The sequence below is a fragment of the Camarhynchus parvulus genome, chromosome 19, assembly GCF_901933205.1.
Source record: "Camarhynchus parvulus chromosome 19, STF_HiC, whole genome shotgun sequence".
Classification (NCBI taxonomy): Eukaryota; Metazoa; Chordata; class Aves; order Passeriformes; family Thraupidae; genus Camarhynchus; species Camarhynchus parvulus.
Window position 1 is genome coordinate 3,405,139 of NC_044589.1, and position 276,026 is coordinate 3,681,164.

The following is a 276,026-nucleotide window of genomic DNA, read 5'->3' on the forward strand; positions in this document are numbered from 1 at the left end:
CCCTCTCCAATGGGACACCCTAGTGGGTTGTTAAACCCTCCAAAAGTCCCCTGGAGACCCTCCCTGTGTGTGGGGGTGCCCCTGGGCACACAGCCTCAGGCACCAGGACGTGGAGCCCATTCCTGCTCCTGGATTTCCTCAGGAGGCTCCATCCCCCAGAGGCAGCATCTGTGCACCACCAGGAGGGGCACAGAGGGCAAAAAAAAAGGCAGAGAAGAATCAAATGTGAGTCACTTCAGGGTCTCCAGGATTTTGGCTGGCTCAGTGCAGTTCTCCCCCTTGTCCCGGTTCCTGCCAGGGCTTTATTTCCTCATCCCAAAAATACAGAATGAACAGAGAAGCTCTGGAGGATTCAGGCACTTGAACGCATCACAAATGTGCTGCTTCATAAATCCTGGTGTGGCTGAGGGCTTGGAAGCTGCAGGAAGGGATTGATGGATAGGTTTTTCCATTCTTATTAAGCCTAAAAAACACTTTCCCAGGAGCCATAAGGCCTTGAAACCTCTTTCTTCCTGTCTTTGGGACACCAAAGGGAAAGGGAAAAAATAAGAATATTCCTTCTCCTGCCATTTCCTCAAGTGGACACAGAGCAAATCCCCTCACCTCGGGAAGGTTTTGTCTTCCCACTTGTGCAGGTGGGGCTTGGTCAGGGAATTCCCGCTGTACCTGGGGCTCTGAGGGAGGGTGGCTGTGCCAGGCTCTCCATGGACACAGAACCCACCTTCCTGTGCCCCTTGGTGACAGTGCCCGGAATCCCAGGGCTGTGATGGATAAAGCTCCATCCTGAGCTCATCAGCCTCCCATAAAATAACTTCATATTTTTGTGCCTCCAGGTGAGGATAGAACATCTCCAATCCATCATTTCCAGCAGAGCAGGGAGAATGTGGCTGCAGTCCCAAACTGTTGCTCTGGGAATGGTGTTCATGACTCAGCCACGGCTCCTGGTGTGGAACTGGACAAGAATTAACCCCTCCCTTGTCCCTCTGACACCTGCAAGGGCAGCTCTGAAGGGTCCATTCTGCTCCCAAATTTTTGCTGCTCTTCTGTTCTAAAATTGGAAACTGCCATGGCCAGAGATGGTTGGAAAAGTCACACAGTCACAGTCACACAGGCTTTTCTTGCACAGATCACAGAATCACAGAGTCACTGTGGTTAAAGATCTCCTCTGAGATCACCGAGTCCAACCACCCCAGCACTGCCAGGGCCAGCCCTGCCCCATGTCCCCAAGTGCCACATGTACAGGGCTGTTAAACCCCTCCAGGGATGGGCACTCCACCCTGCCCTGGGCAGCTGTGCCAGGGCTGAATGGCCCTTTCCATGAAGGAATTGTCCCAAAGTCCATCCTGAGCCTCCCCTGAGGTTCCCTGTGCTCCTGTCCCTGTTCCCTGGAGCACAGCCCGACCCCCCCGGCTGTCCCCTCCTGGCAGGAGCTGTGCAGAGCCACGAGGGCCCCCTGAGCCTCCTTTGCTCCAGGCTGAGCCCCTTCCCAGCTCCCTCAGGAATTCTCCAGCCCCTTCCCAGCTCCTGGGTGTTTCCACCCTGATAATCCAAAGCTCATTTGTGCTGAATCAGCACCTTCACTCAGTGGCTGTCACAGCCTGGGATCTCTGAACAGCCAGCCCTTAATCCCTTGCGATTTCACCCATAAAAAAGCCTCAGTGAGGAGCCTCAGCCACTTGTCATGGGCTGATGGCACCTGGTGGCCATGAGGCCATGCTGAGTTGTTTGGGCTGTGACAGGTTTGGGAGTGACAGACATGGGGAGCTCAAAGGAAAATGTCCAAACTCCAACTGATCCAGTCCAGCTCTTATTAGAAATGCAAGGAAAGTAACCAGGCATATGCAGGTAGCAGCAGGATGATTTATTTTATTACCCCTCCAATTATTATTAGAGCTCAGAAGCTCCTGAGGCGCAGCAGGACCATTGGAATAAAGCATGGAAGCAAAGTGCAGAGAAGGAATAGAATAGAAGTGAGGTATGCAAACACCCCATGCACCAGGAAAGCCTGTGATCCAGGATTAACAGTGCTCTGGAAATGGGAGCCTTCCCTGGGAAAGCCAAGGAGCAGCTGTTGGAGCTGGAGTTTAAAGCAGGCAGCACAGAACAGTTCTGGATTTTGGAGGGAATGCCAAGACTGGGGGATCACAGGGAGGAGATCACCTTGGTCACCCTGGGGCTCTGCTGGAGATGGAGCCTGGATGGACAGAGCCACCTGTGGGCTCAGCCCCAGGGCACACAGCAGTGACCCCAAGCTGTCCCTGCAGCCCCCTCCCAATCCAGGGCTCCATGGGGGTCCCTGGAAGGGAACAGGCTGGGGGTCCTTGGGTCAGGAGCAGAGGTGGGAACACCTCCCTGCCTTACTGCATCCCCTGCACCCGGTGCTCCCCAGCCTTGCTGGGCTCCTGCTCGCTCCAGGGGCCATGGGGATCCTCCCACACTCCCAGATTTGCCTGGATATCCATCTGGGAACCTCTCCCATTGAGTCCCCTGGAGCAGCAGCTCAGCCCAGCTCAGTAAACTCATCCAACCCACCAAACTCATCCAACCCACCAAACCCACCAAACCCACCAAACTCATCCAACCCACCAAACTCATCCAACCCACCAAACTCATCCAGCCCACCAAACTCATCCAACCCATCAAACCCATCCAACCCATCAAACCCACCAAACCCATCAAACCCACCAAACTCATCCAACCCACCAAACTCATCCAACCCATCCAACCCACCAAACCCACCAAACTCATCAAACCCACCAAACTCATCCAACCCACCAAACCCACCAAACTCATCAAACCCACCAAACTCATCCAACCCACCAAACTCATCCAACCCACCAAACTCATCCAACCCATCCAACCCACCAAACTCATCCAACCCACCAAACCCACCAAACTCATCCAACCCACCAAACTCCTCCAACCCACCAAACTCATCCAACCCATCAAACCCACCAAACCCATCAAAACCATCAAACCCACCAAACCCATCAAACCCCACCAAACCCATCAAACCCATGAAACCCACCAAAACCCACCAAACACATCAAACCCATCAAAGTCACCAAACCCACCAAACCCACCAAACTCATCCAACTCAACCAACCCATCCAATCCATCAAACTCATCAAACCCACCAAACCCATCCAACCCATCCCTGTGGCCTGAGCAGCTGCAGGGCTGGCAGTGATGGTTTAAGGAGCTGGAACAGAGGCTGGATGGAGTTCAGAGGAATAAAGTGGATATTTAATTGAAGTGCCTTCAAAGGCCACACCCTGGCAGTACCAGAGCCACAGTCATGACTCTGCCTGGATGGATCCAAGATGGAAGCCAAAGAGAGCTTGGTCATGAGATCTTACATTTTATAAATTTTTGCCCATTTGCATATAGGAGCCAACTGCCCAATTAATAGCTTCAAATTATGAAGTTTCATCCTTCTTGCTTGATTGCCCACCCTCCTCTTTTCACATTGTTTATGCTTTGGGGCTGAAGTTTGAAGAGATTGTCCCTGAGTCTCCAGCTGGAATGGGATTTTGTCTTCGCCACCCTGTGAAAAGATCCTAGTGACACTTAATGTAAAGCTAAAAGCTGCGCACCAAAACAGAACAGAAAAACTTAAACCCAAGGTATCAGTGCCAGCCCAGGCAGGGGTGACACCCACACAGAGCAAAGGCCACCACAGGTCACCTTGTGTAGCTTTTCACCCCTCCTGGAGCCCGGGGCCTCAGCAGGGCCCTGACTGCTCAATGCCAGGGATCAGGAAAGGAGAAGAGATGGAAAACCAAAGGGCTGAGACATTGTTCCTGCAGCAGAAACCTGGGATGGTTGCAGACCCAAGCTTGTAGAGCAAGGAACTGGAAAAGGAGAGGAAAGGAAGGACTGGCCAAGCAGGATTCTCCTGGTTATCCTGAACAGCCCCAAGCCTCTCTTGGCTCCTTGGTTATCCTCTCCTGATTATCCCACTTGTTTTCCCTGGGTTTCCAGTGGGGCCTGAACCTGCTGAGCTCACAGCAAAGCCCTCCTCCTCACAGATGAGCTCAAGCAGACATGAAGCACCTCTTTCAAAGCAGGGAAGACATTTGGTTTTGCACAAACCCTAACCCTTGTGCTCTGCACAGGAGAATGTGGTTGAGAGGGCACAAAGCTGACATCAAGAACTCCCTAAATCCAAGTTCTGAAATGCATCTACTATGGAGCCCCAGCTGCCCAGGGTGAGGTGTTCACTGGCTGGGGGTTCCTCCCTTCTCTGCATGTGCCAGCAAGACTATTTCTATTTTTTAATCAAGTCTCCATCAGCGTTTTTGCTTTTTTCCTGAGTTTTGTTGGATTTCAGGACCCTGCCAGTGTGAGGTTATCAGTAAAGCTTTCCTCAGCTCATTGATGTGGTGCTGAGGGCCAGGTCAGGATGGGGTTATCATTGCAGCCCTTCCCTGCTGGCCGATCCAACGGGAGGCAGAGAACTCCAGAGTGGGTTCCTGGCCCCGGGACCTTGGGCAGGGTTTGCTTTTGGCTCAGTCCCTGCTGCTGCTGTGAGCACACCAAACCCAGGCTGGGGTGGATTAAGTAAGGGCTCAGCTCCATTCATTTCCCAGGGAATCAGGTCACCTCTGGAACAGCTGGATTTCCCAGGAAAAGAGGAGGCTGTGCTGGGAAGGGCTGGGAGCATTTGCCTCTCAGTTCAGAGAGGATGGGAGCAGGCACAGCTGGGCCAGGGAGGTCTCATCCCTTGGCCAGGCACCAAAAGCAGCCTCAGCATCTGAGCCCACAGGCAGCAGCCTCTGAAGGGACACCAGACATGTGTCCATGTGCAGAACGTGCACCAGGAGCCTGGGACACCTTCCTGGCCTTAATGGGGCTCTCACAGGACTGAGGCAGAGGACTAAGTCAGGAAACGGTTCAGTCAAAGACCCAGGAGAAAGAGAACTTCCCAAAGGTGCTGGCATTCCAAACTGCAGGGGGAAGGGTGAAGGGCAGGGACTGAGCCCAAACCCTTCTTCCAGCAAGCACTGCCGTGCTCTCAGCACTGCTGCAGCTGTGCCTTCCCTGTGCCTTTAACTGGAGTTTGGTCCCGCAGTTACCACAAACCCCTGTCAGGGTGATGAGTGTGAGCACTAAAGGCTTTGCATTTTTAATGGAGGAGCAGAGCTCTCACGGAAGGGAAGCTCTGGCCGAGCAGCCCTCCTGCCTCCGGAGCTGGCTGTGGAGGGGAGCTCAGTTTGGCCTCGTTTATTGGTGCAGAATGTGCTGTGCCCACTGCTCTGCACGGGGCTGCGGCTCCAGCCCCACCCAGCACAGCCCCGAACTCAGAGTCCCGAGCAAAGCCTGCCCAGCCCAACACTCCCCAGGCACAGGCAAAGCCGCGCTGTGCCACAGCCCTCCCTTCCGAGGAGCTGATGAATAATGAATGCAGCCACTTAACTCCACTTGACCCGCAGCGTTAATATTGACAGCCGAGGAAGGCAGGGCAGGGCTGGGATCCTGTCCTGGTGCCACCAACCCGGACACAAAACTGGAGTAGAGATGGTGAACACCCCCAGGCAGCCCCCTGGTCCTGCAGGATCCATGGGTCCGACCTGTGCCCATACAGGGGCTGCTCTGCACCACCCCTGGGAGAGGGGGCTCCAGCTTTGGGAGAGCCCAGCAGGGTGGGCAGGTGTCACAGACATTTCTTTTATGAAAAATCTTCGCTTAAGATTTTCCTGCTGGAGCTGAGGAGTTCAGCAACAAGATGTAAACAATAGATTGTCTGCTGCCGTGGAATGCAACAAGTAAGTCTGTGATTGGTCTCCTGTAGATGTTTTAGTTCAGTGACCAGTCACAGCAGAGCTGGCTTTAGCAGTCTGTCAAGGCCAGCTCGAGTGTTTTCATTCTTTACTTTTCTTAGCTTAGCTTAGCAGTTTCTGGAAACTCTCCTTTCTTTTTCTTTTAGTATAGTATAGTATATGTATATATCATAACATAATAAATCAAGCCTTCTGATAATGGAGTCAAAGATCTCGTCTCTTCCTTCACCCAAACACCCTTGTGACCACCGTCAGAGGCAGGAGAGGGGAGAGGCAGCCCCAGCTCCTGCAGCTGCTTTCTCACTCACACCATGGCATCCCAGGCCTTCCTCCCAAAGCCTGGCTTTGGTGTTCAGGGTTTAACAGCAGCAGAACAAATCCATGGCCAGCAAATTCCAGGGGGCACTGAGGGCACAGGAGTGAATCCAGCCAAGGGGTTAAAGTCTCACAGCATTGCTTTGTTTGGGTCCATTCCTTGGCTGAAGCACACTGGGACAGGACCAGGCCACACAAGGTCCAGCAGGCAGAGCTGGGGCTCAGGGAGCTGGGACCATCCTCCAGGAGCTCCTGAACCCTCTGGAGCAGAGCTGTATCCTCATGGGAAGTGTGTGAGACCCAGCTAACCTGGAGCCACAGCAACACCAGGGTTTGTGGGGATGTTTCTGGGCTCCTGCCTGTGGAAAAGGAGCTGATGAACGTCCTGGAGCTGCCTCTCCTTGCTCTGCACAGCAGATTTACAGCACAGCCCTGCAAGGACAGCTCCCTGTCCTCGGGAAGGACAGGCACTGCCTCTCCTCCTCCTGGCCCAGCAGCTCCTTCCCATGGCTCTGAGATCCTTTATCAAAGTCCCAGCCCCGGCTCCTCCCTCACCTGCCCCAGGCTCAGCTTTTGTCCCCTCTGTGCAGAGCCAGCGCAGCTCCAGAGCCACCCCAGCAGCCCCGGGGGCTCTGCAGGGACCGGCCCAGGGTCACCCCAGCCTCTGTCCCTGTGGGAACTCAGCACATCACTTCAGATGTGCGGAGTCTCCCGAGACCACATCGAGAGCCGAGACCCCATCGGGGGGTTCAGAGATCTTGGCATGATGCACGGAACACTTGGTGGCTGGACTTTAGATCCTGCAAATGAATTGCCAGCTTTGTATGAGAGTTGGAAGGTCACACGAGTTTAATGGGTGTATTCACAGGGTGCACACAGGGTGAAAGTATAAGTTTTAAAAATTTTGGTATAGGGGGTAATGGGGACAAGATGGAGGGAACAGGGCGTGTCTCGTCGTTCTTCTTTCTTCTTCTTGTTCTCCATCTTCTGCTGTGATGTTGGCACTTGGGGATTGGTTTAGAGTAGAAGTGCACTGTCTAACATAGGCGATAGGTATTGGAAAATAAAGGTAAATATGATATACGTAGTTTGTAGTATAAAAGACGATGCTGCCTCGGGAGCGGTCGGAGAGTGTTGTGGCTGCCTTGCTGAACAGACCTCTGCTCGGCAGGGAGAAAATTTTATCTATAAGAGATAATAAACAATCTGAGTCCAGTCTCTTTCTTCAGAGCCTGTGTCCATTCTAGGACCACCCAACTCATCTCGGGACAGAGACCAGACAGTCGGACCCGAGATGTCCCCTCCTCTCCCTCGTTCCCAGCCCTGAGGCACCAAATCCCTGCTCTGCCTCCCAACCCCTCTGCTGTGGCCATCCCCATCCTCCTGGGCTCAGGTCCCTGAGCAGGGGGGGCTCTGGGAGCCCTTCCCTGGCCCTGCTCCTGCACACAAATGTGTTCTCATGCTCCCAGACATTCCCATTATTAACCATGATGAGATTAAACATTTTCCCTTTAACAATTTCCAAGTGCCCGAGGGCTCTCAGCTCCCTTTGTTCTCCCTCTCCCTTCCCTCTCCTGTAGCCCAGAGGAGCCCATCTGGGGGAGATGCACCCCTGCTGGCCTGGCTGGAGGCACTGGGCTCTGCCGGGCTCCTGGAGCCGTTTCTCCCTCTGGAACATGGAAAACAGCTCCAAGTGACGCCAGTGTTCATGTCACCAGTCCCTCCCACCCTCCACAGTGCTCCTTGAGGCTCACTGGAATTTTTGCCAAAAGGTTTTTGGTTTGGTTTCATGGGTTTATTTTTTCCCCCCCTTGCTCCTGCTAAATGCTGTCCCTGCTCTTGTGGCTCTTCCAGTCGTCTCCCTCATCCATTTCCCCATTTCCACCACCCTTCCTTCCCCCTCCCTGCTGTGCCCAGGCTTTTCTCTCATGCATCATTCATCCCAGCTTCGTGCCTTCTTTCAGGGCAGCCTTCTGGGAGCTGCACATCTCCTTGAGTTCCTGCTCTCCTCCTGCCTTGGCCCGGTTTGCACTCACACACACTTTCCCCGGAGTTTTCTGGGAATGTTGCATCCAAGGCAGAGCAGGAAGGAGGAGAGCAGCCTCCACACACCTGGCAGCAAACCTTGGGAGACTTCCATGGGATTTTGATGTGCAGAGCCTGGCCTTGGGCTGGGTTGGGCTGGCAGCTCTGGCACTGCCACATGGCCAGGAGGAGGGGCCAGGGGGACACTGTGGTGTCCAGCGTGGTAAAACTCCAGCTGGAATTGTCCAGGAGCTGCCAGGAATGTCCCCCAGGCTTTGGGAGTGCTCAGGGATGCTGCACTGGCTCCCCTGCCCTGCTGGTCCTGGGAACAGAGCCCATCCTTGCACCTGCCAGCTGGAATTTTAACTGGGATCAGACACCCCCAGGCCACTGAGGTGTCCCTGCAGCTGCCACCACAGCAGTGTCCAGCCCTGAAAGGGACAATATTTCCAGCCTGGATATTTCCATTGCAATTCTCAGTTGTTTGTGGCTGCCCCTGGATCCCTGGGAGCCCAGGCCAGGCTGGGTGGGGCTCTGACCAAGCTGGGATGGTGGAAAGGGTCCCTGCCCATGGCAGGGGCTGGAAGAGAGGAGCTTTAGGGTCCGTGCCAACCCCAAAAGCTCTGTGGTCACCAGTGACAGCTCAACACAGCAGAAAACTCCCCCAAGTCCCCCAGAACTGCATTTTTGTGATGCAAATGGCAGTCCTGGGGAGCACAAAAGACAAACACAAACAGGAGGAAAAGCTTGGGAAGGGCTTTCCAGCCCCTTGGTGGAGCCTCCCAAATTTCTGTTGGTGACAGAGGCCTGTGCATGTCCCAGCTCTGTTCCTGACCCTCTGTAAGAGGTAAAAGCTGCTGAGGAATTCCCAGCTGTGCCCAGGGCTGCCAGGAGAGCTCCAGCTGGGATTTGGGCTCTGCCTGGGAGGAAGGAGGAGGCAAAGCCATCCCCAGCTCCTTCCATCAGGAGATGACCTGGGTGTAATTCCCTGGAGAGTGGGAAATGCACACAAATTTCAGAGGCAGAGCATGGCAAATTACTGCTGAGGAGACAGAATGGATTCATCCCAGCAGCAGCTCCTCTGCTGGCTGGGGACTCAGAGAGCTTTTTCCAAGCACCTCTGTAGCTCTCGTGCATTGGGAGAGTGGATAAATAGAAATAACTATAACAAATATAAATATAAATATAAATATAAATATAAATATAAATTAAATATAAATATAAAATGTAAATAAACATAATTTATGACTATAAATATAAATATAAACTATAAATATGAATATATATAAAATATAAACATAAAATTGAATATAACTATAAAATTAAATATAAATATAAAATTAAATATAGACATAAAATTAAATATAAATATAAATATTGAAATTAAAATGAAATAGAAATAGAAATAGAAAATAGAAATAGAAATAGAAATAGAAATAGAAATAGAAATAGAAATAGAAATAGAAATAGAAATAGAAATAGAAATAGAAATAGAAATAGAAATAGCAGGTACACACAGCAGCCACATGGTTTTCTGCCTTCCTTTTGGGCTGTTGGATGTTTGGCTGCTGTGCCCCAGGGGCTGTGGAAGGGCTGCAGCAGGGAAAGCCATCGGTGGGGTGGGATCTGGCCATGGGCAGCTCCATCCAAAGTGCCCCTGGAGAGCTCCTGGCAGTGCTGGAACATCTCAGGTGGGTGAGGCCCAGGGGAGGCGCCTTCCAGGCAGCTCAGCCACATCCAGTGGCAAATCCCAGGGACCAGGGATGTTCAGGCTCATCCCAGGGTGGTGCTGTGACTCCCACCCCAGGCTGGGGTCCAGGAGGGGGGGCCCATCCAGCTGTGCCCAGAGCACATCCCAGGAGAAAAGCAGGACACCAGGAGTGCTCCAAGGTGGGCTGATCCCACCTGGAGCTCCAGGCCTGCAGGGCAGGGATCAGCTCCAATCCCTTACTCAGCGTTTGCAAAGCCCCACTCACTGTGGAGGGGATTTCAGATTAAGCTCTTTAAGCAACAAAGCAAGATCTCTCTTTTAAAGCTCTGCTTAATCCCATAATCCTGAGGGAAGGCCTCTCCTCCCCCCAGGGAAAAGGAGAAGCAGTTTTTGCTGAGGGAGACATAATGACTTCATCCCCACAAAATTGGGTGATATTTGCTGATTGGGCACAGAGGGCCTTGGGGAAAGCTGGATTTTGGATAACAGCTTAAAGGAAAAACCAGATACCCCCAAAACCACCCTAAAACCACAGGAAGAGACAATGGTGGTGGGGAAGAGGGTCCTGCTGTGTGACCGCGTTCACAGGGGGCCGAGGATGAGGGAAGAGACGAGGATCTGACTCCATGGTTCAGAAGGCTGATTTATTATTTTATGATATATATTATATTAAAACTATACTAAAAGAATAGAAGAAAGGATTTTCATCAGAAGGCTGGCTAAGAATAGAAAAAGAAAGAGTGAATAACAAAAGTTTGTGTCTACAGACAGAGTCCGAGCCAGCTGAGTGTGATTGGCCATTAATTACAAACAACCAACATGAGACCAATCACAGATGCACCTGTTGCATCCCACAGCAGCAGATAACCATTGGTTTACATTTTGTTCCTGAGGCCTCTCAGCCTCTCAGGAGGAGAAATCCTAAGGACAGGATTTTCCATAAAAGATGTCTGGGACAGGGCTGTGGTGGCCCCGAGGCGCAGAGGGCAGAGCGGGTTTGCCTCAGCTGCAGGACGGACTGGGGACTCTCTTATGGGACAGGGAGCAAAATCCCCCAGTGCCTGCCTGGGAACCACTTGGGGCGACCCAGGGCAAAGCTCAGCTCTTACATGGAACAACCCCTGGCTATTATGGGATGGCAGGCACCTCTGGAGGCCTCCAGCCCAATCCTCGCTCAGTGGGGTCACTCCGGGGCTTGTCCAGGTCACAAAACCCTGCAGGGACTGAGCCCCCCCGGAGCCAGAGCTTCCCCTGCGCCCTCCCACCGCCCCAGGCAGGGAGGAGCTGCCGCTGCCCCTGCAGGGTTTGGGATCTCCAGGCTCAGGGAAAACAGAACACAAGGAGCACAAAGGCAGCACAGCCCGGGCCCGGCTTTGAAGGCTTTAGATGGGAGATAGGAAACATCAAAACCTCACATTGTGCTATCAAAGGAGGAGTGAGGTCTGCAAACAGCCTAGAATAATCCTGAATCCTATTGATAAAAGATAATATCGAATCTCTAAACAATGTGAGCACTCATTTTCTGTCTCACACTGATTCTGCTACGAATATTTCTGAGTTTATTCAGCACTACTCATAGTTGAAGTGATTTCTACACTAATACCCAAAGGAAGCAGCCAGTGTGAGCTGGAAACCTGTCAGAGATGTGGAGCAGGTGACTCCTGCCAACATTCCTCCAGAACTGCTCCTCCCTGGGGTCAAGTTTGGGGTCTCAGTCTGCAAAAGAGAGAAAAGCGCTGCTGGGAGCTGCTTGTGGAGATGGAAACAGCTCCGATTGCAGGAGCTCTGCTCTGGGGTGTTTAATGAGCACCTTGGGCCATCCCACACCTGAGAAAGGAGCTGCAGGTGTTTGCTTGGAGGAATCAGAGTCACAGAATCTCCGGGGGTGGAAGGACCCAGGGGGCTCCAGCCCCTGGCCCTGCCCAGAGCCCACCCTGGCACCCCCGGCAGGGCTGGCCAAAGGCTCCCGGGGCTGTGACAGCCTCGGGGCTGGGACCTTCCTGTGGGAATCAATCACACAGACTCCATCGCCTTCACGGTGGAAAAAGCCCCTTCTTTAGCCACATAACTCCTTTTTATACAGTTGTACAGACCTCGTGTGGGACTCCAGTTGGTCAGGAGCTTTCTTGCCAATTACTTCATTGGTCATTAACAAGTTGTTATTCTGTATTAATTGGTTGCTCAATCCCCGGGGTGTATGTGCAGGGAAAGTTGTTTGTGAGAGATAGGTTTCATTTTTCTAATGGTGTAGAAACAATTTATACAGGTGCGAGTTGTCTTTCACCCAGGATCAGATTGTTATGTTAACCAACTGCTCACACCAGGATTGCTTTCACATGGGAACTTGCAAAGGGTTGGCCTAGCAAGGCCAGCCACTGATTTTAGGAGAGCAGGTCTGATTTTATGAGGCCTTTCTTTATAATTTTTCTACCTTACTGCAACACCTTTCCCTGGGGAAGACAAGCCTGTCCAAAATTCTGAGAGGAAGAGCAGATTTGTCTTTCCAAACAAGTTGTGGGTCTGCTGGTAGATAAAACCAGCACTGGGGGATAAAAGAAACAATGGGAAGGATTCCACTGATTGATGAATGGGAAAAGAGATTTGCTTTTACAAATAAACTTTAGGTTTGCTGATAAATGAAATTAGACATTGAAAGATGAAAGAAACAATGGGGAAGAAAACCCCTAAATTCTGTAAGAATTAAAAATTAAAAGGAGGGTTCTACATTAGAGAGGAATCTTTGGTATCAGGTGTTCTGGGAAGTCTGAACCTCTCAAGTACCTCAGAAATGGGGAAAGAGAGAAGGGAAATGGGGATGGGAAATTGGGATAAAAAGGAGACTGGGTGCTCCAAAAATCTGAGAGACCCCAGGGGAATGCCCCATGGCCTCTGCCTTTATTCAGATAAAGTGAAAGGACTCCTCTTTCTCCTCTTTGGACATAAACCCCTGGTGTTTGTGGATAATTTTCCTGACAGTTCATCACCCAGTGCTGCCAGCAGCCCGTGCTGCCTCACAGGAGCGTGTGGGGGTCACTCAGAAAGACAAAAGGCGGATTGGGGTTTTACCTGCCCAGCCTGAGCCTGGGAAAGAAGCAAATAAAACAAAAGTCCACGTGAAACCTCCAGGCTCAAACAAATCCCTGTGCACTGCTCTGGCTCAGCCACGGGAAGGATGGAGCTGGGATGGAGGTGTGTGAGGAGCTGCCCCAGCCCCGAGGGGCTGAGGAGGGTGGGAGCCCCCAGACCCCTGAACCCCACCTGGGTGTGCCCTGCAGGGGAAGGGGAGGGGGATCTGGAGCTGTTTGAGCCCGACCCCCCCGGCTGTCCCCTCCTGGCAGGAGCTGTGCAGAGCCACAAGGGCCCCCTGAGCCTCCTTTGCTCCAGGCTGAGCCCCTTCCCGGCTCCCTCAGCTGCTCCTGGGGCTCCGTTCCCTGCCCTGGACACGTCCAGCCCCTCGGGGACGTTCCTGAGCTGAGGATCCCCATGGCCAGGGTGCAGCGAGGCTGCCCCGAGCCCGTTCCATGCAGAGCTCCCCAGCCAGGCCCCATTTCCACAGCTCGGCCTGTCAGAGGGGCTCCGTGCCAGCCGGGCCGGCATGGCCAGGTGCCCACGAGGATGATGTGACAGGAGGCTCCAGCTTTCCCAGAAAGGCAGCCCGGGCTGCTCCGGGGTGTAGCAGCCGATTATCGCTGCCTTTGGTGCTCTCCCTGCTTCCCAACCAACACGGGCTCGGCACTGAGGTGATTTCACAGCTGAGCCCAGCCCAGCCCAGGGCACAGAGAGGGAGTTTAGCAGTGCTTGATCTCCCACATGGTGCCCCCGAGGTGAGGATTATGTTGTTATCAGCATCCCTAAAAATCCCGGTGATGGGAACAGCAGAGACACGGAGAGGATAGACAGGATTTCTCCTGTCAGGATGTCACCACCTTTTTCTAAGTAATTGCTGCTTTCTGAATTTTTTCAAGATTTTCTTTGGTTTGTTGGGTTTTTTTGTTTGTTTGGTTTGGTTTGGGCTTTTTGGGGGTTTTTTGTTTGGTTGGTTTTTGGGTTTTTTTGTTTGTTTGTTTTGTTTGTTTGCTTGGTTGGTTTGGTTTGGGTTTTTGTGGTTTTTTTTTTTTTTTTTTTTTTTCCCTGGAGTAATTCTTTTCAATCTTTCTCATTGACTTCAGTCTGTCCTGAGGCAATGGCAATCTTTTGGTTTAAAAATTTGTATTTGGAAGATGCCCCCAGTCACTGCTCCCCGGGGTCTGAGTCCCCATGCCCAGGTGAGGCATCCGCCCTCCCCAGCAGCTCCAGAGCCTTGAGCCTGTCCTGAACTGGGATGGGAAGAAGGTGGAAATGCATCCTTGAGGCAGAACTCAGCTCCAAGGAATCCCAGAATGGTTTGGGTGGGAAGGGACCTCAAATCCATCCAGAGCCACCCCTGCCATGGCAGGGACACCTCCCACTGTCCCAGGTGCTCCCAGCCCTGTCCAGCCTGGCCTTGGGCACTGCCAGGGATCCAGGGGCAGCCCCAGCTGCTCTGGGCACCCTGTGCCAGGGCCTGCCCACCCTCCCAGGGAACAATTCCCAATTCCCAATATCCCATCCAGCCCTGCCCTCTGGCAGTGGGAGCCATTCCCTGTGTCCTGTCCCTCCATGCCTTGTCCCCAGTCCCTCCCCAGCTCTCCTGGAGCCCCTTCAGGCCCTGCAAGGGCTCTGAGCTCTCCCTGGAGCCTTTTCCAGGTGAGCACCCCCAGCTCTCCAGCCTGGCTCCAGCCAGGGAGCAGCTCCAGGGCCCCTCTGGACTTGGGCACCAGGGCTGGGGCACTGGGTGGTGAGAGCCAGAAATCCCCTGCACTCCACGGGCTGGAATCCCCCCCACCCTCCTCGGCCTCCTTGGTGCTGCTCCTGGGTCTCAGGGCTGCAGCTCTGGCCTGGAGGAGCTGGGCTGGGGCCTGGCTGGGTCCCCTCCCCAAATGTCCCTGCTGGACCCGGGGCCAGCAGCTCCGGCCCCCTCCAGTCCCTGCTCCGGCTGCTGGGCTGGGCCAGGGGGAAGACCCAGGACAGGGCACCTGCTGAGCTCCCAGCCTGGCACAGCTCAGCTCCAGCAGGGCCAGGGCTTCCGCAGCAAGAGTTCCCTGGGATTTAGTGCCTCCCCTTCCCCACAGTGAAGGAGCAGAAATGTCCTGGCTGGGTTGGGTCCCTCCCTCTGGCAGCTCCTCAGCTTGCAGGTGACAAAATGAGGACGATGCCCTTCCTTCAATTAATTCCCATGTCTTCTTCCTTCCCCCTCAGGGCACAGCAGCAGCTCCAACATCATAAATGATTTAGGAGCGGAGCCAGATGAAGCCAAAGCTGATGGATGACAATGCTCTGCTTGGGGGAATGTTTTCCTGCTGGAGGTTTTTTGGAAACAAATATATTTATCCTCATGCAAAATTGAAGCGCAGCCCCCATGGCAGGTGAGTCAGCCCTGAGTCAGGATCCAGCAGGAGCACAGCTGGAGAAGCCCAGGGAGCAGCCAGGAGGGCTCCAGGCTGTGCCAGGGATGGGGGAACTGGACCAGGACTCCTCAGGGCTCCTCCAGTCCTCCCTGGCTTTAAGAGGTTAAAATGATTTTTGTCCATTTTGCCCCTCAGGATGAATCTTCCTGAGTCTCCAGGCTGGGTTTGGAAGCACCAGGTGCCCCTTGGCAGGAAGGGGCAGCCAGGACATGCTCTGTGCCCTGGCTTTGGGGAAACCCCCCAAACCAGGGCAGGGGGCAGCTCTTTGGGGGTCCTGGGCAGCACCAGGGGCAGGAGGGAGGATGGGGAACCCCAGCAGCACCATGATCCAGATCAAAGCCTATGGAAAAGGGGATGGAATTACAGGTATTGAGTCAAATACACTTAGGGCAGCACGAGAGCATGGGCTGGTCCTGAACTGTGACACCAGAGAGGTTCTCCCAGCTGGGACCTCTCACTGCCCTTGGCAGAACAGAAACCCCCCCTGAACTTTTCCCTGAAAGCCTCCCTGAGCAATCCCAGCCCTGCAGCCCCTTTCAGCTGCACCAGGAGCAGTTCCAGGGGAGGCAGGAGGTGCTGCTGTGGGAGGGCAGCAGATCCCTGCTCCCAGCAGGGCAGAGCCTCCCTGGCACAGCCAGAGCAGGGTCCCAGAGATCCAGCTGTGCCAGCCAGTCCCCGGTTCTGGGTGTCCCCAAACAGCCAGAGGGGTCTGATCTGGGGCCTTGTGTTCTCTTGTGCCTCTGGAAGTGCTGGCTGTGAGCACCCAGCTCACCTGGGCGGATTTGGGCACTGGAAAATCCACCCTGAGCACGAGGCAACCCCAGTGGAACTGCGGGAACAAATCCTGCCCTGGCTGCTCTGGGAGCAGCTCCAGATGTGGCCCAGGTGGGTGTCCTGGTCCCACCCTACAGGGCTGAGCTGTCCCACAGGGCAGGGGAAAGCCCCGTTTCAGGACGTGGCAGGTGCCAATTGCCATGGGAATGCTGTGGCACTGACCCCGTGTCACCCACACTGTCCCCTGCAGGGCCCTCCCTGCCCAGTGCCAGGGGGGAGCAGCGGGGAGAGGATGGAGGGAATGCAGGGACATGGAGAGGATGGAGGGAATGCAGGGACTTGGAGAGGATGGAGGGAATGCAGGGACAGGGAGAGGATGGAGGGAATGCAGGGACGGAGGATGGAATGCAGGGACTTGGGATGAGAATGCAGGGACGGAGAGGATGGAGGGAATGCAGGGACATGGAGAGGATGGAGGGAATGCAGGGACTTGGAGAGGATGGAGGGAGTGCAGGGACTTGGAGAGGATGGAGGGAATGCAGGGACAGGGAGAGGATGGAGGGAATGCAGGGACTTGGAGAGGATGGAGGGAATGCAGGGACATGGAGAGGATGGAGGGAATGCAGGGACTTGGAGAGGATGGAGGGAGTGCAGGGACTTGGAGAGGATGGAGGGAGTGCAGGGACTTGGAGAGGATGGAGGGAATGCAGGGACAGGGAGAGGATGGAGGGAATGCAGGGACTTGGAGAGGATGGAGGGAATGCAGGGACATGGAGAGGATGGAGGGAATGCAGGGACAGGGAGAGGATGGAGGGAATGCAGGGACAGGGAGAGGATGGAGGGAATGCAGGGACAGCCAGAGGATAAGGAGGATGGAGGGAGTGTGAGGACACAGGGGAGATCACGAGATGGATGGAGGGAGCACAGGGAAGATCAAGGATGGAGGGAGCACGGGGAGCACCAGGGAGAGGAATGGAGGGAGCACAGGGAGGATCAGGAGAGGCCTCTCAGCTGAGCCTCGTGGGGGTGGCACCCTGTGTGACAGGGACTGCAGGGACTGGGTGTCCTGGGGGCTGCAGAAGGAATGGCACCAGTGCCAAGGACAAGGCAAACACAATTTTCTTTGGAGCCCCCTGGATTCCCAAGGGAAGGCACCATCAGGGAGCTGTGGAGCACCTCACAGCAGGAGCTGGTTCCCTGGCAGCCCCAGGATCCTCCAGCTCTGGGGCTCCTCTCTCTCCCAGAGCAGCTCCTGCTGCTGCCGGTGCTCCCAGGGCCAGCAGGGACCTGGGATGGACTGGGAGGGTTCTGCCAGGGAGGTGGGGGGTGGGATGGAGGGAATTCAGGAAAGAGGAAGAGGTGCTGAAGGGCCAGGATCCATTGAGGGGACCGTGGTGGGTCCAGGTGGACACCAAACACACCAAGCCCCAAAATTCCAGCTGATGGTCCAGGGTTAACTGGAGGCTTGTGTCCAGGGCAGGGAATGGAGCTGGGAAGGGTCTGGAGCTCCAGGAGGGGCTGAGGGAGCTGGGAAGGGGCTCAGCCTGGAGCAAAGGAGGCTCAGGGGGCCCTTGTGGCTCTGCACAGCTCCTGCCAGGAGGGGACAGCCGGGGGGTCGGGCGTGCCGGAAGGCGTGCGCCAGGGAACAGGGACAGGGGCAGCCTCAGGGGGACATCAGCAGGAATTTCCCCATGGAAAGGGGGCTCAGCACTGGCACAGCTGCCCAGGGCCCTCCCTCCCCCTCCCTGGGGTGGAGTCCCCATCCCTGGCAGTGCCCAAGGCCAGGCTGGACAGGGCTGGGAGCAGCCTGGGACAGTGGGAGGTGTCCCTGCCATGGCAGGGGTGGAACAGGATGGGCTTTAAGGTTCCTCCAACCCAAACCATCCCAGGATTCTGTGATTTTTTTAAACATACTCAGGAAAGGCACCCACCATCCATCACCTGTGGACCCACCCAATATTCCCCCTTCCACCCCCACACGTGTTAGGAAAGAGCTCTTACACAACATTTGTGCTTCTCATCTCCTTCCAATCAACCTCCCACCCTCCCTGCCAGACCCTGCTCAGCAGCCACACCGGAGGCACTCTAGGAAAAACTCCTTTATTTTCCTTCTGCTTTAGAAACTCTTTGTACAGTTTAAGAAAAGAGGCTGCTTGTAAAAACAATGGAATCCCCAGGTCAGGGATGCTCCATCTACAGCACTGGGCACACCCAGCTGGAGCCCACAGGGCTCTGAAGGACTGGAGCTGGTGTTTAGGGCTGCTGGGAGTGGGATAACACTGCTCCTAAACCTCATTCCCAAAGCCATGAGGTTCAAAGACACTTGGAGAAGTGTCAGAAGCTGCAGCTGTTATCCATAGGGGTGCTGTTACACCATTCCCAAGGTTTGGCTTCTTGGGAATGGGGTTTTTACAGGAAATGGCACCAGTGTGTAAAACACCTGAACCTGAACAAAGTCCCTAAAAAGATGCTCCCAGCAGGGATCAGCTTTTGCATCCAGGTCTGGCTGTGGCCCTGATCCAACATTGTGAGGCTGAAATCCCCTGGCATTTTTCCTTAGGGATGTGGAATGTTTTGGTGCCAGGCTCTCCTTACAGAGCAGCCCAAGGAAGCCTCTGGCCCCGCATCCCACTCCAAACGTTCCCCACTGAGGAGATCCCACTGCTGCTGAACCAGTTCTGATTGATCTTGAGAGAAGAACATTATCAATATTTTCACTCAGGAAGCCCTAAAACCAGGAGGGAAGGGTTAAATCCAGGCTGGACCCCATTCCCAAACATCAGGATAATCCAGGTGGGTGGATCCAAGATGGTGTCAGCCCGAAATGGAGTCCTGGGGAGGCCAGGGTGAGGGAGCCCAGCCCTCAGCACCCCGAGGTGTCCCGTGCCTTGTTCTTCCTCTGGAATCTCACGTCCAGGGGGTCGAATCCCCGCTCCTTGGCCCCAAAGAGGGCCCAGGGAGGAGTCCTGGCCGTGTACTCGGCGGCTGTGAAGCTCCTGGTGCCGCCGCTGCGCTCGCGCTCCCTGACCAGCTCCTGGAAACGGCCGTAGTCAATCCAGGTCCTCCACTCGCCATCCACCTGGAACTGCAGCACAGGACAGTGAGAGAGCCAGGAGAGCCAGGGCACCAACCCCAGGCTGTGCTGGGATGAACTGGGATCCCCAGCTGGTGTTTTTCTAATCCTGCATCACAGGGAGGTGCAGTAAAGCCATCCAGAGGCTCCTGTAGGATACAGCTTCAGGAGGAAAACAGGAGGGACTCGGGTGCATAAACACCCAGAGCCAGCAGGGAACTGATTCTCCACCTCTGCTCTGCCCTTGTGAGACCTCCCTGCAGAGCTGCCTCCAGCTCTGGAATTCTCAGCCCTGAACAACCCAGAGCTGCTCCCAGCAGAGCCCTCTGCTCTGGAGCCAGGCTGGAGAGCTGGGGGTGCTCACCTGGAGAGGAGAAGCTCCAGGGAGAGCTCAGAGCTCCTTACAGGGTCTGAAGGGCTCCAGGAGAGCTGCAGAGGGACTGGGGACAAGGGATGGAGGGACAGGACACAGGGAATGGCTCCCACTGCCAGGGGCAGGATGGATGGGATATTGGGAATTAGGAATTGTTCCCTGGCAGGGTGGGCAGGCCCTGGCACAGGGTGCCCAGAGCAGCTGGGGCTGCCCCTGGATCCCTGGCAGTGCCCAAGGCCAGGCTGGACAGGGCTGGGAGCACCTGGGACAGTGGGAGGTGTCCCTGCCATGGCTTTGAGGTCCCTCCAGCCCACCCCAGGATGCTGTGATATCTCCTGTGAGGGCTGCACTGTTGGATGCTTTGCTGGATCCTTCAGATTACCAGATCCTGCCCCACTTTCCAGGAGGGAGGCTCCTAAAATGCCTCCCGAAGCCTTCCCAGCCTTCTGCCCTTGCCCTTGACGCTTCCATGGGACAGCCCTTGGTGTGGGGAGCTCTGCAGGACAGGTGTGGATGTGGGGCCATGCCCAGGAACCCCTCGAGGAGGGACCTTGCCAAGGTCACCCCAACCCCAGCGTGGGACTGCGGCTCCAGGGCAGCCCAGCCTGGGGCAACGGCCCAGGAGCAGCACCAGAGACACGTGCCAAGGGTTTGGGATGGGTTTGGGATGGGTTTGGGATGGGTTTGGGATGGGTTTGGGCAGGAGGGCTGTGGTTGGGAACGGGGGAATGAAGAGGTTTAATGACACAAATCCTCTTTCCATGTGAAGAATGGCTCACTTTGACAAGCTGGAGCTGCATTTGTCTCCCAGACCTGCTCTGCCCATTTAGCCCCAGCTTTGGCTGAAGCCTCAATTAGGATTTATCTCAGCTAAGAGCTTATTATGCATTTCATCCAAAAAAAGAGGGAAACCAGACCAGCTCCTTGGTTATTGTGGATTTTTTCCCCCCAAACTTGACGGCTGTGCATTTCAAATGGCACTTGACTTTGTGCCCAAGAGCTAAAAGCTTTTTTGGTTGGGAAAACTGCTGACACCCCTGAAATTCTGCACTCAGCCGTGGCTGCTGCTCCTCCACCCCTGCCCATGGAATGACAGCGTGTCCCTGCAGGGCTGGAGCCAGGAGGGGACACTGCACAATCGCAGCACTGGGAACCAGCCCTGGCATCAGACAAGGGGCCCAAGGCTCATTTCCCTTGTGCCAAGGTGGGGACATGTGTGAGGCCACCAGGAGAGCAATGAAGAGGAGACATTGTGTCACCTGTACAGGAAAAACCCTGATCCCAAGGAGGACTCGGGCTCTGCAGAGCTGAGCTCCTCCCAGGGCTGGGGAGGTGACAATGTCACACCTGACACCAAACTCTGCTCCCTCCAGGTTTGATCCATGAACACTCAGCAAATTCAAGGGCAAACCCCAAAGCAGAGGATCCAGCAAAGCCTTTGAGGCCCAAGGGGGATTGGCCTCAACTGCCAGAGGGTTGGATGGGACACTGGGAGGGAATTCTCCCTAGTGAGGGTGGGCAGGGGCTGGGATGGAATTCCCAGAGCAGCTGGGGCTGCCCCTGGATCCCTGGCAGTGCCCAAGGCCAGGCTGGACAGGGCTGGGAGCACCTGGGACAGTGGGAGGTGTCCCTGCCATGGCAGGGGTGGCACTGGATGGCTTTGAGGACCCTTCCCACCCAACCCCCTCCAGGATTCTGTGACCCCATTCCCACCAAGCTTGGATCCATTCCAAAGCAGATCAATCAATAATCACCATTTCTAGTGCAGTGACAGCACAGCCATGAACCACAGCACCAGAGGGGCAAGGGGAGAAATGGCTCCTGCTGAGGAGGAAATCCCAAAACCAGAGTGGGGAAGAACAGCCCCAGCTGCCCAACTGAGATTTACAGCTTGGATTTAACAATGTTGGGATTGTTCCATGGGGAACAAAAGATTTAGGGCTCAAAGCAGTTTCACAGCATCCATACAACAGGTGAGCCAAGCCTAAACATCCCTGGGATCCCAGCCTAACATGGGCAGGTGTTTTAGGGAACTGTTCACTGCCTGTGGAGCCCTCAGGGTGATAAATACATTGACACAAGATAAGTGGCTGAGAGCCCTCCCCTGGTTCTTCCCTAAGCTCCAATCACAGAGTGCCACAGCTCCTTCAGCTGGCCCTGGGCTGGCTGCAAAGGGAAACTCTCCCTGAGGGCTCTGCCAGCACTGGGGTGACTCAGGAGCCTTCCCTGGAGCTCCTGGAACCCCTGAGCTCTGCTCCTCAGGGTCACAACACCTTCTGCTCCCCACAGATGTGGCACGGATGCACAGCCAGGAAAGCCCTGATGGAATCCTGCAGATCCTCCAGGACAAGGAGCACTGCTCCAGGCAGCCATTAATGATGGGACACAAGAGGCACAGGAATGAGGGGAAACGAAACCCCAGGTTGGGCCAGGCTGGAAGGGGCCCAGGGGGTCCCTGGTGGCACCTCCCTGCTCAGGCAGGGCCATCCCAGAGCACAGGGCACAGCACTGTGTGCACAGGGCTCTGCAGTATCCCCGCTGAGGGACACTCCAGCCCCTCCCTGGGCAGCCTGCTCAGGGCTGGGCACTGCCCAGGGCAGAAGTTGTGCCTCCTGGGCAGGGGCAGTGCTGGGCTCAGGCCCTGCCCGTGGCTCTGGTGCCACTGCTGGGCCTGGAGCAGAGCCTGGGCCCTGCTCTGCCCCTCCCTGCACACAGGGACACCCAGGGCTGAGGGCCCCTCTCAGCTGGGGCTCCTCTCCAGCCTGAGCAGCCCCAGCTCCCTCAGCCTTTCCTGGGCACAGAGATGCTCCAGGCCCTCCTCATCCTCACAGCCTGAGCTGGCCCCGCTCCAGGAGCTCCTGTCCCTGCTGTGCTGAGGATCCAGAGCTGGACACAGCACCCAGAGCTGTCCCCAGGGCTGGGATCCCTCCCTGACCTGCTGGGTCAGGACAATGAATTAATTAATTACCAATTCATTAACCCCAGGACACCACTGGCCCCCAGGGCTCTCTGCTGAGCCAGGGACAGCTCGGGGTCCCCCAGGCCCCTTCCTGGCAGGGCTGGAACGGGACAGCCCCAGGACAGGGCTGGGCTGGCTGGGGACAGGGCCCGTCCCTCACAGAGCCCCGGGCCAAACTGGGAGAGATCCATGGATCCAAACTGGGAGAGATCCATGGACCCAAACTGGGAGAGATCCATGGATCCAAACTGAGATACATCCATGGATCCAAACTGGGAGAGATCCATGGATCCAGACTGGGAGAGATCCATGGATCCATACATCCAAACTGAGATACATCCATGGATCCAAACTGGGATATATCCATGGATCCATATATCCAAACTGGGATAGCTCCATATATCCAGACTGAGATATATCCATGTATCCAAACTGGGACAGATCCATTTATCCCTACATGCAAACTGGGATAGCTCCATAAATCCAGACAGGGATATATCCATCCATGCCAGCTGGGATATATCCATCTATCCAATCAGAAACTGGGATTAAATGGAGAGCCAGGTTCCCTGGAAGCATCTGCAGAGCCTGGCTGAGCTCTCCCTTTGCTCCTGGACTGCCAGGGTGGCCCTGACCAGGACAATTCCATCACTTCTCTTTGGCAGTGGATTCACAGCTGCTCTCACTGCAGCAGGAGCAGCTCCTGAAATCCATCAACATTCCTGAAGGAGAAGAGCCACGCTCCAGATTGCTTTTCTTATCAACATATTTGCAGAGGCAGTTTCGGGGGGTGGAACATGTGCACAGATTAAGGACAATCCAGGAGCACTACATTCCCCCAGACAGGAGCACTGCTGAGAAATAATCCCAGGTGTATCTGACAGGATATAAAATATGGGAGAGAGGCTGGGATGTGACACAGGGAATGCTGAGCAATGGAAGGCAGCTACAACCAATTAGTTTGTCCTACCAAGGGTAATGTTGAATTTCCCTCAGAGCCAACCACGCTGGCACGAGGAGGCTCCTCCTGAGCCACTCACCCCAGCCCTGCACCACAAACATCCAGAGGGGTTCCAGGGAAGGAGTGAACAGCACAGGAGAGAGTGCAGCAGAGCAGGAGGAAAGGAAAGGGAAAGGGAAGGGAAAGGGAAAGGGAAGGGAAAGGGAAAGGGAAAGGGAAAGGGAAAGGGAAGGGGAAAGGGAAGGGGAAGGAAAGGAAAGGAAAGGAAAGGAAAGGAAAGGAAAGGAAAGGAAAGGAAAGGAAAGGAAAGGAAAGGAAAGGAAAGGAAAGGAAAGGAAAGGAAAGGAAAGGAAAGGAAAGGAAAGGAAAGGAAAGGAAAGGAAAGGAAAGGAAAGGAAAGGAAAGGAAAGGAAAGGAAAGGAAAGGAAAGGAAAGGAAAGGAAAGGAAAGGAAAGGAAAGGAAAGGAAAGGGCAAGGGCAAGGCAAGGGGCAAGGCAAGGCAAGGCAAGGCTGTGGTGGCTCCTGCAGGGCTGGAAGCACAGGGTCCCTCCTGCATGGAGAATTCCCCTCCTTGGAGCTCCTGAGGAGCACAGGGGGAGTGGGGGAGAGCCCAGAGCTCTGGGGCTGTCTCAGCTCCTCTGTGGTGAGAATCCTACAAACAGTGGGGCTGGAAGACTCCTCCAGGATCACTGAGTCCAACCATCCCCAAAGCACTGCCAAGGCCACCACTAACCTGTTACAGTGTGAAGCAGTGTCCTGTCTTGGCTTTCCCACTTCCCCTGTCCCCTCTCCCTGCCTCCTGCTGAGAGCTGTCCATCAATCTCAGAAGGTCAGCAAAGCCATCGTCTGATAGGTGAAGTTCAAAAGATGCCTCTCAGCCCTGGGGACAATTGGGCCATCCAGGTGTCATTTGTCTCCTGAGCTCCCCCGCGCTACCTGGTTGGTAGCTCACCTACCCCTTCCCCTCCCCCTTGCCCTGAGCGTAAAAAGACACAGGACCATGCGGTCGGGATCCGGTCAGCGTTGTCGCTACATTCAGAGGCCTGCGTGCCCAGGAATAAACTCTGGACTATGACCCCCTAGCCGGATCCATCTCCTTTTTTCCTCTTCGCCTCGCCTAAAGCTTCTTCCTCAGAGGTCCAGCCTGAGTTCTGTTGCCTGGACTTGTTCCAAGAGCCTAGCTGCCGCATACAACTAACCAAAGGTATCTCTGGGGTGTAACACCACGGCTGCCGCCTTTGATCAGGCAGCGAGGGCCAGACAAGCCCAGGCACGTTCAACCCGGTAATATTGGGATTATATTCCAATACTAACCCATGTCCTCAAGTGCCACATGCACAGGGCTGTTAAACCCCTCCAGGCACAGAGACACTGACACTGCCCTGGGCAGCTGTGCCAGGGCTGGACAACCCTTTCAGTGGGAAATTTCCCCAAAATCCACCCTGATCCTCCCCTGGCCCAGCCTGAGGCCGTTCCCTCTTGTCCTGTTGAGGATTCAAGGCTACAAAGTCCTCAAATCCAACAAATGGATTTTCCCTGGGGGATGCACAGGATTTAATGGTTAAATCCAGCAATTTTCACAGAGTTTTGAAGGCCATACACCAAAAATAACAATCAGCAGCCAGCAGGGGAACCAGCCCCACAAAAAAACCCCAAACAAACAAAAACCCCAAGCCAGAAGAAACAAAACCTGCCCCTTCCAAACCAAACAAAAATAACCATAGAAAAAACCCCACAAAGCTCCCCCAAAGACAAACCCTCAAAATCATAATAATCAAAAAAAGAAACCAAACAAAAAAAAAAAACAAAAAAAAAACAAAAAAAACCCCAAAAAACCACAAAGAAAACAACCCAATTTCCCCCAAAAATCCAAACACCCTAAAACAGGAAAAAAAAATCCCAAACCCAAATGAAATACCAGAAAAGAACTCCAAATCCCACCCCAAAAAATAAACCTGAAAAAAACAAAACCAAGCAAAAAAAAACCAAATCAAACCAAAGCCAACCAAACCCCAAACCAACCCAAGCTCACCAAAACTAACAAAAAAAAAAACCCAAAGCTGAGTAAGACTCCTCCCAAAGTAAACCAAAAAAAAAGAACCCCCACAAGAAATCCCAAACCAAACCCAAATGCCACACAAAAAACAACCAACCAAAACCCAGCCAAACAAAACCCCAAAGCCACCAATGCAACCCTTGGTGCACACAGCCTGGGACCCACACCCCCCTCTGGGGGACTGTCAGAGGGACAGACAGACACCCTGAGCTGTGCTCAGGGCTCTGCCAGCTGCTGGAACTGCCATCCCACAGCAGCACGGGAGGGGCAGATCCACCCTGCCCTGTGCCTGCCTCACCTGAGCTCAGCTTCCCACCCCAAACAGCAACATCCTTCATTCCCAACCCCAAACAGCAACATCCCTCCTTCCCAACCCCAAACAGCAACATCCTTCATTCCCAACCCCAAACAGCAACATCCCTCCTTCCCAACCACAAACAGCAACATCCCTCCTTCCCAACCCCAAACAGCAACATCCTTCATTCCCAACCCCAAAACAGCAATATCCCTCCTTCCCAACCCCTAGAACAGCAACATCCTTCATTCCCAACCCCAAAAGGACAACATCCCTCCTTTCCAACCCCAAAACAGCAACATCCTTCATTCCCAACCCCAAACAGCAACATCCCTCCTTCCCGAGGCTCTCCAGCCTGGGACCATGGAGCACCCCAGGCTGGAAGGAGCTGGTTGGGCTGGAGCAGGAGCTGTGGGAGTTTGTCACCATCATATTTTCTGAAAAATCTTCTTTCCCAGGAGTCTTCTCCTGGGAAGCTGAGAAGCCTCAGAGAAAAAGGAAAACAATATTATGTCATTTGCTTCTCCTGTGTTTTGCTGCCTTGGAATGTGGTTGGAGACAAATCAAACAACAGGTGGTTGTTTGATTGGTTCCATGTGAATTGTTTTTACTTAATGACCAATCACCATCCAGCTGTGTTGGGACTCTGGTGAGAGTCACGAGTTTTTCATTAGTATCCTTTCTCTATTCTTTAGTATCATTTTAGTATAGTATTCTTTAATATAATATATATCATAAAATAATAAATTAGCCTTCTAAGAACCTGGAGTCAGATTCATCATTTCCTCCCTCTTCTGGGGAACCCAAAAATACCACAGGGGCTGGAGCAGGATCTGGGGGGCTGGAAGGAGCTGGGGGGCTGGAGCAGGAGCTGGGGGGGCTGGAAGGAGCTGGGGGGCTGGAGCAGGAGCTGTCAGAGCAGAGGTGACCCCATGCCCAGGTGGGACCCAGGACTGAGATCCCCCCCAGGTGTGGCTGCCAGCCCTGAGCCCTGTGCCCAGCAGTGGCCACTTCCCTGGGCACGGCATCAAAAAGGGAAAATGATCTGGGTGGCTCCATCCTGAGCCCATCCCTGGGATAAAGCAGCAGCTTTGCACCTTCCCACAGGCTGCCATCAAACACAGCACACTTCACCACCTGCCAGCACCAGCTCTCCAAGACAAACAAATAATTTCCAGAATTATGACCCCCTTTCTCACCTCATTAAGGCTCACAATTATTTAAGGCTCCCTTTGTTTGACAGGGGAAGTGACTGAACTGGAGTCACTCAGCAAAACAAGGAGAAATATTGTGTGAAATTACACTGAACAGGGTCACAGTGCTTGGCAAAAACCGGCAAACTCCTCCTTTTGAATGATAATCCCAACCTCAGGCTTTAGGAGGGAACTGAGCTGGTTTTGAAGTTGCAGGTGAGGTAAGAGATGGTAATAATGGCCTTAAGAGGAAGGAGGGCAGGGTTAGATGGGATATTGGGAATTAGGAATTGTTCCCTGTGAGGGTGGGCAGGCCCTGGCACAGGGTGCCCAGAGCAGCTGGGGCTGCCCCTGCATCCCTGGCAGTGCCCAAGGCCAGGCTGGACAGGGCTGGGAGCAGCCTGGGACAGTGGGAGGTGTCCCTGCCATGGCAGGGGTGGCACTGGATGGGGTTTAGATCCCTTCCCACCCAAAGCATTCCCTGACTGATCCCACAAGCAGTGGGATGCCAGGCACACAGAGCTGAGCCTCTCCACATCCCAGTCCATGGGGCTGAAGGAAAACCAGCACAGGGACACAGCCCTGGGAACAGCCAAGCCTTGAATCCCTCAGCAGCTCTGCAGACAGGATCTGGGAGCAGCCACCAGCACCACAATTCCCATCGGGTTTAGCTGGGAACCACGAGCAGCCCTGCAGTTCCACCCTCAGTGACTCCAGCCTGTGCTCAGGAGCCAGCAGAGGTGTCAGGGCACAGGGAACTCCTCCAGAGGCAGCACATGGAATGCCTGGAGATGGAATTCACTGTTCTGGATCCCCAAAGAGTGGGACGACCTGAACTGCCCTGAGCTGAGCCCAGCACAGCCACAGCCCATGGAATCCTGTGCTGATCCCCCTGACCCCAGGGAGCTGTTCCAAGGCAAAGTTCCTTATGGCAGATTTGGGGTTCTTAATCCCTGCCCAGCTGCCAAGGGAGCCAGGGCTCCACCAGGCAGCTCCCACTCCCAGGGATGGAAGCTGGGTAACTTCAGCACAACGGAGAGCTGCTTATCACCACTGACACAGCCAGGCCAGCAGAGCCACCTGCCTGCTGCCAGGGGCCAGGGAAAGGGAGAGAACCTTCGGGAATTCCACCATTCCCTGCTCACAGCTGCTCTAAGGAGAAAACCTTTGGGAATTCCACCATTCCCTGCTCACAGCTGCTCTAAGGAGGCTGCTTGGATGCTGACACACCTTGTCCACATCTGGGCTTCACGCCATCCCCTGCTCTGCAGCAGATCCCAGGATGTTCCATCTCTCTGTGAGCCTCTCCCCCCGGTTTGGTTTTCCCCTGGTGCTGTCCCAGGATCACAAGGACAGCTCCCACTCTCCCAAGGACAGAGGCAGGAAGGAACTGAACATGATGGACTCTGTGTCCCTGATGCAGCCCTTGTCAGGGGATGTGCAGCTGGGAGTGAAGTGCTTCCTCTTCCTCCCTAAATATAGCAGGGATGCTCAGTGTGGGATGCTCAGCATGGAACACTCCAGGGCCTGTCCCTGAGCTGTGCCCACACTGGGAGGGAAAGGCCAAGTCCCTCCTGGCTGGGGATTTTGTGGCTGAAGGGCAGGGATGGGCACCTCTGGCCAGGCTGCTCCCTGTCCCCAGCACCTGCCCTGGAGGTGCTGTGACATCCCCAGCATCACAGCCACACAGAATCCTGGGCTGGTTTGGCTTGGAAGGACCTTAAATCCCATCCAGTGCCACCCCTGCATGGCAGGGACACCTCCCACTGTCCCAGGCTGCTCCAGCCCTGTCCAGCCTGGCCTTGGGCACTGCCAGGGATCCAGGGGCAGCCCCAGCTGCTCTGGGCACCTGTGCCAGCCCCTGCCCACCCTCACAAGGGCGTTTGGGTATGGGAAATGAACTTATGAAGGGATGTCCCCAGCAGCCTGTCCCTCTGTGGATGCCAAGGTGCCCCTGCCATGCTGGAGAACACAAGGCCACCCCAGACCACATCCAACAGCACGGGAGGGCTGGAGGCCACAGCTGCACCTGCAGCCCCAGGGAGTGCCTGCATCCAGGGAGGGACACTCTGCTTGGGCAGCCCTGGCTGTGGGCTGCAGGGAGGTGGCTGCTGGTCCCTTCTCTCCGGAACAAGTGACAGGACAAGAAGAAACAGTCACAAATTGTGCCAGGGCAGGTTCAGGTTGGAGATCAGGGAAAATGTCCTCCCTGAAAGGGTGGTCAGGGCCTGGCACAGCTGCCCAGGGCAAGGGTGGAGTCCCCATGCCTGGAAGTGTCCCGGGGTGTGTGGATGTGGCACGTGGGGACACTGCTGTGTGCCAATTGGACTTAATAACTTTGGAGAGCTTTCCCAACCACTCCCAGGCCTATCAGATTAATAAAGCAGAAAGGGCTGATGGCAGCAGGGTGCTGAGGCCACCCTGCTCATGTCACCCTGTGGGCTGAGAGCTCCAGACAGAGCAGGCACTGGAACTGCAGGAGCCTTCCCTGAGCTGTGCATCCCCCAGCGAGCTGGGAATCAGCCCTGGGGTCCCAGGGGTGCTCAGACAGGAACCCTCCTGTCCTGCCCCAGAGCTCTGGGATCCCAGTGCCTCAGCCTGCCTGAGGGCAGCAGCAGCACACAGCACTGACTGAACTGGCCAGAAACTGCTGCTGTAAAGCCCCAGGGAGCTGGGAAACAACCACCTGCTCCAGGGGGGAAAGGGTTAATGAACAAAATGGGCTGGAAGTGCTTTGGGACAAGGACACACATGGAAAGCAAATCCAGCACCACAGGGCACAGGGATTTAGTCCAGAAATGACCAAGATACTGAATTTCCTTCAGAGAAATCCTCCCTGCGAGGCAGCTGCAGCACCTTCCCCATCTCAGGAGCTCTTCTGGTCCTCCTGAGGGGGCACTGACTGTCCCAGCCAGGAACAGCAGCAGCCTCAGGCCTCCCTCTGGAAAAGGTCCCTGGAATTAACTGTTCCATTAGAAAGTTGCTGCTGTGTTGATATCTCAGCCCATTAGTTCAAAGTGATGCCATAAATCCCATTTTTGTGAGCATGGTTTATGGGATTTACTCAAAAGCAAAGAGAATTACTCAAGAATTCAGCACTGTTGCTACAGAATCAAAGAGGATGGAGCCCAAACACCAGGCAGCTCCCAAAGGGAGATGGGATCAGGGCAAGGCTGGGAGGAGGATGCAGGAAGGGCAGGGAAGGGGAGCTCCCAACAGGACCCATCCATCCTGGCAGTGCCCAAGGCCAGGCTGGATGGGGCTGGGAGCAGCCTGGGACACTGGGAGGTGTCCCTGCCATGCAGAGGTGGGACTGGGTGGGCTTTAGGGTCCCTCCCCACTCAGACCAGTCTGGGATCTGAGGAGCTGACACCCAGTGCCCCAAAGCCATGGAAATCCCAGTAACAGGGATCCTCGGGGCATGGGGAGCAGGGCACAGGGGCTGTTCTCTGGGGTCACCTTTAGGGCTCTGGGGAGGATAGGTGAAATCCAACACCTTGCTCTGAGGATTCAGTTTTTAGGACTTTTGAGCTCCCCTGGGATCCAAAGCTGTCTGAGGTCCAAGTGGGACCCATCGTCCCCTGAGGGCTCCCAGAGGGCAGAACCCAGTGCTGGCCAGCAGGGAGAAGGGATGTGCGTGTGGGAAGGGACCTGGAGGCTGAACAGGAGAGTTTTAGGACCCTGAAGGCCCCCAGGAGCCCCAGTTCCCATCTGGGAGCCACCCTGTGACCTCCAGAGAGAGAAAACAACACCAGACACAAACCCTGCAATTTGCTTTCCTTAAAATCCCTTTTCTCCCTAAACCCCTGCCCTCAAGAGAGAGCCTTCACTCCTGAACTGTCACTCATCACAAGCAGATGCCAATCAATGATCCCATCCATGCCAGGCAGCAGCTGCAGGATGGATTATTCCTGACATTCCCAGACTCCTTCCTACAGGCTGGCATTCAATGGCAGCATTAAACTCACCAGGAGCATTGTTTGGACACCTCCAAACTCAGACCCAGGAAAACACAGTGAAATAAATCACATTTCTTCATGATTTTTATCACACTCTTCCTGCAACTCCTTAATTTTTTAAAGCCCCCTTTGATTTTTGCAATTAGTCACTCCAGTTTGATCAATCCCAGAGCACAGGTTTTCCTGCAAATAATAGGCACTGACAGATTATATTCTCCACTAGAGCCTGAAACTCAAAAATTAAACCCTAATGGAAATAAATTTATTTTTTATTAGCTATTTTAGCACCGAGGACAGATTGTTTCCCACAGACACCCTCTGCTAATGGCTTTGGAAGTAGAAGCAGCTGTTGAATTCCTCCTGGACAGGTACCAATTTATTCTCTTTGCTAATGGTGTTACTTAAATTCTGCCTCAAGAAGGTTTCTGCAATCTGTTTGTTTGCTTTCCTGGACCTCACAATGCAAAAGGAGATTTTGCTTTCTCGGGAACAGTTGCCAGTGGCAACAGCCAGGAGTGAGACTGTAAATAAAGCCAATTTAAGGTGAGATCAAACACAACCACTGCCAGGTGTCCTGGTTTTCTCTGCTCCTTCCCAGCTGCTCCCTTTGCAGATTCCAAAGTAGGTTTAGATTGGATATTCAGGAGAAATTCCTCCCTGTGAGGGTGGGCAGGCCCTGGCCCAGGGTGCCCAGAGCAGCTGGGGCTGCCCCTGGATCCCTGGCAGTGCCCAAGGCCAGGCTGGATGGGGTTTGGAGCACTCTGGGATCATGGAAGGTGTCTCTGCCCTGGATTGGGATGGGCTTTAAGGTCCTTCCAACCCAAAGCATTCCAGGAATCTACAATTCCATCAGGTGCCCAGCTGGCACATTATTATCTTCTTCTGCTGTCCTTCTATTCATCTTTTCTGAAGCTCAGAAAGCAAATATGTACTCATTATTTTTTACTTCCTGCATCCTTTAAATTTTTTTTTTGCATTTCACTTGTATTTAATTTCATTTCCTTTCCAGTACTTGAAGGGGAGATGGTGACAAACCTTTCCAGCAGCACCTATTGCAAGGGCTGATGGATTTAAACAGCAGCAGGGCTGATTTCCATTGGACATAAGAGAATATTGTTTACCATGAGGGGGGTGAGGCCGTGGCAGAGGCTGCCCAGAGAAGCTGTCATGGCAATGCAGACCCTGAGGGGCTGGAATGTGTCCAGGGAAGGGAACAGAGCTGGGGAGGGGCTGGAGCCCCAGGAGAGGCTGAGGGAGCTGGGAAGGGGCTCAGCCTGGAGCAAAGGAGGCTCAGGGGGCCCTTGTGGCTCTGCACAGCTCCTGCCAGGAGGGGACAGCCGGGGGGGTTGGGCTGTGCTCCAGGGAACAGGGACAGGAGCAGAGGGAACGGCCTCAGGCTGGGCCTGGGGAGGCTCAGGTTGGATTTTGGGGAAATTCCTTCCTGGAAATTGTTGTCCAGCCCTGACACAGCTGCCCAGGGCAGGGGTGCAGTCCCCACCCTGGAGGGGTTTAACAGCCCTGTGGAGGTGGCACCTGGGGACATGGGGCAGTGGTGGCCTGGGCAATGCTGGGGGAGTGGTTGGGCTTTTCCAACGCAAATGATTCTGTGGTTCTCTGATTCAAATGTGGTGATTCTGCCTCTGGAGAGTGGCTCAGAGCAACAGGAAAATAACAGAGCATCCCTTGGGTCTGAGTGGCATCCAGGGGTGTGAAGGGCTGGAATCCTGGGGCACACCATGGATTCTCCTGGCCAGTGACTAGAAGGGCTTGGGAAGCTTTGGAATGAATGGGCTGTGGCAGCAGCTCTCTGGCCACAGAGGGAAACACAACTTTCCCAGGCATTTTGCTGGGAAAAGTCTGTGAGGTGATCAGAGAAAAGAATGAGAAACAATTCTTATCTTCACTTGCTGCCCCTGTTGTTGTGAACATGTGGAATGTGTTATGGAGATTTACTAAAGGGTGGCTTCTTAATTAGCCAGTGGTGATGGGTTTTGTTTGAAGTCAAAGTCCAGCTGTATTGTAACTGCCTATAAAGCAATGGGTTTCTTAATAATAGTATAATAAATAGATTGATCAGCCTTCTGTGAATCATGGGGTCCATGCTAATTATTACCCAGCTGGGGGCCTGTGACAATGGGAGGAGTCCCCAGCCCTGGAGGGGTTTAACACAGGTGTGCACGTGGCACCTGGGGACATGGGGCACCGCTGGGCTGGACACAAAGACCCCAGAGGGCCTTTCCAGCCTAAACACCAGTGGATAACTCTGGAGAAGAAGGCTGTTAGCAGCAGAGCAGCAGCTGTGCCCCCAGGCAGGCTCACCTTGCAGTGGGCCAGCAGCAGGCAGTTGGAGTGCTCATGCTCGCAGGCGATGCCGTAGTCCGGGAGCAGCCGCGCCAGCTCCTGCACGAAGCTCAGCACCTCCCCGTGCCAGGGCACGTTGGCCATGGTCAGGCTGCTGGCAGAGCTCTCCCCACAGTAGGTCACACCCTGGGGACACAGGGAAACAGGACAGTCAGCTCAGCCCTCCCCAGCCCTGGCAGCGCCAGCCACAGCAAACCCTGCAGCGGCCGGCTCTGCACCCCGTGCCATGGCAGGGTCACAGACTGCAGATGGCATCAAAACGGGTCCCTCCTGCAGGGACACATCCCCAAAGCACCGTGCCAGGTGTCCCCCCAGCAGTGACACACCCCCAAAGCACCGTGCCAGGTGTGCCCCCAGCAGTGACACACAGGCTGGGCTGATCCTGGAGTGCTGCTTTAACAGGAAAAGGCAGGATGCTCCCGAGTGACCAAGGGACCTTGGAGAAGGTCACTGGGGCTGGAAAGGTGACAAGTCTGGAAGAGCTTCATGGGCAACCAATGCCATGTCAGTGGGACACTCCCAGAGATGCTGTCCATGTGCCACAGAGCTCTGGGCCTCTTCCTTCCCAGCCCAGGCTGTGAATTCTGCCCTGGCCCACCTGTACCCAAAGCCAGCAGGTCCCTGGGTGGGCTGTACCCATCCTGGGCACTGGGAGCATCCCTGGCACAGCAGACACTGACACAAAGTTCAGTCCCTCCACTGGAGCTTTGGGAAGCAGTTTCTGGGTCATGTTCTGCAGGCACCCCCAGAACTGCCCCTGAGAGGTGACATTGTTCCAGGACACCTGCCCTGCAGATCCCAGGGTGTCAGAGAAACGGGGCTCCTGCTCCAGCTCCCTGCTCAACCCCCCAGCCAGGCATGGATGGGGAGCCCAGAGCAGGACTCGTGTCCCTCTGTCCCCACACAGAGCCAGGACACCAGCACTGCTGCTCTGGGGGACTGCTCAGGGAGTGGAACACCTCCAGCTCTCCCCCACCCCATCCACCACCTTCAGCCTCTGAATCCAGAATTCCTGAGGCTGGAAAAGCCTTCCAGGATCCCCGAGTCCAGCCTGTGACCAGTCCCCACTGTGTCACCCAGCCCAGAGCACTGAGTGCCACGTCCAGGCCTTCCTCATCCAGCCTCACCATTCAGGGACCAGCTTCTCCTAACTTGGAGATGTGCTCACCTGAACCTCCTAAATTACTGATTTAGTCTCAGCCATGACCTCAAATTTGCTTTTCCTTTTTTCTCTCCCTTTTCATTTTTCTTCCCTTCTTTCTCTTTTTTCTTTCACTTTTCCTTCCTTCCTTCCTTCCTTCCTTCCTTCCTTCCTTCCTTCCTTCCTTCCTTCCTTCCTTCCTTCCTTCCTTCCTTCCTTCCTTCCTTCCTTCCTTCCTTCCTTCCTTCCTTCCTTCCTTCCTTCCTTCCTTCCTTCCTTCTCCTTCCTTCCCTTCCCTTCCCTTCCCTTCCCTTCCTTCCCTTCCCTTCCCTTCCCTTCCTTCCCTTCCTTCCCTTCCCTTCCCTTCCCTTCCCTTCCCTTCCCTTCCCTTCCCTTCCCTTCCCCAGTGCATGACACAAACCCCTGGGACAGCACAGAACACCAACTGTTCCTTGCCCTGTAATTTGCCCCCCTTGCAGCACAAGCAGCTCAGTGGGTGGTGAGCACTCAGTGTCACCCACCTGGGGTGCAGACCCTGCTCAGCTTTAGGGTGTCCTTTAATGTCTGCTTGAAAATATTTCACAGCCAGGATCATAATCGCCATCAATTCCTCCCAATCAAATAATTCACTGCCAATTTCCCAGCAATTCATCTGCCATCCCTGAGAGATCACACACCAGATCCCAGGGCTGGTCACAACCCTGCTGCCCAAAGGGCAAAGAGAACAAAGGGCTTTTCCTCCAGACACCACCCAGCCCCTCTGCCCCCCTCTCTGGGTTGTTCCAGCCCCTCTGCTCTTGGGCTGAGCTCTTTTATTCCAGGTACAAAATCCCATCAAGCACCAGCCTTTACAACACAGTTTTATGGATGTTGTGTCTGGCCTGCTGGTGGTTTTCCCCTGGGAAGAACACTTTGACCTCTCCAAATGGAATTTGCATCCAGGTTCATGTGTGGCATGGCCATGGCACCTGCTCCAGCTGCCACCACGCTCCCAATTCCTGACTCACCTGCATTTCCCTGCACAGGGAATGTGCAGACACAGCTTTGCCAACACTTTCTACCAGAGCACAGTGCACACACAGGGCTGCAGGAGCAACAGCCCAGTGCTAATTGGGAACTGTACAAGTTTTGGAAGCAATTGCTTTCTCACCCATAAATTTATGAGGGACTCCCCCCATTAATCTGCCCAGGCACCATAACTCAGAGCCAGCCTGGAGGAAGACCGACAGGCCACAAGCCAGGGAGTGCTCACCAGGGATGTACATTCAGGATTTTTCAGCCCAGTTCTGTAAGTCTGAACCCAGAGTTTAAACATGTTTGTTCTCTATTAGTCAGTGTTATATCAGAGCAGCCAGCCACGCAAATCAGGGGTTTGGATCCCCAAAGTTCAGCTGGAGACACACAGCAATATTCTCCCAACACTCATTATCCAGATTATGATTCGAGTAGCATGAAAAATGTATGAGTATAGAGGGGGAAAATTCTTCAGAAGCTCCACCGTGATTCATGCTCTCAGAAAACTACAAAGGTATCGTTTACAAGCTAAGAAAGCACAGAGGCAAAAGGAATAAGTGAGTGCTTGGCTGGCTGATTAATTCCCAGCACAAATCAATGGGAATCAGCTTCCAGCACACCGAAGGAAAGCAGCTTTCAACTTCCCCAAGTTCTTCAAACTGGAGTTAATTAACAGCTGATAGCACTTAAAACCCATGCGGAGCTGATGAGGGCGGTCACGTTCTGCTCTGCACTAATACATGAAGACAGTTATTAAGACATCAAGAATTAAAAAGGAAAGGATCCCATTGTTCACCCAGAGCTCTCTCCCCAACCTCCCTGCGGCAGGAACAGCAACGATTCTGCCTCTTAATTACCTGCTTAATGAGGGTGCTTTGAGCAGCCTAATCCATAGAGCTCTGGCCAAGTACCTTGAAATGCAGAAGCCTTTGAAAAGCATCCCTGGTTCTGCCAGGATGAATCCAGAGCAACTGTGCAGGGCACGCTATGGAGTTCACAGAATCATGGAATAGCTTGGGTTGGAAAGGACCTTAAATGCCATCTGATCCCACCCCTGCCATGGCAGGGACACCTCCCACTGTCCCAGGTGCTCCCAGCCCTGTCCAGCCTGGCCTTGGGCACTGCCAGGGATCCAGGGGCAGCCCCAGCTGCTCTGGGCACCCCGTGCCAGGGCCTGCCCACCCTCACAGGGAACAATTCCTAATTCCCAATATCCCATCCATCCCTGCCCTCTGGCAGTGGGAGCCATTCCCTGTGTCCTGTCCCTCCATCCCCTGTCCAAAGTCTCTCTCCATGTTTCCTGCAGGCTCCCTTCAGGCCCTGCAAGGTCACAGTGAGCTCACCCCAAAGCTTCTCCTGTCCAGGTGAGCATTCCCAGCCTTTCCTCCCAGCAGAGCTGCTCCATCCCTCTGCTCATCCTGGAGCCTCCTCTGGGCTCCTCCAGCAGCTCCAGCTCCTGCCTGTGCTGGCCCAGGGCTGATTTTCAGCTGCAATGGAGCTGAGTGAGCACAAGGATTGCCCAGAGCCCGTGCCAGGGTGGCTGCTGGAGCTGTGGGAAGCAAGGGAAGCACATTCCAGCCCCGAGGACCTGGCTGCTGCCCCGGGGTGCAGCCAGCCAGCAATGCCTTCAATCCCCAGGGCTCTGAAGGAAACAACTGCAGCTGACAGTGCTTTGTTTCTCCACTCACACTCCAGACTTCCCAATTTAATTACCGAACAAAACAATTCTCTTCACTCCGGGCCCACAAATTATAAATTTAATTGAGGCTCGTGCAAATGAACAGAGAACAAAGTGTAGGCCAAGCTGCTGAGTGACAGAGACACTGTTTAAAATCTGGGCCAGCCATGACCCCAGACAAATATAAAAAGCCTCAATGCCTTGTTGATTGCCATCTCTGCAATGAAAACACCCCTGAGCTGAGCAGCAGCACTCCCCAAATCACAGCCACAAGGCCTCACACACGTCTGCTCCTGCTGCAGTGGGTTCAGCCAGGATTCAACTCCTTGGCTGCTTTTAATCATCACTTTCAAGCTGATTTAATAAAGGCCATCAGTTCTTTGTGCCACCTCAGCCTGCAGGGAGGACTGGAGATGGTTGGTTGTGCAGCACAGCCCCAGAATCTCCCAGCAGCTCTTCAGACCCCCACACCCATGGCAGAGGGTGCTGCACTGCCTGGAAATGGGCAGGGATTCCCTGGAAGTGGAAGCAACTCCTCCTGGGAAAGCTGAACTCAAACACAGGACCCAGCCTTTCATCCCAGCTCTCCACATGAGCCCTGTGAGGACTGAGAGAGGAACAGCCACTGCTGAATCACCCCCTCTGCTCCAGGGTCACAACCATGGAATTATCCTGGGTGGAAAAGTCCTCCAGGACCACCAGGTCCAACCTGGGACCAATCAGCTGGAGAAGGGGAGGCTCAGGGGGCCCTTGTGGCTCTGGACAGCTCCTGACAGGAGGGGACAGCCGGGGGGGTCGGGCTGTGCTCCAGGGAACAGGGACAGGAGCAGAGGGAACGGCCTCAGGCTGGGCCAGGGGAGGCTTGGGGGGACATCAGCAGGAATTTCCCCATGGAAAGGGGGCTCAGGCACTGGAACTGCCCAGGGAGGTTTGGAGTGCCCATCCCTGGAGGGATTTAACACCTGGGGACAGCGGCAGTGCTGGGAGCAGTTGGATTCAGTCCTGCAGGTCCACCCCAACCCAAATCATTCTGTGATCTCTAACAGCAAGTGGCCAATGTTGGTCTTTTTTCAGGTGTGGAATCATACACTGTTTGGCTTTATTCACAGCAGGCACCAGAAGGGGAGATTCAGCTTCACCTCCTCATCTAAATTCCAGCTGGGATGGCAGCAGGACCCTGAATGGGTGTTGGACAGGTGGGGGCAATCGCTTCTTGCTGCATGCAATTAAAAACTCATTAAGGCACAGCTCATTTTCCTCATTATTTTAAGCAATTAAATAATCATTACTGTTTAACTTGACAAGAGTGAGCAGATTGGGACAGACACCTCCCCCTGGCCCTTCCCTGCACACATTTACTTGGTCACTTCAATTGTGCAGCCAAGCCTCAGGCAGCAGAGCAAGAGCTGCAGTCCCAGGCCAGCAGCCTGAGCTGGGCTGGACACCGAGATTATCCAACTACATGAACAAAATCAGCAGGAAAATCAGCAGGGAAAGAGCTTCCTCGTGGCTGAAAACCTTCACAAAGGCTTGGGAAGATTCTGTGCCATGTCCTGGATCCCTGCTGTGCCCCAGTCCTGCCCTCAGACATCGTGCCATGGACAGCCCTGGGACAAAGGGCCAGCCTGGCAGCTTGGGGCTCCTTCCTTAAATTCTGAGGGGCAGAGGGAAGCAGGAAGGCTCTGCTCAGGCTGGAGCTCACAGCACTGCTGTGAGTTGAGTGCCAAAGCTTCACCCTGCCCAGAGCAGCTCTGGCTGCCCCTGGATCCCTGGCAGTGCCCAAGGCCAGGCTGGACAGGGCTGGGAGCAGCCTGGGACAGTGGGAGGTGTCCCTGCCATGGCAGGGGTGGCACTGGATGGGATTTAATGTCCCTTTCAACCCAAACCATTCCATGATTCTAGAATTCAGCAAGGACAGACCGCTAAGATCAAGCCCAGTCACTGACCCAGCACTGCTGAGCTCACCCTGACCCATGTCCCCAAGTGCCATGTCCAGTCATCTTTCACATCCCTGCAGGGATGGGCACTCCACCCCTGCCCTGGGCAGCTGTGCCAGGGCCTGGCCTCCCTTTCAGTGAAGAAATTTCCCCAAAATCCCCCCTGATCCTCCCCTGGCCCAGCCTGAGGCCGTTCCCTCTGCTCCTGTCCCTGTTCCCTGGAGCACAGCCCGACCCCCCCGGCTGTCCCCTCCTGGCAGGAGCTGTGCAGAGCCACAAGGGCCCCCTGAGCCTCCTTTGCTCCAGGCTGAGCCCCTTCCCAGCTCCCTCAGCCTCTCCTGGGGCTCCAGACCCCTCCCAGCTCCATTCCCTTCCCTGGACACAAAAATGCTGCACATCAAACAAACCTCTGGCTTTCAGAGCCCAAAGAAGGCACCATGGGAAGAAAAGGAGTTCTGGCATGTTCCAGACCTTAAATACAACCATCAGCTCTGTACAAGTGTGACAGTGACACACTGGCATTAGAACAGATTAAGGCAATAAATCAATTTGATGCATTTTAATGACTGAGTCTCCCGTTACTATTGGCTTAAGTGGGAGAATGGGGTCCCACGGAGTTACAGCACTGTGAGGCACTCATGGAAATGAGAACAAGGATTAAGCCCTGCAAGAATCTAAATCTCTCTCCATCCACCCCATGAGGCTCTCTGGAGCAACACTGGATTAGCTGCCTTCATCTGAAATGGACGTCATTTATCCCAAATCTTCAGCCAGAAAATCCCCAGGCTCAGCCCCATTGTCGGGCAGAGCTTTGCAGAATCTCCCCATCTCTCTTTGTTGGTTGGCTTTGAGCACCCCCTGGTCCTTGGCTTTTTCCCCTGGCACCCTGAGGGGCTGCAGAAAGGAATGCTGAGGCTTATTCACATCCCAAATCTGCTTCGCTCCCAAAGGAACACAAAAAATGACTTTCAATCAAAAACACCAAGTCCCAAATGCTGTGTGATCAGCACAGTGTGAGGCTGGACCCCCAGTGCCACCATCCCACTGCTGGATCCTGAGAATGTCACCCAGCCCCTCCCTGTCCCAGCTCACAGGGGAGCTGTGTTCAGAGCTCACAGAACAGGGTTCAGAGATCCAGGAATATCCCTGTGATGAATATCCCTGTGAGGGATACCAGCAGCTCCCACAAACAGGGTTCAGGGATCCAGGAATATCCCTGTGATGAATATCCCTGTGCCAGCTCTCACAAACAGGGTTCAGAGATCAGATAAATCCCTGTCCCAGCTCCCCCAAATAGGGTTCAGGGATCCAGGAACATCCCTGTCCCAGCTGGAAGAGCACCAGGAGCACACCTGTGACCACCCCCCATGTATTTCCTTGGCAGAGCAAGGCAGGATTTTTCCAGGGCAGAGCTCTGGGAAAGCAGGACTGTGACACTGTGAGGCAGAGGGAAGAGCAGCCCATGCCCTGCAGGGACAGATGTTTGCCCTGGAGAGTTCCTGGGGGAATCCCTGCTGGAACATCAACTGGCACAGCCTCATCTCACTAATTGACATTAATGCCCCGGGCAGAGCAGCCTCAGCAGCACCAGCCCCACAGCCTCTGCTCCATCCCTGCCCCATCCCTGCCCTCTCCTCCCTGGCAGGATCCTGCACAGCCAGGGATTCACCCAGGAAGATGGAAAACCAAGGGGTTTTCCCCAAACCAAATTCCAAACCCAAGCTGGATGAAGCTCCCAACTTCAGCAGCATACCCAGAGAGAAAAACTCTCCATGCTGACAGAAGGTATCAAACTTTCACAGCAAAATCCAGGCTTTTTCTTCATAGCAGCAGTAAAAAAAGGTTGAAAAATTTTTAAAAAATGTTAAAAAAATGAAAGAAAGTTAAAAAATTATAAGCAAGAAGGAAATGAGAACAGAAAAAGGAGAGTCCAGGAGTAACAGAACTGCACAAACATAGAGCTGAGGGAGCTGTGCTGCTCTACAGGAGCTGCTGGGTTAAAATGCTCAGAGCTTTGGGAAGGTGCCTTTTTAATAAGTTTGTAACTTTTTTTACAGTGTCTCTTTAGTGAATTGATTAAGCCCAGGACAAAGCCCCTCCTGCCCTGCTGTATCTCACATCTGGCTGGCCTCAAATCCAAACACAAACACATCACTGAACCTTTCACCTTTCCCCTGGCAAAACTCGAGGCCAGGATGGGAAGAACCCTACCCCAAACTACCAGCTGAACCTGGAATATTTTGTGTCAACTGATAGTTGATATAAAGAAGGAATATCTATTCATCTTTGTTTTCACAGAAATACAAAAAAGGGCCAGAGAGTGATGATTCTGTTGGGCAGAAATCCAGGCTGGCTGGTACAAAGTTTGGTTTGTGGTACCTTTGGTTTCCAAAGGTACACACAGGATACTAGAAAACATCACCTAAATGTGAATTAATTATTATTCACTAATATTAAAAGCAAGACAGGAATTTCTTACGCATCACTTCAGAAGAATTTTACTTACTCAGAAAGTTTAGACTAAAGGCAGGGGGGAAATGGGGATAAAACAATGGAAAATACTGCTGGAAAAACTAAAACAACTCAGATCAGCTCACCTTGACCTCAATGAAGTCTGGTTTCCCAAGGGATATCAGGTCAGCATAAGCTTTGAGTTCATCCACGTTCCAAGCTTTCACCAGGGTCAGCCTGTAAACAGTGCGTTGTTGCTGGAAGAAAGGAAAAATCCCTTTAACATCCCTTTCCAACCCAGGGACAAAGGAAAAATCCCTTTAACATCCCATTCTGACCCAGGGGTAAAGGAAAAATCCCATTAACATCCCATGCTGACCTAGGAATGAAGGAAAAATCCCCCTGACATCCCATGCTGACCCAGGGAAGATGTTCCAGTCTTGCACACAGATTCAAACAGGAGACAGAAATCAAATCATCCTTTTATTCCAAGAACTCAAGAGATTGAAGCAAACCTGTTCTTTAGGAAATCTGCTCCAGAGCACCCAGGCTGAGCCAGCTGGTGCCACACAAATGCTCCCTCTGCAGAGCTCAGATCCCAGGCACTTTGTTTGTACAGGAGTTTAACTCACTGGCACAATAAGCAGGAAATGTCTCTCTCCTGGATTTGCTTCCCCAGGCACAAAACCCCCCCATGAGTTCCAGGTGCTTCAGTGCCTCCAGCTGGATCACCAGCACTGGGGACTCTCACAGAAACATGGAATGATTTATGTTGGAAAAGCCCTCAAAACATTGAGTCCAACCTTGGCCCAGCACTGCCAAGGCCATCCCTGAGCCATGTCCCCAAGTGCCATATGCACAGGGCTGTTAAACCCCTCCACCACCTCCTACACAGCCTGGTTCTGTGTTTCACAACCTTTCCATGAGAAATTTTCCCCAAAATCCCCCCTGCCCCTCCCCTGGCCCAGCCTGAGGCCGTTCCCTCCTCCTGTCCCTGTTCCCTGGGAGCAAAGCCTGACCCCCCCGGCTGTCCCCTCTGTCAGGAGTTGTGGAGAAGATTCCCACATCCAATTCCCTCCTGGGAAGATGGCAGAGAGCATTCCCAGAACTTTTCTGCTTGGAGTTATTCTGATTTGCCCTCCAAGGGCTGCTCTCCAAAGGAGTCACTGGGGACAAAAGGCCTCTCAACACAAGCACTTGACCATGGAACAAATCCACTCCTCACTCCTCACATCCGCTTGTTTCCATCCTTCCCCTCCCCTTCATCTTCTACTGATTGTTTTATTTCACTTATTTTTGGAATTTATTTTTATTTATAGAGCAATTTTCTGACAAATCTGCAGTTTGGATGAACTCCTTTGCTGTCCCTGCACAGTGAAAAATGGACTGGAAAATGTAAATGCTGATCCCAGTGTGGGCAGCAGGGCAGGGATTGGGATTGTGCCCCTGTGCCCAGGTGAGACCCCACCTGCAGAGCTGCCCCAGCCCTGGCCCAGCACAGGCAGGAGCTGGAGCTGCTGGAGGAGCCCAGAGGAGGCTCCAGGATGAGCAGAGGGATGGAGCAGCTCTGCTGGGAGGAAAGGCTGGGAATGCTCACCTGGAAAGGAGAAGCTTTGGGGTCACCTCAGTGTGGCCTTGCAGGACCTGAAGGAGCTCTGGGAGAGCTGGACAGAGACTTTGGACAGGGGATGGAGGGACAGGACCAGGAGGAAGAAATGAGGATGGGGAGGCCCTGGCACAGGGTGCCCAGAGAAGGAACATTTTAGTCCTTCAGAGCTCAACTGCCATGTCAGTGAATTCTGCCCTCCCTATAAAAATTAATGTATCACTCACATACCGCCCATTTCTGTGTGTTCCACGGGGGAGAAGTAACTTCTACACCAAATTGTTATGCAAACCTTCCAGGTTATTTACTAAGAAATAACTAGAGGAGAAACAAATGAACACCAGGAACACCTTCTTCCAAACATGTCAAGAACCAAACCATCTGACCTCTACCCGTGGCATTTAAGCAGATATTTAAAGAACAAGAAATTCTTGTGATTTGAATGGATTGGCAAAAGAAAGGTCAAGAGACAAGGAGGAAATCAACTGTTAATTACTGAAGAGAGGAGAACAGTAGAGGAGCTAATACAGAAAAATAAACATGGTGCTTGCACATAATAGGGGAAGAAGAAAGTGGAGGGAAAAGATCTGAGGAGGAAAATCTGCCGTGCCCACACCCCATCAGTCTGTGCAATGACTGGACACCAGTTAATGAGAACTGGCTCCCCAGAGGGCAGCTCCCAGCAGGGAACAAGTGCAGCAGCTTCAAGGCACCAGTAAATACCAGTTTGTATTTAACATAACTGGTCCTGTTTCACAGCAGCCCCAGCGAGAGCAGCACATCCCCCCAGGCAGGGAAGTGGGGCTTTCTCCCATTTAAATCTCCTTGTACTTTTATCTCTCCAATTCACATCCCAGCTCATTCAGAAGTTTAAGGTCAAGGACTTCATAAAACTAAATGTGCTATGAGTGAATTTAAAGGGCTTCTCCCCCCAGGGCAGCACTGCCAAGGAATAACTGCAGCCTCTGGGTGTGCACCACTGCAACACCTGAACTACCCCAACACCTGCAGAACTCACCATGGCTGGGCACGGAGAGCATGCAAGGAAACTGAAACTGCCAAAGGCAGACAGCAAACAGGTAGAAAAATCAGAAATTAATCTGGAGAAGCCTCTTTCCAGAGGGCAACATCTCTGCAGTGTTGTTGAGCAGAGAAACGCTGATAGAAGGCACAGATCAAAATGAGTAATATCCCAAAATGTTATCTGGGAGCAATCCTTGCAGACTGCCAGCAGTACAAACAGCCAGGCTGTTTTATTCATGGATTATTTGTATTTGTTGTACAATAGGGCCCCAGGAGATCCTCTCATAAGCACAGCAAAACAAGAAATAAAGAGCTTAAGCCGTGAGAATTTAACAATCTAAAGCATCAGGATATAAAAGCAGCCTGGGATGCTCCACACTCCATGCTTCCAGGAAAAGCAGCTGTTGCTCCACTCCAGTCATGAGGAGAACACAGAGGAAGAGGAGTCAGTGTGAGAACAGCCCTCAGATGGGTGGCAGTGAAGGCTGTGGCTCTGGTGTATCTCTGTGCACAGAGCAGCCTGGCTGGAGGGGCAGCTCTCAGGGTCCCAAAAATGCAAATCAGGAGCAGCCTCCTGTTCCTGAAACTCCTGAGGGCAAAGGGGGGCAGAACGAGCCAGGGGAACCCCAGCCTTTTGCCCCTGGGCAATTCCTGCTAAAATCCTTCCAGGCTAGCCCAGGAAGCACTGCAGCCCCTCAGTGTCAGGACAGGGCACCAGGGAGCCTGACCAGGCTGAGGGAGCATCCTGAGGATAAAGAATCCTTCCACTGGGTGCCTCTGAGATCCTGGACTCAGCACACACTGACTGACACATTTGGCCCCAAACCAGTACTCATGGAATAACAGACTGGTTTGGGATGGGGCCTTAAAGGGCACCAGTTCCAGCTGCTGTGGGCAGGGCACCTCCACTAGAGCTCGTGGGTGCAGCCAGTATCCAAACATCCTCAGAAAATGAGGGGATTTTGCCAGAGATGTGGCTTCACTCTGCACTGGATGCTCTTCTTGTCCCCCTTGTCCCTGGGAGCTGTCACAGCTGCCAGGGCCCCTGACTGGCTCGTGCCTCCCTGCCTGTCCCCTTGAGAGAGGCTGGCACTGCAGGGTTGTGGGGCAGCTTTGTGTGGGGACAGGAAAAGCAGGCTGGAAGCTGGGCCAGGGCAGGTCAGGCTGGATTTTGGGAAAGGCTCTTCCCCCAGAGGGTGCTGGCACTGCCCAGGGAATGGGCACGGCCCCGAGGCTGCCAGAGCTGCAGGGATGCCCAGGCTGGGATTGTTGGGGTGTCTGTGCAGGGCCAGGGCTGGACTGGATGACCCCTGTGGTCCCTTCCAGCTCAGGACATTCTATGATTCCATGAAAGAGACCAAACCTTCTGTCCCAGGTTGTCTCATACCCCAGTCCCACACCACCCTCTGCTCAGAGCTCACAGTCAGGACTGGGATCACCCTGACATGGACACAGCCCCTTCCCATGAGCTGAAGGCTCAGCTGAGCCCCCAGAGGAGTCCCCAGGCTGCTGCACCCCTGCCCTCCTCCAGCAGCTCCTCCTGGAACACAGCAGGCACTGGAAGCTCCCTGCTCCAGCCTGCAGAGCAGTGGGCCAGCTGCCATGGGCCAGCCCGGGCACAGGGGCAGCTCTGGAGAGCTGACAGGCAGACACTGTCCCTGGAAGCCATCCTCACATCCTCCCAGGCCTGGCACATGTACCAATGGATCCCTTTGCTGCTGGCCCAGCCTCAAAGGCACAGCCCAGGAGCCCTCACCAGAGGACTCAGTGTCACCCTGACAAGGTGCTCCCTTCCCACTCCAATAACCTCGAGGGATTGCGGCTGCTTCTTTTTTATTGCTTCTTTTTAATTCCCTCCTCCTCAACATTCACCTTTTCCTAGATCAAATGTAATTATTCTTCATGAAACAGCCCGGATAGTAATCCCAGGAGGAAGAGGGAACACATCACCTGCAAAGAGCAGGATGCTGCAGGGACACGGGCTTGGCTGGGGCAGGGGAGCAGCTCCCTTCGGCAGGAGGGGCAGGAGAAGCAGCTCCCTTCTCCATGAAGGGCAGGAGAAGCAGCTCCCTTCTCTGACCAGGACAGGGAACCTGTTCCTTCTCCAGGAGGAGCAGGGAAGCATCTCCAAGGCCCTCACCTTGGATCCTGTCGCTTGAACTCTTTTGTTCAGGCAGAGTATCAATGTCCCCCTGTTTGGAAATAAATAGAACTACACCCAGATTTTTGTTTCAGCTGCTGGCTTAGGCTCAGGTATCCTGAACACTCACATGCATTTCTCAGGTACTGATAGAATTATTTTATTGTCATTTCATCCACAGACTCCCCCACAGAAATGCCTGTTTTTGCAGCTAACGAATCTCAACCTTCTCAACAGAAACACAGCACAGCTGGATGAAAAAAGCACTCTCGGGGAGGAGGAGGAAATGATGGTGCAAGCTCTAAACAGAACCTGCCCTTTGTTTCACACAACTTCACAGCCCTTTCAGCACCGGATGAGGAGCAGGAACCACTTCAAAGGCAGTTCCTTCCATCAGGATTTTCTTCCTCTCTTCAAGGAAAGGCTCCGCTTGCAAAAGCTCCCTTCATGACCCATTCTCGGGGTTCTGAGCTGGCAGGAGCCGCTGCGGCCGCGGCAGGGGCGGGGGGTGCAGCCCAGCCCGCCCAGCCCCGCGGGCTGAGCCCGTCCCTGCCCGGGTTATGCAACAGCTCCCGACTCCCGAGCACGGAATGCAGAATCAAAGCCACTTTCACACTTGGAAATTACTTGTCACAGGGATGTGGATAGGGAAAAAAAAAGCGCCTGCAGCCAAAATCTCTTTCCCATAACCGATAAGGAACTGCTTTATGCAGAAACCTCAGCAGGGAGGAAAGATCCAAAACACAGCCCGAGGAAATCTCAGATCCCAACACCCCCAGATTCCACAGCTTTCCAAAGCCTTCCAGTTCATCCAGACAGAGCCCCTCTGAAAGGACTGGAGATCACTCCCAAATCCAGCTCTGCTGAGCTCCCAGGAGCTCTGCAGGTCACAGAATCATGGAATGATCTGGGCTGGGGGATGTTAAAGTGCATCCCATCCCATCTCTGCCATGGCAGGGACACCTTCCAGGGTTCCAGGGTGCTCCCAATGTCCAGCCTGGCCTTAGGCACTGCCAGGGATCCAGGGGCAGCCCCAGCTGCTCTGGGCACCCTGTGCCAGGGCCTGCCCACCCTCACAGGGAACAATTCCCAATTCCCAATATCCCATCCAGCCCTGCCCTCTGGCAGTGGGAGCCATTCCCTGGCTCCTGTCCCTCCATGCCTTGTCCCCAGTCCCTCCCCAGCTCTCCTGGAGCCCCTTCAGACCCTGCAAGGGCTCTGAGCTCTCCCTGGAGCCTTCTCCTCTCCAGGTGAGCACCCCCAGCTCTCCCGGCCTGGCTCCAGAGGTGTCCCAGACCCAGGAGCAGATCCTGGGCCTCCTCTGGACTCTTTGTAGGACCCATCACACTCCAGAAGGCAGTATGAGGACACCACCAGGAAGGCTCAGTGTCCTTGGAAGGACAGAAATGGATCCATTCCTCTGGGAACCAGGAGCCTCCCTGCCCACAGGGGCTCCTCTCTGCCCTGGGCCATCACCATCACCAGATGGATGTGACTGATGGGCAGTGACTGTCACCCCCCTGTGACAGTCACTGCAGGGCCAGGGAGGGCTCAGCTGAGCACACTGCAGAGCTCAGGAGGGATTTTTGCCCTCACAGCTGAACTCAGCACGGAGCACAGAAGTTTTCAGCTTCCTTTCTTTAAGCAGATGAGCATTACAGCAAAGCCTGAGCAGGCTCTGCTGCGTAGGAACCCACAAACCCACGGAGCATTGTTGCAGCAGCTGCCATCAATACCCAGGTGAGAGTGAGTGCAGCCTTTGTCTCCAGTGCTAAAAAGGTGCTCATTAGCATGGGCTAATTAACACATGAACTCTGCTCTGCAAGCCAGCAAAGCTCAGAGCGGGGCTTTCAGTGCTGAACCCAGGCTCCACCTGAGGCTCAGCTCCAGAGCCCTGCGCTTCACCCAGGACCCTTCTGTTGTCCCCACATCATCCCCAGGATGGGGACAAAGCCACCCTCAGCCTCTTGTTGGACCCTGCACAACATTTCACTTCATACCAAGGACCTTCTTGGCCTCTTGTCTGGGTGTGGGGAAAAGCAAAACCAAATTACTGATACTCAGGTACTTGGGGATGTGGATTTTTGACAATTCTGGAGTTTCTGAAGGTTCAAAAGCAGCAGATGGATCACTGGGCCCTGTGTTCTCCTGCCTGCAGTGACCCAGGAGTTACTGTGAACTCTGAGCTTAACTGGAATTGAGACATTTCTGATTTTCAGAGTCAGCCTGGAGTTTTCAGTCACACTGCACTTCCAGAAGGGAGGTTTTCTTTGAATTTGGGCATAAACCAAGTTTATTCCTGTGTAAAACCAGCAGAAAATCATTTGTTGTTACATGGGTATAACAAAAATATCAAATAGGGGTATTTAGAGTAGGGCTCCAAAATGACCCAAGATTTGTGTTTCCTGCTATGTCTAAGCACAAAAATATCTCTTCAGGGGCTCAGCTTTTCTCATCTGAGATTTAAAACCTTTCCTCAAAGCAGATGCAGTGTGTAGCACCTCTGCTGGGAGGTGGGAAGGGATGGTCTTTAAAGTCCTTCCAAGCCAACCCATTCCATGATTCCATCAGCTGAGTGCTAATGCCAAAGAAACTGGGATGTGTCTACAAAATAACCCCAAACTTACAAAAAACAAACATCAACCCCAAACCAAAACACAAACCTGGCACTACTTTTCCATGCAAAAGCCATTCCTGCTCCTTGTGAGGGAATCAGGCAAAAAACTAATTAGGGAATCAGGAAAAATACAATTATGAGGTGATGTCCACATGAAGAGGACTGGTCCTGCATTTTGTCTTGAACCTGGAGCCCGAGACAGTTCCTTTAAAGCAGTTTTTAATTCTTTCAGCTTTAATATAAATGTGTAAGAACCAAAATTGTCTCTCTGAAGTATAATTATTGTGAGGAGCCAAGCCTGATCTCTATATGAAATTCCTTGTTCTTCCAAGGCCTTGAAGATAAGATGAAAACTGTCCTGAATAATAATTAGGAAAACAGCAAATCTGGACTTTTGGTCTGCATCAGGTTTTTTATCACCCAACACAACTGCCCTGGTGTTCCCCCAGCTCTGAAATCCTGCCTGGAAAGGACAAGAAAGTCCTGCAGTGAGATGAACTCATCAGCATTAATTCCCAAGCTGGAATTTCACACCAGAAAAGCCCCTCAGCCTCTGCACAGCCCTGCTGATGTGTGGAGCTCAGGAATGAGGGATCAGAACTGGAAACCAAGGAGAAAAAGCACCAAATTTCACTCCCTCCACACTCACTCTTCCTGTACTTGCTTGTAATCTACTTTATTGCTTCACACTTCAGCAGAAATTAATCAGATTATTGAAAAATCTCTAGAAATAAAACAAAGTACAGCAACAGCTTTGTTTTGAGAGCTGAAAATGTTGTTCTTAAGTAAATCCAAACCATGACTGTTCTTCATCTATTTTCCATGGACTTGGTTTTAACACACTTGCCCTTGGAAATCAGCACCACCAACATTCCAGTCACTATTTCTTTCTTTTCTGTATTTCCAGTGCAGTTTCAAGGAATCATGTAAGATTTATACCCAGGGAAAAAGAAGCCCAATGCAAAGGGACTTAAAATAGAACAGCACAAAAACAGATCCTATCAAGTCAGCAGCAAAAGCCACTTCAAGCTTGCTGTTTAACAGGCTGAGCTGGTTCTTCTCCCAGGAAAGGGTGCATGTTTAAGTCCACAGAGGCAGGAAAAGCATCAGCAGGAGCCTGGGCTGCCACAGGGACAGCACTGCCAGGCTCCAGCCGGGGCAGGGAGTGGAACTAAAACCCCTTCCAGCAGCAGCAAAGCTCCAGCCCCAGTCCCTGTGACTTTCACAAGACCCCAAGCAGCAGCCTGGCAGGAATGCTCTGTGAAACTCCCAGGACAGGCAGGATCAGGACCTTGTCCATCCCTGGGCTGGAGCAGCAGCTGCAGCAGCAGCAGGGACCTGCCAGGCACATCCCAGGGGACAGGGCCCTGTCCTGGCCCAGCTGCTGCTCTGCCCCATGGCAGGAGCTCAGCCAGGCCTCACCTTGGCTCCAGCCCATCCCTCCCTGCTGGGGAAGATGAAACAGGAAAGCCTTATAAATATGATTGTCTGGCAAAAGATTTTGAGAATATACAAACTATAAGTGAGATTGAAATGAAAGCAAGCTTTGAGATACCTCAGTTACTGAACAACTGGAAAACAATGGTGTGGCCAGCTGAAGGTGATCGATCCCCTTTTGATGAAACAACACCCTCTGCCTGCAGACAGGCCCAAGGCTCAGAGCAGACCCTGTTGGCTTGGCAGAAGGGGCCCAAAGAGGAGTTTTTAGGGTTTAAAATGTAACACAGTGTGGCAATGTAGTGATTCTTATAGGCTGTATGTAAATGCTGTAGGATTTGTATCTTGTACTAGATTGGTTAGTGAGAATGGGAATATTCAACACAGAAGATTTATGGTATTGTAATGGGAACTTTGCTCTCTTCCCCTTTTACTCTCTCACCCTCTCATCCTCTCTGCCCCTCTCTCCTCTCAGGCCTGCTCTGAGCTGTGGCTGGCAGCTCCCAGCAGGGCCCTGCACCCAGGCCCTTTGCAATGAACCCCAAGTTCCTGACCTGGCTGCAGAGATCTCTGCTGTCTGTCCGTCTCGACCATCCTGCCCCCATTATTCTTACACCTCCCTTCCCTCTGGAGAACCTCCAGCTCCTTCCCTCTGACCACAGGGATGGCTCCTCCTCTACTGCCCAGGACAGGCCCTGCTGCAAGGGCACAGGATGGGGGGCACAGAATGGGGTCAGGGGGAAAATCCCTCCAAGGTCGAGTTCAGCCCTTCCCCAGCACTGCCAAGGCCAGCACTGCCCGTGTCCCCAAGTGCCACCTCCTCAGGGCTGCTCAACACATGCTCGTGTCTGGTCAGGTGGGGGAAAGAAGAGGCTTCAGAGGGGGAAGAGCTGGAAGCAAAATCTGGGACTTGGCCCAGCCTCCTCTCCTTTCACACTCCCCACAATGCCCCAGACACAGCTCCACAGGCACATCCTGATGCTCCATGACCTGTCTCAGGCTTGGCTCCTTGGCCAGGATGAGGGAGACCTTGGAGAGGCACCATGGCAAAGCTGTCACCTCATAGTGACAAACCTGTCACCTCAGGGCACAGTCAGACCCCAGCAGTGCAGGGAAGGCAGAAGAAAGACAATATTAAAGAATAAACTACAGGGGAGTGCCAAAGAGGGACTGGAGCATAGCCATGGCAGGGAATGGAGCTGGGGAAGGGTCTGGAGCCCCAGGAGAGGCTGAGGGAGCTGGGAAGGGGCTCAGCCTGGAGCAAAGGAGGCTCAGGGGGCCCTTGTGGCTCTGCACAGCTCCTGCCAGGAGGGGACAGCCGGGGGGGTCGGGCTGTGCTCCAGGGAACAGGGACAGGGGGAGAGGGAACGGCCTCAGGCTGGGCCAGGGGAGGATCAGGGGGGATTCGGGGGAAATCCCTTCACTGAATGGGAGGCCAGGCCCTGGCACAGCTGCCAGGGAGGTGGTGGAGTGCCCACCCCTGGAGGGACTCAAACCATGAGCAAATGTGGGCTCAGGGTCAGTGGTGGCCTGGGCAGTGCTGGAGGAATGGCTGGACTCAGCACCCTGGGGCTGTCCAGCCTCAGTGATTGTGTGGCAGGAGGAAGGTGGCCTCTGACAGCCACACATCAGTGCCTTAACACAGACTGGAGAACGTGGAGACAGAGCCTGAGAGTGCCATTTGCACAGGCAGAAAGGAGATGGGGGAGAAGAGCAGCTCAAAAGGAGCCGCTCAAGCCCAGCCCCACTCAGGCCAAGGCTGGGGCTGGGGCAGCAAGTGAACATTCCCTGAGCCACTCTGGGCCCAGGGCCGGAGCCCAGGCTGCCCCAGGGCACTGCCAGCTGCTCAGGAGCTTTCAGCCAGCCCAGTTATTTATACACCCAGCCAAAGACTTGGATGCTTCCTCACAGATCTCTGTAGTTGGAAATCTCAGCCAGGAAAACAACTTCCCACTGAGATTCCCCAGGGGCCTGAAGGAATATTCTTCAAAATCGCTGTGTTTTGCTCAGCAATAGGGCACACAGGAAAGGAGAATAAACTGTATTTTAAATAACCCTGTAATACTGAAGGGTTGAGGGATTAACTGCAGGATCAGCTTGGAGCAGGGAAAGTTTTGGGGTGATCCATTTGTGGCCTCCCATCACCTGAAGGATTCCACAGGAAAGATGGTGAGGGACCTGGGACAAGGGCCTGGAGTGCCAGGACAGGGGGAATGGCTTCCCACTGCCAGAGGGCAGGGTGAGAGGGGATATTGGGAAGGGATTGTTCCTGTCAGGGTGGCACACACAGGAGCTCAGCCACAGCCTGGGAAGGGGTGACTGTATTTATGGGAATAGTGACACTCGTTATCCTGGGAAATAACAAACCAGCAATGCAACTTCCAGTGATGAAAGCAGAGATTAAGCTGCCATAAAAACATAATTACCTCGTTAAAAAACACTCTTGCAGGCTGTGAAGCAAATGATTTATATTTTTCTTCTGGGTTTTGTCCAAATCATCTATAAATAGATCTGAAAGCCCCACCAGGATTGCTGAAAATCCTGCCCAGTTCACTTCACAAAGAGCAGTGTAAACAAGGAGTCTGACATAAATTTCTCTTATTGATTAAGCAATCCTTGCAAACCCAGTGCTCTTGAAAAGCCTTAATTCAAGAGCTGAGCTCTAAAAGAACAACAATTATTGGCTTTAAACATTTTAAGTGCCCATTCTGGTAAATAGGTGAGCTTGAGCTGGGGCAGAGGGAACTCCTGCAGGCGCTGGAGCAGAGCAGGGGAATGATAAAAATCCCAGCAAAGGATTGACTCAAGTCCTGGTGTCTGGGGATCCACAGTGCAAGGTGTGCTTGTGAAAGTCTGTCCGAATTTTCCCTCATCTGCCTCATGATCATCATTTGGGGACCACTGAAGATAAGACCCCCCTGTCTAGAATCTCTGATTTTGTAGGAGAAAGTCACACACCAAAGGTCCTGAGACCTGAGAGCACAGTGCTAAGCCATTGTTCACAGGTGTTGTTTGCTGTATGCTACTCTGAGCCCAAAGGGGGCACCGTGCCCTGTTTGCAACAACAGCCTTGGGAGCTGTCCCACCTCTCGGCCTGGCTGGACTTCTCCTGAGTTTCAGAGGGTCTTCTGTGGGAGACCCTCACCTGTTTTGCAACTACCGTGACAGACAAGTAGATATGTGAGGAGCCTCTCCATCAAGGACTGAGACATGGAACCCCCATGTGAAAAGGCCCCTCTGCTCCTTCCAAGGACTGGGATTGAAACCCCTAAACCAGAGGAGATGTGTGGGGGAGGCAAGCTGACCAAAGCGAGATGTTTGCCTGCAGGTTGTGACTGCTGCACCAAGAAGACAATGGCTCTCATTTACTGCTGAGAGCATGGACTGCCTGTTACAGCTATTCCTTATTGTATCTGTTTCACCCCCTCACAATTTCCAATAGAATTATCATAATAAAAACCTCTGAGTTAGCTAGAGATTTTGAGATCTCCCCAATGTAACAGGCGGATCCTTGACTGGACTGGACCAAAGGACTTCATCTCTACGTTTGGTAGCTCTATTCCTCCCCTCTCTCTCCCTCTTTCTCTCTCTTTTTACTCTCTCTTTCTCTATCTTTTTCTCTCCCTTAATCTCTCTATCACATTTTGCTGTGGTCACTCAATAAAGGTGCATTTGTTTTGATTATCACTGCAAATCCCCTGTGCTGTGTTGGTTTTTTGCACCCTGAGATCACCCCACAAACCATCACGGGACCCGTTCATAAGGACGGACTGTGACAGTGCTCCACCTGAGGAGCCTGCCCAGGGAATACCTGAAATTCCAACACCTCACATTAAACCACCCCTTTAGAGACCCAATGTCCATGAAATGCCTTCAGATCCTGCTGCTTCCACAGCAAGCTGGACTCAGAGAGCCCAGAGGGAGATCAGAGTCCCCAGGATTGTTAAGCAAATTCCAACCCTGAGCTAGAAGGACATAAAAGCAATGATGCAAACACACTCACACTTGTACAGCTCTGTAAACAGTTGTTTTCTATTACATGTATTTATTACGGATCATCAACTCTCCAGTTCCAGGGCTCATCACCCCCAAACACTCCAGACCTGCTGGGTTTAGCACTAAGCTGGGTTTAGCACTAAGCACTTACAGATGGTTTGCACTGCATCTCATTTGGTTCTTGCACCAAACAGATTTTGTCCCCCTCGTCCTGCCACTCTCTGCCTCTGTAGAAGTCCCTCTCCCTCCTTTTAAAAGCCCTCTTTAGGTTCTGGAAGGGGCTCTAAAGTCTCCCTGGAGCCTTACCTTCTCCAGGTGAACACCCCCAGCTCTCCCAGCCTGGATCCTGGACCATCTCCATGGCCTCCCCTGGACCCACAGTTCGCATCTTCCCTGGTGAATTCTATGAATTACCACATTATAACCAGAATTATATAAATTTCTGTGAATTCAATGAAAGATGCCCCAGCAGCTTTGCAGTTTCTGAATCCTTGTGCTGCATTTCTGCATTTCTGCCATTGCCAAATCCAACAGCAGATTCATCCAAGAAGGACACACAGGACTTGGATCCCAAGTGTGGCACCTCCAAGTCAACAGCCTTCAGAGGGGTCACTGGAGCAGCCATGGAAACCACGGAGGGGCCACATGGTCTGGGAGGTCACAGCCAGCACTAAGAGCCAGCAGCACCCACCACTGCAGGCACAGCCCTGCCCTGGGGCACTGAGGGCACAGCCCTGCTGCAGGATCCTGCCCTGAGGGTCCCAGTGAACAAACCAGGTCTGGTCCCCTCAGAGCCAAGCACGGGGGTCTCACCCTGGGCCAGGAGAACGTCCCCACAGCCACCCAAAGGACACGAGGCACTGAAACAGCCCTGGGCACCCTGTCCGTCTGTCTGTGTGTCCAAGTGTCCATGAGTCCATGTATCCACATCTCCGTGAGTCCGTGTCTCCAAGTGTCCATGTGTCCATGTGTCGGTATGTCCGTGTGTCCCCATGTCTGTGTGTTCCTGTGTGTCCATGTCTCTGTGTATCTGTGTGTCCACATGCCCCTGTGTCTGTGTGTCCATGTGTACAAGTGTCTGTGTGTCTGCATGGTCGTGTGCCCCTGTCTCTGCGTGTCCCAGTATGTCCATGTGTCGGTGTGTCCGTGTGTCTGTGTGCCCCTGTTCCCATGTCCCCGTGTGTCCATGTGTCGGTGTGTCCATGTGTGTCTGTGTGTCCCTGTGTCTGTGTCTCTGTGTGTCCGTGTGTCCCTGTTCCCATGTCCCTGTGTGTCCATGTGTCAGTGTGTCCGCATGTTAATGCGTCCCTGTGTCTGTGTGTCCCTGTCCCCATGTCCCCGTGTGTCAGTGCAGCCCTGTCCCCAGGCAGCCCTGCCCACAGCCCACCACACCCTTCAGGAACGGATTTCTCCCCTCCAAAGCAACGTCCCCCTGGTTCTGCCCTTCCCAAACCCAGGAGGGTGTTCCCACCACCAGCACATTCCCAGAAAATCCCTTTCCTTGCTTGCAGTGCTTCTGTCTCAGCTATGCACTCCCTGTTCCACATGAGCAAACACATCACTCCTGCAGATGTTTTGTCAACTTGTCTTTCCTGAAATGCCAAATGCAAGGATCCAAAGGAATGGATTCAATGAACCCAATAAATGCCTCTCACCTGTGAGAGCTGCTGGGGATCACTCAGTGAGGAGAGAAATCCAGAGTTAATGCATTTAGCAACTGGAGCATGGTGCACTGCCCTGCCCAGGCCCAACCTGAGCCATTCAGCCCTGTCAGCTCAGCTTCATGGGCTCAAATAAAACCTTGGCTGGATGCAAAGCACAGCCCCAAGTTTCCCTTGCTGCCACAAGCAGAATTTTAGGTTTGTTCTTTCCTTCTGGAGAGTTCCCATAAAAGCACACACAGGCTCAGCCTCCTCAGGGGGCCTGTCCATGAAAACTGCTCTAGTTCACAACCAGAGAACAAAAATGTGACCAAATGTCCCCAAGGCCACAGAGGCTGCTGGGGGGCTGGGAGCCCCCAAAACCAAGTACAGAGCAGGGAACAGCCCTGGGCTGGTGGTTGGGTAATAAATAACCTGGAAGGGGAACAGAGACTGGTTTGAACCAAGCTCCCTAAAAGCCAAGGCTGGCATCTCTCAGGCAGCTTCTAGAAGAGCTCCAGGCAAAGGAGAGATGCTCTTTAATAGAGGGTAAGAACTGCAAATGCTCCCAATATTTCAGCAGCAGAAAAGCTGGGCAAGCTGGAGAATGTCTGCTGCCTGAGGAGGGAAGGGATGGATGAGTGCAACTGGAAGGGGAGGAGGAGGAGGGCCCTGCTACTGCCACTTCCCAAGGCCTTGGGAGAGGTAGGGGTGCCCTGTCCCCACCCCGAGGTGGCACTGGGCATCCTCTGCCAGGCAGGAATGAGTGGAGGGGCTTCACCTGGGATGATGGATGGGGAGAACATGGATTCCACCCCCTGCCTGTGCCTCTCTGGGTGGCCACAGAATCCCCCCTTCCCCAGCCTCACTCTCTGCCTCCCCAGCACGCACAGGACAGCAGCTGCTGGAATAACACATCCCTTTGCCTGGAGCTGTGGTATGAACATTTCCCCCCTTCCTTGGCTGCAAGCAAACCAGGAGGGACTGGCACAGCCAGAGCAATGAGATTTCGCTCCCTCAGCAGCCAAGCATGTTGCTGAAGCCTGGTTTGGATTGCTGTGAGGACACTGAAAGGACAGGATGGATTTCAGAGGCAATAACTCCATATCAATATCATACCTGTGTCACACTCCTCAGGCTGCATTGCCCAAGGCTTTCACCACAAGTCTCATTAGCAATCCCATTAAAACAAGAACACAGCTGGTGGGAGCATTTACTGTGCAGAAGAGTCAAATTCTTCTAAATTTATAGTGGCAAAATTGATTACCAATTCTAACATCTGTTGCAGATTTTACATTTAAATTCTCCTTAAAAAGTCCCCCTGCTCAGAAACACCAGACATGGCTCCCCTCCCCCAGGAGCCACATAAATTATCTCTCTGCAAATCAAATCTGTCTTTTCATAAAAACAATTGTCCCTGTCATTTATTACATAATAATCAGCCCCAAAAGCTGCTGAGGACATATCTCAATGTATTTATGCTGTTTGTAATCACACAAAGACAAGGGTAACTTGGAATACAGGATAATGTTGGGAAAACCAAAGAGAGTCAAGTAAATAGCAGCAGATGCAAGGCTGGGAATGTTTAAATATCAAACTGGTCTCTTCTTCACCCAGGAACATAACAAGAGCTGCCTGTGAACAATGTGAAAATGCAGACCTGGAGACAGCAATGGGAGCTGGTTTTGTATCTCATGCCTTCCCCTGGATAAACCTTTCCTAGCACCTGCCAGCAAGGAACATCCAGCACCAAACCCAGGCACTGGCAGTGTGTGATATCCTAGCACAGGCAGAGGGAACCATTTCCCTTGTTGAACTTTTTAATAAAGGAAAAAACCCCGGGGTCTGCTCCACCTCTCCCAGCGAGCCCTGACCCTGGTTCTCCAGGAAATCCTGATCCCCTCAAGCAGAAAAAGAGTGAGGACAAGGTTAGGTCCCAGATCTGCAGCAGTGCTGTGTGTGATGTCCAAAGGCACAGCCTGAGCTCCTGGCAGCGCCAATCAGCTGCCTCCTCTGCTTTGTGACCCTCCTGGAAGGACAGGAAGGACAAGGTTCTGCTCCATCATCAGTTCCTGCAGTGCCACACCATCCCATTAACCTGCAGGGCTCATTCCTGCTCTGTGCATGGCTCCAGGCTGCTTGAGAGGACATTGGCACCTGGCCCCTGCAGGTCCCAGCAGCTCAGCCCTGCCTGGCTCTGGCAGCACAGCAAGTCCTGCCAGGCCAGCCCCTCCAGGAGGAGCTCAAGGGGTACAGACAGAGGAGGTGACACCACACCAGGGCTGGAAGATGTTCCTCAGAGCACGAGTGACAGCAGGGACCTTCAGCCAGAGCTCAGCAAGCCCATGGACACCCATGGACCAGAAGCCACTTATTCAAGAGCTGTTTTGCTCACCCCAGGTCAAGAGGAGCATTCCCAGCAGGTCAGGGAGTGATCCTGACCCCCTGCGCAGCCCTGGGGACAGCTCTGGGTGCTGTGTCCAGCTCTGAATCCTCAGCACAGCAGGGACAGGAGCTCCTGGAGCGGGGCCAGCTCAGGCTGTGAGGATGAGGAGGGCCTGGAGCATCTCTGTGCCCAGGAAAGGCTGAGGGAGCTGGGGCTGCTCAGGCTGGAGAGGAGCCCCAGCTGAGAGGGGCCCTCAGGCCTGGGTGTCCCTGTGTGCAGGGAGGGGCAGAGCAGGGCCCAGGCTCTGCTCCAGGCCCAGCAGTGGCACCAGAGCCACGGGCAGGGCCTGAGCCCAGCACTGCCCCTGCCCAGGAGGCACAACTTCTGCCCTGGGCAGTGCCCAGCCCTGAGCAGGCTGCCCAGGGAGGGGCTGGAGTGTCCCTCAGCGGGGATACTGCAGAGCCCTGTGCACACAGTGCTGTGCCCTGTGCTCTGGGATGGCCCTGCCTGAGCAGGGAGGTGCCACCAGGGACCCCCTGGGCCCCTTCCAGCCTGGGGTTCTGTGAAGGCAAAAAGGCCCCCCAGAGCTGCTGCCAAGGGATGTGAACCATGAACAGGACACATGCTGCTCTGTCCATCATCATCTTCTACCCAGGTGTTTTTCTGGTGTTTGGGTAGAAATCCACAAGAACTTTGTCACACTGGGTCACTGCATCCCCATTCCAGTTCTCAGCAGGAGATTCCCATTTGTCCCAGCCAATGCCCCTATTGCTTGGGAAAACACTTGGTGATTTATGGACATCAACCAGGACAAATTCCCGAAGTTCCTCAGCCTGCAGAACTTGGTCCAGTCACCCTGAGGGAAACAGAGCCCAAATCAAACACCAGAGAATCCCAAATCTGACTGGGGGGTGATGAGAGCTCACAGACCATGGGTTGTTTTCTGCTCAGCATATCTGGTTAAAGGTATTTTGGGAAAAAAGCATCAACTTGATACTAAAACCTCCAGGGATGGACAATCTCCCCCTTCCCTCCTGAGCTGGACCCTCATCATTGGTTTGCAACCCATTCCTCACTGGATATGGATCAGGAAGCAGCAATGGCTGGAAGAAACATCTTTCAGCAGAGATTTCTCATCCTGATGCTGAGACAAGGATCCACCCTCAGTGCCTGCTCCAAGCACTTGTCTATCAAGCCAAGTCATCTCTCAATCACTCTCACAAACTCAACGCTGTCAGAGGGTGAGGCTCCAAAACTCAAATGTGGTGTTTGGGAAGGGCACAGTCTAAATTGCACACACTCTTGTCTTTCCTTTCCCTCTCCATTTAATTTCAGGGGTAGAGGAATCAGGACAAGAAACAAAGGAGCCTTTGGGAGTCCACCTGCTGTTTAACATAAACTCCTCTCTCAAAAAGTGCTTCTCAGCACAGAAAATGTCACATGAAGATCATTTCAATGAGAGCAGCTCTAGCAAGGATCAAACCTGCTCCAAGCAGCAGTGGACAAAGGGGGGGCTCGTGTTGTTTGCTGCAGAGAGAAATAGCACAAAAGCTTTTTATCTTTTCTTCCTGGGCTTCCTTTGAAAATGGATGTAGCAACTAATCCCCAACATGTTGGATGAGGCTTGTCAGATCATCCTGGGAACAATTTGTTATTAAATTCACCCTCTTACTGAGGCTCAAGAACTTCGTGCAGGAGTTCAGTTAAAAGCATGAAATCCATTATCAGCATAACTGGGCCAAGGCCAGGCTGGATGGGGCCTGGAGCAGCGTGGGCTGGTGGAAGGGCTTAAAATGGGGTGAGTTTAAGGTCCCATCCAACCCAAACCATTCCAGGATTCTGAGTTCTATAACCACCTCACTGGGGCCCATCTTTGCCTAGGCCCTCCCGTATTTAACAAGGCCTGGGCTTTGGCTGGAGGAAAGAGAACAGCCAAGACAAACGTCCTCTCTCCTTTCTCACTTAAAACCATGTCCTTCCCTCTTCCTTTCCCTCCCATTTCTCACTCTGGATTTCCAAAGCACAGGATTATTTTGCCACTACCTAGCCCTGCAGCCCCAGGCAGGGAGCAGAACCAGCTCCTCCCAAACCCCACAAGGGTGATCACAGCAGGTACAACTCATGTTCCTATAAACTCCCTTGCCCACTTTTATTTTTCAGTGTGCCCATGACTGCTCAGCAGTGACTCAGATGAGCTGCAGTGCCAGCTCCTCTCCACCTGGGAAGGACTGAATCAGCCTCGAAGGGATGTCAGGCACTGGGAAAAACTGGGATTTGTATTTGTTTCCAGATAAACTAACATCACTTCCCCAGTACAGTGCAGCAGCATTCCACACCCAGCCTGGAGAAGGGCCTGCATGTCCCAGGAACTCACAGGTGCTTTGGCTGCCACCACCTCCCATAGTCACAGTCCCACAGAACAGCTCCTGCAGGGCAGCTGGGAGGGAACAGAGAGCTGCTGCTGCCCTGGAGCACCTGGAGGTTTTGGGTACCAGAATCCTGAGTTTGACCAGTGCAGGGCTTGTCCCCTGTGCTGGCACTGCTGGGGCACCTCCAACCCAGAGCCAGCCCTGGGCTCCTCACGACAGTGCAGACCCTGAGGGGCTGGAGCATCTCCAGGGAAGGGGCTGGAGCCCCAGGAGCAGCTGAGGGAGCTGGGAAGGGGCTCAGCCTGGAGCAAAGGGGCCCTTGTGGCTCTGCTCCCAGGGAACAGGGGACAACGAGAAATGGCCTCAAGCTGTGCCAGGGGAGATTTAGGCTGGATATTAGGGAAAATTTCCCCATGGAAAGGGTGGTCAGGCACTGCAGGGGCTGCCCAGGGAGGGTTGGAGTCCCCAGCCCTGGAGGTGTCCAAGGAAGGGCTGGGCATGGCACACAGTGCTCTGGGCACAGCTTGGACTAGATGGGCTGGGAGGGCTTTTCCAACCTCACTGATCCTGGGATTAAGTGAAAACCAACAAACAGCAGCTTCCCCAAGAGCTCCTGCTGTCCCCACATGTGATGCTGCCTCGTGCAGCTGAGCAGGGCTGGCAGAGCAGGGTTTCAACTGGAACAACCATTAATTGGCTCTTGTGTTATCAGTGTTTCAAGGACCCTTCAAAGTGCAGTTGCTTGGAGGAGAAAATGCACCTGCTAGTGGAGCTGCTTTCTCCTCTCCTCTTCACCTTGACCAGGGTATTTTTAGCTGTATGGACAGACTTGCCAATACTTTCACCTTCAATTGTTTACAAGGAAACTTCTCCCAGTAATGAACACTCAGGGTCAAGAGAGGCAGCAGGAAGGAAATGATGGGCAAAAGCAACTTCCCAAAAGGCTTTTGAAGTATTTTGTGCCTTCAGTACTTTAGCTCCACTTCTTTCCACAGATTTCCCTGCTCACAGAGAATTTGTTTGCACTTGATTTCAATGCCCTCAGTGTTTGGCCTGAGGTTTTGCACAGCAGAGCTGCACCTCCACACACAAAGCACCTGACCATGCTGCCCACGTGCCTTTGCAGCAGAAAGTGCCACTCAATTCCTCTGAGTCTCACACATCCACTAATCTAAGTTCCTTTGGCAGAGAATGGTCCAACACCACCACCTGAGAAGGCTGGAAAGCTCATTATTCCTACAAAACCTCATTATTCCAAAGCAGCAGTCTCTCCTGGCTGTTCATCCCAGCAGGTAACGTGTCAATGGCTGCCAGATCAGTAAACACAGCCCTGGCTCCCACCAGAGCCCAGGAGCAGGAACAAGAGAGGCAGACATGGCACTGTTCTCATCCCCTCATGTGCTGCTGGGCCCAGGAGTGCTTCCCTAATGACTCCAAAGCTCACCTGTCACACAGAGCCTGAGCTGACACCACCCCAGGGCCCAGGCTCTGCTTAGCTGAGTCCAACACAGGGCACAGCCCCCCTGCTGCTGTGCTCAGATCCCCTGGGCTGGGTCAACCTTCCAGAAAAAAGAGATTTCTCTGGGGCAGGAGGGTGACAGAGCTACCAAACTCCAGCACACGCATTTTAATGCCCCTCACGTGCTGCCATTTCAAGGGAGCCTCTGAGAACCAGAGCAAAGGAACACAGGGGGATTTACAACTCTTCCCTTAATTTCCAGCTTTCCTTCAGCAGCCTGTTTTTAGTGTAACCCCTTTGTCAGGAAATCTATTATTTGATAATCTCTTCATCCCTCACAGCAGCTTTTAGTCACAGCATTTACTGCCCCATTTGGCACACACATTCTGCTCTGGAAAACCACCCAAATCTGCTGCACTTCACACACCTGAACGCCCCAACCACAGAAACATACTCCCAACACACCCAGAACCCACTCCATGGTCCATCTTAGAGCCTCTCAAATCTTCTACTTCTGCAGAAAGTAGAAGCAGGTAAGGTGAGAAGGAAGAAAAAGAGGTGGTGAGTCAGCAGAGTGTAGAAGGAAGGAAAAAGCCATTTAAAAATCCATTCTTAAGTGGGTACCTTTTCAGCTAAGGCCTTTAGGCTGTCTAGAAACCTCTGCCAGAAGTCCTTGAAGAGGGGTCTGTCAATCCTCTTCAGGCTCTCCTTGGTGCTGGCATCCACACTGACGTAGAGCTGGGTCACAGGCTCCAGCCTCCTGCAAAGGGAAAAGGGAATTGCTGCTTTCACAAACCTGCAGCTTCAGTTTGTGCTCTCCTACAAGAACAGGAACTGGGCAGTGTTTCCAGGGAAGGTTCATCTCTGCCAGGTGATCACCATCAGCAGCAAGGTGTTATAACCCCAACAAACAGCCCCAAGGCTGAGAAGTCTCACACAGCCCTTGGCTGACAATGTCTTTGTCATTTCCTCCCTGCACCAGGACACATTTCACTCCAGTGGAGCTGTAACACATTGGGAAAGGCTTCCCAAAGGAAGGGGTTCAGCTGAGGCACAGAGAGGTTCTGCAACCCACAAAGCTGTGCCCTTTCTCCACGATCTAATTGACCCATGGGAAAACAATCCATTCAACAGAAATGGACATCAGGAAGAATTTCCCCATGGAAAATGGGGGGCTCAGGCACTGCCAGGGGCTGCCCAGGGAGGTTTGGAGCCCCCATCCCTGGAGGTGTCAGAGGAAGGGCTGCACGTGGCACTCAGGGCTCTGGGCAGGGATTGGGTACAGCTGGAACTCGATGATTCTGGAGGGATTTTCCAACCTCAGGGATCTGTGACTCTAAATTCAGCCCTAATTCAGCCACTTCCTACTGCTGGACATGCTGAACTCCCCTGACCTGCAGCAGGATCATCAGTGACATTTCTGAAGGGATAGCAAAGCTGTTTAGAAAATAAAGGCACACACAAACCACAACCATGTTCTCCTTCCACAGAAATCCTGGAGCAGAGCCTTTCTGGCCACAAGTGCTGGGAGCCAGCACTGGGAACTCCTGCAGGGACTAAACCTCCTTTGCTGTGGGAAGAGCTTGGGTGGAGGCTGATCCCTTCCATAAATGCCAAGGGAATAAGGGAGGAGCAGCAACACCACAGCCCATCAGCCAAAGGACCAAAGGGATTAAGAAGAGCCTAGAAAGGAGCTCCCTCAGAATCCCACATCACTGAGGTTGGAAAAGCCCTCCAATGTCACCAAGCCCAGCCTGTGCCCGATGCCCACCTTGTCACCAGCCCAAGGCACTGAGTGCCACCTCAGGGGTGGGGACACACTCACGATGGAGACAGAGCCTTTCCCCTGGCATTAGTGACAAAGGCAGGGAGTGTGACACACCCACCCCTCGTGGCACCTCCCACCCCGGGGCTGCAGCATCAACCACCCCATCCCAGTGTACACAGAGCTCCCAGCATCTGGGGGCAGCATTCTGGGAGTGTTTTGTGTGAAGTCTGCAATAAGCAGGCACCAGTCCCAGCTTCATTTGGTTTTCTAGAGAAGATGAGGAGAAATCAGAAGTGATTGTTCAGCTGCCAAACTGCCACCTAAAAATACACTGTCACCCAAAGGTGACAGGGACAAGAACTGGCCAGAGTGAGACTGACCAGAGCTCTTTGTGTCCAGAAAAATCCACTCAACCAACCATGGGAACACATTCTCTGTGTGTGTATTTAGACAGCAACACAAAATAATCCAGAACAAACTGAATGTTTCAGGTTAAAATTTCAGTTTTTGTAAACAAGTTTGTCTGGACTGGCAACCCAAAGCCACAGAGTCCAAAATGACCAAATGTTCTGGGCCTAAGTGAAGTGCTCAGTTTCCAGGAATACTGACCCAAACTCTTTCTTTACTCAGTGCTGTCTTTGCTTAATTAAAAGGGGCCCTAGTGAAGATGGAGCAGGTGCTTTACAAAAGAGGGGCTGAGAAAAATCATCTCTTGTCAAACCTAGGGACAGGCAGGAGCCAGACCCACAGTCAGCATGGGGGAATGAAGGAATTAGAAGAGATCCAAGGGAGGGATTTCAGCCCCAAACAGGAATGGCTCACAGGGCTCTGCATGGCTGGGATCTGAGCCCAGGTGAGCTGGGTTCTGCCAAGGGGGAACAAGGAGAGAGGGGCAGCCACATGTGCAGTGAGAACAAGGACACAGACTGCTGTTCCTGGGACAGCTCCAGTGCAGAACAACAGCAAATCCAGCTGTGTGGCACCAGGAAGGATTTGCTAGCTCAGACACCTGAGGTGAAATCCAGGAGACCAAATCCATGGCATTTACACAGGGATGTGGGCAGGAATCCTGAGCTGAAATCTTCAGCTGAGCTGTGCCATCAAATAAATCCACTTCAGGCCTCCAGCCCTGAGGTGGCTTCACCAGGCAGGCAGGACAGAGCCCACAAGGACCAGGAACAGCAACATCAAAAATGAGCATTTGCTGGTGAGCATTAATAATCATCTGCTCATTATTGGCATTATTATTGATCATAAAGGCAAACCCACACACGAGGGGTGTTCACAGCCATGGGTCAGAGACAGGACCAGGTACAGGAGCTCACCTGGTGTAAAACCTCCCTCAGTTTATTGTGAGCCTGTGGCAGGTGGAGCTGCAGCCCAAGGAGAGGAGGAGGAGGAGAGGAAGGCACAGGGGGCACCCACTGGAGCCCCTGTCCTGAATCCAGCCACACCCCAGGCCACACTGCTCTCTCCCAGAAGGGGTTGGGAGGGACCTTAAAACTCATCCTGCCATGGCAGGGACACCTCCCACTGTCCCAGGTGCTCCCAGCCCCATCCAGCCTGGCCTTGGGCACTGCCAGGGATCCAGGGGCAGCCCCAGCTGCTCTGGGCACCCTGTGCCAGGGCCTGCCCACCCTGCCAGGGAACAATTCCCAATTCCCAATATCCCATCCATCCCTGTCTTCTGGCTGTGGAAGCCATTCCCTGTGTCCTGTCCTTCCATACCTTGTCCCCAGTCTCTCTCAGCTCTCTTGCACCAGAGGTCACCCTGCCTATTGCAGGATGAACTTTTTGACTACAGCTCCTCTGCTGACAGCACAGAAGTGAGCTGGGTGCCAACTTCAGTTCCCATATTAAGCAAATCATCTGCTTTGATGAGCCAAAGATCAGTTGCAATTTTTAAGACAGCAAGACTAGCATTTTATCCCCTTCTTTTTTGTTTCTTTTTAAAAAGATTCAGCAGATCCGAAAAGTGCAGCTTCAAAATAGAGTGTGTGCTCTTTTTAAACTGCTATATTTAGGAAAGAGCAATTTCTATCTACCAGGCACATAATACATGACTTAAAGTAACTTGATTACACAATTATTCAATCATTTGGAATGCCTTTGTAGTGTATAATTACTCACTCCCAAACTGCCTGCAGTCCCCCCTCAGTGCCAGATTCAGACCACGAGGAGTGCAAGGGAAGCTGTCCCAGGAGCACAGAGGAGGAGCTGGCATGAGCTGGGTGACACAGCAAGGCCACCCTGGCCACAGCTCCACAGCTCCAGGGCTGGATTTGCTGCTGGTCCCAGCTGCTGGGGCTCTGAGCAGCCCCAGCCTCCCCAGAGCTGCATTTCCCCACGTGCTGCACTTCCTTTCTACACTTTGGTAACAGCAGCCTGGATGCTCCAAAGCATCAGAAAAAGGGATTCTATTCCTTTGGAAAGACTCTGAAAGAGTTCATTGAAGTGTTTGGAAGATTTCATTCAAGTCCCCCTGAGGGAGGTAAAGCAGATCCCACTTTGCTGATGGACATGTGCTTGTCACCCCTCCTGATCCTGCTGGGGATGCTGGGCAGAGCTGTGGGTTGAGCCTTTACAGCTGCTGCTCTGGGGTCAGAACAAAGATCAACCCCAAAGGGCAATCTCTGAGCTCAGTGCCCTGCTCTGGCTGGCAGGAGGACAGAAATTATTCCTGCCCCAGGCACAAACCACAGCTCACTCACCGCTCCCCTCCTGCCACCCCTTCACAGGTGCCACATTCCAGCCTCTCCACTTCCAGCAGCAACCACAGTTTGTTTAGGAGGTACAGAAAAAATCTAACTGAGAGGGAGGAAGGGCTGAGAAGGAGCATGAGGACATTGAGGTTACAATCAGGTGCTGAGGGGGATTTTCATTGCCAGTGCTTGTGCAGAGCTGACTCTGAGGGGCACAGAATGGGATGAGGACACAGGTCAGCACTCCAGTGTTTGAGAAGGAATTTCCTGCAGCTCTTACCTGATCTCCTCGGGGAACTGGGCGTTGGTGACCAGGAAGGTGGAGATGCCCTGCTGGTGCAGGAGCCTCACCAGGTGGTTGATGTGGGGGTACATGATGGGCTCCCCCACCAGGGACAGGGCACAGTGCTTGACTGCCAGAGCTTCCTCCAGCCGAGCTGCCTTCACTCCTGACACACCTGCAGAGGGGACAACACTCTGAAATGAACAGTGCATGGGGCCCTGAGCAACCTGCTCTGGGGGAAGGTGGAAGGAACAAGATGATTTTTAAGGTCCCTGCCAACCCAAACCCTTCTGTGGCTCTGTAACATATCCCCCTCCCAAACATCTGTATCCAAAACACACCCTGGCACAGGAGGGCTGAGAAGAGCAGCTGGAGCCCTCCCAAAGCACAGGGGACACCAGGCCAGAGCCAGAGCCAGGGAGCAGCTCTGCAGCAGCCAGAGAGCAGCAGCACCCAGAGCCTGGGCTGGGAGTGCCCTGGGCACTGCTGAAGCAATGTGCTGGTAACACCTGAGCCAAGATCAAACACTTGAGCCAAGCTCTCCACTGCTGAGGCCTCGGGATGCTGCTGAGTGCTGAGACACAAGCACACAGGGCAGCTCAATGCCACTGCAAGCAGGTGTGTTAAGAAAGCAGCCCAGGCCATGGCTGTGCTGCTGCTGGTCCCTGTGGGCCTCCAGGAAGGGCAGCTGAGCCCTTCACAGCAAGGGACTGAATCCAGGAAGGGCAGCTGAGCACAGCTCCCCAGGCACAGCAAGGGACTGAACCCTGACTGCAAACACAGAACGTGCAGCTCCACAGAGGATGTGATCAAAAGAAAACCCAGCACATGGCACGGTCCTGAACAGCCAGAGACCTTTCAGAAGGAAAACAGAAGGAGCTCAAATGTAGCATCCATGTGAAAACACCACCTGAGTCCCACTCCTGATGCCCATGGGAAGCAGGGGGAGCTGGATGTTCCTCCAGCCCACCCACACCTGACCAGGTGCTCAGGACCCCGGATGAAATCAGCTGTCTCCAAACAAGCTTTTGTTCCCAATCTGTCACTTCACATTTCCCTGACGTGCCTTGATGTACTCAAATCCTATCTGAGGCTTTAGATTGGGGGCTGGTCTGTTTTAAAGATAAAAAACAAAGCCTGGAGTGTGAATCCAGGTCCTCAGCTCCCTTCTCGTTGCCTTGACGCTGCAGTACAGAAAATTAGAGCTCTGCTGCAAAGCCCAGATAAAAGAGGTGTTTGTGGATATTGCTCCAGCCTCACGTAGCAAAGCTGGTTTGGAATCAGAGCAGGGCTCAGTGCATTTTCAAGCAGCCAGGCTCAGTCCCGAGGAAGTGACAGGACTAATGGTTATTCCATAGAAACCTGACAGCACTAAATGAGAGCTTTATTGGAGAAGAAAGCAGCGTCCCCAGCACACGCTGAGATTAAAGGACTAAGTTTCATATTCCTAAAACTACTGTAAGTCAGTTTTGGAATTAATTAATTTCTCTCTCTCAGCATTTTTCATCTGGACTCTCATAATTAGCCTGCCAGCTTTATAAGCAGAAGAACAAAATCCCAACACCCCTAAAGTTTGAGCAGAACTTTCCCAAAACAGTTTACACCAAACCTGGTACATCCACCCAGAGCAGAGAGTGGGTTTGTACACAACCATTTGAGCACACAAATCACCAGCCAGGCAGGGATAAACTGCCAGGATTGGTGTATTCCAGGAGGGCAGGGACTCTCCTGCATCCCTATGGCTCTGCTCCTGCCATCAGCCCCCAGCAGAGCACATCTCCCTGGAAAAGCTGATTCCAGCTGCTCCACTAACTTGGGAAAAGGCAGCACGCCCTGGCACAGCACCCTGGGGAGGCTGGGGGCTGGTGCCCCTGTAAGGACCTGAGCAGCCCCACAAGAGCCTGGGGGCCAGGGGGATGAGAGACCTGCTCTATCCATGCTGATCCATGGCTACTCTGAGGATTTCCTGGGACAGGTCATGCATTTCTCTCTGGCTTTTTCCCTTTATTATCAGACTCCCACTCTCCCATTCCTGAGTTATGTTTCCATGCTGTGTGTGCCCTTTGCAAGGGCACAGAGATTTACAAGTCACTCCCCAGAAAAATGTATTCATCAAATAAACTTTGCAGCCTCACTCCCTATCAGCGAGGTGTCTCTCCATCATTTAATCCAAGAGAGAATTATGGGGCTTTAATGGCTGTGCTCTCCAAACCCAGCACAAACTGTGGCAACACTAAAGCAGAAGTGATTTATCATCACCCACGGGCACCCAGAGTATGAGGGCTGTCCTGTAGGGTATCCTAAAGGATAAAAGGACACAAGAATTCTGGTCCTTCAAAGGAAATCTCATTTTTACTGCAATGGCTTATATGAATAAAGCACCAGATGAGCTCACCAGTTTCTCTGGCCCATGGAATGGGTGTGTGGATGGATCTGCCTGCAAAGCTGTGGGACTGGGACTGGAAAGAGCAGCACCAATCAATTCAAAAGGCTCAGGGAGGTACCTGAGCAGCACCCCCAGGCACTCCTGAGGAGTCCCTAGCTAAGACCCTAGCTAAGACTTTTGATTCCCCAGAAGGCCAAACAGCCCAAAGTCTATGCCAGGGGCCAGGGTCCAACACCTCAGCCCTGCTGGGACACCTCTGGAGTCCCTGTGGGTGCCCAGCCAGTGCTGCAGGATCAGACACATCAATGCTGGGAAATGGAGAAGGAATCCAACCATTCCTCCAGCACTGCAAGGTCACCATTAACCCCTGTCCCCAAGTGCCACATTTCACACAGTTCATAGACCCCTCCAGGGATGGGCACTCCACTTCCCTGGGCAGTTGTGCCAGGGCTGGACAACAAATTCCAGGAAGGAATTTCCCCAATATTTACCCTGAGCCTCCCCTGGCCCAGCCTGAGGCCGTTCCCTCTGCTCCTGTCCCTGTTCCCTGGAGCACAGCCCGACCCCCCCGGCTGTCCCCTCCTGGCAGGAGCTGTGCAGAGCCACAAGGGCCCCCTGAGCCTCCTTTGCTCCAGGCTGAGCCCCTTCCCAGCTCCCTCAGCCTCTCCTGGGGCTCCAGCCCCTTCCCTGGCACATGCCAGCCCCTTGCTGTCTTTCTTGGAGGTGCCGCAGCAGTGCCAGCACAGGGGACGGAGCCCGGCCACGACCCCTCCTCCCCTCCCCACAGCAGCCTGGGCCACCTCACTGCTCCAGCAGGTGGTTCCTGTGCTTTTGCTGGCGTTTTTCTCAAACATCACTCCCAGTAAAGGCCCCTGGTGTCTGTGCAGAGCTGCCAGGCCCGTTCCTCCAGCCTGGCACTGCACATGGGGACTCTGATCCTGCCCGAGCTGAACCTTTGCCTGTCCCCAGCTCAGTTCACTCCTTCTGCTCCTCCTCAATTTGGCTCTTGCTGCTTCCACCCTGACAACAGTTCCCCACACACCTGAGGGAAGAATGATGTAAAATTCACTACATGGAACAGGAGCTCCTGGGCTTCTCTTACTGATTTTTCTTCTCCTTAATAAACCTTTGACTCACAGCAGCTAGGACAAGAACGTTGCCATCTAGCACTAGAAAAATAAACCAGCTTTTCTTTTCCCACTTAACAGCACAGCTCTAGTCCAGAGCTTTTCTGTTTTCTCCTTTCACAGATCCAGGTCAAGGGTAACTGTGCTCAGATGCACAGGCACATTTCGAGTAATATTTATGAATTTGTTTAACAGAAAATAGGCTCCAAAAAGAGAGAACTGGGATGTCCTGACAGGCCCCCTGACACTTCAGCAGTATTTCAGATGCTGAAAAGTCCATCCATAATCATTCCCTCTCCTCAATCCATTTTGGGAAGACAGCAGGGTCAGGGAATGAGAAGGTTATTCCTCAGCGCAGGGTGATAATGGCTCTTCTCCAGACACCTGAAAGCCTCCAGGGCTGGAGGGGCCCCAGCTCTCCAGGCCCCACCCTGGCTGAACAAGCTCATTTTGATGTGTAACTTCACCCTCCCAAACAGAAACCAAGTCTGCTGTCCCTTCTTCTGGGGACAGGGACAACAGACAGGTGGGACTCCAGCATGGGCAGATCTGATCTCCTTCAGAACCTCCCAGTGCTCAGAGGCACAGAATAACTGAGGCTGGGAAAACCTCCAGGATCAGTCCAAACATTCCCCAGCACTGCCAAGGCCACCACTAAACTGTGTCCCCAAGTGCCATGTCCACATGAATTTTGAACATTTCCAGGGATGGGGACTCCACCCTGCCCTGCAGAGCCTTGACAGGGCCTGGCCTCCCTTTTCAGTGAAGAGATTTCCCCAAAATCCCCCCTGAGGCTCCCCAGGCCCAGCCTGAGGCCATTCCCTCTCCCCCTGTCCCTGTTCCCTGGAGCACAGCCCGACCCCCCCGGCTGTCCCCTCCTGGCAGGAGCTGTGCAGAGCCACAAGGGCCCCCTGAGCCTCCTTTGCTCCAGGCTGAGCCCCTTCCCAGCTCCCTCAGCCTCTCCTGGGGCTCCAGCCCTTTCCATGCATCCATGGGCTCCACTCTGGTGTTTCTCAGGTGCCCCTGGGGTAAAGCCCTGCCCTGAGTGTGCCTCTCACCCCCCAGATTTCCCTGCAGAGCTGCTGAGCGTGTTTCAGTACCACCATCCCTGCCCCAGGGGATGTCTGACACTGCCAAAGAAAGCCCAGGCTCAGGAGTGAGGCTTCATTGAGCTGCTGCTCCAAAGCAGCCATGTGAGGAGAATGAAGCCCATGGGGCCCAAACCTGAGCTATTTTTCCACCCATTATCCAACTGCAGAGATGGAGGCAGAGCAGCTCTGCTCTGCTGACAGAAGGGCTTTGTGCTTGTCACATCCTGGATCCACTGGAATCTCTTTGAGCACAGCCAACCTAAACAATCAGGTTCCCAAAATGACAGCCAAGGCCAGGGCCCATCCTGCAGGTTTTATGGCTGTTCCACTCCATTTGTGCAGCTCAAGGCAGCTGGGCAGAGCAGAACCCTGGAGCTGTCCTGCCAAGCTGGCCAGCCCTGCCAGCACACACAGCTGACCTTGGCACAGCAACCAGATCATCACATTTGGGAAACAAACCCCCAGCCCCCTCTACAGTTACAGACACAGAATATCAAACTCCCAGGGAATTTCTGTGGAAAGCAAGCTGCAGTGCTTCCCAGAGGTGCTGTGGAACTGCAGCTTCAGTCACAACCACAGGTACTGAATAAATCCTGAAAATCCCCTGCTTGCTGCTGTTTCATTATTCATGAGAAAACACAACCCAGAGTTGCAGGTAACACAAAGCTGGGTGTCAGGGCTGGCAGTGTATTTCCTGTCAGGTAAGAGGCTGATTGCTTTTGCTTCCTACCTGCCCTCACTCCTCCAGAGGAGCCAGGATCCCCCATCATGCAGGCTGGCTTTAACCACAGTGGAAGGCTCTGTGCACACCAAGGGAAAGGATCTGACAACTACCTGGATGCACCAGAGGCAACTCCACTCTACTCCCTCCAGGCAGCAGCACATACCCAGTGGCTGAGCCTCATTTCAGAAGACATTAACTGAGCCACAGCAGCTTCTTCTCCCCCATCCTCCAGACACCCTGAACCTCAGGCCTCCTTCCCAGAGGAGCAGAACGTTCTCACCTGTGGCAGTGTTCACAGGGTCTTAGGATGAGGGAAGAGACAAGGATCTGACTCCATGTTTCAGAAGGCTGATTTATTATTTTATGATATATATTATATTAAAACTATACTAAATGAATAGAAGAAAGGATTTCATCAGAAGGCTGGCTAAGAATAGAAAAGGAATGGGATGATAACAAAGGCTTGTGTCTCAGAGTGTCCAAGCCAGCTGACTGTGATTGGCCATTAACTAGAAACAACCACATGAGACCAATCACAGATGCACCTGTTGCACTCCACAGCAGCAGATAATCATTGTTTACATTTTGTTCCTGAGGCCTCTCAGCTTCTCAGGAGGAAAAATCCTAAAGAAAGGATTTTTCATAAAATGTGTCTGTGACACTCACCCGTGTGAAGATGTCACTGCTGGTTACCCCCTAAGAGCCCAGGGGTGGGACAGAGGAGTTACCTTTGAACTGCCTGATCATGTTCTGGTGCTTCTCGAGGGCCTCCTGCAGGATCTGCTCAGGCTGGTCCATCCTCCAGCGCCACTCGGTGCCCACGGGGTTCGTGTGGTGTCTGAGGGAAGAGGGGACAGTCACCCACTGCCACCTGGAACCCACCTGGGGAACTCACCTGCCACCTGGGGACTTTGGCATCAACAGCATTCAAAGCAGCAAAAGATGTTCAGCAACTCCTGCTGCTGCCCCAGCCTCTGGATGTCACCCCTGAACACCTCTCTTACATCCCTCTCCTTCCAGGCTCTGGTCTCCCAGAGGGAGGAATGGGCCTTGTGGATAATATCACACTTTATACAGATATTTTGAAGCACAGGTGAAAGGTTTCTATGCCAAAATAATGTCTGCAAAAACCTCTGTAAAGAAAGGGAAACTGGTTCTGCTCCTGTTCTCCCCACAGCTGCACCAAGCTCTGGAGAAGGGAGGTCCCAGGCCATTTTTAGTTCATTCCAAAGGCACCAAGCACCACCCTGAGTACAGGATTTGTTTCTACCCCGGTCTTTGTGTGGTGCTCTGGTACCAGGACAGATGAGGGCAGGCTCCTCCAAACCCCCTGAAGAGAGCAGGAAGCCTGCCCTGTCCCAGGGATGCATTCCTGGGGGATCTGGGCCATCTCCCAGATTTTAATCCCCCTGACCCAAGCAGATTGCAGAGGAAAAATCCCAGATCTACCATCTGAGGGACAGCTGGGTCACACTGGGGTGGGAAGCCAACCTTGCCTGGAAAGGATCACTGTCCCCATATTTTGTTTTCCTGGAAAACAGCAAAAGCCAACCCAGGTAAATGGATCCAAGCACCTGGAAGACCCATGGAGTTCCTCCTCATTTCTTTCTTTATTAGCATGAGAGGCTCATCCAGCCCTTAAATATCATCTTAAGGAAATCAATGAAATTCTGAGTTTTCACCTCCTTGTTCTCTCTCCATCATTTCCTGCTTCATCCCAAAATATGAAATATGCTCCAAAAGCCCCCTCAGTTTTTCCCCTGGCAGCCCACAGAGCTCATTAAGAGCAGCACATTGTGCCTTCACAATTTGCTGCTGGATTAACTCACCTCTGGACAGGAAAACAAGGCCCACCAAAATACACTCCTGACACTCTGTTTTGCACCCAGGTGACCTCTGCTTCCTGCACCCCCTCCACCATCCCTGGGTGCTGGATTATGCCTTGTTCTGACCCAGAGATGGGGCAACTGAGAGGTGTTTTAAAAACTTTTATTCCATTTTCAGTCTCATGTGAAGGGTGAGACAATACAGATGTTAGAATTCACACCATCACAATCAGAAGCCAATTATTTCCTAATCACAATACACTGTGTTTCTTGGCTATCAGCTTTTGCCACACCATGCTGTAAATGCCTTAAAGCCAATCATCTAAAATTACCCCTCGTGGGTCCCACTACAGTGCACCTTTCATAGTTCTATTTCTCTATTTCTCCAAAGTATCCAGTCTTATTTGCAAGGCCACCTTTTGAAACTTGTTTCTAGTTCCATTTCTCTCTCAGCAATGTCTGTCCTATTCCATGGCATTTCTAAGTCAGCACTTCTTACCTCAAAGTTTGCATACAAATGTACACTGTGTGAGCCTTCTGTCAAGCTTTGAGAATTCTCTACCAATCCATTTCCCACATTTCTCCCTCTCTCTCGAATGGAAAAAACTTCTTTGATGGCCTTGTTCATAACTTGTTGTGCACAGTAAAGTACATAAGGCACTGTTATTAACACTGTCACTACAACAATTAATGCACATAAACTGTCCAACCCTGGGGACACCTGGGAGGTTTCAGCTGCATTCAGCCTTTCAGCTCCAGGGCATCAGGACAGGACTCCCAGCCTTTAACTGAGGGAGAAGGGACAGGGCAGCACCTTCTCAGGATGAGGGGGCTGCTCCAGTCCTCACTGGAGACAAGCAAAAGGCTCCCAATGACCTCTGCACAAGGGGAAAGGGATTCAAACCAAGAGAGAGTAGGTTTGGGTTGGACACCAGGAAAAGAATTCCTCCCTGTGAGGGTGGGCAGGCCCTGGCACAGGTGCCCAGAGCAGCTGGGGCTGCCCCTGGATCCCTGGCAGTGCCCAAGGCCAGGCTGGACAGGGCTGGGAGCACCTGGGACAGTGGGAGGTGTCCCTGCCATGGCAGGGGTGGCACTGGGTGGAATTTAAGGTCCCTTGAAGCCAAACCAGTCTGGGATTCTGGGACTCCCCAGGTGAGAAACACCTGCAGCTGCACTGTCTGATAGTGCTAAAACACAAACCCAGGCTCAATAAAATCAGGCTTTTGGCCCAAACATTTCTTCATCCACTTAAAGAGCAAAGATTCAAACACTGTTCGCAAACTTCACCACCTCAAGGATCCTTAAGTCAAAACAGCTTTTTGAATTTCCCCTTTATTTCCCCATCTGGCAACATGGAAAGTTTTCTGAATGTCAGCTATAAAAGGCATTTATAAAACTCTTCCATGTTTAACTGCAAAACTTGTACCTTGTATATTTAATAGGGCCAGCTGGCAGGAAATCAATAGGCTGTGGGTGCACCCTGGACAGCTATTAGTGTCCAACAGGCCCTGCATTTTTAACACATCCTACTGTTTAATAAACACACCAGGTCAGGTCTACAGAGCTGCTTATTTGGCAAAAAGGAGGTTCCCTGCCAAGAGGAGGATGAAGCAGTAATGCCTTGGGCTCAGGAGGTTGTTCCCCAGTCCCAGCACAGACAGAAACCAGAGCCACCTCCCCACTGCCCCCAGGCTCTGTGAGCTCCCACCTCTGGCTACACCAGCACTGAGCAGGAATCTGTGTCAGGGATTCCTTCCTTCCTTCCCAAAGCAACACAAGTAAAATGAAATTTCACCCAAACCCACACAGAGCACAAAACCTTGATTTTAGCAGAGATTCCAGGTGTGAAACAGGTTTGGTTTGCTCCTTCAGAGACACCTCAGTGCCACAGCCCCACAAGTGCAGGGAACACTAAGGGAGCTCCTGCTGGCTGCCCTGGAACCCCCCCAGTCACCCAGCCTGCTCCCATCCAGCCTCCCTGCAGTCCCAGCTAACCTCTGATCCACCAGGAGCCTGGCACAGCATTCCCAGTGTCCCTGGCAGGTTCTGGGATCCCTGTGAAGGTGCAGCTTCCCCAGGGCTATAATCTGCCTCCCCAAGGCTGTGATCACCCTCCCCAGGTGCTTGGTTTATTTTAATAAATCAGCTCTTGCTTTATGCATTCTGCAAATGGTTATTAAGAGGCTCTGAGGGCAGACGCAGCTCAGGTATAAAATATCATTCACTGCAGGCATTGACTGAGCCAGGGTGATACCTGGTGGGGACCAGGAAGGTGAGGAAGTGCTGGTGGCAGTGACATGAGAGGACAGAGCACACCATTCCCAGGGAGGGCAGGAGCAGAATAAAAACAAGAAGAGTTCAAGAAGCAGTCTCAGTGAACCCTGAGAGCCAGCAGGGAGATCCCAGAGGAGAAGAGCTTAAGGGAAAAGAACTTCAGGAGAACTGGCAGTTTTGGAAGCCCTATCAAGGCAGAAGTGCAAACTGCAGCAATAAAAAGCAAAGACAAAACAACAAAATCAATCTGCTCTTCTGCAGCCTCATGAGCCTCCAGCTGCAAACAAAAGAAGGAGCACAAAAACACAGGGGCATCAGCAGAAAGGGGAAGGCAAAACATCAGCCATGACCAGGAAAGGACACACAAAAGAGATCCCAAGGACTTTCCCTGGAGTGATGGGAGGAGAAAGAGGGAGACCACAAAAAAAAGCCTGGCCAATGCACAAGCCAATCATGTTTAATGTTCCTGCTGTACAAAATGAAACCTGGCTGTTCCTTTTCTTCTGCACCTCCTGAGAGCAACAGGAGGAGCCCAGCCTGGGCTGGGCAGAGACCAGGACTGAGACACAGAACCTGAATTTAATGTTTTCCCTAGGATGGGTAAAGTCACCCTGGAGCAGGCTGGATAAATTGGCTGACAGGACCAGAGGGTGCCAGGGGTGACTCAGACTGGATATTAAAAGAAACTTCTTCATGGGAAGGGTTGTCACAGGGCAGTGGTGGAGAGATTTAAAAGTCCCATGGATGTAGCACTTGAGGACAGGGTCTGGTGGCCTTGGCAGTCCTGGGGGAGCAAGTGGACTCAAGGATCTCAGAGGGCTTTTCCAACCAAAAGAATTCAGTGATTCTCTTCCAACTGAAACCTTAAAGATGGAAGATGCCCCATGCTGAAAAGCTCCATCCCAGCTCTGAGATGCTCCCCTTTTAAAGAGGACAATCTCCTGAAAGGCAGGTGATGCTCAGTGTCCTTTGCTGTGCCCACCCAGCCCACCCCATCCCTGAACCCTGCTCAGCACAGCTTCCCAGACCATTCCAAAACTCACCTGGATGGCAAAATGTGCAAACTCACTTTCAAAGCCCCCAGTCACTGCCTCTCATCAGTGACTGCTGGACCTGGCACCATCCCCTGCAGGGACACCCAAGGCCCAGTGTGGACATTTCACAGCCCATGATCTGTTTATACTCACTACTGAGGCCATAAATTTGGGAGCTGATTGTAACAAGTCCCAGGACCTTTAAGAAGTCCAAGTCCAGGAGATCACAGAGTGCTACAAAATGAAAATCAGAGATTTCAACCCACACATTTTCTCCTAGAAATGCCTCAGACGACAGAGCTGGCAGAGCAGCACATGAAGGCACCAAGACTTATTTTACCACTTTTTTTTTTTACCAGGGGCATGACCTGGGCACATTGATGTGCTGTCCCCCACCCCACTTATTTGGCCATTTCAGAAGCTCCTGGCAGACAGACAGGCCCAAACTCAACAAACAGTGAAGAATCCAATGTGAGGGATGAACCTTGGTCACAACAGATCTCTTCTGGAAACAAAACCAGAACCAAACTGAAACCTGGGAGAAAAGAGCAGCAGCTGGGCAGAACGAGGACTGGGGGCTGGACATGCACAGAGACTCTCTGAGCTTTCAGGCTCAGCTTCCAGGTGTTCCAAACCTGCAGTGTCCACTCCTTTGATATCAATACTCCCCATTTCCCTGAGGAATTTACCTTCTGGAATCAAGTTAGTTACTGAGGAGAAGCTTTGGTTTTCATCTGATTACAGTTTCTTCTTAATTTTTTAAAGACCTTAAGTACTTCTCCTATGAGAGATTATTAATTTTTAATCTCTGTATTTTGCAGGGCTTACTGTGATGCCTGGATTTTGGCCACACACTGATTTAGTGTCTGAACACAACTTCAGTTGCTGTCTAGAAGCAAAACCTGAAACCTCCATGCACAGGTATAAGCATTAAAGTTACAGCAGAAGAAATACGAGCCAATTTCTTCACAGGATATTTCACTCTGTCTGGTTTGCCTCCTCCTCAGATACAAAAGTAATAAACCCTATTAATTTAAATCTTATTTAGCTGTTCCATCTCTCCACAATAATTGATTGGGCTTTGGACACTGAGCCAAAAAGTCTCATCAAATCAGGTCTGCCTGGTGCCTGTGCTGCAGGGAGGTGTCACAGAGCTCCGAACCCACACTTGCTCTAATTGATTAAAAGACTTGGTCACTTGCACATTTCCATTTAGGCAATTAAGCTAAAGAAACACAGCCTCAGTGAGAGCAGCTGGGAGCAGGGATGGAGAGGGACAGACTCCCTTGGAGGACAGGATTATGGCTGGGGATGTTGCAGTGATTCAGGTGTGGGGTGTCCCCCTCAGTGCTTTCGATGGAACAGCCTTGAGGGACACCAAACAATCCACCTTGAAGAATCATGGAATATCCTGAGCTGGAAGGGACCACAGGGATTATTCCAGTCCAGCCCTGGCCCTGCCCAGACACCCCAACAATCCCACCCTGAGCATCCCTGGAGCTCCTGCAGCTCTGGCAGCCTCGGGGCCGTGCCCATTCCCTGGGCAGTGCCAGCACCCTCTGGGGGAAGAACCTTTCCCAAAATCCAGCCTGACCTGCCCTGGCCCAGCTTCCAGCCTGCTTTTCCTGTCCCCACACAAAGCTGCCCCACAACCCTGCAGTGCCAGCCTCTCTCAAGGGGACAGGCAGGGAGGCACGAGCCAGTCAGGGGCCCTGGCAGCTGTGACAGCTCCCAGGGACAAGGGGGACAAGAAGAGCATCCAGAGCAGAGTGAAGCCACATCTCTGGCAAAATCCCCTCATTTTCTGAGGATGTTTGGATACTGGCTCCACCCACGAGTTCTAGTGGAGGTGCCCTGCCCACAGCAGCTGGAACTGGTGCCCTTTAAGGCCCCATCCCAAACCAGTCTGTGATTCCATGAGTACTGGTTTTGGGCCAAAATGTGTCAGTCAGGACCAGCCAGCTCCAATGATATCCAGCTCCCAGGGAGAGAAGCTGCACTGCAGCATTCTTGCCAAACTGAGGAAGAGAAAATAAACAGGCTCCTTGGCCTTTCCTTCAGCCATCCAGGGAGAGCTCGGTGGTTGTGCAGTTGGAAACATTGGCAGAATCTACAAATGTCAAAATCCTGAAAGAAGAGATCAAGAAGAAAGAATCCCAGCAGCTTTTCTGCAAGGCAGCGTGCAGAGCTGCACGAGGAGCCCAGCACAAAACCTGCATGAGGAACGTTCTGCCAGAAGCAGATCAAAACTGGGATTTCACATGTCTGCACAGATGGCACCTGCTGCTCAGGAGCTGCCTTGTTTATCCTGCCCAGCCACCAGGGCCTGCAGTTCCACCTCAGTCTCATACACTGAACAACCTGCAAGGTGTGGGGGATAAAACAAGAAGCACAGACAGGCCTGACTGCAGGGTTTGGGAGCTGGGGTGGCACAGGATCGGCAGGGATTGGGTGTGGCAAGGAGGGAGGGAAGATCCCTCCCACAGCCACGTGAAGGCTGCAGCAGCCCAGACACAGGAGCTGGAAAAGTCACCAAAAAGAAACCTTCTTTCAGCAGCAGTTCTGGTTTAAGTCAAGCTTAATGTCCTGGGATGAGCCTCAAACTGAGTCTTAAATCTTCCAACTTAAACCTTCCAGTTTCCAGGGGAGGCTGAAGACAGCCAGCTGCATTCCATGTGGGAGAGTCCAACATCTGCCACCACCTCACCCAGAGCAGGGAAATAAATGAATCAATGCTGAAAGCTCTGAGCTCAGTGCCCTGGGAAGCTGTTTCCTTGCACTCAGGTTGTAGCCAGCAGGAAAATCAGCACTGTAGCACTCGTTGTCATCAGAATGCTGCTGCCAGATCCCTCTGAAGTGACAGGTGACAGTGACAGCATGATGAGTTAGAGACACAGGGAACAGTGCCACTTTCTCTGTGTCTCTACACTAATGGACTGATTTATCAATTATTGATAAATCTGTACTATCTCATTTATCACTTTCTGCCCTCTCCAGTTCACACCTGCTGGATTTCCCTGATTCAGCCTATTCCTCATCCAGGCTGCTGCCAGAAAATCCTGAATGAGGGCATTTGGAAGAGAAACTGGGAAATGCTCTGTGGAGCAATGCTGGGAACAAAGCCCCTCATCCTGTTTGCTGTTTAGGATGTACCTTAGGATGTGTGTGGGGACAGAGGGACAAGCACAGGCAGGCCAATGTCCCTCCCAGCACAGTCCCACTGCAGGACTCCATGCACACCACGTGGAAAACAGACACAAGCACAAGGTTTTCCTTCCCAGGCACTGCCCTGCTCTGCAGCAAAGCAGAAGCTGCACATTAAAGGTGCCATTTGCTGCCTCCTTCCCAGCCAGGAAAGCCCATCCAGAGCACCCATAAACCCTTTGGAACAGACTCCCAAATGCAAACTGCACAGGATGCCCAGTGCTCACATTTAACATGGGAGACAGCCTTCAAACTGTCCCCAAGTCCTTTAAAAGCCCCCATGAAATATCTGCATTATTAAAACCCAAGGACTATGAAAGACAGAAAGGGGCACTCAGAGAGAGGAATTTGGCTGGTTTTGCATGGAAACATTATCACAAAATCTCAGAATGGTTTGGGTGGGAAGGGACCTTCAGGCCCACGTCATTCCACCCCCAGCCATGGCAGGGACACCTTCCACTGGCTCAGGCTGCTCAGGGAATACTCACTGGGATGCTGGACCCAGGCTGGGGATGGAATGGGTGTTATTGGCAGCCTGGGGTAAGGCTTAAGTCCCAGAGGAAGTACAGCTCCCATGGGATGATTTAGCAGGGTGGAAAACAAAAGAGCTCAAAGCAAAACGTCCCTGTCCTCCCACTGCAGGCGCTCTCACGTCACTGCTGGCATTTCTGCTGAACCTCAGCCTCTCTTCCCAATCCCACCCTGCACTCCCCCAGCCTGGCACACACCTCCCTTGGAAGCCCAGGCAGGAGTGAATGAGTAGTGCTTGAGAAGCTCAGATCCAGCACAGCTCCTTTCCTTCAGGAATTCACCACAAAGTCACTTCTCTGAGGAAAGGGGAGACTTTCCTGACCAATGGGAAGTCATTGAGTTGAAGACAGGCTGTCCTGCGTGGAGAAGAGGCTCAGGGGGCCCTTGTGGCTCTGCACAGCTCCTGCCAGGAGGGGACAGCCGGGGGGGTCGGGCTGTGCTCCAGGGAACAGGGACAGGAGCAGAGGGAACGGCCTCAGGCTGGGCCAGGGCAGCCTCAGGGGGCACATCAGCAGGAATTTCCCCATGGAAAGGGGGCTCAGGCACTGGCACAGCCGCCCAGGGAGGTTTGGAGTCCCCACCCCTGGAGGTGCCCGAGGAAGGGCTGGAGGTGGCACTCAGAGCTCTGGGCTGGGGACAAGGTGGGGATCAGGCACAGCTGGGACTGGGTGATCCTGGATGGCTCTTCTTACCCCAGTGTTTCTGGGATTTATCAGCTGCTGTGTTGGGAAGGCAACAGTTACTGAGTGATCACTTTTCCCTTGTTTAGAGCAGTGGAATTGGTGGGGGTACAGGTACTTTAAATATGGAAAATGGTCCAATTTCCAAAGACGCTGCCATTGCTCAGCACCTCGGGGGGGGTCACACAGCACACCCAGCCCACGCCCCCCAGAGCACAGCTGGCTGTGTCCCACAGAGCCCCCACCCTGGCCAGAGCCCAGGGGTGCCTCACCTCCAGCAGAAGACACACTTGTTGGCACAGGCCAGGCTGGGGGTGGCCTCCATGCAGCGGTGGCTCTCGATGCCATAGAAGGTGTGCTTGTAGCAGCCCCCGCGGCCCCGCAGCATGGACTGAGAGAGGGAAACACACAGAGACTGTTAAAAACCCAGCTGGGGCCAGACTGAGGGCAGGGAAACACACAGGGAGCGTTAAAAACCCAGCTGGGGCCAGACTGAGGGCAGGGGAACACACACACCCCCAGGAGAGTTAAAAATTCATCTGGAACCAAACTGAGGGCACACACACACACACAAACACACATCAGGAGAGTTAAAATTCCCCATCTGGAGCCAAACTGAGGGCAGCTGTGGGTCTGCTCCCTTTCAGCCACCTGTGACTGGAGTTCCAAGTCCAGCAATGCCCTCAGCAGAGCTGAGGGACACCAGTGCCACCTGCCCCAAGAAATTCCCAGTTCCCTATAAAATGTGACTCTTTACATGCACCCCTGCAGCCAGACTGCATTTAGGAGGTCAAACTACTGGAGTGTTAGAGGAGAAAGAACTTTAAGCTCCTCAGTCCCTTCTCTGGCAGATCCCAGCACAACAATGTGTTCTCCTGCAGCTTTTCAGCCTCAGTCCATGAAGAGCAGGTGAAGCCTCTTGAGCTGCAGAGTGTTCCTGGAAAAGCTCACTCAGGAGCAACAAGGATCCATTTCAAGGCTGTCCTACTGAACACTCCATTCTTTTCATTTATCTGGCAGAGTATTTCTTGCAGCACTAAATTAAATAAATGCCCTGACCTTATAAGCCCTTATTCACAGCAAGCAGTGGCTCCAGCAGGATGCTGCACTTCCCTTCCCAGCACAGCCACAGCAGCTTTCCCAACAGGATTCAACTCCTATTTATCATGCAGGCTGCTTGCAGAAAGGGCTGTCTTTCATTAGCTCAGTTAAATAATAATAAATGAGAAAGAAACTTTACTCCTCTCAAGAGAAAAGCTGAAATATAACACAGCAGCTTTCAATCTGCCTTCGTCTTCCTGGAGAGTCCCGGTGATCCAGCAGAAAGGAGCAGCAGAGAAAAATCTACAGCTAATCCCTGACTGGCTGTACAGGTGGAAGATTAAATGACATGGAAAACGGTGTTGATTCTACCCATTCTTCAAATGAGAGAGACTTCAGGAGATTCACAAATTCAGGAGAGCAAGTTATATTTGGCTTTTCCTAAGGCAAACAGACTTTTCCTAAAACATACAGGGTTTCTGTTTTTTCTGGAATTTGACAGAACCCAATCTTTTCCATCTGAGATACCTCTATGAAACTCTACTCAGTACTGATCCTGCCAGTCCTGCTCCTGCTTTCCTCTGATACAAATCCCCACAAAGGCTCCTGAAGGCTTTCACACACTGGTGTGAACCTGAGGCAAAGCCACTGCCTGGAACCAATCTCAGCTCAATTTATTAGAAGACTTTACATTCAATTCCTGCTTAAGCTAAAAATAGTGTGGGCCCATCTAAGCACACAGAGCTGGTATTTATTTTGTGAAATGGCTTTACAGTGCTGCATTAAAGTCTGGGGCTTTCATAAAAATAGGTTCTCTGGCCTTCTCAGTCACAACATGGAAGTTTTTCTTTAAACTTTTCCTGATCGTGTCTGCCACTAACAGCAACAGAAGAGGGAAATGGGTGTAGGAGTGACCAGCAGAGCAGCAGTGGGATCAGTGCATCCCACACACTCCTGACAGCCCAGGGTGGGCTCTCCATGCTGCTCAGGAGAACAAGGCTCTTAATGGAACAGCTCACTGACACCAGGCACTGCAATGAAAACTCTCTGCAGCCACCCTGGGATGGCATCCTAAGGGTCAAAAACAAAAGTTAATCATGCAACCAAGGAGAGCTCAGACAGCCAGGACTGATCACTGCCACAGCTCAGCAATTACAGATGTGCTGGCATCCTCACGAGGTGCTGATTCCAGAGGTTCCCATCCAGGGATGCTGAAGGGTGCAGGATGTTGCAACATGGTGGGTGAAGGGGCTGGAGCCCCAGGAGAGGCTGAGGGAGCTGGGAAGGGGCTCAGCCTGGAGCAAAGGAGGCTCAGGGGGCCCTTGTGGCTCTGCACAGCTCCTGCCAGGAGGGGACAGCCGGGGGGGTCGGGCTGTGCTCCAGGGAACAGGGACAGGGGGAGAGGGAACGGCCTCAGGCTGGGCCAGGGGAGCTTCAGGGTGGATTTTGGGGAAATTCCTTCCTGGAATTTGTTGTCCAGCCCTGGCACAGCTGCCCAGGGCAGGATGGAGTACCCACCCCTGGAGGGGTTTAACAGCCCTGTGGAGGTGGCACTTGGGGACACGGGGCAGTGGTGGCCTGGGCAGTGCTGGGGGAATGGTTGGACTCAGTGGCCTCAGAGGGCTTTTCCACCCTCAGTGATTCTGTGATCAATATTGCTCCCCAAATATACAACACTAGAGACTTGTCAGCTCCAGAGGGACCTGCCAAGGACAGCTGAAACCACACCCACCCTGAAGGGCATGCAGTTTATTCTCCAGGGCTCTGATGGGAATATTTTTAATTCTGTAAAGTGCTTGAAAAGCTACTGAGTTGCAGCTCCTGCAGGAGCCATGTGCAGGGCTGGGAGGAGGCTGTGTCACACAGGTGCACTCATACCTATGGGTGCTGTACACAGCCACATCCACACACACCCCACAGAGCAGGGAAATCATCAGCAACAGTGAAATCACGAACACCTCCCCGTGGAAATCTGATCTGATAAATGCTGAGAGCCAGGGGAGCCCTGTCACAACCCAGCCCCAGCACTGGGGGTTCAAACAGCCTCAGGTGCCTGCTCAGATGTGGCAGGGGCTGCGCTATCCCTGTTCCACAAGCTCACACCAGGGATATAACCTTCCCTCTCTTCCCTCACGTGGATTTCAGTGGGCAGAAGATGTTTCAGCAGACAGCAGAACAACAGGAAAAAGCAGAAAAGGATGTTCCCAGCTCTGTCCCACAACTCTATTCTCACTCTTTGCAGAGGAATTTTAATAGCTGGAAATGCAAGGTTATAGCTTGAAAGCTGGAATTTGTGTTTGTGCAAATTATAGCACATTTTAAAACGTAATTTCATCAGGAAATTGGAATACCTGAGGAAGTCTCTAGCTTTGTTTTTATTTATGAAATGAGAAAAGGAAACAGAACATACCTTTGTCCATCGGCAGAGCTTCACCCCAGAATGGCTCCCAATGAGTTTATAACCTGAAAACAAAGCACAAATCATCAAACAACTGAGTTTAGCCTGCAGGAATTGACACATAAAATATACCAAGTGGTACCCAGAGTGATTGACACTGTGGACTCAATGCTGCTCTTCCCCACTGGCCCCAAGGTGACACCACCAGCAATAGCAGTGCCACCCCAGGGACCTCAGCCAACTGCAAATGGTTTCTTTTAGTGGGACATGGTTTGAATCAGGGTGCCCAGGGGACTCCTGCATGGACAGGATGGCAGAGCCTGGCTAACCCAGGGACAGCTCACAGACCCAAGGAGCAGGACAGGGTGCCAGGAGCATCTCCCCGGCCCCAGGCCATGAGCCCAGAACAGCCTCCCAGCCAGCAGCCAGGATCCCTGTCCCAGCCTGCAGGACAGGAGCTGATTCCCAGTGCAGCTGGGAGGGCACAGGAGGGGAACACAACCAGGGCTCAGCCTGAACCCACCTGAGCCTCACCAGCTCCACGGGGAGGGAGCTGCTCCTCCACACCCCAAGGAAAGCTGAGCTCAGATCAGCTCCTCAGTCCCCAGCCAAGATCAACACAATTCTATTCTAACGAGTCATGGAGGATTAATTGCACAACGTTCGTTAAGCACTAAGTGCTATTATTACCCAAACTGCTCAAGTGGGGTTATATTCCTCTTTGAGAAAAGTGCTTAGAGGCCAATATGTCTGAAGGATTAAAAGTCCCTTCGAAATCAGCATAAAAATAAGAGGGATTTGAGACACCTCCTGTGTCCCTCACAGTGGCATTCACATGTCACTGGCCTGGCTGTCCCCAAACTCAGCACCTCCCAGCTGCCTACTGCACCTTCCTGCTGCTCTTATTAACACTTTCAAGGCAAGGAAAAATATCACATTTTAGCCATCAAGTCCTTCTTCCTGCCAACCAGCATGAATTCAACAGGGAAAAAGCCTTCAGCTCAGCAAACTGGCCTCCAGCTCCTCCACAGCAGCAGCACGAGTGCCCTGCCCTGCTCGTCTGCCCCTGAGCTGCTCTGGCACAGCAAGGCCTCAAAGCAAGGTGAGAGCAACTGCATCCCAAAGTCCCTGACACCTGCAAGGACACCAAGCCAGCCAGGAGCTGCAGGAGCAGCAGATGCCACGGCAGCTGCAGCAGACAGAAATTAAAATCAAACTGTGTGCACACAGACAGGGCTAACAGGGAACCAAACAATGCTCTGCTCCTGCCACTCAAACCCAGCAGGACCTGCCCAGGCTCCTCTGCCCACTCCACTGGTGGTGTTTGATCCATCTCCTCACACTGGAACGTACAGGCAGAGTGACCTCTGCTGCAAGAAGGCTGGAGAGGGACTGGGGACAAGGGATGGAGGGACAGGACACAGGGAATGGCTCCCACTGCCAGAGGGCAGGGATGGATGGGATATTGGGAATCAGGAATTGTTCCCTGTGAGGGTGGGCAGGCCCTGGCACAGGGTGCCCAGAGCAGCTGGGGCTGCCCCTGGATCCCTGGCAGTGCCCAAGGCCAGGCTGGACAGGGCTGGGAGCACCTGGGACAGTGGGAGGTGTCCCTGCCCTGTCCCCTTAAGGTCCCTTCCAGCCCAAACCACTCTGGGATTCTGTGACAGCCAGTCCCCAAAGCCACGTGCAGCCCTGGGGACACCTGCACCTCAGACTGGCTCACACTCTGAGGATGCTGGTGCAGGGGCACAGCCACACACACAGAGCTGCACGCGCCTGGGACCCAGCACCCCCCTGCCCTGCTCTGTCCTGCCTCTTGCTGCAGCTTTTCTCCACAAACAGCTTGTCCAGCAAGGTCTAATCTCAGCTGAGACCTCCCTGCTGAAATGTGTGTCCTTATAGGATTTGTGGATGAGAGCTGAAAAGGTGCTGCACTCCTCCCTCTGACACAGCTGTCCAAGGCACACTCTGCTGCTGTCACCCAGCACAGTCCAAGCCTTATTTGTCCCATTTCTCCAAATCCAGCGCCACCAGTCAAACAAGATTATTCTCTCACAGATCACTTGTCAGTAACAGCAATATGGCTGCTTTCAAATGGGTTTTGCAGAAAAATTACATTGGAAATAGGACATGCCCACCCAGATCTGCTACTGAGCTGTTTGAGGGAAGAGAGGAAGCAGCTGAACAAGGTGCCAAGCTCCAGCATTTTCTCTTAGGTTCCTTAAATCAACTTCCACCATGTGGAGCACCCACAGCTTCCTTTAAAGGCCAAGAAAATTGTACATATTCAACATCAAACAGTCTTACAAACACCAGCCAGCTTTGGGGATGAGAGGAGGGTTACTCATCTCTGTCACTGCCAGGAGTCCCAGCTGTGGTGACAGGAGGGAGCAGCAGAGATGTGCAGAACCCTAAAGCCACAGAACTGGGGTCCCACACCCTGTGGGGAACTGGGAGAAAGTGTGGTCACCCAGAACTAGGTGCTGGCCATGCCAGGCTTCTGACACTTGGGAATGACAGAAAATACCAGAGACCAAGGCTGGACACTTGTCCCACCCCTGGTGCCAGTGAGCAGAGACTCTACAAGACTGCAGAGCCTTTCCCCAGCACTGGCTGCACTGCTGGGAGGGAGGCAGCAGAGCAGTCTGGGCCAAAAGAAAGGAAAAAAGGTTAAGGAAGAAACAGGGAGTGTCCCAGAATCACAGAACTGCTCTGGCTGGGAAACCCCCCTGAGACCATCGAGCCAACTGTTCCCCCCACTGCCCCACGTCCCCAGGTGCCACATGCACAGGGCTGTTAAACCCCTCCAGGGGTGGAGACTCCACCCTGCCCTGGGCAGCTGTGCCAGGGCTGGACAACCCTTTCAGTGAGAAATTTCCTCAGAATCCCCCCTGAGCCTGCCCTGGCCCAGCCTGAGGCCGTTCCCTCTCCCCCTGTCCCTGTTCCCTGGAGCACAGCCCGACCCCCCCGGCTGTCCCCTCCTGGCAGGAGCTGTGCAGAGCCACAAGGGCCCCCTGAGCCTCCTTTGCTCCAGGCTGAGCCCCTTCCCAGCTCCCTCAGCCTCTCCTGGGGCTCCAGCCCCTTCCCAGCTCCATTCCCTGCCCTGGACACGCTCCAGCCCCTCAGTGTCCTCTCTACAGTGAGGGTGCAAATCTGACACATGGGGACAGCACATCCTTACTGCAAAACTTCAAATTAAACATGTGAAAAACTGTGATCAAAGCCAGCCTGAGGATCTCCAGCCCTGTTCCCACACTGCAGCTCCTCCTGAGCCTTCTGGAAGGCTCAGGCCAGCTCCACTCTTCCATCAGCTTTGCCACAACGTCCCTGTGGCTCTGCCAAGGCCATCAGTGCTTGAATCCAATCCTGCTGATGGCCCCAAGTCTGGAGCTGTGGGTGCCAGGAGCCCCTGTGATCACATCCCCCCCTTGCTCCAAGGGCTGTGACTCGTGACCAATAACTCTAAGTGCACAGTTGGATACAGCACCTTCCAAACAATCCAGTGTTTGAGGGACCTGCTGTTCCCCACCCCTGTGTACCTTCAGCCACTACAGCTGAACAAACCCATCTATTTATTATTTCCACAGTCTAATATGCAAAGGATCCCTTCAATTATGAGCAGGCTCACAGTACTCAGCTCAGCTCCCAACTAAAGGACAAGAACATCTCCATCTGAAGGCTGGCTATGAGTTGATCCTGCTCTAGATGATAAATTTTAGATGATCTAGAAGCTTGCCAAACTTCACTGAAATTAAGTGTCACTTTTATAGAGGTGAATTAAGCTTTTAAACAACCTTTAGGGTGAAATGAGTGTTATCAGGCAGTAACACCAGGCTGAGGAACATGTGGTGATTGCTCACCCTGACAGGCCAACTGGAGTTTAATAGAGCACAGAGGGATGTGGAACTGGAGAGATGGCCAAAGTCACAGCTCCTGATTGCTCCAGAGGCTGGGCAGGACTGTGCTCAGCTCTTTGGAACCACACTGCAGCATTTCCACTCCATCCTGGACATAAGAGTTTAAAAGTCTTTTCTCTGAAACTCAAAGAAGTCAGGGAGAGAGCCAGCTGAGCTCTCAGCACTGAGCCAGGACACTGCTGTCTGTATTCCTAGGGCATGTTCCAGTATCCAGGGGCTCTGGATGTGCTTTGCCAGCTTACCAGTGCCAGACACATATCCAGTCTTCCCAAGCTCCTGGACATGAACGAATTATGTCCATAACTGAGCAATTCTGTTATTTCTGAGAGCAGAGCAGATCAGCTGAATTTCTACCACCACAAGTGTCCCTATCAGGAGCTGTGCCACACCCCCTGCACTCTGAACAGCCCTGAGAGCTGTGCTGAGTGGCCTTCAGGGACTGCAGGCCATCCCCAGGTGGCAAAATGTCCAGAACAAAACCCACAGACACTGAATCCCTGAGGTCAGAAAAAACCTCCAAGGCCACCCAGACCAAGCTGTGCCCCATCCCCACCTTGTCCCCAGCCCAGAGCTCTGAGTGCCACCTCCAGCCCTTCCTTGGGCACCTCCAAACCTCCCTGGGCAGCCCCTGCAGTGCCTGAGCCCCCTTTCCATGGGGAAATTCCTGCTGATGTGCCCCCTGAGGCTGCCCTGGCCCAGCCTGAGGCCGTTCCCTCTCCCCCTGTCCCTGTTCCCTGGAGCACAGCCCGACCCCCCCGGCTGTCCCCTCCTGGCAGGAGCCGTGCAGAGCCACAAGGGCCCCCTGAGCCTCCTTTGCTCCAGGCTGAGCCCCTTCCCAGCTCCCTCAGCTGCTCTTGGAGCTCCAGATCCTTCCCTGGACAAGCTCCAGCCCCTCAGGGTCTGCACTGTCCTGAGGAGCCCAGGGCTGTCCCCAGCACTGGAGGTGCCCCAGCAGTGCCAGCACAGGGGACAAGCCCTGCCTGGCTGACACCTCCCAGCTCAGATCTCTGCATCACCAGAAGTTCACTTTGACCCAAATCCCAAAGCAAAAGATTCAATACAGAAAGAAAGAAGGAGATCCATGGTTGAAAAAGCTCCAGAAAACACAAGGAAGAGACTGAGCCATCCTTCTCCAGGAGTGCAGGCTCTGGGAGCTGGGAAAGCCACTCCAGGGCCCCACTGTGCCTCCAACCTCTGCTGGCTGTCCCAGGGCTGCCCTGAGAGCAGCAAAGTCCAGCTGCCACCTCTGCATGGAGCTAGCCAGCACTCTTCTGCAATAAAACCACTGCTCTGAGGCAGGGAGTATCTGCTAGAGCTGCAGCTCAGGGCAGTCTCACACTAGCAGAAATTTTACAGGGAAAAAAAATCCCAATTTCCTGCAGTTCTGAAGGACTGCAGTTTTACAGGGCCAGAGCTGAAGGTCAGTGACAGCAGGATCCATCCCCACCACCTGTAAGGACCATTTTCCACACTGAAACACAACTGCTGTGCTTGAGTCACCACCCAGACAAAGAATACTTGACCATTAATAATAACAGTAATAATAACAGTAATAATAATAATAATAATAACAGCAACAAGAAATGCCCCTGGTGAGGCACCTGTTCACATTACATCAGCATTTTATACAAATCTAGGAAGAAGGGGACGCTGGGAAGTGGAATTTTTCAGATTGCCCAAGCATGACAAGAGACACCTCCAGGTTCATTCCTAGAACGGCTCAACCTTGAGGAAATTCTTACCAGGTCCACCAAGACCTATTTTAGATTGTCTCTTTGTTTGAAAAAAGGCTCTTAAGAAATACAAAAGGCTTGTGAATTGGGAAGGATTGCTCCCATGAGCTGAAAGCAGGAGTGGGACAGAAGCAGGGACTGCAGGACTGTCCCTTGTTAGCACAAAGGGATGGGAGGTTTGGCCTCCCAGCTGCCTCAGATCCCTGGCACTGTACACAACACAAACACCTTGGACACTTTTAAGACACAGTAAAAGCCTCCTGGGGGCAGTGAAAGGGATTCAGCTGCTGCACAGACAGCCCAGAGCCAGGGAAATGAGACTGGCAAAGCTCAGGGGTGGGAGTGCCAGGAGCTACCACAAATTCCAGCTTCCCCAGCTGATCATAAGAGACCTCCAGGATTCTCAAAACCTGATGTTTCCCTCCTACTCAGATGTCTCTTTTAATCCAAGAGCACCTTTCCCTCTGAAGCACAGGAATATAAACCCAATGATGCCTTTGGCAGAGCCTCAGAGAGCACTGAAACCCTCACCTATACCAACACCAGAGAAAATGCAGCACAACCTTCTGTATCTGAACCCTTTGTGTCCAAAAGCACCACCAAGGCAGAGCATTCCCAAAAAGGGATCACGGGCTGGTTTGGGTTGAGAGGGACCTCAAAGATCAGCCAGTCCAGCTGGTGATTCAGCCATCCCCATGGGAATGGCTCCCACAGCCAGAGGGCAGGATGGATGGCATATTGGGAATTAGGAATTGTTCCCTGTGAGGGTGGGCAGGCCCTGGCACAGGGTGCCCAGAGCAGCTGGGGCTGCCCCTGGATCCCTGGCAGTGCCCAAGGCCAGGCTGGACAGGGCTGGGAGCACCTGGGACAGTGGGAGGTGTCCCTGCCATGGCAGGGGTGGCACTGGGTGGACTTTAAGGTCCTGTCCAACCAAAACCAGTCTGGGACTCTGCAATTATTTGTTCACAGAAAAACACAGGAAATCTGCAAGCACTTGGCATTTTTAAGAGCTGTACCTCAGGGTCAGCTTTGGCTGAAGTCTGCAATGGGAGGTTCCACCTGCACAAGTCCCTCCTGAAGCACCCAGAACACACCCAGAAGGTAACAGACAGAACTGTTGCCTGCTAGGAGCTGCATCTCTTTTCTGTTCTGTTTTCCTGAGACACTTTTCAGTCATTCAGGGCACATTCCCTTCTCCACATTTCCATTTGTCTGAACTGTCCCCTTGTGTGGGGCAAGTGTCACCTTACAAAGAAAGCACAGCAAATTTTATCCTTGCCTGAACATATCCTGTACTTTGTTCCAGCTTAGACTTAATTTCAAAGACCAATACTCTCCAAAGCCCTGCCAAAATATAAAACAAACCAAAAAAAGGATGCACTTCAAAATCTGTGTTTATTTTTATTTTCCTCTTTGTTATACATGGGGTTATTCTACCAGCTCTGGTAACACATGAGAGAAGAATCAGCCCCCCAAATGTGATTTATCCATCTCCTCTGCTCCTGCTCAGGTGCTACAGCTGTGCCAGCACATCAGAATTGCAGGTGGCTCTCCCCCAGCTCCTGGCAGCTCTCACACAGGGGGGCTTAAGCATCTTCTGCTGCCTGGACTCCTTCCTTTCACCTGTGTCTGCCCTTTATTTACTGACATTTCCTAAAGAACTGATCTCTGCGCCTGGGTCTGGTCACTGTATTTATTCTGCTCACCACAAGTAATTTCTTAGCTAGCAAAGTAATTTTTAATCTGCCCACAGCCAGTATTTGATTTCTGTGGCACATTCTGGGGACTGCACCAGTGTCACCAATCCCGGAGCCAGCTGTGGGCTGCTAGTGCCACCTGGAGTTAAACAGCTTCCCCCAAAGCCTGCCAGACCCCAAACCCTGCAGCACAGAGCCTGCAAAGCACCCAGCCAGCAGCACCAGCTCTGTGCCATGGCTTGAGATGCCATTTCCACACACTGACCATTCCAAAGGCTCAGCACAGAGAGCCAGGCTGAGCTGGGCACCAGAGCTGCAGAAACTGGGAACCCTAGCCCGAGAAGCGCCACAAAAAGCCACCAAAGCTTTTAAAAACCTCAGCTCCAGGTTGGTGAGCACTTGAAAAGCCCAGCCTTCAGTATTTTTCTGAAGTCAGCCTCTTTGCCTTCCCTTCCCCACTAAAAGCCACAGGCCAAAGCACAGCTTTAGCTGCAGCACAAAGTCAGAGCACGACAGTTTAAGTGGCTGCTGAAGCCCAGACTATTTCAGATAAGAGCTGTCTCTTAATGCACCACTTGTCTTTGGAGACAAGTAAAATAGAGGTGTCCTGGGCACCCTGGGGCTAAATTGTATCTTTCCTTAACCAGTAAAGACAGAACCAACTGGACTGCAGCAAAACTGTCCTTGTGGGACAGAATAATTCATCCAATGTCAGCAGGGTCAGCCTTTGGCATCGTTAACCCGTCCCCAGTGTGCTGCCAGGGAGGGAGAGCAGGGATTTGTTTGGTCCTGTTACAGCAGGAGAGAGCAAAGCAAAGAGCATGGCAGAAACACAGTGAGAGCATCCTGGAATCTTGGAATGGTCTGACCTGAAGGGACCTAGACCCCATCCAGTGCAACCCCTGCCATGGGCAGGGACAATTCCACTGTCCCAGGGTGCCCCAAGCCCCATCCAGCCTGGCCTTGGGCACTGCCAGGGATCCAGGGGCAGCCCCAGCTGCTCTGGGCACCCTGTGCCAGGGCCTGCCCACCCTGCCAGGGAACAATGCCTAATTCCCAACATCCCATCCATCCCTGCCCTCTGGCAGTGGGAGCCATTCCCCACTGGAGCCTCCTCAGCCAACACTCAGCTCTCAGGGCTTTGGGCTCGCTGCTCCTGTTCCACTCCTGCCCTGTTGAGGGAAGTGCGTCAGAACCAACCTGGGGCTGCTGAACAACCCCTGTGACATGACAGGGCTGATGGAGGTGGCTGGCACTGAGACACATCATGTCTGAGCTCCAAATAGCTCAGGCAGGCAGTGAACAATCCCTCTCCCAGCTGCCAGCATCCAGCAGGACGTGGTTGGCTTCACTCACACCATGAGCGTCAATAAAACATTTGGCAGATCCAGGAGCAGCTGTGACTAATGATGGCACCAACCCCAGCAGAGCACAAAGTCATGGTCAGCCCCTGAGTCATGAACAGCCTGACTGGAAGGGACCACAGGGATCATCCAGTCCAGCCCTGGCCCTGCACAGACACCCCAACAATCCCACCCTGGGCATACTTGGCAGCTCCTGGAGCTCTGGCACCCTCTGGGGGAAGAACCTTTCTCCGAGATCCAGCCTGAGCCTCCCCTGACACACAGAAGGGTGTTTTGGTTTTTTGTTTGTTTTACAGGAAAAGAAAACCCCATTGTGTTTTTCTACTTTCATCTTTCCTATTGAAACAGCAGCTCAAGACTCCCTCTAAAGCTCACCAAGGATTTAAATAAGAAATCAGGAACACTGCAAAGGCTCACGAGTCCTTCACCCTGTACCAAATCCTCCTGGCACCCAGGCCAAGCAAAAGCAACTTTCAGCCCAAAAGCAATTGTGTCAAAAAGTTACAAGCAACCCCAAAAAGGAAATGTGACACTGGGCTGTACTCACCAAGCACCACATGAAATGTGAACATGGAAAGCTTGTTTCCACTTTCAGTTTATTTCATTTCTTTCTGGCTCCCCGGACACACAGAACGGCTGAAGCACTACCAGGAGCACAGCAAACCCAACCAACAACCACTGCCAGCCTCTCCCCCAGGGCACTGGCCCTCACCAAAGCCTCAGAGCTGTGCTGCTGTTTCAGGCAGAGCTGGGCACTGATGGAAAGGGAACTGGAATTGTGTTGCCTCTGGCTGGGACTTTCAAAAGCAGCTCTTGCTGAGTATCAAGGTATCTTGCTGTTATCAAGTTATCCTGCAAGCAGGCAGCTCCAAGGGCTCTGCAACCCAATGGAGAGGCTAAATTTAGCCAATATTCAATGCCAGGGCTAAAATAAAAACCTTTGCCTAAGCACTGCTCCCTTTACCTCAAGGAAGGTAAATTGCTTTTATGGTGAATCCACAGTGAGCACTACCATGGTCTGAGGAGATCTGCTCCAAGGAAAACCTCTGTTATGCAACTGCAGTATCAAAGAATAGCTCTCCCTGACCCACTAATACTCATTTTCTTTCTCTTGGGCTAATTATGCCCTCAGGGATACTCTTGAAAAGACACTGAGCCTACACCCAAAGAAACCAGTTGGTGCAAAATAAATGAGATAATCTTCTGACTACACTGCACTTATTATTTTAGGGGGAATGATGCTGAGGGAAGAAGGGAATTGTTTTATTTTTGTAGCCACAAAAGCCTTCCTGGTGTGTTATTTACAGGAAAAAATGCTATATGACATTAAAAAACCCAACGCAGCTTCTCTTTTTCACAGCTGAGTGACCACTGAAGAATTTGGTGAGCAGCAGAGGAGGGAGAGCTGGGAGAGGCAGCTGGGCTGTGAGGACACAACAGTTCAGAGTCTTTGAAAGCGCAGATTTATGTAAGCAGATCCTACCAGTGGCTCCAATACTGGCACTACCATGAGCAGGAAGGGAAAATGTGGACCCACTTGTCTGGATAATGAATTCCTATCCCTGGAGTGTCACAAGGAAATCAGAGCTCTCTGGGGAGCCTTCTTTGAGTCAAAAGAATTATGGTAGTAAGGTGACCTTCTCTCCAGCGCTGCTTTATTTTCCAAATGGCCACTTTGTACAAAAGCGCCCAAACCCAAACGAGCAGGGAAAGTGAGACTGAGCCAAGGGGAAGTGCTCCAACCACCACACAAAGCACAGGGCCAGCACAGAGCACTGCCCCATTCCCCTGCTTTCTTTAGTAGTAACTGAATAAATGAATAAATAAAAACAAAAGGCTGCCACCTTAAACACAAAACAAAGTCAAATATAAATAAAATGCAGTCAAATACATGACAAACAAAACCAAAATAACTGCCACCACACCACAGGCTTCAGGAGTGAGACTGAAAAGATGAACTGGTCCAAGGCCTGCACTGGCCCCAGCCAGCAGCAGCTCCCTGGGGCCATGAGGAGAAGGCAAAGTCCCTGCCACTCCTCCCTGAGCCCTCGGGTCATTCCTCACAGCACACAGTTAAAGAAGGGCTCTTTGCTGTGCCAAGGCTGATGCCAACCCAGTGACCAAAGCTGGGCAGAGCACTGCAGGCACTGCAAGGCTCAGCCCTGAGAGCAGCAGGGCTGGGCTGCACAGCTGGACTGGCCCAGGACATGCCAGAGCCCAGCCCTCAGTGACACAGGGACATTCTCAGGAGCTCCAGGAGAGCAGCCAGGCCAGCCCCATCCCTACAAGTGCTGAATAAATGTGAGGATGTGGCTCTTGAGGTCATGATTTAGTGCTGAACAGAGGAGTTGGTGGTTGAACTTGATGCTCTTAAAGACCTTTTGCAACCTTAACAGTGCCATGATAACACTGATTTAGCAGCAAGGCAAGCACACTCCACCCCAAGGGAGTAAAGCAGCCAGACTGAACTCCCTTTAGTCTCCATGTGAGCAGCAAAAGAAAGCTCCCATCAGTCTCCTCCTGCCTCTGCCACTCCCAGCTGAGGCTCCTGAACTGCAGGGCTCAGTATGGCTCTCCTCATGCTGGTCCTTTGTTTTAAAAAAAGACATGAAATTCACTCCAACTGCTCTCATTGGAGAGCTGCTGATCTTTTTCAACATCTAGTGGATGGTTAAAATTAGTTCAAACCACTTCCTTTTCTGGAAACAGTGTTTCAGCAACAAATCAGAGTTTGAAAGGAAGGTAAAAGCAAGGGACTAAGTTGCAAAACAGATGCAAAGCTGATCTTTAAATATTCCCTGACAAACCTACACTGTGGGAGCTGCAGAGTGTGGGACCATGGGCACATCTCTCAAGCTGCCCCAGTAGGTTCATCAAACCCTGGGAGCTCCAGGCACTGCAGGAGGAGCTGCCCAGGAGCCAGCAGAGTGTCCTGGGGGCATGAGGAAGAGCATTCCCAGCAAGGCAGGGAGTGATCCTGCCCCTCTGCTCAGCCCAGGTGAGGCACCTCTGCAGTGCTGTGCCCAGTTCTGGGCTCCACAGCGCAAGAAAGACCAGGAGCTAGTGGTGAGGGTCCAGTGGAGGCCACAAGGATGATCTGGGGTCTGGAGCATCTCCCTGGTCAGGAGAGACTGTGGGAGCTGGGCCTGGTCAGTCTGGAGAAAAGAAGGCTGAGAGGAACCCCATCAATCCATAAAATATCCCCAGGGGTATCAGAGGATTGTGCCAGGCTCTGTTCAGTGGTGCCAGTGACAGGATGAGGAGCAGCAGCCACGAACTAAACCACAACCAACACCATCTCCACATGAGGAAGAACCTCTTCCCACAGAGTGGCAGAGCTCTGGAACAGCTGCCCAGGGCAGGCTGGAGTGTGCCTCTATGGCCACCCCCCAAAGCCCCTGGGACACTTCCTGTGCCACCAGTTCTGGGGCACCCTGCCTTGGTGCTGTTGGACTGGGTGATCTCCAGAGGCCCTTCCAGCCCCAGCCATGCCGTGTGTCCTGTCCTGTCTGTGGGTCAGGCCTGCCACGAGGGCCCAGGGCAGCCCCTGCTCCCCCCAGAGCCCCTCTCCCACTGCTCTGCCCAAAGGCAGCTCCAGGCTCTGAGCTGTGCCCAGCTGCTCTGGCAGAGCCTCACCTTGTTTAGTGAGTGCCTTCCTCAGGGCTGGGGTGATCATCTCTCTCCTCTCAGCTCCACCAGCTCCCTCCTGCAGCTCCTGCTCTCTCTGTTGGAAGAATTACAGGGAATTACAGCCAGTTAGAGCCAGGCCTCACCTCAGACACTGGGGCACAGCCACACACCTGCTGGAATGAACTGAGCTGAGTGGCACACGGCAACTCCTGCTTCCCTCTAATCCTGCCCCTCATCCCTCTTCCCAGCAGTAACTTAGGATGGTAAACTGGAAAAGGAACACCCCCAGCACACCAGATTTGTCCCACTGACACAGCAATAAAATTCCCAAGGATATTTTAACAACCAGGCTGTGAAATCTCATCCAAGAGTGACCCCAGGTTTTAAGCCCCAATGTTTCATGAGCACACAACAACTCCACAATAACCAAACCAGTGTGTGCCTGCAGTGCCACTGCTCGGGAGAGCTCAGGGAGCACTCCCAGCACTTCACACAGCACAGCAGCCCTGGAGCAGCAGCCACCTGCACCACCAAAACTCAGCCACTGCAAAGGCCTGCAGGGAAAGGCTGCTCCCCTGCCCACAGCCCCTCCAGCAGCAGCCATGGAAGTCTGGCTTCCAGCTGCTTCCACACACAGCTAAGCCCTGGGCAGGAGCTCCAGATACTGGGATAAAGTCATAGGCAGGAGAAGCAAACCCTGGCACCTAACAAGTGGTGACTCCCCTGCTGTGTGAGTGTCACTGCTGAGACTTTATGGGTATTTATTGTCTCATGTCTGCACAAAGAAGCATCAAAGCAGAAATAATTACTTGGATATTTCATGCAACTTGTAATCTGTCAGTCCTTTATGGCTTTTATTGAAGGAGTTATGGATAAACAACAAAAACCAGCAGAGGACATTTTGTCTTGACAATACTGAGGCTATTTCACATCCAAGCCTCTTTTGTGCCAAAGCCATGGAAAAGTTAATGGAAATGCTTTCAGTTTGAGTCTCCTCACCAACTGTCAGCATCACTAAGGAAACCAGTGCTCCTGACTCGCCAAACTGCTCTTCATAAACAGGGAGAGGAGGCTGGCTGCTCCTGCACATGAACAGACTGCTTCTGTACCTGAGCAACAGCTCAGAAAATAAAAGGTGCCTCCAAAGAAAAACACATTTGAATATTAAAACCCACACACAGAGAAGTTCAAGGACAAAACAGAGCTCCTAATAAACACTTCAGAAGGAAATAGGAGAGTAAAACATTCAGGGACAGAGATTATTACCTTCCCTACTCATTTTGGATATAACTGCCCACAGCCTCGGGGACGTTGTTCAGAAATGTATTTTTCAACAACCAGTACCACGACATGGTCCTTTCTGAGGGAAAAGCTGTATCCACCTTCTACTTCCTTCCATTCAGCTTCCTGAGCCTTTAGGCAGGACTCCTTTGGTTTCTGTAACACATCAAAACTCCCCTGGAAGCCTACATCTAATAATTAATTGCCATTTAGTGGGTTTTAAAGCTAATTTCTTGAGCCTTGAGCTTAATTTATCAGCAAGACTCTTCAACAGTAAAATATTAATATTGCTGGGAAAGCTTCATGCATAAGGAAGGAAGGAGATAATAGATAAAAAACTTCATCTTCCAAGTGTTAAATAAAGAGCTTGTCCTGCCACAAGCCATCACTTAGCCCAGGCCACAGGCAAGGCCCTACCTTAGCACAGACTGAGACCTGGGCTAGAGGAAGGAAGGGGAGTGGAACTCAAGGAGCTTTAGGGTCCCTTCCCACCCAAATCACTCCCTGATCCTGTGATTTGGGAGCCCCTTGAAGTCCTGAGCAGGATTTAAACACGGACACCTCCTGGCCTGTGCTTTACCATCTCAGGCCAGGTCAATCCTCCCAGAGGAACTAAACCTCCACTATGGAGCACATCCTAATATTAAAAATGCAGCCATTGAATTAATTACAAATGAGAGATCCCATCCAAGAAAGCCTCCAAACACAAAGTCCTTCCGCATGGAAAACATTTGCATTTCTACCTCCCTGCCACTGCAGCACCTGAGAAAACACCTCAACAGAACAACATCCAATTCCTTCCTGGCAAGGCAGAAATACAGTTCAATATCACTTTCCCCTCACAGAGAAGATCACAATTCTCCCTGCCCACACCCTGATGTGAGAGCCTGTAAACAAAACCATGCTTTGTTTTTCCCTGCCCTGCAATACCTGACCTGCTCACTTTGGCAGGGGATTGGCTGCACGTACTCCTGGTGGGAAATGGAATTCACTGCACAGGGATTTCCACTTATTTACTTAATAAACCTTTCAGATCTGTTATTGAGGGTTGGAGAGGAGGGGAAAAAAGTTAACTTTGCACAGAGGAAACTTCTCCAGTTGTGGTGATTTAGTAGAAAGCCCTGCAGTAAATCCAAGGCAAATCACTGTCTTTCCATAACAAATCAAGCAAGCAGTGACAAGAGCCTGCTTTTCAGGCCCTTGAAATACTTCACTGCCAAAAACTGGAGGTGCAGCTCACAAAGGACTGGGCCAGAGATGAGGAAAACCTCTGGATACACTCTGATTCCTTGGAAGGCTCAGCACAGCTCCACTGCAGGCTGGAGGGGTTTGGTTGTGAATAAAGGCAGCTGAACCTCAGCTATGATCCCCTGCTCTCCAGCTGAAGGGAAAAGGAATCCCTTCCCTTTCCCTCTCACACAGGCAGCACAACAGGCAGAGGCAGCACAGTCCCAAGGCAAGGAAAACACAAATTCCATGGACCAAGAGCCCCTGACAAAAGTGAGGGCCTCAGCATTCCCTGCCCCAAGACAAATCCCAGGGCCAGTGTTTCAAAGGGCTTCCTCCAAATCTGCCTTCCAAACTCAAAGGTGACCACAGGATGTGCCACTGCCACTTGTCCTCCTCTCTGAAGTGCCCTCTCCAGCTCTGGCCTCTCAGTTTGGGAAGGACCTTGGGACACTGAGCCCATCCAGAGGGGACAACGGGGCTGGAGAGGGGCTGGGAACACAAACCTTGAGAGGAACCCCTGAGGGAGCTGGGGGTGCTCAGCCTGGAGAAAAGGAGACTCAGGGCTGCCCCCATCACTCTCTGCAGCTCCTGAAAGGTGCCTGTGCTCACCTGGGGCTGGGCTCTGTCTCCAGCAGCACTGACACAACCAGAGCACACAGCCTCCAGCTGCACCAAGGGAAATACAGGTTGGATTTTAGGAAGAAGTTTCTCACAGAAAGGGTGATAAAGTTCTGGAATGGCTGCCCAGGGAGGTGGTGCAGTCCCCATCCCTGGGTGTGTTTAACAAAGCCTGGATGTGGCACTGGGTGCCAGGGCTGAGTTCCGGTGTTTAGGGCATGGGTTGGACTTGATGATCTTGAAGGTCTCTTCCAACACAGTGATTCTGTGATTCTCCAGGATGCCCAGGTGCCTGACAGCTCCCTGTGTTTCCCACTTTATCCATCAAACACTCTTCAAACTGGTCATGCAGGGGGGAGAAAAATAAAAAAGACCCTGAAACTCCACACAAAGGCTGAGGGAGCTGGGGCTGTGCAGCCTGGGGAAGAGGAGGTTGTGTGGAGACCTCCCAGCACCTGCCAGGGTCTGGAGGGGACACAGGGAAGCCAGAGAGAGACCCTGCACCAGGAACTGGAGGGACAGGACAAGGAATAACAGGTTCAATCTGACAGAGGGGAAATTAGAGTTTGATATTAAGGAGTAATTCTTTCCTGTGAGGGTGGGCAGGCCCTGGCACAGGGTGCCCAGAGCAGCTGGGGCTGCCCCCGGATCCCTGGCAGTGCCCAAGGCCAGGTTGGACATTGAGGCTTGGAGCAGCCTGGGACAGTGGAAGGTGTCCCTGCCCATGGAACAAGATGGGCTTTAAGGTCCCTTCAAACCCAAACCATTCTATGATTCTCTAAATTAAATGAATTTAGCCCTTTTAGCCTCATGGCTCTATTTACTGATGTGCCATGGCAGGGAAAAAAAGTTCCCCCAAAAGCTTTTACTCTCAGAAAAAAATTTGCACCCAATTATGACTCAACTTCTTTCCTGCTTAACCTCCCAGTGGTCACACAAAGGGAAGCTCTGGCCTTGCCACGATTTACAGCCTCATCCATCTACAAGCTCCAGGATCTTTTCCCAAAAGAAAAGCACAAGCATTAAGCAAACAGGAACATACCAGGGCTGGAGCCAGCACTAACAGAACAGCACTGAGGGAACGCTGGCCAGGCTGTCAGAAAAAGCTGCCTGGCAGCAAGAAGGATTAGCAACACTTCCCCAGGAGCTGGGGAATGAACTATTAAAGTTCATGAATTACATGAACCAGAGTTAAAGTTCACAGAGCAGAGCTCTGGAAGCAAAGTCCCAGGGGCAGCAGGACAGGCAGCAATGCTGGCAGCTCCTCTCCTTGCTCAGCCTCCTCTGGCAGGGGCACCACTGACAGGAACCATGTGGGGATCTGGGGGACACCAGGCTGCCCACAGGCATGGCACTCCTTTCCTTACAAAACAACCTTCCTGGAAGGCTGAAACACATGGGGAAACGGGGATAGGGGGCCCATTCCACAGACACCCCTGAAGACAAGCACAGGAGCAGAGGGTGCACTCTGGGGACTGTCCTCCTGCAGGGACACAGCTGTGGCTGTCACAATTCAGCTGTGACAGGCAGAGGCAGAGCTGCAATTTGCTGAGCCCAGGGATGAACACCCCGTCAATCCCACAGCACCCCGGCCCTCACTGCTGTCAGTCACCAGCAGAGACAGCCTGGAGCTCCTGCAGCACAGACACCTGAGAGCTCAGAGTGAGCGAGCTGTGAACCAGCAAACGGCCCAACAGACAGAAAACCTTATTAAAAACACCTGCCAGAGTCTACATAATCACAGGCTACACACTCACCCCAGCAATGCCCAGTGAAGCACAAAGAGCTGACAGCAGCACAAGGAGTGAGAGGGAACGGGGCAAGGCAGCACCTGGCCATGACTGAAACATCAGCTGCCTGGGCCAGAAGGGGAAATTGGGGCAGGTGCTCTCAGAAAGTGGCCCTAAAGTCACAGAATCATGGAATGGATTAGGAGGGACCCTAAAGCTCACCCTGTTCCACCCCTGCCATGGCAGGGACACCTCCCACTGTCCCAGGTGCTCCCAGCCCTGTCCAGCCTGGCCTTGGGCACTGCCAGGGATCCAGGGGCAGCCCCAGCTGCTCTGGGCACCCTGTGCCAGGGCCTGCCCACCCTGCCAGGGAACAATTCCTAATTCCCAATATCCCATCCATCCCTGTCCTCTGGCACTGGGAAGCCATCCCCTGTGTCCTGGCACCCCATCCTCCTTGTAGGTTCCCTTCAAAATGGGGAAAGTCCCTGAGAAGTTCTGACTGATACCAAAAAACAAACAAAAAAACCCCAAATTCAGAATCGGGACTTTTCTCTCCTGAAGTAGAAACCCCTGTGAATTTTAAATAAGGAGGTGGAATCCCCACCTCCCTCCCTATGCTGTAGGATACAGAAGGTCCCTGGTGTTATCCTGAGGCAACAGCTCCCACCTAAGCAAAGGAAAACAGACCTGCAGCTCCATCCTCATGGAGGGAATTTTCCATTTCCCTTCATCTGAAAAGTCAGTGCTGAGATTTCTGGACATTTACAGCATTTAAATCCCAAACTCCTGCTGACAAGCAGTGACAGGAGCTTATGCTGCCATCCAAGTGCATCAGCCTGAAAGGGCCCTGAGCATCTGCCATGAAACACAGAGGCAAAAGTGATCCCACCAACATCATTTTCTTGTAGACTCAATATCAGCCCAAGTCCTCAAGGACAAGAAACCTCCCAGGTCACAACTTTCCACTGTATCTGCAGGGCTGCAGGAGGGTTCAGAGTGCTGCTCTCAGCTCCAGCAGCACTGCTCTGCTGTAGGGCAGCTTTTACAAGGTGCTGCTGAAGCACAGCTCCAACTCACACACTGCTGAGGGACTCTGCCAGAGCTTGTTTGATTTGGGAGACTTCCTTGGACAAGGCAGGAAGAAGATTGATTTTCAAAAGCACCAAAGGAGTCAAAACTAACAATGTGTCTGTGTCCACCCAAAAGGGACTGCTTATACTTGAAAACTGAGCCACATTTTATTTCTTTCTTCTGTGCTACAAAAATCCCAACTGAAGTCCAGTTAACAGAGTTTAACAAGTGTCCCAAATGCCCAAATTCCAACCAGTAAGATTTTCCATTCAGTCTCTTCTGCTCTCTCACACAGAGCAGGCAGCACACATCCTTCCATACTCCTGCCACTCCTGCAGATTCTTTTTCGAGTAGCTCTGTAAAGACTTCTCCACTCCATTTCTTTCTTTTCCATGAGTTCAAGACTAAAACAACATTTCATTTCAATGGCAATTTTTCAAGTGGTCAAAAAACCACAGAAACCTGGAATGGTTTGGGTTGGACAGGACCTTAAAGCCCATCCACTGCCACCCCTGCCATGGCAGGGACACCTCCCACTGTCCCAGGTGCTCCCAGCCCTTCCAGCCTGGCCTTGGGCACTGCCAGGGATCCAGGGGCAGCCCCAGCTGCTCTGGGCACCCTGTGCCAGGGCCTGCCCACCCTGCCAGGGAACAATTCCTAATTCCCAATATCCCATCCAGCGCCGCCCTCTGGCAGTGGGAGCCATTCCCTGTGTCCTGTCCCTCCATCCCTTGTCCCCAGTCCCTCCGCAGCTCTCCTGGAGCCCCTTCAGGCCCTGCAAGGGCTCTGAGCTCTCCCTGGAGCCTTCTCCTCTCCAGGTGAGCACCCCCAGCTCTCCAGCCTGGCTCCAGGGCAGAGAGGCTCTGCTGCTTTGATTTGTAGAATTTCAGGAAGTCTGCTCAAATCTGTCATTAGACGAGCAGGAAACTTTAAAAATGCACAGCAAAAAGAAAACCACCTGAGAAAGGGAGCACAAAGTTGGTGAGAAATGGTGAGCAGGAGGGCTGGGCTGCTGCAGGGTCAGTCCTGACCATCTCCAGCAAAGGATGTGGTCAGGAAAAGGCTGCAAATAAACACTGAGAGCTCTCAAATGCCTTTACCAAGGAAGTCACTGCCACACCACATGTCAGAGACTGCAGACTGCACATCCAGACAAAGGTTACATTAAAGTTATTTTGGGGCTCTTTTTTCCCTTTTATCACTGACAAGCCTCACTCAGAAAATGCCTCAAGATCTCTTGTAATTCTGTTTGGCAATTGTAATCCTTTCCATTAGCCAGGGTTCAGAGAAAAATGCTTGAACCCAGGAAAGGAGAAGGGTGAAGTGTCCCTATGGCAAACCCTGCTGTTAATGACAGAACTAGTCCCCAAGAAGTTAAATTTAATTTCTTAAAGCTCATTTTAAAATGGAGACTCACATTGAATTCTGAGCCAGACTAGCACAGGGTCAGAATCTGGCCCAGAGCAGCTGCTGCAGATAAGGGAACATTTTTCATAAAGGAATCCTTCACCCATTAAAAGCTGAAGCTTTTGGATGTCTACATCAGTTTTAACTGAAAGTTACATACTCCATTTTTATTCCATTTGGATAACACATCACTGATTATTCCTTCCTCCTTTAAAAAGTTCCTAGCTGTAGCACAAAGTTGCATATGACCCTTGGTCTCTAAACCTTAGGCCTTAAATACCCCATTGCCCACTGGCCCACTCCAACCAAACCCAGCTCCCTCAAGAGTTCCTTCCCCCAGGGCCTGCAAGGTTTGGGCTTCCACAGCAGCCCCAGGCTCCAAGGGCTCCCAGGAAAGGCTGGAAGGGCTGGGATTCACACTGGCCAACCCAGGGTGACTTTTCAGGGACCAGTGCCAAAGGGGCCCAGGGACACAGAGGGACACAAACTGAACACTCTGGGGCAGGGTTTGGTTCCTGGAGACTCTCAGTGTGTTCCTATCAACCCCTCTCTCTTTACATTGCAAACAGCCTGTCAGCATCATTACACTGCTTGTTGTAGAAAACATGAGCATTCATCTCAAAATTGCATCAACAAATATGCTCATTTGATTGCTTCCAAACCCATCAAACAAGGAATCAGGACATTATTATTGCTATTACTCATGGCTGAAGTTTAGAAATGTGAAGGTTAATAAAGTCATTCCATTCCCTGGGAATGAGTGTAGATGGATCTGTCCTCTCAGCTGATCTCCCAGCTGGAGGAGATAATCCACACTAAGAACTGGTGTCCCTGTGATTAATGGCACCTTGCAGGCCACAAACACCATCAGAGCTCACTTTCCCTGACAAATCCACATCAGCTCTGGAGGCAAAGTGTGCCACAACTGCAAAACTCCAAAGTCAACTTCATTCTTAAATGCATTAAAAACCATCAGCACATATTATGAGAGTTGATAAACTCGTGTGGAATTTGCTGTTGGATCAGCCACCAGTTAATATACTTGAATATATTACCAATATCTAGCCAACCCTGTGTCAGTTTGGGCTCAGACTCAGTGTGCAGAAGGCACCATCACCATGAACTGTGAAACTTCACACTCAGCAGCTCTTCAAAAACCCATCTCTTCTCTAGCTCAGTCTGTAGTAGCTATAATTCAACCTGGCAGAGAGGTTCTGGCATTCCCCTGGAACTCCTGAATCCATCTGCCGGCTCCAAGTGGCTGCAGGAATCCAGCACTTGCTTCAAGCCCCTTGACAGCACTTTACAAAACTGCAGAATATGGAGGGAAAAGCTGTAAGACAAACCTCAGCCTTGATTTCCGTCAAGGCAAACAACAAAAGACAGATGCAAAATTAAATGAAGATGACCAGCAGAGATGTGAGCAAGGATTTATTAGATCCCCCCACAGCCTCACTCTGGCATCCCAGAAAAGGCAGGACAATAAGGAATTCTGACTATCTGTGCCTGCCTTACCTGCTAGTGAGCCTCACAAGAGCCAATCCATGCAGAAGAGACGAAAGCTGGACCCAAAACCACTTCAAATTAATGACAATGCACAAGGCAGAACCTGCTGCTCCACATCCCATAGGCAGAGGGGTGAATACCCAACAATGACACCCATAGAACTGCTGCTGGAAAATGTCAGGCACATTCCAGACCCAAGGAACTCTGAGGAGGAAGAAGATACTCAAGTTTCTCTCAGACTTGCTCACCTGTGTGTGAGCAGTTCAGATCCCAGAGCACTTGGCTGTGTGGGCAAGGAGTCCTGCAGGACAACAGGTTAGGTCAGGAAAACAACAGTGTCACAGCCATTTTACACAGTCCAGCATGCCATGAGAGGGAAAATGGCCAAAGGCAGAACGACTCACTTGGTACAGGAAACCTCTCAGAGCCTAGAAAGGGGATAGGACTTCAACAGAGGTGCCCTTTTGCACACTCAGAGTGAGCTCTCAGGCCCACACCAACACTTGCTCCCTCAGGATTTGATCCTCTGCAGAAGAGCAGTGTTTAACTCTCACAGCAGAACAGCTCTGCCAGCTCCTCCAAGGAAAAGGCTCAAAGGATCAACACCTGCAGGTTCCAGCTCCAGGTGAGTGTCTGTGCTCAGGCAGCAGCTGCCCCTCTGATCAGGATGGCACTTGGGCCACAGCCACAGCACCCTGATCTGCACAGAGTCACAGTTACTGCAGAACACAAGCACATCCAACACCTCCCTGCTCCAGCAGAGCACCAGGAAGGCTGAAGATAAAACAGTTTGGGTTCTGCCTCAGCCAAGGCACAGACAGCAGTGAACCTTCCCTACCTGTGTACAAACCCACACACACTGACCTCAGCACTGACTTCTTCCAGTGAACAGCAGAAAGTGTTTAATTGCTGTGCTCACATTTTATTTGTAAACTGGCCTATGATACGTGGTTTTCCTGGGTTACACTGCTCCTCGATCACGATGCTGCTATATTCTGTCAGTCAGGGAAAGCTCAATGCCAGTTCTTCACACGAGCGCTGGCTGTCACCACTGCCCCGGAGCTGCCGCAGCACCCCGCTCCCTTTTGGCCGCTGACCTCTAGTGGCGAGCGCAGGAGAGAGGAGACAGGAACAATGTTAATGCTCGCCGTGAGGAACTGCGGTCCTTTCTCCCTCCAAAGGGAAGCCAGAAGGTTGCCCAGCCTTCCCTGACGAGCTGCAGTGCACAGGCGAGCCCTCTCACAGCAGCCAGCCTTGCCCCATCGCTGGGGCTCCTCTCCTCACAGAGCTGGCTACAAACAGCAGCGTTTGATTCACCTCCTTCCCCTCCCTGAGGGCAGCAACAGAGATCCCCGTGCTCCCCTTGTAAGCTCCTGCTCTCCAAGCACCCTCCTGCGATCCATGGCCTGCCTTCAGGGAGCCCAGCAGTGCCACCTCAGCTCAGAGCACCGAGGACATTGCTGTATTTTCACAGAGTCACAGAGAAGTTTGGATTGGCAGGGACCTGAGACCATCTCATTCCACATCCTTCCCACAGGCAGGGACACCTTCCACTGTCCCAGGCTGCTCCAAACCCCATCCAGCCTAGCCTTCCAGGGATCCAGGGGCAGCCACAGCTGCTCTGGGCACCCTGTGCCAGGGCCCCGTTTTGGGAAAGAGCTGTGAAAACCCCAGAGTGCAGACACACCCACGGTAAGGAACACACCACGTGTGTCATCACAGAGTCAGTTTGGTGAGAAGGGCACGGACAGCAGCTCCAGGCTGCACAATGACAGCACCATGCAAAGGGCACTGAGAGCAAAGAGGGTCAGCAGATGGGCTCAGAGCACATCACAGGCCCCCCCTCCCCACCTGACCAACAACTGCTCAGCCAGCAAAGACTGGGGAGCACAGCAAGGCCCTGCAGCTGCTCCCTGTCCCCAGTGCTTGGTGTGAGGTGAGTGTGACACATCCCAGCTCAGACTGAGCACAGGAAAGGGACACCAACAGAAGCACTGGGAACAGACCCAGCAAGAGCCTGGGATGGAGCAGGAACTGGGGCTGTGTGACAGGCCCAGTGTCTGAAGCACAGACCTCACCCCAGGGCAGCAGTGAGCAAGGCAAGGTGCTCTGGCAGCTGGGTGTTCCTGTTGCACACCCTGCCCCTGTCCTCACACCTGCATTTCAGTGACAACCCACAGGCAGTACAGGAACAGGACCTGTGTTCAGCCACTGCACTGGGAATCTCAGTGCAGAGATTTGCAGCCAGATCCAGTGTTAGCTCTGCAAGCAGATCTTCCCTCAGACTGGAAGTCACAGCTTATCACTGCAGCATTTGCTTGGTGAGCAAGCTACAGAGTCAGTCTGTGACTACACCCAACACTCCACCAAAGATATTCTTTTTGGGGCCAGGTTCTTCAATGGCTATTTTACTCTCCCTCTAACCAAACCCCACAGATTCAAATCCAGCCAGTTATGTTTTAATCAATCCAGCTGCTCAGCGAACAAGACCTGACCATTCCATACCCCCTCTAACAGCAGTACCTTTGCTTTCTTCATGTGGCCCATGATATTGCCAAGATCTTCAACATCAATGACAGAATCTGTGTCTCCAGCTTCCTCCTCACTACTGGTTTCAAACAATTCCTCTGCCTGTGGGAGAAAGCAGAGGAAAAAATTAAGAATTCATCTCACTATTAAATGTAAGACTAAGCTAACCAGTGAAATGAGCTCTCCTCATCAGTAAAGACCACTCAAAACAAACAATAGCCTACCAAAAACCTGTAGGATGGATATGGAACCCTGAACCCCTTTAAACCCAAGTGCCTGGTTGACAGTGAGATTTATTCCTCCTGCTCTGCAGCAGCCAGCACTCCCAAACCCAGCCAGAAGAACCACTTACTTTCCTATAAAATTCAACCCAGCAATAACTTCCAACCCACAGTATATGGCTCGAGGGAGGATTAAAGTGCCATAGCAGCTCTGGTCTTGCACTGGAGAGCAATAGAGAGGATTTCTTAGTCAAAATCTGCAATCAGTAAACACTCCAGAAGAGAGAAATGATTACAGGCAGACACACACAAAGGACACACAGGATTTGTTCAGGTAACACACCCCAGCTGCCTTTGGAAAACCCTGGGATACAGGCAGAGCAGCTGAGCTTCATAGGGTTGAAGTGGAAGCAGGTTAATGACTCACAGGGAACTGAAGGGTCCCCTTGGCCTTGAGACAAGGCAAAGGCTCTGCTGAGAACTCAGCCTGGTTCCCTGGAGCATCTGTCCCCAGCCAGGAGCAAGACTCCCTCATCATACAAATGCCATCAAGCCTGGCTCCATCACTGATTCTTTGGTCCTTCCTTCAGATGGCTTGTTCTACTTGTTATTGCCATGGGATATCAGCTCTCCTCTCCCCCCACTCCAGAACAAGTAGCAGGCTCCCACAGCAGCCCTCTGGACTGCAGGAAGAAGGGGAGAAGTCACACAGTGCTCCCAATAAAATAAGGCCTCAAGGGTTTTGGCTGTACCTCAGTATTGTCCTGTTCTGATGTCCCATGTTCACCGTCCGAACTTTCCTTGCTCTGCTTCCCTGAAGTTTTGCACTTCCCCTTCTTGCACTTCCCCCTGCAGGGCTTCTTTTCCCCTTTGCAGAGCGCCTGGAGCCGAGTGAGGAATTTGTCTTTCCAGGCCTCAAAGTCAGCCTCAATGCTGCCATGCTTGCTCTGGGCCACATTGCAGTCCCCCTCAGCACGAGCCATGATCCTGCTGGCACTGAGCATCCACAGCCACCTGTCCATCCTCCTTGCAACCTAGGGCAGGAGGAAGGGTTGGAAAGGAAATCAAACAAGGGCCAAGTGCAGCAGACAACCAGAAAAGCAAGGATCAGCCCTGGGAAGAGCAAGTGAGCTGCACAGCACTGCAGGGCAGGGGCCTGGGGAGTCCCTCTCAGGTGCTGGCTCAGCACAGACACAGAGCAGCCTGAACAGCACCACACCCCTTCAGACTGCATTGGAAAATCCCTCTGCCACCCCTGCGGTGAAGGGAGAGGCTCTGGGAGCAGACTGCTCTGTGTGGTGCTTGTTGGTCAGAACAGTCACATGTGTGACACACAGCCCCAGCTCTGAACACAACCTGTGACAAGTGATGCCATTTTTCTGTGTGAGATGAGAACAACGATGAGGCAGAGATTCTGCCACAGTTCACATCAGGGAATAAAGCTAGAACCCACATCATAACAAGGAGCCACGTTTAGAAAGCAGCAAGAGTTTACAGTGCTGTGCCCTCAGGTGACTGCAGAAAGCTTTAAAAGCTGGGAAATGAACTCAGTAAGGATTTACCAAATGTGTTACCACGCCTCCCAGTGCCTGTGGGACGCATTTCCCTTCTTGGCCACCTGGGCACCTGAACTGCCCAGGTGACCAAGAAGGCCAATGGCACTGGCTTGTACCAGCACTGGTGTGGCAGCAGGACCAGGGCAGTGACTGTCCCCTGTGCTGGCACTGCTGAGACACCTCCAGTTCTGGGGGCAGTTTTGGGCCCCTCACCCCAAAAAAGACAGCAAAGGGCTGGAGGTGTCCAGGGAAGGGAACAGAGCTGGGAAGGGTCTGGAGCCCCAGGAGAGGCTGAGGGAGCTGGGAAGGGGCTCAGCCTGGAGCAAAGGAGGCTCAGGGGGCCCTTGTGGCTCTGCACAGCTCCTGCCAGGAGGGGACAGCCGGGGGGTCGGGCTGTGCTCCAGGGAACAGGGACAGGAGCAGAGGGAACGGTCTCAGGCTGGGCCAGGGGAGGCTCAGGGGGCACATCAGCAGGAATTTTCCCATGGAAAGGGTGCTCAGGCATTGGCAGGGGCTGCCCAGGGCAGGTTTGGAGTCCCCATTCCTGGAAGTGCCCAGGGAAGGCCTGGATGCAGCACTCAGAGCTCTGGGCTGGGGACAAGTGGGGATCAGGCACATGGTGGGCTCAGTGATCTTGGAGGTTTTTTCCAAGCTCAGTGGCTCTGAGATTCTGCCCATGCCCTAAACCCAGCACCTCACCCAGTCAGCACAACAGCTGCAATCCCACACAGAGCACCAGCCTCATTCGGGCTGGATGCACTGCATGCAGCTGAGGCTCTGAGGAGCAGAAGCCAAGCAGGGGGCTCGAGGGACACTCACTGTGTTGTAGTGATCCACGTAGGCCGAGTTCCCCAGCCCGAACACGGCGTATCTCAGGCCCTGCAGGAAGCTCTTCCCAACACGGAAATCATTGGCTGCCTCTTCCAGCCACTTGCAGAACCAGACTGCGCTCTCCGGGGGCTGCCCCTCGGTGTAGGTAGCCACCAGGAACACACAGATGTTCCTGCTGCTTGTCTGGTCACACAAACAGGACAGGAGGGAAAAACAGAAATCACTGCATTTTCCAGAACCTTCTTCTAAAGCAAACAGTTACAACACCCAGGCAGCTGGGAGAAATCAAAAGACAAGGTTGTCTCCTGCTGGGGTGGGATGGTGCAGGAAACAATCCCAAGGGTGCTGAACAATCTGCACAGCACCTTAAATTAACAGAGAGAGGTCAAGCTGAACAGGGACACAGTGACAGAGCAAACCTGGACATCCAGCCCCATCAGCAGCTTCCTGACCCAACTCCTTCATCAGGGAAGTGCCCCATGGATAAATATTTCAAACTCCTCAACCTCACATTTACAGGTGTGTTAGGGGCAGTATCAAATGCTGGCAATTCATACTGACACCTGAACGAATTCCCAGCATGCAGTTTCCACCAAAACTTTTTGTTAGGATTAATTAAAACTCTCAAGGAGCAACTAACAATATTCACAGAAGAAATAACCCATCAAGGATTACTATACATAAATATACTACACAAGGAGTTTCTATCTCAAAAGCCTCTAAAGGCTGCAGAGGCATCACCACCTTGCTGCGCTCGTTCTGAACCTTGCCCAGGTGTACAGAGCACCTGGGGCAGCCACTCTCACCCAGCTCACCCCTGAACTACAGAACTGGCTCATACAGTCACTGTCACAGCAAAATGTCCAACTGATGCTTTGAAATTCTCAAAATGTAGACATTTTCTGCTGAGGGCTGATGGGCTACATTTGCAAAGGTAGGGAAGCAATTCAACACAGAGCTTTGGGGATTTCCAGAACAACAGGAGAGAAATAGCCTTGACATCCCTAGGAAAAATTTGTACTTGTTACTGGTGTTTATGCCATACCCACCTCCTCTACTAAACCATCTTCTGGATCATAGTCTTCCATGTTAATGATTTCCACAGGCAAATTAAGGGAAGAAACAGCTTCAGCCAGAGCTTTGGCAAATCTCTGAACAAAGAAACAATGGAAGTTATCAATCACTTCAAGCCCTACGAGCCCTGCTGTGCTCAGTCACCAGACTTCTCCCAGCCCAGGAAGAATAATGACACAGGTGGCCTGAACACTGGCACTGCAATTCCTCACATTAAAACAAAGATGGAGTACACTGGCTGAGAGTTCCAACATTATAATGTCACAGTTACACACACAAATTACATTTCTTCATGAGAAAGCACCAAACCCAGCACTTCTCTCTAAAAAGCCTTGCTAGAAAATTAAAATTATAGTGCAAGAGTGAACTTCTAGCTTTATAATCAATCTCTACTGCATGCCTTGCTTAAAGGGAGGAGGAAAATTGTTATTTTTATTTAATTTTTCACTCATCTTGCATGTTGGGCAATGATTGTAAGAAGCTAATGAATGTGCTGATGAACTCCCAGATCTGTACCCAGGGCAGTGTTTCAAGGCAAGCAACGTTCTCAGATCCCAACAATATTTCAAAGCAACTTCACAGATGTGCAATAAAAATACAAATACCTTTGCTGTGCCAGTCTGAGAGCCATAGAAGATCTTCACTCCAGCAACATGGATCCTCTGTGCCTGACGGGGGCCACATCCGTTTCCCAGTTTGTCTGATGCTCCCTTAAGGGAAGAGGGACTCCCATGGGACTGCTCTCCCTTCTCCAAGGGCTGTCAAACCAAGAGCATTTAAAACTCAAATCCTGGGGCCACTCTCCGCAACAGTCAAAGCATTCTGGTTCCTCTCACACCCAGAAAAACACACCAGGACCTGTGTTCCTGACTAAGCCATGCTACAGTACCCACTTGTCCAGGAGGTAACAGGATCCAGCTGAACCTCCCAAGTCCTGCAGCAGATCTTTACCCACCTGCAGGAGGAGGTTTTCAACTCCTGAATGGTCTAATTCCCTCCCATCCCAAAACCAGCCCAAGCCTGTCACAAGCATCATGAAAACATGAAGGTGCAAACACTGGGCACAAGCAGAGGGGTTTACCTGGACCAACAGAGCAATCCAGGGGAACACATTCTCCCAGGAACAGTGTGAGGTGTGTCCTGCTGAGCTCTGCCCCAACATCAGAGCAACGAGAGCATTTAGTGACCCACAGACACAAACAAGCCAGGCTGAGGATCATAACCAGATAACCAAACTGCATTTGGGATTTGCAACACCCTCAGCAGGCCCACGGCAGGTGCCTTTATCCAGTAACTACTCACTACCACCCAGGTTTTTGGGGTCTTCTCAGAGAAAAGTGCTGACAGGCTCAGTTACCTTCCTTTTGGTGCTGCTGGTGGTGAACTGAATGACAATCCAAAGGCTGATCCCAAGAGCAACAGCAGAATAGATGTAAAATCTGTGCAGCCATATGGACACCAGGCAAGTATGGAAGTAGCTCCACATATCCATTGAGACATCTAAATCTGGAATGCCACAGGTTCCTACGGAGTGAATATGGAATGAGCACACACAAAATAATCACACAGTACCCACAGCCTCATGTTATCAGCTATTACCCAGGCTTTGCAGAAAACAGCTTCTGGCTAAAGACAAGGCACTAAAATTGAATCAAGAAGCCTTTACCTCCTCCGGTGTGTCAGATGAACTCCAAGCTAGCATTCCATACTGTCAGAGGGAAACTCTGGGTTTTTCCTTTCTAGAGCAGCTCTGTTACAAGGAAAAGCAGGAAATACTTGTGCTGTCCAAGTGTCTGAAAGGAAGAAGTCCTTGTGAAACATCCAGTGGATCATACTGGCTTTAGTTTTACATAAACCCAACAAATGCAGTTCTCTGGAATGAGAAAGCTCCAGTCCAAGGGGAAAATCACCTGCACAGAACTTTCTGCTGAACACAACCCTTGCTTACAGACATTTGATGTCACACACAAGAGGCTGGAAACTTGTACAGGCTGGTACTCAAGTTACCAGAGCCAAGACTTAAGGGGATGCCCTTCAGCCCTCCAGCAGCAACACTGAGACTCACAATAGAGAGGAGCCAAGAGTACTTGCCCAGTGTTCCCAGTTTTACCTAAACCAGCTGTAGGGATTCCCTTAACCTCTATACAACTTCCTCAAATGCAATAGATGCTACATATATTGAAGAGAATTTTAGCTCCAAAACAGGCTCACTATTATCCTCTACACAAATACACACCCCCTAATGGTTATCACCCCACAAACACACACACCTCACCCTCGTGGCTATTCCTCCTCTCACGGTCAATGCCCCTCTCTCCCCCAAATACTCCACGGTTTTACCCCACCTTCCCCTGACTCTCACGGTTATCATCCCACACCCTCACAGTTATTAAACACCCCCCACCTCAGAGTTCCTACCCCCGTACACCACTTATGGTTAATAAATACCCCCACAGCCATTGCCCTCATCTCCCTCCACAGCACCCGATCACAGTTACAACCGCTCACACACACGGCTGTTCTATGCCCCCTCATGGTTATTAGCCCATACACACACCATTATCCCACAAACTCCGTTATCAGCCCATACACACAGTTATTACCCCACAAGCACGGTTATTATATCCCCCCTCACGGCTACCACATCCCCGGACACAGTTATCACAGTTATTACCCCACGGACACGGTTATTCTGTTCCCCCATCACGGCTCTCTCTACACACACACTCAGCCATCACGCCGTCCCGTCCCGACTCCCCTGCCCGGCACTGACCCCGCTCCCCGCCCGGCTCCCCTCAGGCCGCCATGCGCCGCTCCCGCCCCTTCCGCCCGTGCCGCCATTCACTGCCGGGCCGGGCCGGGGGCGGAGCGGGCGGCCGCCGCCATGTCCATCTTCACCCCCACCAACCAGATCCGTCTCACCAATGTGGCCGTGGTGCGGGCACGGCGCGCTGGGAAGCGCTTCGAGATCGCCTGTTACCGCAACAAAGTCATGGGCTGGCGCAGCGGAGCGTGAGTGCCCGGGGAGCCGGCGGGGAGGCGGCTCGGGCCCGGCGTGGGGCCCCGGGAGGGGCCCGTGTGTGTGGGGACCCGGGTGTGAGGGGGTCGTACCGGGCACCCCGTGTGGGACTCGGTAGTGGTGCGGGAGGCGTGTGAGGACCGGGAAGGGCCCCGGGTGTGGGAGGGGGGTCGGCAGTGACCCGGGACCCGGCTGCGGGGCCGGGGATCGTGCGCGGCCCCGGGCCCCGGTCTGACCCGGAGAGGAGGCGCGGGGCCGGTAACGGGAGCGCCGTGCCCGTGCCCGGGCAGCGACCCCTCTGTGCTGGAAAGTTCCAGCTGTGCTGAGTCAGCCCGGGGCAGCGGGAGCTCTTTTCTTCTCCTCGCTGAACGCAGCTGTGCTCCTGGCATTGCTGCTTTGCTGGAGAGGGGCTTTGGGCAAGGCATGGAGTGCCACGACGAGGGGCAGTGTTTCACTCTGACAGAGGACAGGGATGGATGGGATATTGGGAATTAGGAATTGTTCCCTGGCAGGGTGGGCAGGCCCTGGCACAGGGTGCCCAGAGCAGCTGGGGCTGCCCCTGGATCCCTGGCAGTGCCCAAGGCCAGGCTGGGCAGGGCTGGGAGCACCTGGGACAGTGGGAGGTGTCCCTGCCATGGCAGGGGTGGCACTGGCATCATTCTGGGATTATTCCGAGTTTTCTACATTTGTCTTAATCTCTAGGGAGAAAGATCTCGACGAGGTCCTGCAGACACACACAGTGTTTGTCAATGTCTCCAAAGGCCAGGTGGCAAAGAAGGAAGATCTGGTTAAAGCATTTGGAACAGATGACCAGACAGAAATCTGTAAGATGGTAGGTTTCACACACTTTGCTTTATAAAAGATGTGAGAAGCTTTAGTCACGCAGTTAGGTTGGTTTGTACTGAAGGGCGTTTCTAGAATGCTGCCATAGGTGAAAGGGTTGCTTGTTAAGAAATGGGTAAAAAGGACCGTGTAGCTCTGCTTTATAGTTTTAAATTTGGCATATGCATGTGGCTGGAAAGAATTCTGTCTAACACACAACTTGCATGCACCGATGTGTCTGGACACAGCCAGCACTGAGGAGTTCCTCACGTAAGTTATTAAGAATGCAGAGAAAAGAAGGGGACAGTTGCTTACTTGGGAGAGCTCACTTAGGTGTAAGTAACAGATCTAATTTCTTAATCCTTTCTGGTGGGGTATGAACTATTGACTTGCTGTGGCTGATAAGATTTCAGTATATCTCTTGAGTCAGCATTGCCCTGGCAGCCAGGAGGAACATCCCTCTCCTGGGGTCACCAGGTCCGGTATCAACAGTTGGGCCAGGGAGAGGATTGTCCTACTCTGCTCTGGGGCAATTTTGGGTGCCACAATATAAGAGAGATCTGAAGCTGTCAGAGTCCAAAGAAAGCTACAAAGAAGGTGAAGGACCTAGAGGGGCCACCCAAGGAGCAGCTGAGGGCACTTGGTCTGTTCAGCCTGAGGAGACTGAGATCAGAGCTCATTGGGGTCTGCAGCTCTTCCCAAGGGACAGCTCCCATCTCTGCTCTGTGTGACAGGGACAGCACCCAGGGAGGGGCTGGAGCTGGGCCAGGGCAGGTTTATGTTGGATTTTGGGAAAGCTTCTTCCCCCAGAGGGTGCTGGCACTGCCCAGGCTCCCCAGGGAATGGGCAGGGCCCTGAGGCTGCCAGAGCTCCAGGGATGCCCAGGGTGGCATTGCTGGAGTGTCTGTGCAGGGCAGGGCCAGGGGCTGGACTGGGTGGTCCTTGAGGGATCCCTTCCAGCTTAAGATATTCTGTGATTCTGTGAAATCTGTGCTTCTCTTGCTGCTGTTTAGTGTTTCTGGGATGAGTTTTTTTGTCTGAAGCCTTTCCAATGCTGTCTGTTGTAATGATTCACATAATTAATTTGATTATTGTTTTCTGCACTTCAAATCTCACCCAACCTTTCAAGCAGCCGTCAAATTTAACAAAGTTACTCAAAGTTGTCAAATCTAACTTGTCACTCTTCAGATCCAGGATGTTCATTAACAAGTTTCTGTGTGGGTAAAACAGATTTTGTCCAAAGGGGAGCTGCAGGTGTCGGACAAGGAGCGGCACACGCAGCTGGAGCAGATGTTCCGGGACATCGCCACCATCGTGGCTGACAAGTGCGTGAACCCCGAGACCAAGCGGCCCTACACAGTGATCCTCATCGAAAGGGCCATGAAGGACATCCACTACTCTGTCAAACCCAACAAGAGCACAAAGCAGCAGGTGAGTTTCCTGCAGTATCAGCTCCTGCTCCGAGGTGCCGCCATGCAGTGTAATTCCTTGGGTTTCAGCCACAGAGGGATCAGCAGAGCTCTGCGATCTGAGGCCTGCACAGGGATTACTCAGCCATCTGGCAGCTGAGTGCTGCAGAGAAGCAGCTCCTGAAACTCTGTCAGTTTGTTTGCTAAGAATTCAGGGAGGGGAGAAAGAAAGGAAAAAAAACCCAACAGTGATACACTTAAAGCAGAAATAAAAGGTTTATGATTTACGCTAATTGAGGTGGTATATCAGTTTTGCATCTGAGCCATGTGAGTTCGTGGTGTTTTGCAGTATAGCTATTTAATTTTATTTCAGACAGCTTTTAAGTGTTCAAAGTGATCACAAACAACAAGTCAGCCTTTTCTTGTTCATCTGTCAAAAGAGCATGATAGCAGCCTCCCTGCAGCAGAGCAGCAGTGACCAGCACTGAGAGATGGCTCTGAAGTTGGGGAAGAGGGTTTGAGATTTGGATCTGGGTGCTGGGTTTTAAGCAGGTGTGCAAGTGGTCTTTTTCTTATCCAACAGGCCCTGGAAGTGATCAGGCAGCTGAAGGAGACCATGCAGATTGAACGTGCTCACATGAGGCTGAGATTTATCCTGCCAGCGAAGGAGGGCAAGAAACTGAAAGAGAAGCTCAAGCCACTGATTAAAGTTACTGAGAGTGAAGACTTCCAGGAACAGCTGGAAATGGTAAGCAAAAAGCAGTCCCTGGGGTTCAGGTTTGATTTGAACTACACATGTGTATTTTACTAGGAGATGAATTCATATATGGAAGCTGTTTAGATAAACTGAAGGCTTACCCAAGATCCTGAATGAGAACTGTGGCTGGGAATTTTTAATTTCACACAATCCTAGTGATGTGGGCATGGAAGCAGCCTTTGGCATCCCGAGGTTGCTGCTCCAAGCTGAGGAGTGCACAGTGCAATTCCCCTTAGCAGTAATGATCCTGCAACACTGATAAGTCTCTCTTGTATGTGAAATGTTATTGTTACTTATTTGGTGGCTTCTGTCTAGATTTTAAGGGTGGCTAATAATTTTTTTAAAGTTGGTGGGTGGTAAAGCAAAATTTAGTATTAAAATTTTCATAGAAACAGATTAGAATGCAGCAATCCCAACTGGCAAAAGCCATGTCCAGCATGGGGAACTGGACCTGTAGAGCTCTGTGGAAGGTTTGCTGCCAGACAGTTTGTCAACTCTTCAGAGTCCTCCTCAGTAACTAACTAGGATTGTTTTAATGAAAGTGAATGTTAGGCCTTGGTAGGGGCTGATGAAATCCAAACATTCTTGGCTGACTGATGAAATGTGGAACATTCCAGGTGTGCCTTATTGACCCAGGCTGCTTCAGGGAGATCGACGAGCTGATCCGCAGTGAGACAAAAGGGAAAGGATCCCTGGAAGTGCTCAGTCTGAAGGATGTGGAGGAAGGAGATGAAAAGCTTGAATAACAAACTCTTCCTGCAGCAGATCTGCTTCAACACCCTCCCTGCAGTGACTGGTGTAGCCACTCTTCTGTTAGGCCTTCATGGTTTTTTCCAATCTCTTCCTGCCAAATATTTTCTGACACTAATCCTTTGGGATTTTTCCATGCAGTGTGGGTTGGGTTTTTTTTATCATTTTACACTTGCTTGGTTTACAGATGTCTTTGCCTGTAAGAAGATTTTGTGTCAGAGTTGCACTAATAAGAACTGAGTTAGGGTGTGGTAGGAGGTTACTCTGGCTTTGCTTTAGTTTCAGCGTTCTGTTGAGAAGTGTTTGAGTGATTTGGTGCCAATTGTTTTTACCTTCAGGTTGTCTGTTGAGTGGGAGATAGCACTGGTCACTGAGGAGTGGCTTTGTATGTGAGGAGAGGGACCTTAAGAAAAGAAAGTTGCATTTTCACTTCTAAACAGGTGCAGTGTGGATCATGTCTAAAAATCAGTCTCTTGGCAGTGTGAAAACTGACTTAGGCTTCCATAATTGGCTACTTGGCAATTAAAGTACTTCAAAGGACCATTCATAAAGAATTCCTTCACTGGCTATAGCAGCACTTGCTGATGCAGAGCTGATGTTCTCCAAATAACTTGTTTGTAGAATATATTTAGCTACATTAATAAAAACAAATTATCATCTATTTATATATTATAGATACAGAAAGAAATAAGATACTTATTTTTGTTAATAGTAGAGGAGATGTCCCTGGCTGTAGCAATGCTTTTGTAGGCTGAGAGAGTAGCCTGTGCTTGGGAGCTGCTGCTTTCACATGATAAAATGAATCTCAAACAGGCAGTGGTGGCCTCTGGCCATGAAGCCAGACAGGCTTTTGTTGGACAGTAATTCCCAGCAGGAATTGTTTGTGTGTGTCCCTCTGCTTTTTAGTGCAACAGAACAATTCTGGCAGCTGTCCTTTATCCTCTGTCCTTTTTTTTTGCTGCTCTCTAATCCATGCACAGAATTACCAGCCAGCTCCTGAGGCATGGGATATAGTTCTTGCTAATTCTGTTAAATCTTGCTGCAGCTGTGTTAAACAAATGATTTAAAGTTGAACTGGGGTATTGCAAAGAAAAGGGGAAGAGAGGACAACAATGGGGGAAGGAGATACTAAAAATACAAACCACCAGGCAAAGCAGATATGGTTCAGTGACTTAAAGCTAAATCAGCAGGAGTTTGAGGAGCTTTAATATGACATTCCTGTTTCCATGCAGATAGCAGGCAGCAGGTGAGGAGCTGTGGGCCAGCCAGGGAGATCTCTCCCAGGTGAGCCTGGTGCTGTTTGGTTGCTGTTGCCTTCCAGAGACTCCCCCCTTCTATGACAGTTAAACAGAGCTGGGTTTGTGCTGTTGACCTTTCCTCTGCACCTTTAACTCATTGTGAATTTCCTGGAATTTCATCAGGGAGAGTGGAAATCAGCTGGAGGAGGGGAGGTTTGGCATGTGAGGTGGCTGCAGGGCTGGAACCTCAGTGCAAGGCTGCCCCTTGAGAGTGGATTTCTGCAGCAGCCAATTTGTGTGCACTCATGCAAGGCTGGGATCAATTCCTTCAGCAGTATTTTGGGAGGATCTGCCTCCCTAGAGCCTGAGTTTTGCTGAGGGCAGGTGAAACAGAGATTCTTGAACCACTTTATCCATTTTAAAATGCCTTTTTTTTTTGCTCCCAAGGGTTTAAATGCTGCCTAGGAAATGCAGGGGTGTAGTGACTGGATATGCCATGGAGACAGGGCTCGGTGTGGAGAGCTCTGTGTGCCCAGGCAGCTCCCCTGGGTACCACCCTGGGCTGCTGCCTTCATGTGCCCCTCTCTCCAGACACACTTTGGGAAGCACTGAAGATGATCATGTTGATATTTAGCTTGTCACTGGAAATTAGCACTAACATGCCATTCATAAATATGCAAATAAGATGCTGAGCAAGAGCCTCAGAGGATATTGTGTTAGTAATACCTGATTTCACAATTCTTTAATTTCTTGGTTTGCTGTGTTTAACACCTTGAGCACAATAGGATGGCAGCAGGTTAAAGATCTGGAGTTCCAGAACTGAATCTAAGCTGATTCATGAGCTTGGTGCTAGGAAGGCAATTTCTTTATAAAGTCTTTTTCTGCAAATCCAGACATTAAGGATTTTCTCTGGTAGAGGGAGCTTGAGTTTATTTATGGACAAATAAAGATACATGCTGGCATTTCTTGTTATGTTTGTAGTTCAGCAAGAGGATATGGTGAGCATCAGAATAAAGCTCGGGATTGGTAACTGGTTTGTCTTTGCCCATTCCAACAAGACCATAACTCCCTGCACAACCATTTCCTGGCTAATTAACTGGAATTTTCAGATAGGTGGGCATTTAAATGAGCTGGCAGCTTCCAGGAGAGCACTGCTGGTGTGTTTGGGTACACAGGCACATGTGTTTGCCCTGGAACTGCCCTTTTCCTAGTGGGGCTCAGAATATCCCTGACAGCTGCCACGACAATGGGAGACAAAGCTGGAATGCTTCTCTGCCCCTTCCAAGAGCTCATTAATCAGTCGTTAATGAACCTGTTCCCTGCAGAAGTGTTGGGGCGGGGGCTGGGCCATGGCTGAGCGGGAGGCGTGTGGCCGGTGGCAGTTGCCAGTGCCGCGGTGACAGTTCCACGGTGGAACCGTGCGGTCACAACGCTGCGGCACCTCCGGGGGCAGCAGGGCCTCGGCAACTGTCCTAAGGGATCTGGGAATGGTGGGCCAAGGGATGGAGGCCCCCAGCAGCGCACGGGGCCCCAAGGCCGACCTGAGCCAGCGCAACCAGGAGATGCGTGTCCTAGTGGGCCTGCAAGGTGCTGCCTTGGGCTGCTCGGGGACAGGGGCGGCACAGCCCCCTCGTCCCACGCGCTGCCATTGACTGCCTGATGTCCCCCAGAGCAAGGCAGGAAGATTTTCGCTCAGTCCTGTGAGGAAAAGCTCCGGCAGAACAGGGAGCTGCTCCCCAGCCTGCAGGCGGCCTTGCAGGAGGACTCCAATATCCTGAAATTTGTCCTGAAGGTACCAGCAGGTCCCTCCTCCTGCACGCCTGCCTGGTGCTGGCCCTGCATCCCCCGCTCCTCCAGGAGCTGGCAGCACAGGCCAGCAAAAGATGTGTCATTCCCAGGCTGACAGTGACCATCTTTGTCCCTCCCTGCCCGCAGTACAACAAACTCCCCACTAAGGATGCCTTCGGAGAGGGCCAGGAGCTCGTTTCAGGCACTGAGAGCCTGGAGGTAACGGCAGAGCTGGGAGCAGGGGCTGGGGCTCTGGGGACACTGAGAACAGAGCATGACAGAGGGACATGCCAGCACCAGGACAGCCTCACAGGGCTGCTGTGGAGACACGGGGTGTTCATGTCTGGTCCCATGGGACACATCCATGCAGCCCCTTTGTCCCAGCAGACCTTCCTGCTGTCCCACCCCCCATGTCCCTGGCACTGCCCGTGTCCCTACAGGGTGCAGTCACATCCCTGGCAGAGATGCTGTCCCTGCCCTTCACTGCCTGTCCCAAGGTTGTGCCCTGGTTACAAACCCGTGGAGATCGAGGCTGTGCCTACAGAGCTGCCTTTGCCCAGAGGCCTTGTGCAGCAACAGAGCAGTGCTGCTGCTCTCTGACAGCATCCCCATCTGGGCCCTGATCGATTTTATTGATCCCCAGCCCTGCTCCATGTTGTGCAGAGTCCCCAAGCCCAGCCCTGCCACCAGCAGTTGCCCACCCAGCCAGCCCCCAGAGCAAAGCTCTCCCAGACCCCATCCTGTCAAACCAGCGACAGCATCCTGGAGCAGTGTCTCAGTGTCCCCAGCTCTACCTTGGGGGGAGTTTTCTGGGCAGCATCCCCTTCTGCAGCATCCAGCCTGGAAAATGGCCTCATGCCCATCCAGGTGGTCATAAAGAAGATCGAGGCCAAAATCCATGACCAGGTGAAGGTGTGTGACATGCTGGTGCACCAGCTGAAGCAGTGGAGCCAAGCCAGGGACGAGCGCCAGAGGCACCTGCAGGATCTGCAGGATGCTGAGACAGACCCTAAGTGGCAAGAGCCAGAGCTGCAGGTACCCGGGAGCCCTTCCTGGTGTGCCAACACCCATAAGGGCTTTAATCCAGCCCCTGCACCCCCAGCTGGGCACTGGGCTGGGCACACGCAGTCACTCTGTCCTTCCCCCGGTGTCTGCCCCAGACCATTCGCCAGCTGGGCAATGACATCGAGAAGATGCTCATGAAAATTCACAGTGGACAGATTGTGACCAACCTGTACCTGAGGCTGCAGGAGGTCCTGAGGAGGGTGAGCTCCTCCTCACTGTGCCAGTGTTTCACCTGCTCTCCCTGCAAAGGCACGGGGTGCCCAAGGGACTGTGTCCCAGGGGACACCCTGTCACAGCATGGGGGACCCCGGCAGGTGACTTGCTGTGGCTCCCTGTGTGCCAGGAGCTGGTGTACCTGCCTCGATACCTGGACCTCCTGTCTGGGATGACTGTGATGTACCACGAGGAGCTCACTGGCCGGACTACCCTCAAAGCTGACAATGTCATCAAGGTGAGATAACTGGGGCCCTTTCCCACCCTCCAGTGCCCACAGACAGCACCACATACCTGAGAGCCTCCCTTCAGCAAGGGGCAAAAGAGGTGGAGCTGAGGTTGCCCACAGCACCCAGAGGCTTCCATAGGTCCTGCCAGATCTCCCTCTTGTCCCCTGGGGCTGGGGTCAGCCTGTCTGAAGTACCAGCCATGGCAAAGGCAGCGTGTCCCACCCCCCAGCCTGCCTTGCCAAGCTTCCTTCACAGCCTGTTTGCATGGACTGGGGTCACTTTTGACACCGGGCATCCCAGGAGCTCATCCAGTAGCTCAATCACAGATTCATGGAATAGTTTGGGTTAGGAGGGGCCTTAAAGCTCGTCTCATTCCAGCCCCCTGCCATGGGCAGGGACACCTTCCACTCTCCCGGGTTGCTCCAACCTTGTCCAATCTGACTTTGGACACTTCCAGGGATCCAGGGGCAGCCACAGCTGCTCTGTGCCAGGGTGTCACCACTGTCACAGGGAACAATTTCTTCCCACATCTCGATTTAAACCAATACTTGAACCGAATAACCAATCTGTAGAAAGCTCCAACTATCTTTGGCAGCAACTCTTCCCTTCTCTGTTATGGTCCAGAAACTCATGGCCAAGGCGGGACCCCAGGTCCGTGTGGAGAGGCAGCTCAGGGACCAGTCCCTGGCTGAGCAGAGGAAGCACCTCGAGAGCCTCCGGCGCCAGGAGGAGAGCGAGAAGCAGCAGAGGCAGGTGAGCTGGGTGTGGGGAGGTGAGCTGGGGATGGGGGGCAGGTGAGCTGGGGGTGTGGGGAGGTGAGCTGGGGGTGTGGGGAGGTGAGCTGGGGTGTGGGGCAGGTAAGCTGGGGGTGTGGGGCAGGTGAGCTGGGGTGTGGGGCAGGTGAGCTGGGGTGTGGGGCAGGCAGGGCTGGGGGGTCTGGGGCAGCGTAAGCTGGGCTGTGCGGGCAGGTGACAGTGACTGTCCTTGCAGCAAGCTGTGTCCATGCTCTCTGCAGAGCAGGACCAGAGCTCCTCAGAAACACTGATGGGTGAGTGCCTGGCAGGGGGCAGGAGCTGGGCATGCTCTCGGCACAGCAGGACCCGTGCCCTGCTCCTTCCGAGACACCCTGCCGTGCTCCTTCCTGGACACGGGGCCCGGCAGCGGGACACCCTGCCCTGCTCCTTCCCCGGACACCCTGCCCTGCTCCATCCCTGGACACCCTGCCCTGCTCCTTCCCTGGACACCCTGCCCTGCTCCTTCCTGGACACCCTGCCCTGCTCCATCCCGGACACCCTGCCCTGCTCCATCCCTGGATACCCTGCCCTGCTCCACCCGGACACCCTGCCCTGCTCCTTCCCTGGACATCCTGCTCCTTCCCTGCCACCCCAGGTGCTGACGTGGAGGCCGCCATGGCCAAGATGCAGCGCGAGGCCTTTGTGACCGACAAGATGGAGAAGGCAAAGACTGCGCTGCAGTGCTCCTGCCTCTGGGTAATGGAAAACCCATCCCTGCTAAAACCTGGGGCTGCTGGAGTGCTGGGGGGCTGCGGCCTCTCTGCTCCCCCCATTTCCCTGTGCAGTTATCTGCTCTTCTCTCCCTGGAGCCCCACAAAGCCCCTGTCTGCAGGCAGGCACTGCCCTTCCCTTCCCCATGAGCAGGAACCACAGAGCTCCATGGTGCTGTAACCCTCCCGAGGCTTCCAGCAGGAGCACTTTGGGCTGAGTCCTTGTGTCTCCCCTGGCCAGGACATCCCCAGCAGCATCGAGGCACAGAGGAAATCCCTGGGGAGCCTGAAGCAGCACATCGATGAGTGCAACGAGACGAAGAACATGCTGAAGAAGACACTGCAGAACCTGGAGTCCAAGCAGGCCAAACTGAAGTTCAACCAGCCTGTCAGCACTGCCAGGTGCTGCTGGCCTTGCACACTTTTGCCAGCCAGGCCACCACCTTAGGGGGGGACATGTCCCAGCAGGCACCCTGACCTGCACCCCACTGCAGCCACGCACTCCTCCCGGACTGGGAGGGTTTCTGAGCTCCCAGCTCTGCTGCTGGCAGAGCAGAGCACCCAAAGCTCCCACTGGGGTCCAGGAGCTCCCTTTCTCCTTGCTGGGCATGGGAAGTGCTGCCAGCAGCATGGAGCTGGCCTGCATTTGGGGATGGGGCAACCTGAACAGCTTTCGGAGCAGCTTTGGGGTGTCCCTGCACCCCTGTGCAGCTGTGTGATGTGCGTGTGGCTGGCTCCAGCATGCAGGAGGAGGAGCTGAGGGAGAACCTGAAGCAGGAGGAGGCGCGGCTGGAGCAGATGCGAGCCCACATGCTGAACAACCAGAAGCGCCTGATCGAGTTTGAGAACATCGTTGACAACATGTTCCTCCGCCTGCAGGGCATCTCCATCCCTGGCAAGGTACCACGGGGCTCCGGGGCAGCAGGGCCATGCAGGCAGGGCGGCACAGGGACACCTGGCACGGCCACCACTGCCACCACTGCTCGCTGTCCCCACCGAGGTGGTTGTGTCTCCCCCAGGAGGACTCAGGTGCGGTGCTGGGGATGGAGGAGAAGCTGCAGCACTGTGAGCAGAAGCTGCAGTTCCTGAAGCAGCAGGCGGCAGCCCGGCCCGAGGACAGCACTGATGAACAGAGCGAGGTATGGGGGCTCGGTGGCCCTGGGAACACACTCAGGGCCCTCCCAGACCAAGGCCATCCAAGCCATCCTTCCTCAGCAAGGCCCCGGGGAAGAGCCATGGAGCAGCTCAGCCCCGATGGCACACCCATGGTGCTTGGGTTGTAACACCCGCCTGCCCTCCAGCACTCAACCCAGGCTGTCTTTCACAGACTTTTGCCAAGGTCAGGAACCTTCTGGAGGAAAGAACTGCAGGTGAAAAACAGAACCTGAGGATTTCCTTTGAGGATGAGGACGCTACAGAAGATGGTAGGAGAGCACAGTGGGGACATGTCCTACAGTGACTGTTCCAGCCCTGCCCCCTGGGAGGGGGGAGTCCTTGTCTGTCTCCCACTGGCCCAGCAGACACCAACCTCCAAACTGACCCCAGGTCTTGAGGCTGACCTTGGCTGTTTCCAAGGCTTCAGATGTGGGTGGTGTTTTTAGGCAGCGGTGGGGGAGAACGAAGGCAGGTGGTGGCATGATGAGCACCAAGCTACTGCAGGAACAAGGAGAGATGTGGGGCACGAGGGAACACCCTCATCAAGAATAATCAGTGCTTGGTTCTGCCTGTGGATGCTCCTGGAAGAGGCAAAAAGCTTTTGGCAGCTCACCACCTTTCTTTAGCAAAGCAGGAGCTGTGCCCACCACATTGCAGCTCCAGACCTTCATGGGAAGCCCCAGCAGTGTAATGGAGATGGGCCACAGTGGTGGCATCACCAGGTCCCACAGGTCACCCTGGGATGCTGGGGTGGAAAGGTCCACGAGGACTCTCCTGGATCCCATGAGCCCAACAAAACGTGCCAGCTCTCCCAGGGACATGGCCACAGCAGAGGTCCAGGCCTCCAGACCCGCCCCAGCCCCTCGTCTCCACTCTCCCCTGCAGACACCTTGGATTTTGAGGAGGAAGACCACGACTACATCCCCAGCAGGGAGGACATCAAGAAGCAGGGGCAGCAGCTGATCCGCATGAACACCAGACGTCGCAAGAAGAAGTAGTGGTTTCTCCATGTGAGCTCTGAAGGCCTCAGGTCACCCCTTGTACCCTTTTCCTGGCAGGAGCACCTTGGGCTGAGTTTTCTCCGTCTGCTTTTCCCAGCAGGTTTAATAAATCAGATCTTCTTCATTCCTCCCAGTTCCATGGTAAGGCTGGAACGGGTGGTCCTAGGTCAGTTCTGTCACTCACAACACGTCGGGGTCCATCCTGAGGGGCTCTGAGCTGGGTTTGGAGGTGGGGATGGGCTGCCTTGGGGACAGGTTCAGCCCCTGGAGCAAGGCTGGGGCTGGCCTGACTTTCTTCCCCTTGGTGCTGTGGGGCCAACACCTTCCTGGGACCTCTGATGCCTCAGGGGCTGGAGCCTGTCTGAGCCAGTGATGGGGAAATGTGGGGAATGGCTGAGTCCTGTGGGGTCCCAGGTTGGGAGTCCTCGTGTCCATGCAGGGGAGTGGAAGGACAGAGCCTACCCAGGAAGGAGAGACCCAAAGCTGAGCTGAGCCCCCAGCCTGGAGCCTCTCCCCTCCCTGCTCCTGCACTCGTGTCCTGCAACTCCTGCCCTGACCCTGGAGCAAGCTGCAGGTGTCACCAGGGCTGCAGGAGGGTCTGGGGGTCAGGACTGTCCCAGTGTGACCCAGGACAGCAGAGGCTGCTGCTCCAGGGCGGGATCCCCAGTCCCGCGCTGTGCCCCCTCTGCTCTCGTGCTGCAAATAGATGGTGCTGTTTGTCCAGGAACAGCCAGAACCGAGGGGCTCTGCCTGTGCTCCTGGACAGAGAGCCAGGACAGGGGCACCTTGTCCCCTTCCACACGGGAATGTCAGCGTCAGAGCAGCCTTTCCCTGCCTGTTCTGCTCTGCCCTCGGCGCTGGCATCATCAATAACATCCCCAGCGAGGGGAGGAGCAGCTGCTGCTCCCCGGCCTCTCAGCACTGCTCCTGGTGGGCCTCCTGGAATGGGCATTATCTTCAAAAAACACAGCACAACCTGAGGTTTTTCAGGGAAGCTCCAGAAATAACATCACGTGTCAGTAAAGGCATCTCATGGAGCTTCCCAGAATCCACAGCCACAGGTGGGCTCTTCTGCAAGTAAAGACCAGGCTGTAATTGCATATCCATCTGTTCATGTCGTGTTCTCGTGTGCCCACCACAGCCTCAGCACCCTCACAGGGAAGAGTTTCTTCTCAATCTCCCATCCATCCCTGCCCTCTGGCAGTGGGAGCCATTCCCTGTGTCCTGTCCCTCCATGCCTTGTCCCCAGTCCCTCTCCAGCTCTCCTGGAGCCCCTTCAGGCCCTGCAAGCTCTCCCTGGAGCCTTCTCCTCTCCAGGTAAGCACCCCCAGCTCTCCCAGCCTGAGAAATGTGTCAAGCTCTTGGTTTGGTCTTTCCACACTGGCTGTGGGGAACAGAGTAGTGGGAAAAGGTATGGAAGAGCTGGAGCTGGCTGGAGGCTCCAGCGTGTGTCCCATTCAGGGGTGGTTTAGCTGCCTTTACAGGAGGGGCAGAGCAGCAGCAATGGGGTTTCACTTCTCTGAGCTCCTCCTGCCCTGAGCAGGGGATGCAAGGACTACCTGCTCCATCAGGAGCATCCACTGGATGTGTTCAGACACCGCATCCCAACCCCTTGTCACAGCTGCCAGAGGAGGGAAGGGCTCTCACCCCCAGCCAGCAGCTCCCGGGCACGCAGATGGAGCTGGGAGCAATCGGGGTGACTGCTCCTGGCTCTGCTCCTGGCTCCCCTGGATCTGGGAGAGATGGGAATGGGAGCAATCAGGGTGACTGCTCCTGGCTCTGCTCCTGGCCCCCCTGGGTCTGGGAGAAACAGGAATGGGAGCAATTGGAATTGACTGCTCCTGGCTCCCCTGGATCCAGGAGAGATGGGAATGGGAGCAATCAGGGTGACTGCTCCTGGCTCCCCTGGGTCTGGGAGAGATGGAAATGGGAGCAATTGGAACGACTGCTCCTGGCTCCCCCGGATCTGGGGGAGATGGGAATGGGAGCAATCAGAATGACTGCTCCTGGCTCCCCTGGGTCTGGGAGAAACAGGAATGGGAGCAATTGGAATTGACTGCTCCTGGCTCCCCTGGATGCAGGAGAGACAGAGCCCAAAGTAATCAGAATGACTGCTCCTGGCTCCCGTGGATCCAGGAGAGGTGGCACCAGGAATGGATGTGACAAGTGGAGAAGAGGTACTAGAGAGGGGGGAAAGAGCTGGAGGCAGTGCCTTGGTTCCTGGATTTGAAAAGATGGGAAAAGGTGGGGCTGCAGGGGCTCTCCCACAGGGGAAAGTATAATTAATTATATAAGGAACAAATGGATAAGTAGGGAACGGAGGGGGAAAAGGGAAATGGAAAGGAAGGGGAAAGGCAAACAACAGGACTGATGTCACCTGAGGTCTCATTAGGTGTCAGGCATGGGTGGTACAGCCCAGGGAAGGAGATGGGAGATTTCCTTCTCTGCCCTAAGAAACCTTTGTTCCCTTCCTCTGAGCTCGGCTGGAGCTCCAGCATGGATGCTGCAACCAGTGCCAGGACTGGTGAGAAACCAAAAATAGGACATTGGGGAATCGCATGGAAGAATTTGCCATGTGGAAATATCAATCTCTGCCTTGGGAAGGCTGGGTTTGAGTGGGTTTGGGGCTTTTTATTTTTAAAGGTGTGATGAAAATCACATGGAACGGAGTGCAGGGAAGGGTGGGCACAGCTGGGGATGTCACTGGAGCGTCGGTGCTGGGTTTTATCCTCTGGAAAAATGGGAACCAGATAAATCAGCCAGTCTGGGACCAAAAGCAGAGGCTCTGTTGGCTTTCTGGGGAGGAAGAGGCAGCCAGGGGATCCTTCTTGGAGCTGCAATGGTGGGGTGTGGGAGGTTTGTGTATCCCAGCCTTTGGGGTGAGAGCTGCTTCCAGCCAAGGAAGCACATTTTCCATTCCCATGTTGATAAGAGGGTTCATGGGGGATGATGGGGGGGTTTGGCCTGGTGAAGAGCAGGAACTGGCATCACAGCCACAGCCACAGCGGGGCTCAGTACCCTGGGCCAAGCAAGGTGGGGCTGAGGCAGTGCTGGTGAAGGAGGGAAGGACCCTAAGGAGGTGGGGTCCCTGCTCTGACCCTCAGCAAGGGGAGAAGTGGCTGGCAGCAGAGCAGGGGGTGGGGCTGGCAGGTCCCATGAAGCAGCTTTCCTCCACAGCAGAGACCATGGACCACCTCAGACCATTTTGGTGGCCTCCTCTGGGCCGGCTCTACCAGCTCCATGTTTATGCTGGGATGAGCTGCATCAGCTCCAGAGGGGTCTCAGGAGAGCAGAGCAGAGGGGGAGCATCCCCTCCCTCCCCTGCTGCCCACCATGATGGGAGGAGCCCAGGACACACTTGGCTTCCTGCGCTGCCAGTGCCCATGGCCAGCTCATGTCCTGTTTGTCACCTGCCAGAACCCTCAGTTCTCATCCATCCATCCATCCATCCATCCATCCATCCACCCCTCCAACCCCCACACCACCTCACCCCCCACCATCCATCCACACCTCCATCCATCCATCCATCCATCCACTCCATCATCCATCATCCATCCATCCATCATCCATCCATCCATCCATCCATCCATCCATCCACCCCTCCCCAGTCTGTGTGGCCCTGGGGATGGCCCTGTCCCAGCTCCCTGACCCTGCACTCAGCTGGGCTGGATCAGCCCAAGGGCTCTGTGGGGAGGAGAGGGAGGGGATGCAGGGGCAGGGGTGGGGTGTTGGGATATTGGGGTGCAGGGTGGGATGTTGGGATGCAGGTGGATGATGCCCTCTGGGGCGCAGCTGGAGATGCAGCCCATCTATCCCTGTGTTGCTCTGCCCACTCCTCCTGCTCCTCCACCCCAGCAGGTCCATAGGGACCCAAACTGGGGTGACTGGGCACAGGTACTGGTGGTGTCTCCTGGCAGGGCTCCCCCACTGGTGGGGGGACACAAGGGTGCCCAGAGGCAGCATGTGGAGGGCAATTCCATCCCTGCTCAGGCTCTGCCCTCCTCACTCCCATCCCAGCCCCACAGCAGCAGCACGCAGCACCCCAAGACACATGAGAGGGGGAGACCCCTCCTTGTGCCCCCTCACCCCAGAGCTGGATCCCAAGGGGCTCTCCCACCACACCCCAAGCTGGGTGTCCCTGTGAGAGCAGCACAAACCCCCCCAGTATCCATTTTGAGCCTTTTGCAAGGGAACAGGAATTGGGAACAAGAGGCCACAGAGCGGGCCAGCACCAGCCTCAGAACGTGGGATGCCCAGGGCCAGGGAATGGCCAGGGATGGGGGATGGCCAGGGATGGGGGATGCCCAGGGCTGTGGGGTGCCCAGGGCTGTGGGATGCCCAGTGATGGGGGATTCCCAGGGCCACGGGGTGCCCCCATTTGGTGGAAGCCACAAGGGGTTGCAGACAAGCCAGGTCAGCCGTATTTATTGAGAACGGTTGTGGAGGGATAAAAATATTTCCACTACTCTATAAGAATTTATAAACCTATACTCTCTGATCCGTTAATAAACGCCTCTAGGACCGTCATGCCAGGGGAGGGGCTTCTGTAAGAAAATAGCGAGATTAAAAAAAGGAAAGCGCTAAATATTCCCTGCAGGGCCCTGCCCGGGGGACCCTGCCCACGGGGACATGGGGGGCACAGGCCGGGTGCTGCCCTGGCACCCTGCAGCCCCCACCCCCGAGCCCCGGCCGGGCACAGCCCCTGCCAGACACGCCCCACCCGGGGGACCCGGCAAGGGGGCCCTGGTGGGGACAGGACACATCCCCAGGGCAGCGAGCTCCCCTGATCCCAGTGATACCGCTGATCCCACTGCTGCCACTGCTCCCATGGATCCCACTGATCCCACTGCTGCCAGTGCTCCACTGATCCCATTGATCCCACTGCTGCCAGTGCTGCCAGTGCTCCACTAAACCCACTGCTGCCACTGCTCCCATGGATCCCACTGCTGCCACTGCTGCCACTGCTCCCACTGTTCCCACTGATCCCATTGATCCCACTGATCCTACTGCTCCCACTGCTGCCACTGGTCCCACTGCTCCACTGATTCCACTGCTCCACAGATCCCACCGATCCCACTGATCCCACTGCTCCACAGATCCCACTGCTCCCACTGCTCCACTGATCCCACTGATCCCACTGATCCCACTGCTCCCAGTCCTGCTGCATCCTCCCCATCCCCTGCGGGCTCTCCCGGACCCAGAGGGGTTTGGATCCATCTCCCCAGGGATGCTGGAGGGGCAGCCAGGGCTCACCCTGGGGACACACAGCGGGGCTTTGCAGGAAGCAACACAGCTGGGGACATCCTTGGGGACACGGGGACACTACACAGAGCCCTGCAGGGTGGTGACATGGCTGGGGACATCCCAGGGGGACACAGAGATGCAACATAGCTCTGTGGGAAAGCAACACAGATGAGGACAGTCTGGGGAGGGGGGGACAAGCTGCAGTGCTCTGTAGGGCAGCAACACCAACCGGGACATGGTGAGGAGCATGGGGACACCATGGGGAACATGGGGACACCATGGGGGACATGGGGACACACAGCAGCACTTCGCTGGGAAGCAGCACAGATGGGGATATCCTTGGAGAATACACAGGGCTGCTGTGCCAAGAAGCAGCAGGGACAGGGACATCCTGGGCACACAGGACACCACAGACAAGCAAGTGGCAGCAGGGGCTGAAATTCCAGCCAGGGCTAGTGCTGTTGCCATGGGGTGAGAGGTGCCAGGGGCACAGGACACTCATTATTGCTTTACAGGGCCAACATCACGGCGGGCTGGGGGTGCCCAGCCTCTGATTTGGGGTCCAAGGGATTTTCCCTGGGGACACTGATTCCCCAGTGCTCCTTGTGCCACAGCCTTGCTGTCACTCAGTGGGGACAGGGTGAGGACACAGGGCTGGACACAGTCCCTCTGCACTGGTGCTGGCATGGAGCAGGATGGTGGCTGTCCCCTGGCTGTCCCTCCATCCCCTCTGTCCCCTGTGGTCCCCAGGAGCTGCTGTCCCTCCACAGCAGCCAAGGCCAGGGGAACAGCCCTGTCCCCCTCAGCAGCTGGGGCCTCTGGGGGGCTGGCACCAGTGCCCCCCTTCCTCTTCCCTTAAGCCAGGGCCAAGCTGAGCATAAAGGCTGTAAGCAGGGAGCCCAGGGTGACAAAGGGACAAGGGACACGCTGTGGGGACCAGGCTGGCCAGGGCCCTCCCCAGAGCTGTGGAGAAATGGGAAACCAAAGCCTGGGGGACCAAGCTGTCCCCAGTGAGTGGGGGGGAGCGGGGCAGGGAACCCCCGGTTGGGTGCCCTGTCCCTCGCTGTCCCCGGGTGTCCCCTCGCTGTCCCCGGGTGTCCCCGCGGGCGCTGGGGGTTGGATAAGGCGATGCCGCAGCTTAAGGTGGTGGGTGGGTGTTGGTACCGAGTCTGGCAGCGGGGCCGGGCGGGAGGAGCGTGATGTAAACATTTCTGATGGGGCCAGGAGGAGGACGAGGAGGAGGACGAGGAGGAGGAGGGATGGGCTAGTGCGAGTCCTTCATCTGCTTCTGGATCTTCTGGAGCATCTCCTGCATCCGCCGCAGCTGGAAGGGAGCAGAGCCGGGATCATGGATGGTGCCAAGCCCCAGGCACGCTGCTCCCGTGCAAATGGGGCTCGGGCCGAGCATCCCAGACAAACTGGGCTCGCCCAGCTAGGGATGGGGGAGGGGGAACCCTTGGGTGCACGTCCAGCCCCTGCTCGCTGGGGATGCTGCGGGAAGGGTGGCTGCTGATGGCTGTGCCATGGCCGGGCAGGAGGGAGCGGGGACAGGGCTCTGGGGGCTCAGCCCCACGCTCACCTCCTCGTCCTTCTCCCGGATGAGCTTCTCTGTCTCCACGTCCGGCACCGGGGGGATCACGGGGATGGGGAAGTCTGTCCCGCTCTCCCGGGTCAGCTTGCTGTGGGCAGAAAGAGGAGGTGGGGGTGCTGCCCCAGCTCCCCAGGGACAGCCCCGCCCATGCCCCAGCCCCTGCAGGTCCCCAGCAGCCCCTGCACAGCCCCTGGGCCCCATGGCCACCCTCAGAGTGGCTCTTTCCAGGCAAGGGAGATGTGAGCGGCCCCAGGCAGCCCCCAAACCTCAGCACCCCCAACCTGCCATGCACCAACCAAGGGGGGACCCAGGGACTTCCTCCACACCCTCCTATTTTGGGAAGAATCCCATTGGGGTTAGGTTCTCCTGGGGCAGTATTTTCCCTGCTGCTTTAAAACATTAAAACCTCTGTCCCCTGGCCTCGGGATAGGCTCTCCAGGCACTCCACTGCCCTGCCAGCCCCAGGGATGCCCCACACCCTTTTCCCAAGCCTCTGCCCCCATTTCTGCCGGAGGAATGCATCCTGCACCCCCCTGAGGCCGCGCAGGAGCCCGGCCTGGCTTCTCCCATGGATGGCACCGGCAGGGACCAGCGCTCCACCCGTCCCTGGGGATGCCATGCCACCCGCGTGCCACACCAGTGGCGGGGGACAACGGCGCCACGGCGACACAACAGCGAGCGCCTCGGGGCAAGGGTGTGACATGTGGCGGTGGGACAGGGTGACCGGTCGGCCATCAGCCTGACAGGACGGGCCACCGCGTCCCCAGGGGGCCACCAGGGTGATCCGGACCCCGGTGGGACACGGGTGGGACATGGACGGGCCACCCTGTCACAGGAAGGGTGTCCAGGATGGGCCATCCCTGCCGATCAGGACGGGCCATCCCCGTCCCAGCAGGACGGGCCATCCCCGTCCCAGCAGGACGGGCCATCCCTGTCCCAGCAGGAAGGGACATCCCTGTCTCATCAGGACGGGCCATCCCCGTCCCAGCAGGATGGGCCATCCCCTGCCCGCGGGGTCCTGCTGTGGCTGGGCCAGCGCCAGGGCCAGGTTTGGCCGCCTCAGGAGCCGCTTTGGGAGGCACTGCTGCTTTGGCCCTGGGGACGTGGGGACCACGTGGAGCTCCTGCCAGCCCTGGCAGCCACACGAAGCTGGAGCCGGGCCCAGCAATGGGGTGAGCAGCAAAGGCTCTCAGCACCCCAAAATGGCATCCCTGGGAGGGCAGCACGATGGGGACACCTGTCCCTTGGGCAGCCTTGGGGGCTCAGTGCCACCTAACAGTGACACATCCCCGAACCTGGGTGAGCTGGGGTGACACCACCAGCACACAGCGTCCTTTGGCACCCCAGGGGCAGCTTGTGTGGGACACCAGTGGGTGGCCACAGGGCCATAGTGGTGGCCACAGGGCCGGCTCGCCCCGAGGGCAGCTGCCTGGGCCTTGCTCAGGCACAGAAGGACCAAGACAGCGTTGAGTACCAACAAGCACTTTTATAGAGGGGCCAGGGGGTGGCAGGGCGAGCAGGGCGAGGCCCGGGGCGGCCCGGCCGGTCCGGCTCAGTCGGCGGAGCAGTCCCCGCAGCACAGCCTCAGCACGGAGGGATGGCTCCTGCCCCGGGGCACACAGGGACAGACACTTAGAGGTGCTGAGAGAGGTGCCCACAGCCACTGCCAGCCCCCCACAGCACGGCTCGAGTCCCCCGGGACCCACAGAGCCTCCACTCGCTCCCACTCTGCTCTGACCCCCGGCTGGAGGGTCCCACTGGGGACCCTGCTGGAGGGGGCTCCCTCAGCACCTCGGGGTGGCTAAAGCAGACGTGGGTGCTGTGAATTCGGCTGATCAGCGAGCAGAGCCCCAGCACCGGCTTTTGTTGGGCTCCTGCTCTGGTGCTGGAGCCTGCGAGGATGCAGGGGCCCCCTCCCTGCTGGAGCCAGACATCCCCCCACAGCCAGCCCCAGGAGGATGCAGGATCCCCCTCGGTGCTGGACGGGCCATCCCTGCCCCAGCAGGACAGGGGAGACACACCCAGCCCAGAGGGGACACATGGTCCCCCTGCTGCCAGAGCACACCCCTGGCCCCATCCCCAGCCCTGGGGGCACATGGGGTTCCCCTCACTGCTGGAACATGCCCCTCAAACCAGCCCCAGCTCTGGGGAGATGCAGGGTCACCCTTGCTACCAGAGCATCCCCACAGCCACCCCGGGGTCACAGGGTGCCCCTCACTGCGGAATATCCCAGCTAAGACAGACCCAGCCTCGGGGTCTGCAGGGCCCCTCAGTGCCAGAGCATCCCCAGGCACTCCCAGCCCGAGGGCACAGGGGGGCCCTTCACCACACCGGGGCTCCCCAGCACAGCACAGCACCGGGGCTGCCCGGCACGGCCCCACGCACAGCCGTGACCTGTCAACACCGCCACTCGCAGTGGCTGGGGTCACCCAAAGAAAGGAGCCCCCCAGCCCAGCCCGGCCCAGCCCAGCCCAGCCCGGCCTCAGCCCGGCCTCAGCCCAGCCCAGCCCGGCCTCAGCCCGGCCTCAGCCCAGCCCAGCCCAGCCTCAGCCCCGCCTCAGCCCGGCCCAGCCCAGCCTAGTCCAGCCCCAGCCCGGCCCAGCCCAGCCCAGCCTAGTCCAGCCCCAGTCCAGCCCCAGCCCGGCCCAGCCCGGCCCAGCCCGTACTTGCGGTTGCGCTCCTTGACCACCATGCGGGTCATGCTCTGGATGCACTGTGTGCGGTAGTTCTCGTAGTGCGTCTCCCGCGTCACGTCCTTCAGGTCCTGCATGTGCGTCCTCACCAGCATCGTGCGCAGCTTCACGAAGTCGCAGTGGGACGGGTTCTCCACTGCGGGGACGCGGGGTCAGGGCCTGTCCCAGCCGTGTCCCTGTCCCCACAGGGGCAGCCCAGCGTTACCTTCCACGATGCCCCAGGGGTAGAGGCGCCCGCGGACGCGCCGGCCCTTGGCCTCCACCACCGTGTTGCTGCCGATGACGGCGAAGGGGATGCTCTCCTGCAAGGGTGGGGGGATCAGCAGGGCCCTGCCATGACCCCCACCTGCCAGGACCCGCATCCCTCCACGTGCCCTCCTCAGCTGTGTCCAGCACACATTTGCCAGAATATTCCAAAGGCCCGGCCTTTGGAGAGCCCCAGTGGGACAGCAGAGGACGTGGCATGGGTTTACCCACCCAAGCCCCATCCCACCAAACTGCAGGTGTCACCCACGGGATCTTGGTGACATGTCTGGGTACTGAGATATGTGCCAGCCCCTCCATGCTGGAGAGCTTGTGTGGGCCCAAAGAGTCCTGCAGGTACCCCAGAGTGACGTGTCCTCCTGGCCACAGGGCTCTGCCCCTCCAGTGATGGAGCTGGAGGAGCCAGACCCACCTTCAGTGCCTGGTCCTGCAGCTTGAACTCCTCATCCTCATCCGAGTCACACTCAGGGAATTGGTAGATGCGGATGCCATAGTGGTCGATCTCCTCCCGGATCTGGAGGCAAACAGCTCCCTGAGGGCAGGGCTCCAGCCTCGGGAAGGGCGTGGGAGGCACCACACAGGGCCAATGGCCCCCAAAAGCCTGGTCACACCAGACCAGATGTCATGGACACCCCCAGTTCTTCCAACCCCCAGCTGAGCCCTGGGCAGATGTGTCCTTGGTGGCCATGGGGACAACACGGTCCTCTACAGTGCTGTGAGCCTGGAAAATGCTCCAGAGCAAATTCCAGGCAGGAGATGGATGGAGGCCCCAGGGCACCCCCATGCCCGGGGACCTGCTGGGACAGCTCCCCTCACCTTGTTCTTCATGCGCTCCACCTCGGCGGGGGTCAGGGTGTCAGCCTTGGCCAGCACGGGCACGATGTTCACGCGCTGGTGCAGAGCTCTCATGAACTCCACGTCCAGGGGCCGGAGCCTGCGGGGGGAGCTCGGTGAGCCCCGTCCCAGCGAGCCCCTCCCCACCCCCGGCAGCGCGGGCGGCGCTGCCCCTACCCGTGGCCGAAGGGCGAGATGAAGTAGATGCAGCAATGCACTCGGTTGTCCTGGATGTTTTTCCGGTTGAGGCCACTTTCGTCACGGAAATACTGCTCGAACTGCTGGTCGATGTAGTCGGCCACCGGCTTCCAGCTGCAGGGACAGCGAGGTGACACTGAGACTCTGTGAGACATCCCCTGCTCTCTGTGGACCCCCAGCTCAATACCTCAATACCTCCATGGCTCAGCCCAGTGAACCATGGGCATCCCACCCACCACGGGGTGTCTGCCCTGGTGAGACCCCCACCCCATGGCACTCACCATCCCACCCTGGGGACAGTCCCCACGCCGTGGCACTCACCATCCCACCCTGGGGACAGTCCCCACGCCTGGCACTCACCGTCCCACCCACCCTGGGGACAGTCCCCACCCCGTGGCACTCACCATCCCACCCTGGGGACAGTCCCCACCCCTGGCACTCACCACTCGGTGTTGTTGACGGCGTCCCCAAAGCCCGGCGTGTCCACGATGGTCAGGCGCAGCTTGACCCCCTTCTCCTCAATGTCCACCACGTGCTTGGTGATCTCCACTGTCTGTGTGATGCGCTCTGTGGGGAGGGACACACGTCACCCGGGGGGACACCAGGGAGAGTGGACATTACAGGGGACATGCTGCAACCTGCAAGTGCCATCCCCCACCCTGGGGCTGGGTGACCTGGCTGGATCAGCTCTGACACATGCCATGCTCCAGCCCGGGAGAGGATGCTCCATGGATGGTGGACAGCCATCCCTTGGAGGCTGTGCCACTGCCACCCCAGGAGCCCAGCTCAGGCAGCACAGGGCTCTGCTGCGGCTGGGCCTTGCTCAGGAGCATTTCAGGTGACCCCACAGCTCCAGACTACACGTGCCCCTTCACCCCAGGACCCTCCATGTCCCTGCATCCCCAAGGATGCTCCTGCTGCACTGTGTGTTTTGGCTTTCACTCCCAGCAACGGAAACAAATCAAACAAACCCCTCCTGGGGATATGGGCAACTTTGGGCCATTTTAATTCAAAAACTGGCTGCAGCTGACCTGGCACTGTGCTCCAGGCCCTGACTGTCCCCAGCCTCCCAGAAATGCTGCAGCTCCAGCCAATCCCCAACAAGCCAGGGCTTGTTTTCCCGTGGAAATAAAGTCCCCGTGGGGGGTCCCCATCCTGTGCAGGAGGGTTCTCACTGCCTCAGAGAGGTCCCCAGTGCCAGTGGGCAGCTGGCAACACAGCACATGTCATTTCAGGGGCAGGGAGAGGGGCTGCAGCCCCCAGGAGCATCCCTGAGCTCTGCCACTGCCCAGGTCACCCAGGACACCCCTGTGGGCCGTGACTGTCCCCTGACCTTCGGCGTTGAGCAGCTTGCGGTCCCTGTACATGTCCGTCAGGAAGAGGCTGTTGACCAGGGTGGACTTGCCCAGCCCGGATTCCCCTGAGAAAGAAGGACAAAGATGAGGGGGCAGCCAGGATCCCCCCTCCCCAGTGCAGGGTGTTTGGGATGCAGGGTGGGGTCAGCACCCCAGGCTAGCTGGACCCCCGTACCTGCCACCATGAGGGTGAAGTCAAAGCCCTTCTTCACCGACTTGCGATGCACCTGGTTGGGCAGCGTGGCAAAGCCCACGTACTCCTTGTCATCCTGCAGAGGGCAGAGGGGGTGTGGGACAGGGACACCACCAGCACACCTCCTACCCTGGGAAGCCCTCCCTTCCCCCAGCCCACAAAGGGATTCCTGGGTTGGAGTTCCAGGAGATGAGGCCATGCCTGCCCAAAGCCTTTGTGTTCACAAGATGGGAACATGCTCCATCCCGCAGCCCCTCGCCCCAGGTGTGTGTCCCTCCCTCCCTCCCCAGGGACGCATCCTGCACCTCGGAGGAGTCGTAGGGGTCCAGCTGTCCCCAGGGGCTCCGCGGGCGGTTGGGGCTGGGGGGCGGGGGGGCGGCGATGTGCTGCTGGAAATCCGCGGGCCGGGAGCGGGAGAGAATCCTGGCGTCCCTCTCGTCACTGCCTTCATCTGGGGGGACCCTGGCCCCGCTGCCCAGGGGGTGGCCGGGCTCCCGCCGACTCTCCGGGGCCTCCACCTTCCTGGAGCTGTCAGCTGCTGGGCAATCCCGCAGGAACTGGGTCAGCTCAGCCTCGTCCGAGTCCTCCTTCAGGAAACGTTTTATCTGGGGACCAAGGGAGGAGGTGACAGTGGCGGTGGCAGCGCCAGCCCGACGTGGCACCACCCAGCTCAGCCTCACAAGCCCCCAGACCGCAGCAGCCCGACACATGCAGCCTAAAGGTGGCAGGGATGGGAGGAGAGAGGGGACACGGCCACCCCAGGGAACCAGCCACCACCCTGGGGACAGCCACGGGTACAGCCATGGGGATGGCAGCGGGGACAGCCGTGGTCCCGTGCACCTCGGGCGCTTACGACTTGCGGCGTGGGGACGGCAGCCAGCTCCTGGCACTCCGGGGGACAGGGGTGGGCACCTTCCCCCTGGGCACCCCGCCGCTCCTCGGGGTCTTCTGGGGCAGCCAGGACCCCCCCGCACCCCACGGCCTGCCAGGGGGACAGGGAGGGGCCGGGAGGAGGCAGAGACACCAAGAAGAGATGAAGAGCGATTGAGGGGTGGCCTGAGCGGGGCTGCAGCCGGGGGAAGGCAGAGAGCGGGCAGGGGTCCCCTGGTGCCCACGGCCCCCGCCCGCTGCCCGTTCACGGGGTGTCAGCACAGGGGCCCCCGTCCCCGCAGCCCCGGGAGAAAGCCAGGGCAGGGGACACGGAGACATGACCAGGACCCCGACATCTCCTTGCCCTGGCTGTTCCCGTGGAGCGGAGCGCGGGCAGCGGGCGGGGGACAGGCACAGCTGCCCCGAGCTGCTGCCCGTGGGCTGGCGGGGCTGGGATGAGGGACGGGAACGCCGGGATTGGGATGGCTCCACATCCTGTTTACAAGCGCTGGCGGGAGGAGACGCGCTCCCAAGGGCACGTCCGGCAGCGGCTCCCGTGGGACCAAGCCCCGCTGCCAGCAGGCACCAATGTCCCCAAGGTCCCAAGGCAACTGCCAGGCGACCCCAGCCCCAAACGAGAGGCACGCAGGGGCAGGAGGAGCCCGTGACCCTGTGGGCTCCCAGCTGGGGAATGTCCCCCCAGACCGGGCCTCGAGGCGAGGTCCCTCCATGGGGACACGTGTCCTGCCCTGTGCCCGGTCCCCGCTCGCTGGCGGGGCGCGCAGCGGTGCCGGCGGCGAGGCGAGATGCGGGAATCAGCGGGCTGGAAACAAGGTCACGGCGCTGCCCGGGCCGAGCGCTCGCACGCCCGGCCCCGCTCCCGCTGCCCCCGCGGCCACCGCACGGGCACCACGGGGCCAGGCTGGGGGACAGCAGGTGGCCCCATGGCGGGGGCTGCGGGACCCCCGTGCTCCCCTCTGCCCCAGCGGGTCCCGAGTGCTCGGCGGGTCTGTGTGACCGCAGCATCCTCTTCCTCCCCGTCCTTGACCTGGGGGCCTCAGTGCCAGCCCCAGCGCGGCCGGCCGGGACACTCGGGGATGGGAGGTGATGCCGCCACCAGCGGCGAGCGCTTCCAGCCCTGCTGCCGCTCCATCCCTCGGGGCTCCAGCCCTTTGGGGCTCGCCCTTGTCTCCCACCCGCGGCGAAGCCGATGACTTCGGCAGTGCCGCGGCACCGAGGTTCGCGCCCCATCCGTGGGGGTCCTGCAGCAAGTGCGGCCCCCAGCAGGGCTGTCCCGGGAACGGAGGATCAGCTGCGGCACCTTCCCGCAGAACCGGGGTATTCCGTGCCCCCACCCCCTGTGCCCCCTCTCTCGCCCCGCCGGGGACGGGCGCTGCCCCCGTACCTCTTGCCCAGGCTGCAGCTCGGGGCAGGCGGCCATGGCACAGCCAGCGTCGCCCGTGGCCAGCAGGAGATGCCGAGTGGCACCGGCTGCGCCGAGGGCTGGGGAGCAGCATTAGCATAACTCCACCCTGGGCAGGCTCCGCACCCGGGAGCCAGGCACGGCCCCTGCGAGGGGCACGGCGGGGGAGAGGGACCCCGGCAGAGCCAAACCCAGCTCCTGCCCGGCTGGAGAGGTTTCAAGGACCAGCCGTCATTGGCCAAGGGAGATCCTAGGGGGGCTGCAGGAGCACCGCCAGCGCCACCAGCACCCCTGGGCTGAACGCACAGGTTGCCTACAGCCAGGAGAACACTCAGTCCTCGGAAACACCTCTGTCCCAGGACAAAAATCCGCTCCATCCTGGGACAAAACTCCCTCCATCCCGGGATAAAATTCCTCTCCATCCCAGTGCACACCACGTCCACCCCCGCTGCCCCCTGCAGCGTTCCCCAGCAGGGCTCCACAGCCTCTTTGAGGTCAGAAACCCAGGTTTTCTCGCACTTTTGCACCTGACACTTAAAGCTTCCCCACGTGGCTTTAAGCTCTTGCTCGAGCTGGGCCTGGCTGGGAAGGACCCAGCCCCGGCCTGGGAGAAGCAGGGACGCTGCCCGCCACAGGGATCTCAGGCAAAAGCTCCGGCATTCCTGCCTCGGCTTTCCCGGCTCATCGCTGGGAGGCGAAGGGTTAACAGTGCCCCAGGAGGAGCCGTGGGTGGCAGCCAGGGCTCCCCAGCTGTCACTTCGGGGTCACCAGGGATGGTGATTCACCTTGATGCGTGTCGAGATGCATCAGAGCAGCTCAGGCGCGATCCAGGGTCGCTCGGCCGCTTTCCCAGCGTCCCAGCCCGCACTCCCGGCAGGAGCAGGGATTTACGGCAGCGAGAGCCCGGGGCTGTGTCGGTGCCCCCGTAAGCAGATTACACACGCGGCTGAGTGCAAGCCGGCCTCACACCCGGGCTGCCAGCGGCCCCGCAGCCCCAGGAGCAGCCCCGTCCCCGCCTGTCACTCTGCATCGCACCGTCCCCGCGCGGTGACAGCCCGAGGGATGCGGCGCGGGGGGACACGGGGGCAGCGGACAAAGCCTGACCTAGGAAAGCCACCGGCTGTCCCTGAGCATCGTTCCACGGGTACCGCATTCCCACGGGAGGTGTTTTCCCCGGCAAAGGAAGGGAACATCCCGGCGAGGTGCTGTCCCTACCGCCAGGATGACAGAGGCGTCCCCAAGCCCTCTAAAGGTGACACCCAGAATGCCACCCTCGGCACGGCCACTGTGTCACTGTGGCTGAGTATCCCAGGCACAAACGCTGTCCCAAAGGCACGAACGCCGTGCAGAAGAAGCCCCCAGCGAGAGGCCAGCACTGCCAGCACCAGGCCAGCGCTGCCAGGGACCCAGGACCGGGGCTGTGCCTGCCCGGCCCCGCCTCTGGGTGCACGGGATGCTCCCCCTGCAGAGCCAGGGCACCCCCAGCTCTGCCATCCCACCCCTCAGCAGCATTCCAGATGGGAAACTGCGTCTCCCAGCAGCTCCAAGAGGAGCAGGGCACCCCAAGGATGGGGGGCAGGCTGTGGTGTGCATCCCTGTTCTGGGCAGGGGGTCAGCACCAGGCAGGTGGGCACAGGGGATGAGAGCCACAGCCCTTGGTGCAGCAGCTCCAGTCCCTCTCCCGCAGGGAATTCTCCACTTTGAAGGGCCTGTGAGCACCTGAGTGGGGACCCCAGGATGGGACCATGGTTCCCTGTGAGCCAGGGCGTGACAGCGAGGCCTGTCCAGGCTGGAAACCCGGTGACATCTGAGCACGTGGGGCAGGGCACTCAGAGATCTGACTCGCTCAGAGCCGGGAGCAGAGACCGGGGTGGGGGGGGACCAGTGCTCATGCTGCTCCTCCGGACCAGCTGGGAGCTGCTTTGGGGACAGAGGGATGTGGCACTGGTGGCGGGGCACCGGCTCTGCCTCTGTGGGTCCTTCTGGAGCACCTCCAGCCCCAGCTCACCCCACGTGCACGGGCGAGGGAGCCCAGCTGGCCCCGGTCCCCAGCTGTGACTCTGTCCCCCCCGCGATGTTTCCGAGGCTGATGTGTGCATCCCACAGCACAGTCTGGAGCCTGTCGGGAAGGCGCTCCGTTGCGACACGCTCCGCCAGCCGCCCTCCTCTCTGCTTTCGCTGCATCCAGCTCCGGAGGAATGTGCCGGGCTGGTTCCCACGGCGCTGCCGGGGCAGCGCGGCCGCGGCGCTCCCCACCAAGGCCACTTGTCCCGGCGGCCACCAGCCGGTGCCACGCGAGCCACGGCCGCAGCCCTCCGGCCTCACCCCCACCCTGGACACGGCCCGAGGTCCCCGCGGAGACGTGGCCCGGCCGGGCGGCTCCTGGGGACCTGCCACGGCCGCGGAGGAGCGAGGCAGAGCGGGGGATGCAGAGCAAGCTCCCGCGGGCTGGGAATGCCGCCGGCGGCTCCGGACCCTGCCGGTGAGTACAGAGCCGGCTCCGTGCGTGTGACGGTCCCGGCCGAGGGCCCGGCCGGGCTGGCAGTGCCACCAGCGCCCCAGCCCAGGGACCTGCCAAGAGCTGGAAACCGATGCTCGGCACGGAGCCGCACCAGAGCGGCTCCCGCTGCCCACGCACGGACACCCGTGGGAGGAGCGCGGGACGGGGGACACGCAGGTGACGCTCCCCAGCGCTGCCCTCCCGGATGCCCCGGTGAGGGCCCGTGGCCCCCTCGCCTCCCCCGGGGCTGCGCCCTCCGGGGCCGGGCAGGTGCTGCCCCGCCGCCCGTGTCCCCCCCGCGCTCCGCTGCGGCACCGGCGGCCCCGGCCCGCTCCGCCCCCGCGCACCGTCACCTTCACGGAGGGCAGCGGGCGGCGGGAGCGGGCCCGGGCTGCGGGAGCGGGCCCGTGCCACGGTGCGGGGCGGTGCGGGGCAGCCCGGGCCGGGCCGGTCCCACGTCCGCGCCGGCCTTACCATGGCTGCGGCGCCGGGCGCCGTCCGGGAGCGGCGGCTGCCGATGGGCACGGCCGGGCCCCGCCGCGGATTAGCAGAAATAGCAGCGGCGGGGGCGGGGGCGGCCCCGGGGCGGGGCGGGCGGGGGGGCGGGCGGGGCGGCCGCTCGGCATCACCGGCAGCGGCACCGGGCACCGGCGGCGGCATCAGCAATAGCGCCCGGCCGCTATTGCCGCGCATTGCACACGGGTACAGGCAGCGGCATCAACGCTCGACGCCGGCACGGGACCAGGGATGCGCACCGGGCACCAGGCACCGCACACGGGGCACTGGCACCATGCGCTGGGTACCAGCACCGGGCACTGGGCATCAGCATCCAGCCTTGGCATTCGGCTCTGGCATCAATACCTGGCACCGGCACCGAGCACTCGCTTTGGCACTGGGGCCGGGCACCGGGCACCAGCTCTGGCAGCACTCACCGGGCACCGGGAGCTGCACAGTGCACAGGGTGGTGGCACAGGGCAGCAGCACCGAACACAGGGCTCCAGCATCAGTGCTGGGGCACCAGCACCGGGAACAAGACACTGAAGCAGGGACAGGGCACCAGTACCAGGGACAGGGCAGCAGGACTGGGTGCTGGGCATTGGCAGGGCCCGGTGCAGGCAGCGGGTACAAGGCCCCAGCACCAGTTAGGGGTGCAGTGAGAGGGAATGGCCCCCGTGACAGTGAGTGACCTCCTGGCAATGTCACCAGCACCAGGCAGTGTCACCAGCACCAGGCATTGCCCTGCAGGTACCAGGTACTGGGCAGGAGGCACTGGGCTCCACACCAGCCACTGGCCCTTGGGAGCATTGGGCACCAGTTAGGGGGTGCTGGGTACTGGGAAAACATTCCAGCACCACACATCCCACAGCACCTGCTGGGTACCAGGGACTGGCGACTGCACTGGCCATGGGGCACCAAATCCCAGTCTCCCAGTGCTCTCTCTGCAAAATCCCAGCCTGCCTCCCCCTCCCGAAGCCCTTCCCGGGGCTGCTGCTGAGCCATCCTGCCCCTGGCTGGTGGGCTGGCAAAGGGACCCAGGCACCCGGCTGTGCCCCTCTCCCCACCCCCACCCCCATCCCGCCTCAGGGACGGCAGCGCCTTCCCGGGATGCCCCCGAGCCCATGTGAGTGGCGGTGGCACGCGGCTGTGTCCCCGTGTCCCTGAGGCAGGGAGGATGCTGGCACCGCGGGCTCGCGTTCCGGCCATGAAAGGGGCCGGGGGAGCCTTGGCTGCGGTGGCAGCTCCCCGTGGCGAGCTGCTGGCACAGCTCAGCCCTCCCCACATTTCAGTCTCCCGGCCCTGCTTCTCCTCAGGACTGTCCTTGTCCCACTTCAAACCTACTCCAAGCCAGAGAGCTGGGCAGGTCACATGCATTCCCAGCACATCCCTCTCATGGGCTTCTCCTCACTTGCCTCAGTTTCCCTGCCCATGAAAAAAGCCAGTGGCGATTCCCCAGGAGGAGAAAACAGATCCAGCCCCAGTCAGGCTCTGACCAAAGCTGTGTAACTCCACAGGGACTATCTCACCTTGTCCCCAACCTTGTCACTGCCTGGAATCTCTTTCCCTTGAATGTTATAGATCCAGGCTGTGTCCAGATGGCTCTACATTCCCTTTATTCCCATAAATAACCATCACAGGCTCAACACAGCCTCAGAGAGCACCAGTGGCCACCTCGACCCTGTATTTGGGGGGTCCAGGCAGGGATTCCGCTCTCCTGGCACCTCATCTTGGGCGGCTGGGGGTGCGGGCAGGGGCAGGCAGGGGCAGGCAGGTGAGGATGGCTGTTTACATCCCTAATCCTCACAGCCAGCGCTTTCCTCCAGGATTACCGGGGATTAGGGGCTCGGGGGCTCCAGGAGCTCAGCCCGGGCTCTCCCTGCCCTTCAAGGAGCAGCGCTGAGCCCCGCGGGGGCGGGAGGGCAGCGCCGGGGTGAGCTCGGTGTTCTGCACCTGGCCAGGGGGCACAGCCCGGGGCAGCCACTCTCTTGCCACCGCCTCGCTCCGGTAGCCCAGTGCCCATCGAGGCCGGGGAGCTGCAACCTGGGCTTTACACGGGGCATTAAAAGCTGAAGGGATCAGCTGCGGAGCGGGAGGGACACAGGGGCTGCACGTTCCTCTCTGGGAGATGACACCAAGGGGAGCGACGGTGACGCCCAGGGAGGGTGGCACAGCTGGAGAGCTCCCCAAGGTCCCCGAGGCACCCCAGGGTCCCTCGGGCCGGCAGATCCTCGGTCCCGGCCCGGCTGGGAAGTCTCCGCTCGCTACCGGGGCCCGGAGCTCTATAATTACCATGGGAGGCTGAGTTATTTTGGGAAGCGGCTTTGCTGCTGCCAAAGCTTTTATTCCTCCAAACCAAAACAAGATGGAAAGAGCCCAGCCCAGGATGCTGCATCCGGCGGGCGTGGGGAGCTTTAACCTCCTCCCTGCCTGCCCGGGGCTGCCCCTGCCAGCTCCCCCTGCCTGCCCCGGCATCACCGGCACCGGCTGCCCCTGCCCCGGCATCACCGGCACCGGCTGCCCTGCCCCGGCATCACCGGCACCGGCTGCCCTGCCCCGGCATCACCGGCACCGGCTCCCCTGCCTGCCCCGGCATCACCGGCACCGGCTGCCCTGCCCCGGCATCACCGGCACTGAGACAGCGCCCGGGGCTCCCCCTGCCCGGGGGGCTCAAAGGAGGGCCGGGTGGGAAGACTGGGGCTCACGGAGACCACAGGGTGTCAGCCAGGTGTGGGATGGGGCTGGGGTCAGTCCCGTTCTCGTCTGCTGGCAGGTCCAGAGGCCACATGGTCGGATGCTTCCCTGCATCTGCCGTGAGAATCTCTGGTTTTAGCTCTTTCTCTTGCAACGGGTCCTGTCTGGGGGCCTTCCCAGCGTGGTGGCTGGGCCATGTGCAGGGAGTGGAGCACCTCACTGCAGTGACATCCCAAGGGACAAAGCCCCAAGGGTCCATCCCCAAAGCCACCAAGCACAGGCAGAAGTTCTGCTCTCCCCTCTCCAAAGCAGCCAAACAGCCTCCAAGCTGGGAATAAACTCATTTTTCACACTGTGGAAAGGATGAGCCACGTCAGGCACCTTACAGATCCAAGATCTGCTCCCCAAGATGTGCTCCAGCAAAGGGATGAGGTGGGTTGGGGGTCTGTGCTCAGAGTGGACGAGTGGACCCTGAAAACCTGGGGTGTAGCTCCTGCCTTTTGGGTTCTTTGCCTTGGTCTGAGCCCATGCCTGGGCTGCTCCCTGTGCTTGAGTCAAATATGGCAGCCAATAGCCCCCAAATCTACAGTCTGGGGTCCCCCAAACCCAAAACCCACATGTCAGGGTCCCACAGCTCCCCAAACCCATGCACAGGGGTTCCCTAGACACACATGTCAGGGGCCCACAGCTCCCCAAACACGCATGCCAGGGTCTCCCCATCCTTGGGCTGTCTCTGCAGGGAACTCCTGCTCAGAGCAGGGGGGCCTGGGGGTTCTAAGGGTCCACATTCCCCAAGTCCAGGCAGTGCCCCTTGGAGGGATTTGGACATGGGATGTGCTCTAAAGAATGGTGTCACCGCAGTGGGGAAGGTGTCACAGACATCCAAACCCATGAGCCCACGTGGTCCCACCCAAGCCCTGCCCACACAAGGCCCCCTTTCCTCCTTGGACTGAACCTTCACGTGTCACCAGCTCCCAAATCCCTCCCAAAGGACTCATCAGTCGATGGTGCCCATCCCTGGTCCTGCCTGGGGACCTGGTGGCACTGGGCAATGCAGGAGCACCCATCACTTACGTCCCCTCCGGAGCCCCAGTGCCAAGGGGCTGTGCTGGAGCTGGGGGAGGATGGCAGTGGGACTGAGGAGAAGCCATTTTTCCCAGCAGAAGCAGCTGAGGCTTTCAGGTAGCCCCAGCTGTCCCCTCCCAGGTGGCCATGTCCCCCAGGACACAGGGATGGGCCCCAGTGCCCCCAGCTGGCAGAGAGGGGCAGGGTGGCAGAACTGTGTTCCCAGGGCTGTGTTTATAAATGCCACCTTCATGCAGACCTTACCAAAACTGCTGGCAAATGAGGTGGGAATTGTTTCCCATGGGATTTTCTTGCCTGGATTTGGCCAGCCTCACCTGTCAGGGACCAGAGGACACTGGAGGGGGGACAGGAGCTGCAGTGACAGCCCTTCTTCCCATCCCCATACCCCACAGCCTGCTCCAGCTACGGGGGAAATGGAGGCAGACAGACAAGTACTGACCCCCACCATTGGCCTCAGAGCTCCACCAGGGTTTTGGGCATCTGGATGTTCCCCATGGAAGCCACCAGGTCCTGGTGACATGTGTGACCCAAGGAGGTGGCTCCTATCCCAGCCCAGGTTGCAGAGGGGAGGTGTGACAGTGACACCAAATTATGGAGGGAGAGCTCAGGCTGCTCCAGAGCCACACAGAGCCCCTGATCCTGAGCCAGGGGAGGGATCCTGTACCACCTCTGGGGACAGGGTCAGCTGTGACAGACACCCTGCAGAGCCACACGCCGGATGCAGGATGGGAGATCAGAGGGGTGGAGGACAGGAATGATCCCAGGATGTCTCTAGTGCAGCCTCTGGCTGAGGTGGAAAGGGCTCCGGAGGATCCCAGAGCCATTGCCTGCTCACCGCTGGAAAATCCTCATGTGAGGGTGAGTCTGGCTGTCGCCAGGGATGGGGATGAGACCCCATGTCCCCATGGAGCTGGACACCCCAGCCAGACCCCTGTGACCCTCCTCCAGCTCCACACATCCCTGTGCAGCTGGGTGCCCTGGTGGGATCCCAGGAATCCTTTTCCATCTCCACACATCCCTGTCCTGACTGGTCCCCAGCACCTCTTCTCCTTGCACATCTCAAGCCTCATGAGGACCCTCTGCCAGTTACCGCTGTCACGAGATGTCCCCCAGGAGGGTCCCTGCAGCACCAGTGCCCACCTTGCCAGGACTGCTGGAGAACCTGGCCTTCCTCCTCTCCCCTGGAGTCCCAAACTTCCCCACCAGCAAGGTGACCAGCCCACAGCCGACGGTTCATGGCTGGAGCTCTCAGTTGTGTCCCTGCCAGAGCCACTGGTGCCTTTGGCCACCCCCTTGGTGGGGACACCTGGCTCCCCACGTGCCACCATTCCAAACTGGGGTCAGGCGTGGGCAGGACCCTACCAGAGACATCCCTGGGGGGCACAGAGCAGGACCTGGGAGGAGACAGTGGATGCAGTGGCAGCTCTTGGTGGCCTGTGACATGGCCTGGGTGGCCTTGTCCCTCCTGGGAAGGGATGGCTGGAGGGACAGCCAGGTGCTGCTGACGGGATGAGCCTCTCCCAGGGGCACTGGGTCAGGCTGGACAGGGGCTGGATTTGGGCACAGGATGCTGCACACCCCCGGAGGAAACTTTCGGGTGACAGTGACAGCACAGGGCCACTGTGGCTGTGCCAGAGCCACCTCCCTGCCTGGTGAGGGGGTGTCCCAGCTGGTGGCTTGGTCTGGGATGAGTTGCTGGCCACAGGGGGGACTGAGTGTCCACTTGGTGTTGTGGCCAGCTGCTGGCTCTTGCCCCAAGGGCCACCAGCAAGTGTCCCAGTGGGTGTGCTGTCCCTGACACCACCAGGCATCCCTGCACCCAGCTGGGTGAGAGCCTGGGGGGTCCCATGAGTTTGGGGGTTCCTACTGCAGGGCTGGGGGTCTCCTGGGGTCCTGCTTTCCTGTGGCAGCAGGGGACTGGGGACAGTGGTGTTTCCTAGGTGTGATGGCCACAGTTGCTCCCGCACCCCAGCGCTCCCAGGGAGTGACAGTGTCCTGCTCCCAGAGCAAAGAATCAGCACAGTGGGGTGTCACCAAGGGCAGCATGACAGCCTGTGACACCAGGCAGGGTGTTAGTCCCTGTCCCTCACTGGGGTGCTGGGGAACAGGCAGTCAGGAGCCACTCCAGGAGGGGAGACAGTGCCACTGTCACTACATCCCCCCCATGTCCCTCCAGAGCAATAAACCAAGAGGTTCTCTGGTGGGGGTTCCAGCCTGGATCCTGGGACCCTTTTGGGCACCTTCCCCAGCTGTAGCATCACTGAGGACATCCTTGGGGACATCCCCCCAGTCCCATCCCTTCCCTGTCACTCCCCCCTCAGCTCTTTGGGTTCCAGGTCTTCTCCAGTTTCCAAAGCTCGCCCTCCCCCAGGGATGGAGCTCCCCCACCTTGGGGACCTTAGTTTGGTTCAGAAAGGTGCTGAGGACAGAGGGACAGCACGGGAGGGCCATGGGCTACCCCAGCATGACCCACCTCACTGTTCCCTGGGGCTGGTTTTACACCAAAGGCAAACCAGCTCCACGGCACCGATGGTCACACAGCTCTGTCACCTGCCTGCCACCACCCAGGCATGACAGGGGCCATGGCCACCAGGCCACTGAGGGGACACAGCACTTGGGGGCCCTGGTGACATAAGCAGGGATGGCACCAGTCCCAGGGCTGGGGGTTCCCATAATGGGGTGGGGACAGCACAAAGAGGGACAACAGTACTGCCCCCATGGGGGTGAGGGAGCTGGTGGGCGCCACCATGGCCAGTGCCACAGCCCCACCCTGGGCACAGGGACCGTCCCCTCCTGCCTCAGTTTCCACAGGAGCTCCCAGCCCCCCCGGGGGAGGCGAGCGATTGCCAACAGGCCGGGCAGCGAGCGGGGAAGGATTTATTGACTCACGGCTCGGGGTACATCACAGTTTGAGCTCCCTTCCCGCCTCCGCAGAGGACGTCACCTTGGACTTCCTGGGCAAAAGTGCACGGAGAGGCTTCACAGTTTGATCCCTTCAGGAAAGCAGAACCGAGGCAGTGACAAATGGCAAACGCTACGTTGTATGAAAAAATAATACAAACTCTTCTCTTTAAATATCTTACAGAAAAATGAACCTGAATAAAGAGCATGAAAAGCACCGCGTGGCGCAACCCCCCGGGCCCTCCAGGGCAGGGGGACCGAGATGAGCCGCAGCCCCACGACCCCGGGACTGCGTGGTCAGGGCTCAGCACGGGCAGCAGAGGCGCGGGGGCGGCAGGGACCGCTACGTGCCTGTCCCCACGCCACGGGGGTGTCCCCTCGCTCGGCCGGGGTGCCGGCAGCCCCCCGAGCCCGGGGTGCCGGCGGGAGCAGCCTCAGGGGCCGGTCGAGGGCGTTGCTACGAGGGTGCCCTGGGGGGCCGCGGGGTCCCTCCTGGGTCCAAGTGCAAGTTCACGGAAAGCCAAGGCACCGCCGCAGGGCCGCGGCTCTGTCCGGGGCAGCCCGGGGGTTGGGCGGGGCAGCCCCGCTGTGCAAAGGGGAGGTGAGCCAGGTGGGGGACACGGGGACGGTCCCCGCGGTGCGGCCAGCCGGGCTGGTCCTGGCGGTCAGAGCTACGGCGTGGGGGTGCCCAGGGCCATGCGGCCCCGGGGAGAACCAGCTCCCCGGGGTGGGCAGCGGGGCGGGGGCGCGTCCAGGGGCCCGGGGATCCAGCCCCGGGGTGAGGCAGCCCCAGGAGCGGCTGGTGGCGAGCGCAGCTCCTTCTCCCGTGGCTGCAGAGGGGCGCGGGCGGGGGCTCTACCGCGGGGCCGCGGGCAGCGCCCCCTCCCGCCGGTGCGCCTCCCCGAAGGCTCGGTCCAGCTGCTCCAGCTGCGAGCTCAGCGGCAGGTGGATCTCCAGGTGCATGCGCAGCGTCTCCAGCCACTGCTCCAGCTTGGCGAAGGACGGCCTGAGCGACCAGGGGGACACGTGGCAGCTCCGCTGGCTCCGTCCCCACCCCGTCCCCTGCCCTGGGGACCCCTGCGGGTCTCCACCACCCACCGCTTCTCGGGGTCCAGGTCGCAGCAGCAGACGGCGATGGGGAAGAAGCTGGGGGGGCAGGCGGGGGGGCAGTAGCGCTCCAGGAAGCCCCGGACGTTGAGGCCGAAGTCGGTGGTGCGGGGCAGGTAATCGGGGTCAGCGCTCACCCGGCCGATGATCTGCGGGCAGCGGCGGGAACGGGCGGGCTCAGCACCAAGGGGGGGACCTCAACCCCGAACAGGGACCCCTAAGCCCCAAGGGGGAGATGTCCAAGCCCCAGGAGGGAGCCCAAACACAATGAAGAAACCCCAACCCCAAGAGAGAGACCCCATCAGGGAGACCCTTAACCGAAGGAGAGAGGCCCCAACTCCAAGGGAGGACTCCAAGTCTAAGAGGGGGAACTCAAGCACAATGAGGACCTCAACCACAAAAGGGAGACCCCAGCCCCAAGGGGGAAAACCTTACCCTGGAGGGTAACAATGAGGACTCCAAAGCCTAGGGGGACCCCAAGTCCAAGGGAAAAGACTCCAATCCTAAGGTGAAGACTCTAAGAGATTCTAAACATGCCAACCCCAAGGGGGATACCCCAGCCTTGGGGAAGTGACCCCAAACACCATGAGGACCCCAGCACCCATGGCAGACCCCAGCCCCAGGGGCACTTGCCTCGCACAGGACGATGCCAAAGGAGAAGATATCCACTTTCTCATCATAGCTCCTCCCTGCAGACACAGGGTCAGGCCATGTCACACGTCCTGTCCCAGCCCCACCACGCATCCCCTGCCTGGGGACGGAGCCCTGGCTGGCCACAGCCCCCTCACCATTGATCATCTCAGGGGCCATCCAGTAGGGGTTCCCCACCACCGTGTAGCGTTTCTTACGGTCCGGTTTCTTCAGGTTCTTGAGATGTTCAGGCTGGTTCTTCTCATCCACCATCAGCCGCGCCAGCCCGAAGTCAGCGACCACCACACTCTTGTTCTGAGGGCACAGGGAGGGGTGAGGCCTGGGGGAGCCACACAGGGACTGAGAGCCCCAGCCAGGCTGGGGGAGGGCAGCACCAAGGTGGGACTCACCTCTCGCACGAGGCAGTTGTGAGAGTTGAGGTCACGATGGATGATGTTCATGGAGTGGAGGTAGGCCTGTGGGAAGGGTGGGCTGAGAGCAGGGGCACCCCCACGCCATGGTCCCCCCACTCACCAGTGCCCCTCCCACCCACCCATCCCATGGTGGCACCCACCATGCCAGCGGCGATGTCCTTGGCAAAGCTGACCCGCTGGCTCCAGGGGTAGTGGCTGTCCTGGGGGGCAGGAGGGGGAGTTTGCCAGGAAATGGAAAAGGAAGAGGGGTCCCCCAGCCACACTGGGGCTGTGGAGTGGTGGGGGACCAACCTGCCTCCCCCAGTGCTCACCATGCTCTTGATGAGGCTCCTTAAGGTGCCCCCTTTGATGTACTCTGTGATGAAGTTGAGTCTCTTCTCCTTGTAGAGCACTCCGATGAACTTGAGCACGTTGGGGTGCTCCAGGCAGCGCATCACCTTCACCTGCAGGAGACCCCCCCAGCCCCGTGTCCGTGACACCCCAAGGCTCCCACACCCCCTGACAGGGCCGCTGCTCGCAGGCTCAGTGGGCAGGGCAGCACCCACGGGGCTTGGTCACCCCTGTCCAGGGGTTGTGCCCAGGTGGGGCCAGGATCAGACAGACCCATCCCTTGTGTCCCTCCAGCCTGGGGGGATTAAGGACAGGGGACCCTCACCTCTTTGAGGAATGTCCTCTGGGTCTCCTCATCGAAGCGAATCAGCTCCTTCATGACCATCACCTCGCCCGTCTCCCGATGCGTCACCTGGCCAGGAGCGCAGGGACTCAGCCACCCCCTCCATCCTGGGGAGCCAAGACCCCCACGCTCGTGCCCCCTGCCCACCTTGATGGCCTGGCCGAAGCAGCCCTTGCCCAGCACCTCTCCATGGATGAGGTCCGAGGGGCGGAAGATGCGGTGGGCGCGGGACACGACGCGCAGGGACTCGGAGCGCCCGATGTCCTTGCGCTGGGACGCGGGAGAGCCCACGGAGCCCGAGCCCGGGGACTTGTCTGTGCTGCAGCTCCTCCTGTGGGACGGATGGGCAGAGCTCAGCGCGCGGGGGGCACCCAGCAGGGGCAGGGACAGGGGGTGGCCTTACGTGACAGCGCGCTGGCGCATGGCAGCGGGGTCCCCGCAGGGCACGGGGGCTGGTGAGCGCAGGGGGCTGCACAGGGCGGGCAGGGGGCTGCCTGCCAGCCCTGGCTCCTGGCCCAGGGGCTCGTGGGGGTCGTGCTCAATGGTTAGCTGCAGCAGGCGGCTTGTCTCCTGGATCAGCAGGTCGATCTGCAGAGGGATATGGTGATGGGGTGGGTCTGGGGACATGGCAGAAGTGGGGCTGGCTGGGGTGTGACAGGGGGGCTGTACCTCATCCAGGGGGACGTGGCCAATAGGGGTCCCGTTGATCTCCAGGATGCGGTCACCAACATGGATGGAGTTCTTCATGTCAGGGCTGATGCAGTCCGGGTCTACCCTGTGGGGACAGTGGGGTCAGACCCCTGACACTGTCACCATCAGGGGGGTGTAGTAGGACAATCCCAGTGGGTGTGTCAGATCCCACTGTCACCTCCTTGACAGGGACATGCTGGCACAGTCTCCACAAGCCACCCCAACCACACAGGGACATGCATGATACCCAATCAGGCATATAAGGCAATGCCAGCATGGCATGCATAGCCTCCACAAAGCCCCCTGCAGTTGGGGACACGCCACCACAGTCCCTACAGGCCACCCCTGGACAATGCGGACAACCTAGCACCACCCCTCCTCTCCCACCCCAAAAGGTGTCCCTGGGATGGATCCCAGGGGCAGAAGGGGCATGGGAAGCCCCAGCCGTGGGGAGGGGATGGTGGCAGAGGGGACAGGGACGCACTCTCGGACGCGCACAGTGCGCGGGTGCTCGGTGCCGCAGCCCTGGTCGATGGAGACGGAGAAGCCGCGCTTGCCGTCGGAGCAGGCGGGGATGGACACGAGGGTGACGGTGTGAGGGATGCGGGAGGCCGGCGAGTCCGGCAGGATCTGCTCGATCACCGGGGTCACCACCATCTGGTAGTAGCAGTGGCCGCTGTGGGGAGCAGACAGGAGGGTGGGTGGGAGTGCCGGGGACACGTCTCCCCGGCCTCCCCAGAGCAGACGTACCAGTAGAGCTTGGAGCGCTCCACCAGTGCGTACGTGTCCCCGTCCCCGATGAAGGCGCGGCAGTTGAGGCAGCTGAAGCACTCGGGGTGATACTTCTGCTCCCCAGCCACCTGTGAGCAATGGCATCAGCCCCGGGACCCCCTGTCCAGGCACCAAGGGCAGGGCCGGGGCTCAGAGGGGCCTGGGAGCACCCAAGGGTGCACTGGGGCTGCGGGTAGGGCAGGCTGAGCTGTGGGATGGTGGGGACAGAAGTGCCACCAAGTTGGGGGTGGCTGCAGGAACATCTCCCACCACCCTGAGCTTCTCCCTTGCATTCCCCAGTCACAGCAAGGCCCTCCAGGGTCCCCTAAAACATAGAGGACACCCCGGACACTCCCAGTGGTGCGGGGGGTCTGCACCCCTTCCCCACCTCCCCTGCTCCCCAGGAGCTCAGCCATGGCACAAGGCTCCGTGTCCTACCCCTGGGGACCCCGTGGTGCTCACCATGACCAGCCCCTTGGTGATCTGCTCAGAGCAGCCGTGGCACAGCTCCCCGAAGCGTGCCCAGTAATCCTTCTTGCAGTACAGGCGCCCATCCTTCTCGTAGTACTGGTGGGACAGGGAGGCCCCGCACTCGCAACACCTGCGGCAGGGACAGGGACACCCTTGTCACCTCGTCCCCACTGTCACCCCGGGGCACAGCCAGTGCTTGCCCACTCCACAGCTCTCTGGGCAAGCTGCTTCCCTCACTTCCTATGTGGCTGCAGGGCCACTGCATCAATGTGTCACCCTCCCCAGGGTGACAGCAGGTGATTCCAGGGGTGTGACAGTGCAGTCTGGGGCTGCAGGGACACGTGGGGACACTGGGGTGGACAAGGGAGGGGACCTGGGGCAGGGAGAGGCATGAGGAGGGAAGCGCCAGCTCTGCATGGATGTGCCAGCCTGGACAAAGACACATAGAGGGATGTACCAGACTGGTGACAGACATGCCACCCTGGTGACAGACGTGCCAGCCTGGCACAGGCTTACAGAGGGATGAGACAGACTGGTCACAAGTGTGGCAGCCTGGTCACAGACAGAGGGACATCCCACCCTGGTGACAGATACACAGAAGGGCATATCTCTCTATCCATGACTAGGGTGACATGCCAGTCTGGTCATAGACATACAGAGGGAAGTCCCACCCTGGTCATGGGTCTGTCACCCTGCTCACAGATGTGACAGCCCAGTCATGGGTGCACAGAGGAACATGTCACCCTAATCATGGACAGATAGATGTCCCACCCTGGTCACAGACACACACTGGGATGTGCCAGCCTGGTGAGGGACACACCAGCCTGGTCACGGACACACAGAGGGATGTGCCAGACTTGCCACAGACATGGTGACAGATGTGCCAGTCTGTGTGTGTCTCTGGCACAGACACACAGAGATGTCCCAGCCTGGCCACAGATGTGCCAGCCTGGCACAGACACACAGAGACGTCCCAGCCTGGTCAGGGATGTGCCAGCCTGGTCACAGACACACACAGGGACATGCCAGCCTGGTCACGGATACACAGAGAGATGTCCCACCCTGGTGACAGATGTGCCAGCCTGATCAGGGACAGAGGGACATGCCCCCTTGGTCACAAACTCCCTACCCTGGCACAGACCGCCAGAGGGACACGCCAGCCTGGCCAGGGACATGCCAGCCTTGGGACAATCGGCAGGGGGCACAGGGATGGGGGAGCTGCTGGTGGGTGCAGGAGGTGACAACAGCAGGGTGTGCCTGGGGCTGCAGAGGGGCCTGTCAGTTTTGGGGTACAGCAGCAGGGGTGCACATCAGACTGTGCAGGAGGGGACACGGGTACCAGAGAGCATTTGTGTGGGGTGTGCGAGTGGCTGGGGGGTGCAGAAGGGGAGCCACAGAGGATTTTCTATATGGGAGTGCTGAATGGGTGCAGGGGATGCTGTGGGAGGGGTGCAGGGTGCTGCAAGGCGGGAGATCCTCTTGGGGAGGGGGTTGCAGAGGGGGCACAGGGAGAGCTGTAGGGGATTTCCTGCAGGCGTTTGCAGTGCCGGGGTGCTGTAGGGTGTGGGGGCTGCAGAGGGGGGCACAGGGGGAGCTGTAGGGGATTTCCTGCAGGCGTTTGCAGTGCCGGGGTGCTGTAGGGTGTGGGGGCTGCAGAGGGGGCACAGGGGGAGCTGTAGGGGATTTCCTGCAGGCGTTTGCAGTGCCGGGGTGCTGTAGGGTGTGGGGGCTGCAGAGGGGGCACAGGGGGAGCTGTAGGGGATTTCCTGCAGGCGTTTGCAGTGCCGGGGTGCTGTAGGGTGTGGGGGCTGCAGAGGGGCACAGGGGAGCTGTAGGGGATTTCCTGCAGGCGTTTGCAGTGCTGGGGTGCTGTAGGGTGTGGGGGCTGCAGAGGGGGCACAGGGGGAGCTGTAGGGGATTTCCTGCAGGCGTTTGCAGTGCTGGGGTGCTGTAGGGCGCAGGGTTGCTGCAGGACACTCTGCAGGGGATGCCGGGGGTGCCCGGGGACTGTCGCAGTCCCCCCCCCGCCCACGGCCACGCAGGTGGAATACCAACCAGCGGTGACGTCACGGCGCGGAGTTTCCCCACCCCATGACGTCACCGCACGAGGACTCCCCCTCCGACGGCGCAGCACGAAACCTCCCCTGGGCTGGGGGCGGGGGCGGGGAGGAGGAGGGAGAGGAGGAGGAGGGGGAGGAGGAGCAGCTGGGGGAGAAGGAGAGGGAAAAGGAGGGGGAAACGTAGGACAAGGGGAAGGGGAGGGGGAGAAGGAGAAGAAGGGGAGAGGGAGAAGCGGAGAAAGGCTTTCAGCAAGCCTAGCGCCGCCGGAAGCCGTTCATCCGGGGGCACCGGATCCAGCTGCGGCCCCGCAGTGGCTTTGCTCTGGCTGACGGCCCAGAGAGGGGGAGCCGAGCATGGGGGACACAGGCTGAGCCCCCCGGGGCTCCCTGCGGAGCCCGTCCTGACCCGCTCCCACTTCAATCCCACTCCCACTCACTTGGCTCCAGCGCTCAGGACGCGGCTCTTCCTCAGCACCGCCGCCAGCATCCTCCTCCACCGACAGGGACACACCCCGGGGACAACCCTGGGCACCCCCAGCCCCGCAGGGAACCCTGTCAGGTCCCGGGCACCCCTGTGCCCCCCGACCCGGGCCCTTTCTCCTTCTCCTTCTCGGGGCAAAACAGCTGGAGCTGCCGGGAGGGCTCGAGTGAAAGAGGAAACTGGGAGGGAGGGGGGCGGGTGACATCAGCCACACGCGCCCTGTCACCCGGCAGGAGGGGACAGCGAGGGACAGGCAGCAGAGCCCTCTGCCAGGCCTGGCCTCGGCCGGAGCACCCCCACGGGCGCCAGGAGCCACAGCCACGCCTGTCCCTGCCATGGCTGGAACGGGAGGGAGCACTGTCCTTGTCCCTGCAGAGCATCCCACTGTCCCTGATGCTATCCCAGTGTCCCTAAGGCCATCCATTCCAGCGTCCAGGACACCATCCACCCCGATGCCCCCGATGCCATGCTGGTGTCCCCAGCGTCCCCGCTGTCCCTGGCGGGTCCCACCTGAAGCAGTCGGCGTGCCAGTCAGCCTTCAGTGCCTGCAGGTACTGCCCATCGTAGATGCCCTGCCCACAGCTCGCACACACCGGCAGGTCACTCCCTGCAGGCGGGAACACGAGGGGACAGCGCTGTCACCCTGCCAGCCAGCCCCGGCCACCCACAGCAGCAGCCAGGATGAAATCCCTCTGCCCGGGGGTGAATTCCATCCCCCACCCATTGATCCCCCAACGGGTCAAGGTCGGGGCACCCATGGCCCCAGGGCTGGCAACAGGGCAGGGTGGGATGGGGGCACATGGTGGGTGCAGGATGGGGCAGAGGGGTGGGATGGGGGCACATGGTGGGTGCAGGATGGGGCAGAGGGGTGGGATGGGGGCACATGGTGGGTGCAGGATGGGGCAGAGGGGTGGGATGGGGGCACATGGTGGGTGCAGGAAGGGGGCAGAGGGGTGGGATGGGGGCACATGGTGGGTGCAGGATGGGGCAGAGGGGCAGGATGGGGGCACAGAGTGCAGGGAGGGTGAAGAGGGGCAGGATGGGTGCACCAAGGGATCCAGGGAGGATGGCAGGGTGTGGGATGGGTGGTGGGTGCATCAGGGGACAGAAGGATGAGTGCTGGGGGGTCCTGGGGGACACAGGGGGTGTAGGGTGGGGAATGAACAGGGGACACACAGAGGGGTGCAGAGTGGGTACTGGGGCAGGCACAGTGCAATGGGGGACACAGGGAGTGCAGAGTGGGTGATGGAGGATGCAGAAGGACACATAGGGATGCTGGAGGGGTGCTGGGGGATGAATGGGGGGACAGAGGGGGATGCTGGAGGGGTGCTGGGGGATGAATGGGGGGGCAGAGGGGGATGCTGGAGGGGTGCTGGGCGATGCAGGAGAGCACAGAGGGGTGCAGAGGGTGCTGGGGCATGCACAGCGCATGGGGGAACACAGGGGGTGCAGGGTGGGGGATGAATGGGGGACACACAGAGGGGTGCAGGGTGGCTGCAGGGGGGTGCAAGTTCTTGGGGTGTGTGGGGAGGTATGAGGGGTGCACTGAGTGCAGGGGGGAAGGAAGGCATAGCAGGGATCTGGGGTGCAGGAGGGATGCAGGCTGGAGGGGATGGGGGTGCAGGAGGGGCACACAGAGTGTGCAGGGGGAGATGGGGAGGTGTGGGGGTGCAGGGGGGATGTGGAGGTGCAGGAGGGGATGCAGGCTGGACAGGGGTGCAGCAGGAGATGTGGGGTGCTGGGAGGGTGCAGGCAGGGATGCAGGCTGGCTGCACAGTTCTTGACAAGGAGGATGGGGGAGATTTGGGGGGTGCAGGGGGGAATGCAGTTGGGCGGCAGTACAAGGAAGAATGGGGGAGGACGGAGGCTGAACTGGGGGAACAGGGAAGATCTGGGGGTGCAGAGGGGATGCAGGGTGAACAGGGGCTGCACGGGGACATTTGGGGTGTGGGGAGGATGCAGGCTGGATGGGGTGCAGGGGGATGCAGGCCAGGGGAGTGATGTAGGGTGGGGTGCAGTGGAGGATGCAGTGGGCGCTGTGAGCTGGATGAGTGAGAGGGGCAGGGGGTGCAAGAGGCGTGCGGGATGGCTGGGGAGAGCAGGGGACGTGTGGGGGGCACGGGGGATGTAAGGTGCGGGATGGGCGTTCCAGAGGGGGATGCAGGGGTGGGGGGTGATGCAGGGGGGCTGTGGGGAGGTACAGACTGAATGGGGGGACAGGGAATGTCGGGGCGCAGACCAGAGAGGGATGCAGTGGGGGATGCAGGGGTGATGCGGGCTGGGTGGGGAGTGCAGGGGCGTGCTGGGCGTGCAGGGGTGCGGGATGGAGATGCCGAGGAGGATGCAGGGGCGCGGGGACAGTGGGGAGGCCGGGGGCTGCGGGGAGGATGCGGGCAGGATGCGGGGGGCTGCGGGCCGGCGGGAGGGTCCGCAGGAGCCGGGCTGGGGGACCCCGGGGCCCGAGCGGCGGTGGAAGCGCTGAGTCAGCCGGGGGGGCTCGGGGGGTCACGCACCTTCGTCCTCTCCCATAGGCTCGTCCCTCCAGGTGCAGCACAGCAGCATCAACCTCATGCAGGCGCGCAGCCGGCGCCGCGCCGCGCCGGGCCTGTGGCGGAGGCGGTGGCCGGGCCTGTGGCGGTCCCGCGCGGGGGCGCAGCCCCGGTCGGGCCCCCGGCCCTGCCGCTGCCGCTGCGGCTCCGGGCGGCACCGCGGCGCCTGCACCGCGCCTGCGCGGCCCGGGCGGGGCGGGGCCGCGGGAGCACGGGGCGGGGCCGGGGCCGGGCTGGCCGGGGCGGGGCCGGGGCGGGGCCAGTGTGGGTGTGGCCCGGTGGGCGTGGACGGCAGGGACTGGGCATGAATGGCCGCGGTCAGGGCCGGGGGTGAGGCTCGGGCTGCGCGATAGGGCCCGGGGGGATGCGCGGTTCACGGAGCGATGGCGCCGTCCTCTCACCCTCCCCCTGGCCATCACGGGTGTCCTCACACGCCGCGGTGTCCCCAGCTACGCCAGGCCAGCCTCATGTGCGGGTACGGGTGTCGCCACACCCACTACTGGCCATCACGGGTGTCCCCTCGTGCCCCAGGCCGTCACTGTGGTCAGGGCACAGGTGTTCCCATTTGCTCTGGGATGTCACCGTGGGGCATCACATGGGTGTCTCTCTCATTTCCCGCGCTGTCACCACGGGACAGAGCATGGACATATCCCTGCATCCCCAGGCCACCACCATGGCAAGGGGCATGGACCTCATCCGGGGTCCCGGGCTTGTAACTGTGGGCTAGGTTATGGATGTCCCTTTCATTCCCTGCAGTGTTACCTGGGCTGTCACCAAGGGCAGGCACAGCCTCCTTGGTCCTCAAGCTGTCACCGGGGCACAAGAAATGTTCTTGTACCCCCAGGCCCCCACTGTGAGTCAGAGCAAAGACCTTTTCATGGGTTCCGAGGCTGGCACGCTAGGACAGGGCAGAGATGTCCCCAGCACCTCAGGCCAGGGCACAGACCGCCCCTGGGACCCTGAGTTGTCACTGTAGGAAAAGGCAGAGGCGACCCCTAGGACCAAAGCTGTCCCCCTGGCCCTCCCGAGCCTCCCAGCGCTGTTACCATGCAGTGGGACAAGCAACAGCCCTGTAGCAAGGACCCAGCACCTTTCCAGGCTTGTGCAGTGCCACGGGCTGGGGTGAGCCCCTGCACCATTGCCACCGCCACGGGGACGGGTCACGGACGCGGGACACAGGTTGGAGCCAGAATCCTTTAAAAACTTGTCCTTTATTAGTCTGTCAGAAGCGAGTCCCTCTGTATAGGGCGTCCCACCCAGTTATAGCAAAGTGAGCAACGTGAAGGGACGGAGCCCCTCCTGCCCGCGGCGCCCCCAGACCGGGGGGAGCGCGGGGACTGGGCTGGGGGCCAGGCTGACGGGGCCATCCCTCCCCGCACAGCCCCCGCCGCCGCCATCCCCTTCCCTCCCTCCCTCCCTCCCCTCCTCCAATGTGGGGTGCCCCTCATCCTGTGCCCCCCCGGGGGTCAGCTCTGGGGCTGGGGAGGGGCGCGACAGCCCAGCCCCCCCAAATCCCGCAGAGAGCGATAGCACCAAGGGGGACTGCTGCTCCCCGCAGTTTATTCTGCGCTCCCTGCCGGGACCGAGGGCCGGGGGGGGCCGGGCGCTGCCGGGGAACGCGGGGTCCCTCCGGGGAACGCGGGCACGGCCCCGGGATGGACGGGGCCGTCCGGGGCTGGAGGAGAGGGTGTCTCAGCTTTGCTTCGGATTTACATTCTGGACCATGCAGTAGCACCAAAGTTCATGAGGTGATCGGTGACGGAGCGTTACTTCCGCTTCCTCCCGCAGTACTTCCCTGCCGCGCAGCCCGCGCCTGCACGGGGGATGCGGGTCAGCCCTCCGTGCAGCCCCGCGGGGATGGGACCGGCCCGGGGGCACCCCAAAGGGATGGGACGGGCACGGGGGGAACCCCAAAGGGATGGGACCGGCCCGGGGGCACCCCAAAGGGATGGAACCGGCCCGGGGGCACCCCAAAGGGATGGGACGGGCACGGGGGGAACCCCAAAGGGATGGGACCGGCCCGGGGGCACCCCAAAGGGATGGGACAGGCACAGGGGTCAGGAATGGGACAGGCGGAGGGAGCGCCCCGCAGGGATGGGACAGGCACGGGGGACACCCCAAAGGGATGGGATGGCACAGGGAGCGCCCCAAAGGGATGGGACAGGCACGGGGGGCACGACCGGCCCCTGGAGCGGGGGACCGCACTCACCTCTAAAGCCCAGGGCACCCAGAGCTCCTCCATAGGGCTTGGGGGGCTTCCCTGCAGCGGGAAGGCAGAGCAGGGTGAGCGAGACCCCCGCGGGGATACGCACCCCCAGCCCAAAACACCCGCGGGGCAATGGGTACTCACCACCGAATCCCAGGCCGCCGACCCCACCTGAAAGGAGAGCGAAGCCCTCAGCACCACGGGGCACCCCCATTTCTGTGCCCCACACCCCCCAGGGCAGCCCCCCAGCGGAGCCCAGCCCCCGGGGTCCCTCCCCGGCCCGTGGCCGTGTCCCCGTGAGCTGGCCAGGCACGGACACGGGCCCCGGGTGTGTGCTCGGGGGACCGAGCTGGCCGTGGTACCTGGAAATACCGGTGATATGCCGAGGCCGGGGCCTCCAATGCCTGGGGAAAAAGCAACAGCCAGTGACAGCCGGTGACAGCAGTGCCATTCTAGCGTGGACTGGGGACAGCCTGGCTGGGATCCCTTGCTCACTCCAGGGACAGGATCTGATGCAAAAGCCGCCGTCCCCACCCTGGCACCTCTCTGGCTTCCCAGTGCTCTCCCAGGCAGCTGGGTGCCCAGCAGGGAATGGCAGCAGCACGGGGACAGCAAGCGGGGACGAGTGTGGCAGGATAGGGGACACACTCCCAGGCCAGCCCCAAACTGCAGCACTCACCTGGCTGCAGCCCCCCAGCACCAAAACCTGCAGGTGGGTGAGGCCCAGTGAGGGTGGGGAGCGTGAGCACAGCCATGGGAATGTGGATGGGGACAGGGCCTGGAGTCACTCCTCCAGCCCCTCTGGCTGTCCCTTACCTGGCTTGGGAGGTTTCCCAGCAGCTCCTGGATACAAGAGTCCTAAGTCAGAGGGGGGCACCAGTGCAGCCCCTGCCCGGACTCACTGCCCCAGGGCCACACCCAGACCCTTCAGGAGGGGCCCAGAGGGTCCTAGGAGGGGCCTGCACCTCCACACGGTTGGGACAGGGTACAGTACACATCCCCTGTTCCCATGGCGTGGGCAAGGCTGGGGCTATGGCCCTCAGTCCCTGCTCAACAATGGCAATCCCTTTGGATCACCCCCTGGGAACACGGCAGGTGACAAACACAACAGGGGACAATGACAGGGCAGGGTGGGATTGTACTGTGAGACTGGGAGGGGACACAAGTGACCCACAGACTCCCTTTCCTTTTCATGGCTCTGCCAGCACGCTGCTGCTGCTGCTGCTCCCTGCAGCCCAGCCCTGGGGAGCCCCACGCCGGGCCCAGCATCACTCACCGAGGCCGCCAACTCCGAGCCCACCGACTCCAAGGCCACCTACAAGGAGTAGCCCGGGTGAGCCCCAGCAGGGACAGACAGTGTCCCCAGTGTCTGACCCACTCCTCAGCCACTCCCAAGTGTGCTCATCCTTTCTCGGGCAGCCCCGCTCCCTCCGTGCCCAGAGGGAGCATCCCTCCAGCTCCACCCCTTGAGGGGAGCATCCCTCTGCCTGCACATCCCCACTGCCCGGGCTCAGCTCCTGCCAGCACTTACCTGGGAGGCCACCAACCCCCGGGACTCCAACCCCAGGAACACCTGCCAGAGAGACACCATTAACACGTGTCCCCCACAGCCCGGCACCCCCGGCTCGGAGCACCCCCAAACACTGCCCAACCTGCTGGGGTGGCCCTGGCACCCATGCTGGGGGTCCCCAGCACCCATCTCACAGTACCCAGAGGGGCTTCAGCCCCTGTGTGACACGCGAAGGAGAAAACTGTCCTCAGCGAGTCCAGGGCAGGGGGTACAGGTGGCACTTGGCACCCATGGGTGACAGCACACCACTTCCCACACCTGGGCCATCAGGGCAAAGTGGTCATGCAGGGGGCAGGAAGAGAGGTCAGCACCCCAATGGCCACAGGAGAAGGGTGCCCAGGGACAGTCTGAGGTGGCCCTGGGGCAGGGGGCAGGGAGCAGGGGAATACGTACCGAATTTGGGAGGTTTAGCACCAGGCTGCACCCCTACTTGGGGGATGCCTGCAAAGTGAGTGAGGACACGACAGTTAGGACAGTCACCCCCACACCGTCTCACGTGCCACCACCCTCCATCCCAGCCGCATCCCTCCCTGCCACCCCTTCATGTGGCTCGGTGGCTTTCAGCATTCCCAGCCACCAGTGTCCCCAGGCAGGGCGGGACACAGCACGTACCTGCCCCAGGAAGGATGCCAGTTCCAGGCACTCCCACCCCTGGCACCAAGCCGGGCACGCCACCAACACCGGGTGTCACTCCAGGCACTCCGCCCACGCCAGGCACCACCCCTGGCACCCCTCCAACCCCAGCACCTGCGGAGAGAGGGGTGAGAGATCCCGTGGGATCATGTGCCAGGCCTGGGTGCCCGTGCCCAGCATCCCCTGCACCGGTCAGAGCCACACCAGGGCTGGTAGGGAGCCTGAGGGGCTCCCCAGGCTGACTCACCAAATTTGGCTGCCTTGGCTGCTGCTTTGGCTGCTGCTGCTGGACCTCCAACACCTGGGCAGAGACAGCAAGGGGGGGTCAGACCCTGGGGAGGCCTCACAGCAAACCTGGGCAGAGCCCATCCCTCAGGCCTTGTCTGCAGCCCCCAGGGACACTGCTGAGGTCCTCCTCAAGTCTGTCCTGCCCCCAGAACTGCCCCCACATCAGCCAGGCTGCTCTCACCCTCGCCTTTCTCCTCCTCACCTGGGACACCTCCAACACCAGGAACCAGGCCACCTACTCCAGGAACCAGGCCACCTACTCCAGGAACCAGGCCACCCACACCAGGAGCCAGGCCACCCACACCAGGAGCCAGGCCAACTGCTCCTGCAAGGAGAAAGAGAAGGACTGGGCTTCAGCTCAGGAAGAAATGTGGAAGAAGGAGTTGGATGAGAAAGTATGGCAGGCTGGGCGGAGTGAGTGGGTGGATGGATTATGAGATGGGTATGTGGCTGGATGAGGACTGGTTGAAATGATGGTAGGATGGATGGATGGTTGGATGGATGGTGAGATGGATGAATGAATGGATGCTAAGATGGACACATGGATAGTGGGATGGCCAGATGGACAGATGGATGGAGGGGTGGTGAGATGGATGTATGGATAGATGGATGGATATGTGGATGCATGTAGAGTGACTGAATAGATGAGTGGAAGAAGTACAGATGGATGGACAGAGAAGGGGACAGATGGATACTGAGGTAGTGGTCTTGTGGCTAGGTGGACAGAATGGGGTATGGATGGACCGAAGGATGAGAGGATGGTGAACTCAGATGCTCCACAGGGCTCAGCTCACTGGAGAGCAGCCCTGACACAGCCAGAACCTCATCCCACATTCAGCCCTTCAGGGAGCTTGTCCCTCACCCTGACCCCCAGGGACCCCAGGCACTGCTGGGCCTCATCCCCGACAGGGGAGCAGCCTGGGGTGGGGATGAGCAGGAGACAGGACATGTGGGATAACCCCAGAGAGATCCCAGCTTACCGTACTTGGCTGCTTTGGCGGCTGCTTTGGCAGCGGCTGCCGGACCTCCTGGGGACAGGGAGTGAGAGGATCAGGAACGCGTCCCACCAGCACTGCTGGGGACATCCGAGCATCCCTTGGGCACCATCTCACCTGGAACGCCGACCCCAGGCACCAGACCGGGCACGCCAACACCTGGCACACCCACTCCAGGCACGCCAACACCGGGAACGCCAACACCGGGAACACCAACACCTGGAACGCCAACACCGGGAACACCAACACCAGGAACACGTCCTGCTCCTGCAGAGAGGTTCAGGGATGTGTCCGAGGGGACAGACTCCACAGCAGGAATCCCACTGACCTCCACAGCACCAGGGTGTCCCCACCTCTCCTGTGTGCCAACACACCTCCTCCCTCCCTGGGACAGCCGATGGTGACGGTGGTGACAGTGGTGACTCACCGATCGCCGCTGCTTTCGCTGCAGCCTTGGCTGCGGCCGCTGCTGCCGGGCCACCAACTGCAGGGACACAAGGGACAATAGTCAGGGCACTGCTGAGGCCAGCATCCCTTCAGCGGCTGCTGACAGCCCATCTCCTCACCTCCAACACCAGGAACAGCACCAGGAACCCCAGGCACACCAGGAACACCTGGAACACCAGGGACACCGGGAACTCCAGGAACACCAGGAACGCCAGGAACACCAGGAATGCCAGCGATGCCAGGAACGCCAGCTCCTGCAGGGAGCAAGATGGGAGAAGTCAGATCTGGCTGCAGCAACAGCTGAAAGGTTGGGCCTCTTCCGGCTCTGTCTCATAATCATGGCCAGGAGAGCAGAGCATCCACAGCCACTACCAGGAGAAACCCAAGCAGGGCAGGAGAGGGATCAGTTCTGTGTCTTGCTAGACCCAGTGGGATGTATTCCAGGATCCTACCAGGTTTTACAGGGCAGTGACCCTGGGCCCCTCACAGCACATACCGTACTTAGCTGCCTTTGCTGCTGCTGCTGCCGACGGCACCCCTGGGGACAAGGGAGACACGGAGCCTCAGCCACCATGGCCCTGCAGAGCCGGGCCACGGGGACAGGGCTCCTGGAACAGTCACCTGCCACCCCGGGGACAGCTCCGACACCGGGCACCACCCCGGGGACAGCTCCGACTCCGGGCACCACCCCAGGGACACCTCCGACTCCGGGCACGAGGCCGGGGACGCCACCCACACCGACACCGGGAACACCGGCGCCTGCGGGAACAGGAGGGGACACATCAGAGCTGGCTGCAGCAAGAGCTCAGTGCTGGCACCTGCCATGGCTCAGTGTCGCCATGGTGCCCCAGAGAGTGGAGCATCCACGGCCTCCTCCAGGACAGACCCCAGTGGGGCAGGGCAGGGCATTGATCAGCCCTGTGACTCTGCCAGCGATTGCCTGGAGGTCACCAGCACAGGGACCACAGTGACCCTCATCCTCACAGGGCCCAGGCTGTTCTTTGTCATAGGGACATCAAGCCTTGCAGCCTGACGGGACACAAAGGAGCTTTGTCCTCATGGGACCCTGCTCAGCAGAGCCATCACAGGACAGAGCAAGCCCTGCAGAGTTCCTGCCTGAATTCCTGAATCCCATCCTTCCCTGGCCATGCAGAGGGATCTTTTCTACTAATTATAGAAGAGAAATGGAAGAAAGGGGGCATCAGTGATTTAACTCTGAAATAAGAGCTGCCATTGACCATGGCTCCTCCTGGGAACTCCCAAGGCTCTGCAGTGACGATGGAGAAGAAGATCCTGGGACCTGGCCAGGTACCAACTGCTGGCTCTGCCTTTTAGAGCAGCACCTGGAAGCCAGTCCTGCACGGAACCTCAGGGCCAATTCTCCATGTGCACAAGATCCAACTTGGGGTGGTTATGAGTGCTGGACACCTGAGTCTTGCTAGACCCAGTTGGATGCACTTGATGCATCCCAACATTACACCACAGTTTGGAGGAGACTGACCCTAGGGAGGAGTTCCTCTGTCAGGAATCCCTGCCCTAATGGCAGCAGCAATGAACCCTTGGGTAGCAGACCTTGCATCAGGTGGAAAACAGATTTGATACAAAATCCAAGAATTCAGTTAAATCTAAGGCCATGAATTTGGGCTCATTGTTCACTTCCACAGAGCAGCCTGGAGAAACCCTGGAGAGGGAAGAGATGAAAATAGGCCCAGAAGAGCAGCCAGGAGCTGGGCTGAGCATTCCCCATTTCCCCTCAGGAGTGCTCCCAGGGGACAGCCCGAGCCTGGGCTCCCCCCGTGTGTCAGGCCAGGGCAGGCAGGGTCCCGGGGGCCGGGGCCCCTCGCAGCACATACCGTACTTAGCTGCCTTTGCTGCTGCTGCTGCCGACGGCACCCCTGGGGACAAGGGAGACACGGAGCCTCAGCCACCATGGCCCTGCAGAGCCGGGCCACGGGGACAGGGCTCCTGGAACAGTCACCTGCCACCCCGGGGACAGCTCCGACTCCGGGCACCACCCCGGGGACAGCTCCGACTCCGGGCACGAGGCCGGGGACGCCACCCACACCGACACCGGGAACACCGGCGCCTGTGGGAACAGGAGGGGACACATCAGAGCTGGCTGCAGCAAGAGCTCAGTGCTGGCACCTGCCATGGCTCAGTGTCGCCATGGTGCCCCAGAGAGTGGAGCATCCACGGCCTCCTCCAGGACAGACCCCAGTGGGGCAGGGCAGGGCATTGATCAGCCCTGTGACTCTGCCAGCGATTGCCTGGAGGTCACCAGCACAGGGACCACAGTGACCCTCATCCTCACAGGGCCCAGGCTGCTCCTTGTCATAGGGACATCAAGCCTTGCAGCCAGACAGGCCATGGAGGAGAAGTGGCTGGGTCTCCCAGCAGGTGTCAGGGGGGGCACTGGTCAGACTGGGGAGCTGACAGCCTGGACCTGCTGGCACACATCAGTGTCACACGGACAAGCACCAGGTCACTTTTGCAAGGACTGAGTGTCAGAGGGCTTTGTCCTCATGGACAGCAGAGCCACACAGCACAGAGCAATCACTGCTGAGTTCCTGCCTGAATTCCTGAATCCCATCCTTCCCTGGGCATGCAGAGGGATTTTTTCTACAAATTATAGAAGAGATGGGCATCAGTGGTTTAACCCTCAAAGGAGGGCTGCCATTGGACATGGCTCCTTGTGGAGATTCCCAGAGCTTCAGAGTAACAATGAAAGAGAAGGTCCTGGCACCTGGCAAGGTAAATTCTGGCTTTGTCCTTTGGGGAAAGACATGGACCCCTAATGCAGTGTGCAACCTCAGGGCCAGTTCTGCCTCCTCCCTTAGCCAAGCTTAAGGTGTCCCTGCTCTTTGGCCATGACCCTTGGCCTCAGTGTAGCTCCTTGGGGATGGTTATAGCTGATGGGTCCCACTAGCCCGCCATATTCAGGAGGACAGTAACCCTGGGAAGGACCACTCTGCCAGGAATCTCTGCCTGAATGGCAGCAACACTGAGCCCTTGGGTAGCAGATCCTGCAACAGATCAGCTGCTGGAAACGGATTTGGTACAAAATCCAAGAATTCAGTTAAATCTAAAACCATTAATTTGGGCTCATTGTGCACTTCTACAGAGCAGCCTGGAGAAACCCTGGAAAGGGAGAAGGTCCTGCCCTGCTGATGGAACCAGGCCCAGGGAGAGCAGCCAGGAGCTGGGCTGAGCATTCCCCATTTCCCCTCAGGAGTGCTCCCAGGGGACAGCCCAAGCCTGGGCTCCCCCCGTGTGTCAGGCCAGGGCGGGCAGGGTCCCGGGGGCCGGGGCCCCTCGCAGCACATACCGTACTTAGCTGCCTTTGCTGCTGCTGCTGCCGACGGCACCCCTGGGGACAAGGGAGAGACGGAGCCTCAGCCACCATGGCCCTGCAGAGCCGGGCCACGGGGACAGGGCTCCTGGAACAGTCACCTGCCACCCCGGGGACAGCTCCGACTCCGGGCACCACCCCGGGGACAGCTCCGACTCCGGGCACCACCCCGGGGACAGCTCCGACACCGGGCACGAGGCCGGGGACGCCACCCACACCGACACCGGGAACGCCGGCGCCTGTGGGAACAGGAGGGGACACATCAGAGCTGGCTGCAGCAAGAGCTCAGTGCTGGCACCTGCCATGGCTCAGTGTCGCCATGGTGCCCCAGAGAGTGGAGCATCCACGGCCTCCTCCAGGACAGACCCCAGTGGGGCAGGGCAGGGCATTGATCAGCCCTGTGACTCTGCCAGCGATTGCCTGGAGGTCACCAGCACAGGGACCACAGTGACCCTCATCCTCACAGGGCCCAGGCTGCTCCTTGTTATAGGGACATCAAGCCTTGCAGCCAGACAGGCCATGGAGGAGAAGTGGCTGGGTCTCCCAGCAGGTGTCAGAGGGGGCATTGGTCAGACTGGGGAGCTGACAGCCTGGACCTGCTGGCACACATCAGTGTCACACGGACAAGCACCAGGTCACTTTTGCAAGGACTGAGTGTCAGAGGGCTTTGTCCTCATGGACAGCAGAGCCACCACAGCACAGAGCAATCACTGCTGAGTTCCTGCCTGAATTCCTGAATCCCATCCTTCCCTGGGCATGCAGAGGGATCTTTTCTACTAATTATAGAAGGGAAATGGAAGAAAGGGGGCATCAGTGATTTAACCCTGAAACGAGAGCTGCCATTGACCATGGCTCCTCCTGGGAACTCCCAAGGCTCTGCAGTGACGATGGAGAAGAAGATCCTGGGACCTGGCCAGGTACCAACTGCTGGCTCTGCCTTTTAGAGCAGCACCTGGAAGCCAGTCCTGCACGGAACCTCAGGGCCAGTTGTCCATGTGCACAAGCTCCAACTTGCATGGTTATGAGTGCTGGACACGTGGGTCTTGCTAGACCCAGTTGGATGCACTTGATGCATCCCAACATTACACCAGAATTTGGAGGAGAGTGACCCTAGGGAGGGGTTCCTCTGCCAGGAATCCCTGCCCTAATGGCAGAAGCACTAAACCCTTGGGCAGCAGCCCTTGCATTAGGTGGAAGACAGAGTTGGCATAAAATCCAAGAATTCAGTTAAATCTAAAACCATTAATTTGGGCTCATCGTTCACTTCCACAGAGCAGCCTGGAGAAACCCTGGAGAGGGAAGAGATGGAACCAGGCCCAGGGAGAGCAGCCAGGAGCTGGGCTGAGCATTCCCCATTTCCCCTCAGGAGTGCTCCCAGGGGACAGCCCGAGCCTGGGCTCCCCCCGTGTGTCAGGCCAGGGCGGGCAGGGTCCCGGGGGCCGGGGCCCCTCGCAGCACATACCGTACTTAGCTGCCTTTGCTGCTGCTGCTGCCCGACGGCACCCCTGGGGACAAGGGAGACACGGAGCCTCAGCCACCATGGCCCTGCAGAGCCGGGCCACGGGGACAGGGCTCCTGGAACAGTCACCTGCCACCCCGGGGACAGCTCCGACACCGGGCACCACCCCGGGGACACCTCCGACTCCGGGCACGAGGCCGGGGACGCCACCCACACCGACGACCGGGAACGCCGGCGCCTGTGGGAACAGGAGGGGACACATCAGAGCTGGCTGCAGCAAGAGCTCAGTGCTGGCACCTGCCATGGCTCAGTGTCGCCATGGTGCCCCAGAGAGTGGAGCATCCACGGCCTCCTCCAGGACAGACCCCCCAGTGGGGGCGGGGCAGGGCATTGATCAGCCCTGTGACTCTGCCAGCGATTGCCTGGAGGTCACCAGCACAGGGACCACAGTGACCCTCATCCTCACAGGGCCCAGGCTGCTCCTTGTTATAGGGACATCAAGCCTTGCAGCCAGACAGGCCATGGAGGAGAAGTGGCTGGGTCTCCCAGCAGGTGTCAGGGGGGGCACTGGTCAGACTGGGGAGCTGACAGCCTGGACCTGCTGGCACACATCAGTGTCACACGGACAAGCACCAGGTCACTTTTGCAAGGACTGAGTGTCAGAGGGCTTTGTCCTCATGGACAGCAGAGCCACACAGCACAGAGCAATCACTGCTGAGTTCCTGCTTGAATTCCTGAATCCCATCCTTCCCTGGCCATGCAGAGGGATCTTTTCTACTAATTATAGAAGAGAAATGGAAGAAAGGGGGCATCAGTGATTTAACCCTGAAACGAGAGCTGCCATTGACCATGGCTCCTCCTGGGAACTCCCAGGGCTCTGCAGGGAAGATGGGGAAGAAGATCCTGGGACCTGGCCAGGTACCAACTGCTGGCTCTGCCTTTTAGAGCAGCACCTGGAAGCCAGTCCTGCACGGAACCTCACGGCCAGTTGTCCATGTGCACAAGCTCCAACTTGCATGGTTATGAGTGCTGGACACGTGGGTCTTGCTAGACCCAGTTGGATGCACTTGATGCATCCCAACATTACACCAGAATTTGGAGGAGAGTGACCCTAGGGAGGGGTTCCTCTGCCAGGAATCCCTGCCCTAATGGCAGAAGCACTAAACCCTTGGGCAGCAGCCCTTGCATTAGGTGGAAGACAGAGTTGGCATAAAATCCAAGAATTCAGTTAAATCTAAAACCATTAATTTGGGCTCATCGTTCACTTCCACAGAGCAGCCTGGAGAAACCCTGGAGAGGGAAGAGATGGAACCAGGCCCAGGGAGAGCAGCCAGGAGCTGGGCTGAGCATTCCCCATTTCCCCTCAGGAGTGCTCCCAGGGGACAGCCCGAGCCTGGGCTCCCCCCGTGTGTCAGGCCAGGGCGGGCAGGGTCCCGGGGGCCGGGGCCCCTCGCAGCACATACCGTACTTAGCTGCCTTTGCTGCTGCTGCTGCCGACGGCACCCCTGGGGACAAGGGAGACACGGAGCCTCAGCCACCATGGCCCTGCAGAGCCGGGCCACGGGGACAGGGCTCCTGGAACAGTCACCTGCCACCCCGGGGACAGCTCCGACACGGGCACCACCCCGGGGACACCTCCGACTCCGGGCACCAAGCCAGGGACACCTCCGACTCCGGGCACTGCCCCTGGACCTGGAGGGAAGCAGAGTAGTCAGACCATCCCACAAACACCCCACTCTGCCATGGTGGGGACGTGGTTTGCCCCAGGGTCACAGAAGTCTCTTGGGCCCCAGCTTTGTGGTGGGCTCCTCACTCATCCTAAAGCAGCTCCTCAGGGTAGCTGGGATCTTCTTGGGAATTTGATTCCCAGCTCCTTACACCCATCAGGGGCCTGGCTACCCAGGATGTTGGGGACTCCCAGGGTCCCCCAAGGCTGTGGCTATACATCCCAGCTGCCTCACAGCTGGCACATTTTCCCTAAATGCTCCACTGTGTGATTTGCTCCTCACTTTTCACCCACGGTGCAGTCAAACAGGGAGCAGTGGAGATCTGCATCACCAGGAGCATCCCTCACTAGGGAAGGACAGCTCGGCACAGACACCGAGTCCCAGCCACCCCGCTGGCACCTGGCAGAGCGAACCCACCTCTCATGGAGAGACCGCGTGTGGCGGGCATGCTCTGCCCCCTGCCAGGCTGCTGCATCCCGAGGGGCCCTCAGCCCTTCATCACTGCTGGAAAAGCTGCTGGAGCCGGGACGGGGGCAGGGAGAGCATCCCATAGAATGGGATAGGGGCTGCCGGGGCAGCTGTGGAGCCACACAGCCCCTGGCATTGATGCACAGATCTTCCCTGTCCCAAGATGTGTCCGAGGCAGCAGGAACTCACCAAAAGCTCCCGCCTTTGCCGCTGCCTTCGCCGCTGCTGCCGCCGCTGCTGGTCCTCCGACTGCCAGGATAGCGGGAGAGAGTCAGGGATGTGGGGTAAGGGAAGGAGACCCTCCCTGAGCCCCAGGGCAGAGCCCTCTCATCGTCTCACCCCCAACTCCTGGGACACCGCCGATGCCGACACCGGGCGCAACTCCTGGGATGCCTCCAACGCCGGGCAAGACCCCGGCTCCTGCCGCGGGGAACAGCGCGGTCAGCAGGGACACGGGGACACAGCCAGCATCCCCGGGGCTGGGACGGAGGGAGTGGGGACAGGGAGCAGTTCCCTCCTGGGGACATGGCTGGTGTTTGTGCCGCAGAGGGCGACTCACCAAGTTTTGCTGCTGCCTTCGCTGCTGCTGCCTGTGCTCCGACCCCTGCAGAGGGACACGGGCACTGAGTCACCAGGTCCTGGCACCATTCCCACCTCAGCTCCCCCACCCCACAGGGACCCTGGGGACCGGGCACTCCTGCCAGCATCCATCCCCCTCTCCTGTGGGAGGTGCTGCTCCCGGCCGGGCTGTCCCTGCAGGCCGCAGACAGCCGGGCAGTGCCCAGCACCTGTCCAGGGCCAGCGAGGGGACAGGCTGCGAGTTGCCCTGCCATGCCCGTGCCACTCCCCACCCTGGGGCTGCAGGGTCCGGTATACCTGTCCCGGTGGGGTATCCTGCCTTTCCTGCCAGGAGGCCGGCTCCTATCCCGCCGGGCCTGAGGCCTGCAATCACAACACAGCAGTGGAGCCACGTCAGGCACCAGCCAGGGGAGGGACAACGAGACAGATGGAGCAGCCCCCTTGGATCTCCTGCCCCCGGCACCAGTGCATGCGAGGGGATGCCAAAGCCAGCTCCTCCCCACCTGAGATCCCAGTTCAAACATCCCTGCCTGAAGCTGGAGTGGCTCAGGACATATCCTATGGATTAACAGCTCCCAGGAATGCCAGGAGAGTTGAGTTCCCAGGCTGGTCCACAGCCACCATGGGCAAGGCATGAGGTCCCCAGTGGACCACCTCGCCCTGGGAGCAGGATATCCCTCACACCACCCCAAGGGTCAGTGGCCACGAGGTCACAGTGGCAACCATGAGGTTGTGAGGACACAAGCACTCACCATGGGGCAGCTTACCATTAGTGTAGGGCAGTCCATAGCCACCTGGGGACGAGAGGAGAGGAGAGAAGGGGGGTTAGCACCTGGCTGCTGCTGGCCCTGTCCCCTCTGCCCCACGGTGTGGTCCCGCTCTGCCAGGGCCCTGCAGCACCGGCCCAGGGGCTCCGTCCATTTGTGACAGTGAATCCTCCAGGATACAAACCCCCGTGCTGGAGCTGGGCCAGGAGATGCTGTTCTCCCTCACCTTGGAAGCAGTGACTGAAGGAGCCGCCCCTCTGAGCCAGGCCCAGGGCTGTGGCGCCTGAAGCTGTTGTGCAGGAGCCTCCCATGACCCCGCTCCAGCGCGGGGTCCCGCGGGAGCCCCGCGGCAAGAGCTGTACCCAGCTGGCTGCACCCCGGCCAGCTCAAAGGAAAGGCTTTAATTGGAATCAGGGCTTGGGAGCCTCGGCTGAAACGTGATCTCGTTAGGAGGTCGGTGTGAAGGGATGGGGAGGGATTGTGAGCTGGGACATTGTGGCCAGGGAAATGTCTCCTTGCGAAAGAGCCGGATCCCAGCACTGGGAGTGGCAGGGATGCCCCTGACTCAGCAGGGACCTGGGGCTTGGCACGGGGACAGCAGTTCCCAGCTCCCATCGCTGCTGGCTGCAGCCCGAGGCCATGGGCTGCCACATTCCTGGTAGGGGCACCTCGAGCTGCACAGGGTGGGGGGTGCCTCCAGCAAGGGGCCATGGGCAGGGATGTGGCTGCCTGCAGCCAGGATGGAATTACTCATGGCACAGCATCTCCTTGAGCACGGGACTCCATCCCCTCCCAGCAGCCAGCATGTGGGGACCAGATTTCCTTCCATCCTGCCAGGCAATCCCATGGTGTCCCACATCAGCACAGCGGTGCTGGCAGGCAGAGGCTCACAGTGAGCTGTGCCAGGTGTGCCGCACCTTGAGGGCCACCCTCGCCCATCCAGGGGCACCTTATCAGCACCTTGCTCACCCTAAAGCTGGGAAAGGGGTGACACACATGGAGGTGACTCCAAGGGCCAGAAGTCCAAGCCTTGGGTCTCCAAGGGTTTTGCTAGGTCCAAGTCCAGCTCCCTACCACCCCCAGCTGGATGGGAAGGCAGCCCCTGCCCTGGGGCTGTGTCCATGGGAATGTCACCAGCACTGCCAGCAAGCTCAGGCCCTGCCCACACTGGGACTCTGCATAAACCAATGTCACCCAAGCGCAGCTGGACATTGGGGAGTGGTCCCCATCCCTACGGCATCAATGGGGCCCTGACCACAGCCACAGCTTCAGACTGAGCCTCCAGTGAGGTGAGTGACCCCAGGGCCACCTCCAGAATGGGACAGCCCAGGAGCAAGTCATCTAAAGAGATGATTTTCCACTGAAAATGTTGCTTGTCCCATTGTCCCTCTTACCCTCTCAACCTGGACCTACTGCAGCAGGGACAGTGCAGGGGACAGCCCACGTGTGGCAGCCCCTGATCCACCCACAGCATCGAGGCAAGAGCCTCCACAGCCAGCAGCACAGGCTGTCCTTGCACTGCCAGCCCTGAGCCCTCAGAGGTGACAAACTGGCCTCCCCCAGCACCCCAGGAAGGTCTGGAGACACCGCCATGGTCCTGGTCCCTATCCTGGGGCTGGAACCCATCCGGGGCCCACGGGCAGCAGGGCCAAGGTTCCTTAAGGATCATAACTCTGCTCCAGTGCAGGAAACTGGAGTGGGCCAGGATCCCTGCTGCTGCTTGTGGCCACAGGCCCTGCTGGGGGGAAGCCAGCAGAGCTGCTGGGGCTGGAGCTGGGCTGGGATGTGCTGGGCTGGGGTTGGCTCTTCTCACCGAGGCTCTCCTGCCTCCAACAATTTGTTTGGATGCACGGGGATGGGGGCCCTGCCTGGATGGAGCTGCCCTCCTCCTCAGGATGCACTGGTGAGCAGTCAGGGGCAGCATGGCCCCTGGAGGGCACAGAACCTGCCACTGTCCCTCCATGGGACAGGCAGAGCTGGCACCTGGCCCAGGGCTGGGAGGGGAAGGTGCCCAGAGCAGCATGGGCTGGGAAAGGGGAGCTGAGCTCCCCCAGGCTGACCTGGGCTGGGGCTGAGCCCTGTCCAGGTGGGCAGTGGGGACAGAGATCGGCCTCAGCTACAGCTCCTTGAGCCAGGACACCTGGCCCAGGTGAATGCCAAGCCCAACCCCAGGAGCCACAGAAACCAGACTGTCCCTGCAAGGGTTGTGCCTTGTGCCAGCAGGAGCTGGCAGGGACATGCCAGGGTGGCCTGGCCCAGAGCATGTCTCCAGAACGTGACCGTTCCTACCTTACACAGCCGTGGGGAGGCACAGAGGCACAGCACTGTCCACACGAGCGGGGGCAATGCTCAGGCATCGCCCCAGGAGCTGCCCAGGGGTGCCACAGGCAGGGCACAGCAGAGCCCTGAGCTCTGTCCTGCTGTCCCAGCGCCAGCACAGGCACTGCCAGCTCCGGCGCACTGCGGGCACCGTGCCTCAGCCCTGGGGAACGGCAGCTCCTTCTCCTGACTGCTGGGGATCCTTCACCCACAGTGAAGCTGCTCTGCTGGCTGTGGAGCTTACCTGGGAGCTTAGGAGCTTTGATGGGATAACCCAGAGGGACACCAGGCTGCTGACCTCCAAAACCTCCCAGTCCTGCAAACCAACAGCAGACGCTCACCTGGAGCCCGCGCCACAGCTGCCACCAGTCCCGGAGGGAGGGGGGTGCCCCAGGGCACCCTGGCACAGGAGAGGGGGTGGCTTGGGAAGCCCTGAGGCATCTTCTGGTGTGGGGAGACCATGGCTGTGAGGAAGAGGCTTGGGAAGGAAGAGAAGGACAGGCAAGAGAGATGGGACACTCACCAGGAATTCCTCCAAAGGCTCCAACTCCTGAAAGGAAACACAAAGACACCTGTGTGAGCCCTGGGCTGCTCCTAGAGGCACAAATCAACCTAAGTGGTTTCACTGCCAAGTGCCCTGTAGGGCTGTGATCCCAAAGGCTGGGCTGAGGTGCCGAGCTGGAGCCAGCCCTGAACCAACCCCAGTGTTCCAAGGGGATGAGGTGGCCTACCTGGGGCTTTAGGCTTGACTCCAGCTCCAGTGGGGACTCCGGGCAGCACTCCCACGCCAGGGAAGCGAACGCCTGGAGCAGAGAGCAGAGGGGTGAGCTGGGGCCTCACTGGGGATGTTACTGGTACCCAAGACCCCCACAGCCAGCTTCCAAATCCCTGTCACCATGGCACCCTCATCCTTGGGGTCTTGCTGGCACTGCCCTGTGCCAGCTGCCTGCACCTCCAGCTGCCAGGAGGGGTTTGCTCCAGGCCTGGAGCTGCCTGTGGAACAGACTGGGAGCCTGCAGGGAACACGGCACTCAAGAGGAGTCCCGCTGGTGACAGCAAAGCCCCAGCCAGGCCTGGGCTGTGCTCCCTGCCCTGCTGATACTCGGTGGGCTGGGGCCAGACAGGGCTCTCAAGCCCTCCAGGAAAGCAGACAGTCTTGTGGCCTTGGAATCGTTTGGGTTGGATTTTTGGGTTTTGAGTTTCCTTTTGGTTTGGGGTTCTTTTTCCCCTCTTACAAATGTCTTTCATTATAACTCGAGCATTTTCAGACATGGAAAAGACATTCCTGACCAGCAACACGCTTCGGACAGTGTCGAAACATCTTGTTTTCACAAGTTTTCCTCCCCCAAATTACTTTGCACTGAGGAATTCCTCTCTCCCGCCACTTCCCCCTCCTTCCCTCGGCCAGCCCTGGTGGCTGTGCCAGCTCCTCTCCCAGCGCTGGTGCTGCCTGCCCCAGCCACGCTTGGCACGGGATGGAGCTGCCGGGTCCCCCCATGCCTTTGGCACGGTGGAAATGTCACTGTAGCCTCAGCCAAGGGCTTTGGAAGCTGTGAGGAGCAGCAGGACGCAGGCAGGCAGCAGGGCAGGGTGCTCTCCCCACGGGGGTGCTGGCAGGGCGGGGACACCCTCAGAGTTGGGGTGCTGGCAGGGTGGGCACCCCCAGCTCACCTGCACCAGGGAGCACGCCGCCCGGAAAAGCTCCAGGAATCCCAGCACCTGCAGACAAAAGAAATTCAGGGATGAGGGGCCAGATAGAATCGCTCCCCGCCCCGGCCCCGACGCGGGGCCGTCACCTACCTGGTATTTTAGGGGGTTTCCCTGCCGCGCCAAGGCCGGGCTGCACCGCGCCCGGTACCACGGCACCTGCGGGCAGCAGAGAGCCCTGAGCCCCGGCCCAGCTCCTGCCCACCCCGGGGACAGCTCTGCCCCAGGCTCGGCTCTGCTGGGAGCGAGGGGTATTTCCTACCTGTGGAGACCCCGAGGCCACCAGGACCACCAATTCCACCCACGCCTCCAATGCCAGCACCTGGGGGCATTGGGAAGAGGGGTGTACCTGCGGCTGGCTGGAACGGTGCCAGAGGGGACAAGCTCAGGATGGCCCTTGGAGGGTGAAGGGGAGGACACCCTGAGGCAGTCCCAGGGCTGGGTCCCCCATACTGGGCACAGGGACCAGGCAGTCGTGTGGTCTGTGCTCCCGGGGGCTCAGGTTTGGCCGATTCCCCATGCCTGGGACCCTCGGAGTCACTGGGGAGCCCAGTGAGAGCCTCAGCTCCTGCCCGCAGCCCCGGCTCCAGGGAAATCTGTCCTGGCCCAGATGCCCAGGGGACACCCCCTGGGGGCTGCCCGAGCCCCGGGCCCGCCCTGCCCAGACCCCCCCAGCACTCACCAGCTTTGGCTGCAGCCTTGAGCGCCGCGGCCGAGGCGGCTCCCGGGAACGCCGCCCCGGGGAAGGCTCCAGGGAACAGACCCGCAGCACCTGTGGGGAGAACAGCCAGCATCAGCACCCCCAAACACCAGCTGCCCAGAGGGTGTCCTGCCCCCGCGGTGGGCACAGGGGCTGGTGAGCTCTGGGGGCTGCGTGGCAGTGCCAGGGCTGGCGTTAGGCTGGGCGAGGTGGCATTAGCAGGCACTGCCCTGTCCTGCATCCCCCATATTTGCACTCCCATCCACATCCCACCTGGCACAGACACCTGACACCCCTGCAGTGGGTGCTGACACCCCTGCAGGCCCTGGCTGACCCCCTGCAGGCACTGTCCCTCTGCTGCTGGCCCTGCAGGGACCCCAGGTGCCTCCTCTCCTGCAGGGCCACCCCACTGTGGTTGATGCCATCATGCTGGGGGCCCTCAGGGCTGCCTGCTGGGTGCCTGTGGTCCCTCAGGTCTGGGAAGGGCACCCAGCCCAGATGGGACCCGCCCAGCACGCTCGGGAGAGCTGTGGAGATGGGGACAAAGGATGTGCTGTCCCCGAGGTGGGTCTCTGGGGACATTGCCCCGGGGATGGCCCGGAGCAATGGTGGGACAGTAGTCAGTGCTCACCTGGCTGCAGGCCAAGGGGGCCGAGTCCCCCAAGTCCTCCGACCCCTAGGAAGAGAAGCGGGGTGAGGTGGGGGGTGGCCAGGCCCAGAGGGACAGAGGAGTCCCTGTGGCACCGTGGGGACGGGAGAACAGCCCAGGGACGGGCACAGGGATGGGTGACAAATGCCCTCGCCAGCACTCGGGTCCTCCATCCCGTCCCTCTGCCTCACCCACCCCCCATCCTGCCAGGCCACAAGGGGACAGAACCAAAATGTTTATGGCTGAGGAATGAGTCCCTGGGTCTCCGGCCAGCGCTGCCTTCCAACATCTGGGGCTCATCAGCCCTCGCTCCCTCCAGGCGCAAATTCCGGAGCCGCTGGCTCCGGGCGCGGACACCGCTCGGCTGGGCCTCGGCTGGGCCTCGGCTGGGCCTCGCAGCCGCCCCGCGTTTGGTTTTAATTACACCGAAATAAAGGGCCTTGTTTTTCTTTCCACGAGCTGAAATCTGAGCAAACGGAGGCTGTCAGCCCCTGCCTCGGGCTGCAGCTCCCACGGCGCAGCCGGGCACACTTGGGGGGCCAGGCTGTGGGGTGCCCCTGCCCTGGGCACAGCGGGGACCCCCGGGGAGGGCACAGAGGGGACCCCAGGGTCTGCCTGAAGCAGCATCAATCTCTCCATGGGGATCAAGGCACCGGGCAGGGAGTGCCAGGACAAGGGGGAGTGGTTTGAACTAAAAGAGGAGACATTTAGATTCAATGTTAGCAGGAAATGCTCTGCTCTGGAGGTGGGCAGGCCCTGGCACAGGGTGCCCAGGGCAGCTGGGGCTGCCCCTGGATCCCTGGCAGTGCCCAAGGCCAGGCTGGACAGGGCTGGGAGCACCTGGGACAGTGGGAGGTGTCCCTGCCATGGCAGGGGTGGAACAGGGTGAGCTTTAGGGTCCCTCCTAATCCATTCCATGATTCTGTGACTTTAGGGCCACTTTCTGAGAGCACCTGCCCCAATTTCCCCTTCTGGCCCAGGCAGCTGATGTTTCAGTCATGGCCAGGTGCTGCCTTGCCCCGTTCCCTCTCACTCCTTGTGCTGCTGTCAGCTCTTTGTGCTTCACTGGGCATTGCTGGGGTGAGTGTGTAGCCTGTGTGTAGCTCTCTCCTGGTGATGTCCCCTCTCCCCAGCATTCCTAAGCCAGGCAAAGCCCAGCGTGGGCTGCAGGAGCCTCTGCAAAAGCTGCTTGGCCCCGATGGCAGGCAGGTGGAGGCATTGCCAGCTTCCCACCAGGACACTAGCTCCTGCTTTGCATCTCCTCCCACAGCGCTGGCACAGCTTTACAGGCAGCAAGCACCCCCAGAGGGGGGGCTGGGGGGCTGGGGGCAGAGGGCAGTGCTGAAGCAGGGTGTGGGAGGAGGCTCCTGGAGGCTGTGGCAGGATTAGTGCGGCAGGGCAGGGCAGGGCTGGGTGTGCCTTGGCCGTGGGGAAGCAGTGTGAGGGCAGCAGTGGTTGGGAAATGTCCCAGCCTCTGGCCTCGAGGTGGTGAGAGCCAGGGAAAGGCTTCTTACCTGGTTTGGGAGGTTTCCCTGCAGCCCCGAGTCCTAGGGGAGAGCGAGGGCAGGGAGAGGGGTCAGAGCCATCCTCCCGCTGAGCGTGCCCAGGCAGGGCACACGGGGGACAGGGCAGACCCCTGCCCATCTCCTGGGCATCCTGCCCCTCTGCCCAGCCCCGCACAGCCTGTCAGGGGGGGCAGCACTCACCTGCTCCCAAACCTCCAACTCCAGCACCTGTGAGCAAGGGCAGAGTCTGAGCAGTGCCCTGGGAGCCCCCAGCACCCAGCCGGGCCCCCGAGGGTCCCTGGGGAGGTGTGGGGGTCACACGGGTGTCAGGGGTGGGCCATCCCCCCTGCCACGTCCCAGGATTTTGGCTGAAGGTCTGGGGACAGGCTGTGACCTCCTGGGCAGGGTGCAGGTGCCAGCCCTGGGCAAGCCTGGCACTGCCACCCACTCATGTCCCCACACCGTGGGGCTGGTGCTGAGTCTATGGTGAGCAGCCAGACAAGGTGTCCCCATGTCGCCTGATCCTGGCTGGCAGGTCCCCAGCCTTCCAAGGTGTCTCAAAGGCATTCAAGGACCCCCCAGGACCCTGACCATCCTTGCAGATGCCCCCTCCCAGTGGTGCCTGGGCCCCCTTACCTGGGAAAAAGCCTCCTCCTGGGACTCCCCCTCCCGGGATAGCACCAGGAACCCCTGCAAGGGAAGAGACCCTTGTTGAAATGCCCCCAGAGGCCCAGGCAGGGAGGCAGGGGGCTCCTCCTGGTTCCCCTGCTGCTCCCTGCAGAGGAGTTGGGATGTGGAGCTCGAAGGCAGGTCCCTGCCTCGCCTTGTGACAGTGTGGCAGTGGTGGCAGGGCTTGGAGGTGCCCCCGTGGGGACCCAGGTGTCAGCAGGAGCTGGCCTGCATGGGAAGGAGGGACACGGGGCTGGTGCTGTCCAGCTCTGCTCCCCAGCTCCTGCCCCATCCCGCAGCCAGGGCTGTGTCCATCCCCTGCAGCCTCGGGTGGCTCTGGGGGATGGCTCTGGGCACAGCCGGGGACCTGGGGCTGTCCCAGTCCATCCCCACAGCCCCTGATGGGCCCAGCCACACTGGAGCATCCTCTGGGGCTGCCCCAGGGATCCTTGGGTGTGTCCTGCCTGCCGAGGTGCCAGTGGGAAGAGCCAGCTCAGGCCAGTGGCACTGGGGTGACAGGCTGGGGGGACACTGCTGAGACCCATGGGACCCCCCTGTGTCCCTTTGCCTGTGTGTGTGACACTAAGGTCACCAGCCAGGTCCCAGCACTTCCCAGGTCATCTCAGCTCATGCTCAGAAGCCACAAGAGGGTTTTTTGGCTGTTTTGTTCCCTGGCAGTGCCACATGTCTGCTGCAGGCCACCAATGCCACCAGGCTGCCCCCCGGGCTGGCCCCCAGCTCCAGCAGGGCCATGGGTGGGCTGGGGACTTGCAGGTGGGTTGGGGACACGAGGGGGCTGCAGTGCACAGGGAAGGGTTGGGGACACGAGGGGGCTGCAGTGCACAGGGCAGCTCCCCTTCAGGCAGCGGGACAGGGGCTGTGCTGGGGTTTGCAGGACAGAGCAGGGCAGGGGGGCTGCCAGGAGGATGTGGGGGGGCTGCTGTGGCCACAGTGCCTGTGGGGAGCTGCAGCCAGCCCTGGTGCCTGCGCTGCCACAGGGGATGGACTCAGGGGGCACGGGCACTGGAGACCCTGTGGGGGCCTGGCTGGGGCCTGAGCACCTGCAGGGGCCTCCCCAGGCCCGGGAGGTGGGGGCAGCCCTGGCAGCACCACCAGGGGCTGGGCAGTGCCCAGGGGCTGGGCAGGGCAGTGCCAGCACCTGGGGGGACAGGCAGCTGGCAGGGCTGGGACACCACAGCACATTGTGCTGCACATCTCCATGGCAGATGGGGCGAACCCTGGGGCGTCCCCCACACTGTGCCCCACCCGTGGCAGGGAGGAGAGTGTCCCCTGGGCCCTGCTCACGGGTCCTTTCCACCCTGGGCACCTGCAGAGATGCCCAGCCCCCCCTCCTGGACGCACCAGGGTGTCAGGACACCCCCGTGTGTGACAGGGCTGTCGGGCAGCGCCCAGGAGATCAGGGACAGCACATCCCTGGGGATGCAGCAAGCAGGGGAGGAGCCGTGCCAGGACCCATCACAGAGCCCCAGGCCTGCTCCCCCCCATATCCCCTCCCGAAGTCCCGCCAGTGTCCCTGGACAGGAGGGGACAGGGATGCGCTCAGCCCTCTGGCTCGGCCCGGCCCGGCCAGGGGGACAGAACGGCTCCTTTTCCCGGCCAGGGGGGCAGAACGGCTCCTTTTCCCGGCCAGGGGGACAGAACGGCTCCTTTTCCCGGCCAGGGGGGCAGAACGGCTCCTTTTCCCGGCACATTCCCCGCCCACACCGCCCCCCCAGCCTGGAAAAACACGACTCCAGCTCCTGCCTTGTTTCCCAACAAACTCCAAGCGTCCGCTCAGCGCCAGCTCTCCCTCCCAGCCCCGCTGCCGCTGGGAGCCAGAGCCGGGCACGGCCAGCGACTGTCCCCACCCGGGAGGGGCTGCTCAGCCCCCATCACCCTGCCCAGCCTCAGCCCCCCAAAACCAGGCAAGGCCCCTGGTGCTGGGGTGACCCGGACGGACCTTCCCCACCCCTCTGTCACCCTGTGCCAGCGCTGGAGACTCCCAAGGAAGCTGGGACAAGGATTTCTCGCAGCATCCCTGCAGTGTGGGGACCAGAGAAATGTCCAGGTGTCACCTGCCTACAGCCACAGCTGCCAAACTCATCCCTTTATCATCATCACCACCCTGCTGGGGCACTGAGGGTCCTGCCAGGAGGGTCCCACTGTGGTGATGCTGGTACAGCTCCCTCCCCAGGCACCATCCCAGAGAGAGGGCTCCGTGCCTGGACACATCTGGGAGGGTTGCAGAGGCTGTGCTGCTCTGTCTGCTGCTCCTGCCCACATCAGGAGGTCAGCAAGGCCTGGCAGGAGATGGGATGGCCTGGAGGCAGTGGGATGGGTGGCTGGGTGGTGGCTTTGGGGGGACAAACCTTTCCCTCAGGAGCTCTTCCTGAGCAGCTCTGCTGCCAGGCACGGCCGGACCTGCACAGCCCGGGATGCTCCTTCACAAGCTGCTGCCCCAGAGCCCAGCCTGGAGCTGTTCCCTGGTGCAGGCACTGCCGGGGGGGTCTCTCCAGATCCCCCCAGCATCTCCAGTCCCTCCCCCTGGCAGCACCACTGAGCACAGGTGTTGGTGACAGCCCACACACTGGTGACACCATGACCACACTGGGCTCTGGCCATCACTCTCTGGCCATCTCTGTCCTTGCCCAGCCTCGGGGCCAGCAGCCCCCAGCCCAGTCTGGGGTCTGTGTGCTCCCATTTGTCCTCTCCACTCATTCCCTTGGCACAACAGGGAAGGGGAGACTGACTCAGCAGCTTCCCAGCGCTGAAGGAGCTCTGTGCTGCCTCTGCTCTGAGCCTGCCAGGACCCTGGGAAGGGGAATTTCCTGGGCTCCCAGCCTGTCTCCAGGGCTGGGCTGGCTGTGAGCCTGCATCCCACCCCAGGGACAACTTCTCAGTCCAGGGGCCAGAGAATTCGCAGCCACTCGTGCAGCCCCAGCTGTGTCAGGGTGTGAGCCATGGAGGTGCTCAGGATCTGGTGTGGAGTCTCCTTGTTTATGAGAGTGGGACATTTCCCCCCCAGCTCCATCCACAGGTGTGGATATCCACGCTGTTCCCCTGCCAGAGCTGCTTCCGATCCCGTTTGGATCGGCTGCACCGTTCCTATCTGCACCAATGCTTGCAGCTCCCCTCACAAGCCAGAAATGCAGAGGATTTCTTTATTCCATAGGTTTTGAGACCGAGGCCAGGACAGAGAATCCAGCACAGCACATCCTCATACCTCACCGCTCTCTGCCCATGGGCACCCGGAGGAGCCTCAGTGCAAAACCACCGACATTTCCCCTCTTCCCTCATTCCGCTGTTTTCTTTTTCTTGGGAGAAAGTTATGGAAACATTCAGTCTCCAAGCGACTTTGAAGCTGTGCTGCATCCCGGGCCGAGCTCGCTGGTAGCAGCTCGGGGGAGCGGGGGGGCTGCTGCCGGGGCCTGGCTCCTCTCCAGCCCCCCTGAAGCTCCAGCTTTCATCTGCGAGCGCCGGCGGGCGAGCTGCACCCTGCCAGCTGCGAGGGGAGGGGAGAGAGCAGCCCTGCAGGCCAGGCTCCGGCTGGGAAGGGGAGATGCCATCCCAGCCCCACCCTGGGGACCCTGGCTGTCCTCAGAGGGTCCCCACAGCCCCAGGCTGGGTGCCACCACACCCAGTGCCTGCCCCTCTGCTCCCACCCGAGCTACTCCCGTGTGGGCCCAGAGCTTGCAGGGCTGGGACCTCCCCAGGGCCCCTCTTGTCCCTCCTTGGGGGGGTCACTGCTGGGGAATCTCCTGTGCTCCACACAGGAAGCGCTGAGGGATGGATGGAAGCACTGATGGATGGATGGAAGCACTGAGGGATGGATGCCCTGCTCCAGATGCTGGGACAGGCTGCACTTGGCACCTTTAGGGAATCATAGCACCTTCCCCCTGAAGTGACCTGTGTGCAGATCCCCACAGTGCCAGCACAGCTCTGCTCTCAGGGGCAGATCCCCAGGGGCTGATCCTGACCTGCTGCTGGGGGTTTCCTGAGTGCTGCCAGCTCAGGCCCTTGGCACTTCTCTGAGGTGACAGCCTGGGTATGAATCCCTCAACCCTGGGATGTCTCAGGGTTCCCTCTCCTGCCAGGCTGATTTGGAGCTGCACTGGCAGCCAGTGCTGGAGGACAGAGCCCTGACCATCCCCAGCACCCTGGGACCCCCCTCACCATGCCACCAAGCCTCTGTGCCAGCTCTGTCCCCAAGGGCTGGCTTGCCAGGAGCAGGGATGAGGCACCAGGCTGCAGAGGCACTGCTCAGTCCTCCACGGGAGAGCCTCCCGTGTCCCACCAGCACTGGGACCATCTCCAGGGTCAGCTCACCTCTTCTGCGAGCTGCTTCCCAAAGCTGCAAACACCCCTGGGGACTGAGCTGGGGCCCGGAGTGGGGCCAACAGTCCCGAGCTGCTCAGGAACTGCTGCAGGGTCTCACCCGGGGTCCAAATTCCTCCAGAGATGGTCCCAGCTGGCCATGCCTTGAATGGTCAGAACAAAGCCAGCCTGGACCAGCCAGCCACATCTCTCACTGCCAGAGGTGGAGAGTGCCCAGGACTGAGCACATCCCATCCAGCACCCTGAGCAGGATTAGGCACCAACAGCAGCTCGACTTCCCAGGCAGCTCCAGGCTCTGGGGTCCCACTGCCTGCACAGCCAGGGCCACCCCGAGGCTGGGGTCTGTGAGCTGCAGGGCAGGGGCAGATGGAGCTGCTGAGGGCTGTGCCCTTGGTGACAGGTGGCTGTGGCTGCCCTGGTGCCCATCCAGCTCTGGCACTGCCCACAGGGTCCTGCCCCCTCTCCTCCTCCAGTCCTCAATCCTCTCTGTCCAACAAGCCCCGCACGACAGCCCTGGCACCGACCCCATGGCCGATAGTGGCTCTGCCCATCACACACTCTCCTTGGCACAACCACCCGGCTCTCCAGAGGTGACTGTCCCCTCCCTGGTGGTGCTGTCGCCTCCTCAAAGCCCTCTGCCCAGTTTGGCCGCTTCAGCGGGGGCTCTGAATCTGTGCTCAGCTGTTCTCCCTGCCTGGGTGGGAGCTCAGCCTCCAGCCTGACGCCGAGACAGGGGCTGGTCACTGTGCAGGCATCGGCTGCGCTGGCCGGGCTGTGTCACACGGCCGGGACACAGAGAGAGCCCTGCGCTGGCCGGGCTGTGTCACAGAGCCCTGTGCTGGCTGTCACCTCCCCGCCCCGGCCGCGTGTGCCACACCTGCGTGTGCCTGGGCTGAGCTGTCACACAGCACTGGGACCGCGCTGGGACAGGGACCCGGCGCTGGTGGCACAAGGGCGATGAGGGCGGTGTGCGGGTCCCCGGGCACCCCCAGCCTGCGGTCGGGGTGGGTCGAGGCGCTGTGCAGCTGCAGCAGCCCCGGGGCTGTCACGGCCACACACTGAGCGGCCGCTCGCACACAGCGACTGCGGGATGCTGCCACCCACCCACCGCCCCGAGCTCCCGCTGCCACCGAACCGCGGGGTCACCGCTGACACTTCCCCCGGCCCCGCGCACTTCTGAGTCCCGTGGGAGTTTGGTGGCCTTTCCCGGTGCCCTGCCTGCGTGTTCCTGAGCCTTTAATGCCTCCAAGCCTCTCATATTCCCTAGCCTCTCATGCCCCCAAACCTCTCATGTCCCCAAACCTCTCATGTCCCCAAGCCTCTCACCAGGACACCGTCGCAGCCTCTCCCTGACAAGTGCGTGGTGCAGCGGTGCCGTTACCGACTGCCCCGTGTCACCACCCTCGGTGACATCCCGTCCCACCCGGGCATGGCACAAGCCACCTGTCGGTTTGGGGAGCAAAGAGCCCTCGGCAGAGGTGGCACCGCGGCCTGCCCGCCCACCCTCGGGGAGGCGGGCAAGGTGGGTGCCTGTGCCTGCTCGGGGCTGGGCAGCCGGGGCAGCAGGGGCAGGCGAGGGGTTGCCCGGGGGGTGGGGGTGTCGCAGCCCCGGTGCCCGCGGAGGGTCCCCGCAGGACCGGAGCGAAGCTGGCCGGGCTACGGAAGGAGCCTTCCGTTCCTTACCTCCTTGCTGAGTAGCCGGGAGGATGGAGAGGAGGAGGAGGACTCCGGGGAGGAGGGGTGCAGCTGCCTGCCTTGCCATCTCTTGAAGCAATGCCCCCGTGCTCCCGCGGGCTGTGTGTTTTATCCCAGAGCTGCTTAATTGTTGCTTCCAAGGATGCGAGGGGAAGGGGAGGGGGGCGAGGAGGGAGGGGAAAAGGAGAGGGAGCGGGGGGGAGAGGCACAGGACACTACGTCATGAGGAAAGGCCAAACACACACGAGCCTCTCCTGCCGATTGGGCTGGCTGCTCGGGGAGGGTTTTTTTCCTTTCCCCCTTTTTTTTTTTTTAATTTTTTTTAATTCCTCGCTGCTCTCTCCAAGCCGGCGCGTCTCTGCCAAAAAAGCTGGAAAGAGGGGGAGCTGCCAAGGCAGGCGGTGTGGGAGAACGGGGGGGCTGCGCCCATGGGTATGGGGACCACGGGGTTTAGGGTGATGGATGTGCGTCGCATCGTGGCTGGCACCTGAGTGGTCTCGCATCCCGGGTGACACCGGGGCGTTTCGCATCCCGGCTGGCATCGGCCCGAAAGGGGACTGGGGGGCAGGTGGGGGCCGGCGGGGTGAAGGGATGGGGGCTCCGGCGGTGCAGGCGGGATTCGAGGGATGCCGCTCCAGCTGCGGGGCGCGAGGGACGGGATGGGCCCGATGCCCGGTACCGTGCCCGGTGCCAACACCCTCTGCGCGGAGTCCGGATCGGGGCCGGTGCCAGTACCGGTGTCCGGATCCCGGTGCCAGGTGCCGGTGCCCGGATCCTGGTACCGGTGCCCAATGCCTGGGTCCCGGTGCCAGTGTACAGATCCCGGTGCCCGGATCCTGGTACTGGTACCGGTGTCCAACACCCGAGTCCTAGTGCCAGTGCCCCGATCCCAGAGTCGATCCCGGTGCCGGTGCCGATGCCGGTCCGCCGGCGGTGGCCGTTAGGTGGCGGGCGCGGGGTGTGCGGCCGCCGGCAGTTCGGGAAAACCGGGCATTTTGCAGGAAAACGTGCAGCCGGGCCCAGGTCCTCTCCCGGCCAGGGGTGCCCTGGGGACACGCAGAGCCCGGCCCGGCCGGGCTGGTGATGGACACGCGGCCTCCGCGACCCCCAGAGCAGGGACGAGGGGGGGTCTGGCAGCTGAGCCACTTCCAGCCCCTGCAGGGACTCCGGGCTCCTTCAGCTCCGAGCCCCAGCCCGGGCCCTGCGTGTCCCCACTGAACTCCTCATTCCCCTTCTCGGGCAGTGTCTCTGCACAGGGCTTGGGGACCAGCTGGGGCAGCAGTGAGTTAAATGGCGGCATCAGTCACAGCATCATGGAATGGTTTGGGTTGAAAGGGACCTTCAAGACCATCCTGTTCCACATCCCTGCCATGGGCAGGGTCACCTTCCACTATCCCAGGTTACTCCAAGCCCTGTCCAAACTGGCCTTGGACACTTCCAGGGTTCCAGGGGCAGCCACAGCTGCTCTGGGCACCCTGTGCCAGGGTCTCAGCACTCTCACTGAGAAGAATTTCTTCCCAACATCTAATCTCTCACTCCCCTCTGTCAATATGAAGGCATTCCCTTTATCTTGTCCCTCCATCCCTTGTCCCCAGTCCCTCTCCAGCTCTCCTGAAGCCCCTTTAGGCCCTGGAACAGGCTCTGGAGTCTCCCTGGAGCCTTCTCCAGGTGAGCAACCCCAGCTCCCCCAGCCTGGCTCCAGAGAAGAGGGGCTCCAGCCCTTGGAGTATCTCTGTGGACTCCTCTGGAATTCCTTCAGCAGCTCCACATCCTTCTTATGCTGGAGATCCCAGAGGTGGATAGAGCACTGCAGGTGGGCCAGAGTAGAAGGAGAGAACCTGTGTGGATGTGAATGAGAATCTGCTGTGTGGATGAAGCACAAGGAATGCAAAATCACCCTCTCCACTGCAGGTCCAGCACTGCCCCTTGCCCGCATGCCAAGGGTTTGAGACGCTGCTTATCCCAGTACCTGACTCCTGGCGACCCCAATGTGCTGGGAGTGGGAGCACGTGCACGAAAATGCCCTGTCTGCACCCCCTTCCTGCAGGGCTCCCTGGCATCATTCCCTCCATTCCCCAGGCTCCTTCCACCGCTGCGGAAATTGGCAGCCAATTATCAGCAAATCCGCCCGCTTCCTCCCCGGCTGCCGAGGTGCGAGGGCCCGACCTGGCCGCCCGCTTCAAGAAGCGTGAGCTCAATCCACGCTCGGGACCGGCTCTCCGGAGCCTGCCTGTCTGGCTTATCTCAGCTCCCACTTTATTTCAGGGAAAGTGCTGATGGCTGCGGCCGCAGGAATTCCGGGAGGTGGAAATCACGGAGCGCTTTGCCCTCCACACCCGGCGCTGGGACACGCCGAGGAGGTGGCGGGTGGGGGAGCCTCGGTGGGCTCCGCATGGAGGTGAATTTTCGATTCACCTGCACAGGGCAAAGGGCAAAGGGCTGGGGACACGGGGCACGCGACAGGGGACGAGCATCGGCAGGGACAGCGCAGCCGGGCTGGCCCCGTCCGTCCATTGTCCGTCAGTCCGTCCGTCCCGCTGGCGTTGCCAGGTGATGTAATGCTTGAGCGAAAACACACGCGGTCGTTAAACACGAGCTCCCCGCTCCAGAGGAGCGACGCGGGAGCAGATGGATGCGGGGATCGGCAGCTTTGCGGCGGCTCCAGCAGCCTCGGGGCCGTGATGTGGCCCTCGGGATGCACCCCCCGGGCAGGGCTGGCCGAGTGATGCATCCTCGATGCGAGCGTCTGCAAAACATGCAGAGAGCAGGGCTGGGAAAGCGGCCTCGTTGGGAACCAGAACTGGGGCAGTTGGCCGGCTCCGAGCAGCTCCCAGCCCTTGCCAGTGAAACGGCTCTGACTTTTGAATGCGTGTTTTGTACCTAGAAAGAATAGATGTGAGGCAAGATCTCCCCGCCCCTGGCACTCGTGCCGGGGAACGGGATCCAAACCCTTTGTGATTTGGCCGGAGCGCTCCGTGAGCCGCCCGCGGGGATGGGCTGGGAGCGTTCCCCGAGCTTGCAAAGTGTCAGGAGAAGCTGCGGGGAGGGCACAGGGACGGGCACGGTGCGACGGGAAAGGGGCAAGGCAGAAAGCGCTGCCCACAGCGGGCAAGGGAGGGTTTGCTGCATGGTGCAACATCGGGGTGAGAAAACCCACGACGAGGGCTGCGGCAAGAGCACCTGCGGCTACAGCCTGGACTGGCATGGGGGGCTCCCGGGAGCCCCGGCAAGGATGGATGCGTCCTGCAGCCTGGACTGGCATGGGGGGCTCCTGGGGCCGTGGCAGCTCCGGGAAGGATGGATGCGTCCTGCAGCCGCTCGGTGGCAGGTGCAGGTTACGCGCAGCTCCCCCAAACGCTGACATAGCTGCTGGGGGAAATGCCAGAGAGCCTTACGCTGCTGTGACACGCGCGGGGAGCTCTCCCGGGGGTAACACCGACGTGCAAAACACAGAAGTAAACACCCCTTTGCCATAGCTACAAGGAGCCGCACACCTGCCCGGCCCCCGGAGCCCGGGCCCGCTCCTGGCGCTGTTGACGGCGTTGTCATAGGAAACGGCACCGCCGGGGTGTGCCGGGCTCCGCTGCCGGATGCGCTCAAAGGAAAGGTATGTGCGAGGGGCAGGTCACAGCATCCAGTGGCCTCCTCACCGTCCCAGGGAAGCTGAGGCTGGTACGTGGCTTTGGAACAGCCAAACTCACCGCGATCGTGAGGGCCTGAAGTTCTCATTCCCCCTGTGTCTCTGGTGAGCAAATGCTCCTTGTTTGGGGTGTGTGCCAGGAAGGTGAAGGTGGTGAGGGGACAGAGGAGCTGCTTCTTCCCATGCTGAGCATCCCTAGGTTTTCCTGCCTTGGTTCACCACCGCACACTGCTGACCAACAGATCATCATCCCTGGATATGCTGTAGAAAGGAAGCTCCAAACTAGAGAGACAGTCTGAAAAGCACAACTCTGTCAGACATCCCAGAGAAAATTGTCTCAGGACACAGGGCAGGAGGATTGTGAGGCACGGACAGGGCTCTGTGGTACCTGGCAGTCAGGACACCTGCCTAGGCTTATTTTCAGCAAGCAAAATATTTTTGTTTTGCCAAGTCCCCCAATCAGAAGTGTTTTCACCAGCCCGCTGTTGTCCCCATGGCTCTCCTCATGTTAAATCACTGGGGATCTCCGGGCGCTCTGAGTGTGGGTCCCCATCTCTCTCTCCCCTGTACATCCCACTGCATCCCCCAGCACCTTCCCTGGGGGTACATTCGACCCGGTGCACAGCCCATGCCACAGCCCCCCAGGACACCCATGTGGGGCAGCCAGGGAGCCATCCTGTCCTCAGTGTGAGGCTGGAAGCCACCAAGACATATTCCAGTGTCATGGGCAGGGTCCTAGGATAGAAACATAGAAACATGGAATGGCCTGCATGGAAGGACCTTAAACATCACCTGGTTCCAATCCCCTTGCCCTCACTATCCCAGGTTGCTCCAAGATCTGTCCAGCCTGACCTTGGACACTTGCAGGATTGATTTTCCCAGTTGTCCCTGTACACTTGGTGCTGGGCGGTTTGTCAAGGCAGGAGGAGGATTTTCAGCTCTGCAGGGGCTGTTTGGGGACTGGGGGGCTTCAGGCAGCTCCTCCCTTCCAGGTCCCATTGTCTGTTGGGTTTGAAGGCTCTTGTGACCCCATCCCTACCTCGCCCATCCTGCACTTTCCATGAACTTGTCTTTCCCTGGCAGTCCCTTCCCATGGTTGTCATTGCAAGAGGTTTTGCCAACACAAGGATGCTGCTTGGAGGGAGCAGGACTGGAGCAGCAGCCCAGGGCCATGGGGGGATGCTGTTCCTTGACATGACCAACAGAAACAGCATCGCCCTTCCAGCACCAGAGAGCTGCTTGAGATCTCTTGGAGTCTCCTCATGAGGAGAAGGGGAGACACCATCCCCAGCCCCTGGCAGAGACCCCATCCCAGGCTTCTGTTTTCTGCTGGGTATGACCCACCAGGACCAGGTCCATATCTTCTCCCTGGTAACCCATCCCACTCCTGTCCCCCAAGACACTCTCCTTTTCCATCTTTCCACCAGTTTTGGTGCCTGGTTCTGCCCCCCTTTGGGCCCTCTCTCTCCTGTATCCATGCCCACCTCACTGCAGGCCACACTCGGCTGCAAGCTGTGTTCCAGCTCTCCTTGCCTTGGTCCCAGCAATGTTTGTGGCAGTGCCTTCTCTGCAGGCTTTGCCTCTGCCCTTCCCTGGTGGATAACCAGCTCTGCATGTGCTGGGAAGAGCTGTGGATGAGGCCCGTGAGGTTGGGACTGTGTTGGAAGTAGTGCAGCTGTGGCACAGCAGATCGCCATCCTTGGGATCTCCATCCTTGGACACATTCAAAACGTGCCTGGACACGGCCCTGAGCAGCCTGACCTGGCTTTGGAGTGCTCACTTGCTCCAGGGCTGGGCTGGGGACCTCCAGGCATCCCTTCCAGCCTAAATCCTTCCATGGTTTATATCGAATTCTCTCTGGTATTTCTGCAGTTCTGGGAAGCCTTCAGTGATGGATCGTTGAACAGCTCTGATCTGATGCTGGCCAAGGAGGGATTTAGTGGTCCTGGCTCCTTCCATCTCATTCACATTGTCCTTCTCAAGGACAGCTGAACATCTGCTGCCCATAGGTAACTCCAGGCCGCCGCTCCCCGCCTGGGTGTGAAACCTCTGCCTGCCTCCATCCCCAGCTCTGGCCTGCCCTTGGAGCTTGCAAGTGATTGTTTTCATCCTGCTCCCACTGTCTGGGGCTTTCCAAGGGTTGATTAAAAGGTACCATCACTGCAAAACGTGCTGTGCCTGAGTGGCTGTAGCTTTCAGCAAGGGGGACTCGGGGTTTGCTGGAACGGTCAGCGCCGATTCCCTGCCAGATGTCAGCTCTGACCCCCAGCAGTTTCAGCAGCAGATCCGCTTAAAAATTGGAAGATTGTTCTGCATTCTTAAAAGAAAGGAAAAAAAGAAGGGTATGTTTATCATGAAGATACTGCTTTCCACTGCCTGTGCGCTCTGCCATGGCCAAAGTGTGTTCAAAGAGACTCTCAGACCTCCTTTGTGCGGGGAGCAGGGCTGGAAAATCTCAACCCAGAAGGGGAAAACTGAAGCAAATGGTGGGCAATGGAGCACAGAGATGTAACTGGTTACACTCAGCCAGAACATGAACTTTAGACACTGCCTGTGCTCCAGTTTGTGTCTGCAGCACAGAGAGGCCCTGAGGAAAAGGCGGTGGAGCTCTATTATCTCACAGCCAGATCCTTGTGGTGCTGAGGGGAAACACAGAGCAGGCAGGGCTGGGCTGCCTCCCTCCCCTCCCAGTGCACCCTGCAAATGCCACTCAATGGCTCCCAGAGCCCTGATAATTCCAACCATGACTCAGAGACCAAAAATCGAGAGCAGAGCTTCAAATTAAGAATTATTAAAAAAAAGAAAAGCACATACTGGGTACGTTTTTTTGCGTTCTGCTTTTTAAGCCATAAGGTTTATGCCTCTGGCTTTTCTGTGCATCCAGAAGGGCTCAGAGTCTGCCTTTCAACAATGTGAAATATGAGCCTCCCTCAGGCACAGGGCTCTGGGAGATGGGGATTAGAAAACCTGAGAGGAGAGTGATGCATTTGCTGATGGCAAAAACGCTGTGGATGCACAGAGGATGTTCTTTCCCCAAAAGTCCCTTGTGGGGAGCTGTAACTCCCCACACAGGTTGGAGGACAATGTTCTGTCCTGCTTTCAGCTGACCTGGAGGCTGGAAGGGACCAGCTCAGCCATGGGCTGACCTTGAGATGAGTTCTCTGTGCCAAGACACTTGTCAAGGTGGGGATCTGGCTGAGCAGCCACCTTCAGCCTCCTTGTCTGACTCCCAAAGAGGCACCACGTGTGTGATTAAAAGCCCTGCAATCCTGAGATCTGGAATGTGGTTGTCTCTTTGCTGGGAAATGTCAGAAACTCTGCCAAAAGCTAAGAAGGTGCTTTGCCCAGGGCTGCAGCTGGGTACATCGGTGCAGGCTGGCGCCAAGTCCCTCTGCCACCCTCCCAGGGCTGCCCAGGGACCTGCAGTTTTCCCATTATTTTCCCCCTTGGAAAAGTACCCGCTGCTGGGGAGGGTCCCTGACCACAGCTGGTCTAGCTCTGTCCTGGCAGCTGGAAATGTGACTGTGGATTTAATGGCTGTAATGAAATAACGCAGAGAGGAACCTGGGGAAGTGGTGCAGGAGGTTGTGGGTCTGGGCATTGCCAGGCCAGGGGGTGTCCACAGCAGCCCGGGGGTGGGGAGAGGAGGAGAGGGCAGAGGGGAGCAGGGAGTGGGGTGGGAAGGTGGCTGGACTGAGGCAGGGAGAGCTGGAACACGATTTGGAGCCACATGGGGCAGCAATGGGGTCATGGATACAGGAGAGAATTAGTAGCCAAGGAGGGGGACAGGTGTCAAAACTGAGGGAAAAGGAGGGATCAGAAAGGGATGGGTGGTCACCAAGGAAGGGATATGGATCTCCAAGATGGGAGAGTGAGGAGGAGAGGTCAAGCATCCTGTAGGATGGAAGGGACCAGTTTTCAGAGCTGGCAAAAGAGGGAACGAGAAGAGCTGAGACCTTGTGCCAGAGACAGCAGAGGGGTCGGGGGCTGAGCAAGGGCTGGTGACACCAAGCAGAGGTGACGGTGGCCCGAAAGTCCATGCCTGGGCTGACATCAGGAATGGCAGCTGTGGCGGAGCAGAGGTGGTAGGGAGGTTCCTGTATTCATCCCAGCACCAGCCAGGATTCCCTCACAGCTCCTGGTGCTCCTCCAGAGCTGCATCCCTGCAGGACTCTGCCAGTGCATTCCTGGCCATCTCCGGGCCATTCTTCTCGAGTCAGTGCTGTTCTTCAGGCTTCCTCTCTGGGCAGCAGCAGCAGGAGCAGCAGCAGATCCTCCCTCGGACGGGCTCTGCCCAGCCCTGGCTCCTGTCCCCTCGCTGTGGGGCGCTGGCCAGCACCGTCCCGCTCTTCAGCCTGTGCTGGGAACATCCTCCCCGACACGTTCCAACCTGTGCTACCCTTGAGGGATGGGGTGGGAAGGGGAGCCAGGTCACCACCAGCCTGCACCCCCTACATGGATGCCTGGCACAGCCGGCCGGGATCGCGAGGAGCTGCCCTTGTCTCTCTCCCAGGGGTGTGTAAGGGATGGTCGAGAGCCTCTTGTTGCTACATCCTCCTGGAGCTTGAGGGGAGAAACACTGCAGGAGGAGAGAAGTCCCTTGGTGTGGGGCGATGGGCAGCCTTTTTGGGGCTGTTTCACTGAACTCCTTCTCTCTCTCTACCCAGCTCCACTGCGGGTCTCAGCTCCCCAGGGGAAGCCGTGACTTTGTCCGTCCGCCGGGGCCTGGCCGCGCTCCCGAGCAGCCCTGGGAGCCGCTGCCCGGGGCTGGCGGGTCCCGGCGTGCCGGTTCCCAGCGGCGTGTCTGGGCTGGGAGCAGCCGCGGGGCTCGGCCCCGGGCTCAGCGCGCTCTGGCAGCGGCCCCGGCACAGCGCAGCGCTGGCCCGGCCCCAGCGCACGCCGCTTCCTCCGGAGGGCCGGCCAGGAAGAGTCAGCTGAGGACAGGAGCGCAGCCGGCAGCCTGGGGAAGGGGCTGATGGAGGGTCGGTGCTGGGCAGTGCCAGGGAGAAGCCTCATGGAAGGGCAGTGGGAATTTGGTGTAGGAGCGTCGGAGGGTAGAACGGTCGGGATGGACAGTGAGCAGAGATCTCTGCAGCCAGGTCAGGAACTTGGGGTTTATTGCAAAGGGCCTGGGTGCAGGGCCCTGCTGGGAGCTGCCAGCCACAGGTCAGAGCAGGCTGAGAGAAGAGAGGGGCAGAGAGGATGAGAGGGTGAGAGAGTAAAAGGGTAAGAGAGCAAAAGCGTAAGAGAGTAAAAGAGGTAAGAGAGCGAGGTTCCTGTTACAATACCATAAATCTTCTTCTGTGTTGAATATTCCCATTCTCACTAACCAATCTAGTACAAGATACAATCCTACAGCATTTACATACAGCCTATAAGAATCATTACATTACCACACTGTGTTACATTTTAAACCCTAAAAACTCCTCTTTGGGCCCTTCTGCCAAGCTGTAGGGTCTGCTCTGCCCCTTGGGCCTGTCTGCAGGCAGAGGGTGTTGTTTCATCAAAAGGGGATTATCTTCAGCTGGCCACACCATTGTTTTCCAGTTGTTCAGTAACTGAGGTATCTCAAAGCTTGCTTTCATTTCAATGTCACTTATAGTTTGTATATTATCAAAATCTTTTGCCAGGCAATCATATTTATAAGGCTTTCCTGTTTCATCTTCCCCAACAATTTGTGAATTGCTGCTGTGGGTCCTGCTGCCAGACACGCCACTTGTCTCCTCCACCAGGTTTTGGGGTGTTTCTGGTTCCGTTCCTTGCCAGCGTGCATCAGCAGCCCCTGGGATTTGAGGCTTTTCCCTATTGTCAGAGCTCCTGCACTGGCAGACACAAACAACCCCTTCCCTCCAAATTGTCCCTCTTGCACAACCATCGCTAAATTCTCCTCCCAGCTGCCGAGTTTCACCTGTTGTCTCAAGCGATGCCATCTCCATCCCTCAGTCCCTTATTCCTGCTGAGATAACAGAGACGTCGCTGTTGTCCTCTCTTTTATTCCCAGGACCAGAGGCTGAACAGGGGCGATTCCTCCTGCCTCATGCTCCTGCCTGCCAGTGTTTGAAGCTGCTGCTCCCCATGACGTGAGTGCCCTGGCATTAGCCAGGTGCCAAAAACTGCCTCAGGGATGGGCACGGATGGAAGGTTTGAAAGCTTTCATGTTCACCTCTGCACTGCCACCCAGATCCCATTGCCCACGGTGATGCTTTGGCTCAACTCTGCCAGTTAAGACGTCATTTGTAACTAGCACATGGATAATATTTCAATTTAATTAATTCAATTAATCTTTGACTGCAGATTGTTGCCTCGGGCCAGGTGAGCTGCTTGCTGAAGAGGCTGCAGACAAATAGAACATTGATTAAATATTTCACCATTTCAAAGGAAAATCTGAGTGATATTTTTGTTCCAGCATGGAACTGGATTGTATTTCAGGGGTAAACACATAAAGCAAACCCAGCCATTGCATTTCAGGCTGAAACAGGCTTTTTTCACTTTGAATCCAAATTATTAGGAAATTAGTTTTGGTTTCAGGGATAGAAATCACAGACATACTGGGTTTAGGTAAAACTGATAAGCATCAGGCTTTAGGTCCATTGGAATTGCTTAGGAAAGGTGTTTCCCAGTCCCAGAGGTGCTCCAGTGTTGGATCTGGGGAGCTCCAGCCTGATCAGGTGAGAGGATGGAGAGTTGTGTGGTGGCTGCAGGAAGGTCTCCACAGGTGCAGATGGATGGGACACCCACTGGGTGCAGGGCCACTGCTGTCATGTCTTATTCCAGGAGGATGCGAAAAGCAGCCAAGCACACAAAGAGGAAGATGAGACTGAAGAAGAAGCAGTGACAATATGAGCTCCCCTGGGGATGCTGCATGAGAACATCCTCTGCATCAGCATCACTTTCACGAGACAGACGTTTGCAGGTGTCATTTGTGAGGCTGAGCATTGTCCCAGGGAAGGGCCGGCCGGGCCCCTCGGAGCAGGGGTGCGGGGCAGGCGGTGCCCGGAGCAGGAGCAGCTGCCCCCGGGCAGAGGCACGGGCTGATCTGCTGACTGCCCTGCCATCCCTGCTGGAGCTGCTTTTCCTCGCAGCACTTCACAACTCAGCACTCTCGAGTTAATTAGAGAACCATCTGCCCCTTCTCGCACATCATAAAAGCGTGTTTAAAGCCGGGCGATAAAAGGGAGCGTTAGTCTGGGTCACCGCGGGCTCCGAGCCCCGCCTGCCGCGCTCCCTGGCCCGCTCTCAGCCCAGGTGGGAACGATGTTTGAGTCCATCTGAACTTGCTCTGCTGCCAGCTTCCTTGAGAGACTCCCAAGTATTTCACAGCTCTCTCTCAGGCACGCTTTGTTCTCGAACAGTCTCCTACAGCCTGTCCCTGCTTAACTCTCCGGGCTCCCTCTCACTCCGGGTGCTGAGTTTCCGTCTCCCAAAGGAAACTGGGGACCTTGCCTGCTGCCAGCTGGCGGCAGTGGCCAGCAGGTCTGTCCCTGGTTTGGCCTTCAGATGGCTTCAGGCTTTTCCAGGTGGCTGTGGACAGCGCAGCCCCTGTTCCCTCCCCGAGCACGCAGGGTGCAGGACTTTGGGCACATCCCTGGGGCCAATGGGTACATGTGAGCACACAGGGACAGCTGGTCCAGCTGCACTCGTGCCCATCCCTGTAAATATCCAGAGAGCTCCTCTTCCCTCACTTCTGCCTGGAGGACATGTTTCCCTCCCATCCTGGTGTGCAGAGCAGAACAACTCGCCAGATGTTTCATGTTAAAAACTCCCTTTTCCTCCTTTCTGCTTTCTTTAAAGAGTCTCAGACGGGGAGGTGAGGACCCTGTCTGCTCTGCTGAGGACCACCTAATCTGATCAGGTCCCTTCTGGCACGAGGCACATCCAGGCTGCCATCAACCCCACATTTGAATATTGAGATGGAGTGCAGCCCTGGGCATGGAGCCACGGAGCAAATCGGGTGAGCAGAGAGTTATGGAACTGCAGATCCAGAGCCTGCAGCATCCTGCAAACCCACTGGGCTGTTTCCAGGAGTTCAGGGTTGTGGAGGGTCACCATCATTGTGGGACTGTGCAGCCTGAGGAGGTCACTGGGAATGGGGACCTGCTGACCATCTGCACAAGGGTCTAAACTGAGGGGAAAATCCCTCCAGATGCTCCCCAAGGAAATGTGTGTGCCAGCCCAGCTGAACAGACCTTGGGGAGGGTCCACCACTGGCCACAGGGCCTCTGTGTCCTCTGACCAAGCACAGAAGGATGGGGAGACAGGAACATCCTGCTGGTCAGTGCTCCAGGAACGTGGGATTGGAGAAGTGAGATGGCTCTGAGAAGATGATGTTCAGTGGCTGGAGAGAGGGAAAGTCACTGAATCACAGACTGGCTGAGGTTGGCTAGGTCATCTCCAGCCCCCTGCTTGAGCCGGGACACCTGGAGCCAGTCACCCCTGGATTGTGTCCATTGGACTGTGTCCATGGCTCAGAACGGGTCCATGGCCCATTGTAAGATGGACGGAGGGGAGGAGCTGTACCCTGGGACACTTCAGGAAGGCCAGGACACTCTCTTCTGATGGAGCCAAATCCTCCTGGTCCTGTGTGGGGCTCCCAGCAGCTCTCTCTCCTGCACACCTGTGGCACTGTGACTTCCCTTTCCTGTAGCACCAGGATCACCACCAGCATCTGGAAGAACATCCCCAGTCCGTTCCCCAGTCTGCTGGGGAGGCTCTGGACAGGGGGCCCTCAGCCCTGCTCTCCTCCACGGACAGGTTCAGGGAACAAGCAGCGCCCCAGCACATTCCTGGTGTTCTTACAGCCCCTCTGACACAGTTTCAGGATCTCCAGGGCCGCTGGTGTCCCAAGCCCCAGCACAGCTGAGGAGGCTTGGTGAGAACTGTACGCTCTGTCCCTGCCAGCCCGGCACAGTCCCTGGCTGCTTCTGCCTGCCCAGATGCCTGGGACCTGCCTGTCCCAAAGGATGCTGAGCTGTGAGCGGCAGGCCCTGAGCTATTTTTGCTGTGCCCAGGCCTTGCCCTGCATTCCTCTTCCCTTGGGCTATGTTTAGACAACTTTGCAGGACACGCTCCTACTCCAAACCCATTTTTCTGCATGACTGAATCCCCACAAGGGAGAGGAGCAGGTGGAAACCAAGACAGAGCCACGGGCTCTGTGTGCCTGGGCCAGGTGAATGGCAAAAGCAGTGTTGGTGTTGGCCTTCCCTGGATTTAGCAGGGTGCACTTGTTCTGCTCCCCATGGATTGGGGTGCATAATCCATGACTCACATGGCATTGCTAGGGCTTGAGGCATCCTACCATGGATGGAGTGTTCAGGAGGACAGGGAGACTCTGGCCACCCCATGTCCCTTGCTCTTGATCCACTCTTGGAAGAGCTTGATGGAGAGCTCATGGACACATCTCTCCCAAGCATGGGGGGCTCTGCTGAGCTCTTGTCTCGTCCTTGGACATCACTATGGCTTCACAGCCAGGTGTCCATCTCTCTTTGCTCCTGAGGCCTGGGAAAGTGAGGTCACCTTTCAGGGAGACAAGTGTTAAACACTGCCCTCCCTCCCTGGGCTCTGGCACCACTCATCTCTGCAGTGCCTGAGTGGGGAGGTTATTAAGTGAGTATGAACATCCTTGAGTGTAATCCACACGCAAATGCTAAATTAAATTGAAACCAGAAGATCCCTTTAGCAGCATGTTTATTGCCATTAACCCTTGGATGACACCAACTGGACTTCCCCTGCAGTACCAGGAGGAAATGGCCCACCTGAAAGTCCAGCCCTGGCCTGGAGTTTGGGCATGGACAGCTATGGCCATTTCTGGTGCCTGTAGTGCATGTCCAGCTGCCAAGCCCCATATCCAAACCCAGGAGTGCACCAGGAGAAGGTCAGGCTGCTGGAGTCCACAGCCCGAGGTCAGCAGCATTCCAAAGGGGAGATGCCCCTCCCAGTCCAGGAGAGCACCCTGGGATGGTCTCCTGGTGCACCCAGAGGGGCTCCTTGCTGCCCTGCACCCACTGGAGCCCTTTGGAGGCCTCTTTGGAGGAACTGTGAGGAAAACACCTGCCCCAGACAGAAACCCCAGCACACCTCGCTACAAACATTTTGGGGCAATCTGCAGGGGATGCCCAGAGTTTCTGCTCCTCTCTCCAACCTGCCTGTGCCAGGTGCTGCAGCTCAGAGGAGGCGCTTGGATGTGGGGCCACATTTGACCTTCGGGGTGCAGAGTTCCCACAGGGACAGGGAGAAAATGGACAAGGCAAACTGCCAGGTGGCCATGGAGCAAGGGGAGAGGGCCAAGGAGAGGAGAGGAGATGGAGCTGCAGTGCAGCCGGGCTATGGCAAGCAAGGGCAGAGCACTGGCCTGTGCCCAAGGAGGGAGCACAGGACGACCCTGTGTTTGCAGTGTTAAGGCAGGGCCACACCAGCCCGTGCCCATCCACCTGCTGCCTGTTCCCCTTCTGTGATCTCCTCCTCCCCTGCAGTCCCTGCCCTCTGCTCTCCCAGGTCCATCCCTCATGTTTCTCCAGCCACCCCTTCTCCATTCACCAGGTCCCATCACCCTGGCCCTGTCACCAGAGCCAAGCTGGGACCACGCCATGGGGTTTTCCCCCTCCAGCTCTATGCAAACCCCTCTTTGCATCCCAAAAACCTGCCTGGGGGCGGGATTTCTCTGAGGCTCCAAGCTTTCCCTGCCCCACTGGTGCCAGCAGCTGCACGGGATGTTGGCAGGAGGCAGAGTGACCTCAGCGACGCGGAGCTGGTCCGAGCTCTCCCGTTCCAGGGAGCGCAGGCAGCTGCCAGCAGGAGCCAAGGTGCAGGAGGGGAAGGCTTAGGACATGGTTGGCAGGGCCCTGGCCACCCCTGTTCCAAGAACCACAGAAATATGTAAATGAGAAACTCAGCCCCTTATTTATGAGACTTCGCGATTCATTTTTCATTTGGGGAACGCGAACAAACGAAAATATGAAATATTTCTCCGATGACACAGTTTCCACCCAAGAAAGCACATTCCTTGGAGGCGATGTGCCTGTGCACAGGGGCCACATGGGACCGGGCCAGGGCCCTGGGGCAAGCTGGGGGAGCCCGTGGTGGGACAGCAGTGAAAGTCTTGGTGAGCTGGAAATCCCTTCTGGGTGCTGGAAGGGCCAGAACTGAGGGCAAGGGACAGAGCTCAGCTGGTCCAAGGAGGGAGGAGGAGGTTGCACCTCATTTACAACCAGAGCAAGGACTCATCTCCCTTCTGCCCACTGAGAACAGATCTTCTCCTCCCAACATCTACAAAATGCTCACTCTGGTGAGGCCTGGATTTCCCAAGTATTCCAAGTGCTCCCATTTATTGCCTTAACAGATAAAATTCATTACTCAGCTGGCTCCTTCAGGATGGCCTTTCCAAGGTTAGTGTTTCCATGTCCTTCATGAGCCCCAGAGGGAAAATCCACACAATAAAATCTATGGAATCAGCATCCACACGATGTCGTGGGCCAGACCTCGCTGCCTCCCAGCAGCATCAGTACCACAGACCAAGCACACTCCATGTTATGGTCCTGCCAATTCCCATATTTCATTCCTGGAAAATTTGGTCCAGCCCTTACCTTCTCCTGGTCCTGAGGCACCAGAGATGTTCTCCACCAGCCTGAATCCTTCTGTGCCCCTTCCAGCAGTCTGCCTCAGCAGGGCCCCACGAGTGGGATCCCCCAGCTCTACAAGGACCTCCTCCAGTCCCCTGATTCAGGGACAGAAGAGTCCCAGGGCTCCAAAGAGACCTGTCCCAGTGCTGGTGCTGGCTGAGGAGCCCCAGCCCTGCTGGCCCTCCCCAGTCCACACTGACTTATTCCCATGGGAGCCATGCCAAACTGGAGCCAGTTCCTGTAGGATTGGGGTGGGTGGGCTGAGACTACTGCTGGGTTTGGTTTCCTGAGGACATCACCATGAGCCTCTCTGTGATGATTGAGTTGATGTCACAAGAAATGTGATGCATTTCGGGTGGGCCCATCCCAAGATCACCTTTAATTTTCACTCTTTTCCACTCAGATCAAACCCCTTCCCTTTAGTGACCCAGCACAGAGTCTGTCACTATTTGCACCTTCCCAAAGTCCAGCTCAGCTTGACTTCAGGCAGTTCTCACTTCCACTGGGCACTTCCAGCTCCTCAGGCTTTTCCCTGAAGATTTGCCTGGTCTCTTTAAGCTCTGCTCATTCTCACTGTGATTTTAATGGGAAAACCATTGTTGTGAGAGGTACCACCAAGTTTTGTACCTTTGCCTTGAAAATCCTGTCATCCCCCAGCACCTTCAGCCTCTGGCCTCTTCAGCTCAGTTGACTTGAATCCCTAAAAATTTCCCAATGCAGGAAAGAGGAATCCTCCACCTGCACTGTTGATCTGGCAGGGGTTATCCTTCAGTCTGTTTTAGATGAATCTTATGTGGCCAACGTGCACATTCCACAACTGGCTTCTCCATCGTGTTCCCCAACAGCAAAGTCCAAGTCTAAAATAGTAAATTCTGGAGCCATCTATCAGCTGCCACGTCCCAGAATAGCCAGTAGCATTTGCTCTCCAATCTATATCTGGAAGTGAAAGTCTCCCTCAGTGACAGCAAGATTTATGAGTAGTTGTGATCAAGAGACATGTGCAGACTTGCTCACTACAGGGCCTAAAAAGGACTTGGGCACCATCAAAGGGAAAAGTCCCCTGGGGCTGTGCTGGCTCTTGCTCCACAGCCCCTTGAGCCCAGCTCAGCCAGAACATCCCTCCACAGGGTGTCCCTGTCCCAGATCCCCAGGGGAAGGGGACAGACCTCATCCCACCCACCACTTTTCCTCTGTGATGTCTTCAGTGACTCCAGCAGCCTCCAAGCGGACTTGGGCATCACCAGGAACTTCTGTCCACAGCCTCCTTGGTCCAAGCTGCAGATCCCAGTCTGGAGGCAGTCACGGTGGTCTGGAGGTGCCCATGTCTCTCCACCTAGTGTCTCTAGTCCTTCTGACATTTCTCCTCCCAAAGCAGAGCCTGCAGCCAAAGTCAGTCAAACCTCAGCACATCAACCCTCAAAGCCCCTTCCTCTGAGCAGGATTCTGGAATATCCCCACTGATAGATTGGTTTTCTACATGGCATTCCCTATCCCACAATAATCCCATGCCCTCATTCATCCCTTGTGTCCTCTCACATTACCAGGTGTCCTGGGAGGAGCTCCAAGGGCTCCTGCAACAGCACACACCTCTCTTTATGCTTTGGACTCAGTCATGTTTCCTCATGAGCCCTGTCCTCCCCTAGCCCCAGCCCTGACCAGCCCCTTGTCCCCTTGAGCTAGGTCCTTGGCTGACCACGCAGTGAGCAGGAACCTGGGGGTGGCTCAGCCACAGCCATTTTTACCCTCAAGGATTTGTCCCACACCCAGATCTACTCTTGATGGGACTTTGGGATGGCCATGAAAAGTGACCTGCTGGGGTGAGTCCTGTCCTCGCCAGGATGGGAAGGGACTGGAGTACATGGTGCCTGAGGGGACAATGAGGGATTTATCAGTAAGGGACTCTCTAATTGCTGTTTTCAGCTGCCTAATGAGTTACAAGACAGGGCCAGACTCTTCTCAGGGGTGTGAGAAGGATCCAGGGGCTGCCAGCACAAGTTGTGATGAGAGAAAATCCAGCATGAGGTGAAGAAAAAGAAAGATTTACACAGCAAGGGTGAAAATCCTCTTTGGAGATGTTCACAACTGGCCTGGACAAAGCCCAAAGCCACCTGGTCTCTCTTTGGAGCTGGCTCTGCTTGGAGGCAGTGATCTCTCCCCTCCTGCAGCTCCATGCCATACTACGATGTCCTGCAACACATGGTCCTGGCTTTCGTTCCAATTAAAGGAATTTTTTTTCCCCAAGTATAAACAGACTGCTCCTTTCAGGGAAATCTGCTGGCCTCTCTTCAGAGCCAGGGAGCCACATCGCCGGTTGTAGCCCGGCCATTGATTTATTGGTGTGACCACGGCCAAGTTGGACAGCGCTGCCGTGCCGAGATCCAGCATCCTCGAAAGGCAGGAGAAACCCGGGCTGTCAGCCTGTCCATCTCATCCTAATCCAGCGTAGGGCCTTCACAACCATCAGCATAATCAGCTCACAGATGAAAGCCACTGGGAGAGTGCATCCATCATTGTTAGGCTGATTAGAGCTAATTCACAACATGTCTCTTTTCGAGAGATTGTGTCTCTTTCTCTGCCTCGCTTCCTGTTTGCAAGCAGACTGCAGCAGTCTTTAATTAATTGTGGCTTCAAATTATGCCGGCACTTCTCAGGGAATAAATAAATCTTCTCTGAGTGAACAGGGCGTTTTGCAGGGAAGGCACAAGTCGGAGGGGAGCGAGGGACGTCTCCGTGGGCAGGGCTGTGCCTCCGTCCCAAAGCCTTGCCCTGTGCCAAGGCCCAGGGCTGACCTCCATCCTTTGGAGCTGAGCTCTCCTGTTCCTTGGCCGTTCCAAGGGCCGGTCCCTCTCCCGCTCGTGAACGGCCTTTACAAAGCATCTGCAGCCCAATCCCGATCTGCCCAAGGAATCCAAGTGAATTTTCCTTGGGAGTTACTTTCACTACTTGCTCCGCTGTTGCTGTCAGAGGGCCATGAGGAGTGATTGCCATAATGATGGTTGAAATCCAGTTTCCCTTCTAAGCCTTTTTTCATGTTACTTAGAGTTCAAATCAACTCTTTTTTGGTTGAAAGTTTCCACTCTTGGGTTCAAGCCAAAAGTGGATTTTTCAAGAAATTGGAACCGACTGGGTTCAGTCATTTCTGAGTCACACACATGGAAAAATACACATTTCCCCCTCGTGCTCCACGGAGACACTTTGGGCATGTACGACTCAAAACCAGCTGGAACAAGACACTTCAGACTTGGCTTGTTTGAGAGTCCACACTGAAGTGTAAAAATCACGCCAGGTTTGGAGAAGCTCACATTGGCATTTTCACACTTCCCTCCCCAAAAGAGCTGTTGAGTGGTGCGCAATGGGCAAGAAGACACTCTGTTCTCTTCCCCTGCTTTACATCTCTCTCTCCAATGGAATAATCCCAGGGGATTAGCATTTAAAGTAATGAATGTTTAAAGTTAGCAAGAGAAGAATTCCAGCAATGTTCAAATTCTTCCTAAGCCCCTTAAATGGAGCCGAGCTGAGGGGGCCTCAAACAGGGAGACATCAGTCAGCTCCTGAAGTCACACGGAGCAAGTGCAGGGAACGGCCCCTTCCTCAGTCCAGGGCAGGCATGAGGACTGTCACCCCAAGTGTCCCAGCAGCTGGGACAGGACTGTCACCCCAAGCAGCCCAGCAGCTGGGACGGTGCTGCTGTCACCTCCCCGAGGTGGTGGGGAGCAGTTTGCTCCCTGGCATTTCCAGGGCTCCCTGGGATTCCCTGGGACTGAAACGTGGCAGAGGCAGGGACACAAGCCAAGTCTCAGCCATCAAACCTTTAACCACAACCCCCTTCTTTTTTCCCCAAATGAATTGTGTCAAGACCACATGAATCTCACTGCCGGAATTTTCTGCCTTCCTCTCCTTGAGGCAGGGAATGGGCATGGAATGAGGATTCACCACGAGATACTCTGGGAGAAGCAACTCCCAGGACAAGTGAGCACACTTGGCCAGATGAGTGGTGTGTGTTTGCCACCAAACCTGCCCCTTTTGAGCCCAAAATATCAGCTGTGGGAATCAGCTTTCACCCCAGCTCACAGCTGTGGGGCATCTAGAGGTGTATGGCTGTGCCAGAGGGGTTTCCCTAAGGAGATGGCCAAGGAAGACTCTAGGTTTGAGGATTTCCCAAAAGGCCAATTTTTGAAAGCAAGTTCTCCGGCTCAGGATGTCCACGATGCCAGAATGTCCAGTGCATCCAAGGTGCTCAGGATGCCCAGGATGCCAAGCATGCACAGAGTTTCTAGGATGCCCAGGATGCCCGAGGTGTTCCAGGGGCTCAGGGTTCCCAGGATGCCCAGAGTGCTCAGAGTGCAGCAGGAGGGCTGTGGCCAGATGAGCCCCATGGGCTGCCCAATCCCCCATCCCTGTGGGGTGGGTGGTGTGGGGCAGGGAGGTGCCTGCCCAGGACAAGCCCTGCAATCCCTGGGGAGCAGGGCTGTGATAAACTGGGTATTTCACACCCTTCCCTGCCAAGGAAGGGTGGAAGTGGGAGGGAGAGGCCAGGAGGTGCAGAAGGGGCTGGGAGAGGAAACCAGCAGTATGAGTCATTGCAGCTGATGGGCAGGATACCCACAGGAAACGCCTTTTCCCCTGGATAAGGTGTAAGGGACAAGCTGGCACCAGCCCCTGGGCACAGGTTGTCCCCAGCTGGGTGCAGGGCACACGTACAAGCAGCAGAGCCAGACAGAAGCTGGCAGAGGCTTTCCTCAGCGGTTTACTCAGCTCCTAATGTTCTGCCCCGGGGCTGGAGGGCTCCCTGCAGTGTTCCCTGTGTCCCCAGCAGCCCCATGGCCAGAGGACACCTTCAGTCCTGCTGTGCAGCTTGTGCACGAGGAGTCTGGGAAAGCCAGGGCTCTTCCTGTGTGTTCCTGGTTTGGGCAGCGAGAAGGATGATGGTGATGCCCCAACGGACCTGGAGAATCATGGAATGGTTTAGGTTGGAAGGGAACTTAAAGCTCATCTCATCCCACCCTGCCATGGACACCTTCCCCTATCCCAGGCTGCTCCAAGCCCTGTCCAGCCTGGCCTTGGGCACTGCCAGAGATCCAGGGGCAGCCACAGCTGCTTTGGGCACCCTGTGCCAGGGCCTCAGCACCCTCACAGGAAGGATTTTTTTTCCTAATATCCAATTGGAATCCTGCTCTCTGTCAATTTGAAGCTATTCCTCCCTTGTCTTATCACTCCAGGCTCTTGTAAATAGTCTCTCTCCATCTTTTCTGTAAATTCCCTTCAGGAACTGGAAGGCCTCAGTCAGATCACCCTGAATTGTTCTCTTCTCCAGGCTGAACAATCCCAATTCTCTCATCCTGTCCTCACAGCAGAGATGCTCCATCCCTCTGATCCACTTGTGCCTCTCCTGGACTCGCTCCAACAGCTCCGTGTCCTTCCTTCTGTCCCTCCCAGCAGACAGGGAGGACAGTGTCCCCTGACTGCCTCAAAACGATGGAGCTGGTGTTTCAGAGCACGTTGTGGAAATCCTGCCCAGTGGGTCCCCCAGGCTTGTCCCCAGACAAGCCCTGGAGACCCGCACAAGGCAGTTCCAATGTGGAAGGAGGGCAGATCATGCTGCCCATCAGGGCTCTGCAGCCTCTCTGTCCTGGACAGGCACCTTCCTCAAGGCTGGGGCCACACAGGGCCAACAAGCTGTGGACAGCCTCTGGTTGAGTCCCTGGATGGTGAAAAGGGTCCAGAGTGAGCAAATGTGGCAGCCACAGAAATGTCCCAGACACCACACAGGACTGAGCTGGGGTTGGCCTGGCCTCACAAGGCTGAACCTTCCCCTGAGCTGGAGAGTGTCTTTGGGCACTGCACAGGACACGCCTGGCCCTGGGATGGAAATCCCGGCTTTGACATGAGCAGGGGGTCAAGGCAGGCAGTGGGGAAAGCTGGGAATGCCAGCACAGTAACCCTTGCAGTGTGGGATCACCACTGTTGGTCTGGCTGTGGGACCTCTCCATGGCCCCATCCCACACCCTGTCACCTCCTGCAGCTCCCCGGCCAGGACAGAAACCTGTCCCAGCTCCCAGGTAAGGGGTGATGGAAAAAAATGTGGGCACAGCAGAGGAGATCGGGGGGAAGCAGCAGATGGCCCAGGCTGGAACTGGAGCAGAGCTGGTGCCCACACCAATGCCCAGGGATGCCCACAGGATCCAAGAGGAATGGCACAGGGTCCAGGAGGCTCGTGGGTGCTCTGCCATCCCACCCTGCCCCAGCCCTGGGCCCGGGCACTTCCACACTGGCAGAACTGCTCTGGCTGCTTTGCTCCAACTGCTTTTCCATGTGTTTAACCTGACTTTCCCCCACTAAAGCCCATTTGATATCCTGTCTGCCACGAGAGAACAGTCTGTTCCTTCCCCTCTGGAGCTGTTTTACGTCTTTGAAAGGACCAGCACGGCTGCCCTTGCCAAGGCTCTGCGAGCCCCATCCCGATCTGCAGAGCACTGTGCACTGTCCATCCCGTGGACAAAGCCCTTTTCCCATGGGCCCTTTTCTCTCTTTTCCTTGCCCTGCTGTGAGCAGGGGCAGCAGGGGCAGGGCCCTGGCACCCATCCCAGGGTGCAGCATCACTGACACACGTGTGGGTCACTGCAGCTGGGCCTGGCCTGGGTGCTCGGGGTCCCACACAGCCCCAAGGGAGGGCACAGAGGGCCTTGGCTGCAGAACACCCCAGAGCAGGACATTAATGGGACGGGATGGCTCCAGTTCCCTGAGCAGGACATTAATGGGACGGGATGGCTCCAGTTCCCCGGGCTGGGAGCACGCGTGCCCAAGCAGCCGAAATCTGCAGCTCTGCAGGCACAGAGCAGCATCCAGCACCTGCAGGGTGTGGGGAGAGATGCTGGGCAAACAGCTGCCCAGGGGCAGCCCCTGAACACAACAGCTCTCCTGGAACTTGATGGCAAGAGCCGGCCTTTGTGTGGGAGCTCTGGGTGAAGGCCGGAGCCAGGCACGGCCAGGAATGTCCCCGTGCCACCCCAGGGATGTCCCCTATGCCACCCCAGGGATGTCCCCTATGCCACCCCAGGGATGTCCCCGTGCCACCACAGCAGTGTCCCCGTGCCCCTGGCTGCAGCCCTGCTCGCTGGCCTCCTGCACAGTGCCAGGGGACAGGGCTGGGGTGAGGCAAAGCAGGGCCAGGCTGGGGCCAGCCGGGGGAAATGCAGGCACCGTCCTTACAGCTTTTGGTCTTTTTCCACCAAAGGGTTTTGGGGTGGGGGGTGTTTTATATCTCGGTTTTTTTGGAAGGGTTTTGGTTTGATTTCCTCCTCCGCCAAGCACTAAGCAATCGTTCTTTCCCCCCTTGGCAGGAGCTGCCTGTCTCGTGGTGTTGACCTTGGCTGGGTTTTCTCTGAGGCTGGAGCAGACTCACACCATAAATTCCCTGTCTTCTAGGAATCCAGCATGGGAAAGAAAAGAAATGCGAAAGAGAAACGTGGATTAAAATATTTTGCATCTTAGCACATAACAAAGGGGGGCTGGCATTGAGCAGCAGATTACTTCCTCGAGCTGAGAGGTGTTACATGGACACCCCAGGCAGGTTTGGCACCCGTGTCTGCCACGGGTCTGTGGGGACAGGAGCTGCCCCGTCCCGAGAGAGCCGTGGCAGGGGTGGCACTGTCCTCAGGAACGCACAGAGATGAGCGTCGAGCACGGGCGCCTCTCCTGCACCCATCACACGCCCTGCTGGGGTTTGGGGCAGCAGGAGAAGCTGTTCCAGGTGCCTGGGGTGGGATGGGGGCCCAGAAGAGAGGCTGAAGTTGTGTAGGAGAGGGAAGTGCTGCTGGGGCAGGGGCTGAGGTGAGAGGTTGGGTTATGGTTGTGGTTAGGACTGTGCCCAGAGCGCACTGGCCCACAGTGCTGGGACTGTCCCCTGGCTGTCCCCTGGCCCTAATTCCCACAGCTCCCAGGGTGGTCCAAGCCCCCTTGGCCAGTGTCCCCAGAGCATCCTGGTCCCAACACGGATGGTCGAAACCATCCTGCCCAGCTGCAGTGCAGAGCCCTCGTCAGCAAAGCCCTGAGGTGAAGCAGCCCACACCAAAGCCAAGTGATTGCTTTGAGTGATTGCTGTCCCAGGCAGGGGAGGCCAGCACAGCCCTAACTGGACCCAGCAGAGCCACCTTGGCACACAAAGCCCAGCAGTGGCTCAGCCTGGCTGCGAGCAGACCCAGCCAGCCCAGTGCCAGGACAGCCCGGGCTGTGGCACTCCACAGGCCCCACGATGGGGAGGAGAGAGGACAGGCCCTGAGCCCTGGGGTGTCCAGGGTCCTGTTGGGTGGCCAGGAGCCCAGAAGAGCTGGGGGTGCTGGGGACCACAGTGGGTGCTGCAGCACAGGGCACCCACCAGTGCTGCTGGCACATCCCTGGTGCTGCACAGAGCCAGAGGGGTTTGAAGCCCAGTCATGATGCCTGAGCAGCCTGGGGCAAGGTGTCAGGGTGTCCCCAAGGGTGACTGTGTCCCCTCCATGGAGGGTCAGGACTCCTGCACCCTGCCAGGGCTTGCAGAGCCCAGTGGCAGCCTGGTGACTCAAAACCCCAGCTGTGACCCCTTCCCACCCTGCTCTCCACTGGATATTAGCTGAGTACGTCAGGCAGAGGACAGGGACACCTGAAGGTCCCCCAGGAATGGAAGAACATGGCCACAGGTTACAGGCAGTTTGAGAGCTGACAGGAGATAAAATTCTTATTTCCACATAGGGGAGAGAGGCTTTCAGGCTGTATCAGGGTAAACCCTGGGCTGGGGACTCAGCAGAGCTGTAATGCAGCACAGGCCCATCCTGGGGAGGGGTCCCAGGGGGCTGAGCTGTGACGTGGGCAGAGGAGTGGCACCATGCCGTGGGGAGCTGCTTTCCATCTCCTGTGCTCTGGGAATGCCAAAGCACCGTGTATTTGATGCTGGAAAAGGGCCCCATTTCCCAGAACTGTAACCTGCTCTAAGCCCAGGCAGCTGGAAGGAGGCCCTGAGTCCCCCAGGCGTGAGTGATGCTTCTCCTCTCTCCTCAAAGCCTTCAGAGCAGCCATCCCCACTGCCCAGCCTCGGCACAGCTCCTTCTGCCTCCCAGAGCTGCCCGGGACAGGGAAGGGGAGAGCCTGAACAAAGGCTCCAAATGGAAAAAGGAAATTGATAAGGAGCGTGAGGAAAAGGGTCACACAGAAAAATCTGCAGGTGACAAATCATAGAATCACAGAGTGGTTTGTGTTGGGGGAACTTAAATTCTATCCCAACCCACCCCTGCCATGGCAGGGACACCTCCCACTGTCCCAGGTGCTCCCAGCCCTGTCCAGCCTGGCCTTGGGCACTGCCAGGGATCCAGGGGCAGCCCCAGCTGCTCTGGGCACTCTGTGACAGAATGTCCTGAGTTGGAAGGGACCACAAGGATCAAGTCAGCTCCTGGCCCTGTACAGGAGGCTGGGTGGGAATTCCCTTGGGAGCACATCATGAGAGGGAACATCTAGGAATGGTGTGGGAAGCTCCTTCCTTGGGGCCTGCAGGTGCAAACACCTGTGCTGGGTGTGCATGTTGTGTCACAGATTCTGCACCCCTGTCAGGGGCTGTGCCCTGCTCTCTACTCCCACTGCCCATCCACAGGGGCTGGCAGCAGGAACAGGGCAGGATGTCATCCCATGTGATGGGGAAATGGGGAAAAATGGGAAACCTGAGCAATACCAAAATGCTGAAGGGTAATGATGGCCCAGGAAAGTGAGTGGCAGTTCCATGAGCCTGACCCAAGACAGGCAGGGGAAGGGTTTGGGGCAGGATCTCTCTGCCAGTGTGTGTGGCTCTCTCCACACCTCTGCATCACTGATGCTTTGGGTACTGATGCCTTGGGGACCAAACCAATACCTGGGACAGTGGCATTCCTGCCAAAAACCTGCTGGGAGCCATGGATGCAGTGTAACAGGCTCACCCTGCCCCTTGTCCTGGGCAGGGAGTGGCTCTGGGGCATCCTGGCGTGGGAGGGAACAGCACCTGTGGTTACCCTCAGCAAGGCTTTTATCCATGTGCCTGTGGCTGTGGTGGGAGGAGAGGAAAGGAGAATGTGGAATAGGGAAACCAGTCCTAGGAAAAGGGCTTGGAGGGGCAGGTGGGGTGGAAGGTGACTGGGTAGCACCAGGAACCCCCTGCATGCAGGCAGGGGCGCTGAGGGACAGGGAGGAGAGGTTTGATCCCAGACTGTGCAGAGAAGGACAGCGGGATAGAGGAGGCTCTGGGCTCTGCAAAGCAGTGGTGGGAGGAGGGAGGTGGAGGATTAAATGGCACCAAGGAGAGTGGGAATGATATGAACAGTGCCCTTGTGCATCACCCTCACACAGCTGTGCAGAGACCCTGAGCCCCTCTGGAGCTTTCAAGATCCTCCTGCAGCATCACCTTCCCAGGCAGCACAGCTGGGATGCATACTGTGATTCATTCCCTCCCAAAGGACGATCCCCAGGGTGGTCTCTGTGGCTGTGGAGCAGGGCTGGGCAGCACAGGAGGGAGCAGAGAGGCTGTCCATGGCCTGGTGCTCCAGGCTGCAGCCACAGGTCGAATGCTGGCCTGGGAAGTGCTCCTGAGGGACCCATTCCCATTCCTGCTACCACAGGCACCCGCCCGGGTAAATCCTTCCCATAAATTTTTCACGCTCCATCTTGAAACCAGTCAGGCTATTTGCAGTGCTGGCCACGTGCCAGGGTTTGTAGTTCACCAGAAATGTCGTGTTTGTTTGTTTTTTTAATCTGGGCCGGGGCCAGGCTGGATGCACACCAGGGTTTTTTGGAGTTTCCGGTGCACCAAGCCTCCCCAGCCCCACAGCTGCTCCGGGAATTGAAGCCTTCAGCTCCTTCCCAGCTCAGCCCAGCGTGATGTGACCTCAGCTCTGACAGGGCTGCTCCAGGTGACTCTCCCAGGAGCCACCAAGGGCCCACCAAAGGGGTCTCCTTCCACGGTGACACGGAGGTGCTGAAGCCTCTGGAGATGATTTGTGTCAGGGCTGCTGGGCTGCAGTTTTCAGCTCAGTGCAGGTTTTGGCCTTTGCTGACCCCAGGAGAGGCTGTCCCAGAGTTGCCTTTAGCAAGGAGGGGATGCTAAAGCATCCTGTCTCTGCATAACCACGTTCACAGCCAGCTGACAGCCATCTGCTCCGCTGCCAGCACGCTACTCCAGCCTCAATAGCTCTGATCTCTCCTGCTGTTTACTCCCAGATGTATTTATAGACCAGCTCTCTCCCAGCCTTCATTTTCCTAGACTAAACAAGCCCAGCATTTTCATGCTTCTCTCCTAAAACGAGCTCTCCTTCCACCCGCCTGTCCCTCCTCTGCCCACAGAGCCCCTCACGGTGTCGTGGGTGAGCAGGGCTGGGGCAAGGCCGGCTCTTGGCAGTGCCCCCTTGATGGCATGGGGACAAGCCAGTCCCCACTGTGACCGCCCTGCCAACAGGGATTGTCCTTTGCAGGGCCACGGTGGTGACTCCTGTGTTCCCACACTGCTTTTCCATTTCTGCTTCACCTTTCACGGACACCTCCTGGGGGGCTGTGCAGATAGCTGGCTTTGCCCTAATATTTCTGCCAGCCCAGCCCTTTTCCAGGCTGTTTTGATCACTCTCTGTGCCTGTGATGTTGGCCTGTGTCAAAGGAAGAGTGTCAGCAGGACCAAGGCAGGGCCTGTCCCCTGTGCTGGCATTGCTGAGAGCCCTCAAGTCCTGTGTCCAGTCTAGGGCCCCTCAGGACAAGACAGACCCTGAGGGGCTGGAGCATGTCCAGAGAAGGGAATGGAGCTGGGAAGGGGCTGGAGCCCCAGGAGCAGCTGAGGGAGGTGCCCAAGGAAGGGCTGGACATGGCACTCAGCACTCTGGGCTGGTGACAAGGTGGGGATCAGGCACAGGTTGCACTCAATGATCCTGGAGGGCTTTTTCAAGCTCAGTGATTCCTTGTGTCTGTGATTCTCTGTGCCTGTTCTCTCTCCCATTTGGCACTCCAGCAAATTCTATTAGCGAGGCCACAGCCTCTGGAGCAGCTCCAGCACCTGCCTTCAAGCCCCAGCTCATCCTGCAGCACATTCTCTTACTGCCCTCCCTCCCATTTCCTCCCCATCCTGCAGTCCAGCCTCTGTCCCTGTTTCCCCACCTTTCTGCTCTATTCCCCTGCAGCTCTTTCCCATCCCCTTTGCCAAATGAAGGGCAGATGGACAAATCCTGGCAGCAGCCCCAGCAGATGCACCAAACCCATCTGTGATGCTGCAGGAGAGCGTGGGCAGCCTCCAGGGACCACTGCTCCTGAGGTTCCAAGAACCACAGGCACCTCTGTGTCCATGGACTGACAGGGGAGGTCTTGCTCCCAGCCACCAGTGCAGACACAGGGCTCCAAACCCTGGGGACTGATTCCTGATATCCACTGGCACGTGTCAGAAGGACACTGCTGCCTCTGGTCCCACCACCCTCAAAGTCCCTGTCTGGAGCTTGGCAGCCACCAAAGCTGGGCTGGTTTGGTGTGGTGGTGAGGAGACCAAGGGCAGCAGTAAAATACTCCTCAGACCATTTACCAGCTAGTTTAGCCCAGATCCTGCAGCCAGATCCTGGCAGGATGCATTTTTAAAGGAAAGTTGCTGCTGGTATAATCAAAACCAGGAAAGCCCAGGTTGGGGTTGCTGAAGGCTCAGGATATTGCACACAATCCCAGAATGGCTGAGTTTGTAAGGAATCCCTGGAGTCACCAGTCCAACCCCTCCTGCTCAGGCAGGGCCATCCCAGAGCACAGGGCACAGCACTGTGTGCACAGGGCTCTGCAGTATCCCCGCTGAGGGACACTCCAGCCCCTCCCTGGGCAGCCTGCTCAGGGCTGGGCACTGCCCAGGGCAGAAGTTGTGCCTCCTGGGCAGGGGCAGTGCTGGGCTCAGGCCCTGCCCGTGGCTCTGGTGCCACTGCTGGGCCTGGAGCAGAGCCTGGGCCCTGCTCTGCCCCTCCCTCAGACTGCACACGATGATCTCTGCTCCTTCCCCCTCCTGCCAGAGGGGTCCCATTGCAGAGGTTTTGTCACTCCTGGGGACAGGGACAGGTGTCCCCAAAGCCCCCCAAAGCAGGAGAAGCTCCGTGCCACCACTCCCCAGAGGGACACCAGAGGGTCTCCCTGCCCCTGGGGCTCACCAAAAGCCAGTTTGTTTCTGAAGCCAAAAGGTTCCTGCCCAGCACGAGGGGGTGGCTGTGTGACCTTCACAGGGACAGCACAAACGAGGTCCCAGCCCGGCCCGGGAGGCTGCAGCAGCCTGAGGCACAAATGTGGCTGGGGGAGTTCACTGCGAGCGAGAGGATAAGGGACGCTCTCCCAACCAGTAACGGTGCTTTCTGGTCTCAGGAAGAGCCAGTTTCCTAAATCTGAGAACAATTACGACCAAGATTGTCTTGGAGGAAGAATTTAAACAGAACAGAATGGGAACCATGGCTGGGAACCATTCAGAAATACTTTCCAATGAGCCCGTGTGTTGGCTAGAGGCGATGGAGCCTGGACGGCTGCAAGACCCAGCAGACCTCCCTGGACTGGCAGCTCATCCCTGTCCCCCCGCCAGAGACCCCGGCTGCTCACACCGTGCCCATCGGCACCGCTGCTTTCTAGGAAAATGCCTCAGGAGCAGCAGCCAGCAGGGCTTTGCCCCGGGGCTCACTCGATTGTCTGCCTGACTCCCCACCCAGCTCTGAAGGCAGAGAGTGGAGCTCTGCTCAGCCTCCCCTCTGTGCCCTCAGGCTTGGGCAAAGTCCTGCTCCTCATTAGGAGAAGCAGCCACAGCAGGGGATTTGTTTTCTCCTGTGTTTTGCCCTCCTTTTTCTCTGCCCCGGGGCTTGTCTGTGCTCCTGCTCTCAGAGCCCTGCACCTCCTCGGAGTCCTGAGACACAGCTTGAGTCTGGGGCAGCAGGACCATGAACCAGGGCTGCCCAGCGTGTCCCACCTGGCCCAGGGCTTCCAGCAGAGCTGATCAGTCTCCAGGGACACTTGGCAGCCATTTGGTGTCACCTTTGTGTGCAGACAGCCCAGCCCCACCGCTGCAGGCCCTCCTGGATACTCCGGATGGACATCACCCCAGAAACCGGAACAGGCTCCTCTCTGAGCTGAAGACACAAATGCAGCAAACACAAGTCCTGTGACAGATGGGAAAAGAGAAAATTTTAGCTGTCAGCGCATTATGTTGGAAGGAAGACAAGGATAGACAGCAACCCTGTGGAGGATGGTGAGGAGTCAGCTCAGCCAGACCCAGCTGGACCATGGGAGTGGCACCATGGAGAGGCCATGGTGGGCTCTGGAAAGAGGAAAGCTCTCTGCACTTCATTTCTACCCCTGCTAAGCTGTGTCTGTGTTAACCCCTGCCTGGGAGAAGCAGGGGCAGCACAATGCCAGTGGGTATCCAGCTGTAGGTCCTGGGGACAGGGGCTGTGCCAGGCAGAGCTTAGACAGGAAACACTCATTTGCTTTGCCAAAAATGTTTATTTTGTTAGGGAAGAGACAGAATGTCTTAACTTCACTAATGCAATATAAGAGTTTTGCTCATAAAATTGAATTAATTTCTGTTAGGAAACCCTGCCTCTGCTGTTCTCCATGGCAGCAGCCACATCCTCACATCCAGCTCTTCTACCCATGACTGCTGCTGGATTTGGATACAGCCAGGTCCCCCCATGGGGAGAGGGAGCTGGAAGAGCTCCAGGTGCAGTGGTGATGGCCAAATATTTCCCTCCCAGTGACGGTGCTGTGGCACCAAGATGGGTGCAGGGAGCTCCAGGTGCTGTTCCAGGGAAGTGGATGGTGGCTGCCAGCACTGCAACATTGTCACTTGTCCCTTATCTGGGTACAGGAGCAACTCTGAGGCAGGGGGTGCTTCCTGACCATCCATCGGCACTTCCCACTGCCGCTCCCAGGAGGCTTCAGGGAAACTCAGACAGCCCAAAGGCTGGTGGGATCCAGGTAGGGAAGCTGGGGGTGGCCCTGTGCACTCAGCCTGGCTACAGTAGAGGGGTCAGAGGCTCCAGAGCATCTGCTCTCTACCTTTCCATGGGGACAGCAGTGCTGCCACCTGCGCCTGGGAGTCCTTCCCCAGGAGCTTGACCACGAGTTGTGCAGCTGCAGCATTTGGTGTCCATGTGTGCTCCTCTGAGCCTTGTCCTCTGCAAACGTGGACCAGACACTCGTAGGGAGAGACCCCAGAACAGATGTAAACAGGAAGGGAAGCTGCAAAGATCTGTCCGTCACTCAGCTGCTCCCCAGTGAGTGATTTATTTTGGGTACCCAAGTGCAGGTCGGCATGGTGCTGGCATGGGGTTAATCCCAGCCCTGCTGTGTCCCAGCAGATCGGGGCTCTGGGGCCAACATCCAGCCCAGCCCAGTTTTGTCAGCAGGTCTGACCTGAGCCCCTCTGTGCCTCTCTCTGGATGCAGGTCCTGCTTGGAAAGCAGAGCTCTGCTGCTCCGGGGGCAGCCAGGTGTACGGAGCTGATACCCCCGCTCTTGGCCAGCCCTGCAGTCTGAGCTCTCTGGAGCGAGAGGTTGTGCACTGCACTCAAACATCTCCCCACCACCGTGGCGGTTTTCCTCATCTCCTCAAACACATCCCTGTTACTTGCAGCTTCGAAGTTTCCAGACAGGGATATCCACCCAATTTTCTTTTCTTCCCCTCCACTTTTCAGGGCCGTAAAAATCCGGTGTGTCTAGGATATGTATTCATTGCACTTTTCCAATTCCACCCGCAGCTTTTCCAAACCTCTTCACCTCTGGAAGAGCTACAGAAGCAGCAAAAGGAAAACTGAAACCCAGGAACGCACCACAGCGGGACTGTGCCAAGTGTAAGGACTTTGAGAGGATCAGCGGGACAGAGGAAAAAGCCTCTTCAGAGTTGTTTGGAGAGAAACAGATCCTCTTCCCCACAAGGATCAGCTGTGTGATGCTGACATGCAGCCAGATCTAGCCCTTGGCCCCACAGCCCGAGGATGCTGATCCCCTGAGCCTTCCCTTGGGTCAGTGGCAGCTGTGGAACCCCCCAGGGGTCTCAGCCCGTGGGATTTAGAGGATGTAGGGGTGGCTGCTGTGTGTCCAGCAGGACTGGTGTGGGCAGGAGCAGCGCTGCCCGTGGAGCAGGAGGTGTGGGTGGATGGGATCCCACCAGGCTGGCACTGGGGTGTCATGGGGATGAAAGTGGAGGGAAAGGCAGGGAGAGCTCTGTGTGCCTGGAAGTGGACACTGAAAAAGAGAAGTGGACAGAGAACACTGCACTTGTTCCCTGCATCTGAGCTGACACTGAGCACCACCTCTGCATCCCCTGAACCCACACTCCTCAAGACCAAGGGTGTCCCCTCGAGGATGTGACTCCCATGCTGAGCCATCCCCATGGTGCTCCTGCTCTCCTGGACTGCTGGTGCTGTGCTGCAGGACAGGGATAAACTCAGTGCTGCACATAGGGCAGGTGCACTGCACACAGACCTGGGACACCTGGAGGGGTGCAGGCTGCACCTAGAGACACATCTGGGCACATCTGAGGGTCAGGGAACTCCTGTGGGACTGGGGAGAAGGGCCAGCAGTCCTGTGCAGTGCTCACAGGCTGAGCATGGTGGAGCCACAGGAACCTCATGGCATGTTCTGCACATGGCCCAGCCCCAGGTTCAACACGAGCCATCTGGACTTGCATCAGCACCGAGGGCTTTTCAAAGAGCGTCCCGTTCACAGCAACCAGCCTGCAGGCTGATGTTCTCCAGATGACACTGTTGTCTTTGGAAAGCCTCCTAAACACTTGAAAAACACCTTCAGCCATACCCCGACGCAGCCGAGCGGGACTGAGATTAGAAATTGCACTTGACAGTGCTCAATCTGTCCAGTGAGATTAAAGCCAGATCCAGTTCATGTCTCTGCAATTACACACCTCCCTTCCATAGGCAAAGGGCTTTCTCTTTCATCTGACATCAGGGTGCGCACTTTTTATTCCTGCTTAAGCCTCAGCTGAAGGGCCCTTGAGAGTATTTCAAAGCAATCTCAAACTATTCTGGACAGATGTTGCACAAACTGGTTTCAAAACAGTGGTGGTCCTGACCATGACAGCCCAGAGTTTAATACTGTTGGATTCTGGGATCCTACTGGGACAGCAGATTGAGGATTTTGACTTCTACTGCACCAAATCCATGAAGGCAGTGCTGATAAGGCCGTGTACTTGTGTCAACAGGAGAAAGCGCCCCACAGGCAAAATGGGAGCCCTGGCTGGGTGATATAGAGCCTACAGAAAGGTGGAGGGGTTGGAGAGGTGAATGAGAGCTCTGGGATCATCCATTTGGAATGGGGACACTGTAGCACCCTCTGAGGACATCATCAGCCACCAAGCACTCGTGTCTCAGGAACACAGCCACTGAGGATGAGCACAGTTGTTCACAGGCAACACCCCAAGAAAACACACTGGAAACCATTTGTTTTTCCAACCTTATTTTTTCACTGGACATCCTGGCATCATGCTGATCTTTAAAATGGACTTTTTAAGAACTTGATCACCTGCAAGTGAGAACTGAGAAATTTCCCTCCAGATCCTGCAAAAAACCTATTGTTCTTTCCAGGAGGAGCTGCAGTTCTTCCTCTTCCCTCTGGGCACTGCAGTCGCTTCCCTTCCCAGCAGAGGGACTGTCCCTTTCCAGAGAGGTGTCCCTGGTGCTACAGACCTCCAGGGACAGTCTCTGCATGAGATTGGAGCCTGTGGTTTGGGATCAGCCCTGGGCAGAGGATTCTCCTGGGACCCCTCACTGGTCTCTTTGCCAGAATAATTGTATGGAGGTGGAGGCACAGATCTGGAGGGGAATCATGGAATCAAGGAGTCCTAGAATGGATTGGGTTGGAAGGGACCTCAAAGCCCATCCAGTTCCACCCCCTGCCATGGATAGGGACACCTCCTGCTATCCCAGGCTGCTCCAAGCCTGTCCAGCCTGGCCTTGGGCACTGCCAGGGATCCAGGGGCAGCCACAGCTTCTCTGGATGGAAAAGAGGGAAGAGACTGAGGCAGCACTGTGGGAATCCAGAGAGCACCAAGGCGCTGGGGGAAAGGGAGGAGCAGCCTGGAGAGAACGAAACTTTGGAGATGGGCAGCAAACTGGAGGCCGAGTGATCAAAGGCAGCACTGGGGGGTATTCGGGGCTCTAATTGGGCCCAGGAATTAATGAGGATCCCAAAATCAAAGTTGAGGGAGCTGGCTGGGGAATCCTCATTGAACACCCACAAAGCCAGTCTGGGCCTGCCAGCCTGGAGATCACACCTGGGGGGAAACACTGCCAAGGGAAAGGGAAAGGAAGGGGAAAGGGAAAGGGAAAGGGAAAGGGAAATAAGAGAAGGAAAAGGAAAAGGAAAAAAAGGAAAAGGAAAAGGAAAAGGAAAAGGAAAAGGAAAAGGAAAAGGAAAAGGAAAAGGAAAAGGAAAAGGAAAAGGAAAAGGAAAAGGAAAAGGAAAAGGAAAAGGAAAAGGAAAAGGAAAAGGAAAAGGAAAAGGAAAAGGAAAAGGAAAAGGAAAAGGAAAAGGAAAAGGAAAAGGAAAAGGAAAAGGAAAAGGAAGAAGGAAAAGGGAAGGGAAGGGAAGGGAAGGGAAGGGAAGGGAAGGGAAGGGAAGGGAAGGGAAGGGAAGGAAGGGAAGGGAAGGGGAAGGAAGGGAAGGGAAGGAAGGGAAGGGAAGGGAAGAGGGAAGGGAAGAGAAGGGAAGAGAAGAGAAGAGAAGAGAAGAGAAGAGAAGAGAAGAGAAGAGAAGAGAAGAGAAGAGAAGAGAAGAGAAGAGAAGAGAAGAGAAGAGAAGAGAAGAGAAGAGAAGAGAAGAGAAGAGAAGAGAAGAGAAGAGAAGAGAAGAGAAGAGAAGAGAAGAGAAGAGAAGAGAAGAGAAGAGAAGAGAAGAGAAAAGAAAAGAAAAGAAAAGAAAAGAAAAGAAAAGAAAAGAAAAGAAAAGAAAAGAAAAGAAAAAAAAAAAGAAAAGAAAAGAAAAGAAGAAAAGAAAAAAGAAAACCCAAAGAATGATTCCTTTGAGAGAGGAAAATCTCTCAGTGCAGGATTCCCTGTGGGCACCCAAGCCATGGTACACACAGGGACTGGAAAATCCCCTTGGTGACAACTGATGCAGGCTTGGAAAAGCTGCTGAAAGGAGCTTTTGGAAAAAACTCCTCATATTGAGCACAACCACGTCAGAGCTGGATGTGGGGTGATCCTGCAGCATGGGACGGAGGGGCAGCATGGAAAAGATCCTGCTGGAGGCTGTTTTGGGAAACATTTCGGGGGGAGAATATGCCAGATGGCAGCGTGGGACTGCACTGACCTTCAGATGGGTACAGAGATCTGGGGGGAACCCACAGGGGGAACCCACCCCAGCTGCCCTCTCCACGCCTGGACCTGGCTCCAGTGCCGTCCTTGAGAGGAGAGGGACAGGGCTGGGGAAGCTTAGGAAATAATGGGTAACATGTAATTTTAGAAAATCACTTTGTCCTTTCATAAAAGCAGCTAAAAATGTCCCTCTGGCACTGCAGCAGTTCTGACAGAGGAACCAGCTGGCAGCAGGGCCACGGAGATAGCAAAGCCCTGCAGAGCTGCTCTGCACAAAGGAGAAGGGAATTCTCCAGCCTGGCATTGAGTTTGGTGTGAAAATGGCTTGTTCTGCTCTGCCTGCCAGGGAAAGGGTTTGGAGCAAGTGGCAGAGGTCAGATGTTCCCATGTTTTCATCTGATCCTCACCGGTTCCGCTGGACAGAGCCCGACCTTCTTGCATGCACGCTCCTAATGCCTTATCCAGGAGGTGCTTCCTGGGACTCCCTGGGGCTGCGCTGTGCATCCAAAATATTTCACAAAAAGATACTGCAAATATTTGGGACGCTGAAGGCAGTGGAGTTCACAGAGATCATATTGTACTATGGGGAAAAATGCCAGAAGAATGGAACTGAAGTCCTGAAAAGCTCCGGGAGGGACTTAAAACAGGCAAATCCTCCGGATTAAAGAAATAAAATAAAGAGTTGAGGGAAGGTTGAGCCTCAGCCCCCTGGGAGCTGCCTGAGCTGCCCACCCAGACCTGCTGCCCTGGTGGAATCCCTTGGTCTCCCACCCACACATCAGTGCAAGCCAGCAAGGCTCCCTGAACCTGCTGGTTCATCCCAGACCAGATTAAGTTCATTCCCATTGGAAATGTACAGAAATGGATGGGTCACTCTCTGGGATAACCCTCAGCAGGGGCTGCTTCCCTGCAGGGAAGTCAAGGCTCTGCTCAGCCACTGCCATCCCCTGGAGCCACAATGGGAGCCTCGGGATTTGGGCTACTTGGACAAGCTAGAGGGCACAGGCTCAGAAAGAAACCTGGGAAAGCCTCTGTGCTGGCTGATCCTCCCTTCAGAACCACCAGGAGTCTCGAGGGAGAGGGCAGCTGCAGGAGGATGTGTTCCCTGGCACGGGCACAGCGCCCTGTGGCAGCAGAGCCCCTGCACAGGTGGAACCTCAGCCTGGTAACTCTGCCAGGCCTGGCAGGAGAGTGTTCACGGACAGGAGTCCCTCCAGGCATCCCAGGCTGGCTCTGTTTGGGATCAGGAAAAGGGACATGCACGTCCATGCACCCCCTGCCTCAGAATCGCTGTGGCTGTGGAATGAAATGTCAAATAATGCAAGACCTCGAGTAACTAGGAGCTGTCAAGCCAAACAAACGAGGACAGTAGTTCCAGAAATTTGAGACACAATCCAGAGCTGGCATCAAGTCATTTGTATAATTAATGACACACTGGTTCTCAATTAGCATCGCTGCAATCCAGAAATAGCGTTATTAGAGGCTGCATTGCCCAGCCATGTAATGGCACATGAAGAGGTGCACTCTGAGCCATGACCCACCTACTGTGCTGGCCACAAAGAATGGCCCAAATTCCCTGGGAGGAGCTCCAGTTTCTGTGGAAAGCTGGCTAATGAGCCTCAGCCTAATGAGGTCATGGAAAACACTGTCAAATGCTTGACTGGAGGCTTGACATACCTTCAGATACCTGAGCCTTCCCATCAGGATCCCATTCAGCACTGCTGAATTCCTGGAGAGCTGCCCTGAAACTGCAACCCTCACCCAGAGAGGCTGAGAAACCTGAGCGGGTTCCAAAACCTTGCCTGCCGAAATCTGGGAGCCCCACAAACCCCACGGTGGGGGTGGGGCAGCAGAAGACTCATGCTGGTGGGAAACAGCTCTGCAGGGTTTGCAGACACCGGGAATGGGAAGCGCCAGGCAGGACGCTGGGGGGGTCCCCCTCTGTCACCTGGGGGACAGGAGCTGTGCCCTCATGGGTTGGGGTAGCCCAGGACTCTGTGCCAGAAGTAGGAATCACGGTCATGGAGTGGTTTGGGTTGGAAGGACCTTAAAGTCCATCCAGCTCCTGCCATGGACAGGGACATCTTTCGCCAGACCAGGCTGATCCAGCTGAACACGTGCAGGGATGCACCAGCTCCTGCAGCGTGCTGGTTCGAGGGATACATCCCCCATTGGAAATTGTCCTGGGGTTGTGGTGGATCTCCATTCAATCCCTTCCAGCCTTTTTCCTTTGATGTTTGCAAATTGCTGCTAGATAAAAGGCTGCTCGAAGTTACAGAGTTAATGAAGACAAATGCACTGCTCTGCTGGAATCCTCAGAGAGTGTCCTGTCCTCCTTCCATCTCCTGGGACAGCCCACTCTCCCAGCCCTGCAGGGAAGAGGGCAGGGAGCCCTCCCTGCCTCGGGAGACCTCTCAGCGTCCCCAGAGCACGGGCCGTGCCGCGAGAAAGCAAAGGAGCAGAAATGAGTCCCTCCAGCAGGGACAGTGGCAGTGGGGACCTGGAGGGGACACAGCTGAGCAGCACCAGGGCTTCAAGGGCTTCCTGGCATACCAGGGCACATTCCTGGCTCCACTGGGAATGCCGGCGAGCGGACTCCAGCCGCCGTGCCGGGATGGGGGCGCTGGGAATGGCACCGTGCGGCCGGGGCCGGCAGCAGCCGCCTCTCCTTGGCTCCGGCACTCGGAGCCGTCTGGGCCTGTCGAGGGGCGATGGAGGCGGCACCTCCAGGGCTGGAGGGATCCCGGGGTCCGAGCCAGCCTGGGCCCCGGGGAGCTGCCAGGACCGGCCCTGGGACAGGCACAGCCCGCATTGTCAGCCCAGTGCTCGGGGACAGCGTGGCCGCCCCTTTCCCTGGGCGATGCCAGAGGGAGCAGGGTGGGGCTGGAGCAGGGAAGCACATCCAGAGAACTCGTGCCCCCACCCCGGGGCACAGCAGCGGAGGCGCATGGGGGCACCAGGCGGGACCTGCCCCCGGGGCTGGGGCCATCCGGACGCAGCCGGAGCCCGGCATGGGCTGGGATCCGCCCGTGCCGCTGTCCCCGAGTGCTCCGGGGGTGCGCAGCTCTGCTCTGCCAGGCCTGCCACCGACGGCGTGTTAAGCCCTCATTATGTCTGCTTGTCTATGTTTAATGGGTTGTGACGGAGCCCTTTGGAGATATCTAAATAATCTCTGCTAATGGATCCCATCTGTTGGTCCTCGAGCACCAGAGCCAGAGCTGACAGCCCAGTCCGGCTGCCTGGGCACCTGCCCAGCGGGCACTGGGCACCCCTTGTCAAGGAGGAGATGTGCCATGTGCCCCTCCCCGGGCTTCCTCTCCCTCCCAACACAGCCCAGACATTGGCACCAGCCGCGGGGCCGTGCTGGGAGGGGGATGTCTGCGAGGGGTGAGCAGGGCTGCTCTGAGGAGTGCAGGGAAGGCTGATGGTTTCTCCACTGCTCAGATCTGTTTCCCTTTTTTGCTCTGGCTCGGCTGTGGTGGGACCTCCCTGGGACTCCCCAGCATGAGCAGGAACTCAGGTGAATGTCCATGCCTATGTCAAGGGTGGGAACACCTGGATAGTCCTGGCCAGGGTGTGCAGGGACAGGATCAACCTGCAGAGGTGGCACAGGGAGGTCAGTGGGGACCTGGGCAGGGAGACACAAGTCCTGTGCCAGTCCTGCAAAGGATGATCCTTCCTCGGTGGCAGAAGGGAGCAGGAGGTGACATTCAGAGCAGCAAGCTTTCAAGGAGGACATAACAGGGCAAACACAGTGACTGGAAGTGTCCAAGACCAGGTTGGAGCAACCTGGGGTAATGGAGGGTGTCTCTGCCCATGGCAGGAGGTGGGACTGGATGGGTTTTATGGCCTCTTCCAATCCAACCTATTCCATGATTTCTGTCTGGCATTCGAGGGAAAGCCAATTCCTCTGAAGCCGTGCTTCAAAGAGTTTTGGTAACAGGTGGCAGAGCCTCCAGACAAAAATTGTTCCACTTTGGTGCTGCAAAATCCATATGGGAGGCGAGAGGGGGCTGGAAAGAGGGGACATGGCAGTGCTGGATAAGAAAGGCAGCACCTGTGGCATCAGCAGAGCTCAGCAGCATGGCGTATGAGCCCTGCCATGGGGGTGTCAAAGGCCCTGACTCCACAGGGGAAATCTGGAGCTGTGTGCCCCTCGCTGCTGTCACGACAGGGTTAACAGCAGACATTGCACAGAGCTGTGACAGGGGCTGATCCCAGGATTTTCCATTATCCAGCAGCCCTCTGTCACGCCGGAGCTATTTATGAGGATCTTCCCAAAGTGGTGCTTGCGTGCTCCGGCCGTAAATCACCAGAGATGATATCTGAGTATCAGCACCAGGCATGAGACCTCACCTCTGCCAAGTCCCAGCTGCAAGGAAGCCATTCCCTCCTCCCTGTACACATCCCTTGGCTGTGTGGATGTCCAGGGAACGGCTGTCCTGCTGCCTGCCAAGGTGGATGTGTCAGTGGAGCTGTTGTCCAGCTCTCCATGAGCAGTGTCCAGACATAGGCAATATCCCTCTCTTGAAGAGGACTCGGGAGCTCATGGACCTCTTGTGGAGGAGTTCTCCATGGTTTTATGCACTTGCTGCACTTCCGCAGGGACAATCCTGGTGACACCCACTGTGAGCACCAAGCAGTGTCCTGCACGTCCCCAGCCTTGCTGTGGCAGTGGCTTGGCCTCTCCTGGCCCACAGGAGCAGAGCTGTGGTTCAGGAGCAGGGTTCCATGGTGAAAGGCTCCCAAGAAGTGCAGGCACAGGGCTGAGCCAGCTATGGCATCTCCTCCCTGGCAGGGGAGGTGTCCATGGCCTCAGGGCAGCTGGAGGTGTGCTGGAGTCAGTTAGGGGCCATTGGGAAGAGGCTGGTGCTCCTGCCAGAGCAGGCTCAGCAGAGAGTATCCTTCAGGTTGTGGGAGAGATGTGAGACCCCTGCCCCAGATCTGGGATTCTAAGACAGAGGTGTTGCTCCAGGTGCATCTCCTGAAGCTCCAAGAAGCACTCTGGGTGCAGGGATGGCGTAACTTCCAAAGCACCTGATCATGGCCTGGCCCCACCTCAGCAAGCACCCGGTCATCTTCCTTCAACTTCACCCGAATCACATTGTCCCTTCCCCAGGGCAGTGCTGCCTCCTCCTCCTTCTCCTTTCCTCTCAGCTGTGGATGACTTCTCCAGGGGCACCAGGACATGGGCACTGCTGGCCATGGGTCAGTGCCACCACCAAGGCCAAGGGCACCCACAGCTTCCCCTCTGCACACTGCAAGCACTCACAGAGGTGGGGACTTTGCCATGGCTCCATGACAAGACCATTGTTCTGCAGAGCCAGAGCTCCCCAGCCCATCCCAGGCACCCTGGGAACACCAGCTGGGCTGTCCAAAATGCTGCTCCAGCCCCTGTCCTGCCTGGAACTCCAGGGCTGGATTTCCACACTCTGCCTGCTCTGCTTGCCTGTGTCCAGGCTGGAAATCCCAACCATTGCAGCAGAGTGCGTAGGCTCCTTCCTGCCCAGCTCCACTTGGAGTCCAGCCCTCCCCTCTCCTAGGCCTTCATCCAGCAAAGCACTTAAGTGCTCACTCCTCCCTAAGCGAAACCAGTGGGGCCACTCACGCCTTTAATTCCAAGGCAGGGATCACCAGAACCACTGGCTTGCAGATTTCCATGCCAGAGCCCATGTCCTGCTTCTTGGATACAGATCCTTGAGGACTCGCTTTGGTTTTATTTAATTTTTGCTTCGCCCAGACCCATGAAAACAAGGAAGGTGCAGGACCCAGCCATGGGGCACAGCACTGAGAAGCTCAGTCCAGCTTCCCTGGTCATGCCCATGTATTCCATACCCACCTTTAGGAAAGGGAAGACTTGCTTGCCAGGCTCCTTGTTGCCTGGTTTCTGTGTTCTCCGGGTGGCTGCAGCTCTCCAAGTCTCACAGCTTCTCATTGTGCCCCAGCACAGGGGGCCCTACCCCATCACATTTGTGGGTAAGAGCTGAGCTTGTCCCCAGAGCTTCTCCCTCCCTGCGTCTGCTGCCATTTGGGCCTGGGTTGTTGTGTCCCAGCACATGTTTTTCACATATGTGTTCCTATTCCCCTCGAAGCCAGCATGTGCCAAGATGTTGCAGTCACTGAAGCCCATAAATATCAAGCTTGCCCTGCTCCCAACGTGGACAAGAAAGGAGCTGTGACTCGGTCCAGCCCCATTTATCCTTCAGACATCCAGACTGTGGAACATGCTCCTACTTTCTGCCAGATGTTCTGGTTCTGCTCCTTTTATTGTTTATTTCTTGAGCCTCTGAGCCGGTCCCTGGCCGCGTGTCTGCTCAGCCCAGCTCCTTGAAACCCTTGAGTCAAGGCTTTCAGACGTGCTCGTTTGGAAAGTGTTGGGAAAGCAAGGGAAAATTACTGCCCTTGAGATTGCATCCTTGACCAGAAAGCTTGGAGTGAGATCAGGCCTGATGCGTTTGCACAAGGCTTGGAACACGTGTCCTGGTGCAACAGCAAGCGCTGCTCGCTCCTGGTGCTGCCAGGGAATGACTCTGCTTCCAAAGGGACATCCCTGCACCCCGGGCGGGGACCCCAGCACCATCCACAGGGACAGCGTTTCCAGCTCCAGCAAGGAGGAAGTGAATGTGGAAACTTCTTTATTTCCAGATGGAAATGGAAATGTTCTGAACAAGAGGAGTTATCAGGATTTCAGCCCTAAGCAGTTTGGGGTGCTGCCCTTCTTCCCTGTGTTTTTCCTGCTCTCTCCATTCAGCCACTGTCTCACAGAGGTCCCCGTGGCCAGTCTGGTGCTCAGACCCTTTCCCTGCACATGGTAAGCAGGTGAATTAGAGACATCTGTGCACCAGGAGCTGCTGCAGGGACCATGCTGGGGGACTTCTGGCTGCTGGGAAGTGCAAGGTTACCTCATTCTTAGCCCTAATCCCCTCGTGCCGTTGTTCTGAAGGATCTGCAAGGGACAGAAGTTGTGGGGAGACTTTGGTTGCCCCACTGCTGTTGTTGGATTCCAGCAGCATGGACTGCCTGTCTTCCTGAAGCTGCAGCCCTGGTTTGGATATGGGACGCATTAAGGGGTGTGGGTGTCTTTGGATGTGAAACCATCCACCCACATTCCAGGGCAGCCAGTGCAGGAGCCCAGCTATGCTGGGCATGGACAGGAGCTGCCCAGGCTGCCAATCCTTTCCTCAGCACTGGCTCTCCTGTTGGCTGGGGGAAGGCTGCAGGTCCCCATCTCCTGAGCTGCTGGGTTTCCCTGGGATCACAGCAGGACCACGCTGATGTCCACCAGAGGAGGAGGAAGAGCATCCCCCATGCTGACGGGCACTGTGCTGGGGTGGGCAGCAAGCCAAGCTGCCCAGTGAGAGAGCCAGCACTGGGCTGAGCAGGGTCCTAGTGCCAGCCATGGTACCTTGCTACAGACCTGGAGATCTCCAGAGGCTGAGTTACAACTTGTGAAAATTCAGCTCCCACAAGTGACGGAGACAAAGGGCTGGAGCAGCGTGGGAGGAGCGAGTCCATGGCTGCCACAACATCTGCACGTGGACTTCCCAAACAAGCCTGACACACACACAGGGCTGTCACATCCAGCTGGGACTCCCCAGGAGCCACAAAATCAGGCTGGAGCCACCTGGGCAGGTGATGCTGGTGGGGCTGATGGAGCCCTGGTCGGCACAGGGTCCTCAAACTCTCTGCAGGACAGCACAGTGCAGAGCCCAGCCTGCACACAGCGTCTGGCAGAGGCACCGGGTGATTCATGTCCAGCCCTTCCCCAGTCTGGAAACATTCTTGGCATGTGGCAGCTCCCAGCTGCCCCTCTGGTTAACCCTGGTTTAGCCCAGTCTGGCAGGAGAAGGGGCACACGTGGCCCTATTCAGCCCTTTGGTCTAGTCCAGAGCCCTGCTCAGAGCCAGAGCCCTGCAATGCCCCCAGAGCCCTCACCACAGGCCCCAGATCTTTCCTCTGCAGCTGCCAGGCTGAGAAGGAGCAAGGCAGTTCTGGCACAAAAACCAGGAGGAAGGCGTTTTCCCAGCTCTTGTACATCCTGGGTGGGGGGCACAGGGGGGTGCTGGTCTCCTCTGTGGCTGGGTATGGGACAAAGCCCTGGCAGGGGTGTTGGGGTGAGCAAAGGGGGATGTCCTGAGGGAAGGTAGCATCTCATTTGCTCTGATTGCACAGGGAAAATGCTACAAAACAGGCAGCCAGGCCCGTGCCTGAGCTCCCAGCAGCTCCAACGAAACCCAGAGAGGCCAGCAGGAGCACAAGGGCTAGGTGTGCAGATGTGCTGGATGCACTGGTCACCAGCATCCACAGCCTGACCCTCTCACCCCACACCAGTGCTGGCCAGAGGGGACAATGACCCTGGAGTGAAGGGCTGCAGCACCCACGTCTGCCCAACCCTCTGGGGTGCCCTGCCCTGCCTGTGCCAGCCCCATGAACTCAGCCCTGCGAGGCATTAGCTCATCTCCCCTCTGCTCACAGGGCTTGGCAGACACCTTCCTTCCTGTCTGATTGGGATCCAAAGGGATGACCCCAAGCCCAGGCTGGTCTTGCTCCACCCAAGCAGCATCCTTGTCAAGGAAGACAAGCCCTACTTGGCACCCCATGCTCCCCGAGCCCATGGGTGTGTGGGAAGCCCCTCTGGAAGGTTCCATGCCACGGGTTCAGATGGCACCTGCCAGGAGGCAGCAGAGGCTGAGGCTCCACCATCCCCCCTGGGCACTGTCCTGGGATGGAGAGGCCAGTGCCTGGAGAGCCACCTGTGCCCAGGGTGGAGCTGGACAAGAGCAGGCAGCACAGGGACACAGCCTGAGCCTGAGCTCTGGCAAAGGACACAGCAGAGCACAGGCACAGGGGAGGGGTGGCCACTGTCCCCTCCACAGCGGCCAGGCCAGGGTGGCCAGAGCAGAAGGGAGCAGCCAGTGCAGGAGGAATGTGCTATTGCATGGGAGGGAGGAGATCACAGCAAAGGAATGTGCTGTGCCACGGCCAGGGCTGGGGGAGCGCGAGAGAAAGCAGCAGGCAGGAAAAATAAACTCCATTTCTCCCAGGGCTACAGTCTTCTGGTCACAACTTTTTTCCCTTCTCCCTCTTAAATAAAAATGACGTCAGCCATTGTTCTGGCTGCACTAGGGCTGCCAAGAGCTCTGGCTGTTCCTCAGTGTCCTCCAAACTGTGGTCACCTCCCCAGGCCAGGACTGAGGACATGAGGCCATTGGTTGGGGTCACCCTGTCTGCTGGTCCCTGCAGGTCCAGGATGCACCAGCATCAACCAGGATCATCATCCCACTGCCCTTTCCTCCTCCTGATCCATGAGCTCTCCCCACCATGCAGGAGCTTTGCCCCAGCACCATCTCCATCAGCCTTCTTCAGACCCTCAGCAAGCATGGAGCCTCCAAAAGCTCCTGGGCTTGTGGCCCTGAGCACAAGCTGGGAGCACTGCCCGGGGCAGGAGTGAGGGGGAAGCTTGGGAGGTCTGAGATGGTCCCCACGAGGCTGTGCACGAAGTCCTGCCCTGGCACAGGCTGCTTTCTTCTCTCCCCACCCCTGCAAAGACACAGGGGCTCTGCAGGAGCCCTCACTGGAGCAGAGCTGGCCAGAGGGGCTGGCAGGGAGTCACTGGGACAAATTCAGGACAAGAGTACACACCCCTGGGTGTACTGCAGGTGGAAGGACGAGTGTGTGTGTGTGTGTGTGTGTGTGTGTGTGTGTGTGTGTGTGTGTGTGAGTGTGTGTGTGTGAGAGAGAGTGTGAAATGGGGGCGCTGCTCCAAAATCCTGATTCAGCCATACAGAATCTCCTAGATTTCACAGGCTGTGCTCACTGGGGTCAGTTCCTGCTGCAAACACAGCCCCTCTCTGTGCCCTGGAGCAAGGGAACAGTGCAATCACAGCCCCCTGACTGTCACACAGGGGCTGGCTGTCACACCTAGAGGACCAGCAGCCCACTCAGAGCACCAGGTCAGCCTGGCCCAGTCTGCTATGAGCTCTGTGGATGCAACCCAGAAAGCCAAAATTGCAGGCAAAGAGCCAATGGGGGCCTTGACTCATCCTGCCCCTCCTCGTCCACCCCAGCTCACCTGCCAGCTCCAGGTGGATGTCAGGCAAGCAGCATCCAGCCCAGGAGCTTGGGATAGCATCACAAGACCTTCCCTGGAGCAGCACGTGGACCACTGTGCTTGGGAGAAACCTGGACCAAGGCAGGAGGGACTGAGAGATGCTCCAGGAGCAGGACTTGGAACACATCCACAAGTGTAGACCCAGCACTGCAGGAGGGCTGACTGCAGCCTGCAGCCACAGCAGCAAGTCTGGGTGGGCAGGATGCAGGAGAATGGTGCTGGTGGGAGAGCTGGACCCTCCTGCACAAAGCACACCAGGAGCGGGGGGTGTGAAGGGAAGCAATTAGGGGAGAACTCCAGGGAGCTCTGCAGGTGCAGCCCCTCAAGGTGAGAGACAGATGAAAAATGTGTCTGAAAGGATGATGTCCTGCACAGCTGGAACACTGTGCCACCCTCTGGGCAGGGCTGGGCAGAGACATCCATGGAGCACATGTCACTAGACAGGCCAGGCTGGTGCCATGAAGAGGGGTCAGGACTGGGCTCCTCTGGCAGGTGAGACACAGGCTGGGCTGCACGAGCAGGGGCTGGCCAGCACACCAGCAGAGGTTGTCCTTGTCACCAGTGGGACCTGTCACCTGTAGGTGCTTCAGAGCCCACTCCATGGTAGGGGTAGGGGTCAGTGTCCCTTGATCACATCCAGTTCTGCCCTGTGCTCATGGGAATGTGAGACCAGAGTGGTCCCAACCCCCCCTCCACCACTTGGTAGTTTCTACAAGTGCTGCCTCCTCTTGTCTGGACATTTTCTTAAAGAAAAGCTCTATGGCACCAAGGAATTATGGGCTTGCTTTTCCATATCATTATTCATGAGCTGTTAACATTCATTTCTTCCTGTGCCAAGCCCAGCCGTGTGCTCAGGCACCTTTCACCCATGGACACTTCTCTCCCTCTAAAGCCAGTACAGTTTTCCATGGTTGTCATGAGCTTCACTGTCCCCTCCACCTGCTGCCATGCCACAGGGTCCCTGTCCTCCTGCATCACTCTCAGGGTGGAAACCATCATCTTCAGTGCAGGAGGAGCTGGGTTTTGTCACAGTTTGTCTCCATTGTCTCTTTTCCATGACTGTCACCAGCAGCCTCTCCCACCACCATCCTCTCTGGGCATCCTTGGGCTGTTCCCACAGCCATGGGAATTGAGGGTCCTCCCTGTGCCTCTTGCTGCCCCATCACCACCTCAGCATAGGCAAGGGACTCTAAGAAAAGGGGGGACATCCCCAGAATGCCATCACTCAGCACATCCCTGACCCATTTCCAGACCATGCCCAGCCCTCCAGCCAGTCCTTCACACGGTCACACACACAGGACAGGGGTCGTGTCCCTTCCACATTCCCTGGCCTGTCACCACTGCCCCTTTGGGACTCTGGCAGGGAACAGGGGGCATTGTGCTGACCTGTCATGGTGACTGTCCCTGGCTTGCCTCCAGATCCAAGGAAAGGAACTGGGGACACCCAGTGGTGTCCCCTCCACGGAGACCAGAACATGTTCCACACTTTTTCCTTGAGATTTAGTCCTTTCCAGTCCTAAGGCCTGTCCCCTCTGGCCAGGGAAGCAGAACATTTCCTTCTCCCACTGCTCATTTGTGCATCCCCAGCAGCATCAGGATGTGTGGGATGGGTGCAAGGCAGCAGGAGCCCTGCTGTGCCCCCAGGCCAGGACTGTCACCCCCAGCCATCTGCCTCCACTTGCATCGCTGTGATAAACAAATCCCCACATGAAAACCGGCTGGGAAGCATGGAAAGCAAAAGGAGCTGTTTCTAATTCCAGGCCTATTAAAACTTGTCCTTCCTGGAATGAGAAGAAAAATATGGTCTTGATCCTGGAGATAAGGCCAGCAACAGTTAACACATGAGACATCTGTGAGGATTTGGGGCCATCCTGGTGTCTGAAGGGGAGTGAGGATGTCCCCAGCACAACCTGTGCAGGTCAGCTGGGTGCTGTGCTGGATGCCCAGGGACACACCTGCTCCTGTCCAGGGTTGCAAGGGAATGGTGATGGGGTGGAAACCTTGTCCAAGAAGTGAGAAATTTGAACATGGGGAAAGAAGCCTGGAGAGATTGTTCTGTGCTGCCCAGAGGTGCAATGTCCTCCTCAGGCTCTGCGAGAGCTCTCCCAGAGCCTCTTTCTGCACACTGAGCACATGCTGAACAGAGCAAGCCTGCCACCATAAACTTCCTTCTTCTTCCCAGGATGGAGCATCTCCTAAAACTCTGTCTGTGACCACAAGCTTTGAGGAATTTAACAATGGAATGGCAGCACCACTGTGGGCATCTGAGACCTGGGGCTCTGATGTTCCTCGCGATGAGGAGCCCACCATGCTGTAGAGGGAGCACATCATCTGCTGTTCCACCTTCATCAAACACAGACACGTTTCTCCAGAGTTGGAGGGAAATTTTGGGTGCTCTCCAGTGGTGGCACATTCCCACTCTAAAGCAGAGGGAACACACTGCAGTGTTTCTCCATGTGTGGCTGTGACAACCTGCTCAAGGCTGTGTTACAGGCTGAGAAAAGTTATTTTCCTTGATTTTCTTGTAATAACTGATTTTCAGAGTAACATCCAAAGTCTCCAGTCAGCTGTGGTCAGAGCAAGTCTAATTCTAAAGCTGAATCCATTGGCTCAAGGCCTTGCCCATAAGCAGCCTGAAGTGGGCCCTGTGCCAGGGCTGCACACACTTTTTGTGTCCATCCTTACTTGCAAATCCTGCTTATTGCCCATTTTCCCCTTCTTCTTCCCTCCTAAGGAAAGTCTGGCTCTGTCTCCTCTATAGCTTCCCTTTAGGCAGAGGAAAACACAATCAGATCCCCCTTTCCAGACCTCTCCTCCAGGTAGAACAGCCTCACATTTCTGTCTCTTCTCACACATCTTCCCTGCAGATATTGGCATTGCTTTGGCTACCACAGCACACCAGTTGGCTACCACAGCAGACCAGTTAGCTTTCCTCACTGGAAAACTCACTGTGATTCACAGTCAGCTTCCCTTCCCTGTCTCCGTGTTCTGTGCTGCAGAGCTGACACACCTGTGCTGGTTGTTCTCCAGGCCCCCCTGGCACATGGATTGCTCCATCCCAGACTCAGGACTTGCTATCTTTCGCTCTCTGTTGACCCTCATGACTTTCCCACTATCCCACCCATGGAGATTGTCAAAGACAGTGGGGCCTCAAGGTGCCTTTGAGTTGTTTGATCTGAACCTGGACAACTGCTCCTTCCAGGGCTTTTTCCTGCACAAAAGCTGCAGGACTATTCCCAGGATCATTGCTGCTGCTGTTTTTGCAGACCAGTACAACATTTGCTTCACTCCAGACTTCTGGAAAGCAGTAGCTTCCATGTTAAATTGTCTGCTCCAGCAGACAGAGCAGCTGCTGCATTCCTGGTCTCCCCAAGCTGTCTCAGCTCCACCACGTGGATCTGGCAGTTTCTTTTTTATGTCTCATTTTGTTCCAGCGCTTTTCCTTCTGCTACCTCAGGACTGAGACCCACATCTGCTTTGCAAACATCTGGGACGGCTTAAGGATGGATTTCTCCGTGCTCGTCGGATGGATCATGGAGGCACTGCTTCTCTGCTTCTGCGCGAAGTCACCCCGGTTAAGCTGAACTGTCAAAAGGACACAGTTGGGTTTCCAGGTGCTGCCCTAAAGCAAATCTGGGGGTGCTTACACATATTTTTCTATCCCTAAAGCCGTTGACAGGATCTTCCAATGGAATGAGGAAGGAGACAGAGATTATGACTCCATTTCAGTCCAGGCCAGTGTTCAACACTGCTCTCCAGTTAAATCATTCCTCCTGCCCCAGAGCCCTGGAGATCCTGGTTTCTCACCAGGGTAGCCAAACTAGAGGTGTTGGAAGGTGTCAGGGGATCTTGTGGATCCAAGCGATGCCACTGCTCCTAGGATCCAGCTCTGACTCACAGTAGCTCCAGGATGCTCGTGGTCTTCCCTTGGAGGCCCTGAGGTCTTCCCTTGTCTATGGATGCCTTTCCCTTCTTCTCCAGAACCCAGGTTGGAGACTTCAGTCAAAATCAAGATGTTTCTGGAATTCCCCTGATACAATTTTTTCCCTGCTCATGGTTTCAAAACATTTTCCCTGCTGACAGGCCTAAAGTGATTCCCATTCCTGCCATCTTTCTTTGCTTAAATTTTGTGAGCCCTTTGTGACTTGTAAGGATGTTGAAGCAGCCTCTACATTCAGCTGGAAGACTTTCATTTTATTCCTTCTGTGCTTCAGGCAATTTTATCAGCTTCCTGATCCTCTTGAAAATTTCCCAGCTCACCACGATCCCTCTCATTTTTCCCATGGTTTCTCCACAGAGCACTGACAGGACACTGGAGTGCCTGTTCCTGGCATTCAGGGCTCGTTGTTACAGCACTTTGTCTGTAGTTGCCTGAATGTCATTCCTTGAAAAACTGCCCTGAGTTAAGAATCAGCACTTGGACAGACTTCCCTGGGTTTCTGTAGGTGCTGGGTGAGGAATGACATCCCAGCCTCTGCCAGGAGTTCAGGTATTTAACTCCTCTTCACACTGGGAAGCAGCGAGATCCAAACATCTTGAAGGCCCTCGTTCCTCGGGGCACATCATGGGGTGAACGTTGCCTCTTCATCCTTTCCTCCAGCAATGAAGTTTGAAGAGCCTGGGTCAAGGTCACCTCTCCACTGGCTTAGTGTGAACTCCTAAAACTTGGATGATGATCTTCTTCAGCCTTGGAGCTGGATTTCAAGGATATTTCTGTATTCACCTCCAACAGCTCTGCCCCACCCCCATGATGCTGGCACTAAGTCTTTCCAACATCTGACTCATCCACCTCACCAAGGCCTGGCCCTCCTCCTGCAGTGACCATCACCCATCACCTCTCTGCATCTGGGCACAATCTTGGAGTCAAAGAGTGTCTCCAAGGCTGCGAGCCCTTTTCCTTCGCTTCTCCTCTCCCAAAACCATGATCCACCAAAACCAACGAGCATGGGCACAGCACAAAAACACACAGGGAGTAGCTCCAGAACAACCTGCGGAAGTGTGAGCTCCCCTGGAGCTGGGAGGTGGGTGGTGGGAAGAGCTGAGCCCTCCTCTTGCTGCGTGGTCTGTGTACAGCACTCACTTCCCCTTCTCACAAAGACTTACAGCTCTTTTCCACAGCCTCGTTCAATACCTGTTTATTTAACTCTCATTTGGCACTGGCCAATCCCTTCTTGTCAAACACCCTTGGAAAATGCCCAGCTGTGATCCAATGCCCCTGGAGATCACCTTTAAGGATGTCAAGCACCACATGTAAGAGCTGTAGTCCCTCCTAGTTTTCTCACTCTTGAGGAGAGTTTGTCTGGCTGAGGAACAGGCTGGTCCCTCACTGAGAGCCAGGCATGGGCTAAGTACAACTCCTCCAAACCATGAAGCTGATTTTGAGCTATCTGACAGCTAGGAAGGATGAGGAAAATGTTTGAAAATAGGAAAACATATTTATTCTGATGCTTACATAACACAGAAACAGTCGAACAGATTTTGCTCAAGCCATCCCCAAATAATTCTTCGTTTTTTTGGGCTGAGATCAAGCATGAACAAATTCAATCCAAAAGGATATTTTTTGAGCGATGTATAAACAACTGCAAACAGGGGTTTCAGCTGGAATGTGTGTCTCAGCCGTAGCTCAAGTGTTGCAAGAGCAGTTCGTGAGTGCTCCTCCGGGGAGTGCGGTTTGGCGGCGACGGGCGGGACTGAGCTCGGCAGTCTCACATCCTCCCCTGTTGGAGAGGGCTCCTTTACTCTAAACTTAGAAGTATCTTATGGGATCTGTTCCACTCGTGATGGGGCCTCACTGGCAAGAAGCTCCAGTGTGTAATTGTCCCGTCTGGTAGAAATGTTCCCAATGTTTGACTCCGGCCTGGCCCCCGCTCCGTGCCAGCACGTTGCTGCGATACCGTCTGCAGCCACCCCAGTCAGCCGCGCCCGGCCACATCCTCGCAGCTCTCCCTTTCCACTCATCGGCTTCACATCTCCCTTCATCTCTCCCCTCATCGGCCAGGATCCAGGTCCTGGCTTGCCCTGCTTCTCTGATTCTTGGAGGTGATGCTGAAGCAGGCGGACAGGCTGTGTTATGGGGCAGGAGTCTCCAAGGGATGGGCTGCCTGGTTCCTAGCAGTCAGCCTGGTGCCTCTTCTGTCTCCTGGGAGAGGCTATTGGCATCATGGACAGGACTGAGGTGGGATGGAGGAGGTCCCAAGCTATGGTCCCCTCTGAAATGTCCACCAGCTCATAGTTGGCCATAAACTAGCCCAGAGAGCCCCAGATGAGCAGGGAGGTCACACCATTGCCTCCCCAAGTCCTTCTTCATCTCATTGCACTCCAGGAGCTGAATCCCTTCCCCAGCCCCTCTGCCAGGTCAGTCCCTGTCTACAGCCCCATGAAGGCCCTGGACAGGGCCAGCTCCAGTGACCACCAGCACCTCCCACAGCTGGCCAGGTGTTGGGGTGTTATACACAACCACTGCCCTCTGCACGGGCTGAGCGGGTTCCTCTGTCCCTTCCCCAGAACAAGCACAGAGCAGTCCCAGCCACAATATTTTGCCTGGCATGGACGTGCTCTAGACGAAGGTGCTTGTTATTCCTGTCGGCTCATCCTGACTCTGTAAGGGTGACTAATGCTTTTTCTGGCTGCGAGAGGGTTTAGGGGCATGTTAACAAAGTGACTAAAAGGAAACAGGCAGCTTCTCCCATACCCCATTGCTGGCAGCACCACCACTTGTCCCGTTTACTCAGGCAGGAGAGCTCGCGTCGTCAGGCTCGTCCCCAGGACCCACAGAAATGATGCTCTAGGGGCCACACAAGGACATAGCACCCCCCAAGCGAGCAGCCTGTCCCGTGTGGGGCAGTCTGCCCTCAGCAGCGTGTCTGGGCAAACATTTTATTCCCAGTCTGGGATCTCTCTGATACATCCAAGGGGACCAAACGTGGTCTCAGTCCAATGCTGAGATGGTGCTGGAGCCACGGGCAGAGCATAAGGCACGTCCTATTTATGATTCCAAGGAGAAACCTGAGGCACAGCACTGGAAAACTGCAAAGCTCTTGGAGCTGCCTCTAAGCCCCATGGAGGCAGCAAACCCTGGCACAAGGTGGGGAGGTGGGGAGGAGCAGGAGCCAAGAGGCAGCACAACCAAGGGACCCCATGCCGTGTCCTCCTCCTGGGCTCCTGTCCTGAGCCCTGCTCTATTGGCAGAGCAACAGGGGCAAGGAGGAAAGGCTCATCCCAGCAGAGAGTGCCTGGTGGAAGAGGCATCCAGCTGCCAGCAGGTGTCCTGTCACAATCAGGCATCCTGTCACGGACGAGAGATCAGATTTTGTTTCCTGTATCCTTCTGAGAGCAACTCCTTTGCTTCCAAACCCATTTCCACTGAGAACTTGGCCTGACAGAGTGACAGATAAACATGACATTTTTTCACTCAGAAGACTGCCCAGCACCACAGGGCAAGGTGAATTCATATGAAATCCAGGAAACTAGACAGCAGGGTGTCCTCTGCTCTGAGGTCGTGTGGAGGAGGAGTTGGGGTCTGCCCACTTTCCAGCCAAGGCTTCTCCAGCAAGCAGAGAGGTGATCTTCCTGCATGGAGGGAAAGACGAATTTTTGCCATGTTTACAAGAGCACATCTCCAGGCCCATGCCATGGTCTGTTTTTAGACCCCTCCTCCACAGCCCAAAGATTTCTGTTGGCTGGAGGGCCCTCAACCATTGCTGCAAGAGCTGGATCAGGAAAAGCCAGCAAAAGCAGATGTTTCTAGATCATCTGCCAGGACCCAAAGTCTGGCCAGGGGCCTGAGAGTGACAAAGGTACTGCTGTCCTCAGGGTACAGCCACGTGCCAGCTGCAATTGTCCAGGTGCTCCTGGTGAAATCTCCTCTGTGGTGGCCATTCTTGCCCACTGGAGGCTACCACACAATCTGCTTTGGACTGTCCGCAACATGTCTGGGGTTGTTCTGCTGTCAGTGTGGCCTCCACTGGCTCTGGATCACTGCTTCCATTCCCAGTTCCTCTCCACAGAGGCTCGTGCTGAACAAAGCCCTTGGCTTTGTGACTGCCTTGGGCGGTCAAGAGGGGCTCTCCAGGACGTCAGGCCTCCGAGGTCAGGATGTGTACTGCTGCCTGATTTCCAGGGGTTCTGTCCAGGAAAGCAGCAGCCCTGTGAATGTCACCATCAGGAAAGCCTGGGAGTCACCATTAAACCCAGCTCATGCTGGTCTATGCTCCTCTGACCCAAAGCCTGTGGAAAGGGAGGCTCAACTCTGCTTTTGGAGACAACCCCATGCCCAGCCCAGCCAGCTTCTCCTGGCACATCACCTCAGAGCCAGCATTCCGCCAGGCTGTTAGCACCTCTCTCCTTCCTGCAAAGCAGTCCTGTGCCTGGCTGGCTTCTGCTCTGTCTATCTTCCCTTCCAGCATCCCTCCCATGCCCCTCCCAGTGTCACTCACTGCGAGGACATCAGAGGCAGCTGCCACCAGACCCAGCACATTGCTCTTGTAAACTCTCTAATAATCCCCGCGGTGCTCAGCACCATCATGAAAGGCCTTCACACCCACAAAAACCGGTTTGAGTTATTCCCCTCCTCTCCCCCAGTTCCCTTTTGGCACTTCCAGATTTATTCCTCCCATTACAGAAGTGTTTGGGATTCTTCCTATCTCTGAACACAAACTGCATTCGTATGCAGGGGATGTAATTTGATTACGTCTGACCCAAGCTCTAATCCCTCTGTATAAAGTCTCTGTTGTGCTCAGTCTGTACTGTTTGCCTATGTTAGGATCTTTTCTGAGCTTCATTAGAGGAAAGACTTGCTTAAATAATTTGGGAAACAATTTGGAAATACTTATAAAAGCACTGAGTTCAGTGCTGTCAGTTGTGGATTTATATTGCCTTTGTTTGTGAACATCCAGATGGTATTCTCTGACTATTAAAATGCTTTTCATTATGTTCACAATGATTATGCACTTAGAAATTCCCACAGGAAGCTGAAAACCCACAATCTGTCAGTCTCGCGCTTGAAAAGCCTGTCAGATGAGGGGCTGAAACCACTGCAGCCCTCCAGGTGACAGGACTGCTGTCACCCAGCAGGACCACAGGATGCACCTTGTAGGGTCAGTGCCAGGGAGCACCCCCACAGTGACCAGCACCATCAGGCACTTCAGAGAAGAGTCACAAAGGTCGGGCACTCATATCCTTCACAAATCCATCCAGACACGTCCCTGGGGAGCCTCAGCCAGCCCTGCTGCAAGCTCCGAATGGGATCTGGCTTTTTGCAAAGCCTGGCCCTGGCTGTGGTGCTGAGTGCTGGGAAACCTGGCACTGAGCTCCTCGAAATCTGACTCTTGACACTTAATGACTTTCTCTCATCCGATGTGCTCTGTTACTTAACTAGGAATAAAAGTCGGATGTTGACTGCCAGACTCTCTCCATCCTTCTCTTTCTGAAGTGCTCTGCACCACCATCCCTCCCACGTCCTGCTGCTTTCACCATTGCTCATGTTTTTATACAAGTGCAGCAGTCGGCTCCTCAGGCACTCTCTGTGCTCCTCCAGAGCCTCTCCCTCGTCTCACTGAGTTGTGTGGGGATGGTTTGTCCACGGCTTGCCTGCCTGCTGTCTGAGTCAAAGGGAGAACACCTCCATGCCACCTGCACCCGGCTGGGAAGCCCAGAAGATGTCACACTGTGCAAAAGCCCCATTTCCCCTCCTGAGCCAGGCAGAAGGAGCTGGTGGATGTCCTGATTGCTCCAGCCATGGCAGGGTTTGCTCCTCCTGACAGGTCACCCCTGCTTATGTACACCAGGAGCCAGCACCTGCTGTGTCCTCACACCGTCCCCATCCTGGCCCTGGAAAAGCAGGTGGTCCCCATGCCACGTCACTGGCTGATACCTCAGGGCTGCCTTACCATGCCCCAAGCCCAGGGAGCTGGGAGGGTTTGGCCCAGCTGCCCTCTCTGTGCAGCTGCAGGAGAGCTGGGGCTTTTTTCCAGGGTTACTCCAGAGCATCGCCGCCTCCTCTCCTGCTGTCTCCCCTTGCCTTCCCTCAGCCTGGGCTCAGCATGGCTGAACTTTCGCCAGTGCTGGAAAGAGGCTTCACCACCACAGGCATGGCATTTCTGCCTCTCCAGAGTGCTATAAAGCCATGAGCTGGATGCTCAATTCCCAGCCTGGCCCTTTTTGTCCAAGACCCAGGTGTGGTGCCAAGACACCCCAGTGCAGCCTCCCTGCACTTCACCCAGCTCCAAGAATCCCTGGACCAGATAACCCTCCCACGGGACCACCCTTCCTTCCTGGGGAAAGTGACCATCTCAGCCACCACACAAGGCCTCGGATGCCTTGTTTTTTCCACTGCTCTGCTAGGCTGGGAATTGGCTTCAGGTGTTTTTGCTCAGGTCTCACGCAGGAAGGGTGCTGGGGAGGGCTGGACTATCTGCTGGGCTCAGCTGCTCACCAGCACCCAAACCCTCACACTTCATCAGCTCCCTGGGGAGTGCAGCATGGTGGAGAGCACCAGGGGTGTTCCTTCCCCCTCATCAATCCCAGTTGGGGTCAGATCATGGAGCAAGGGAGCACAGACCACTGTCCTAGGAGCGGCAGTCACATGGGGAAGATGGCTTTCAGCCTCAGGTGAGTCTCCAGAAGGAGCAGGGCTCCAGCCTGGCTGCACACACGCAGGTAAGCACAGGATCAGGAGCCTCCGGGGCGCCACACACAGGCCCCATCACACAGACCCTGTCACACAGACCCTGTCACACAGACCCTGTCACACAGGCCCCATCACACATGCCCCGTCACACAGACCCTGTCACACATGCCCCGTCACACAGACCCTGTCACACATGCCCCATCACACAGGGCCCATCACACAGGCCCCATCACACAGGCCCTGTCACACAGACCCTGTCACACAGGCCCCATCACACAGGCCCTGTCACACAGACCCTGTCACACAGGCCCTGTCACACATGCCCTGTCACACAGACCCTGTCACACAGGCCCCGTCACACAGACCCTGTCACACAGGCCCCATCACACAGGCCCCATCACACAGGCCCTGTCACACAGGCCCCATCACACAGGCCCTGTCACACAAAACTGCGGCCAGCCAAGGAACGTGGCAGCAGTGGCCCCGGTATGCCAGAGCGAGCTCACACAGCGCCGAGTGCACCTCATTTACAAAGCACCATCAGACACACTCTAAACACAAACCACATGTTGGCCAGCACACACCCACTCTGCTCCGCTCTGCTCCGCACAGGCCGCACCCCAGCCTGTGCCCCCGGCCACGTGCAGCCTCACACGCTGTGAGAGCACGCACCACACCCCACACGCTGTGAGAGCACACACCACACCGTGTGCCAGGGAGCACTATGTGTCCGGGGAGCCTCGCTGTGTTCATGGGGAGCCTCGTGTGCCCGGGGAGCCTCACTGTTCCTGGTGAGCCCTGTGTTCCCAGCGTTCCTGGTGAGCCTTGCCATGTTCCTGGTGAGCCTCACATCTCACATTCCCTGTGAGCCTTGTGTTCCTGATGAGGCTCGTGTTCCCAATGAGCCTTATGTTCCCGGTGAACCTCACCACCACACAGGACCATGTGCCTCTCTAATCAGCCCAATGATGATGGTGGAACTGCCCTCCATGTGGGCAGTTCCACCATCTCCCTTCCTGTCTAGGTACCTCCACACTGGCAATGCTGGGACATGCCCTTGGAGGGTCCTGGCTGTCTCCTGCTCCCTGGTGTGGTGATGTGGGCAGGATCACCCCTCCCTGAGATGAGGGACACCTGTTCCAACAGCCTCCAGGCACCCAGACAGCCTGTCCTGCTTTGCTGCCCATGTCAGGGGTGACAACAGGGCTGAGGGACATCTCTGAAGAAGCAGCAGGAGTTTGAAGACCATTAGGAGCTCTCAGCAGAGGAAGAAACCCCAAGTCCCTCTGATGTGGATGCAGAGGATCTGTCACTGCAGTGGGAAGCTGGGAACAAACACCCCCCACCAGAGAAGACCCTGGCACTAAGAGCTGGGACTTGTCTTGCTGTGGACAGGGCATCTTGTCCTCCAGACATGCAGCACACCTCAAGGCTGGCTCTCACCTGCAGCCGAGCACTACCTCAGCTCTTGGGCGATGTGCACACACTGAGCTCAGCCTCAGGGCTCCTCAGGCTTCACCCCACCGCAGGAAGGTCTGTGGGGCTGTTTGAGTCCTGAGACACCCGCCCCATGCTCCTCTCATGTCCAGTTAGGGCTCCTCAGGCCGTCCAGCACTGGTAAGGGTTCTTCTGTCTCATCAGACCCCAGGGGAAGAGTCTGGACCTGGGCTGAGACAGCACAGTCACACCTACAGCATCCTGAGCCAGGGCTGTGCCTTTGAAGTGTTTTTTCCTTCAGAAACACAGCCAGGAGGAAAAGTGAGAAAGCCGCCGCACGAGAGTTGGTCAGAAACATTTAGACAAGACATTTCTCCATTGGAATGTGCTGGCTCATGGAGATGTTTTGTGGAGACGGTTTGATTGCACTTGAACACTGCCAAGAAACTGCCAGACCTGCTGCCTGGCAGTGCTCCACCTCTGGAGCAGCTGCCTGGGGCACGGGCAGCCACCCAAGAGCCTGCGGAGTCTGCGAGCCCCAGGTCCTCACTCACGGCTCCAGGAGAAGCTCAGCTCCCATGGCTGGCCCGGGTTTTGGCTGCACGACAGAGCAGCAAGAGGAGTAGTGTGAAGTCAGCGTTCCCAGGAATTCCCTGGACCTGGGTGTCAGGGCAGCCAGCTTCAGGCACCCCCACCCTCCCAAAAAAGTCAGTGGACAGGACAAACTGTGTGTTGGGTTCATTCTATGTCCCAACAAAACCAAGGCTCCAAATGTCAGATTTTTTGAGGAAAAGAGACTTGGTTTGTGCACCAGACCCCGAAAGGGTCTCCCTTGACCCTCTCACTCTGTTGGTACCACACTCCAGCGACTCCAGCAGCTCCAGGAGCTCCATCCCCCAGAGAAGTGGAAGGAACTGACAGGAGAAAGCTGTGCCCCTGTCCCTCTGCTGAAGGAATGAAGGTCTTACCCCGACAAGCTCTGGGTAAAAGGTGTGGGAAAGCTGTGCTAAGCATCACTATGTGCAGAGATCCCTCCTTCCGACATGAGAGAGGTCCATATGTGGCTGTGGCAGTGGAACAGGGACTGGATCCCCCTCAAAAGTGCTTCTCAGCACAGGAGAAAGCTTTCCCTGCCCTTGGAAGGAAAACAGAGACTGCAGTTTGTGGCCAAGACTTGGGGTGTTTGTTCCAAGACGAAGTGTTGACTCTGGAAGGGCCCCAACGTGGGGGCAAGCACAAGAGGTGGGGGAGCTCTGGTTCTGGAGGCTTCCAAACCTCAGGTAGACAAAGTCACAGCCACAACGACTGAGTGCTGGCAACAGCCCTGCTGTGAATCAGACTGGTCTGGAGCTCTCCAGGGGCCCCCTCCCACCTAATCTTGGGGAGTTGTGGAGAACTGCCCCAAGGGATGCCTTCAAAGCTGGACCTTGCCTGCCGGAGGTGCAGGTGCTCTGCACAGAGGATGCCGATCATGTCTCACCCATCTGCTTCTGCGCAGGTACAGTCCTGCCAGCTTGATTTCAGACACAGGCAGCCCCAGACCAGGAAAATGGACAGTGTTCCCTTCCAGAGGGATGGTGTTCCGTGGGACAGGGATGGATGTCTGAGAGCCAGGTGCGATGACGGCGCGGGACGGTGTCCAGCGAACACGAGGGCTCCGTGATGTCATTGCAGAGGCAGTGCTTGTGTCAATGCACTGGGCTGTTGTGGGACAGGTAATTCAAGCCGGCCCCAGATTTTGATCAGAGACTAAACAATACAAAAGCCACATGGCACACGTGGAGAGGAATGGAGCTCTGGCCAGCTGACAGCTCTCAGAAGCAGCTGAGCTGAGGCCCATCACTTGTGAAAGAGTTCCTACAGTCCCAGTCCTCCGCTGTTCAACATGAAGACAACATGATTAATGTTAGAAATTATTAATGGCTGAAAAACATGATTAATATTGGCTGCAGATGGCAAAGACTGCAGTGGGAGAGAGCAGCCACTGTGCCCTGGGAGCCGCAGCACTTTTCTGGCCACATGTGAACCCACTTTGGCAGGAGCAGGGTATGGACCAGGGGGTCTGGCCCCATATTTACAGACTGAGGATAAAGATTCCCCTTTCCACAGGCTGGGCTTCCATGCCAGGAGGCAGCTTGAGGGCCCGGTAGGTAATCAGAGCCCCCAAAACAGCCACACAGAGGAGCTGAGGCAGAAGCAGGAAGGCTGCGAGTGTCTTGGTATGCCCCCACATGGGGCTGGGCTCAGCTCCCACCCATCACAGGGGACAGCTGGATGGAAGGTCTGGGAAGAGCCACAGAACTGATTATAGAGGGAAGCAGAGAGAATGAGGAGTCACAGAGCTATAGGGGACACTTCATGATATCCACAAATGTGTTTTGATGGGCAGTACATGAGGGTTCCGTGCCTTTGTTTGCAGAGGGGTGTTTGCAATTTTTAGGGGACTGACTGCACTGGGCAGCCCGTCTTGAAGCAGAGGTCCCTGGAAAGTGACAGGGAGGGAAGTTCACAGGTACAGCAGCATGGGCAGGAACCTGTGTCCCAGCAGGAATATGTCAGTGCTGAAAGCCCCCACGAGATAAAGGGGTTAAGAGGTCATGGAAAATCCTTTGGAGGACCAGCAGGACAAGGATTCAGAGAGCAACATCTGTCGTGTGAAATGCAACTGCTTTTCTCCCAGCAGTGAGGCAAAGGCTGGAAATAAACAGCTCCTCCTTGGAGCCCTGGCAGTTCCCCAGAGGTGCCATGCCAGGGCAGCTGGGCTGGCACTGAGCTCCAGGACGGCCCCTGCAGCTGTCCTTGGGCACAGACCCTGCGGAGCAGCGGCCACCCAGCACCCGTCCCGCGGGGCAGGGAGACACCCGAGTGCCGCCGTCGCCTCCCCGGAGAGCCAGCGGGACCGAGCCGGGTCCCCCGGGCAGCGGTGACCGCTCCCGGGAGGCGGCCGTGGGGATTAGCAGCGCATTCCAGCCTGGAGCGACGGCCGGCTCAGCCTGGCGTGGATCAGCGAGGCTTTGCCGGCTGCCCTTCGGGGAATATCGGGCTCGGGGACGCGCTGGCAGGAATCAGGATTCCCCCGGCAGGAGCTGCGAGCCGGGCCGGGCCGGGCCGGGCCGTGCCCCTGAGCGCCCGTCGGGCAGGGTCCGCAGGGATGTGCAGCTCCCTGGGCGGGGAAAGCCCCCTCGGGGACGTGCAGAGCCAGGGTGGCACTGTCCCCGCGGCTCCCCGCGGTGGCCGCGCTGCCAGCGGGAAGCAGACGTGCGTGTGCGGGGAGGAATGTTTAATGTTTGCTCGGGCAGGTCCAGCCCCGGCGCTATTTCTGGTCCCAAGAGGCCCCGAGGGAGGGCTGTTTATCAGGGATAGACTGTACCAGATGGGCTTGGCATCTCTTAAAAAAAAAACAAAGCTCATTTTTTGGGGGGAGGATGGGTTGGACAAGGCAACTGCGAGGAAGGCTAAAGGAGAAGGAGGTGACACAGGACCATTTGGACTGTAAGGGACAGGACAGGGGGTGCTGGAGGGCCAGCATAGCAGGACTCCCTGAAACACGTTTTTGAAGCAAGATCATCAGCATCCCTGAAGAACAAGAGACACAACAACGAATACAGTGCATCAAGAGGCTTCAGGAGAGCCAGGCATGGGTGACACAGAGAGCTGGAGTGAGGAAACAGGCCCAGTGTGATGCTGCAACAAAAAGGTTTTGCACTTAAAGAGGTCCATGGGGCTGTGCAGGAAGGGGGGACTTTGTCTGGTAGAAGCCTCTGAGGCAAAGACAGGCTGCAGGTGTCACCCTGAAGCCAGCAATGAGATGTGGCTGTGTCAAAGGGTCAAGAGGATGCTGGGGTGACCAAGGCTAGGCTCCTGGATCCTGGAGAATGGGATTTGCCACCTCTGTGCTGCTGCTTGTCCACTATGTGCCTTTGTCCTCTCCCTCTCCTGGGAAACACAGGGTGGAGCTGTCCACAGGCCTCCATGAAATCCCTCGAGGTCCTGAAGGCTGCCCACTGCCTCATCTTCTGTCCAGCTATGCGCTGGAGTGGCTGCTGATGTTGTGTGGGAGGATCTGGAGCACTCAGAGGAGGGGAGGGAAGTTCTCAGGTCACTAGAGGGATTCAATGATGGAGATTTATCACAGTTTCCAAAGGAACAAGATTTTGGCCACTGCTGTGGGAGGTCTCAGGCAGGGAGTAGGTGCCTTTTAAGTGCCCTTGTGGAACTGGGGATGTCTCTGACCCATGGGATGGGTTCCTAGAGGATTCACGCTGGGCATCCCAAACATGTGGCATGGCTGAGACGAGCTGGACTGCTCCCAAGTCATGGGGAGGCTGAAACAGGAGAAACCTACTTTTATCCCACTGGGAAGGAAGGGTGTGAGACCCCACCTTGCTGCTGCAAGGCCAAGAGGTCACAGGGCATGAGAAGGAGCTACAGGGCTCCAAGCTATGTGACATTATCAGCCATGGGATGTCCTGGCTGGCAGGTACCCGAGCCTGCGCCTGGGACGGTCTCCCAGGCAGGGAACGGGGCCAGAGAGGCACTGGGACAGTGATAAGGGAGGTTCTGGGCCACACATCTGCAATAGCAAAGCCTGGGCGAGAGCTGGGTCTCCTTTGGGATCTGAGCTCATGGCAGGGATCGTGGGAGCAAGCAGGGGACGTGCAGGGACAGCAGCCACCCCAGGACAGCCCATGGCAGGGTAAGAGCTGGCACGGGGTGGCTCCTTTCAGGAAGGTTCACCCGCGCAGCTCTCCAAGACTTGTTCTCTGGCACCAGGAGCCAACTTCCAGGAACTCCTGGCTGCCTGCATGTCCAGCCTTTTAAGGATTTTGTCCTCCCCAGCTGAACTCCCTCTGCACTCCCAAGCCCCTGGATGGTGAGGGCACAGCCAGCAGTGCTCCAGCACAGCTCGGGCACAGGCTGCCTGCTCTGCTGGCACTGCTGGCACTGCTGGCACAGGCAGGGTGAGCCTTCGGTACCTGGGCATCAGAGGGAGCAGAGGGGAAGAGTTTGGGCAGGGATTTCCTGCTTTTTAGGCTCCCAGTCCTGAGCACATAGAGCAGGAGTTGAGGTGCACGGAGGTGACACTCAGAACACCATGGAGCCTCAGGACTGCAGGGCTGGGGCTCAGAGCAGGAGGGAGCTGTGCATGTGTGTGACCACATTCTCTGCATACATGGGTGGACATGGTCCCTCTGGTGCATGTCTGGGTGCTGCCATGCCCAGCCCTGGGCTGTGTCTGTGTCCTGAAGCAGGGCAGCACTCACACCTGCCCTAACCTTGTGCCTCTGGGTCTGTGTGTGCTGCGTGGCTGCCGATGCTGGGCAGGTGTGTGTGAGCAGGGACATGCTGCTCCCCTCCCTCGTGCGGCTCTGCCACGGCCACAGGAAGCTGGTCACCCTCCTGTGGGATGCTGGCCAGGGTCACCTGCACTCTACAGTGTGCCCAGCTCCCTACCACACCTGAACCCTCCAGCAGCAGCTGGGTTTGATGCAGAGGGCACAGACCTGTTGTGCTGCCTCAGACCCTACCCGTCCCCATGTGTGGCCTCATCCCTGCCAGCCCTCCCAGCAGTTGTCACTTCCAGCAGAAATCTCAGGGTTTGCTGTGGGACCTGGCTTCCTCCAATTGTTCCCGAGCCACAGGGCTGGGCATGGGGCAGCCTTGGCACCGGGCACACCAGAGCCAGCACTGAGCGAGGTGGGGCAGAGAGATAAGGGGCCCAGACACAAAAACCAGCAAAGCCAAGGCTGCCAAGGCACACGGGAGCATTCAAGACACGCACCTTCCAAAGGGACACCTTGTCCTTACAGGGAGGTCAGGGCCAGAGAAGATCCTCGCTGTGCCCTGCTGCTGTTGAAGACAAAGGGACAGTGGCCCCGTGCCCTGCTGGGATAGGGCTGCACAGTGGGGTTAAGGTGGCACAAGACAGTGGAGCTGAGAAGCAGGGAGAAGCCATTTGTGGAATCACAGAATCACTGAGGTAGGAATTGCCCTTTAGGATCATTAAATCCATCTTTCCCCAGCACTGCCAAGGCCACCACTATGCCAAGTGCTCAAGTGCCACATACACAGGGCTGTTAAATCACTCCAGGGATGGTGACTGCACCACTGCCTTGGGCATCTGTGCCAGGACCTGACCATCCTTTCATGAAGAAATTTTCTCTAATACCCAACCTAAACCTCCCCTGGCACAACTAGAAGTTTTTTCCTCTTAATTCTTGTTCCCTGGGAGCAGATCCAGACTCCCCCACCTGTCTCCTCCCGTCAGGAGCTGTGCAGAGCCACAAGGTCCCCCCTGAGCCTTCTCTTCTCCAGGCTGAGCCCCTTTCCAGCTCCCTCAGATGCTACTGGGGCTCCAGGCCCTTCCTCGGCTTCATTCCCTTACCTGGACACACTCCAGCCCTTTAATGTCCTTTCTGTAGTGGGGGGCCCAAAACTGCCCCCAGGACTGGAGGTGCCTCAGCAGTGCCAGCACAGGGGACAGTCACTGCCCTGGACCTGCTGGTCTCTGGTTCCCAGCTTGTGGCACAGATCCCAGGGCTTGGCCACCTCTCCTGGCTCCTTGTAGAAATGACCTGGAGTAGTCTGACATTTGAGCAGCTGGATGGGAGGACCCTGTGCCATGAGGCTGCCTGGACCTCAGACCCTGGCAGGAGTCACCACCCCATCCCAGGGAGAGCAAGGACACCAGGTGAAAGGCTGTAGAGCAGCCCCCAGCACCATTGGGGTTTGGAGCAGGGAGAAAGCACTGGATGGGCTGAGTCCACTCCAGCCATGGAGGACCAGAGCCATAGGCACAACCCAGGTGCAGCCAGCAGAGACCACATCCCCCGTGTTCAGAGGTACAACTCATGGGAAAAGTGACCTGGGGGCTTCAGGTTTGTTTTCTCATTGCATCTTGTGCATTTTCTGAGGTTACATTGGATTTTGATCAGCAGCTGGGGAAAAAAAGTTACAAAAACCATTTCATTGAAAACTGCTTATTTTGCATGACTCGTTATAACTGAGCACCTGGGTCCTCAGCCCGTGTGTGACTCGCTGCATGTGACAAGATTTCAGTAGAAGTCACTCTGAGTCTCCCACTGGGATTTTCTGTGACCTTGAGCAGAAGCCCAAGGTCAGCAGCAGCTCTCCAGCTTCCCAAAGGGCTCTCCAGCCCTGGCACAGCTTCCCAGGGTGGTGGTGGAGTCACTGTCCCTGGAGGGGATTAACAGCCCTGTGGATGTGGCCCTTGGGGACATGGGTCAGTGGTGGCCTTGGTTCCAGTGCTGGGGATGGCTGGGCTCAATGATCTTACAGGGCTTTTCCAAACTAAATGATTTTGTGATTCTGCTGCCCCACAAAACAAATTTGGCAGTGGCCAGGGATCCAGACTCTATGATCCAAACCCTGTGGCACCGCTTCCCTAGGGAGCTGAGACCAGACACTTCCCACAGTGCCTTCCCCAAATATTTTCTGGCATTCCCATCTACTCGTTCCCCACATTCCTGCTCAGCATCAGGAATGTGTCCTTTAGCACCTGCTCTTGTCTCAGCCCAACCTCTCCATGCTGCCAGAAGCTTCTTAGGGGGTGGAGATGGCCCAGCAGTGCTTGGTCCTTCTGGTACAAGTTGGACATCCTATCCCATCTTCCCTTCCTCTGAACACTGCCCGTCCTGTCCCATCCACTGCTGGACAGTTTCTCATCCACAAGCAACTCCTGATAGCTGGAGTGACTCCCGGGCAGGGAGAGCTTCCTGCAGAGCCAGCCATGGGCCACAGAAAGGTGGGAAGTCTGAAAAGCTCTGTCCTCTTCCAGGCAGTTGTGTTTCCAAGGCTGCTGGGCCTGAATGTCCCCTCATGCAGGTAGTGGCCTCCTCACCTGCTGCCCCAACCCTGCTGCCCCAAAAGCCCCAGAAGCTTGCTGGGAGGGTTGAGATCCTGATCCTGCTTGTCAGAGCTCTGCAGGAGCAGCCCTGGTGTCCCCAGGGTGGGATCAGCCCCCAGAACCTGCCAGCGCCTCCATCCCGGCCCCAGCTGGCAGAGGGCCCGGGCGGGCAGGGGGGGAAGGCTGCAGGAACTTGATAACGATGTGGTGGGTGGGGACACGGGGCTGGCCCCGGGCAGCCCGAGGACAGCCCTGGTCACATCGGGGTCCCAGGGCTAGCAGCAGCTGAGGGGTGCTGGGCTGGGGGGGTGAAGGCTGGGAATGGGCACAAGCCTGCCTCTGGCAGAGAGGGACCATGGTGTCATTGTCAAGCAGAGAAAGGGTCCCTGCAGCCTGGTCTGGCTCAGGTGCACCTGCACCACTGCCCAGCGAGCACCCCGTGCCCAAGAGACGTGGAAGAGCCAGAGCAGAGGGGTCGTGCTCTGCCCAGGCACCACCTGGAGGTTTCTGTGTCCTGCCCACAGGACCCCACAGTTTGAAGCTACGAGGGACTTCCACTGGAGCCTGATGGTCCCTGAGCTGTCTCAGACACCAGAGCTTCTTCCTGAGCCCCTCAGAATGTGTCCCCAAGATTATCCCCACCCTGATGCCACACTGCCCATGGGCAAGCAGTCCAGCAGCAGCTGGGAGTGCTTAGCCCTTCACGAGCAAGGGAATGGACTGACACCAGAGAATTGTGGAATCATGATATGGTTTGTGTTAGAGCACAACTCATCCAGCTCTGTGTCCTGCCATGGCAGGAGCACCTTCCACTGTCCCAGGCTGCTCCAAGGCCCATCCAACCTGGCCTTGGACACTTCCAGGGATCCAGGGGCAGCCACAGCTGCTCTGGGCACCCTGTGCCAGGGCCTCAGCACCCTCACAGGGAAGGATTTCTTCCTGACATCCAATCCCAACCTCTCCTCTTTGTTCCCCCTTGTCCTGTTTCTCTCTACCTGTGTTAAAGTCCCCCTCCCTCTATTGCGCTCTCCACACTCCCCCCTGCTCGGGCTGGTGCGTTCCCGCTGCCGCAGCTCCACAGCACATCCCGGAGGGATGCCCTGTCCCTGGCGCCGGGCAGCGGCCGCCTGGCACCGCCGGGCAGTGTCCGTGGCTGCACGGCACCGCCTCTCACCCGCTTCTGCAGCCGCCACAGCCGCAGCTTCAGAGCCTGCCCGGCTCCTTCTGTGACCCAGACAGGCCCAGCTGCGAGGGAACAGGGGGTCAGGGGCCACGGCAACATCTGGAGGGAGGCGCAGCCCGTTCCACACCCGAGGGGCTCCCCGCGGACCGGCAGCGCTTGGGGGTCAGGGGTGCCAGGGCTGTGCCCCGGCCCCGCGCCGAGGCGGCCCCGAGGACTCCCGGCAGCAGCGCACAGCTGGTCACCGACCACCGGCACATCTGGAGCCGCTCCGGCAGGTCCGGGAGCTGCCCCCGGAGCGCAGGGCAGCACAGGCACGGCTGTCACTCTGCCAGGGCAGGCTGGAGGCAGTGCGGGTGTCGCTGCACCCCACTAGAGCCACCCCAGGACACGCGGCTGTGCCCACCCACTCCCTCAGAGAGAAGGCACACGAGAAGTGCCTGAGGTCACTTGGAATGTTCAGCTGGAGAAGGGGAGATTGAGGTCAGACCTCACCGGGTGCTGCAGCTTCCTCCCAGGGTGCAGCTCCAACCCCTGCTCCCTGTGAGCAGTGACAGGACCCAGGGCTGGGTATCAGGTAAAAGTTCTTCCCCCAGAGGGTGCTGGCACTGCCCAGGCTGCCCAGGGAATGGGCACGGCCCCGAGGCTGCCAGAGCTCCAGGAGTGTTTGGACACCACTCCCAGAGATACCCAGGGTGGGATTGTTGGGGTGTCTGTGCAGGGCCAGGAGTTGGGCTGGATGATCCTTGGGGGTCCCTTCCCACTCGAGATAGCCTGTGATTCTCTGAATCTTTGGTTCTATGACTCTTGCTCCACACCCACAGGATCTCATCCCTTTTCCCCAGGGCTGCAGAGCCTGGCTGAGCAGCAGAGCAGGGCAGGGTGCCATAGGGATGCCATGGCAGCCACCCAGGACAGAGGGAACAGGCTGCCAGCACCCCCTCAGTGCCCACAGGCATCTCCTGGAGGGACAGATGGAAGGGGTGGGCAGGAACAAGGGACACAAGCAGACTGAGTAGGGAGGAAGCGAGGCATGGGCACAGCTGGCTGGGAAGGGTCAGCCTGAGCAGCCCAGCTCTTGCTGGACCTCGATGTTTGTTTCAGCCATCCCTCCGGACCTCAGGATGCTCCTCTCCTGCAGCCACTGCACTTTTCATGAGATTCCTGCATAGTCCAAAGCAAGAAGCCAGGAAGATCCCAGGCAGGCTTTGGAGCATCTCCTGGAGATGGTAACCACAGGATGAGGGGCAGCAGCAGAAGGAAGATATGCCCCCAGCCCCACTCCTGCCCAACAAATCCACCAGCAGCCCAGTAGAGAGTCTCAGCACCGCACAGACAGTAGAGAGCCTCCACCACCCCTCTTTAGGCACCCTGGCCTTTCCCCTTGCCAAGACCCCCAGCCAGGCAGGGTCCTCTCACACCAGTCTCCACCAGAGGATGGAGCAGGTGGCACCTGGATGCTCTCCTGGAGCCTGGAGGGTCCATCAGCAGCTGTTGTCAGTGCCACATGCAGCACTTCTATGTTAGACAGGCAAAGGCACCAGTTACACTGGAACAGGGCACAGACCCCAGGGTGAAACCAGCCCCTCCCCTGCCCCTGAATTTTTCTCTCCAAGGAATGTCTGTCTGCTTCAAAGCAAAGGTTCTCCATCCAGGTGCTTTCCCCAAGCCACTTTGGGCAATTTCCATCCAGCTCCAGCCCGGGGAGGCTCCTGCCTGTGCACGTGTTGGAGTTTGTGCTGTTCACAGCTGGAGCATCTCCAGAGCATCTGCTGAGCACCAGCCCCTCCCCAGCCAGGGGTGACCACCACTGCCCACCAACACTGTGGTGAGGGAAGGGGAGAGAGGGAGTGGTGTCCCAGGGCTGGAGTCAAAAACATCACTAATGAAGCATCAGTAGCTCATCAGGGGAAAACGAGGCTGTTCCCAATTAGCTCAGATCTAGATTAGGCAAGAGAGGTGAGTAACAGTGTGGGCTGGACCCATGTAAAGTTGTTGGCTCAACTAAACTAAAAAATAAACTGGAAAAAGGAGAAAAAAAAGAAAGAGAAGAAATACCATATTCAGGTCTGGTTTGTTTATTCAGAAATAGAGAAAATTAAAACATAAGTACTAGGGCAAAATACGCCAGCTCTAAATTCTGCCTGAGATGATGATTTTATTAGCAAAGAATCTGGATCTCAAGTTATGTCTCAAAACAACACAAAACCAGATGCAGAGGTCAATACTCTCCTGCCTAATAACAATGCTTTCAGTGACATCCTTAAGAAAGAGATGGACTCATCAGCATTGTAAGAGACTTGTAAAACAAATTTGGAGAGCAAAACAACAGGATTTCACTCTTAGAATCTGCATTTCCAGTTGAGACAGAGCATAATGGAAGCTCCATTCCAAATACAATCCCATGACATCACGAAGACTCAACAATGAACATCAGCTGCTTCCCAAGCAGTTTTAAAAACGGAGGTGAAGTCATAACTCATCAGCTAAAGCCATCCCGTAAGGAAAACCAGGAGTATTCTGAAAAAGGGAGGCTTGAAGTCTCAACCTAAAGCCATTTCCAAGAGGAAGAATAGCAAAATTAGTAGGAAATAAAGTAGGTAGAGATAAGACAAATGTCAAAAAATAAAACTCTTGCAGCAAAATCCAGTCCTGTGGAGAAAACACTCTCGCTACCCACCAAGGAAAAGATATCCTGAAGGTCAGCAGGACCAGAGCTCAAGTTTCCAGGTCTGGAAGAGATTACCCAGCTCCAGAGAATAATGTGGACATGGCAATATGACAACAGCAACCAACAAAAACCTTGGAAAGTGGTGGAGTTACCATCCCCAGAAGTGTTCCAAAAAAACGTGTGGATGTGGCACTGGGGACCTGGTTAGTGGTGGCCTTGGCAGTGCTGGGGGAAAGGTTGGACTCAGTGATCTCAGAGGGCTTTTCCAACCTTAGCAACTCTATGATTTTATGATTAAAAAAAGATACTTAAACAATAAAGCACAAACACTGTCACAGAAAAGGTTAAGAAATCCCAAAAAAAAACCCCAAGTATGGGAGCGCTGGGACCAGCTGGCATCTGTTATTTGTCTGAAAGTCTTCACTGCCCTCATTTGTGTGCAAACCCCGAGTGTTTTGCATTTAATTGCAAAACGTTCCAGGAAGTCATACAAGGGGGTTGCAAAGTAACACCCAGGAATAAAAAATGGGGACAGAGACATTGAGACTGTGTGTCCATGGAGAGCAGCGGCTCTGCACAGAGATGCCCTGGACAACTCCGTCATCATCCTGAGGGGTGTCAGCGGTGCTGCAGCTTGCTTTAACCCAAACCAGCAATTCCAACCCAACACTGTAGTCAGGACACAGCTCATGGCTGACAGAACATCTCCCAGGAGGACTCCTTGGCTTTGTGCGCTGTTGTCTGTACTGGAGGAAAAGTTGATGAGATTCCACCACAAAAAAATGCCATTATCAGTTCCTGGCATTTGAGATCCCAGAGCAACACGCCACATACCAAGATACCAAGACCTTTTGGAGTTTGGAACAGACAAATATGGCACTAAAACCATGATAAAGGCTCCCAGAGGGAGTGGGAACAGAGTATCCAATGCCATGGGAAACCCTCTCTTATCTTTATAGAAAGCTACAAGTACATGGCATTTGGCATTTTGGAGACTGTTTATCAGCAATGCTGATGGCAGATAGAAGCTCTTTTAATTACTGAAAGACAAAAGTTAAAAAAACCCTGATTTGGACACTTTGTACTTCCAGTCATGTTTTACATGCTCAGCTCTTCCACTCCAGCCCCTGTCCCAGGAGCCTGACTTTGACAATGTCCTCTCTAACAGGAACACAAAACCCACAGAAACCTTTTCCCACCTTAAAAATACCCCCACTTTGCCTGGGGAGGGAAGGAGAGCCCAGAAGATGGGAGGTGACCCCTGTTCTGGAGGTACCAGGCAGCTGCAGGGCACTGATCTGTGCTTGGCACCTTTCAGATGCACCAAATTCAGGGCCATGAGACCTGAACATGACTTGGACATCATGGGCCTGAGAATGCTGTCCTGTGACCATCGAGCCAGGAATGAGGTCTTGGCATAAGTCCCTCTGCTGGAAAGGCAGCCAGGCTTCCTACGGAGCAGAATCCAACCTCTGCTCTCTGCAATTAGTTCCAGTCACGGTCAGTGTTGAAATATGTGCTAATCCACACTTGAGCAGGCCTTGCTTTAACTCCCAGCCTGTGGGTCTCGTTATTTTAATTCCTCTGCTAAATAAAAGAGCTCCCAAGTACTTACTTGGTGTTTGGATTTTGCGAGGCTGATGCAATCTCGTGTCTGTCCCTCATCCCTTCCTGATGTGTGAAGCAGGGAAATTTGAATGACAGCTAGTGGCTTTCCGAGGGAGCTTTTAAGGATTTGGGCCAGGTCAGAAAGGGCTTGGAGCAACCTGAGCTAGTGGAAGGTGTCCCTGCCCGTGGCAGGGGGTTGTAACAAGTTCATCTTTGTTCAGGCACCAGCTGTGGGTGAGGGTCCCCAGTGACAGAGGGTCCCCAGGCAGGTGCAGAGGAGAGGGGTTTCATTGCAAAAACCAGGCTTTTTAAGCAGTTAGCTGGTTATCAGTTACATAGCTTTAAATCATAACAAATATAATTCAACCAACCACCATATACCACAATGTGAACATGTAATGGTTATATAACTTCTTCTTCTACCCCTAATTCAATTTTCTCTTTCCCATAGTCCTTTTCTACTTAGCCATAGTAACAAGCCTGAGTCAGGATTTTACAAGGCCTTCCCTTGGTAAGGTTTTACCTATATGCAATACATCTTTAAGGTTCCTTCCAACCCAAACCATTCTGTGCTTCTGTAATTTTTAATTTATTTTTAATTGGGCAAATATGTGTCAGGAAATAAGCTCTACTTGTTTCTCTTCCTATCCATAAAATTTCTTCAGGGAAGGATGTGAAAAAAGCTTTCATTGGTGCCCACAGCTTTATAGAAGAGATGATCCTGGAGGGGATCCATTGCTCAGACCTCCATTATCTCAGTTAAAATACTGACTGAGCAGGAGACATCCCCTTGGAACTTTGTGCATGGAACAGGACAGCCCTGTGAGCTCCTTACCACCTCTGATGCACCATCCTGCTTCTCCCACCCAGCCCAGCCACCTGGATCCAGCTGCTGCCTCCTGCTCCTCTGTGCATGGTCTCTCGTGCCTTTTCTGTCACAGGAGCCACTTGTACCCCAGGGATGGTCACAGAACTCAGGGCCAGGCTCTCTCTCTTTCCAGGACTCTGGTGCCAGCCTGCACTCCAGATCTGTGCATGCATCACTGCTTTTGCAGAGGGGGTTTCCAGGATAAACAGTTGAGATGAGCTCATGGAAATCTGGGGCTTGTTCACCCTGGTTAGCAGCCCCTGGCACGAGCCCGGGCACTGGGAACCCCCTCAGGGACAGGGTGGGGAGGGGGAGGGCTGCTGGGCACAGGGGCTGCGCAGGTGACCGGGCAGAGGGGCTGGCAGGGCTGCACGTCCTGTTCTCCAGCCCAATTAACAGCACCTCGGAGAATGAGGTCATTGGAGTGGCCAGACAGTCTGGGAAAACACTTTCACAGCTCCAGGAGGATTTCCTTTTTCCTCTTTTCAATTGTTCCTCTGTGCTGCCTCCCTCTGCTCCCCCCTCTCCATCCATGTCCTCAGGCCTCCTTTGCACTCGGGCAGAGGCAGCTGTTGGATGCTGCTCATGCTGTTCCTCTGGGCAGGCAGGAGAGGAAGGGCCCTGCAGAAGGGCCACCAAGCTGCTGGGGGACCCTGGCTGCTGCAGGGGGTTCTGCTCTGCCTTTGCTGGCACGTGGCTGTGGGAGGGAGGGGGCCACAGAGCTGCTCCTGGAAGCCTCTGGCCAGCCCCAAGCCTGTCCCACCCCATGGTGGGGTGACAGGGATGGCAGTCCTTTTCCTTCTCTTCGTCACCTGTTTGGGAAAATGAAGTCTGCTCAGCATGGCAGGCAGGAGAACCTCTATATTTTGCCACCAAAAATATGGAAGTCTTTGAAGATGGAAGTCTTCAGAGTAATTATCCAAAACCATCTCTTGCACTAGCTTGTGCCAGGATTGCAATGAGGTTGCCTTTGCTTCTCCACTGCAGCTCTAGACTTGTCTCTCCAGGTCCATCCGTGGGTCCCTCCTGAAGTCACCTCAGGAATCCTGTGACCACAGTTGCTGTTGTCCCCTGGGACCACACTCATCTTCCTGGCTCTCCACACACAGTGATGCTCCCACTCCTCTGCCATCCTCCCCAGCCCCAGCACAGCCCCAAGTCCTCCCAGCTTCACCAAAAGCTCCTGGAGGGCCCTCAGAGTTACTGTCCCGTGGGACAGCGACCACCACGTCCCCCATCACACAGGGCAGGTCCCTGCCCTGACCCTGGAGGACATAAATTTATCTCCCTTCCAGGAGAGAAATGGGGTGTTGGGAAGGAGGAAGGAAGGGTCAGGGTGTGAGAGATGGACTGGGTTGAGAGCAGTACAGCAAGGCTGCCCACATCCCAAAGAAAGTTCCCTTTGCCCCAGCAGACCAGGATTGGGCACTTGGAAAGAATCCTTGCCTGACCCATCACAAACTTGTCCTTCAGGTTTGGGGCATGACACAGCACCCACAAAGTGTGGGCTGGCTGGTTTTGGGCATGGGGAGGACAATGTTTGGAGAGGCTGTGTGCCTGTGGCTTTCTGAGGGATCAGTCTGGCTTTGGGGCACATCTTCCTTCAGACATTTAAGGAGAACATTGGTTGAACAAGACACTGAATGAGATGCACCCTCAGAACTTTGTGTCTGACACTGACCCTGGGCAGAGAATGCTCGGACACTCCTGGGCCAGGCTGCCCTCGGAGGGGATTTGGGCCTGCAGGAAAATCCACTCCCCACAGTCACCAACTGATGCTCCATGAGGAATCCAGGGGAGGAAGGTCTCCAAATACACTTTTCCAAAGGAACTGCCAGACTCGTCCATGGCTCCACCATGGCCCCAGGCTGTTGCACTCCCCAGCCACTGCTGCCTTATCCTTTCAGTGCCGCAGTGTTTATTCCTGTCAGCACCCACCATCCCTCCTGGCTTTGGAAACTGCTCCCATGCACAGCATCACCCTTCCTGGCCTTCTCCATGCTCAGAGCAAGAATTCCAGAGGGACTTTGCCAGGCTGCCGTAGACATGACCTCAGGCCAATGTGCAACTTGCTCCAGAGGTGCCTGTTTTCCTCTGTGGGGAATCCACAGACCAGGGATACACAAACCCATCTGATATGTTCAAAGAATTACTGAGCATCTGCAAGGAGAGGGAAAGAAAAACAAACACATGGATAAAAGGATTCCTAGCACATGACAAAGAGGAAAGAAAAGGAGACAGGCATGAATAAGGCCACCCAGACAGGTCCCAGGCATTTCTGGGAGCCCACCATTTCCTTGATGAGAGGGACCTCAGCTCAAACTGTCCCTGCCTGCCTGTCCCCTTTGTTCCTCCTGATGGGAACGTGCAGTCAGACGGGACACATGGTGCAACTTCACAGAATCATGGAATGGTTTTGGTTGGAAGAACCACAAAGGTCAACCCATTTTACCCCCTGCCATGGGCAGGGACACCTTCTACTGTCCCAGGTTGCTCCAAGCCCTGTTCAACCTGGCCTTGAATGCTTTCAGGGATGGAGCATCACCAGTGAAGAGCTCCTTTCTGCAAAGCATGGACATGACTCCTTAACTCCCAACCTCTGCCCTGACCACTTGGAGCAGCTCATGGATCTACAGTTCAAAAATGTGCCCCTTCTGCATCCAGCCCGAGCAATTCCACTTTGTTTTCTTTGCATGAAACACAGCCCAGGGCAGGCTTTTCCTGCTATCCTTGGCATCGATTACATCAGTCCTCCAGGGCTCACTCCAGAATTCAGACATTCAGAAGTCTTCTACATCATGTTAGTCAGCTCCTTTTCCCTGCCCCAATATCAAGCACATGGTTTCATCCATCAGAAAAACAATGTGGGCAAGCTGTGATCTTCCAGAATAACCAGAGGAGCTGCAGCTTTCACTCTGCCCAAGGGGAGGATGCTGAGACCAGCTCAGATCCCTCGGGAGATGTTCAGAACTGATGTACACACTCCATGCTGTAATGCTGAGTGGCCAGGCATGGATGACACCCAGTTCCTGAGCTGTGGTCCCCAGGAAGCAGCAGAGATGGGCCTGCTGGTCTCCAGGAAAGCCGTGTTTGGCAGCCTGAGGTCCTGCTTGCCCTGGTGGATCTCCCGCTGCAGCTCTGTCTTTCCAGGGAGCACAAACCCTGCGGAGGGAGGGATGGGTTGAGGGGCGTCACCTGCCCTCAGGTGTCCTTATCCCTGGGGTCTGAAGTCACTGCTGTTCGCTGCTGTGAGGATCAGGCCAGCAGAGAGGGATGTCTGGCTCACAGGAGAGAAGGATGAGGGAGGATGACCTCCTTGGTCCCCAAGACTGAACTAGCAGGAAGCTCTCAGGACTGGTTTTCACTCTGGGTGTGATGAGATAAGGAGGTGCAGTTGGGATGGATGGGAACCAGCAGGGAAATGGAGCTCTCCAGGGAAGAGAGAGAAGCAGACCTTTCCATGGCTTCAGCCTCTGGACAAATCACAACAGGTCTGAGAAGTGTCTGCTTGGGATCCTGTGGCAGATGGGATTACAGGACCAGCACAGGAATTAAATTGGGAATTAAATTACAGGACCAGTGCAGGAATTAAAACAGGAAGGAGCAGCTCCAGAGGCTCTAGGACATGTGGAGAGCTCAGATGCCCATGTACCATCCCAGGCTAATGTCCTGATCCAGATCCACGCTCATGTCCATGCAAAGTTCCCCACAGCCAGTTCCCTATGTCCAGGTCTCTGCCAAGGTCAAGATCTATGCCCATGTCCAGATCCATGCCCAGGTCCATGCCCAGTTCCCTGTGTCCAGATCCATGCCCATGTCCAGCTATTTCGACCTCATGAAGGTGAGAGCACCCAGGGCCCTCTCCTGGGACGGCGAGCAGGAGGAGGAATCCTGCCCTGATGTGCCAGCACAGGGCACCCCGAGCACTCCAGCCCTGGCTGGAATCAGGGCTCAGCTGGCACAGGACAGGGACTGAAGCTCAGTGGCTCTTGCTGGGCTCCACAAACATTCTTGCTGCTGAGTCCCAGGCTGAGCTCTCGGGTCAGCAAGTGCCAGGACCATTAATAGTGCAGTGACACTGTTTAAATTGGAGCTGCCACCAGTGCAGACACAATAACTCCTGGTGCCAGAGGAACTGATTAGCAACGGCCCCGGGCTGCATTTTCCATCACCCTCTGCAGAGCTGGGGGGGAGAAGGGTGAGAAGTGGACCTCTGGGACTTTGGTCCACCCTGCCATCACCAGGCTCTTCCCTGAGGCTGTGCCCTGCCCCATCTCCCTTATGTCCAGCTGCTGGAGCCCCTTGTGCAGAGCTCCAGGGCTGCACTGACACTTATTGTCAAGTGTTTACTGTCATTGCCGGGGAGACATTAGTTCAGATTATGTCAAAACAAAGTTATTCCAAGCTCAATCCTAGAGAAAAATATTATTGTAAGCACTGATTGGCGAGGGGCAGCATGTCCACCGCCAGCAGTCCCAAAGCCCAGGGGGTGGGGGGAGATAGGATCTTTGTTTTCCAGCCAGGCTCCCAGCCAAGAGCAGCCAAAGCCGAGGTAGAAGAGAGATGTTGTGAGGCAGCCAGGAATTCAGGTCAAAGCTTCATTTTCTCCAGAAAAAAAAAAATCCTTTAAACTGTAAGGAGAAAGTCTTGTTCCAGCCCCAGCCTTGGCCAGAGAGTGTATGTGCCATATTGTCCAGGAATTGAATGTAAGGAATCCAGATATGCCATGTTATCCAAGAATCACATGTAGGAAATCCAGGAGTGACTTGTTATCTAGGAATCACATGCTGGGAAGCCAGACACAGCCTGTTAGACAGTGATTGTATGCAAGGAATCCAGATGTGGCACATCAGCTGGGGGCTGGATGCAAGGAATCCAGATGTGCTGTGTTATCCCAGAGCTGCAGGGAGGGGTGAGAAACAGGCAAACACACAGGGGCTGCACCTACTTTGGGAGTGCAGGTACCCAGCAGACCCTGGCCTTAGCTCAGGAACAGATGAAAAGCCAAAATCAGGCTCAAAACCAAGGGCTGCAGCTGGGGACAGGTCAGGGACAGGCCCACAGGGTGGGGGACCTGGTGGCCAGCGAGGAGCAGAGCAGGGAGGAACTGGCTGGAGGTGGAGGTGGGCCAGAGATCAGCTCTGGGGACAGGGGTCAGCAGGGATGGGGTCATGTGGTGGGTGGCCCTTCTCATTGTCCTACCCCTGCTGGACAATGGCCCCAGGGCCACCAAGAGAGGTCCAGGAGGCGCCTTGAGCACAGATGGCAGAGGGAAGGGGATGCACCAAGGGAAAGAGAAGATGTAAGGGTATAAATGAGCCCAAAGAGGTGCAAATAAGGACAGCAAAATGCAAACAAAGTCTCAGGAGAAATTCCCAGACAGTGAGATAGAGTGGGCAGCGGACACCTCTCCTGAGGCTGGAAGGGGATGGATGGGATCTGAGGAGCAGCTCCCTGGGGAGCTGCAGGGGATGGAGCTGAGAGCCCCAGCTGGGCAGGGGCCCAGTGCTGCAGCCTGAACCCTGGGGAGCTCAGCCTCAGAGGGTGTCACCCAGACCACCCGGGGGCCTGTCCCAAGCACAGCTCCCTCATCCAGGGACAAGGGCAGGTGGGAAGCTGCCTCCACATGGGTGAGCCAGCACAGGTGCCACCACCCCCAGGAACCCTTCACAAACCTGGGAAGTGCTGGGAGGAAAGGAATCTTCCCCAACACTTGTCCCCTGGGGTGCCCTTGCTTTGGAACTCTTCAGAGCCACAGTCCCTTCCAATGCTGCCAGGACATCTTCCCACGAGCTGGGCAGAGCTTCAGAGCAGCTGGTGCCATCTCCTGGCACTTGAGGCTCCTCTGGTCCCATCCCCAAGGGATAGAGGAAATAGGGAATGGGGAATGGGGAATGGGGAATAGGTCCATGACCCCACTGCTGGGGTGATTCAGTGCCAGCCTGAGATCCAGTGCTGTAGATCCAATGCCCATGATCCAATGCTTCCCATAAAGTGTGCCCTGGGGCTCAGGTGCACTATTCTAACACATCCCCTCCCCTCCAGGACGTGGTTTCTCATCTGGTCTCCTTTCAGGGTCTATTTTCATCCTGCCCACTGAACCAGTGCCACGGAAACAAAGCTCTGGAGGGCTCTGGGGACCGGCCAAAGCATGAGCTGTGCAAATGGCACCAGGCAGAATGCCCGGCATTATTCCAGCATGGAAATGGCCTCTTCAGCGCCCCCCCTCCCCTTCCGCAGAGCTCCTGCAGGAAGAGGCACCCAGAAGGTGGCAGTGGAAGATGCCCCAGCCATAGGGGTGTACAGAATCAGCACGTTCTCCCTTGGGTTTTGGGGGATGGAGCAGAGGAGGAGGGAGTGGGCAGTGGTGGGACAGCAAGGGCGCCCCCAGGCAGAAGGGCAGCAAGCATCCAACTTTATCCTGGGTGTCCTGGGAAAAGATCCTGATCCTGCCCATGCCATCTTCTGGGTGACTCTGGGCAGGTGGGAGAACATTTCTCACACACAAAGTGAGCTCCTGAAGACACACAGCTGGTGTCAGTGCCACCAGCTGCACCCTCATCCCCTGCATCATCCGCCCCCTGTCTGTATGGTCACCCTTGGTGGCTGAGATCTCTATCCCAACCCCCATTCCTCTGCACTGCCCTGTCCATCTCCTGTACCATATCCAGTGCCCACCCCCATGCTGGTTTCATGGTCCTCTGTGGTTAGCCTGTGGTCTGAGCAGCTCTTTGCTGCTGGACATGGAACTGGACCCACTTTCCTGTGAGGACTCTGCTCTTTTCTTAGTTTGGTGCCCCCTACCAAAGGGGAAAGCCCTGACAGAAGGGGGCAGTCGGGGGGTGGGGGTCGGGCTCTGCTCCCAGGGAACAGGGACAGGACAAGAGGAAATGCCCTCAGGCTGTGCCAAGGGAGGGTCAGGCTGGATGCTGAGGAAAACTTCTTCACAGAAACAGTGACTGGGCATTGGAACTGCCCAGGGCAGTGGGGGAGTCACCACCCCTGAAGGGGTTTAACAGATGTGTCAGTGTGACACTTGGGGACATGGGTTATGGTGGCCTTAGCAGTGCTTGGGGAATGGCTGGACTTAATGATCTCAGAGGGCTTTTCCAACCTGAATGATTCAGTGATTCCGGGATTTTAAGCAGCCATACACGCTCCTGCTGGTTCTCCACAAGGGCCACAAAGGAATGGGAAGAACACCTTGATTTGGTCTTTGCCAGCAAAGCTTACCTGGAGAATTTCTCTTACAACCTTGGCCCAGAGCCTAACTCACAGAAAAACCTTGTGCAGCAGAGCTGCAGGCAGTGGTGAATCCTCCGAGGATCCAGAATCTCCTCCAGTGCCTGGTGACCCTCAAAGAGTGGGAAACTGCAGCTTGTTTCGAGGCTGAGTTTGTCTAAATTAGATTTGCAGCCAGTGGGCCATGGTGTGCATTTGTCAACATTCCCCAAAGCGTCCCCCACCAGGAAATATCTTTATGTGCAAGTACCTATAAAAATGGTGACATCACCACCCAGGCTCCTCAGAGCAATGGGGACAAACCACGCCCTGCATCCTGCAGCTCATTCCCAGCCCCTGGGAGCACAGTCCGTGACGAGTGGACAGCCCTGTCCGGCTGCACAGCCCCCCCTGGGCCATCGAGCCCTGGCTCATGGCAGGTGTCCAAGCCCTTGGCATCGCCCGGTATTTCCAGGACTTGTTCAATGTCAGTGTCAGCTTTTCAGGGACTCTTCCAGCAGATCATTCCCAGCTCCAGGGTATCAGTGAACCGGGCCTGTTGATCTGTGGTTGCACACCCTCCCTTGTTACAGACACAATTGCTTTACCCTGGTCTCCCTCATTACAGATTTAATTACTTTACCCTGCCAGGACTGAACGTGTCTGCTTTGACCCAGCACAGGGTGGAGTCGTTTGTTGAATGCTGTTAGGATTAGGCCCCATTTGTTTTACGTAGGGCTGGGATTTGGGGTTGGCTTCGCTTGGGTGTCCTAAATGTATGTTAAAGGCTTCTCGCTGCCATCAGCCAGTGACAGCTCACTGATTTCTCTCCCCTCCCACCACCAGCAGTTCTGTACATCACTGGAGGCCTCCCTGTTCCTCATCTCCCTGGCATGCTCCTCCTTCTCCAGTCCATGCATGGGACCCTTGGGTTTTGACACATACCAGGCTCTCAGCAGAAACCTTCTCTCTGTTGGAGTTGTCTCCTCCAGGACAGATGGAACTGTCCCATGGGCCACATGGACTCTGCTTGACTTGCCAGCCCTGGGTTTTCCATCACCACTCCTGAAGCCTTTTCCTGCCTCTGTCCACAATCTGCTACAGTTGCTCCCAGGTGGACAGAGCAGCCCAGCCAGGACTCTGGGTGCTCTGCTGGGTCTAAGGCAGATCCCTTCCGAGGCCTTCACCAGCTGCCATCACCCTGCTGTCCCAGCATATGCCACCAACATCTCTTTTCCCATCCAATGGCCACTCAGCTCCACACCACATCCTCCTCACCATGTGACACTGCCTGTCAGCATGAGTCACCCCTCCAGAAATCATGGCAGAGGCAGAAGGATGAGGAAGAGGGGAAGGCACGCTGCCCTCTCCAAGGCAGCAAAACAAAGCCAAAGCTTTGGCCTTCGTTCAGTTCCTTGCCTCTTCCCCAGATGCTGGCCAGGCCTGCGCCTGGTTCCCACCTGCTGCAGCACTTGGGCAGCGTGGTGCTCCCCCTGCAGCTGCAGGCCACCACACTTACATGTCCAAACCGCCTCTGACAGCTTCTTCTCTGGGAGAATTATTTTGGGCTATGAAATCATGGCTTTTGGGGCACTGTGAGATGTCCTTGAACGAGTCCCAGTTTTTGCTAACACCTCCCACTCTAAATTTACAGTCCCAGTCAGTCATGCCAGCAATTGTTTCAAATTTTAGCAAATTGACCTTTCAGATGTCCAAATAAACACTCTGTTCATTGATGGCCGAGATGGGCACAGCCGTGGTGCTCTCTGATGCCTACAGATCCCCCATCCTGAGCCCAGGAATTCACCTGTCACCAGCAGAGCCCCCTCACTCCCTACCCTGACAGTGCCCAGAGCTCTGTGCACAGGCCAGTTCTTGTCTGATTTGTAGAAACTTCGGAGAAGTTGTGCCTCTGACTGCACATCACAGCCCTAAAAGCCTCTACCCAGCATCTCCAGGGAATGACTTTCCCTCCTTGAGCCTTTCCTGCAAGCTGCAATCATGTTTCACCTAAACAACCCTGTCTAATGAGAGAAGGGCTGCCTGCAGGGCTGTCTGTGGAATCCAGGTCCATCAGCGATGTGTCAGCTCCTGTCCTGGCCCTGGGCTGAGCCACTGCATCTCCCTGGGCCACTGCTGCCCGGGGTCACAGTGCTCATCCAGCCTCTCTTTCGGCTGTTCTGTTCTTGAACAGCCCCTCCTGGCAACAGCATTTCATTCATTCTTCATCCCATTCTCCCTCCTTGTGAGGCACTTAAAAACTTTACCTTTGAGGCTGGGCTTTGTTGTTCATTATTCACCTCAGAATCCTTCACCACATTTTTGGCAAACTTGTGCCCCAGTCCCTCCCAGCCACCTTCATTCCTGAAGCTGATTTGTTTGCCGAAACTCACGCTGTTTCTGGCCATAGTTTCACTGGACTCAGCTGCCGCTACATTTGCAACAAGTGTTGGGCAACAGCACGAGCAGACTTCATGTTTCTAAACCCAGCTATTTTTGGGACTCGTGCATGGTGCTTCTGTGGCTGAGGTCACCATCCTACCTCATGCACACACTGGACACACCTCTGCTCCTTCCTATGTAGAGGTGCACCTTCAGGTGCCCCAAACCTGTGCCAAGGGGCTCAGCTCATCAGCACAGGTCACTCACAGCAGGCACCACCCAGCCTGGGGTCAGCCCTCTGCCCACGCCATGCTCCAGGGCCCCCGTGGTCTTCCACGGTGGGGTCACTTGTGGGAGGACCATTGACAAGGTTTGGGTGACACACTGGAGCTGGGCACACTTTGGAAGTTGTGTGGGTCATCCCTGCTCGTTGGTCACACCAAGATCTGCTGCTCCAGGAGGTGCCAGTCCAGCACTGCTGTGTCCCACGCCCAGGTGACCCAACTGGTGCATCAGCAGTGGTGTGAACCTGGCTCCAAGCACGTTCCACAGACCATTCCCTCTCAACACCTCCCACAGCAATGGGATGCCTCCATGGGGATCAGCCAGGGCAGGGCTGTGGGCATCTCCTCCCCACATCTCCAGAATGAGGGTCAACATCAGGCCACATCATGTGGGTGGGGGCCAGATCCCATCACTCGAAATGGGTGCTGCTGACTGATGTTCCCACCCGTGCAAGGACAGAGACATTCCTTGGATCTCCTTCCCCCCGAGGCAGAGGGGATGGGAATGGCCACTGGCTCCAGCTGGTCCTCCCGGAGAGCCCTTGTCCGATGGGACAGCCCCTGCCCATGGAAGATGCTGTCGGGCTTGGAGGAAGAGCCAGGTCCAGAGGAAGAGGTGACCAGGGCTGTCCAGGCTGCAGAGGTGTCCAGGGGGCTCATGGATCCCGACAGACGCCGGTGCCAAGCTGAGCTCCCCATGGATGTGGAGCAGCTCTGCTCCAGGTGCCCACGGAACCCCCGGCACGGAGCAGCCCCGGGCACCGCACGGGATCTCGGAGGTGCCGCCAGGCGCCGGTGACTCATGGAATGGGAACAGGCAGTTCCGCGGGACCGGGGAGCCCGGGGAGACAACAACAGTCTGAGATTTATTCCACAAAGCAGCCTGAAAACAAACCCGAGGAATGTTTATTCTTTTTCCTTTGTGGCAGGGAAATAAAGCCTGATTGTCTCTCGCCTGGAAATGCTGGCACCTCGGCCGCGGCTCCTCCGCGGAGATCGCGGCGCAGCTGGACCCTCCCAGCCCTGAGTCAGGGCTGCACAGGACGGAGATTTATGGAGTGCCTGAATCCCTGGGCCGGAGCCCACTGGGAGAGGTCACAGCGAGCCGCGGGACACCTGCCACAGCCGCGGCCACCTGGGCTGTCCTTCCGCCCAGCACGGCCCCGGGCTGCGAGCGATGGACAAACACAGGAGGGAGCCGCCACCCCCTCCCCAGAGCTGTTTGTCCCCTCCCCGTGCGGATGCATCGGTGGCAGAGGAGGGCTGGCACCTGCTGTGAGCCCACTCGTGTTGGGTCCACACCTCGCACAGCAGCTGTGCTCTCCCCTGACATTCTCCCCCAGAACCCCACCCTGCCCTCCCCAGCATCCCCAAACCCCCTCCTGGCTCCAGAGAGGCCAGGCCAAGTAACACTTGGGGTCTCATTGATCAATGAACACCCAGGCCAGCCCAGACCCTCGGTAAGAGCAGCCAGCAGTGCGGGAGTCACTGGGTGAGATGTCAGAGACCATGAGCACTGAGACATACCCAGCGCTGTGCCAGTCACCCCACAGAGAGCACAGAGGCACCCCAAAACCCAACACCACACCCTGTCCAGATGCTCTCTTGTTCCTCCAACACTCCACTTCCAAGAGCTGCCAGCCTCCCTGGGGAGCTGCTCCCGACAGAACCAGTGCAGAACCATTCCCCAGGGCTGCTCCCTCTCCTGGGAGCAGGAACACCAGCCCTGAGACTCGGGATGGGGCAAACACCGGCGGGGCAGGGCCACGGGAAGGGCAAGGGGTGGGCAGCACGTGGAGGAGCAGCTCCTCAGGATCGCAGCACACCCCGAGCAGCCTCAGTTGACCCAGGCTGGGAAAGCCGGGATGGGCTCCCCCGAAGGAGGAGTTGGAGCCACTAAAAGTGGATGGCAGGAAGGTGGAGCCACAAAGCTCCCAGGTGAGGGGACAAAGGACTGTGAGCCCCCCAGCAGCCTCAGGGTTCCCAGGGGGGGGCAGGGATGAGGGGGCACTGTGGGCAGTGCCAGCCCATGCCCCCACTGCAGCCACCCCCAGCTCATGTTTTCCACATGTCTGGCAGGGGCCCTGCTCTTTGATCCCGCCTTGCAAGTTTTTCCAGCTTTGACCTCAGTCCCACTGCAGAACACGCAGCCTCTGCAGGCTTGGGAGGGCTGGAGCCCATCCCGTTCCCTGCCCTGTCTCACAGGGCCCAGCCCTTTACAAATCAAGAATGTTTATTTATTTTTTTTTTTAATGAAACAAAAACCCTCTCACATACAGTTAGGGAAGCCCTGAGACAACAAACAAACATGAGTGTGATACTGAGCTTCAAAACGGCAGGAGGAACCAGTCTGTGCCTCATAAAATAATGAGTATTAGGAAAAGATCCTTAAATACCACAGATAAAAAAAGCAAAAGCATCTGGCACAGACCATTTGCAAAGAATATCTCTTGCCTGAGAAACTTAATTGTTTTGTCAGGAAGAATTACTGGAAGAGGCCAATTAGAGCTGGATTTCAGTTCAGTGCCTGGCCCGATGGCCCCAAAGATTAGCACCCACACGCATCTCAGTGTCCCAAGCAGCATCACACCAGCTCTGGAGCAATGCCTGGGAACTGCCAGGGACACAGGGATGTGTCCTGGTTTGTGTAACCACCAGCCATCCTAGGAGGGGGTCAGGGTCCATTCCCAAACCCTGGGGACACTGGAACCAGAGGGGCTGGGCTGCTGCTGAACAGGGAGATGTGAGAGCAGCAAAGTGAAGCCCTTTAATCCTGGGATCCCGAGGCTGGTCTATGGGGAACATCCTCTGAAGGGCCTGAGAAATCAGACTGAGGGGATTGACCCTGAGACCAGGAGAGGACTGTGAGGGAAGAGGAGTCCTCACCACGATGGGCAGTGGGACTGTCCCAGGGGCACCAGGCGCCGTGTCTGGGATCAGCCTGTCACAACCTGCTCTGGCACCTGGCAGAGGATGTGCAGCTCCATCAGCTCCAGGAGCCAGGACCATCCTGGTGCTGGGTCAGGTGCCAGAGCCAGACCAGGGTCACATTCCAGGGAAATGTCCCAGCTCTAACCAGAGCCTGCAGTGAACAGCTCAGAGCTCAAGGTGGTCAAGGTCCCAGGGTAGAGCCATTCTTCATCTTGTGCCCTCCTCTTCTGCAAACCTCCTTCATGATTTGGACCTTCTTTTACAGCCGTGCTTGGGGCCATCTCCCAGAGCCTTCAGCCCCTCAGGGACTGTCACAAACACGGCTGTGCTCCATCAGAACATTCCAGAGTGCCTGAGGTGGGCCCTGTGGAGGTGTCTGGCCCAGCCCCACTCCCCCAGCACAGCAGGTCCAAGGTGATGATGTTCCCTGGGGCCAGTCAAGTTCTGAACATGCCCAAGAGCAAAGCCCCACCAACTTCTCCATTCCCACATTTTGTGACTGTCATAGGGGAAAAAAATTCCATCAGGAGAAATTGAGGTGTTCCCTGTGCTGCCAGCCACGGCTGTCACCTCCAGTCCTGCTGCAGCCCAGCGAGCCCAGGTGGAGCCGAGCAGCCTCCAGGGGCTCCTCCCTGCTGGGCCCAGCTCCCCCTCAGCCCACGGCCCTGCTCACCCTCCCAGCAGGGTCCCGTGCCCTGCTGAGGGGACAGGGGCTGCTGGGGCACTCCGGTTCAGGACTGCAGGTGCTTCCAGGAACCTTTGCCCTGCAGGGCCTGGGGCTCAGGGCCAAGGGAAGTGCAGACGTCAGCAAGGGCAGTATGGGAAGTGAGAGAGGGCAGAGGCAGGGAAAGCTTTGGAACAGCCCTAATGGAGACATCCATTCTCTCACAGAGACCCCAAGCATGAGTGAAACCAGACCCCTGGGGGAGCGATAACAGCACAATTACAGCCAAACTGAAATCCAGACCGTGGCTTGCCTGCTCTTGCTGGGGAAAAAAAGATGAAAAAATAACAAAGTACCTGCCACAAGCACCAGGTCCTGCCTGCTCAACACAGCCCTGGGGAGCTGGTCCATGGCAGGAGCCAAGGGCATGGGGTTGTGCCTACAATTGGATGGGGCTGGAGGCACTCAGGGTGCTTTTGTGGGGTCCCTATGGCACCCGAGCTCTGCAGAACACTTCCAGCCTGGGGTGGATCCCACAGACTGGGGAGACAGGGCCCTGGGGTCCCACACATCCCAGCACATCCCAGAACAGCCTGGGACAGGATGAGATGTTATTGCAGCCACGGAGCCCTGGCAAGATCCATCCCTGGTGCTTCCCAGCTCTGGCCACAGGAGGGGAGCTGAGGCAATTCCCTCTCTTGGGTTGTGTCCCATAAGTGCAGAGATGCCTGCCTGAGCAGGAGGCTGAAGGCCCAGCCAGGAGGGAACAGGACACCGAGCCTCTGTCACCGGGTGCTGGCAGGATGGGATCTGGAGGCATGTGGAGAAACACCCTGTCCCACATCCCTCCCTCGGCCTCAAAGCACCCACAGACACAGTCCTGCCTCCAGCCTGGCTTGGCCTTCCTGTGGGCCATCTGGGCATGAGGAAACCACTGCTCCCACCAGCTCAAAATACCAGCAAACCCAGTGGCCATCATGTCTCCAGTGCTTGCCTTGCCCCCACCACCGTGTCCATTCCCCACCTGCTGAGGGCAATGGGACAGGCCCAGGGATGGCAAATCCCCCCAGGAACCGTGGAATAGAGGAGGAGCAGAGCAGCTGCTGGGCTGTGCTGCCCTCAGCTGCACATCCCGGGGGGTTCAGGCTCTCAGGACCTGCTCTGGGCCCTGCAGCCAAGCTCAGCAGCCCCAGCTCAGCCCCAGGCAGCAAAGGTGCTGAGCAATGGCCTGCCTGGCACAGCCTGCACAGCCTGCACAGCCTGGCAGCCCCTCTGCAGGGCAGGACCCATCACACCAGCCTGGGAACAGGGCAGCAGGGGCTGCCAGTTTGGGATTATGGAGTGTAATCCTGGGATGTTGGACCCCTGGCACTCTCATCATGAGACAGAAAACAAAAAATCCCTGGGAAATGAGGGGTCCCTCCTCAGCCCAGACCCTGCTGGCAGCATTGGTAGGAGCTGTCCCTCTCTGCCAAGGCCAGGGCAGCTCCAGGGGACACAGGCAGCCCCAGACAGCCCCAGTCCCTCTCTCCAGGAGGTGCAAGAGCACAGCATCCCAGGATGTGCCTGTCAGGAGCAGGAATGCAGGCCATAAATCACTGGAGCTGTGATGGGAGCTGGCTCCAGGCCACGGCCGTGGCAGCCCCTCGTGCTCCCCTTGCCAAAGGGAACAGGCAGGGCACGGGGTGCTGGCGGCGCTGCCAC

The 276,026-nt window shown here is 56.5% G+C and overlaps 6 protein-coding genes across 19 annotated transcripts; 2 read left to right on the forward strand and 4 right to left on the reverse strand.

Moving 5' to 3' along the window:
- Positions 1–18,210: 18,210 nt before the first annotated feature.
- On the reverse strand, positions 18,211–115,497 carry LOC115911534 (S-adenosyl-L-methionine-dependent tRNA 4-demethylwyosine synthase TYW1-like). 5 transcript variants are annotated; one of them, XM_030962580.1, is made up of 18 exons: positions 115,459–115,497; positions 114,352–114,478; positions 114,258–114,264; positions 114,043–114,209; positions 113,291–113,443; positions 112,661–112,762; positions 111,600–111,794; positions 109,977–110,258; positions 108,998–109,105; positions 97,635–97,722; positions 85,300–85,352; positions 82,121–82,239; positions 73,028–73,137; positions 66,969–67,146; positions 62,843–62,978; positions 41,692–41,802; positions 33,283–33,450; positions 18,211–19,179 (listed from the first exon to the last, which is right to left on the reverse strand). In XM_030962580.1, exons 2-18 carry the CDS (start codon positions 114,385–114,387, stop codon positions 18,958–18,960), a joined length of 2,235 nt encoding a protein of 744 aa, XP_030818440.1. In that variant the 5' UTR covers positions 114,388–114,478; positions 115,459–115,497; the 3' UTR covers positions 18,211–18,957. The 5 variants fall into 5 exon arrangements, with proteins under 5 accessions (XP_030818440.1, XP_030818438.1, XP_030818437.1 ...); XM_030962578.1 differs by lacking the exons at positions 114,258–114,264; positions 115,459–115,497 and adding an exon at positions 115,360–115,432; XM_030962577.1 differs by lacking the exon at positions 114,258–114,264 and having other exon boundaries at positions 18,958–19,179; positions 114,043–114,191.
- Positions 115,498–115,540: 43 nt separating this feature from the next.
- SBDS (SBDS ribosome maturation factor) lies at positions 115,541–121,642 on the forward strand. The gene is made up of 5 exons (XM_030962868.1): positions 115,541–115,697; positions 116,407–116,536; positions 117,757–117,957; positions 118,519–118,683; positions 119,310–121,642. The coding sequence occupies exons 1-5, from the start codon at positions 115,570–115,572 to the stop codon at positions 119,436–119,438; spliced, it is 753 nt and encodes a 250-aa protein (XP_030818728.1). The 5' UTR covers positions 115,541–115,569; the 3' UTR covers positions 119,439–121,642.
- Positions 121,643–121,944: 302 nt separating this feature from the next.
- CCDC183 (coiled-coil domain containing 183) lies at positions 121,945–126,868 on the forward strand. The gene is given in 15 exon segments (XM_030962941.1): positions 121,945–122,156; positions 122,158–122,267; positions 122,351–122,472; positions 122,616–122,687; positions 123,336–123,503; positions 123,629–123,733; positions 123,877–123,984; positions 124,601–124,729; positions 124,967–125,024; positions 125,366–125,466; positions 125,722–125,882; positions 126,221–126,380; positions 126,500–126,731; positions 126,734–126,801; positions 126,803–126,868. Coding segments are annotated over 15 exon segments (1,872 nt in total).
- Positions 126,869–133,861: 6,993 nt separating this feature from the next.
- Positions 133,862–145,336, reverse strand: SEPTIN4 (septin 4). The gene is made up of 12 exons (XM_030962503.1): positions 145,276–145,336; positions 140,314–140,595; positions 139,991–140,084; positions 139,794–139,880; positions 138,904–139,027; positions 138,440–138,574; positions 138,245–138,362; positions 137,841–137,942; positions 137,370–137,466; positions 137,138–137,300; positions 134,460–134,559; positions 133,862–134,204 (listed from the first exon to the last, which is right to left on the reverse strand). The coding sequence occupies exons 1-12, from the start codon at positions 145,276–145,278 to the stop codon at positions 134,145–134,147; spliced, it is 1,365 nt and encodes a 454-aa protein (XP_030818363.1). The 5' UTR covers positions 145,279–145,336; the 3' UTR covers positions 133,862–134,144.
- A 6,779-nt stretch (positions 145,337–152,115) lies between these two features.
- LIMK1 (LIM domain kinase 1) lies at positions 152,116–161,958 on the reverse strand. 2 transcript variants are annotated; one of them, XM_030962554.1, is made up of 16 exons: positions 161,808–161,958; positions 159,805–159,901; positions 156,745–156,883; positions 156,262–156,371; positions 155,996–156,187; positions 155,491–155,596; positions 155,225–155,409; positions 154,969–155,152; positions 154,804–154,890; positions 154,460–154,591; positions 154,289–154,348; positions 154,125–154,190; positions 153,873–154,029; positions 153,718–153,773; positions 153,076–153,233; positions 152,116–152,983 (listed from the first exon to the last, which is right to left on the reverse strand). In XM_030962554.1, exons 1-16 carry the CDS (start codon positions 161,863–161,865, stop codon positions 152,833–152,835), a joined length of 1,938 nt encoding a protein of 645 aa, XP_030818414.1. In that variant the 5' UTR covers positions 161,866–161,958; the 3' UTR covers positions 152,116–152,832. The 2 variants fall into 2 exon arrangements, with proteins under 2 accessions (XP_030818414.1, XP_030818416.1); XM_030962556.1 differs by lacking the exons at positions 159,805–159,901; positions 161,808–161,958 and adding an exon at positions 159,251–159,790.
- A 4,341-nt stretch (positions 161,959–166,299) lies between these two features.
- On the reverse strand, positions 166,300–190,083 carry ELN (elastin). Of its 9 annotated transcripts, XM_030962743.1 has the most exons (33): positions 189,899–190,083; positions 183,848–183,901; positions 183,413–183,439; positions 183,221–183,253; positions 181,689–181,733; positions 181,040–181,129; positions 180,620–180,679; positions 180,451–180,516; positions 180,322–180,369; positions 179,382–179,453; positions 179,174–179,200; positions 178,895–178,966; positions 176,332–176,358; positions 175,862–175,927; positions 175,545–175,589; positions 175,325–175,405; positions 175,175–175,234; positions 174,379–174,482; positions 174,254–174,295; positions 171,433–171,570; positions 171,308–171,349; positions 169,961–170,068; positions 169,836–169,877; positions 168,682–168,741; positions 168,604–168,651; positions 168,479–168,520; positions 168,102–168,236; positions 167,963–168,019; positions 167,653–167,802; positions 167,521–167,568; positions 166,743–166,865; positions 166,500–166,553; positions 166,300–166,366 (listed from the first exon to the last, which is right to left on the reverse strand). In XM_030962743.1, exons 1-31 carry the CDS (start codon positions 189,975–189,977, stop codon positions 166,797–166,799), a joined length of 2,037 nt encoding a protein of 678 aa, XP_030818603.1. In that variant the 5' UTR covers positions 189,978–190,083; the 3' UTR covers positions 166,300–166,366; positions 166,500–166,553; positions 166,743–166,796. The 9 variants fall into 9 exon arrangements, with proteins under 9 accessions (XP_030818603.1, XP_030818602.1, XP_030818604.1 ...); XM_030962742.1 differs by having other exon boundaries at positions 168,604–168,741; XM_030962744.1 differs by lacking the exon at positions 183,221–183,253 and having other exon boundaries at positions 168,604–168,741.
- Positions 190,084–276,026: the final 85,943 nt, after the last annotated feature.

What these genes read in the sequence shown, in the direction of transcription:
- LOC115911534 (XM_030962580.1), bottom strand. Translation starts at nt 114,387, where the DNA reads ATGCTAGCTTGGAGTTCATCTGACACACCGGAGGAG. An exon ending in CCAGCAGCACCAAAAGGAAG is followed by an intron (nt 113,444 to 114,042) that starts GTAACTGAGCCT and finishes TTGGTTTGACAG; the next exon opens with CCCTTGGAGAAGGGAGAGCA. An exon ending in CATGATCAGGCAGTTCAAAG is followed by an intron (nt 67,147 to 73,027) that starts GTAACTCCTCTG and finishes TCCCCTCTGCAG; the next exon opens with GTGTGTCAGGAGTGAAGGCA.
- SBDS (XM_030962868.1), top strand. Translation starts at nt 115,570, where the DNA reads ATGTCCATCTTCACCCCCACCAACCAGATCCGTCTCACCAATGTGGCC. An exon ending in AGACAGAAATCTGTAAGATG is followed by an intron (nt 116,537 to 117,756) that starts GTAGGTTTCACA and finishes TGGGTAAAACAG; the next exon opens with ATTTTGTCCAAAGGGGAGCT. An exon ending in TCCAGGAACAGCTGGAAATG is followed by an intron (nt 118,684 to 119,309) that starts GTAAGCAAAAAG and finishes GGAACATTCCAG; the next exon opens with GTGTGCCTTATTGACCCAGG.
- SEPTIN4 (XM_030962503.1), bottom strand. An exon ending in GCCGTCAACAACACCGAGTG is followed by an intron (nt 138,575 to 138,903) that starts GTGAGTGCCAGG and finishes CTGTCCCTGCAG; the next exon opens with CTGGAAGCCGGTGGCCGACT. An exon ending in TGCAGGACCAGGCACTGAAG is followed by an intron (nt 137,467 to 137,840) that starts GTGGGTCTGGCT and finishes CCACCCTTGCAG; the next exon opens with GAGAGCATCCCCTTCGCCGT.
- LIMK1 (XM_030962554.1), bottom strand. Translation starts at nt 161,865, where the DNA reads ATGAGGTTGATGCTGCTGTGCTGCACCTGGAGGGACGAGCCTATGGGA. An exon ending in CGCACTGTGCGCGTCCGAGA is followed by an intron (nt 155,597 to 155,995) that starts GTGCGTCCCTGT and finishes CTGTCCCCACAG; the next exon opens with GGTAGACCCGGACTGCATCA. An exon ending in GACCTGGACCCCGAGAAGCG is followed by an intron (nt 152,984 to 153,075) that starts GTGGGTGGTGGA and finishes CTGGTCGCTCAG; the next exon opens with GCCGTCCTTCGCCAAGCTGG.
- ELN (XM_030962742.1), bottom strand. Translation starts at nt 189,977, where the DNA reads ATGGCAAGGCAGGCAGCTGCACCCCTCCTCCCCGGAGTCCTCCTCCTC. An exon ending in AGTTGGAGGTTTGGGAGCAG is followed by an intron (nt 183,254 to 183,412) that starts GTGAGTGCTGCC and finishes GCTCTCCCCTAG; the next exon opens with GACTCGGGGCTGCAGGGAAA. An exon ending in CGGTGTCCCAGGAGTTGGGG is followed by an intron (nt 175,235 to 175,324) that starts GTGAGACGATGA and finishes CTATCCTGGCAG; the next exon opens with TCGGAGGACCAGCAGCGGCG.